Here is a 286,885-nt window from a genome sequence, read left to right as displayed (position 1 = left end):
ACATATAGTGAGTGAGAAAGCTGCTGCTACAACCAATAAACAAATAAATGGTATAAACACTGCATTCACTGGCCTCCATCTGGAAAGGACACAAAGAGGGGGCGGGGAACTTGATTTTATTTTTTACACTGCAGATGACAAACTGTAAATGTAGAGAATGCCAACCTGTTAAAAAGAGAAATGAGAATATGAGGAGAAATAACGGAACAAAGACAAAAAAATTGCGTAGGCCTCTTTGTCACAGCATCAAACACAGACCAGATACAATGAATTCCTAATCAAACAGCTCTAAACAAGGCCAGCACTACAGAGCTTCCAGCGCATGTGTCCAATTAGCATAACATGCTGGTTGGCTGTGTGAAAGACACAAAGACAGAAGGAAAATATCAAAACATGCCTTAGCTGTGACACATAATCAAAGGGTGGAAGCTGCACCATGAGAGGGTGTTACATTACATTACCCCTTGATGTCATGACAGACATTCAGAAGTGGGGCTGGTGCAGAGACTTCAGCTGGTCACTGTGCATGATATGTCAATGTATCATCATGCATACATGCGACAAGATGTTCATGTCACAATGGACTATTATGCAAAAAGTGGGCAAATGAAAACATCCATCCATCCAGGCCCAGAAATATGCAGTTAGCAGGAAAATACAAAATATCTGCAAACTTATCTTCCAGTAACATAGAGGAGGACAAGAAGAAACTGATTATGTGTAGGAAAATATTTACCTGCTTCTTCATCTCCACTACTTCTGACAGAGGAGTAGCAACTATATAAGAAAGTCTTGAGGTGTATCGGTACACAGTAAGAAATGTGGTTGTATTTGAAGCAGGGAGGTGGGTACAACCTCATAATGTACCTCAAAGCAGAGGTGGAGCCTAGTCAAAGCCCAGGACATCCCTTTGTTTTGGGTTCCACCATAATTTTCAGGAGGAACATGGACAGCATGTAGACGTTATGGAAGCTGAAATCAAATTTAATCTGATAGTAATTCAGCATTTTCTAGACTTTCCAATTGCTAATAGCGCATTCATTCTTTATTTGACTCTTTTTTTCAGGGGCAATTTTTTTGTAGTTTAACCATAGTTGGTGATTGGGAGACTGAAATATCATTACCCGATAAGTTATTTCTTACCATAAATGAAAGTAGCTGGTTTTGGAAACCTGCTGCATCCAAAACCTAAAATCATACATAATCTACTCTCAGCATTGATGTTTATCCTTTTCAAAAAGCCAGCTTTTCTCATTGGGTGGTTGGCTGTAGGTGAATCGCCAAGTAATGTCAGGTAAATGTTCTTGCTATGTGGGATTTTTGTTGACTAGGTGAAATAAGTGAAATAAGTTTTTTGAGTGCACTTTAAACTTTTACACCTCATTTTTCCTTGTCGTTTTGTCTGTTTTGTACCAGATGGTAAATAAAACGCGGAGAGAAGAAACTGTCCCATTTAAGATTGGGTGCACTCTTCACACACTTATTGATCCCACAAGTTAAAATCTGTCAAATTCCAGGTGCACCCAAGAGTAACGACAGGTAGCGGAGCTTCGAATGGACATGTCAATAAGTTTGCGGAGTGTTGAGACTCTGCAAACTTAGTCAACATCCAAAGCAGTTATGTCAAAACTACAATTAGTCATGAAAACAAACTATTTTGCTGTTGTCTACATTTTTTTTTGTGGTAGTTACATCGACAATCAGTCCTACAGCACCACTGCCTGAAACAGCATGGTTCGTCCTTACAGTGGGTTCTGGGTTTCCTCTTAAAGGGACATGTGTAGAAATCCTCCTAAGGGAGGCGCTCTCTGGATGAGGAGCTCCCCATCATCCAACCTCATCAACCAGTTTTGGAAAAAAGAAAATCCTACAGCAGGTTAACTTCTCAAACCCATGCGAGTAAAAAGGTCAAATCTGCGTTTTGAACTCCTCGTTCAGAGCAGGATTGGAGCTCAAAATCGTCTGCTATACATTCAGACACTTTAGGTGGAGAGAAGACAATTACCTGCTGTAGCACCACTTTAGTAACTTGACCAGACCGGCCTTCGCTCTGTGCACTCTCACAGGGTTCGCCTGCGATGGGATATCATTCATGATGAACTAGAGAGCGATTCAGAATAGAGCCTGATGTGATTTGGTGAAATACATCCTTCTGAAGGGTTTATAAAAACTACAGGAACGGGTTGTACCGTCTGCGCTGATGTGTTGACTCACTGAATGCAAATAGGCTGTGTTGTCCTACTCTTCCTCTGCCTCCTACAATCAGCCGCTCTCTGTTGACGGAGGAGAAGACAAACAGGGATTTTATGGCTGCTGCAGCCAGAAACTCGGACAACACGTGTCATGCAAGCTGACGTTTATGACCGGATGAGAGTTACAGCTGTAAATTCACCCACTGAATGTGAATGGCTAATCTGGTTCATTTACCTTTCATTTCGATTATCTCAAAGCGGATTTTGAAGCATTATTTTTAGAACTGCGACCCCTTTATGTTTTTTTAACTCACATACGGCATATCATGTTGAATTATTCTCCCTCATTGCATGCTCTCCTACATCCCAAATCCACATATCTGGTCATCTTCACATGCCGCTCACTTAATCACCCTCAGGGGGCGCTATGGAGCCATGTTAGAGCGCTGGTGGCCCCATTATTACAATTTAATGGTTTATGTGAGTGAAGAGGCAATGTTCCTCTCTAGCTCTCCTCCCTGCCAGCCGCACAGAGCTGTGTGCTGCTCTTATCTGGCCAGACCTGCTGCAGGAGCCAACCTGCAGTGCATTAAACAAGTCACACACACGCGCGCGCACGCGTTTATACACACAGGTGAAAATGCACACACGAAACAGCAGTGGCGTGAGTGTGTGGGTGTGTGTGTTTGGAAATGAGAAGAATAATGAAAGAGGAGTGTGAGATTGTTAAAAGAAAGGAGAGGGGGAGTTCATCAGGGGGACTGATTGGACATTGTAGTGTATATTTGTGAATAATTTATCGGAAAATTTACACTAAGAGAAAAATGATGAAACCGTAACGCAACGATGGGACCTGAAGATGAGGCGTACGCTGGTTGGTTTTAATTAAGATGTATACAAACTGGGTTCTGATATTCAAATCAAATTCAATTCCCTTTATTTTAATTTCTTTTTATACTTATTAGCAGGCGGCAAAACGAGACAGAGCTCTCCTGAGATCTGCCACATGTCAATGCTAAAATCCTTGTGTGGCTAATCGAAAACCCATACAGATTAAAACATAAACAGAACAACATGTAGGACAAGAACAACAAAGTAAAGCGCAACATCCTAACACCAATTAAAAACCACTTCACCACCTGAAAGCTGCACTACGTGTCTGATGGCAGCATGCAGTTCAAAAAGTTGTTGCAGAGGTGGTCAGGAGTGTTGTTCGATGTCCTGTTCCTGCAGTGGTTGTGAAACCGATCCTGGACGGAGGTATAGAGTAGCACCATATATGGAGTCACGATCATCATCACAATATTAAAGTGGGCAACAACCCAAAGGTTCAACTGACATTGATTCACTCTCTGCATGCAAATGTCCAGTCTAGCAGTCCTCCACTGCCCTTGATGCTCACCCTGATGTAGAGCTTACTGCAGGGAAAGGGAGGCATTGAGACTACAGCCACCCGTATCAAGATTGATAAAATTACAGTTTCAAAACAGCTAGTCACAGTTCCTTTACAGTTAAAAGTAATTTAATTGAGATCCATAAGAAAGTGACCAGAAGGCCTACCTGTTGCTGTGCTCTGCCAACAGCTGGATGACCTGGGATCCATGTCCCATTTTTAGAAGGAAAATGAATTTAGCTGTTTGGAGATTTTTCCAGTTGTGGAAAACGCAGATAATAATAATAATAATAATAATAATAATAATAATAATAATAATAATAATAATAATAATAATAATAATAATAATAATAAAAAAACTTGGCGAACCACCCAAAAGGTTGTTTTAAAGCTACATTTGGTAAGCCAGGCGCAACATGCCTGTAAAGCAGCATGCTGCTAGCTAGCTACCCGAACAAATAGCCCGACCAAGTTAAGCAGCTTCCATCGGCTTCTTATATTTAATAGTTTTGACATGTCATAAAGCGCTGAACAGCAGAGAAGAAAAACATAAAATCACAGGACACGTTTTGCACAAAGGCACAACATACATCAGGAAGTGAAATTATAAAATTCTGCATAATTATTTTTACTTTAAAAATAATAATGTACATAAAAGGCCCCAGGCAAATCTCAAACGATGAGTCCTTTATATTTTAAAGGATCAAGTCAATCAGTCGCACACAACCTGAAAGGTTTGACCTCCTTTAGTCATCAGTCTGATGTGTGCAATAATCAACAAATGTTGATTTTGTGAACATAGATAATGACAGACTGAGTGTTCAGTGAGATTGGACAGGCAGACTGGTGCCTGACCATTTACTGCCTTACAAGCAAAGGCTAATATTTTAAAATAAACTCTGAACTCAAGGGGAAGCCAGGGCAATTAATATGAAAATAATTTTCTTATGTTACTTTAAGAGCAGAATGTTAAGAATGTGTCATATTTACAATAAAAATGACTAATTTCAGTGTGTGTTTATAGTCTACATTCTTGTCTAAGTCTACACATCTAAATCAAAACAGTAGCTAAATGCTATTGAAACATTATTTCAAATGTAATAATCAATCAATATTAATTATTTTAGAAGCATTATAAATAATTTCAGCTCTTCTGTTTTAAATAAAAGCAACTAGATCATGTTGAATGTTTTATTTAAAATTTTTTGTATAAATACCCTGAAGCCTTGGTATTTCTACTTAAGATGATTGTTTTGCTAGACTCTCATAGAACATCATGCTGAATTGTGATGCTAAAACATAGTTATTCAAATGAGAGTTAAACTTAATATGATTGATATCACAATATGAAGCAATAACTGCATGTTTTCCAAACATCATGCAGTCCCTCAAGTGGGGACACTCCACTGGTCTTCATATCCCATCGCTAATCTTTTGCAGGGCCCTTTGCAATTAATGCTTAATGTGTTTACATTAAATTTCAGGAAAATACAGAACAATAACTGGGTTTTCTTTTATTTGTTTGATGAGTTTGCCTGCCGTAATACTGCAAATAAATACCGAACAACCTAAATCGGAAGTCAGAAAATCAGTTTTACTTCTTTGAAAAAATTTTTTTTTAAATAAATAAATATCAGAGTTTGCTAGTTTTGGACCAGTCAATCCTGTAGTTCTTTGACTTATGGAAAGTGTGAGTAAGAAGTGCAAAAGTGAATCTGAACTAGAGTCAGATCGGTTTTTGGCATGGCGGAAAGTTTTGCTTACTTGTTGTAATAGGATGAGACATATTTAAACCCTCTCCATTAACATCCCTCCATATGTGTGCGTGAGTGTGTGTGTGTGAAGCGCTTTGTTTCCAACATGCACACCCTCACACTAAGACAACCATCCATCCATCCATCCATCCATCCATCCATCCATCCATCCATCCATCCATCCATCCATCCATCCATCCATCCATCCATCCATCCATCCATCCATCCATCCATCACCACCACCACCGCCAGCACCGGACTTTGTTGGAGCACCAACTTTATTTCACCACGATATTTGTCATGAAACCGCACAAAACAAAGAATCAATCAATTCCAGGCACTTTTAATCCCCCCATCTTTCAGCCTTTCACAGCCGTAGCAGTCATGCAAGTGCACATGCGGACACAGACGTGTATGTACAGCACGGATGCTACCTGGACTATTAAACTCCGTGCAGCCCGACACTCCGCTCTCTCCAAACTAAGCGCGCAGGCATGAAGGTCGGTTTCAAGCTCCCCTCTCTGTGAATTGATTCTACTATGAGCCTACACGAACCTCTGCTCTCCGAGCCGGGGAGACTCGAAAAGAAAGGACAGAAACCGGTTCTGGTAAGAAGCGCCTCTTATTTTACCAGGCGTTAAAAGAAGGTTAACAGGTATGATCAATTATGCTTAGCGCGATAAAACAAGATAATTAGTCTGTTTCAGTCGGATTTGCATCAGTTTTTTATTTAGCTCCACCCCCGCGGCGCTGAATGGAACATTCCACAATTTATTCCAGGGAAAGACTGACAGTTTTTTGGGTCATGAAGCAGCTGTTGAAGTCAACGGCCTGTCCCCCCTCCGCTGGAATAAGAAATTAGTTCATTTTAAAGTAAATAACTAAAGCCCGTGGCCGATAAGGAGGAATTATAGAATGACTCGGCCCCCAAAACATTTAAACCTATAAATACGACCCCTCCCGCCCCCCACTCCTCCCTATGCGGCTGCATCATATTATTAAACAGATTGGTGCCAGCGTAACAATTATTACTAACACAACACTGTGTATACTAAGTAACTTATGGAAGAATTACGCTGTGCGTGGATCGGATCCTGATGGTTGGTATTTGTGAGGATTCTTAAAAAGGCCTAATGCAAATTAACATTTAATAATATGAAACTGATTTTCAGTGTTGGAATGACATTTAAAGGCCCCTGGAGGTGATATAATGAGGAATTTCTATAAGTGTTATTTCCATGTTGCCAAAATAGGTTCCTGATTATGCTGTTAAAGATGCAGCAATGATAAAATGGTGTCTAATATTACACTACCTTGTTGGAATTTGTTGCTTGGTGGAAACTCGAGTTTATCCACAGTGGGCTTTGTATTACTGAAGCTATTTTTATCCAGAACGGTGACATAAACATATAGAAGTATCATAAATAAGCGATAATTGCAATTTATTTTACACTGCCTTACTTATGGTATAGTTACTGTTACTGGAAAAAAATGTTACATGTTTACACGTAAAGCATTCCTGGGCAAAATTAGTGTTACGAAAGTAACACATGGTATAAGAAGGAAACATATTGTAAAGGTCTAAGTGAATGCTATTTTACTACTTTGCTGCTGTACCTGCTGGATTTCATTATTGGGTGGAATTCAATGGCCTCCTTACTCCACCTCCCATCTAATTAATTCTCAGCTCCTGTATTTATCCACCCAGTGCAAATGTGATGGAAGTTTTAATGTTTCCAGTATAACATTAACATTAGAAGAAATCTCTGATGTTTATTGGAGAGACTTTCAAGATGGTTGGATGTCCACCAGGTTTTTGACCCACCCACATCAGCTGGGAGCTTCAGCCTCACAGTTTATTTAACTAAGAACTGACTTTACTGCAGGTGTAAAACTACAGAAGTACAACCGGACATTTGGAGTGAAGGAGAAAGATTACTCAATGTGCCTTTCCAACTTTTACGTTTGAGACCTGTATAGATACAAATGGGTTCAAAATGGGAATCTCCATGAATTACGTAATGGCCTAAAGATAATACAGGTTTCTGGGTAAAACGTGGGACCCATATGGGTCCTAAATGTGTTATGCAATTTGAATTAATTTTTAAATATCCTTTTAGTAAGGTCCTTTGTATGTACAATTTGATTCCATCTTTATATTTATTAGTGACCTTACCTCAGTTTCCCTGCTCAGATAATTCTCCAGCTGCACCATATTCTTCTGATTTAAACCTTTATTTTGCTGTTTTTGTTTATTTTTCCCTCCTTTTTTTTGATCAAAACCTTCCTTTTTGGAAGAAGCCTAACCTGGATTTGGGTACAAAACATGACACAATCATAACAGATAATACCTGAGTCAGGTATAATCACTTTTATATTTTTGTGCAATACAGCAGTGATAACAACCCAAAACTCGCTGTGACACGAGATCTTTCTTTGACTGTTAGGAGTATTACTGATAATAACTTAACAAAACGTCAATTTAAACATTTTAAAGTATTTTGCAAACAATAACACAGCAGTGTTACTCTAGTGTCTATTATTACTCATCCTAGACTTTTATAGAAATTTAATTCAAGAGTTTAGTACATTTTGTGAATTCCTGAGTATAAAGCAAATTCACGAAGGTATTTATTACACACTTTGACTCTCTCTCTCTAGTTATTTATGTTTTCAACCTTTTCACAGCAGGCTTAAAGCAAAAGCCATCTACTCCTTGGACGTGTTCCAAGTTTTAAAAGATTGTCCTTAAAGGTGATATAATTAGTGACATATAACTACATTCTGATTTTCCGGAGCCTGCATAAATATTATTATAAAATAGGAAATTGATGAAATTATTATGGAATCAATTAGGTGTGCCTCGTTAGTCCAGAGTAGAATCACATTCTGCATTGATTCTGAGTGTTTGGGTCACCTGGAAGCTCAAATTTTTAGGAGTCTTTTGTTAATGTGTTTCGACCGACTGGAATCTCTTGACGGTCCCAAAGCGAACCAATGCATTCCAAAGCGAGTACATGGAGTCTCACCAAACGCTCTGAGACAGCACATGGCACGAAAAACCATTGCTGCCTGTAGAGAATCACATAATGTCTATCACACATTTAACTTAGCTTCACTGTAGGTGTAAGTAAAACTTGACATTTGGAGTGAAAGAGAAAGATTATCCAATAAAAATGGTTTCTTGGTGTTGTTGGTCCACTGTGATACCAAGCAACAGCCAAACACATCTGTAATCTGACTGGATTGTTAGATTTGTGACTGACATGGCATCGACCAATCAGCCGAAAGGGAGAACATCCTTTTTAGAATTCATTCTCGCAAGGAAACTTGAGCGGAGAGAGTTTTGTACATTTGTTTTGTTTTAAACCAGTAAATAAAGTCACAGAAATGTGTTGCTCTGATATTGCATGTCTACAGTCTCCTTGTAGCGGTACCATGAGACTGAGTCACTGAACTTATGCACCTATAGGTTTGCACCTATTATTATCTAGGAGACGTGAAAGAAATTACACGGGAGTGTAACTTTTTGGAGAGTACTTTCGAAAACTTGTTCTGGATTTCCTTGACATCTTAAATATTAGTTTTGTGCCGACAACCAACAATATTGTGATATTGTTCCGATCAAACATAGTTGAGTATTTATTACTATATTAAAAGCTAAGAAGTAGATTAAAGTTGGGTGCGGACAATCTACACTGGCTTGTTTTTACACCCAAATCCATTCACTTTCTCCACTTAGCACTCAAGACTCCTCTGTTTAATATTCTCTTCATGACTTAAATTGTTTTATGTTGTTAAATACCCATCTGGGGAAGTGCATTCCTATTTAGTTAAGGCTATAAATGTTAAAGTGTTCTATTTTTGTCTATACTTAACACTTGTCCACATGCAAATAAACAACAAAGTAGAAAGAAGACTTATCCACCTAAGCCAGTGGTCTCACATTTATTCCTTCCTCCATCTCTTCTTCCAGTTTCCCTCCCACTGCCCTTCCTGTCTGCCCAGAGTCACCAGTCATCCACCGGCATGCGTCCCTCCTCTGGTTATAATTGAGATCATATGCCGAAGCCGGCGCTGAAACCTAACACGGGACGTCCACATCAAATAAAACCTGCTGTCAGCAGCGGGGCCCGGCTCCACCAAGTGAAACCATATCTGAGTCCGCCTCACCAACACGCCATAAAATGTTAGCCCAGAGGACCAACAGACATATAGACAGACAGACCACACCTCTGTTAAAGACATTTAATTCTCTGTATGTAAGACTGAAGGTTCTGTCATGTTTGGGTTCAGGTGTTCTTCAACGTCTGAGTGGAAGTTCTCCGTCTCTTTCCACTACTTGCTCTGTCAGTCGCACATCAAAAAGGGGATCCTCAATGCTCAATGTTAAGGGTTGTTTCAACTTTTTAAAATATTTACTATACACACACACACCTTCAACAAATTGAGTTATCTATTTTTTCTGAATAAGCTGAGAAGCTAGTTCTGTAAATAGTTTGCAATATATAGCAAAAAATGCAAACATGCCAGAATTTTGTATCTGTCTTATTTACAAAGTCTTCACCTAAAGAAATATCTGTTGCCACTAAGCTGATAGTGGCTCCTTGTGTATTGTGCTTGCATCTGGTGAATAATCCATTGTATCTTTTATTTCTTTATTTTTATATTCATGAAAATTGGAGCCAGACAGATTGTTTGACTTATAGGTTGAAATAGTACTAGTATTTTGCAATCATTGCTAATTTTGATGCACAACAGGAACAAACCTTTGTTCCATTACTGGCTTTACTAAAATATTGTAAAATAATATCATGCAAGGTATAATCCATCTTTTTTCCTCTTATATTTCCATGATCTCTTGAGTGAATTGCCAAAAACTTAAAACGTTTTTGTTGGCACCTTAGAAAGCAAAAGTTATAATTTTTATTTTTATTTTAGAGTATCACATTCAGAGGTTAATAACTCAAGGGATATAACTGTGCATATAAGACACGTCTAACCTGGCCATGAGTCATGTTTAGACCAAGGAAATCCCAATTCCTCTAGTGGGAGAAAACCTGAAGAGCCTTTTTACATTTTCTAAATGAAGACAAGATGCAGTGGTGTCAAACAAAGCACAAATGTTTCTTTTCTGTTCCAAAAACATCTAAATTACTTGCTGATTTGCAACAGCCATCCACACATAAATTTTTCAATAATACAGCGAGATGCTGTTTTAACAGTTTTGAGGCAAGTTTTCCATACTAATATATACTGAGATCTGGATCTTGCAGTGAGGAAACCAACTTCTCGTTCTCTCCTTATTATTTGGGGCTGGTGTGTTTGTGTTGAAGTTTTAAAGCAAAAACAACTGTGACTCAACGCTAAGAGTGCAAATTGCTTTCACCGGTTCCACTTGATTGATTCTAAGTTTTGTGACATTCAGTGAGTGCCTTGCTTTGTCAACGAGTTGCTGAGACAGAACAAATATTATCCATACAGGTTGCTCAAAAATTGAGGTAAGAGGATGGATCAGTGGACGAGGACAGAGTACACTACAGAATAAGTTTGGGAATTGGACAGTAGAATCAAGATCAAATTTGTCCGAAAATTTGATTTTGTTGGCATATTTTGCAACAAAATACACTTGAAATAAAGAATGAATCCATCGAATAATATTTTTGTTTTAATTCCTAGTTGTACCTTTGTTAGATGTTTTTCAAAAATAATTTCCTTTTGCTTTATCAACAGTAGGGGCACCCATAACATGCAAACTGATTTATGTTGAATTGTGTCACTTGTAATTTATCTCAGCCATTAAACTATCTTCTAAGTCAAGCTTTGTTTTACGAGGGGCATCGGCATTTGGATTTTGAGGAAGGGTTAATAAGATAGATAGATGACTCTGTCTTAAGGGCCTAGCATGGTCAGTCTGAAGTCCAATTGTTGACTCACACACACTTTTCATAGTACACAAGCTCCTGTTGAACCCCATCACCCTGGACCATACGTCATAGTGTTTTGTCATAAGTCGCATATAGTAGCATAGTAAACAGTGATCATGGCAGAGAGACTGTTACGAGTTCACACTCCTGGATGAAGAGGAAACATTGACTGATGAGCTGCAACATCTCACTTTATTTTAAGTTATTACAACAAAAAGGCTGGTAGGTGTCAGTGGGACTCACACCCTCTGCATTGGACCAGAATCGATCAGGAAGAGTTTAATGTTTAATGTTCTAGACCAGGGGTGTCAAACTCCAGTCCTCGAGGGCCGCAGTCCTGCAACTTTTAGATTGTGCCTCTGCTGCACCACACCTGAATAGAATAATTAGGTCATTAGCAAGGCTCTGGAGAACTGATCTACACAAGGAGGAGGTAATGAAGCCATTTCATTCCAGTGTTTTGTACCTGTGGCACATCTAAAAACTGCAGGACGGTGACTCTTGAGGACTGGAGTCTGACACCCCTGTTCTAGACCAACAGTTTGTATGGGACATTTGCTACTCAAAACTATCCTGGCTTCTGTGTTTTTATGCATCTTCTCATACCTCCAGTCTGCCTCGAAAGATGGACGCTCACTCTGAACCACTTTGTGATTTCTTCTTGTGCTTTCCGCTTCTAAGTCAACCACTTTGTGCTTGACTTAACAGACTAAGACATTCCTTCCCACCTTTACCACATGCTTGGTCGGTATGAGGGATTCCCCTGCTAGCCTCTTCATCTTATTGGCTAAAAGTCCTTTGGCAGAAAACTTTTCAGAAGTAGGTAAAAGAAACTCCACTTGGCTGCATTGTTTTGTAAGTAGGATACTCTACGCAACTGAATTTGGATTTGTAGAATTTAACAGTTTTTAATGTGTTTCGAGATGACAATTGTGCTGTAAAAGCAAACTGAAAGGAATAAATGTCAGTGCTGCGGATGCAATTAATGCACTGTGACTTTCACAACTTCAGAAAACTGAAATCCAAAATGGCCTCATGGTGGCTGTTCTGAGTGCCGTTGCCTTGCATCACGAAGATCCAGTACGTGATTGCTGCCTTATTTACGTGGAAATTACATGTTCTCCGTGAGCAACCGTAGATTCTCTCTGTGTACTTCGGCTTCGTCACAAAGTCCAAAAATGTGACCTCTTGGCTAATTGGTTAACCTGAGTTGCCTTGTGTGAGTGTTTGTACGTTTTTCTGAGCAGCCCACCCATTACCAACCCACCCACTCATATTGCAGAGCACATGTAGGCATAGTGGAGAAGGTATAAAGAATGGATGAATGATTCAAAGACCTACATTCTTCTTCACAACATGAAATTGACCAGAACTATTGCAAAAAACCCAACTTGTGCTCAGCTGGTTGAAACAGATTTATCTAAACATGACTCTGACTTAATAAGATATTTTCTGAGATTCTTGGACTCTCAAAATCTTCAGAACATTAAAAAGCGCACGCACGCATATGCTGTGCAGCCAGCCCCTTGCTGTATTTCGCAGACGCAGGAGCATCAACCGTTCCTCAACAGATACGACTGCGATTGAATTGCCCTTTAAGTCCACATGTCTGAGCAGAAAAGATAGAGATCCAGAGAGCCGGAAGATAGATGGAGCGCTGGCAGTGATGGTACGGCCGCTGGAAGCCATAGTGTCCTGTTGTTCGTCAAGTAGTCTAGAGATCAGATGCTATCAGGCCAGGAGGTGTCTGCTTTGCACCGAGCGCCACACACAGCAGTGAGTTTACGTAAGGGATAAACAGTGACCCTTGGGTTGTAATCCACTCGCAGGCCGAGCAGAAGCTGTGTGTGGATTACCAAAGACTAACTGCAGACTCTTCGCTTGTTTTACACCTCAAGAGGATTCTAATTGAGCCAAATCTCATTATTTATGGCTGGCAGTGGAGACAGTAGTACTCAGTGTTGCTGGTATCTTTAAGGAGATCAGTCAGGAGCTGTATCTGTTCCTGTAAGAGTGAGCACACGCTAGTTCAGCTTGCATGCAAGTGGCTCTCCAGAGGAGAATTAGAAGGTGGGAGCGGAAGCATTTGCTGGCCATGAGAGGCCACGTCTTCACAGCACTGCAAGTGAGCAGCGAAGGCTGCAGGCAATACGTAACAAGGACAAATGATCATCACTGTCAAAAACAAATTGAATATTTTCATAAAACAAATATTTTCTAGCTTTACTTCATGTGACTTAGTGAATCCTGTTAATGCAGATCCATTCGGAGAATTCACTGCAAGCAGCTTCCTCGACTGGCAATTTCCCCTCATTATTAAAACTCAAGAATTGTCGATTTAAAGATACGGCGATATTAAGTTTCATTGCTGACTGATATGAGAATTATGAATGGTGACAGAGGGCAAGAGCTGACCGCGTGTGGAGCCACGGTTCTCCACGGATAGACAAAAAGGAAAGACAACCTCAGAGAGGCGTCCACATAAATGTCACGCTTCTGGCCTGCTAATAATAATTTTTAAAAGAACACGACTTACAATAAAGGCTTCGTCGGAGGAGTGAGGGAGTAAGAAATTAAAGAGAACCAAAAAGCTAAAGAAACAGGAGAGGAAGAGGAGTGTGTTAATATATTTCAAACAAAGAAACAAAGCATATCAGATGCAATGTGAGATTTTGGTGATTTTCCGATGGCTGTAGTCAGGTGACGTGAAGCTGGGCGAGGTGGAAAGCGCGAGAAACAGAGAGAAAAAGAAAGATGAAGGAGACAGACAGAGGTGGGGGGATCTGGGAGTTAGAAACCTCTCAACCATATGCAGTTCTGCATCTGCAATATCCATGCAAATGGTTGCATGCATGAGTGATAGGAAAGCAATGAGAGGAGCTACTTTTCTTTCGTGTTACCCTGAATGATGCTGAGCTCCTGCCTAACTCGCACACAAAACCCACAGAGCTGCGGATGACAGCACAAATGTAGCTCCTTAATTCAGTATTTTTCTCCATCAGTCTTTAGAAGTGGACAGAACAGCGTCTGCCAACAATTCTCCATCTTCATAAGGCATAAATTGTTTTCACAATATTAAAAAGGCAAAGCCAGGTTTTGGGCTTTTGGGGTGATTCAATCATGATTAGATTTTCATGTGAATTGAGATGACTAGGAAAAGAAAGCAGAGAATTCAAAATAAGTTAAACATTAAAAAAAAACTAAGAGCTGCCTAAAAGTTGTTTGGTTCTGGCAAGACTGAGTAAACAGCACGCTGATGACCCAAAGGATCTAGATGGTTCATATCTGACAAGCAACTCTTTGAACTTAAAACCTGTTTTAGTTGTAGGCCATTAAAAATATTCCACAATCTATCCTTTTACAAACAACAAGCCGGAGTGGTAATTCAAACACAGGTTCATTTTCCTGGTGACGGTCAGGACTCTGACAGCAGCAGTTTGAATGGACTGTGGCTGCCTGATTGATTTTGTATTTTAAAGAGACTGGAGCGATATTCTAAGCCTAAATCTGTGGTTACAGTAAGTTCTGATTCGCTGGTGCTCGAATACCCTGAAGCAACAAACGCACCATTTCAAAAGATGCAAGCAATGCCATTAATTAGGCAGATAAGCTTACCCTGCTTTTTTGGCATTGTGGCATGCAAACACAAGGATTTGAAATAATTTCAAATATTTTTTAGGAGAAACGTATTTCAGTGAAATCAGTGAAATGTTACTTAGAGGAATGTCTCCTTCTTAGATAAAAGTGGACAGAAAAAACTTCAAACTAGAGTTATTATTTAGTTTTGCACTGACTGCAGGAGCATCTATTGCCATCAAACTGTATGCTCTCAGTGTATAAAACCTGTTTTAGGAACCAACACTGAAAAGTTTGACCCATCCAGTCATTGATATATGAACACACTAACTCAGTGACTATAGTGGACTCTTTTTATTTAGTGACACATAAACCTATCATTGTATATCATCAGTATATACATGGCTAGAGATTGCAGTACTCCATAATCTGAGAGTCCTGTAGCTGTTGAGTAAACTTTAACCAATGTAGTCTCAATGCTGTGATGTACGTTCTCAGATGGCTGAATTTTTACATTTAACAGAAAGAAGACTCTGCCTAACCTGGGACGCACCATTCCAACTAAGAATAATGCTAGTATTGACCCTTGGGAATGATGTTCCTCAACAAGGACAGTGAAGCTGATCAGAGTTGCTAAACCGATGAACGAATGCAGGGCAATCCTGCAAAACCTGTTGGAGGTTGTGAAAAACTTGGGACCGGGACAGAGGTTTATTTTCCAGCAGGACGTTGGCTCTAAACAAGCAACAGAATGGTTTAAATGAAACAATATGCAGTGTTCGAATCACCCAGTCAAAGTCTGCAACTTAATACCGATAAGAATCAGTGCCAGGAATTAAAGATTGCTGTCCAGACATTCTCTAATCAGCCAGACTAAGCTGGACCTATTTTGTAAAGAATTGGCAAGAATATTAGTCTGTAGTTGAATTTTATGTGTGAAGCAAATGAAGACACAACTTGAGGCTGTAACTACGAGGAAAGATACAGTAGTTCTACCACGGACTGACCCAAAAAGACCGTCTATTAGAAGGATTTTCTTTAAAAAACTGAAAATTTGGGTTGTAATGTGAAATGTAAAAACCGTTCAAGGAATGGGAACACCTTTACATTGCCTTGTGTTACTCAGAGCTGTCACAGGTTGGAGAGTCAAAAACTGGTTGAGCTAATTATGAATCACACCAAGGTCAGTTTCATTGCTTATTTCTGCCAAGCAGCTCCAGAAGTTGAAATTTCATGAAGTTCAATCCGAATGACATTTTTTACACCTTTCCACTAACAACAATTTGCCTTTAAATGTTCATTTAAATCGAAGTCTGCTGTTGTCTTGAAGAACTTGTTGGCCTGCCATCTGTAACCAATTTGAAGTACACTTTAGGCCAGTAGTGGAAAACAACACACCATGCCTACGCCTGGCGTTCAGCCTCACCAGGCTTAAGTCAGTGCAAGACTCATGCAGTGAAATGCTGTTCACTTGAACTGTTTAAATGTATTTATTTAGTACTATGTACTGGAACATTAATCTCAAATCAGAGGATATGCACGGCACCAGATTAAGCCTCTGGCAATATTTTATCCACGGTCTTTAAGATGGATAGTAGCTGTATTCAATATAAATATAGCAAATCCATAAAGCATTAATGTAAAGTAAAAGATAACACAAAAACCTGTTCTGATTTAGTTCTTCGTCTAAACCGTGAACACAGCTAATTTAAATTTCTGCAGTAAATGTAGAACTTAAGGTAACTAGTTCCTTTCTATAAACGTTGACAGTATTTTTTATTTGACACAAGTAATTATGGAGATCATCACAAATAGTTTAACTATCTGAGCACTAGTTTTATTCCTTAATGAAAATGCAAGCCTCATTTCATCTATAGTATCTCAGAAGTGTCGACACGGAGTATCTCAAAATCTCTTCTGAATGTTTCCAACAATGGATGCACCAAACTGTGCCTTAATTTGAAAACAAGGATTAAATGTGAATTCCCAATTTGCCAATCAAAACTCTGCATGTTTTCATAATGATTTCCTTTTGCATCAGTTTCACTGCCCGTTTAGCTTCATCGTATTCTGTTTTTCATGTTTCAAATGGAAAAACCTCTGAAATATGTTTTTCCATCTGATGTTCTTTTTGGTAAGAGAGCATAAAGCAAAAATGCCTTCCTTCTCAAGAACTGTACCATCTTTAGAGAACTAAAATGAAAGGCAAAACAAATGGCTGTGTGAAGGTTTATGAATAGTATTTACATGAAGCTGTTGAATTTTTGACTTTTTAAAAAATTTTTCTAATTGCTACCTTCAGTGTCATTTATGGAGTAACGTTTCTGAGGAACTGCAGTATGTGAGTGAATTACTCTGTGGTGTCTGACAAGACAAATATGGAGGAGCAACTGAGTTTCTGAGGCTTCTTTATCACAGAAGGTAAAGAGTGCAGATGGGTAAAGGAGAAGTGGAGTATGTGTTAAAGTATTAATGTATATTGTACTACGAGTTATGCAAATAAAAAGATTTCATATGACATGCCTTTGCATGCTTACTTCTGGTCAAAGTCAGGGTGCGTCACTGATTGATATTGTTTTTAGCGTCCTCCCTTTTTATTGCAGCTTAGAGGAGAAGAATGCATAATTTCTTATTTGTGTGCATGTGTGACTTTCGCAGTTCTTGCAAAGTATGTGTATTTGTGCTAAAGCTGTTGTGTAAGGAGCTAGCAGCAGCCTCCTCGCTCCTCTTTTCTCCTGCAGTAATCAGCAGGAGTGGAAGCCCAGGCTTCTCCACCTCTCCCTGCCTGTGGTTTCTTCACATACCGTCTCAGCCGAACGGGTAGGAATGTTTGTGTGTGTGCGGGCGTGTGCGTGTGTGTGTAGGCAATTCTATGCGCTCTTGTGTGTCTTTGTTAGGTGGGTGCATGTGCGCCGAAACACACAGACCGCACAGCAAACGTCAGTGCTTCGGTGTGTGTGTCAGACAGAGAGCGATCTGGTGCATTTGTGTGTAAGAACAAGGGGAGGGGGTTGAAGAGGCCCTGAAAGGGAGAAGACAGAAAACCTGATGGTAGTTAGTTGGCCTTTTCCCTGCAGTAAACAGAGCTTTGCACAGGAATTCGAAGCAGTTGTATTTTTCTGAAGAGTCTGCACATTTTATTATGGTGAAAACATTTTAATCAAACTGTACAGAATTCAGCATCCCCTCCTTGGAGGGTTTATAATTATGGTTTTTTGTTTGTTTTCTTATTTGGAGGGCAGAATGGGTTCGAACAACTACACATCAACAGACACGGACAGATCTGTTGGCACCCAAAGTTAAGATGTGTAAAGAAGCCTAAAAAAATAGTTTTTACAGAATCTTTTGATCAAACAGGACAGATCAAGCGGAATGCTACTGGGGTTAGCATTGCTGTTGAAGTCATTCAGGCTCCATACAGCAAACTGAGCAGCGGCTTCAGGGATGAGCGAGTGAATCCATGATTCCATCATGATGACCACACAGCGGTTCAATATCCTGTCGTTTGTTTTAAATAACTCCAATTCGTCTTTTTTCATGGACAACGGAGCATTGGTTAGGAAGATGTTTTGATTGCTAACTTTAACGGCTCTCGAGCTAGCCTTGCTAGCAAGACGGCTCTCCATCCTCTCTTCTGTTTACTATAACTTTGCTGGCGGCACCTTTTCATTTCCAGCTGGTGAACAAACCATGCAAAGCCCGGTGTTCTGGAAATATCCTCCAGGATGTTGTAAAACTGCAGAAACCAGCTCATAATCTCCACGTGACACGTAATCCTGATGGTTTCAGGAAGCCTAAAGCCGCTGCCTCAGTCATTTCATGGTCAACAAACTTACTGTACATGGCTGGTGGCTTCAGAGTTATAGACCTCTGTCTTGTCATGCGTGTACTCTAGAAGAGCAGAAACCCTGGATTGATGTTTCACTTGATATTCCTGGAAATTTAACCTGAAAAAGTTACATCTGTTTCAAAAGAATTGTTAAGGGTTCCGGTAACTGTGTGATTATTTTTCTACAATTGCTTGTTGACAGGATCCGATCAATCAAAAAGAAATGTATTCAAATTAAATCTTGTTTTTGCACCTTTTAGTATAAAATTATGTCATGACAATAAAAGATCAGTTCACTCTGACATCTTACCCAGGGCTTCCAGTTAATCTGTTTCATTTTCAGATAGAATCAACCTGTTTTGTCTTCATTAAGCAGACCTAGAGCAGTCCCTCAAATCTGTGCTTTGGAGCTGTACTGGTGTCAGTTTTGGTCGATCGAGAACAGAGGGAAGCATAACAACTGTTTACAGCTTTCCCCTCCGACTGTCTGTGGACATGCTGAGACTCTTAACCGTCTCCCAGAAACTGCTGCACGCACTCAGCCCCATTCGCACAAGAACCTCTCTCCCTCTGCAATGCCACACACGTGATGGCCATGCAAACAAAACTCTTCTCCTTTTCTTTTCTCACACATGTGAAAACAGAAAAACCTGCCATTGAGTTTGTTAATGAACTGCAGCTCTTCAGGAAGGCACAATGCTGGGCTTATATGACACCGGCCTGGTATGATCACTCAGCTGACGCAATCTCAACGTGATGAGAGGTTGGGATGACACACGAACAGAGAACATTTTGTCCCTCTCCAAAATGTGTCATTGTGACGATAACCTGCTTAACATGTTACGTTTACTTTGCAGTCATGGTAAAAACATGTCTTACAAATCAGGAGGATTTTCTTTAATTGCCTTGTTGCATCTTCATTAGCAACAGCAATGGTAGCAATCTGAATCATAGTGCGTTATGTAACGGTGAAAACCGATCCTGGAGTGGAACTGCAACCTGTGGCTTTTGGCCAAAGTGACAGATTAGGTGGCTTTCTTTTAAAATCACCTAAAATAAAATTGATTTTATTGTGTGTTGACCTTGCGAAACCTGATAAATTAATTAAAAAGGAAATTTAAAAGTGATGATAGCATTAAGTGAAATTCACACCAATGGCTTGCGTAAGACAATAGGAATGTTTTGGGGAACCAAGGCACAGTAAACCTGCAAAGCAAGTTTAATTGCCCACAGCAAGATTTTTGATTTGGATTATTTCTCTGAATGTAGGTTTTCGGTGACAAACTAGAGCATAAAATTGTCTTGTATGTGTCGGTACGACCAATGCTGACACATATAAGACAATCCCATTTTTTTAAGTTGTACACTGCATAAAACACAATGCATGAAATTGTAGCCATCTATGTTTTAGTTTTGATACCACATGCTGCCAGAATATTGACTCTTATTGTCCAACTTGAATGGCAGATAGTCAAAAATATTAGTTTATAGCTATAGAGAGCTCCTTTAGATTTACAATGTTTAGTAATTGTATAATTATTGATGTTTTGGAAAGGGTGGATGAAAAACAAAACTAATATTGGGACTTGTAGTGTTTAAAAATAAAAATAAAAATAATAATTAAATTCTTGGCATAAGCCTGCAGTTATCATCTGCTTTGAAAGTGGTCTGAGCAAGAGCAATGACAGCAAGTAAGCTTAAGTGATTAAAACTGTGTTTATTCATTTAATAAAATTGGCTTATTCAGTTTAATTTTACATGGCCAAATTCATAAATGGCATTTGCTTAATGGGTTTTTTTTACACTCAAAACATGCACGGTTATGTTACTTTGTTAAACCTGGTAGGTTATAGCAATCCAGTCCGATTTTTTTTAATAACATAGATGCAAAATCAACAGACGGTTGACCAAAGTGATGTACATTAAGAGAATAAAAACAAATAGTCGGAAAACTTTACTTTTTAAGTGCAGGCTGCAGTCACTTTGTTCTACTTGCTCCATCGGGAGGACCAACTCCAGAAGCTCTTATTTTACAAGATCTAAGTCAGTAAATGAACACAGTGAGCCACAGCATTCAACTCTGGTGAAATGCCCAGGCTGGAAGCAGACCTGAAAAAGAAGGTGAGGACACTGAACATTACTTAATCCTCTTTGATAGAGCTGCCCATGCCTGTCAGTGTCCTTGAAATTAGTGTGCTCTTCACTGGAAAAGCTTGTTCTGCATATGTAGTCATGGATATTGCTGACACTGTGGACTATGTGAAATTGAAGTATTGCTGTCTTGCAGAACTTTGAAGTGAGTCTTGACACATGTTGAATGAGATTTTGTTCTGGTATGATGGGAGAAGAAGAAACCCCTAAGGACAGTGTGTCAAGGTTCTGAATCTGGATCTTTAGCGTAACTCAAAGACCACCAAAGCAGAACTGGCTGAAGTTTTCTCAGTGGCTCATCGACCGTCAAAAGACTTCAGTCACACTTAGTCCTGTTCCTACATTCCACCCAGCAAGTCATTTGGTGACACAAACTTTAAAGTTGAGCAGATCAGACAGCTAGAGTGACAAAAGTCATGCCAGATCTGAAACAAGAAATGACGCCAATAAAGCATTTAATTTGCTTGCTCAAACAAGTCATCCTGTCCATAAAAAGTACTTGCCTTCTGCTCTATAAACTCTAGTCAGTAAAGAAAAAGAAAAATTCTGGTTGTCAGAAATACGAGCCTTCAGTGGGGGTGCTTATTAAAGATAAATTGTGTGTGGCTCGATTGGTTCCAACTAACAAAACCGTCTTGCTTGGGATGCCGATTTTCATTGAGCAACAGTTGCTGTTTGCTGTGTTTACAGTGACGAGGTTCCTGATTCTGCTGCTGAGGTAATGATTAAAGTTGAAGGCCAGTGTTACTACAAACATAACCACATCCAGTGGTTCTGTAATTCAATACAACCCATGGCTTTCAAAGGGAAGTTGCCCAAAGATTTCTTTAATAGTCTGTCCTGAGTTTAATGACACTTTCAATAATTAGCAGATATCAATGATCCAGGCTTGTCATTTGTTGAATGACTTGGTCCTTCGCAGTCCTATATCTGTCCTAAATACAAAATGCTCCCATCAATGTTTTCCAATTGCTTTGAGCACATCCTAGGATACCGTCTAGTCTAATTCCAGTCTGTATTTCAACTCCAGAGGGGAAAAGAAAATGGTCATAAAGACGCCAGATTAGGACGCCAGATTTCGTAACCATTCCATGACCTCTCTCGTTAGATTTTTCTTTCCCTTCTGTTTTTCTTTCTCTCTCCTTCCTGTGCCCCTCTCCGCTCTCTCTTCCCTTCCTACTGTTTCTTCTCTCCACTGTGTGCAGCTCAATCTGTCTTCTGTTTGGCTTTGCTCTCTCTTTCAATCTTCCCCAATCCACAGCTCTCTGTTTAGGTGCTTTATCTTTACCATCTTTCACCCAATTTATAAGGTCCCACTGCTGAAGCTCTAAACTTCACAAGTCCTGATTCATTGTAGTTTCCTCTTTTTTCCCTTTCCCAGCGCTTTCTTTTTGTTCTTTCCTCTTCCTGCTCCCACTGAATTTATTTTCATTTTTCTACATTCAAGTCACCACCTTTCTGGTGGCTGATGTCTTCACGTGGCATAAACTATGAGTGCACTGAGAGGTAAAGCTAACGATTGGCATTCTTGTCATTAAGTTAAAAAGAAATGAAATATTCTCTGAACATTTTGCACACAATCTTAGAATTGGGAGATCATCATTCATCAAAACCATATTTATGCCACTACAACAAAGATGCCAATCTACTAAAATATTACCAAAAGTCAAAAACATGAACATGAGTTTATTATGCACAAATGGTTGTCTTCCCAAATGTATATGCATAGATTTTAACGCTGCTCAAAAAATGCTTTAGATTCAAGTAGTCTGACACTAAATTTTACCCTAAATTTGTATCCAAACAAAGTAAAAATAAAGAAGAGCATTTAGAAAATTGATGTGTATAAAAGCAAACAAGCTACTTAAAAAGAATAGTTTCACAAATAAATATTGTTTCTGAGTGGCCTAGTCAAAAACAATTTTCAAGTTCCACCATTTAAATCAGTTCGTTCAGTTCCTGAAGCATATCGATACCAGAACATCACACTATCTTCACCACATCTGACGTTATTTTTACGAAATGTTGTGTTTTACTGCAGACAGAAAAAGACAAACCCCTCAACAGTAGTTCTAGTTATTGTTAAAAGTCATAACTAGTCATCAGAATATTTTTGACAATTGTGTAGTAGAAGATTTTTATGTTCTTTGTGTCCACAGTGGTTTTTCTTCCCACAGATGCCGTTCTGTCTTTCTTTCTTATTGGTAAATCATGACCACTGACCTTATCTGAAGGAATCATGACCTTCAGATAAGGTCAGATGATGTTTTGGGTTCTTCTGTATCTCATTGAAAAGCGCTCATGAAGAGATTTTGGTAGCATGGTCTTTTCAGGTAAGGTTTTGTTTTTAACATTTCTCCCTTTGAGGATTATGTCTCGTACTTTGTTTCACCGGCGCCCCAAAGCTTTGAAGTTGACCTTATAACATTTTCCATACAGATAGATGTCAGGGATCTTGTTTCTGGTCAGGTCCTGAATTTCTATCAATTGGGTTCCTTTTTCAGATGTTTTTGTCCACATTGCCAGTCTGGTTCTGTTTAAGTTATGATTCTACATGTCTGGCTTTAAATTGTGCCAATTGAAATTTAACTTGTTTTATTATCCATCCATCCATTTTCTTACACGCTTGTCCCTAATGGGGTCAGGAGGGTTGCTGGTGCCAATCTCCAGCTACGTTCCGGGACAGGGACGGGTCGCCAGTCTGTCGCCAGTCAACACAGAGACATACAGGACACACAACCATTCACACACACACTCACACCTAGAGAGAATTTAGAGAGACCAATTAACCTGACAGTCATGTTTTTGGACTGTGGGAGGAAGCCAGAGAACCCGGAGAGAACCCACACATGCACAGGGAGAACATGCAAACCATGCAGAAAGACCCCGGGCCGGGAATTGAACCCAGGACCTTCTTGCTGCAAGGCAGCAGCTCTACCAACTGCGCCACTGTGCAGCCCTTGTTTTATTATGTATTTGTGTATTTATTTATTTATGTATTTACAATTAAACAATTTTACCAAATAAATAAAATCATTTCAAAATTGTGTTTTCGAATCACAAGAAGGTGTTTCATATATATGTGGTATATACATTATCTTGAGCAGAACCTGTTGTTGACCACCAAGTTCACCCATATTTCTGGGGATTGAAAACCAAATTAAATCTCATATTTCCACCAGATTATGACGTTAAAAACCAAAAACATTACACTAGATTATGAGCCTAAAAACTGAAAACTGAAAACTGAAAAATGCTTGTTTATATGTATCAGATGAAAAAAAAATGGAAGATGCAACACTACAAAAATGCACATCGTGTGTTTCAATGAGAAAATTGTGAAGTTTCATAGTCCGGACATGCAGACCTTGCTGGCATGTAGTTCTTCTTTTGGAACAAATGTTTCTGCAGAAATCTTGTAATTACTTTTTGTAATGCGCATCATAATGATTTAGTGGCAGTGAAATTCACTGTTTGGAGCCTTTCAGAAATACATAATGCAGCTCAGTTTAAAACAAACAGCGTGGCTGTTGGGCGTGTTTGTGGCTAAATATTCTGTAATCTCAAGCGGTAATTTAATTAGCCAGGAAAGAATGTGATTAATCAAATCAATTAGATTGCACGAGGAAACATAAATCATGCTGCCCCAGTCTCATTATCAACCTCAGGGTGGACATGTGAAGAGAGTGTGCGTCTGCATGCAAACATGTGCGTGTGTCTGTGTTGCAACGTGTCCAAGTGTGACGGTGAGAAAATGTGGCTTTACCCTTCAGCAGCAACCATTTTACTCTCTGTGTTTGTGAGTGTGTATGTGCTGTTAGTGTACACTAGAGAGTAGTTGGAGAGGAGAAAGAGAGGGATAAGCGTTTGCAGGCTGCAATTATGGGTAATTTTTCCAACAGCAGCAAAATTAAAGCCCCTCAAAACAAAACAAAGAGGGCAAATTTACTCCCTGGACTAGTATGTCACTGATGCTCTTGGAGAGGAAGGGAGCACACAGCTCCAGCCAACATGTGTCATGTATGTACTGATGTACGACTGTCATGTTGTTATGGAGCTGGTTTGGATCATAAACAAAGCTTCTTCATATGTTTCCTGCAGACAGAGAAGAAAAGGACTTGGTGTTTGGTTGCTATGCTACCACACAGTCTGACCACAAGCGTACAAATGTTCACGTCCGCATCTCCTGGTTATTATTCATATCTGTGGTATGTTCCCAGACACTTCAGCAACATGTCGCGGACGTGCATATTTGAGTACAGTTGTCTTTTCTCAAACACAAGTGGGTTTCTCATTGATCCACTTCAGGACGTCAGGCACAAAATTGTGCACTAGTCTTAATCTTTAGGAAGTGATATGAGATGCCAATAAAACAGGCTCATCAGGGTTTCCCCCAGAAAACCTACTAAGCCCAGTGGTTGAGGCACTGGGGCAGTCATTCATTCAACGGTCCGCTGTGTTTTTGAGTTAAATTTTTTTTTTTAAAGTTGACAGGAAATTTAAGAATATCAATTGATAATTATGTGTTATTGGAAAATTAAAGCTTAAAAAAACTCAAATAAATAAGCAATGCTTAGCCTGGTGGGGGCTCAAGTAAAGCCTGGTGGCCCGCCAGACTTAAAATACACTGAAGGAAATCCTGGGCTTATTCAACATCGATGAGTGTTTTATGCATTTTTTTTTTTTTATCAAGATTGAACATTTGGAGTGTTTAAACATTTCCTATCACAATACTCTAGTCTAGACGGTCACTTTATTTGGTATAATGACTCAATTACTTGTGAGCACAGATAGTAATTCGGGTAATCACATCACAACAAATTAGTGCATTTTTGGAGCTGTAGTTAAGCTGTTCCAGGTGGCGCAGAAATCCTCACCTACATGACAAAGAGGGAGATGTTACAACTAAATGACATCATGGCCTTGTTCTCTGCTATTAACAAAAAAAAAAAAAAATGAAGATAAAGTCTAATAATTTCATACAAATTTTAAATGTTGGATGAAAATGAACATTCTTCACTTTTTTTCAGCTTTCGGCACAACCACAAACAGTAGGACAGTATAGACAGATTATTTGTTAATAAGAATATTAACAAATAATAAATATAGAACATCTTTAAATAAAGATTTTTAGTCTGTACATTTAATAATTTAAGGTGCAGTTCAGTATATATAGTAACGCCTCACTGGAGCATCCAATCTTCTAAATACTTTACCTTTCAAATATTTTTAGTTTTCATGTGATGAAATTAGCCTTCAACAGGATTTGACTCTTGTTCTAGAAAAAAGCACCATGAGTTGCCAGTTATTTGCTGAAATGTATCTGCAGAAAATGTGGCGAATGATGACATTAAATTATAACACGACCATTTCCTTTTCCTTTTCTTTTTTTTCCTTATATTGTTCAGCTCGTTTAATAATAACCTTAAATTAGAAGCTCAAAATCTCTGAGCAAATTTATTAGCTGCCTAATTCTTCATGAACTAGAAATTTGAAGTGTTGAAATCTAGTCCTATGTGAGAAGTCAATAGCTCTTCAGAGCCCCCTACTGGCTTGGAGGCTCTAAGCAGTAGCCAAATTTGGATTGCTTGGACCCTGAGCGGGTTTCAAAGACAAGTTGTTACCTGCACTAGTCTTTTTAAAACATAAACACCTTTTCACCAGCACCCAACATCTCATCTGTGCTTGAACTACTGTTCAGCCCATTTCAAAGCAATTGTCTGTAAATTGATTTTGTGCTTATTTAAAACACTCATGAAAAAACACAAATTACCGTTCAGCTTTTTTAAAAATTTTTTTAATTAATTTTTAATTTGATCTCTGTAAACAGAGATACTGGCAACGTTTTCAATAGATATAAGGCAACCTTCAGTCACAAAGCCAGAATCAGCCTCTGACCTTCTTCTCTTCCCATCTATGAAAACAGATGACATTAGGTTGGTGGAGGCTTTACTGTGACGCTGTCATTAAACTCCAACTTTCACCCTGCGGGGGCTCACACTGTGATTTACCTCTTTGGGAACGTACAGTAGGAGGATAATATCTCCATACACTGATAAATCTCTCTCCCTGCCTTTTCTCCTGTCGTCACATCTCTTTTCCTCTTGTCAGGCTGAACCCGGCTGATCTGTTCAATCACCCGAGAGCGCCGAGGCAGGACCCCGTAAAGGTGATTCACTCCATTTCAGCCCTTCATACAACATTTCTCCCATCCCCTCTGTGTTTATAGCTCCCTTCGCTCAGCTGTTGTTAACCTAACACTACCGCATCATATTAAAACAGAGGCCACGGAAATCTTTTTTTTTTTTTTTTTGGTTCATGTAGTATGAAAAGTGAGGTTTATTAAACGCACCTACACTCTCCAATCTATTTTCTTCTGAAAGCACCTTTGTTATGCAAGTGTCACCTAAACAAGCTTTTTCTGGTTCTGCTCTCCTAAACTTTTCTGTAAGTTTTGTGACATTTTGACATATTTGACAGTTTGAACCGCTGCAGACTGCTAACAGGCTCACTGTGTCTGCTATCAGTGTCTTGTTTGCAGCCAGTGACTGGCATCACGCAGGCAGGTGCCCGTGCCTTCTACACTTTTGTGCACTTTTGTTACTGCTACAAGTACTATAAAGAGTTTAGTCTCCAAGAAACAGAACCTGATGTGTAGACGGATGCGCATCGTATTAGCTTTGCTTTTCACTTGACCAAACTGAGTTCTTGATTTGGACATAAAGAAATAGTCTTTGTCAGAAAAATATAGTAAACAATTACCCTCGATCCCTTCGGTTTCAAGCACTGACCTGTGAAGGCAGGGAAGTGGCTGTTGTCTTGTTGTATCACGTCATGTCTCCTCATCTTCATTCAGTGTTGCCAGAGAATTCGGGACAACTGGGCAATTATTTCTGATGTATCTAGTTGGACAAATCTGGGCATCCTGAGCAGAGCTCCGGAGTATAGTTGAGGTTTGTGCCCTCATAATTGATGCGCTCTGTTCTGCTGCCTCAGTTCAAGATTTTCCGTGATGTCCAGTTTAGTCCTGTCGTCTGTGCCGCGTGACCATTTTTTAGAAGATTTTCAGTCATGTAAATTAGATCATGGTTATTAAAGGCGACGATGTGCCCAGACCTTCGTCCTAAAATGAGACACAACTGTTTATCCCACATTGGACACATCACATGGTATCCTAAAGCATAAAATTGTAAAGTGAATTAGTGAGTTATTTACCAAATGTTTAGTTAGATGCCAGATCATTGGGCTATGTAAAGTTAGCACTGGCTAGAATACACCTCTACAGATGTGTTCTGGGAAAATCAAAGTAAAACGCATTGTGTAATGTTGTAGTAGCGTCCTCTCATTTTTTCAACTGCATTGTCACACTTTTCACGATTTTCTAATATCCTGGTTTATTTTATTCTTTGAACTCAGAACTGCAACTGGGAATGTGTGGCTATCAGTCTGGAGATCTCAAGTCACCCTTTGACTGATTGCTGTCAAAATGTCAGTCATTTTGACAGCATGAACTTGTGATCAGGATGGACCACGTTCAGGACCTTTTCTGAAACAGCTTTCAGGAGCTGTGACCCGAAGGTAGTTTGTGTCGGTCATATCGGCAACCGAGGCGTTCTTAAACAGCAGCAGTAATGGGAGCCATCAAGCTGAAGACAGGAGCTTTTAGCGTTTGGTTGACTTTTCCAACGAAAGAGCTGGAGCAACATTAACCAAAACAAACAAGGCTGCCACTTGTCTCCGATCATGTTTATGGCGCTTCTGAATGGGATACTACCTCATCATAGTAGCTTAAAATAGATGAAAGAAAACAGAGGCATATCTTTTACTTTCAAACAAGCATTGGTTAAAATGTTGACAACTAAACCTGGAAATATTAGGTCTGGATTTTACAAAAAAACAACAAACAAAAAATATATCGTTAGTCTTAATTTTCTTTTTTTTTTTGCACATCTTAAATTCATTCTCATCTTGCTTACAATATCGTCAATCTACCCAAACAAAAAAATTATTAAATCCCAATCCAATTTGTATACAATTTTTTCTGTGTTAGTATGGAGTCTGAAAAAGTAAAAACAAACAACAAAAAAACTGCTGAGGTTTTCTAAACCATAAGGATATTTTGGGATTACCATTTTTTTAACATTTATTTCTGTTGAACTGGAATCGTCATGCAACTTGTTGAACACAATCTGTTTTGCACACGCTTCACATTCCAGTTGACCCCAAATCAGTGTGCTCATTAATACCTGTTCGATGCTGACGTTATTGTGAAAATGTTGATGCATTGGTGTGACAAAATGTGAGATATTTTTAGATTAATGTTGTTTAAGGAGACAGAAGTCCTCTTTTGATCTAATCCAACCTTGACCAACTATAAGCTCAACTCTCCAGTAAGAACCATTTTCTATTATTTTTGCAGGCAAAGTACTGACTGCTGGAAGCAACTCCACACAATCATTGTGTATAAAATTACATTTATGTACATTTTATTTTTTACATATCCAAAGCCTCGATAATGACGTAGTATTTTACTGAGTTCTCCACATTTTATAGAGTCTGTATATAAACAGCAATGTAGATAAGAACAAAGCAGAGCTTCTTAGTGATTCTACATTGGAACTGGAACATCAGTTTTTCAGAGGTACACAATCTTATAATAATATTTTCTGCCTTTTATCCATTCTCCTTCATATTCTCCCTTGACCTTACCAGGTTGCCATCCTGCTGTTCTCCTGCCTCACCCAACCCCCATCCCAGAAAACTGATACTACTCGACTCGCACTGCGTGTCATATTCTTTGTGGATGAATGTAAAACTGCCTATTCAATTAAATCCCAAGCAGGCGGCTCCTTATGAAGCAAACCATACAGGAAGGCAGGCAGAAAGGAATAGTTTCTCCATGTTGCCTTGACCGTTCAATGAATGTGTCTTTTAGTTGAGATTGGGACTTTCTTGTAGAACACTTGTGGTTCGATGCCTCTCTTACTTAATCCTCACTATTTATGCCAGCCTGAAATGTAACACACAACTCCAAGGTCCAACCAAAGGGATTCAAATTAAGCAAAATAAGCTTTTACTCCAAGTTTACATAGAAGAACGAGAATTTTATCACATTCAGTTGCACATTTCTTTGAATCCGAGGATGTCTTTTTAATAACTACATAGAGGCTTTTTTTTCCTGATGCTTTACATGATGTTTTCAATTTTACATCTGTGAAGTCTCTTAATTTTAATTTTGCTTAATCTTTTACTTTGTGTGACTCTACATGCTTCCATTTCTCCTCTCACTTTGCTGCTGGTACAATGAGTATCCCCACCGAGACACAAAGAAGGTTATTTCTATTCTATTCTATTCTATTCTATTCTATTCTATTCTATTCTATTCTATTCTATTCTATTCTATTAAGAAAAAGCTATAATCTCAGTGGTTATTACACTACACTTACTACAAGTCCTGCAAATATATTCATGTACGTGCGTCTCTTTGCTCTATTGGGATTTTGTGATAAAACAACTCAAAGTAACATTGAAATGGAAGAAAAATTATGCATTTTAAAAAAAAAAATCTTTTACAACTTCAAACTTTTTTTTTTTATGTTGAGTTAATTTGTGTGAACAGCATGAAAACCAAAGAGAACAACAGAAATGCCAGGAAGGAAGTTGTAGACCAGATTTAAATCTGAATTATTTAGAAAACTTCACGAGTTTTGAACGTCTTGCAAAGATTCATTAGGGCTGCAAAAGCTGTCATAAATCATTATAGCAATGTCAAGATATGCATCATTTGATCATTTAAAACCTGTATTATATTTTGTGATAATTGGCCAATGCAGTACAATAATTTTTAGAAGGTACAGAAGGTGAAAGGTCACACAGACATTGAGAAACTAAAGCTAAGTTGCATGAATGCTAATAAAACGTTTTAATTATGTTTATTACCATTAACGTGATAAATATCACAAACATTTGAAACATTTATCAGGGACCTTTATTCAAAACCAGACCAGAACATTCCCAATAATTAAAATAAAAAAAATTTGTTATTTTTAAAAAGTTAAGTGGCAAATATCCCAATGTTGTTGCTTAGATTATATTGAAAAATTCTATTAAACCGGAAACAAGTGATCCTTAAAAAAATCTTTCATCCAAGTAAAAAAGATTTTAAATCCCATTGCATCATTCTGCCACCACCATGGTTTACTTTGGTCAGGGTGTTTTTGTTGGGGGGGGGCGGTTAAGCTTAAACCTCTCTCCGGGAGGGTTTAACCTCTCTGCATCTGCAAACAATGAAAATCTTTTATGCCCTGTGTTTAAATCTCCAGAGTTAGTTGAGCTTCATTTTTCCTTTTTAACAAAACCTATAAAAATACCGAGCTTCATCATTAAGAAAAAGTCACTGGTGTACCACAAGCCCAAGCCACAAGCTTTTTCTTTTAATATCACCCATCAGATACTTATATGTGGATCAATGCAAAATGTGTCTCTTATTAAAGTAACTTCTTCCACATGCTTAGAGGTTCTAGAAAAAGATTATCTGTAATTCCCTCCATACCTGCTCTGTGAGTTTTGTTGATCTGCCTTTTGTGCCCAGACTTTTTTTTTGGTGCCATTTTCTCTCCAAGTTTTAAAAAAGGATTTGATGGAGCTGTTAAATGTGCTATTTAGTTTTTAATATTTATTACAACTCACCCATAATTCATTGTGTCCTTTGTTTACTTGGCATCAGTTGTAATATAAGCAGTAAGTAGTCAACGTGAATATTTTAATGTCTGTTTTCTGGTTGTTATGTTGTCTTAATATCTATATAGGGGTTCTATTCAGAAACTGGGTTTTAAAGAAAGGAGCATGGAAATGTTTCTATGCTTCATTCTGTTTTTCTTCCCATTTTGCATACAATTTGGCGTATATTATTTAACGCCATTAAATGATATATGTGCATTTGATTTAAAGCTGAAAGAAGAGAACGGGAAATCATGTTTTATGAGCCGTCTAGTCCTTCGTATGTAGAAAAGAGCCTGTGTTGTAGATACAACAGTGGAATCGGTCCATTGTGGACTAATGTTTCCTAATGGAAGCTGATTTTTAACATCACATTAACACTGACCAGTACATGGATTTATCACTGTAACCTCACCAATGGAAGTATAACATTTTATCTCTAACCCTAATGTTTTCCCAAATGCAGCCCAGCTATGAATCTAAAAAAAGGGAAAAGAACAACAGTGTTATTTCGTGTTTCTTTCACCATCAAAACAGCGAATGCAATCTGAATATTTTAAAAACATGAAGCACTTTTGGCATAACAAGCAGTCCCCTGCAAGCTAGCATGTGTAATTTTCAAAAGTTTTTATTTATTTATTTTTTATTTAGTTTTAATTCACCTTTGTTTTATTTTTGAAAAAGTCTTTGGTTGCACTAGGTTTAAAACTCAACTCTACACATCCAATAATATCTAAAAAAACCCCCCCATCTGTCAATTTGAGGAGAAATCACACACTTCTTCTTAACAGAACTGATGGAGCTTTTTTAAACTAGCCAGTTTCAAGGCACTAAGTCTAGCTCTTTGGCATATTCAGCACATTTTCTATGTTCCATGTTTTCTATATTAGTAATCAGCCAAAGATTTGCATGGTTTATTAATTTCAAAACCAGTCTCACAGTGTGTTTGGGATCATTGTCCTGATCAAAGCTTGCTCAGGTCCATTTGGTGCCTTAGGCAAAATTATAACAAATGAACAATAAGATAATTTTGAGTAGCAGAATATCACAGAAAATTGATTTAGTCTATTTTGTTTCACAGAAAGCAGTGATTTAGTTCCAGTGTTTCTATTTAATCTGGATGACTGACTAGTTTCGGAGTAAGAAGAGCAAAACTAAGCTTAGGTCTCCATGAAATAATAGTGAAAGTAATATAATTTTTGGGAGGTTGTATCAAGCGGAAACAAAATGTAGATAAAATTTATTTTGTGTAATCACATGTTTATTAATGTTTTGAAGGCTTAGATTTAACCCAGTATGACTTCTGTTCATCTGATATCAGATTTTTCAGGAAGGAAACTTGACATTGACATCCTATTTGAGAAATAAGACTCAACAGATGAAATGAAGTTTTTTTTTTTTTTTTTTTTTAAACAGCATGTTTTAAAACCACCAGTAATTTATTAACTTTAGTTTATAGGGACAACTCAACCTGGCAGTAAATGGGAGTGTAAGAGTTTGTACGGTTCACTTTTTGGAGTCGTCTGCAATTATTTTCAATACATCCGATGAAAATGAAGAAATAAACACAAGTCATGAGAAATGAAGATATTTTATATGCACATACACTGGGTATTTTTTACTTGATTTTTGCATGCCAACTTTGACATAAAATGGGCCAAAATCACTTTTCCCTCCCAATAATTACACAGGAAATGTTTAGGGTCTATCAATTGCTGAAAAACAACACTATGTTTTATTTCTGTACTCATCTGTCTAGTTTGCTTAAATAGAGAGCAACAGGAAAGAGTGTCAATCATGGCAAAAGATTAAAACTATTATTTTATTTAATTCTGTAAGCAGCTCCAGAAGCTTTTATCATCACAGGATTTGATGGCCAGAAAATTTTTTTAGTTTTTTTTAACTTGGCAGAGGGCATTTTATCAAACATTAAACATCTTTGAAAACATTTGTCTAGTTCTTATTAACCTGTTTGCATTAGAGTAAATCTACATTATGTTCAAGTTCTTTAAAATTGATATTTTGTGTTCTACAATCACGCCTCCCTAAAATCATAATTAAAGCTCCAAATTATTATCATTCATCATCGTGAGTCTATGTAAATCTCTGTCCAGCAGAGTCTATTGTCTAGTAAACAAGGACTACTAACATGACAACCTTGAAATCAAAGAAACTGGGTTTGACTTTTTTACCCATTTGAAACATCTCATTGTCAGAGAACAATTTTAAATAAATGTTCCCCTGAGAATCGCTTCTACCTTTCTGGGTGGTTGTTCCTGGTTTTTTCATTTTGGCTGGCAGCTGAATGATTTTTTTTTTTTTTTTTTTTTTTTTTCACCGAAAGAAAAAGTTAGAACAGGTCAACTCGCAAAACACTTCAGACTGAATGATTCATTGGAGGCTCAAGTCTGGTTTGCACTATTTATATACTGGTTTTGCCATTCTGTGAGTCATGCCTGTTTCTAGTTACAGTCTTTTTAAAAGGTCTTATGCCGGCAGTGACCAGTGTTCACTATGGAGCTCGATTGGTGCAGCCTGCAGAAGAAGCTGCAAGGTGCCATGACACACTATAATAGCAGATACTCAAGAGAGCTGAATCTGTTAAGTCTTGATTCTGCATCACTTTGGCAGAGGTTGTTTACAGAAGACAGGAATATGTGTGTTTGTGTGAGCGCATTTGTCAGCGCGCAAATATGTGTGTTCCTTTGAGTCACTCCTCTTTTCTTTTTTTTTTCCCCCCGCTGAAATAAATATGCAGAGCACATCAACTGTTTGTGCTTAGGCAAAATAGATGGCAGTGCTGGTGAGCGAAACATCTATCATTTCTGCCTCTGATTAATAGTTGTCCTGGGGATGGCTTTTCTGCAGAGGGAAAGGGAGGAGAGGACGAGGCGGGGGAATAACTGTGGAAAAAAAAAAGACAAAAAAGCAGAAAACAGCAGTGGAGAAAGAGTGAAAGGGAGGTGATGTGGAGAGGATGCCTCCTGGTTACTGATCTGAAATGGTTAAACGAAGAGAACTCGGAGAGCTAAGAAATGTCTGCAGATGTCTCCTGTTGTGTTGCAATTGTGTGTTAAACCATTTTCTTTTTCTAAACAAAGCAAGACAAAGGGATCATGTCATGGTTGGGAAATCAAAATGGTGAATCAAAAACCACAGATAATTATGAGGCTTGTTGGTCTGGAAATTTTTGTTTACCAAAATCTTCAACGCCGTCTTTAAATATCAATGCCCTGCTGGGGAATTATTTAATTCATTTTCCTGTGTTGTTCCATGACCAACCAGCACAATTGCAAAACTATTGTTTGTCATGCAGTTGCTAAATTATAAACTGGACTCAAGAGAATTAATTATATGTTCACTAACAAGTTCCTATAAAAAAGTGTTCTTTGTCATAAAACAGTTTTTATCGACGATTACATTTTAAGTCTTATTAGTTTAAAGTTTTTGTTTTCTTCTGTTTGTCAGAAATTAGTGGTTTCTTGAATATTAGTGTTAATACTGTATTTATTCCCTCTCCATCCTTACTAACGACCTACAATATGGAGCATAGTTTAACGCTTAAGTGCGCCGAGGAAACAAACTTTCCCCACTGATGTAGGTACATTTCCGAGAAACATAAAATTTAACCAGACACCTTGAAGAGCCTCTGATCCAGGAAAAGCCTCTGATGTAAGGAATCCTGTGCTACAGGATATTGTCTTGTCTAGTTGCAACTCAACATAGCTGAACGTTGACTACAAAATCACCGTGAGGACAAAAGATGGCAGATTCACAAAGCTAATTAGCCAGAAGTCATGACCTTGTTTAGCAGTTCCACAGCAAATGCAGAGACGTCATAGACAAGAAAACGTTGGGCAATAGAGAAAAATGAACAGACTGAAAAATATAACCCAAAAAGAATACAAAGATATCTATGTATCACTGGGAGAGAATAAATCTAACATTTTCACACTCATAGACACTCAAAGTGCACAAAAATAATTACTTAAGGGCTAAAAATGTAGCTGTTGCCTTATATGCCACCTTTAAATAGGCCATTACACCATCAACAGAAGGCTGCCATTGCTCTATCTGCATTTTGATCCATTTCCAAAACATGACAGACAATTACAACTTTTGCAAATATTGAATTGAACAGGAAATTTAAGATAATAACAATAAATATAGAAATAATAATTATTATCAATAATAACAACCCATTTTTTTATCACTTTTTTATTTGTCAGGAAAAGCATGGATTGTTTACATTTTGGAAAGCCACTGAATGAATCCACTGTCAGTAAGTCATTAAAATCTGACTCAGATGTTATCATCTATTAGTAACACACAACAAGCTGCTGCAGTTAAAGATAGATTCAGATCGGTGGGCCTTAGAATATGTCACTTTTCATTAAAATTACATCTAACAAATATTTTCTGCAAAGTGACTACCTTGTACTTCAAAACTGATGAAATGTAGTTTTGCATCCTTGGTTCATTTGATATGCAGGGATATGAATATGAAAATTAGCCCCGCCTCGCCCGTCTCCTGCTTGTCTGCAACCCTCCCCCACTCTTCCTCATCCTTTGTAAGCAGACATCATCCCAATCACTCACGATCCCGGTGTCACATATTATCTCTGAATAAAGTCAAAGAGTCAGGTTCAAGGGTCGTCCACAGTTGATTTTATACTTGACATTCACAGATTCTTCCAGACAAATTGTGGCCACATCTGAAAATGCTTCTAGCTGGAACATGTGTAGATTGTGAAACGAATCCAGCATAAATTCAAACGTGCTTCAAAGTAATCTAATGGTGATATGTAACTACTAAAATGTTCTGTGTTTTTTCTGATGATTTTTATTTTTAATTTTATTCTCTAAGATGTCAGATAAAGTTTCCACTGAAATACAAAGAATATTTCAAGCTCCATTTCTTGAGGGCAGAAGTCCAGCAGTCTTTATACATGTGAAGTAGAGATACATTTTGATGTTGCAGGACAGAAGCCTTCAAGGGTCAGAATTAGGCTGCTGTTATAATATATTAATAATTTCAATTATTTATGTTCATTGAAATAGCGTAATTAAAATATGCATTTGTGCTTACTAGCTTATCATTATTTTGTGTCCAAACAGCGTTTTGTAGAAAATGGTGACTTAACACATAAGTAAAGAATTTTATTTGGTTTTAAGCTTTTCATCAGAAAAAAGACTGTTGAGCTACAACTATTTCCCTTAAACCAAGACGACAGGACTCCGACTGGGTTGCTCCGAAGATCACGTCCAGTTAAAAAACGCTTATTAGTCAAAACAAAACATTATGTTAAATCTAAATCTGGATGTATGTGTTCACATAAAGCACAACTCCAAACTGACATTTAACTTGACCTGAATGAGTTGTTTTTTCACACCTGATCCTGTTAAAAATACCTGTTGTATCCAAGAGGAGAACTTAAAACCAATTAAGTACCGCAAGGTGCAACATTTACACGTAGCTGAAACGTGTCTAAATCAGTGACGGTATCAGTACAAATCAGTATTAAAATGAAATTACAACTGCTTTGAATTCCTTCATATTACTTGTGTTGCAAATTGCAAGCCACAGGGTTGATTACACATTTATTTATGTCCACATGTATGTGTGAGGGCAGTATGCCATCTGCTCTGGAAAAGAGACGGTTGAATGCAGACAAAGAAAACAGTGCTGCTAATGTAAAGTAGCCTTCGCCTCTGCTGCCTGAGACCGGTCACTGTTCTTGTCCTGTGAGTGATTTTTCACATGCGTCGATGTGAAAGAAATGGTGCAAGATAATGAAGATGTAGGTCACATCAACTGACTTTCTGGAAAGCTTAACCTCCCCTCCATGCAGCATAAACACATCCACTAACCACACAGTTAGAAATACAGCAACCCTGATGTCTTAAATCAGCCATTTTTAGTTACTGTAGCTAAATCTGAGGAGATAGACAGCGTGAAGGAGGGATGCTACAGTCCTAAAACAGACTACACGCCCACAGACTGTACAGTCTCCCCAGGAAACCAAAAAAAGCGCTAGCACGCGTGTAGCAGAGCCTTCCTCTCAGTGAGGAGCCTGCAGTGGCATTCCCCTGGCATCCTGCGGTGTTGGCTCATTTTGATGTTTCTGTGGAGTTAACTGCTCTCATTCAAACTTTTGAGGTTCTTTTACAGTCTTGTTTAAATCGGGTGTAAAGTTCACATAGGGGAACAGGCTTCCTTGGGTTTATGCATCGGGATGTTAAGAGCAAACAAGAGATCCAAACAATGCTTCATTCATAAGTCTACCAACAGGAATGCCAGCTTGAAATTTTGCATCCCTCTGTGCCTATTTTGGGAACCTAAAATATTTGGCATGTTTCGCATTAAAGTGTCTCCTGATTTTAATTTTAATTTTTATTTTTTTGTCTCTCGCTCTCTCTTTTTAAATCTTCTTCCTCCCACAATTTTTTCCAGTTTGTCAGTGTGGGTGTACAGAATAAATGTTTACTTTCTGTGTGGTATTATTCATATCAGCACCACCCCCACCTCTCCTGTGACAGAATCGCAATCCAGCCAGCCCACCCTCCAACACTCTCGCCATCTTCCCTGCATGACGACATGTACCTCCAGCTACCATGTTGGCTTCTGTCCTCCTGGTGACCCTGCCTCTGCATGCAGGGTATCCAGAATGGGCAAAAAGCAGGGATTTTGTCTGTGTCTTTTATAACATACATCACCTGGACAAGTATTTAGAATTCCATATTGCTGGAAAAGATTTAAAATCTATACTTTGATTTTGGCACACAGATTTCAGAACAGATCATGTTTACTTAAAAACCTGCCCTATATTTCCAACACATTCTCACACCGGACTCGTCAGACTGTACAGCATTATATGCTTGCAAAGTTTACAATTAAGATGTCACAGAAAATGTAATAAATATCACCGTAAGCTGATAATGACTCTTAAAAATATGGAAACCCTCTGTCTGCGCTGATGATGTTTCACTCACCTGTGCAGACTGATTGCTTAGAAGTGCGTCAACTGATAGTTCCAAGTTAACCAGTTTGGGTCAACTACTGAGACGGTAAATTGAATCCTGAATTTTTAAATCAAGATGCTGACTTCATGGCAAAAGTAACCAGCCCACAGAAACAATAAACAACTGAATTTAACCCCCTCATCTCAATTTGCACAAAATTAAATAAGATCACACTACTGTTTTGATGCAAGTGTGGCTCCCATATTGCAGACAATATCACCTATTTCTATACTAAGCTATACAGATGGTCAGTCTGCATTGATGGAAGTTCCCTCCCCTCTGCATGCTGAATGCATGGAGTAGCTCCAACTAAGGTTAGCATGAAATAAAATGCTGTAGGAAAGTATTTTCCTCCTCACAAACCTTCGCAAGAGCGTCCAGACTAACAAAGCTGCCCAAAGAGAGCATCAATGACTCAAAAGTGATCTCACAAAAGAAACAACAACATCTGAAGCACTGCAGGTGTCTGCTAAGAGTTGTGGGAAAGTCCCTGACATTTTGAACTGATTTCGGCTGACAAACAGTACAAGCAAATGTGCGACCATGAAAAGATGTACACAACCTTGAGCAGGCTGATGAGGTTCACCTGTTGGTGTGATGCACAACAAAAACAGTTCACAGTGAACATATGCTGTTTTACTTTTCTTTTTTGATTTTTTTTTTTTGAAGAAAACCACTTTTTCCCTAAGGAAAATCCACAATTTTTGAAAAATAAACTGAATTGATAATCTGACACTGAGCTGGCAGGCGAAGGAGGCACCGACTGGACTGAGTTGTTAGGAGCAACTAGGAGAGAAGTCGCTTTCTAGATGGATTAGGAATATGGAGGTCCAGGTGAGCAAACTATACTGTTGTTTTTTCAGACCTAGATCTGAAAAAAAACAACAACAAAAAAAAACAAGACGATTTGCCTGTTCCCATGCAAGAAGTTAAGTTCAGTTAAGGTTATTGTTCATGATTCAGCTCAAGAAACTGATATTATATTGTGCAATAGTGCAAAAATGTCATCCATCAGTGAGCTTTAAGCCCCAAAGCCACTGCTGAGCAAAAAGAACACAAAAGCCTGTTTCACATTTGCCAAAAAGCAACTTCCCAAGACTTTTGGAAAAATATTCTGTGGACTGAAGAGACAAAAGTGAAACCTTTTGAAATGGGTGCATTTTGTTTTGTTTGGATTTTGATTGGTTTTTTTTTGTGTGATCTGCCTTAATTATTAGTTGTTTTCTGTTTCTGCCATCCATGCCTTATTTTATATCAGTCTCCTCATTCTAATGTCTACTTTTGGTTAGTTTAAACCTTAGTTAGCCATGCTTTTTATTTATTTATTTATTTATCGTCGTTAGATTATTTATTTTCTCCTTTTCTTGCTCCTCACCTACAATTTCTAGCTTTCTCTCTCCTCAATCTGCATGCCTGATCTGTCCTCCCACCTGCACCATGTTCCAATCAGCTTTCTGTCCTTTGTGCAGTAATCAAGCTCCCCAGTATTTAATCCAGTGACATTCATTCATTTCTTATTGGATCCTTCCATTGCCTACCTCAGTTCTGTTTGTCTTTGCTGTGTGCCTGTCACGCGTTTTCCATGTACGTACATTTGTCATTGGTTTTCATTTGATCAAATGTTCAATCTCTGCACTGGAGTCTTTTGCAAACCAAACATGACAAATACAGCATTTCAGAAGAATAACATAAAAGCAGCGGTGTGACGTTCTCGGGCTGGTTCGCAGCTTCAGGACCTTTGTGACTTTCCATAATTGGAAGAACCAAGAAATGTTTTCCGCCAGAAAATTTTGTAAGATGATTTCAACTATGAGTTTACTGAATGTGAAGTACATAATTCTGAGACACTGTGGCATAACCATAAACAGGTCGTTCATGCACTAAAACAAAAATCTCCACTGTAGTTGATTTAACACAAATTTGTAAGGAAAGGTAGGACAAAATCCATCCACAGTGACATAAAAAGCCCTCATTGCCAAATGAACGATGGAAGTTGACTGTCACAACCTGCTGTTAGGTTTAGACGTTGGGCCAGGTTAGACACGATGGCTTTTTCCCCCACTTAATTAATAAGATTCTGATCTCAAAACCGTTTTACTGAGGTTATCTTATCTTTGTCCGATAGTAAAATTAGTTTAATGATCTCTATGAACACAAGAGGAAACAAATACAAAACTGTACTTTCTGGGTTAAGAGAGTTAGTCATTACTTGATCACTCATGTATTAGAAGCTTAAACTTTCATCCTTACATGGTTAATTGGTTTGTTTATTTGAAACAAATAAATAAAGTGGGACTATAAAAGTATCATGAAATTTGGACCCTTCAGCTCAATAACTCACACAACATACACAAGTAAAATCACGTAGAAATTTACAAACTTTACAAAGGGTTCTACATCTGATTTTCTCATATTTAAATGAGCTCAAAACATGTTTTTATCTTGCCAATACAGATGGCAAAATAGAAAATGGTGTGACAAAATCAATAGGCTCATCGTGATTTTTGTAATTTAACATAAATTAGCATTGTGTTGCTGTTCCATTACTTAAAGGCTTGCGATGCGACATGGTGGGAATGAATGATGTTCATAATAGCACCGGTTCTCTCTTGGAGGACATGAAGGAGCAGACAACCGTCAATCCCTGACTCCCTGGTGTGACAACCCCCATTACCCGTCTGCTAAACCCCCGTCCCCTCCGCCGCCTCCTACACACAGACACATGCAAACACATACATATATGTTCACACACAAAGCGCCTTAGGGCAGTGGGAGGTCACGCCGCTCTGTGCTGGCTGCCAGTGGAGTGTGGGAGACATGCAGCAGAGACTAACAGTGATGCACGGTGCACGCACGCGCCACTGTGGGCACGCACGCCGCCGAGTGTGCTCCAGAGCATGTCTTTGAGCAGAGAATTAACAAATGTGACAGAGTGAAGGGCTGGAGTGGGGGAGGGTGTGGGATCGTACAGAGTGCAGACAAGAGCCAACAGCAGAAGAAGAAGAGGAGGAGGAGGGGGAGAGATTTGACACAGCCTTGTTTTCCAAGTAAAACAGAGTCATGTTTTTGGTGTGGTGTTTGAATTTACACTAATGATGCAACTTCCTGGCCCGCCTGCCAGCCAGTTGCAGGCGCTACGTGTTTCTCTGCCACCGCTGTTCTGGTCCTTATCTGACTGAAGCTGCACTTTGTCGTGCCCACCCAGTTTGGTTGAGGGAGATCAAGACACCACAAAGCCTGCAACACAAATAGCGTGCTTCCACTTTAACTTTTAACCCACTCTTGGCTGACTGTGCCCTGCTCTCTCTTCTCTGTAATGTCATCACAGCTTTTCTAAGAAAGGGAAAGCCAGTATTGCATTGGTGGGGATGCAGGGAGATGGCAGGGCGGAGAATGGTGGATAGTGGAAGATGGAAAAGAGAGAACCAGTAGGCCAGAATGTAACCACATATTTTACTGTGGTTCTTTTGGGTTTGGCCCAGTTTCTAGCGGTTCTTACTCAAAACTACAGAGGAAACCACATTGGAAAAACAGTTCTTCCTTACTTATCACCCAGGACTAATGAGACAGTATGTGTGGTGACATTATAATGCCTTGTTGCATCATCAGGACATATCATGGACACCAAAACTTAATTTATGGAAGCAGTACATGCCATAAATTTTGAGGTAAGGTCACGCTTACCAGTTATCCCGAAGCCTGCATCCAAGTTGTTCCTTGTGCTAAAATTCAAAGTGAAGTAAAATTTCCCCCTATTAAATGTAAAATCAGTTCAAGAAGACAACACATAATTTATTCATTCATTGTCTGTGATTTCATTTCATTTATTAAATAAATTAACTCTATTTGTGTATCCTAACACTGTTTCTTGCAAAAGTTTTAATACCCCTGGTCTTTCTCTCATTCTGTCACTTTGCTACTGCAAACTTTAATCCATGTTATGTACTGCAGGTACACCAGGAGGTGCATAAGTGTACAGTGGGAGAAAATGCATGGTTTTCAATGTTGTCTTGTATATATTCGAGATATATTTTGTCGAGAGTTCAGAGTATTTTTTGTCGAGATATTCTTGACAAAAAATATTAGCAAATAATTTGACGTTATACTCCAAAGAAGAATCTTCTAATAGGTGAATCTGTGAATACTGAACCACAAATAAACTGGGGTCTCCAGCAAATGGTTTCGAACCACCTTCCATTAAAACTTGAGCCATGAGAAGATGCACACAGTTCAATGCTTGAGTATTCAGGAAGAAAACATGTTGGAGACACAAAGATACCAGAGAATGAAACATCATTTACCTTTCAGTATATGATATATTAAGATGACAGCCTACCTACGTGATAAAACGTTTTAGATCAAACACCTGACCTAAATCAACTTGCAAATCTGTGACAAGTTTAGAAAACTGCTATTCACAGATACTCCATCCAACTTGACTGTGTGGAAAATTTACTTGTTTGTTTGAAGATGGTTGAGACATACAGTAACCTGAAAAACTTGAAGTTGTAACTAAGTGTATTGCAAGTTGTCTTCTCAAAGTATTGACTCGAGGGGATGCATTGACAAATGCATGCTACACTTTTTTTCTTACTTGTAAAAAATGAGAAATGTGTATCATTTTCCCCTCCCATCACAACTCTGCAATATGTTCTGCTGGCCCATCACATAAAAGTTGAATAAAATATTGGTTTGTGGATGTATTGTAACAAAATGTGGGGGATAAAACTTTTAGAGGCTAGCTGTTGTAGATTGCAGGGCAGAGAAAGTACACTCCAAAACATAGCAGGAAGGCGCAACAACACAAACCGAGATTGACTCTTGCTCAGGTGGTGCGTCTGCAGCTCACTCCTCTACTTTGAAAATGGTAATTTTTAAAATTCTGCCTCCTCTGCCTTTTCCACCAGGGCATACTTTTCTGCCTAGCAAGCTCTACATGTCTGTCAGTACTTTCCATTGTTACTTTCTTTGTCTTTTCGTCTTTGCCTTCCCCGCCTTTTCCACACCTGCTGAGTGTGATGATAGCTCAGCTGTGGGAGATGTTTGTGTACACGTTTCTGTCCTCTCTGGCTGTGAGAAGGTGGACCCTAACGCAGAAATAAAATGCGAGTCCACTCGCAGGCAGGTGTATCCTCGTTGCAAGCACCAAATCTTCGTACTTGGGATGAGCTGTGCAGCTTCCGACAGAACTCATGAGAACATCACATCCTCCGCTCAGCCACCCTCACTTCTTCTTCCTGTTCTTAAGGGTATATGGATAAAATAGACTTTAAATACAACTGTGGTTTTAGTTTGGAGCTAATGTTAAGTCCTAAAACTTATTAGGTTTTGGCACAAATGAAGGAAAATTTTAAAACTTAAAAATAAAAAATGGCAATCACTCTATTGGATGCATAAAGCTGTTTCATTAGCAGCAACCAAACAGAAGTGCCATCCCAGCATTTGCTGAAAAACAATCATTTCTGGACAATGCAATCAGAGGCATGACCAGCAGATATATTAATGTAGTTGTTCTTTTCCCGCAGCCACCAGTTCAGCTCGGATTTCTTCTGCCGCCTGCTTAGACAACAGTTTTGCCTCACAGATCTCACGCTGCGTCTTGCAAACAGAACGGCCAAACGCAGCACAGGTGGAACCTGCTAATTGGTGCAAATTGTGCACAACATTTAGACTTTTTAATACAAGTCTGTCTGAAAGTAAATAAGAAAAATAGTTTGAAGGTCATGTAAAAGTAGTTTTAAGCCAATGAATATTTTTTTTCTTATTGTTTAAGATTTTAATTCTACTATTTGGTAATACAATAAGGCAGTTTTATTTGTGCAGTTTGTTTGCAGGTAGGCAAAGAATGTGTAAGCAACCTCTATAAAAACAGTTGGCTAAAACCCTAGGGCATTATGCAGAAGAACTGTTGCTGTTGATTAAGGTTTACATAGCAACAGCACCACTATCCCACAGATACAGTGTGCACTCTAATGACGTACACAGATTTGCAAGTACAAATGAAATTGCTTGCATTACTTTGTACAATATAAAGCCCATCGTAGCCATGTTGCCACAGTTTTTTTTATTTATTAAAAAACAGTGCAGAGTGGCGCAGAAGGTACCACTGTTGCCAAGAAAGGTGTGCAGGGTTCGATTCCCAGCCTGCGGTCTTTCTGCGTGGAATTTGCATGTTCTCCCTGTGCATGCTTGGGTTCTCTAAGGGTACTCCGGCTTCCTCCCATAGTCCAAAAGCATGACTGTTAATTGATTAATTGATTTCTCTAAACTCTCCTTAAGTGTGGATGTGTGTGCGCGTGTGCGCGTGTGTGTGTGTGTGTGCATGTATGGTTGTTTGTCCAGTGACAGACGGGCGACCTGTCCAGGGTGTGAAATGTCTTGCTGAAGTTAGGCCACCAGCACCCCTCCCAACCTCTTTAGGGACAATAGTGTAGAAAATGGATGGATGAGTGCAACAAAATGTACTCAGAGCAAATATACTTTGTCTGCACTGAAAACGTGCTCATCTTTGCATGCTGGATGCCTGGAAAAGCTCCAGATGATGCCATCCCAATCTAGTGTCTGTGTAATTCAGCCTACAGCTGTTTTACCACTGGAGGGCATTTATGAATAAGGATGCATGTCCTGTGATTTTGCTACGTTTGCACCAGTTTTGGTTACAAACAGTTGCTTTCTTCCTGCTGTATGTTAAAATATAGGGGGAAGTTCTTGGTATAGCCTGCTCTAAAGCTGGACACAAATAAATGTAAAGACTGAGAGAAATATTTTCTCTTTTCCCTTTTAGACCAGATCACTGGTGTAAAACTCCATTTCATAGATGATTCTCTGCATCAGTGCAACTGAATCATATTAAGTCCTCCATCCTTTGATTCAGGTGTGTTGGACTTAGGATGAATTTAAAAGTTGCAGGACACTGGTCCTCGAGGACTGGACTCTGATATGAGCATTCGAAAGTAATCAGTTATAAGGAGGTCTTGTGACAATCTCACGAGTCATGACTCGTGAAAAATAAAATAAAAAAATAAAAAAATCCCAGTAAGAAACTGATTTCTGTTGCTTTTTCTTACATTTCCTGGCAGAAATTTGATGACCATGCGCAGGATGAGTCCCGTCCAGAAGATGTGCAAAATCAGCAGCACCACCAGCAGCCCGTTGAAGAAGTAGAAGCCGAAGAAGGTGGAGTAGCGGGACAGCGGGTACACGCCTGTTGCATATATGATCCAGAAGGGGAAGATGATGAGGCGGGTGATGATGAAAACTGCAGCGAACACAGTGAAGATGAAGTTGCAGGTTTTTTTCCAGCCTGCATAGTTAAACATTTTGGCCGACTCCATAAGATAGTCAGAGGCGTCGTGCACCAACATGATCAAAGTCCCGGCTCGGATGTAGTTGACCAGCCAGGAGAAGCTGATGAGGATGGTGGTAGCCACATGGTGAACAATTTGCTCTTTGAGCAGAGTTTAATCAGTTAAATAAGACTGCTGAATTCAGTATTCAAGACATTCAGCATATTTCATTCCCATTTAAGCTAGAGCTGAATGTTTGCTGTTGGTATTTTAATCTGGAGAGACTCAGATGGAGAAAGAGAACAGCGATTAAAAAGGTTTATTGACAGACATGAATCTTTGATGCACAATGTTTAACAGTGCTATGCATCATTTATTTTCCAGAGGCCCTGGCTGTAGAAGGTCATCGAGCTGTGAATTGCAATAAGCTGGGATGAGCATTCCCGATGTAGGATAGGAATGTCATCCCCGGGACCCGACACTGATGGTGGAGGTCGGAGAAGTGAAGGTGGAGGAGTGGAGGAGGGTTGTTATTGGTTGTGTCACAATCTTTTCTGAAAGTCGTTTCCTCTGACTTTTGTGGAGTTCAGTGTCACAAGGTAAAGGTGATGCTGGAGTGACTCAGTTGGCCACATTAGACTTTTTTGACCTGTGACCTTGACCACATGAAATCTCATTCCCATTCAGAATCTGAGGTCAATTCTCAAAAAGCAGGTGAACAACCAGATGTCAATAAATTACAATAAACTACAAGAGATAGGGAGACCAAAACAGTATCCAACATCCATTAAGCAAGATGGAAATATAATATAATAAAAATCTTTCTATTACCTAGAAAGAGTTTTGATAGATTAGAAGTTTGCTTAAAAATAGGCATTTGAAACTGATCAGATGTCTTTTAAACCCTCGCTACTGTAGAACAGATAATTGTCTGCAAAAATATGAAAATGCTAAAACTATAGGACAAAAGTTTTGTCTGGTCAGGATTGTGCAACATATCTTTGAATTTTCCAGCTCTCTCTTAAGACTTAAAAGCACAAGGTTGTCGTGCTCAGCCAGGCCCAACTGGATTGTATTTCATCATCTTACCAAGAAACCACAGCAGAGAACCCCCCCACACACACACACACCCCTTTTTTTTTTTTTTTAAATGAAGGACTGTTTTCTGCTTGCATTCCAGGTGAGGCCTCATCTTTCACATGTTAAAACTGCACATGATGGTGAGCTGCCTTAAGGTGCTTGTAAATCTGAAATAGCAGCACATGCGACTTTAAATGAGACATCAGAAAATGTAACACAGATGTTTTCTAGCAGTCAAGGCTTTTGTGGCGTCCAGTACAATATGCCGAATCACGCGTTTAAAGTTCGCAGTAACTTTGAACGTTTTAACAGGGATCACAGAGATACAGCTGATGGATTTATTTTTCTCACATGCTGCTGTAACCTGTATTTTCAAGCACGCGACACAGAAGCTATAATCCGTTCCTTTTTGTCTTCGTATCTAATCATGGGAGAGTTCAAGGATCTCTCTTCGCTGCAGCCGAGCCGTGTTGAAGCCGCTGGGTATAAGAGACGTGAAGCTGTCTGAAAAGGGGGAGGATGTAGAGGGTGTTGGCCATTTGGGAATGGTACAGATAAACTGGGTGACCAAGTGGTGTGATGCAAATCAAAACCAACAAAAAGCCACAAAGGCTGCCAGACAACCAAGACAGACACAGGCTCACATTTGTGAAAACAGATAACTTAAAATTGCAGATTTTTTAAAAAAGCATTCCTACTCCTTGAACCTTTTCACTTTTGGTCACGTCACAGCCTCTAAATCCATTGTATTTCATTAGGATTTTTATGCAACATACCAACTCAGTGTAGAGTGTAATTGTGCGTTTGAATGTTAAGATCGTAGCATGCATTTCTATTCAGAACCCTCTGGGTCAATAAATGGCCTGCACTTGTTTAGCGCTTTATCAAGTACAGAGGAGCCCAAAGCGCTTTACACGTCATTCAGTCATTCACCCATTCATGCTCACATTCACAAGCTGTTGGTGGCAGGATGCCTGGTGGAAACACATTTTGTTGCAGTTACAGCTGCAAGTTTTTGGGGGTATGCCTCTATTGGCTTTGAATAAAATATTTTCAACCAGATTGGTTAGAGACATCTGTGAAATATCTACATTTGTATATTTATAACAAAAGATCAGGTGTAATATCTATGTAGTTTCAATTTTTGGAAAATCATCTTATCAATTTTCTCCCACTATACAGTTTTGACCTGCTTTATGTGAGAGCAACAGGTTATAGCTTCAAAACATTTCCCTGCTGCTGTAAAGGTCCATAGAAACTATCCTGGTGACATGCTTGTTTTACTGCCATATTTGTTAAATATAAATTGCACTTCTCAACCTGCAACTACTGTGAAATTTTATTTATTTTTTTTTCTTTTGGTACAAATAAGATTTTAAAGCTGTGGTTGAAAGTTCAAGAAGCTCAAAGGTAGCAAGGATGTAATCATTATAGTTTCACTGTGATGAATGTAACAGGTCTTTCTTCTAAATGAGACAATGATTTTTTTTTCTGTTTAAATAAAGGTTTACACTGACAAAAAGCAGAACAAAACTGTCTTATTTTATACTAACCGACAGCAAAAAAAGGAATAATGTAAGTTTATTTTGTGCGCATTTCTGTCATTATGGCTCCATTCACTCCTGCTTACACCCAAATGTATTTAAATCTCTCCACCCTGTTGAGCCACTCAATGACACAAAATAAGAGTAAAAAAGTCTTCAGAGGAACCAGTTTGGCCTTCAAGAATCACTTTTTCCGTACTGCATGCAAAGTGTGTGCTTGTTTTACTCTTTTGCAAAATGCACAATAAAAGAAGATAAAGAGAAGTGGATTGAAAGAAGAGGTTGAAAAGAGCTTCATTAAGCTACTTAAGGTCACGGCTGACTCATGGAACTGCAGGGCGGAGGGTTCATTGCTGTTTTGAGTTTGGTTGTTTTTAGGTTGTTTTTTCTTATTTTACTGGCTCTAGATAACACTGTCTACCATATACACACACACACACCCCTCACTCGCCTGCGTGTGCACGCACACACACACACATTTTTAGGCTCTGGGGACACCTCTTGAGGCAGGTGGAGAAAAAGACTTTCATTCGTTTGGCATTGAATCATTTAATCTGTGATCAATTAGAATTTGGCATCACAAGGACAGAGCTCGGGGAATTCCTCAGTTGTTATGGACTGCGACTTAAAGTGCTTTTTCCATCCCATGCAGGCAGATGTGCAGGCAGAGGGAAACTCACAGGGGTGCCTGACCGCCCTCTATGAGTCAAAGCTGTTGAAGCTGCTTCATCACATGAATCCGCAGACTCATGTGACTCAAGCATTTAACACACATTTAATGTTAAAGAAAGTCTGTAGTGGTCAACGCTTTAAGGTTTGCAATCATCTTACTTGCTCAAGATAAATAGGGAATATACTGTTTCTCTAAGAAATGCTTTTAATCAAATTGCCTCAATAGCTAGGTAATATTTCATCTTTAATACTACAAAGAAGTAAGATTATAGCTACATTAATGACTACAGCCATTGTACACTTTGACCATAAGGATGAATGTAATGTTAATATGACTATTGTTGTCCCTCCATCTTCTGTATCTACTTAGGTCCACTGGGGGTGAGTGGTGTGTGTGTGTGTGTGGGGGTGGGTGTGTGTGTTTCTGACCTTAGCAGGAAATAGCAGAGAGGGACACAGTACAGTTCATCAGTCCATAACACGGCCAAAATAAGCGTTTTACACTCACAGAAGAGCAATTTAGAATCACAGCTAAAACCAAAATCCTGAGCACCGAGGGGGAAAAACACATATGCAGCTGAGATCATGCAAACTTCAAGATGGAAGCCTGCAGAGATGAGATTTACATGAAAACTCCAGCTAAAAGAGGAGTGGATTATTTAACCTGATTTTTTTTTTTTCATTTTTATTTATTTACCAATGTAAATATGATATTTAGAAACTGTACCTCTGTTGATTCAAAGTTTAAGGCCACTTCCATCATCTGAGCACTTCAGAAAGGCTGGGGGAAACGGGGCTCCGTGTGGTAAAAATGGCGTCATGAGGGGCATCTACAGTTTTGCGTGCCCCTCGTCTGTTTTTGTAAACTTCCTTAAGACATTTTTATCGAGAGTCAGATCAGGACAACATGCAAGATGGTCCAAAGGAAGGAGATTTTCTCTTTTCAGAGAAGAAAAACGTCTCCTTTTTCTGACAGATGTAAATTGCAGCATTTTCCTGTTGGAAGTCAAGCTGGATGCCTGCAGTCAGATCTCCAAGTAGCCAGTTGGCCTCGTGCATCTGGTAATCCACCAGCACCAAATGCAAACACTTGTGTATTCTCATGTTAACTATCATACTTATTTCATTGTTGAATTGAAAATAAAGACTAATAATAAACACATCCATTAAAAAAAGACTGACGGGAGACTTCTTTGCAGCGATATTATTGAAATCTACTAAACAGTAATAATGTGTGTATAAGCCTCATGCTTTCTGTGAATATTCAAGATTTGAGATATTATGCCCCGTAGGTGTTGAAAGGATATTGAAATAAATTTAGCTTTTTCCTGTTTAAATGTTCATGTCCATTACTTTTTTATATTAATATATTTTCTAATATTAAAGGGGGAATTTAAGTCAGATATGTCTGTATATGATGCAGTAGGAAGAGTAGTCATTCAGGTCATGTCAGATCTCCGCAGGACTGTGTTTGGTAATGGTATTAATAAGCACATGTGCCTCTATGAAGTCACTATTTTTTCTTCACCTGTCCTGCTGTCAGGACCGGAACCACTACTGGCTCTATAATCAAAGTTAACCAATTTGGCTTTTCTTTTGTCTTACAGCTGGAGCTTGATGTTGAACTGTCCTGGTTCCTCTCTGTGTCAGAGAATACTTGCAGTTGCTGTGGGATGGATGTTGGATATTTAAGCTGGTTCAAAGGATATGCCCTCTGTGCAGAGTAAATATGACCTGAATCAGAACGGTCATGTTCAGGTCTACTTTATGAAACCACTTTTTATTAACTCGTTGCATATAGAACAACATTAAGTTATTTCACTTTTATTTTCTACCATCCATCCATTTTCTGTTCACCCTTGTCCCTAATGGGGTCAGGAGGGTTGCTGGTGTCAATCTCAGCTATGTTCTGGGCAAGAGGCGGGGTCACCCTGGACAGGTCGCCAGTCTGTCGCAGGGCAACACAGAGACATACAGGACACACAACCATTCACACACACACTCACACCTAGGGAGAATTTAGAGAGACCAATTAACCTGACAGTCATGTTTTTGGACTGTGGGAGGAAGCCGCAGAACCCGGAGAGAACCCACCATGCGCAGGGAGAACATGCAAACTCCATGCAGAAAGACCCCGGGCCGGGAATCGAACCCAGGACCTTCTTGCTGCAAGGCAACAGCTCTGCCACCTGCGCCACTGTGCAGCCCTATTTTCTACCAATCACTGGAAAAAAAAACTATGACCAGATCAGCTATTCTTTTCTCACATTTTTAAGATTACTTGTACAAATGTGCTTCAATGTTTTTTCACATAACTGAGATAAAGCCACCTGTCAATTATTCTAGGGTGTTGGTCAGCAACTGACCAATTGGTGGTTGCAATTTGTCCTGAAGTACAAGCCCCTTATCTGGAGGAACTGGACCTCCGTCAACCCAGTGTGGTTCATCATCATTTACACACTGTGGTCAGAGAGATTTCAAGAATATCATGATCCAAAATTATTAGTGGGGAAGATGCAATCCTGATATCGACTGTGTAGAGGGTGGAATACATTTTATTACATTTCCTGCAGTCGACCTCAAGGCCAGTTGAATGAAATTGAGATCAACGGCAACTACCACGTGTTTATCTGCACGAAGATATCTGGCAGGAAACATCCCATATTTTGTCACTTATTGAAAGTCAAATGTAATAAAATGCACATTTAAAGACCAATATCTTTATGGATTCTCATTTGCAAACTAGCTGGAGCTAAGACAAATTTTTAAATGGGTTAATGTCTGGACTTCCAATGGACCGTTTGAACACATTATTATGCTGTTATCTCTGTCACTCCATTATAGCTCTGCTGGGTGGTGAACTTCTTACCAGTCTAAAGTCTTTTGCAGGCTCTAACATGTTTTCTGTCTTGTATTTTACTTGATCCATCAACTCTAATCAGCTCCACCATATCTGCAGACAAAAGCATCCCCATGGTAAGGTGCTTCCATCAACATGTTTCACCCAGGGGCAAGATGGATTCCAGGTGTGTTTTCTGTCATACATTGTGTTTTGGCTGCAGGGTTGAAAACTTTAGGCAGCTCTCCTTATTTTCTCACCGTTCTCTGCTTTAAATTTATTCAACACTGTATCACTGTCTAAGTATGTTCTTTGATCTTTATTAGTTTGTTCATTAACGTTTACAAGACCTCTGAGAAATTCACTGAACAGCTCTATTTACACTGAGATTAATTTCACCCATTGGTTTCTTATGTTGTATGAAAGGGTATCATGAACTCTGTCATTTTCCTTATTGCCAAATTACTAGACACATATTAAAATGTTGGACTCGTCTTTCTATCAACTGTGCATCAATACACAGCAATGCAATGTTGCTATGACAATGTGCGTATTCGACAGTGTTTGAAGACAAACAAAGTCAAGAGCTGGTTTTAGGAATAGCTTGAATGAATGTAAATAGTTATACTGAAGATAAGCACAGATCACCTTGTAAATCCTCTGTTTCCACCCTTGACTTCACAACCTGGAGACACTTTATCCAGCAAGGAACAGAGCTGTGCTGCAAATGATTTCAGTGTGACAACAATCAGCAGCTTCAACTCACTTATTGGTTCTGCATGTAACACTTGAAGGATTAGTTCTTTGATGCATGAGTGCTCAATCTAATCACCTGTTAATTATGGCTTTGGTAGTGCTTCTCTTATCACAGCTACATCTGCTATATCAAGTAACAATATAAACAAGTAAGCTGAATAAATACAATTATTGCTTAAGAAGCAAAACCAAAGTATTCATGCAAAAATGACAGAAGTCAGAAACCAAAATGATGAGAGAAACATTTCAGATTTTTAGCCTATACATCTAAAAGCTACCATTCATTCCTTTTGCATGATCTTGAATGCATGTTATCATTGTAATCATGTAGAAAAAAGATAAAGTATTAAGTCAAGACATATTTTTATTGCCTTAATTGAAACAACATATTTTCTCACATCTCACAGAATGATTGAACTGTAGAATAGTTCAGCTTGATTCATAATTTCCACTAAGGAAATGTCTTCTTGGAACTGATTAATTCTGTTATACATTATTTTTCATATGCTTGCTACAATATTATGTATATATCTTTTATGCATTATTACCCTGTGGGGGGAAATAAATTCAGTCAAGATTTGAATTAGCAGGCCTGATCTCCAAGAAGTAAAAACCCCCTGAATTTCTCAGTCAGTGCATCAGTAGAACAGTTCCATGTCTGTTTGATACAATAGCTCTTCATTTACTTGGTGATTTTCCTTCTACACACTCTTACTACCTCTTCCAGTTGTTACTGTCAAGAAAATAAACAACAAAAAGTAACTATTAGACAAACCCATAATCAGCAGGCCAGACATCCAAAAGAAATAAATGGCAAGTTGTAATCTGACCATGTAAACGCAACTAGACTTCAATATCAATTCTCGTCACTCACGACATATAGAACTCATTCAACACAAAGCACAAAGGCAAGAGCCTGCAAGAAAAGACTACATTAGATAATGTTTCCATCCCTGTGAATGAATCAAGGCCTGTCAAAGTGATGGTATGTTTTTAAAGGACAAAAGAGGGAGGATAAACCAGCTACCCTGTCCCGAACAGAGGAGTAAAAGTACCCGGCAAACCTTTCCCCATCCACCCCTTTTTTCTCCTCATGTTGATGAAACTCCACAAACAAAAAAGTGTGCGTTTCCCTTTAAGAAGCCCCCACCGTTTGCAGAGCGGAGGGAGGAGGAGCAGGTCAGTGGAACAGCGACTGAGAAGGAGAAAAAAAAAAAATCCAACTGCTGACGGTTTCAAGTCCCCCCAGTAGAAACTGTGCCTGATTTGTGGCCAATGTTGGAGATGTAAAAAAAAAAAAAAAAAAAAAAGAAAGAAAGAAAGAGAGGAAGGGAGGGAGGGAGAGGGAGAGAGAAGGAGGAGGGAAGAGGATGGGGAGAAGGGAGGAGGAGGGGGAGGAGGAGAAGAGGAGGAGGGGGGAGGAAAAACACTAAAGGGGTAGCTATGGAGATGGAGCGTTTTCCTGGCTGCTTTCTTTGACAGGTGTTGAGTGGGGCAAAAGTCTTAAAACAGAATTCAGCATGTACGCCAAAGGTAAAGGAGCTGTCGTCCCTTCCGATAGCCAAGCGAGAGAAAAGTAAGTGGATTGTGTTGCTTTATTGTCAGAGTTTTTACCTGCTTAAACGTGAGGGGGGCAGCGGAGGGGCGCACAACTTTCTAAACTAGGTAGTGTAATTTAAAGGAGTGAGCCGGAGTAAAGTGCGCTCCTCCTCAACTCATCCGACCACCTTGGAGGTGCGTCTCTTAAACTTTTTCCTTAAAAAAGAAAAAAACACTTCTCGTGTGTAATTATAAGCCTGTCGTTTCCCAACAATGTGAGCGAACAGCTCTGTAAGTTGGTGCGGGATGTTGGACGAGATCACGGATTGTGTTTTTATCTACTCGGTTATTTATAACGCGCACTTGTGCGGCGGTAAAAGTTGAGGAGGCATTGTCGTGGGGGTGAAAGCATGTGTCCGTGGTTGCGTGGACAAGCTCGCATGTGTCTCCGTGAAACTTTCGGGGCTAAAGCCGCTGGATGCTTCGGATGGATTTGGTTCTTTTCAGCGGCTCGAAGCGCTCAGGCTGTGCGTTTTTGTGCGTAAAAGACGGGGCGCAGGCACTTCAGGCGGCAAGAGGAGGGAAGCTCTGTCCCGTTCAGCAGCCACAATAGTGCTCAACTTTTAAAGTGAAAACCGCAGCTTTTATTCCAGAGAGCAGCTTTATTTCAAGCAGATATCATCCAAAAAAATCCATGTGCCATTTTAGATTTTATCTAATAAACTCGTTTTTTGGAGTATTATGAGCAACTTTTAAATGTCATAGTCCCGACAGAGTGATGCCTGTCCCTTTTCTGCTCAGCTTCAGTGGGGTAAAAATAATAATAATAAAAAAGTTTCTTTACGTGAGCCTTCGGGGAGTTCTTTGTATCGTCGTGGTGCTGTTTTGTCACCATTACGCACCAAACAGTACGAGTTTGTGGAACAGCGAGCCGGGCTCCCCGTGGAGATGCAGTTGTAATCTCTAAAACAATGTCAAGTCCTGGGGGGCTGTGCGGCTACACGACCCCCGTCATACATCTGTAATGGGAACATAATTTCTTTTGAGACTCCCTTATATGTTTTGATGCACTGCCGTGTCATATTCAATTGATTAGGCTTTCTAGTGATGTGAGTCACTTATGCGCTTAGTGGAGGCTTCCTCGAGTACGACTTTGTGCACATCTGCTTGCACGGAGCGTCTGATTTCACCCTTAGCTCCCATTATGTCGTAGGAAAATTGAGAGTTTGTGTATTTGTGTGTGCTGATATGGAGGAGTGAATCCTAAATGAAAACAGTCCCATGTGAGTTTATGAGCAGCAGCAGGCGGGCTGACCTTTGAACCAGCATATGATGCTTTAATATTGCATATGAAGCGTCTCAGTTTACACCGGTTTGTGGAGCCTGGGTTATTTACAGTATGGTGAAAAGCCATTTATTATTTAAATAATGTGTCTTTAGTCAGTTCTTAGTTTTGCTCGCTTGTTCTGGGTTCTGTGGATTATGTTGCATGTGTCACTAGGAGGGAAATCAGCGCAGAGGCAGCATGTATTTCAAATGATAGGGTAGGTGGAGGATTAATAATTTAACTCATAAGAAGTAACAAGTCTTTTGAGAAAAGCTACAAATTATGAATGCATCTAACTCGAGGTTGCTAAAACTACAAACAAAAGCCTCTTGTTTGTTTCTCCATCCTGCTGTTTCCTTGCATTTAAATATCTGTCACTTATTTGTAGCAACTTGCTTCTTCCATTAGACATCACATTTTTAAACGTGTTCAGTGATATACAAAAACTTCACAACTTTTTTCCCATTTTGTCACATTAATTACAAATGCTCCATATATTTATTAGAAAATGCATAACTGTGAAATGGAAAGAACATGATACACAGTTTTCAGCATTTTGTTAAACAAATGAAAGTCCAAAAGACATTTAATACATGTTCAGACCTGGCTCTAATTAGTCTCAAGTCTGGACTTTGAGTGGGCCATTCTGAGAAATGAACACAGTTTGATCTCAACCATTAAAATGGAGCCCTGTCTTTTACTTTGGTTGTCCTCCTGGAAGGTGAATGAACTTCCTGTCCATCAGTTCTGAAACTGCAGAAGAAAAGCATCATCACAGCATGATGTGGCCGCCACCATTTTCCCTGTGTTCATAAGTTTTTCTGGGTATTTTGCTGTATTAAAGTTTTTCTGCCAACTTTACAAGAAAGTTTCATTTTGTTGTGGTCTTATCTGGTCAGAGCACCTCTCACATCCATGTCATACCCTTCCATGGCTGGTGGCAAACTTCAAACAGAACCTCCTCTGACTTTCTCGTAGCAATAGCTTCCTTCTTGCAACTTTCTGAGAAATGCCAGATTTGTAGAGTGCTTGACTAAAAGCTGTCAACAGATTCTACCTGAGCCGTGGATTTCTGCAGCTCCTCCAGAGTTACCACGGGTTAGCTGTTCGATCACACTCTTCACATTTTTAGATGATTAGCTGAAGAATGCTTAGTGAATTTTAGAGCTTGGAATATTGTTTCATATTTAAACCCAGCTTAAAACTTTTTATCCACCTAATAAATGACACATTCCTGGTCCTGAAACCTTTGCAGAACAGCCACACATACATACAGAAGTTTAAATACACAAAAGTCACATTTTTTACCAGTCGATGGCAGTTGATTGCGTTGGATATTATTCACAAGCGGCAGAGTAAAAGGGTTTAAATACGCCACCACTTTTTAAATATTTTGCCTCATGACGGCGCTTCAGAGCCCTTGTTCATTATCCCAGCATAATGCAATGAAGTTTGTGGTTTAAACGGGACGTAATGTGAGAAAGTGAATATTTTTGCAAAGCAGTGTATGTGGTGTGTATATCCGTCACAGGCCAGCAGGTAACGTCCACACATCACAGAAAAGGCTCGCCCTCTCCCCTCACCTGTCTTGTCCCCCTAACTCGCCCCACAGGGCTAACACATGTTCCCTTGTAATCGTGGAGCTCACAACAGTGGCTTCAGTGAATTATCATATTCATATTTACATATTCATTCAACTCTTTACATATTGGCCTAATGAAAAGAAGGCTCTCCAGATGGATGCATATGGCATTAAGGAAAGAGTTTGGCATCAGAGCTGCAGCTCCTGTTAGGATAATTTGCCATCGGGTCTTTCTAATTTAATAAAATGTATGAAAGATTTCATGACATTAAGTAAAATAAGAATGCAAAAGTAAGCGGGAAGTACAGTGCAGGTGCTGCACTTGCATGTTTTTCTTGGTGTTGTTTTAATGAAGAACAGGTGATGCAATGTTTCAGCTAGGAGCGCAAAACTTGTTGACACCAACATTTAGGAAATATTAGTGTAGAGAAATGTTTTGCTTGCACAGCTGTAGGAAGTCAGACCGCATGGGTGTGGACAGAACACATGAGTTACACTAGAGCATTAATGTTTCATAGAAAAACTTGTAGAATGAAATATTAATGGTTATATCCATAAACATTTTGATAAACTGCCTCCTTGCTTTGCTCTTGCAGTGCAAAATTAAAAAAAAAAATTTCATGCTTGTGTTGAAAACAGCAAGAAGGCCTCTTGACTTCTCTTTCTGATTTTTTATTTTTTTTTTTTTGCAAATGCGCAGCTGCTTTCCAGGAATTTAACTTTCCTCCTGAAATATTCCAACAGCTAGTTTCTTCAGTGTTTCTTCAGCGTTTTTTCAAAATTTTTCCCTATTTACCAGACAAAGACAGCGACTAATAGACAGTAAGTTGTCACTGTCAGAGCTTTCTTTCTTTTTTTTTTGGTAACCATTGCTCCTCTGGTAATAAAGTTTTATTTCAGGCGTCTCTTGTGAGGGCCGTTCAGTTGTTGGTATTTTGCAGGTAGTCTGGTGTGCACATCCGCAAAGTGGTGAAATCTGAAATTGAAACACAAGGCAAAAAGGGTTTACACTGAACTTCTCAGTTACATGCTGTGGATCTCTGGCGTAGTGTACAAAATGTTCCTAGATACAAGCTCAACAGTGTGTTTGAGTGTGTTGAGGATGCTGTGTTGCACAGTGTTGAATAAAAAAAAAAAAAAAAAAAAAAAATCCTGTAAAGCCATATAACTGAAACTTGATTTTGTTCAGCAACATAACACAGACCGGCACGCAGAAAATTAGGTGGATTCCTCCACACGACCAAGGAACCGCCATATAACTGGGATTCAGCCGGCTGGCCTGGCTTTCCTCAGGTCACAGGTAGCAGGAGTGAAGGGGTTTGTTTACACCGGATCATTGTGTAAGGTTATTTTCATAAGAGCTTTCATGGGAACAGATTTATTGTGGTAATAAAAGCAGAGGAAGAACCGATGCAGGTTGTCATGTTAAACCGTTCAGATCAGAATTGGAAGATATTCTCTTTGTTTGATTCTGTTCGAGTTAATTACTGAAAAATTCAACTTTTCTCTTTTTATTTTTTAAGCACATGAAAACTAAGAATTATAGTCATTTTCAGTCTACAACTGTCTATAACCATCAGAGTTCACGTTGATGCACTTTTTGGTTTTGTAAAAATCTGATCGAAGTTAATTGCATTTGTGTTGATCCATAAATGAGCATAACCTTGTGATTCCTTCATTTTCTGTTGGATGCAATGCTATCTCTAAAAAAAATAAAGTACCCTCACAACATTTCAGTCTTTTTGTGTTTTCTAAACCTAAGAAAGAGAAATCGGAATCAACAAGTCAGAACTCAAAGAAAATCAATCATTTCTATTTGGCAGAAAAAGCCTCGTCGGTGGACTTTTACTTAAAATTAAGTTTGAAAGGAGTAAAAACTGGTGTCAAGCCAGAGGGACAGATGTTCAGGGAGCAAGAAGGTGTTGGGGTTGATTCCCAGCTGGGACCTTTCTGCTGTGTTTTGTCCCAGGATATGTTGGTGTTTGCATGTCGGGTTGAATGGCTGCTGTAAGTTTCCCTGTGGTTTGTGTCAGTACTCTGTGTCTCTTTGCTGCTCTTTGAAGGACTGATAACTCCCCTATAAACTGCTGGGGAAAGACCCCAGCACCCTCCATCTTCCACACAGAGGAAGAAGCGGGTATAGAAATATATATAAAAAGTCATGGATGAATGGAAGAACTTAACATAGCAGCTTTAAAATTAGTGGTCTTTTTCTCATGGGGTGAATGGAAATCTCTTTCAGTTTGCTCTAGCACATCCGGTGACCTAAATTAAAGGTTCCATTCACAAAAAATAAGTTTAAGCTTGATCAATCATCTTCTCTTAAGAAGGGCCACAGTTAGCAGTCAGGGAGCACAATAATTTTTTAATACTCTATTTGTTTACAGTATTTTTTTGGTGTGATTTCAAGTGATTCTAGATTTGTTTGGGTGAAGAACTTCAAGTGCAAAGTTAATCAGTTTGTTTTGAACGCAAGTTTCTTTACATCCTCCGCTCCTCCTCTGGCTCCTCCCACCTATTTACGTGCCATTTAGCGGGGGATCTTCAGCTCTGAATGCATGGTTTTGATTCTACACAGATGGCTCAGCCATCTGCATTTTAGTCTTTTGAAGGAAGCATAAAGAGCTGCACAGGAACACAAGCAGAAACAGTATTCAGAAAAAGTAAAGAAACCCTTGATTTACCCCCAGCGCCCTTCGGGGTGACGGCGCTCCCATTCAGATGTGTCAACAGTCAATTAATGCCGCCTGTTGTCAGCCGCTTTTGGTGCATCCGCACAAATTTGTTGCCCTTCGCACTCAAAATAAAGTAGGCAGTATTAATATTGAAGCGCTGTGCCTGAAGTTGTTAATCAGTTTGGCAACACTGCACACCAAGCAGAAGAGTTTGTCTCTTATTAACATACAGAGGAAAGCATCTGTGCGAACAGCAATGAGGTGAGTGTCAGGTGATAATAGGAAACAGATGAGTGTTTTGAATATTTGGACTAATTGCTTCATGGTAGGTTATGTCATTATTGCCCTCATTAACTACTCGCTGATGAAACTCATTAATGGCGAAACCTGTACCAGTAATATCCAAAATACTCCTCATTCTAAATCTTCAGAAAAGCCTGAGATGTTTCTTTGTGCTAAAAGGAGATCATCGGAGCTAAACTGGGTACCAGTGAGATGATCATGTTGCCATGATGTGTTCGCATGGATGCAGACGCGTTTATGTGCATGTGTGAGAAATGTCTGGATTAACCCGTGGCTAAATCCGTTTGTGTTTACATGCTCATTGACACTGATTTGTTTTGACAAAGGAACCGCCAGAACAAAGACAGGCAAACAGAAACTGCATGCGCGCTGGGAATAAGCGTCAGTGAAACATCTTCACAGCATCACAGAGGTCTGAAGCAGACACCTAGCCTCTCACTCACCTCCATATGACTTCATTTAACTCTTTATTTAAGTTGCCCAGCAGAATATTTCTCTATGTGCACAGAGAAATCTTGTTTACCTCTGAAACCATTCCACATTTTCTTAAATTACACATAAAGTTTAGTGTAATTTAACACTCCTCTGTTTTGATCTGTCAAAACGCAGGACTTTATAATAATTGATAAGAAAATGACACCAAGGTTTCAAAATATTTTACAAATTACTAATAAAAATCTGGAAAGTGTGGCATGGTCTTGTATTGAGCTCCCTTTACTCTAACACCAATGCAGTCGATTTCTTCTTCTGTGTATATTATTCTCAGTATAAATTCAACTGTTGGTATAGTTTGTTGGAGGACATTAGTGAACAGACATCAACATGACAGAACACAGTAGACACAAGTCACAGAAAACTTTGTGGAGGATTTCAAAGCAAGGTTATCTTATAAAACAATGTTCTGAGCTTTGAACAATTCACAAAGTTTTGTTCAAACCAATCATGACACAATCACTCATCTGTACAGACAAACAGATCATTAAACAGGACAGCTATACCTCAGGTGTAGCAATCATGTCATTCACTTTACCAATCTGGCCATTATCGCAGAATCCAAGAAGAAAATCATTGCCTAAAATAATTTGAGGGAGATTTGTAGCTTACCACAAACATGTGGAAGAAAGTGCTGTGGTCGGCTGTGACTAAAACCGAACTTCCTCCCAAATGTTCCAGAAAACTTGCACCGCATGTCAGCCCATACCATCCCTACAGGGAGTCATGTTGTGGCGTCATCATGTTGCTTTTCTTCCACATGGACAACACTGCAAAAACACAAAATCTTACAAAGTATTTTTGGTTTTAGTTTCTACAGCAAATGTCTTAGATGACTTAACAAATGTCTTAACTTGAAATAAGATAAAACGAACTAAATAAGTCTTTAGCAAGATATAGAAGCTTGTTTTAAGTAAATAATTTCTTAATATTGATGAAAAAGTACTTGACAAGTTAATTTAACTTATAACAAGGCATTTTTCCCAGTTATAAGTTAATTTGTCTGCCAATAGAACAAGTACTTTTTCATCAATATTAAGGAATTATTTACTTCTATATCTGTATCTTGCTGAAAAGTTACTTTTAAATTACATTGTCTTATTGTAAGTGTTATAAGATATTTACACTAGAAACTAAACCAAGACTTTGTGTTTTTGCAGTCAAGGAAGCTGCTCAGAGTTAAAAACAGGGCAGCACTAGAAGGAAACGTGTTGGGAGGCTAATTTGGCGACTTCTGAAGTGATATGGGGTTTAGGGTCAACAGATTAAAGAAGATTGAATACATTTACATATTACCTGCTATGTTTGTGCTGGTTTGTCACATGAAACGCTTTGAAGTTTGGGTTTAAAATGCAACAAAATGTATATATATATATAAAATCAATGATTAGTTGTGTTTGGCGTTGTATATTTCTTTCTTGTCTCAAAAACTAGATCAGCTTCTTTTTCCTTCATCACCTCTTTGCACTTTTTACCTCATTCTGGTACTGTGATCACTGCTGAATTATTCAAATCAGGACATGAAAGTTAATTTTCTAACTGTCTGGGCTTTAGCTGGCTAAACTCAGCTGGGATGCCCGTGTCTCTGGGGGCAAGTGAAGGAAAGGGAAGGCTGGCTGGGACAGCCTGGGGCTAAATGTCAGGTTTTGCTCCTCAGGACGAGGCAGGCGGAGAAATCTTCTTGATGAATAGATGTGAAACAAAGTGCTGTTCCGCTTGAATGAAAAGGAAGAGCTAAAAAAAAAAAAAAAAAACGAAAATCACAAAGGGGCTTGTAGACATTTTTTCCCCTGTCCTCTGGCTACAATCCTGCTCAATGAGTATGGAGTAAAAATAGATGCAAATGATTCTGCAGTTGAAAGAGCATGACAGACAGATGTTCAGTGAACCTACTATCATGGGCTGTGATGTTGAGTCAGTTACAGGTCAAACGAGCCTCCTCCCACTCAGTCTGATCTCCCACTTCCCGGCGTATGATTTGCATCAGAGTTTTCCTTTGCTGCATTTCATCAGTGAGACGGTGAAAGCCAGAGGAGAGGAAATAGGAGACACAGAGAAGAAGGCCATGTGTGGTTTGTCTCGTAAGCATCTCATCTTTTATTCCTGAGTGACACGTGTAAGCAGCAGCGGGGTCACTAAAGAGGAATTTAGTTTTCTGGTGTCCAAAGAGGAGAAAAGAACCAGTCGCCGATTCGGTATCCTTCTTACACACACCTGTCGTACTGAGCATGCTTCTTTTAGAAAACTGCATCATCGGCTTGCATGGAAGTACCTGTTCTGCAGAGTTACACTTACTGCTTCTGACAGAGTAACAAAAGGTGTCCCCTGAAGCCTGGATTGAATGAGTGTTTTTAAATAATGCATCGCAGCCGGGGCAGGTGCCCATCGCTGGTGCGCAGCGCCCCTCAGATCACACCGGCCTCCGCCATGAAAATTTCATTGCCGCAGAACTCCTGGGAATCTCTGTGCGATCCTGTACGGTGCAAAAAAAAAAAAAAAAGAGGGGGATATATAGGAACTGACGCTTGATGCTGGGTGTTTCACACCGCAAATAGGGGCTCAATTTTACACATTACAGCGGTGGACTCCCCCTGCTTTCACCATAACGTCACTGCCATGTGAACTGCTCAGCCTGACACAATGGAAACAGAACGTGTGAATGCAACAGGGGGAAAAAAAAGTCCTTAAATGGAAGGGACTGTTTTAAGAAATATTAAGTCAGTATGCTGGCGCACTTCTTACATGTGTTTTCTTTAACACTACTGAACAGAGAAAATGCATCAAGTTGTTTGACTGTTCTGCTTCCAGTGCATGCGAGTGGCAGCAGTAACCCTTACTGAATACTGTTTCATAATATAAAGATATTAAAACAACTTGAGGCGAAATAACATGTCAACAATTCATTAGTAATGTGAGGTGCATAAAAACCCCGCTGCTGTGTGCCTGGAAAATTCAGAAGTAAATAAACAACTTTAAATAAAAATACAGACTTTTGAGAAAAAAAAAAGGACGCCATATATTAAAAGAAATCTTAAAAACCTTATAATGTCAACACCAGACCTCCTACAGACCCCTTGAAACAAAAACGCGTCTCTACAATTTAAAAAAACGACTGCACATGTTTGACTTTCCAAGGAGGAGTGCAGGGATGAAACTGTTACTCTCTAAGCAAACATGACGGCCAGACTAAGTTTAAACAAAGGCAAACTAAAGAGCTGACGTTCTGGGATAATGGTCTTTGGACATATTAGTGTTAGATATAATTATTTAAACACTAGGAAAAAGAATTGATATGTTTGACCTGAGCTAAGTAATATGTTCCGTAAAATCAAACTTTGAAGGTGGAACCATTATGTTTGGGGATATTTTGCTGAAGCGGGCTCTGATCAGCTCACCCTCGAAGAGCTCGTCATGAATCACATCATGTATCACACGTTGCTTGAGGAAATTATCACATTATTTGTATAAAAAAATAAAAGCCAAAACATTAGTGGACCCTTCAACTCGACATAAACTGTATCAGTAACTCCTGGACCGGGTCAAAGACCAGATGTTGATTTCCTTGAGATGATGCAGATCGACTTGAAATGAGCTGAACACGGCAAGAAACCCGTGTTGGCCCCTGAGGCATGTCAAGGACTATAAGGAGTGTATCACTGAAGTTTTTTCAGCTAAAGGTTGTAACTCCAGTTAGTGATAGGAATGGCACCCTAACATTTTCTCAGTTTTGTTTAATAAGTAAAATAATTGCCCTTATTTTTTGTTGCATGAGTGCAATTATTTCACTTCCCTTCCCACTTTCCTTTTTTTTAAATCAGCAATTTTTTCCATAAAGAACAAACTGAGAGGTGTCCTTAGTTTTTTTTTTTTTTTCCTTTTTCACATTACTATATATCACTAAATTAATGTGAAAAAGAAAGCAAGATGAAATTATGTCATACATTATGTGGAGGACTGGCAAAATAAACAACTGGCCCCTGTTTCCCTGATGCTGCTCCCTCTGGTCCTGGCATCTCTTAAGCTGAAGGGGAGCCCAGTCAGCACATATCCTTTACCTCATGCTGCGAGAAAGTTAAAAGGGCAATAAAAAGGGCATGGTTACCAGTACAATTAAGCAATTTAATGGAGATTTTCATTTTAGTTTGTTTCTTTTCAGCTTGTTGTTTTCCTTAGTCTTCATCTAAAGATGTAGCTAAGTGCAGCAATTTCTCTGTTCCACATTCGTGTCTCACCGAAAACTGCTCTCAAATCCAGAGGAAGGGGCTTCACGTGGAACATACATAACTGCTGCTTAAAAGTATGTGTTTTATTGTTAATTTTGATTTTATTGTCATTACCAACTAACCATCTGGGAATGAAATTGAAATCCTCTTTAAGAGTCCTGAGTGGCAAGACGGTGATTAGCCAAATTAGTCATAAAGTCGATCAAATTGCACATTTTATTCGAAGTTTCTAGCATCCGGCATGTGGAAGTGAGTGAATCTTCATCAATGCAGACGGCATAGCATAGCCTCAAAGATAATTCACAGTTACAGTTGCAATGCTGCAGCACTGATAAAGTGAAATATTCAACACATCCAAAAAAACGTCACAGCAGAATTTCTGTGATTTGATCACCAAATTTGATGTGGTGATCAAACAGTGGACTCCATTATTACATGTTAATCAAGTGGTTAAACAGAAACATTTGGTTCGTTTTTTAGTTTCACTCATGACTGAATGAACCCTGTTTTAGTTCAGTCACATCTCTCAAGAGGCTGTTTGACCTCCTCTGCGTGCTAAAGAATAGTTTTAAGTCATATTTGTTATTTTTGTAAGAGTAAGTTTTGTCATGTTGACAGATTTAACCCATTTCTAATCCTTACTTATGAAATTATGTATATTTGGAGAAAGATTTAGTGTTTAAAATAATATACAGTGTTATACCATAATAATAAAAACAGTAACTAATGATGATTAATTTTCAACTAAATCTTATTTAGTTTGCATGTGCTAGAGTGCAACAGAAAAACGGATGCTTATATGGTTTTAAAACAGAGAAAAGCTTGTGATGCTGTTTTCTGTTTGTTGTGAGCTTAAGCTGGTATGGATCAGCTGCAACAAATTGTTTTCCTTTTAGCAGATGGATGTCCGTTCATGCCACTTAGTTGCATTCAATTCTGATTATCCAAAGCTTAAAAAATCTGGTTGCTCAACTGTTGGCCTAGTTCAATATTGATTCACTCAGCATCGTCAGCCCAAACAACATATCTCTGTGTCTGTGCTGGCCTGACTGCGTGTGATCCGTATAAAAATAATTGTTCATTACAGACAAAAACATAGCAGCTCTGCTGAAATCTGGAAATTTGTGTCTGTACATATTGTAAACCTATTTAGTTGACTGATTGCTTCAGTGCAAGTACATCTTTTGTCCTCGATTGTTTGAAGAGAATGATGCAGTTTTGTCTGGATCTGTAAAGTTCAGTTAAATGTAGGCGCCAGTATTTGAGTTGCTTGGGATGATAGCCTTGAGCTTTCTGAAGTCTGGGCCAGCTATACTTGTCAAGATCCCTTCTGGTGACTGTGTGATGTGCACTAATAAGGCAAAGGCAGTGACAAGTAACAGGAATGAGTCAGCTGCTGAGAGAAAGTAACAATTTGTTCTCCTGGAGAAGGAGGGTTTGCATTTATATACCAGCTTCATTATAAGTCCCTTCATAAACTCTCTGCCAATAACAGATCAGCAAGATAAACAAGCGAAAAGAAAAAGATAACGACAGTAAATGTTTATATTATAATTGAACAGTACAGGATTGAGTGTTTTCAATTACAGATAACAATTAAGGTTTTAAAAGTGATGCTAGGAATCATTCATTGTAGTTAGGATGCAACTAATTAACCTGTATTAAAAGACTCCAGAGTGAGTTAGTTTGTTCGTTAGCTAGTTTTGATGGGAGTGCCATTGGCCGCAGCCAGCAGCAGACGACAGCTTTCATCCAGCCTATTTTTTGGAGTTGATTTACCCTTTGGGTAGAGATATTTGCCACCTCCAGAATCTCAAGACATTGTTGGATGCTCAGAGGTTGGTGCTGGAGATTCGGGAATCATTGCCTGAAGTCTAAAGGTCTTTGTAGCCTGGAGGTTACGGTTAGCTTCTTCAACAGCAGGGAAGAGTTGGCCAGAAGAGCCGACTGGGAGCTGTCCAAGGACAGATAAAGAAACCTTGAGTATTGTAAGCAAAATTGACAATTGTATTGGTTTGAATCGAGCCCCCTGATGGTCAGCTGCAATATTACATTTATTGTGAAGGAAAACAAATTGTTTTTTAGCGTCCTTAATAGAAATAACAGTTTTGAATCCAACAGAAAATTAAACAATTCAAAGATTATCTAAGCTTTTGTCTCTAATGTTTGCCTTTTTAAAATTTTTAACATTAAATGGTGTTACAGAAAAGAAAAATCTTTCTACCTTGCAGGTCTAAAGAAAAGTTACGTTATTTTTCATCTCAGCACCAATTTTCACCATTACCCTGTGTGATTACACCTCACAGCAAGACAGATCTGAATTTCATTCAGAAGGCTGAAAGGGGCTTAATGTGTGCAATTTGCATGTCCTTTCTTACTGTTAGAGCCCCAATGCTTTGATTTTACTTAGTATAATAAAAAAAACAACATAGCAAAGTTTAGTCAGCCAGCAAGTCTTTGGCTCCGTTCACACTGTTTGTGATCACTTGTGAGCAGCTCAAAGAACGCCTGGTTGACCGGATGAGTCTCTGTTCCCTCAACTCTGGAAACTTTTAATCAGATCTCATAGTCTTTGACATAAATGATTGTTTTTTTCCACACATGAGACCACATGCCATAGACTCTAATGATGTGATGCTTGAGCATGTTGCAGCATGTTTTGCGGACAATCCTTTTGCACAACAAAAAGAACGCCTTTTGTACTAAACACGAACATTTACAATCTACCTAGAAGACTACTCACTTGTCTGTCAAATTTCGTCTGCCTTTTTCATTTACAATCTTTCGATTTGCTGCCATGATTGTCATACAAGAGATTTATTACATAGTTTGTTTCTATAATGCTACCCTGACTCTTTAACCGCCAGAAGTTAGTAATTAATAACCCTTAACCTTTGGTTTCCCCTGTGTTGTTTGTTTTCTATTGGAGTTTATCAACAGTGATGGCATAGTTACTTTGCAAAAGTAACTTTAATCGGATTACTGATCACTCCTAGAAAAAGTAACTTAGATTACTGATTACTTGATATGAGTTTAGTTACTTTCAGCAGCTGCTAACAACAACGCTCCGCCACCTTAGCATAATCAATTTTAGCATAACTGATCTATGCTAAAACTTAATTGTAAATTATTTTATAAAGGGAACATCAACAATGTATCTCCACTTATATGGTTGAACTGAAGGGGAGATTGCTTAATTGTTACAACAGTACAAAAAAACTTTAGTAATTTGCGCGTGTTTTCCAGTATTGTCTGGAAAACTATACATATGATGTTTGACCACCCAGCCCTCGCCTCATCGTCCAGGTTCTGCGTCATGCCCCTGCGTTTTGTGGTCAGAGCGCAGCGCACAGAGCTTCTCCTGCCGCTCCACAACTCAGATGCCCCGCTGCACAGATTTGGGACACTTATCTTAATATTAATAATTATAATGTTGTTTAATTGCACAACTTTACGGACACGTTCGTTCGTGGCTGTATTCACGTTCATTGCGCTGTTCATATTAGCCTCGATATTTGCAGTTTTCTGGAGCGCAACGCGAAGCTTGACGTCAGTCACAGCAAATATATTGACTTGACATTATCAAAGACACAGCGGGACGGATCATCCGGGAAACGATAAACCATGGTTTATGTTTCTGTCGCTGCTGATACTGTCGCATAGAAATGGCGGTCACTCCCCAAGACGCGTAGAGGAAATTAAACTTAATTACAAAGGAAATTTGCAACGCACAGTAATGCAAAGTGCTTTCGATGAGTAACTGTAGTCTGACTACTGGATTTGAAATAGCAACCCGTTAGATTACGCGTTACTGAAAAAAGTGGTCTGACGTCAGTAACGCGTTACTGACATCATTGTTTACCAACATCTGAAGTTAAAATCAAAAATCCTTAACACATAGGTTTTGAGTACCATTAAAAGTTCTGCCCTCCTAAGAGGGAGGTTTTTCTTTCTTTGGTAATTTCCAACCTGGTTCAGTTGTTTATACAAATGGTAAAGCAGCAGAAACAAATATCTCCACTTCATCTACCAGGATCCTACTGGAAACAGTGTTCGTGATACGTGGAAATCGTGGAAATTTTGAGAATTTTGTATATCTTCTCTATTTTTTGTGAACTTCACATCTAACATTTTCTTGTGTTGTAAGATCGGAGCAGTGTTACAACTCTTGTTTTTGCTTAATTGAATTTTGTGAAATGATGTTACCTGGTTAGTGTCAACCTTGAAATAATAAAAACGTAATCACAGGAAAACAAATATGCCAGTAAGACGAACATATCTAATGCACAATGTCCAAAAATAATTGTGTGACCTGAAAAGGATGCAGGTATTTCACATTCTCAAGTGATGTAGATCTGGGTGATGTCTGAGTATCATGTCCGAGCTCATTCCTTCTCTCCCTTGTCCCGTGTTCCTCAGAGTGTCTACATCGTTTTGTTTTCAGTGTCTCGGCCTCGACAGCAGACATCCTGAAACCACAGGGATATGGCCAAGTGCCACCAAAGCTTTTTAGCTCTTCGCTGAAGAGCCTTACATCACACATTTACAACCTCGCCACAATGTATACGATGTTCGCACGGTAAAAGTCTTGTTTATCTCGGCTTCGTTTCACGTGATCAGTGAGGATTTGGTCCTGCTATTGGTTCAAAGGTTTTACCATCTTGTTTCATTGCTTATATCCTACAATATAAGTGTGAATCCTTCAATGATTTCTAAATTATAGAATGATGTCAAAAAAAACAAAAAACATTCTGATACCAAAAATGTGACAACCTGTTTTCCTCTCTTCTTTGTTTTTCAGGTTAGCTTTATACGTCTATGAGTATCTACTGCATGTTGGCGCACAGAAATCCGCACAGACCTTCCTGTCAGAGGTAAGATGTCCTCCTAATGAAGCTTCCTGTTTAAAAAGGATGAGTGTGATTCCCCTTCTATTGTACGACAACCAGTGGAATTTACATTGTAGGTCTTTCCGGGTTCAGCAATTATTCTATGAACCACAGCTGACCTTTCTTACAGCCAACAGTGGACTTTAACCAGTTTCTATGTTCAAAACAATACAAACATTGGTTGGTCTACTTAACATGATTAACCACCCCTCTATATTAGGTTCAATTTGGAATCATAAACTGTGTAATTAGATATATTATGAGGACATGTTGTTTGTGTTCTGTTTTGATGTTTGATAAGGGAAGCCCATGGCAGCCAAGTTAAACCTTGATTGTTTGAAGCCAATCCTAACAATTTGCTCAAGGTCTACTGGAGATATTAGCCTCTTATAATGCCTCTAGTTGGCAGAAGTTGTAAGGGCTCTAATGTGTTGCATCCTTTTCCTAATGGACATCCTTCCTGCTAATGGTTCCATGTTCGGGCTTTCTGCAGCTGAACACGTCTCTTGCATACAGGCTTTACTCAGCCCTGTGGAAGACGCTCACTTCTAGTGAAAGAAAAGGCAGGTCGACTTCTGGCCACTTTATTCCATGACATGTTTGTCTGTCACGTCGTCATGTTAGCTCAGGTCAGAGCGACATGGACGGTGTTGTAACTATTTGAGCTTATGATTATGAATAGATTTCATATAAATGTGTTGTCAAACATGTTTTATCTCCTGGTAAATTTATTGAATTTTAAGGAATTGGACAAAATGCATTAAAAATATATAATTAGCCAGTTCTTGTATCTGCACAAAAATAGATCAAACTAGCATTGATAGGCAGTAACACACTTCCATACCTATATGTGATGGGAATAGTAGAAATTGTCAACAAGTAGAAGTAGTGTTGTTTCAAAATACTTTTGCTCAAGTACAAGTAAAAAGTAGTTATTGATAAAAACAGTAACAAATTATTTGGTAAAATTACTTCTAGTAACTGGAAATAATGTAATCACATAGACATAAATATATATAAAATGTGCTTTTTGTTGATACATTTATTGATTGTAAGAATATAAAGAGTGATATAAAAACATCTTCATCCTATCTTCAAACTGTATGATGGCTTCACAAATCAGAAGCCATCATACAGTTTGAAAAAGCACAATGCAGCAGATGTTGTTTCTTTTTTATATATATATATATAGTGCAGCAGATGTTGGTAAAAGTACTTGCACCAGGCTCTGCTTAAGTGTGTACTTTAATATGCACCCTGTTCAGTAAATAAGAATTTAAAGTGAAAAGCTGGCAAATAAAGGCTTAACACAATCAGATAAATTTACTGCAGTTACTCTCAATAATATCAATATGTTATTGTTCTACAACAGTACAACAAGAATGTTGTGTAAAATGTTGCATTATTCTTTCATTTGTCTATCCCCTCTGACAAAACTTTCAAAAAGTATAAAATGGTTCAAATGTTTTGAGATTTTTGATTTAAAGAATAATAATTAAAAAAAAAAAACAGACAAAAAAATCTCCTTTGACCTCAACAACATTGTGAAGACCGCTGCCATTTCAAATTTGAAGCAAAAAATGGTTTTGATATTTTATATATATGCCTGTGTGTGCGTGGGTGTGTGTGTGTGTGTGTGTGTGTGAAAAACACAAATCTGAGTATGAGGGGGAGAGCAGCAGTGTGAGATAAAGCAGTTAGGCTGCAGAAAGCTTTGATAATTTCAGAGGCCTTGCGGGTGAATCTTCTCCCAGAGATTTAAGTTTTATCGTCGGGCTGCTGGAAAGGGGTGGAATTCAGGGTCGCAGGCAACCAGAGGCACACAAACACAGATCTGAATTAAAACTGCATATTCACACACAAATTCACATTGCGTCCCCATACACACATGGTATTCAAACTAAGTCTTTTGGATGGAGTTGTCTCAAATGCTGCTCTTTCTGTGAGTGCACAGCATGAGAATTCATCAGTGTCCATTTATTGAGACTGTTAAGGCTTTCTAAAATATTTCCAGTGTATTACCATTTGTTTGAAAAGGTTTGCAATGTTGTGTTATGACTACATGGACTTCTGGGCATTTTGGGGCTTTCTGGTAAGTTTTTAACTAAATACCCTCATTATACTATTGCATTTATCCCTTTTGTTTTAGTAGGATAGGAAGACGTTAGATCATATGGAAATACTACAAATGCATCACTTCACTATACTTTTGACTCTGTTGCATAAACAAATTGATTCTCACCTAAACCCGAGTGTTATATTTTTAGACATTTTGAGAAATCGGGCCTCATTCAGATGGTGGATAAACTAAAAACTAAACACGTGCACCACTGATACAGATTTAACACAAGCGCGACTCAAATATCCCGGGATTTATTCTATAACAACGTGCGTTCATGTGATGCTATATTCTCCAGATAACTTACTGACATCAGCACCTGAAAACGTAAAAGCATGAACTCCTCTTTTGATGAATTTGGGTAATATTGACTTGACAACTTGGGGGACTTTATACAACATTATAATTTTAAGTTATACTGTGAGACGTGATCAGACAGCAGAAGTAACATTCCCAATCCTGACACAGCTGAGAACTGCACCAATGATCTCCAATAAACATGGACTTTTCGGAACAACAGCAACACACTGATTGATTTTCAGAGACCAGTAAAGAAACCATTACAATATGGCACAGTGGTTAGAGTGGCCGTCCTGAGTTTGACTGCCGCATCTCTTTACTCCTCTTCTCTCTGCCTGTCAGATTACTTTCAAGTAAAAAGTCTTAAGTGCTGAAAAAAAAAAAAACATTAAAAACAGCACACCAGGTTTTTATTGTCCTTTTTTAATAGGAAACACTTTATTTTGGCGATGTTTTTTAAGCTGATTTAAAAAACAGTCTAGTCAAGAGATTTCTACTCTTGAATTTTTGGGACCATAAACAATCCCTGCTGTCTTAAGTTGGAGTGACATTATTGACACACTGACTCATTGACTGTAGCAATATTTGACCTTGTGGTGACACAGATATATAAAGTTGGCATACCTATGCTTAGATATGATCTGATGAATGGGCCACAATTGAGTTTTAATTTTATTTTCCCAGATTTACCAACTGCAGTAACGACTACTGATGCAAGCTGATTCAATAGGTGTGCACAGGTAGCAGGGTAACTAGCTTTACGTATCTTAGTAACAACTACAACAATGTTTTTCTGTTAGTGTTTTTACCTTGGATATCCATATCAATCATTGTAAATGCAGCTGGACGTGCAAGAATGGTTTAATGTTGTGAAACCTAAAGATATGTTAATGCTGTTGAAATCAATATTGTGCTTGAGATTGCTGCCATCCATCAGCAGAGACAGCATTGGTCTAGTTGATGCAGGCTGGTGGAGAGACATTGCTGACCGAGCCACCTGCTTCTTGTGCATCAAAATATGTAAAATGTGTAACTGTCCTCTCAAGTGCAGCTTCCCCTCCTGATACTTGAAGGAAGGTACTCATTCATCCAGAAAAGGAAATCACAACTTTGTGTCATTATACAAACTCACTTTGTATGAAGTGACAAGTGGGAGCCATCAGATGCCTGGCAAATTGCTATCGAAATGTTTGTATAACATGCTTTCATCAAGACTTTAAAGAAAAATTATACAGTGTGATACCCATGTGAGCAATCACAAATGTGTTTTTAATAGATTAGGGACTTTTATAGTTGCAGATAAACTTAAGGTCCCACACAGATACACCTGCTCATCTAATGAGCGCTCTATCAACCAGGCCTCTTCGGCCTTAATTAGCCTCTGTTCCTCCTCTAGCGGGAAGCGCACGCACTCACTCACGTTTATAGTATCCACACAATGTGCCGCCGGTCCCCGAGAGGACTTCACCGCACTCTGCTCTCCTGCACAGTGCAGCACTCAGCTCTTTAGCAGCATTAAATCAACAGGCCCACAACAACACGCCGCACATCACATCATTATAAGTGGCACTGGGGAAATCTGTAGGATAGACACTTTAATAGAAACCTGGGGCTTGTATCTGTTTTTTTCTTCTTTTTTTTTGATACAAAGCACATATAGAAAAAAAAAAAAATAGAGAAATCTCGGCCCTGTCATGCTGTCTTCACATGCTCTTAGACTGTATGTAGAGGCCCTGAATCTTTGCTGTGTGTGGAGCCACGTCAGTGGTCGGGTGTGCAGCAGGCAGTTGGTCGGCTATCTCTCATTGGATCTTATCTCGGAGTCCAGATACAGGCAGGAGCTTGGCTGGTTTTCTGAGGGCAGCGGAGAGCACTGCTGCTTCAAGACAGTCACACTGTCTTACCCACGAACTCTTCTGCTCTGCGCTATAGATCACTCCCTGGCCGATTATTTCTCCCAGAGTGTCGCTCTGTCAGCCTAAAGTTGGGAGGAACGTTAAGCAAAATGGTTACATTATGAATAAAACATGCTGCAGTGTCCAATTTTTCATTCTTCTCCTTTGTCTCTTGCCCTGAATGTTCTTTCTCTTTCCCTGTATCTCACAGATCCGATGGGAGAAGAACATCACACTTGGGGAACCGCCAGGATTTTTACACTCATGGTGGTGGTATGTGTCCATTCATCCTCTCGCTTTTGTTCCTTTGCTCGGCCACACACACGATTCGTTTTAAACATCTCATGTTTATGCCAAGGAGGTAATCTCAAAGGTTTGAATGAATGAGTGAAATGGAGGCAGTAATTGCAGGTACAGCAACTGCATCATCTCCTGATGTCCTGATTGACAACTGAGCTCCGTTATTTGGGGCTCTCTTCATGGCGTCTCTCTATGAAGTGTTCACAGTTCAGTTAATGTCAAAAATCCCTGACACATCCTCCAATCACTGTGGTTGTTGTGACTGAACCCCACTAACTCCCCAGCCCCTCCTGTGAATGTGGCACAGAGACCACATTTTACACTACGGCACACTTGTAATGATAAACGTTAACTGAATAGCTTTAGCTATAAATTCACATTACAACGACTACTAACACTAACTCTTAGCAAAACTCAAAAACAGGAAGTTTATGAGTCATCTCCTGTGACTGTCTAAGGTTTAAGAGGACAGAGAAGAGACAAAAACAAAACACAGATGTACTAAGACAGGAGTTATAAAAGCTAAATATACACAGATCTAATGGAAATATAAGCTATTCTAATAGTTCAGTCCAGAGAGAAATGAAATGCAGTGAAACACTGAAGAGGTGTTTCACTGCAGACAAAAAGCCTACACTGCAAAAACACAAATCATAGCAAGTATTCTGGTCTAGTTTCTAGTTCAAATATCTTAGTACACTTGAAATAAAACAGAACAAACTTACAAGAAACGTTTAAGAAAGATGTAGTAACTCATTTTAAGTCAATAATTTCTTAATATTGATGAAAAAGCACTGATTCCACTGGGAGATTATTTCACTTACAGCATGGAAAAAATGACTTGTTACAAGTGAAACAATTAGAACTTTTTATATATGAACTATAGACTTAGAAGAAGTTCTTATATCTTAAATAAAAGTTACTTTTAGATTAGTTTTGTCTTATTTCAAGTGTATTTAAATATTTGCACTAGAAACTAGACAAAAATACTTGATAAGATTTGGTGTCTTTTGCAGTGTACACTGAGTTTATTTATTTAGGGAGCGCAAGGGTAGAAAATGATTTGTCACTGGTCCTATAGAAGGAAAAAAAAAACAAGCAATAGGTCTGCTGTGTCTTCTATTAATAGAAAATACGGACAAAAATGACCCTCATAATTCAAAGACAATTCACCAATCGAGTGTAACAGAAGAAAACAGAGTGTGGAAAAGTGGTCAGCATTTTGTTGAGCAGTCTAAGCAAGGTACAAACAAAGACAGGCGAGAACTCCTTTAAACTCATCAAAAGGAAAAGTTTCAAGCCTCGTCTTAAAAAGGGCGGCTGCTTTACAGACAGGAACTAGTAGGCGATTCCAAAAAAGAGAGGAGTCTGATCAGCCTCTTACTCTACTTTTGGAAAAAAGTTTTTTTTCTTTCATCAACAATAGAGTAATATTAAACTGAGTCTTCTATTGGCTTTCCTTCCTGCTTTCACTCAAATGCAGACTCTAATCTTCCGGCAACAACTCACGTCCCATGGGATTTCAGTTCGACTTTCTTTTCATTCAAATTTAAAGTGACATGATTCTAGCAATTAGTGCACATCATTTGTATAAATACGGTTTACATGTCTGATTCCCGAACTCTAGAGTACAGCTTTTTAGAAGTGCTATTTGTTACTTTCTTTCTTACAAATGAGAATAGAGGACACGTATAGGAGAGTGGAAATGTTTAAGAATCATCTGATGATGTGGAGCGCATGTGAATAGTTGGTTTCTCAAAATAGTCAGGACTAACCCTTTATGGATCTCTAATGGATTTAAAGTCGTTTTCTTATCATTATATTCACTCTTTATGCAGGAAATCACTCAAACTACTGTCACAAAATGTAAAACGAGTACATCTTTTGGTTTTTGACTGTCAGCCTAAATTTTCTTTTATGAAAAAACTCCCAAAACCCCTGTGTCCAATCCTCTGTGATTGCTCTGACTGCTGACCATGTTAGGGAGGAGGGGGGGTTGCATGAGCGGGTTAGTCAGCCGAAGCCTGCTGTTGTTTGCAGAAGGTTTTCATGCACCTGTCCCTGTCACTGTGTATTGGCCTCATGGCTGGAAAACCTCTGCTCCCATCATCAGAACTTACAGACTTCAACCTTAAGCTCTGTGTCATAAAACAAAGCCTCTGATGTGTGTTTATGTCTTTTCTGACTCTTCAAATAAGTCAGTGGAATCATTTAATGCTGCACAAATGGAGGAATGTGTTTTTCTGTCAGCCTGGAAGAGCTGTCTCAATGGACTTAGAGACTGACACAAATTCTCATCATGAGTGGGAGAAAAAAAATGCACCAGACAGAAATTTTGTTGTGAATTCTTGGTCTTTATAAAAGCTTTGACAATAACAACAAATACGGCTAAATGCGTCGAATTTAGCCAATTCCAACAAAGCATGACTGCGGAATTAACGTCTTAAACTGTTATTAGCATCTTATATTAGCGATAAGCGCATTTCCATTAGTACAGCTGTAGATTTTCTGTGTCTTACATAGATTGTGTGGATTCTTACATTAACTCTGATATGGAAAGTTCAAAATGGTCAATTTCAGTTCAACTTTCTCTGTTATCTGCTGAAAGATTTGCTCTCGCTCACTCTCTTGCAGTCTGAATGAACTGCAGAAATTATACGACCCAGATAAATATACATGTCTGTTTTACTTTTTGAAGCAAAACTTCTCCTTTTTGATTTGAGAGTCATTGCAATTCACCCTTTTTACCTCTTTAATTTATACTTCGGTGTATGTGTGTGCATGTTTTTTTGTGTTGCCCTGTGACGGAGCGTTGACCTGTCCAGGGTCAGACATTCACACAGATGCGTGGGTGTAAACAATGGCTTGAAAAATATTTGGTGTTTATTGCAATAATAATCACCACACATGTGCTCAAAGAACTTTTTGGGAACAAGAAAAAGTGAACATACTATAGGTTGATGATATGGACCAGTGGTTGCCTTTGCACCAGGATAGTTTATACTACCAGAATAAAACTATTATTTTTCTCTTTGCAGCATTCATCAACATCAAATAAAAAAAACTTGGAGAGAGTTTAAAATCTGTATTTTCAGTTTGACATCAACACTCCAGCTTATCTTGTTACATGGCTTTGTTAGTGTTGCACAGTCTGATCATATTTGTGTGATCAGAGACCTTAAACAGGAAATACATCTCTTTAATAAATTACATAATTTAACTTTGGGTCTCCTTTACTTACAGTATGAAAACACATTTCTGATCAATCAGAGTTGATCAGGCTGAAAATTGTCCAGCTCCAGTCAACAGATGATTTCTGAGAGCAAAACAGAGAGTAGAAAATGTATCTGTCAGATTGAAAGATAAGTTTTTGGCAGAGAGAGGAGAAAGCAGGCAGGACAGAAAAAGGAACAGGAACTGGAGCAGACAAAGAATCCGGCTGGCAGCGAGGCAGGCAGGTTGGATCCTTAGCCAGGCAGCACGAGAGCCGAGGAGAGGGGATAAGAGCTTTGACAGGGTTCGCTTTGTTTGTCATTCATGCTATTCCGCTCATCCCCAAAGCCCCCCGGCCAACCCTGTGTAATAAACCCGGACATGCGGCTTCATTCATTCATCCTCTCCTGCCCCCGTGTGTGTTGTGATTGTGCAGCCTGTTGACACGGCTCATAATGGCCCTTAAAGAGCCTGGCTTCTCTCAGTCTGACAGCCACCAGTCATACTGACGGAGTGACATTCGCAAACACACAGTGCAGCATTAGTTTGCTCTCTACTTTGCTGCAGCCAGCGAGAGGGCGTCCGTGTGTATGCGTGCGTGTGGCTGTGGGAAAGTGGGAAGCAGAAAGGAAAACCAAGCACTCTTGAGTGTGTGTCGTAACTGTACTGATGTATTTCATTGGTGTTGGGAGATGACACTGGCCTGCGAGTGGAGGGAGATGATTATCTGGGCTATGGAGGGCACTCTTCAGTGCAGTGTGACCTAGCTGAGGGGCGTCTGTCTGGGCCAGGGAGCACGTGGACCAGACTCCATCCTGGCTGTGCGTGGAGTCTGGGGAGCGGAGGGGTCGGCTGCTTGAGGAGGACAGGAGGCGGAGCCCCCGTTTCCACCTTTGTGCCACCCAGCTCACCCCCCTCCAACCTCCAGCATCCCTCAAAACAAAAGCTCCAGATGGCAGAAAAGCCACCAACCTCCCTCATCCCTCACCCACCGCTCCTCCTCCCTCAACCTTTGTCTGAAGGCCCGTCCCTTTGTTTGCGGAAGAGAGAGACCCCCGAACGGATTAACTCTTTGCATTCCAGCCTCTTTTGTGTTAAACAGCCAAAGCTAAGACCCCGACCCCACCATCACCTCGGCCCCACCCCCACTGTCTCCTCTTGAGCTCCTTGGTGTGCCTTTTCGATTTTTTCTTTTCTGAATCACTGTTTCCTGTAGGACGGTAAAGGTGGGTGGATGTAAAGGGGTTGGCAGGGGGAGGGGGGTCCAACAAGAGATAAAAAAGTGGAGAGACCTTGGGAGAGGGGGTGCTGGTGGGGGTCACTCATCCACATCTGTTGTTATGGGTGGAGGGATAAAGAAAGGGCTCAGTGAAGGCTGCAGGTGTTGATTGTGTCATTAGCCGCCTCTCTATTGGCCGATGCTAGTTGTCTCCTTTTTTATCCCAGAATCGATCGCTTTAACCAGTTTTCACTGGATGGCCTCTGAGTCTTCAGCACCCTTCCCCCTGACCCTCTGACCCCCGCCCCCGTAAACACTCACACCTTCACCATAAACCACAGGCCAACAACATTATGTAGATATCTCACTTTGATGGCCTCTAGCAGGAATTCCTACATCTGAGGATCAGAGACAGCAGAAAGCATTCTTTACTTCCAGAAGAATTCGACTCCATCACTTCCTCCTTGACTAATTTATGACCTTATACTTCTTAGTTTCATGTGTTTTGTTGTCAAGACTCTTAATAGAAGCAATTTTAATAATTGTAATTCCATCTCAGATCAGCACTGACTGGTCTAGCTTCACAACGTTCCAGTAATATCTTCTTATTAAGTCCAATTATCCAGAAAATATCTTGATCTTTTTTTTTTTCTTGAGAAGCTAAAGGTACAAATAGTTTAACATTTTGTACAATTCTATGAAAAAAAAAGAATTGTTTCTTTATAGATTTTTGTTTGTACTTATATTTCTTGGGTAAATCTCAGACGGAGAACCTGAATGATATATATAAAAAAACTGTTTTTAAATTATTATTTAAGTCATTAAAGGAAAAAAAATTTGCCAAACAAATATAGTCGCAAATTCCCCACATTGTTAAATGTAATTAACCAGATCTATGGGTTTAGTTTCAGCAGCCAGACCCAGCTGTGTCCAATCTAACATGAAACCAAGAAAGCATTTCTGTTAAAGATCATCACACATCTACAGTCAAACATGGCAGTGTGTTGGTCTGGGCCTCCATTCTGGCTTCAGGTCTGTTAATTATAATCTCTACAAGAAAATTCTCAATAACATTTTGCAGTCATTAATCTATTGGCTTAAACCTCTTCTCCAGACAGCACAAATATAAACAAAAAAAAAAAAATTAAATAATAGACTCATCCTTGCCAGAATTGTAAAACACCAGATTCATATGAATTTATTTGTCACAAACACTTTCACAAAAATTTTTTTGTGATAAATGCTGTTTTACAAATTGAGTTAAACCCAATTCTTTGTGCAATTATAATATTGTGTTCTTGGACCTCATTGCATACTTGGACACTCAACAATGTTCTCAAAGGGACTGTCGAGGAGATAGAATAAATGTAAATTAACAATAAAAACAGAGGTGGATAAAGAATCAGGGTGACTTTATGATTTCAAATATTAAAAAGTTAAAAAAAAAACATTACAAAATAAGAGACACAAGAAATGATTGGATTGGCACACTACTGTGAAGATTTTTGACAGGTTTCAAAAGTCTTAGGTTTGGGGGGTTAAACCTTCAATTTGAGCAAAATCTTTTGTCAAACTTTCCTGAAATCTTTACAGCTTCCTAACGTTGGGGTCAAAGTTCTGCAAATAAAGACTCTGGGTGAATATATATGGAAGCTTGTCTTTGGGTGGTGTAGATTTCATCTTGATTAAATGTTGATTTATACTAAAATAATAAAAAGGAAGCTGACAATGTCATGTTCTACATGTAACAAGGTATGTCTAAGCTCACTTTGACCGATCTTACAGCAGCGATCCTTTATTAGTGCTAATTCAATTCAATTATACCATAAATAGCCTGAAGCGTGACCTTTTGTGTCTGTTTTTATAAACTGCTTCCACAATAATTAGCTCTTTTGTAATATTTGTCTGAGAGCTGCACAAAACCACAAATCCACCAACGTTTGTTTGTTCATTTTGAGCCAGTGGTTCTCTTGAATGATGTAATTTGCTGATTTTATTATCCACAATGTAATGGTAGTTCCCCATAGTTTCATGTTACAGTATTGTTATTGCTTCCACCTGCTTGATGAATGCATATTATATACTGGCAGGAGAGTGTCTGCTGTTCAGGGCTGCAAGAAAAATTGGAGAGGTTGTGTTTCTCCACCTCCTGGCTTTGATTCTAACATTTCTGTCCCATTAAGAAGAGTCTGTTCTGATAAGATGAGCTCCGTTGGCTCTGTGTAATTTTATTTCACTGTTTCTTCCATTCATGCTCTGCCTGCCTCCTTATCTCCATCTGTCTCCACCTTCCTCTTAATGTCTGTTTCTCTTTCTGCTGACTGACCAGCTGACACAGACGGGATTATCATATGGACTCGTCTGTTCGGCTTTCCCTCTCTATCTTTGTTTGTTCTACGTATTATAATGGGGGGGAAAAAAGCGCACTGTTACCGCTGGCTTTGACAGGCCGCAGTTAATTACAAATAATTATCGTCATGGCATTTCATTTGAGTAATTGTCTTCTCCTGGATGCACGGACGCTAATCCCCTTCCTCCTCTGTCCTCGAAGCAAAGTGCACATGTGTGTGTTTGTGTGTGTGCACTCGCGAAGCTATCTTATACTCACTTTTCATCTAAATAAAGGAGCTGGATTCAAATCTCTCCTGTAGCACTTCAAAGTAAAGAGGAGTTAAACTTTCCAACCTCGGAGCAGAGATGTGTGCCTCAAACACCAGTTACTTCCCTTAAGACCATAAAGAGCTTCCCATGATGAGATGATTAGATTGAGATGATTAGATAATTGGATAGAAATGTTGCTGTTACAAGGGTGTGTAGGAGTATCAGATTTCTTGTTGATTGCTTGTGCTAATTAACTGTGAATGTTGACTTCCCTGATAATTTCTACAGATTAGTGTCTCTTTAAAAGGATGTGACAACAACTTTGACACAGGTTTTCCCTCCAAATTGTGCTGCGATTGTCAGGTTTTTGCTGAAAGGCTCCAGCCCCTTCATAGAGTACGATGTGCCTTGTAGAAGCATCAGTAACCCCCTTGTCTTGAATTTTAATGGGAGTTTAGGTGATGCGCCCACAAATACCAGATCCTAGTTGTGAAGTGGAGGGATAAGGATTTGTAGTTTTTAGTATTTATTTTTGAAAAATATACATTTGAAAAGTGTGGGATGCTCTCGGTCATTGCTTTCTGTGATTATATCTGCTAGTCTTTAGGGGTTTCTTCCACCAGTTTTACATCTGTAGAAACTGACATTGTCTTGATAAATCATCAGTTTTCAAGTTGTTGTTTTTTTCACATTTTCTATCAGGCTTAGTTAATTTTAATACTTGAATATTGTTTGATCAAAACCATTTGAACTATGGTCGTATGCTTGGTGTTGCTTTCCTGCCTGAATGTAATCCTGCAGGAAAATAACCTTATCTGTTCCAGCTACTGACAGAAATAATTTTTTTGACAAGGAGCTCCTTCAACAAGCATTCTCACGCAATTACAGAAATCGCTTGATAAATACATATTTTTGCAGTCTTTTTTGCAGGTTTACTTCCAGCGTTGTTTTCATCCCCTCCTATTTTACCTCCAGTTCTGATCAGCTTTCCCGTCCGTGTTGAGTCAGAGCATCCTCACAGCACGATGCTGCCACACCTATTTTTTCACTGTGACATCGATGTTTTACTACTCAACCTCCAGAAGCCGTTTTTTTCCCCCCAGCCGGTTCTGATGAACGTATGTACTGACGAACCAGAACACTGAACTCCCCCCCTGATCGGTTCTGGTCTGATGCAGCGGGCGAACGCCCCTTCGATGCCTTCTGTTCCTTCTTTCCAATAACACGGAAAGTAAAATTAGATGTTGCAGCTCATCAATCAATATTTCCTTGTAGTAGCTGTTCCTCTCTGCCATCGTTGCTTTGGATTGACCTTTTAGGTTTTTGGAGGTACAGACCAGAAAGTTTTGATCTCATCTCAATTTATTATGGCATTCTTCCAACAATGGCTTTTTTTTCTTTTGCAGATTTTTTTGGGCAGCAACTAATAGTTCTTGTTTTCAAATTCTTCCAGCTGAGCTGTGGATTTCTGCATCCCCGTTAGAGTTACCACAGACCTTTTTATGTTTCTTCCTTAGTCTGTTGGTAGAGGTGGATGGTCGTGTCTGCAAAGCTTCACTGAGCAGCTGGGTTTACACTGAGAGCACACAGTTTGACTCTATTGACTAATTAGAGCACTTCTAACGCCAATTGGTTGCGCTGGATTATTTGTTGGGGTATCACAGATCTGCAGTGATGCCGACGCAGCTCAGGTCAGCTGCAGTGAAGAAACAGCTTGAGGCAGTTCAACCAAAACACAAAGATCTTGATTTACCAGTTCATCTACGTTCCAAGGATCGTTAGATATTAATCATTGCGGAAAATACAGATTCCGGATGCATGAATGGATGGATGGATGGATGGATGGATGGATGGATGGATGGATGGATGGATGGATGGATGGATGGATGGATGGATGGATGGATGGATGGATGGATGGATGGATGGATGGATGGCCTCAAAGTAGAGGAGGCCGAAAATATATGCATTTTCTGATTCTTCATTTGAAACATTTTTTTAAAGGCCGCACTACTTTGCTTCCACTTTACAACTGTGCTACTTTTGTCCTGATCTATAAAACAAAATGCTGCTTAAATACATAAAGTTTGTGATTGTAATGTGACAAAAGAAAATATGAAAAGTTTAAGATGCATTAAAACTTTTGGATTCATCCTCACAGCCAGAACTTCCTCTCACCTGCCTCACTCCCCATTCCAGCGCTGCAGAAAAATGTCAACCTCAAAATAATATCAGAATAATGAAAGTCTCGGTTTGTACGTTTACTCTCATCCTAACAGTGATTCTTCCTCAGATTACGCTACAGAGACGTGGCGTGTATGAGATTTCCCTGCGAGGCGCAGAGGCACGCAGGTCAGCTGTTCAAATTGCAATATATTATCGACTTCACAGGGCAGGAGGTGTTAAATCACCTTACCCCCCCGCTGCACCACCGACCCGGTGGTGTCTTCCCCGTAACAAACTCTAACCCGAGTCACATTTCATTTCCCAGAAAGCCGATTGGATTTGTGATGGTCGCGCCTCCTTGCCGCAGCTCGTCTCCGACGGCGCAGCAATCTCTTTAACGCCGACCGATAGATATGATAATGTACGCTGACTTTATTGTGAAGTGACAGGAGAGCACACAATGCATGGTCTCTCTCTGTTCTTCAGCGCACCCCGTTGTCTAGAAAGTACTCCGATGCGCACTAAGCACCCAAGGGCAATGACTCTCTTCTAAAAGTTTAAATAATTTAATGACACATTTCAATTTGAGCTTTTTTTTTTTGAGATGTTGGTATGAGGTGCTACAGGGTTTAAATTGGATATTTATTCATGTTTTTCATTTTATCCCACCTTTTGTTTCACCTTTATCTTGTTGAAGCCCTCAGATAGTAAAAAAGAAATCAAAACAAAAAAAGGAAATTTTAAATCGGCTTCATTTTTGTTGAAAAATAGGGCAGAATGCGACTGAGCCACGTTCTGATAACTATGGGCAATTGATATCTTCTCTCTCGACAAATTTTATGGTGGCGCCTTTCCATCAACAAAAATAAGACAGCTAGCAGCTTATTTACACCTTTAAAAGACTGCAAAAATGTCCCCTCCTGAGATCTCCAAATGCATGGTCCACAAAATCAATACGGTGAGGAAGGAGATCTGCTTTATATGGACTGCCTTACCAAGTACTTAATTTCAGTGCAGTAATTAAGGGCCCATTTGGAGTGGGACCTTGTGGCCCCTGTTGCCCTGGAGGACTGGACCTGCTCTAGTTAAATTATATGAGGACGGCTGATTGGACAGTAAGTAACATAATCAGAGCTGATTGGTCAGTAACCTGCAGGTCGGCAGGGCAGGTTGAGAGGAGCATCTGGAGGTCCTTCATGCTAACAGCTCTTTGGAGATCACTCTAAGTTTCTGAAGTGGGAGGAAAGGGGGAACTCTAATGAGCTTTCTGAGATGTAAAACTCCAGATTTAATAAGTAAAACTTTTAAGATATGAACTAAAATGTACCTGTGGCTTTGAGCTTCATACACTGTTAAAGTGTGGAAGCAGGAGGGTTTAAGGTTTAAGGTGTTCTGCTTTTCAGAAGTATTTCAAAGATTACATTGTTACATATGACAGTATATGAAGCACAGTTTGTTACTATTGATGTTATTACCACGGTTACCAACAATTAATACCGCTGATATTGCTATTATTAATTCTGCTATCATCATGGAAACTATTAAGTACTATAAGAACTACAACTACTTCTGCTGACATTATTATTACTACTCCTAATGTAATTACTATTACTACTAATATTACAGATTACTATTAATGTAGCTATTATTTCTGCTACAATTATTATTTCTACTCAAATTGCTTTTGTTAAAACTAGTACTGCGGTTTTGACTATTGCTACTATTACTATCACTACTGATGCTGCATTATTACTATAATATGCCTGAAGCAGAAATTTTCAACACTTTTCTTGGTCTGAGTTGAGTTATTGTTCGTGTATTTCATATTTACAAGAGGCTAAAGGTAAATGCAGGTTATCTCTAAATCTTTATGAATTCATTTTCGTCACGGAAAAGACCTTAAGGATGCAAAAAGCTGTAAAGGTTTCTTGGTTTAATTTTGGTATGTGTTTCTATCTGAATTGTACAAAGTTCGACAAACTTAGGTTAAAAATAAAATCAATTCACAGGAATATTTGATCACTTGTTAACTTCGTTCCTGCTTGTGTATCACTTATGCAAATTTTTGCCGTCATCGATGTTTGTTTTATCCTTCCATGTGTTGTGCACAAGCCTGTCTGCACCAGATGCACGAATTGTTAGTAGATTTCTCACTGTTGTCGCTGTCTTGTCCCGTGTTCACAGTGTATTCTGGGATCTGTACTGCGCCGCCCCGGACCGGAGGGAGACATGCGAACATTCCAGCGAGGCCAAGGCTTTCCATGACTATGTGAGTGAACTCCACCAATACTGCTCCAGCATGGCACACACACATAAACACGCACTTACAGATCCAACATTTTCATACACGCGCATGCAGAGCGTGACCGTAATTGTTGTCATAATGCTGCTGCGGCTCCGTTTTTTTCGGACTGTGTTTATGCGATGCAGCTTTAATGCTGGATGGGACAGACTGCGAGGCAGATGGCTGAAATATTCTGCTTTTAAAAATGTATGACCCAAGAACACCAGCTTCATATTTTATGGAAAATCCCTTGGAGTCCCATCTTTGAATTTCTGCTACTTCACATATAGCCTGCCACAATCAATATGTTTTTCCCCTTTCCTGTTGTTACATCGGCTTAACTTTGTCGCTTAGCCGTTGACTGTTCTGACCCCTTTGGTCCCAGCCACTCTCTGCTTCCTGGGGTGAAAGGTCAGGATAATACCCGGCTGCTTATTGGTCCACTCATGGTCTCAGTAAAGTGGAAACACACAAAGCAGCAGGCTGACCACAGAATGGCACCAACACCAACACCCTCAGTCACAGTCACACACGATGAAGGAGACGCTGCCAGGCGGCGCTTGTTATGGCTACCGGGGTCTGACTTGGCGGTGGGAAAGGTCAGGGTCGGTGACCCTTCCTGACCCTCTCATCTTTTGAAAAGTTGCTCAGATTTTTCTTGAAATGCCTATTTTGATGTGTGTCTTTTGTGAATCTGTCAGAACCGTGATAAACGTTTGCAGCATGTTACCTGGCACATGTTTGATAAAGGATTACATGGGTGTGTGGATGCTGACTGAATGAGCCGCTGCATCAGCTGTAAGATTACCATCCTGTGAGGGCAGGAGTTAAACCTGGAATGGATTAAAGGTGCTATTCTTACCACACGCTCTTCATTCAGGCTGTTATAGCTCATAGCCATTCACCCATTCAGCTGAACTCTCTTGTGAGGTTTGACAGAAAAAAGTGCGAGCGCTTGTCGACTGAACAGATTACATTTGCTGCGCATGAACTATTCATATCTATGTGGGCACTAGTTGAGTGTATGTGTTTGCCTCCGTGCTTGTCTGCGCGTGTACATGTGTTGGACCACCATAAGATTAATTACATGGTTAATTAAACCTAGTAGTTAATTAAATCTAACAACTGTGTCTAATTAATCTAAATGCCATATAATTTCCTACACCTTTCTCCTGAGGTAGGCCAGCTGGATTCCTGCGTGTCAGCTCTTTAATGGCTACAGTTTGACAGCGCTGGTCAATATATGGCTTAATGTGTAGATCTGAGTTCTGCTGTTGTTCAGGGCCTTTAAATGTGCTGAAGTCCTTCGCTGCGTAAAATTAGCCAGCAGAGGACGAGATTTGAAACATGGAAAAATGTGTCAAATTAAAGTTTAGGGGGTTCCCTCACATCGGAGCTGAATTGTACCCTTTAAATGGAGAGTTCATTTCCACAGAAAGCTTATCTGAACTCTGCTGTGAACCGAACGAGCAAGCTCTTGCTGAAAATGCCGGAGCTTGGTTCAGTTACAGACGGATCGCTGATGCAGTTTGCTTATAGTCAGAAAGCAAAAAGAAAAGCAGGGAGGAAATGACATATAAAAAGTGATCTTAAAACATTTAAATGCTCACAATACCTGTCTCTGCTTCTGAGGAGGCCCAGCTGGACAGCATACTCTTTGGTTTTCTGCTGCCCTTTTCTTTCTGCTTTGCTGCATTTGTCTTTTATACACAGAGCCACATCACCTCTCTTGATGCTCGTACTGGGCAGCTTCTTGCAATAGCGCCCCAAATTCCCAGCTGTTGTAACTGCTTGACACAGAAGTGCTGTGTGAATGCACCTCAAATCAAATAATGGCAGGTTATTTATCCACTACTTATTTAGTGGAGATAACCATTTAGAAAGAAGAAATAAATAACGGCCCGAAAGAGAGTACATGTTGGTTCCTTTGGCTTTGAAAAAGAGAGACAGAACATTTTTACAGAATTGTAAAAATGATTTCAGATTTCAGATTTATTCGTATCCAAAACTGAGCAATTTATGTTGCAGCAAGTATAAAAACTAAAAGACAAAGTATCAAAGATGAATAAATAAGGAGCAACAAAAAAAAAATTCCAAAAGGACAGAACAGAAATAGTGACTAAGAGGTCCGATTGTATAGTTTTTTTGTTTTTTTAAGACTTGAAGTGTGGCTTGACCTCTGGCCTGGTTTCAAGTTCAGGATGTCAGACTTATCAAATGTTCAACATGGAGGGCTAATTTTATCTGCCAAAACTGTTAAACCTCTGTCTATGTGCTCGATGGTGCAGTTGTTAACACTTTTGCTTCACAGAAGGAAAGTCCAGGGTTTCTATCCTGGCGGATGGGGTTCTATGTGGAGTTTGCACGTTGGTTTGTGTTTTCTCTGGGTTGCCCGTTTCCTCCCACAACTCAAAACCAAACATTTTAGTTTAACTGACTTGCGTCTGACTCACCCACTGACCACTCACAGACTGAAACCAGCTTATTAAAACCTTGCAAGGATTAAATGGGTTTTGTGAATAAATAGACATCATAATTTCATCAACTGAGAAAACATGTTGAGTTTAAGATTAATTGTATAATGTACATCGCAAAGTAACCTTAAAAGAGGGGCTGGACATGTGATCAGAAAGAGTTAGGCAGTATTTCCTTTGGTTTTCAGCTGATTCTTGATGTTGAACTTAATCTGAAGTAAGATCCCAGAGGGTGTGGCAGAGTTCCCGCTGAAGGCTAAAAAGAGAAGGTGAAAGTGTGAGCGAGCTTTCATGCTTTTTGTAAGTGTGTGTCTGTGCGACAGAAAGAGACGGAGAGCGTGTCAGGGTCGCGGTGTGTGAATCCTCGGGGTAATGAGGGGGTCTGTCGGCCTCTGATTAACTTCAGCTCCCTGGTCCCCGCAGACAGACGGCCTGATCGAGTCTCCATCACGGCCCCTTGCTGATAACGGATCCCTCGTTCCCCTGAGTCTGCCCAGATTACAGAGTGAAAAACAACACGGCTCCCAGGAGCTGCACATGCGTCGCTCTGCGCGCCGCTCGACAAGGATGGCGAACGGAGAACATGTGAAGGACAGACCAGGACTCATCTTTTAGATGTAATCTGTTGTTTTCTCTGGGATATCTGCCTGAGATGACAATGAGAAAAATATAAGCAAAGTACTTTAAATTGAAATTTAGATCCCCAGCTCCCCTGGGCTAATTTTGTTGCCAGGAAACATAAAGCGAGTGCAACAGTCTTAGTTAGAGATCTGGATTCTCATGTCTCAGTTTGGCTTGATTTGGAGCCACATCTCAACGTCCATCACTGAGAGCAGTGGTGGAGACTTGATCCCAGACTCTTGAGTTTGGGGAGAGATACTGAAAAATAACATGCTAATCCCCAGATCTGGGAGACTGGTTGACAGCTAATCCAGGGGAGTGTGGTGGAATTGGATCTCTGGACGCAGTCCCAGATCTAGAGCCCTTTGCCTGTCTGGGTAGCTGGTGGGCTTCACCTGTAAATCGGGAATTTTCTGTTTATCACTTTACAGGTTGCATGTAAACACTCCCACATGCAGCAAGGCTTATGTGCATAACACAAACCCACACTCTTAAGCAAATGAATGCACACACTCAAACTGAGTGAGGTAGCATATGATAAAGAGCCTGAAGTCTTGTAAAGTAATCTTTTCCTTTCTTGATTGTTGGATTTGTATTTCAGCCTTCCTCTTCACATTGCCTTTTAATCATGTTTATTTCCTAAAAGAGATTGGCACATCTCGCAGTCCTCTTTCTCTTTGGGAATTTGGACGATCCTCAAAAGAGTGCTTTGTTGAGGAAATGTGTTTGATTATAAGAGCATGTCTTTTGTAATGCAATATGAGTGATTAAAGCACGCGAGCTTTGTGATGAAGAAGGCAAACATGTTTACGGACGGACAGGAACTCGCGTCTGCGCACACACACTCGTGAAGCGTTTGCGTTAAAAGAAGGAGCCTCTTGTTTTGCGCTCGGCCGACGCGCGCGCACGCTCTCTCGCGGTCCGAGACAAACCGAGTCTTTCAGGAAACCTTACGCTCGCTCGGCCTCGCTGCAGACTTTTTTTGCTTCGCCCCAGCTGGAGGTCGCGACCCCAAACATCTGCCGCTCTCGCAAGGCTGGGTTCGCCGCCTGCGGAGAGTCACAGCTTTAGTGCCACAAATGCGTCACTCACGTCACAGCACTTCACTGACTCCAGCAAGCTTTTGGTCGACTGATGAAGATGATGATAGCTGGCAGAAAAGTCAGGAGGAAAACAGAAAAGCGTTTTGTGTGTCGGGAGAAGAGTTGTTTGTTTGACTTGATTTTTTTCCCAATGTTTTTATTCTGACAATCAGGCTTAAGGGGAAAAATAGACAACAATTTACTTTAAGAGATTTACTTAAAGTATAGTATTTCTTGTAGTATTTTTACAGTTATGGAAAGGCTTCATAATTATTGAAAGGAGAAAATCTGATTATTTTTTACTTAAGTAAATTGCTTAGTGTGTTTCACAATGGTTCTATATTGGTTTTTTGTGGGTTACTGGTTTATTAACCACATTAAATCTTGAGTTTCAGATTTTATTTGTTTCCTGAAAGAAATATCTTGAAATACACTGATGGTGCTGAGGTGTCTCTACTTTAGAGTTTTCTAGCATTCTTGCTTAATTGTAGATTTTTTTATTAATAATTTAGGGGTTTGTTTTGCTTTTTATTTTATTTTAATAGGGAATGACAACTCTGGCATGGAAATGCAAACTAGCCGGCTTGTTTCCAGGTCAATGGTTAATTATAACACTGATCATATGGTTTCTCTGACATAAAAAAATTTAAACAACTGAATTCAGACTTACTTTCTGATAACTGAAACTTAAAAATAAACTTTGCATTATTCCAGGAGCTAAATTTAAAAAAAAAAATAATAATAATTAATGAAGTGATTCTGAATCCAGAATTAAAAGAAAAATATTGTTTATGTGTAAATACATATTCCCCTAACCTCATCAAGAGAACATGAGTAATGGATTTAAGAGTTACAAAGTCCTTAAACTCAACACACCTGTTGCTGTGCAGTCAGTCTTTTTCTGTAAGTCAAATATAAATTTTGTTAATAAAACTAAAACTTAGAGTGAATAAATTCTGTTATTTTTTTCACTGTAAAAATAACTTTTAAAGTTACTGCCATTCTCTGAAAGTGTGAAATTATCATAGTGTGAGAATCTCATACTGAAATGTATTTGTCTTCATGGCTGTATGAGGACTATACTGTATTAAATACTAAGTCAGTTTACTTTTAAAAGTTTACATTTGATTTAAATGTTTTTAGTGAAGCAAAAAGTGTCCAAAAAGTCATGAACTATGACAAGTGCAACATTTTAAACAAAACCTGATCATCATTTTCTTTTTATTACAAATTATCCTCTTCAGGTATTTTAACCAGTTCCACTTTTAGGTTTACATTGGAAGCAATGAAGGTTTTTAATTTTAGAAAACTCTGTAAATATCAGAAAACCTTAAATTTCACAACACAACAGAAATACAAGTCAAGCTTTTTAACTAGAGGAGTGTTTGACATGTCGTCAAAGTAGTTGGTGATACATGTCCTGTTAGCGTTTCAGCTCCTGATCGATTAGTCCACATGAATAGATATGGAGGAAGAAGAGCGCTAAGCTGAGCTGCTCAACTCGGAGTGGCAGTCTGCGGATGGATGGAGATGCTCTGCTGGCTGTTGCTGGGGGACTCTTTGAGAGGGTTAAACATTTGTTCAGCTCAACCACAGTAACAGGTGGCAGGAGGGGAGGAGCCGCGCTCTGTAAACAACCGCTGATGGCCGAGCTTTTGTCTGGACGCCATGTGCGGCGTTCTGTGTGTTTTCCATCACTGCTGCTTGCTGTGTTGCTGCACCAGGTGCTCACTTTCAACCGGTCTCCTTTTCTTTTTTTCCCTCTATCGGTCTTTGCTCTTCTTTCAAAGGCACAATTTTACTCATCCTGCACCATCTTCCCCGCTTCAGTTTCTCTCAGGTCTTTTTCTCCATCCCTCCTCCAGACCTCTCCTGCTGCTCTTTCTCTCTTTTCTTCTCTGTTCCACGTTCTCTTTCTTGGAGGAGATTGATTGGCTAATCTGGCTGGATGCCAGCGGTGCCCGCTTCCTCGCTCGAGGGAAGGAGTGAAGCGGCATGACGACATGCAGAAATAATAATAACACCCATGCTGCAGGAGGAGTGGGTATAGACAGAGGATGCAACCTGGACTCGGCTTGTTTTGATATCTTCTTCATACAGATTCTCCTGGTTATTTTCAGATTAGACCATAACGTTGTGTCCTATTCTGTCCGTCCTCCGACCATCCCCAGCGCCACCTCTCCTCCTCCATTCACTCCTGTTCTGTCTTTTAATATCAAACAGCACGTGGAGTGCAGGCAGCAGGCTGAGCGAGAGGATGCTGCCTTTGTGCAGCGTTGTTTACCGTTGTTACAGCCTAAATGAAAAAGGCCAGTCGGCTCCTGTGTCTGTGTGTATACCTTCCTCTATCTGAGGGAGGCAACAAAGCCTGAAAATGCTGCCCTCAAGCTGTGTCTGTGTGTGGAGGTCTAGAAGTGACAGAAGCACGAGATCAAATAGTGTTTATGGTTGCCTCCCTTACAGGTTCATTCTGTGCAGGCTTGTGCTGAGCTGGGGTTCAGCATTTGATCTCAAGCTGCTGGATCTCTGACAGAAACAGACATGGAGACGGACACATGAAGACAGATAAATGACACGGTGATACAGCGGAGACGCACACAAAAAAAAAAAAAAGGATTTGGAGATGTAACGACGCTCGGGTGGAAACAAGTGTCCGAAGACACCGGGAACTCCTGTTGAAGTCTGCATTTTTGACTTTTGGTGTTAGCCTCCTGCATGCTGCCCCGCTAGTCAGACCAGCGTAAATGTCATCTACTTGGATATTGTGGAGGCCGAGCCCTGAAGACTTTACACCCATCAAAGTCCCATTTAATTTCCCTAACCCAGTTATCTGTTAATGCCTATGAACACTTTGAACGAAGGCTGCTTTCTGTGCCAACTCATTTGACTACCATTTCTACTTCAGTTTGCTAATTTCAGGAAATAAAATGAGCTTCGATAATTTAAAAAAAAAATGGTTTACATTTATCACATCTTTGTCAACTGTGATTATACAACACTCTAACCTGCACAAATGCCAAAAAAGTGACTCCACTTTTAAGGCTTTTTTCTGCTTTTACCCTTCAACTTTTGCCCTCAAATTACGGAGAATTGCACAGTTTCACCGAGTAAATCTCTTTTCAGTAAAAATCAACTTTTTTCCACCTATGAAGCTCCACATCTTTTCTCCTAGCTGAGGGGAAAAAAGGGCTTGCAGCTCTCTATTACTGCCATTCCTCATTAGATCTAAAGCTGTGATGATAGTTAGAGGGATTGTCAGTCAAATCCAAGAATCCAAGGAAGCAGAAACTATCTTTAAACATACACTCCTGTAGGTTAACACCCACAGACAGATCAGAGGCCATTTCCTTCTTTTATATCAGGTTCCTAAATTAAGACGGCTCAGCCTGGAGCTCATATATATATACATATATATATATATAAGAAATATTTGGTGTATTAACAGAAGTTTGACTGCTAGATTTTAAGCAGATCTATGAGTGCTTTTTACTCACACAATTTAACAGCCTGTATGAAGGTAGGATGAAGAAAATAAAGATGTGATGTAGTACATCTACATCACATCTTTTTTTCCAGTATAGGTATTTTTGCTTTCCAAAATCATTGCAGGAGATATTGGACTGTTCAAATGTGCTTTGCTATGACTTGTTGAATACAGAGGAAAATTCGATAGTTTTCACACATGTACAGTGGAGTGAAACAAAAACTATTTAAATACTTTATGTTTGAAAACAGATACATTGCCATGTTTCCACCTTTTAGTTCAAAATGTCACGTGCAGGAATGAAATGTGGGTATACACTTTGTCTAAGTCCTCTTGGATGTGGACGTGGCTGAAGTTTGGATAAAGGGTGCAAATGGGGCAAAAGACCACCAAGGAATTGGGGCACGTTAGGCTCTCACATGCTTCAGCGGATTCGTGCATTTAAGGCAGCGTTTCTCAATTCCGGTCCTCACCCCCCCCTCTGCCCGCGCCCTGCATGTTTTAGGTGTTTCCCTTCTGCTACACACCTGGATTGAATCTGTAGGTGATTAACAGGCTTCTGCAGCACTTGATGGTCATGCAATCATTTGAATCAGCTGTTCTGGAATAGAGGCACATCTAAAACACGCAGAGCAGGGGGGGCCTGATGACTGGAATTGAGAAGCACTGATTTAAGGCAAGGTTGGGCAACTCCAGGCCTCCAGGGCCGGTCTCCTGCAACTTTTAGATGTGTCTCTACTTCAACTCACCTGAGTCAAATAATGAGATCATTAGCAGGACTCTGGAGAACCTGACTGCACTTGGGAGGTGATTCAGATATTGGATTCAGGTGTGTTGGACAAGGGAGACATCTAAGAGTTGTAGGACACCGGCCCTCGAGGACCAGGAGTGCCCACCCCTGATTTAAGGTCAGAAAGGTGAAAGTGCAAGTATTGGGACAGGGTCATAGACTCTGCCAAGTGACTGGCTCCCAGAACGTCTAAAATGTCTTCGTGATGTACACCAGTTCAAGTCCCTGCTCACCCTCGCAGGAGTAAAAGTGTCGGGTTGACTTCAGTCCCCTTTGCTGCCTCAGTCCTTTAACAAAACAAACAGTGGCAGCAAGAGGGACCAAAGTTGACAACTTGAATCGGTTTGTGGAGGAAGCTATCATTTAGAGAGAATATTTGGCCATAAACAAATGTGTAACAGAAAAAGAAGTGCCTTCATTGAAAGCAGTTCTCACTAACCAAAATGGCCAGATGCTAATTTTAAGCATCTTTAGCTGATTTAAGACGTTTTATTCATCTTGTGCTGCCACCAAAAGCACATTGAGCATGGTAGGTGATTTCTGTAGCTGTAATTTAGTCTAAAACAAGTTCCACCACTGGCTAAATTAACTCTTCCAACTCAGTGAAGCTGTGTAAATTAAGAAACCAGAGTAATGAAAGTATTCCTCGAGTTAAACAACTTTTCGGCACCCCGTCCTTTTCATTTTCTTGGTCCACTTTTACTTTGCTCCTGCCCCTCTGTTAAACTCTGCTTGGCCTTCCTCCTCAGGCTTGGTCTGTCTTTGTAACAGTGGGCAGGCTTGTTGTTGGCAGACGCTGCTGCCTGGCGCTGTGTGTCCCTGGCACTCAGCATGCGTCTGTGTGTGAGAGCGTCTTCTGTCTGCCACTGCTCTGCCAGTCCACCAGTCTGAAGTACCAGCTGGGCACCCAAACTCCCGACCAAAATAAACTGGCTACCCCGAGCTTTTCAGTTCAAGTGCTGTGTAGGAGTGCATCTTCCAGCATCGGTGCATATGTACATGTTGCAATGTGTGTGTGTGTGTGCAGAAAGCTGGTTGGACCCTTTCCTTTAGTGTCATTGAACCAATCTGTGACACAAGCACAGGCTTTCCTCAGATGAACCAAGTTGCTCTTGCTCTGTAAACTTTGCATTACAGTGGGGCCCTCCCTGCATGGATTAAACTAAAACAATTACAAAGCCTTATTTGCAATTTAAATTCTGCTAAATGCAGACTTAATCCTCAGATTTTCTAAAGGCAGCTATGCTGAGAGGCAGAATAAATGTGTGAAAGAGATCCAGTTGGAGCCTCTGTTGGGGTTTCTGTTGCTAAAATAACACTTGGAAGTTTCAGAGGAGGGATGGGGGTAATTATTTGGCTGTTGGATTATATTTGGAGGACAGTTTCTGTTAAAAGCTCGCCTTTTTTTTTTTTTTTTTTTTGTTTGTTTATTTGTTTTGCAATGACGGCATGAAGGCAGCAAATAAGCAGGGAGGATTTTTGGATTTTTCTTTCACCATTTGTGCAGAAAAACATCCAAACCTTAGAAACATTTACATTAATGTCATTTCCATATGTGGGCTTTTACATATTCACACATGTGTGCTTTAAGGTGCATGGGCCACCGTGAGCGTGTTTTACTGCCGCCCTGGGCATATTTACAGACAGCGACTTTAATGCAGCGTAATGATTATTTTTATTCCAGGTACTTGGCAGCACGCTCGCTATGAAAGAAATGACTCCCCATTGGTGCACTGATTACCTCTGTGACGGCCGCCACACCTGGCTCCTTTAGTTCTCCAAACTACTTATGATTATAACCTCGGGCCCTCCCGATTTCATCACCACGCCTGTTCATTAGTCTTAGTACACTTAGCATCCATCTGTAGGCTGCGCCTTTGTCTTTGCCTCCTAATGTCAAAACGCTCATCACACTCTCAAGCAGTGCACTTTTTCTTTTTGTGTACATATGCACACATGCATTTATAGCTAACCATGTAACTTCAAATTAAATATTTACTATGTTAACTAAATATTTAGTTAAAGTAACCAGCTTAGTTCCAGAGTAAATTAAACTTCTAACTGGAAGGTGTTGTAGAAGGGACAACGCCTCCAAATTGCGCATATACCCATAAAAGTAAGAAGCGTGTTTATCAGGTTGTGGCAGTTAAAAATAAATCCTTACATTATATTTAAGAATGAGGAGGGAACAATGTAAGACAGAAATAAAAGAAGGAAGAAAAAATAATTTATGGGGGTAACAATATGATTTTATAGTCGTCTCAGCATAACAACAACAACAAGAACAACTTAAGAGCCTTGGGGTGATCAGCAGTGTCCAACATATCCAAAATTTTAAGTATTGGTATTAAGAAAATTAACAGCTACGCATGATAAAATAGCTTAAGTAGGCAGTACGTTGTCCAACTTCACTTAACGTTGCAGTTTAAATCTGATGTCCCCTCCAGTCTGAACCGCTGAAACGAGGCACGATGGAGTAATGCCTTCATGTTGTTTACAACAAATCCTGGCCCTACCATCTGAATGTTGCTGCTAAAACAGAGACGTGTCGGTTCAGGCAGTTTTTCTAATTTGTTACTGTTCAGTTTCAGTGAGTCAATGCAGATTGCCTCCCTCTCCTGTTCTAGGAGCGGCACCTGGTGTGGTCTTCTGCTGCTGTTGTCCATCTGCTCACGGTTCAATGTGTTCAGCATTCAGTGATGGTATTCTGCTTACCTTGGTCGTGACGGGTGGTTATTTGAGTTCCTGACGCCTTTCCGTCATCCTCTGACGTCGACGAGGCTTTTCCACCCAAACAGCTGCTGCCCTCTGAATGTTTTCTGGTGGACGATTGACTGCAAACAAGTCAGTGTTGGAGCTAAAATCTGCAGCTAAGATCTCAAAAGGCTTTCACAGAGGGATGAGTTCCTGACTTTTTCAAGTTCTGAGAAGATTTGTTGAGACTTGGTGGATGCAAATACTAAAAAATCCGAAACATGGTTTTGTTTATTAGCTTTATTCAAACTAAATCACGAATTACTTAAAAACAGACTCTATGTTTATTTCCATTCCTAAATGGTAAACTTCAGACTGCCGCCTCATTGCAGGAACTGCACTGTTTTGCTTACAGCATATTGGTTAAGATGATATTTTCCTAAATATCCGGATATCATTGACCTGTAGGAAAGGAATAATATTACAATACTGTACATAACCACAGAGAAGGAACAGAAAAAAGAAAGTTAGGCAACAGAACAAAGCAGTAAAGGTAAGTTTCTAATTACTTGTTGTCTCTTCTGTGCTCAGATTACAATGGCACATCAACACCTTTTTGTTTCCCATTTTCCTGTCTATGATTACAAGATCAAATCATCCGCCCTTATTTAAGACTCTTGATCTCCCACAGTTGTCTTTCTCTAGCTTCAAGACTTTTTTCTTTCTTGAACTTTCTCTCCTGTTCACATTAAGTTGCTGCTATTTTGAGCTTTCTGTACTTGACTGAATTTGGGCTTGTAGCTTTACTGTGATATATATTTAATGCTATTCTGTCATAGTTCGTCAATTTTAAAGTCTTCCTAATTACTCAATATTTATTGGACTGAATTTTGAAGGCTCATTTCAGCCAATCCTTACGGTACATGAGCTTATGTTCTACTCATGACTAAAAACACATAAAACAAGAAACCTAAATATCTCAGCATTCCTTCTTAGCCTTGACACAACATCTTTATCGGTGAGTTACTTGTAGAAATAACAATGGCAGCTTCCCTAACACTTTATGCATCACTTTAATAAATGGTTTTAGGTTTTGTCTTGTCAAACCCATTATGGCGCAACACTGGGGAGATAAATTCCTGTTTAAAGATAACAATAGCAGATCTCTTAGTGTTTTGGAACCTGGTCCATTTTTTTAAAGCAACAAAGCCGATGGCCAGCCAAAACATTTTAAGCTGAGTACATAAGTCATGCAGCCTTAAATGGCCATCTCGGATTGTTCCCACAGTTTTAAAGCTGTTTGTGAAAAGCTGCTGATGGCCCAGACAGCGGGCAGATGTGGATGAGCCGGGCTTCATGGTAAAAGTTATATAACAATAGAGATGGGTTGTTGCTTGTGCCTGTTTGATGTGCACACACTAATTTCACAGCTCAAAGATGGTGAAACGTCTCGATGAACTCATATAGCAACGTTACAATAGAAAATTTTCAATGCATTTTATTGTAATTTTATGTGATGGATCGACCATCGTAGGTAAAACTTATCAGCATTTCCTTTTGTTGCAAATCTGCCGACAGAAACAGAAAGCTCAAGCTCCATCAGCTTGAATGAAGAGAATTTGTAAACATCCATGTTTTTTTTTGTTTTTTTTACCTCTTGTTTTCAATTATTTTGAAGTTTGGATGCTGACTGGGCCACTCTTAACATGTACATATGGTCCAAACTATTCCATTGTACCACTGGCCACAGGTTTAGAGTTTCCTGCTGGAATGTGAACTTTTGTTTCGATCCCGAGTCTTTGAAAGCCTCTAACAGGTTTTGTTCAAGTATTACTTTCAAGCATTGTGTGTATATTTTGTTTTCACATGCTTTTTATTTTTATCCATTCTGATTGGCTTCTTGGTTTTTGTTGAAGAAAAGTATCCAGCACGAAGATTGTGTGTTGAATTTTGTATCTGATCAGAGTAAACTGCCTTTCTTTCCAAGACTGTTTTTCCTGTTTCCTCTCTTTCACAAAGATTAGATTTCTTTCAGTGCATCATTAATAAGTGTCTTGTAGTTGACAGATTCTCTAACCTGAACTGTGGATCTCTGCAGCTCCTCCAGAATTGCCATCCACCTCCTGGCTGGTTCTCATAACTAATTGTCTCGTTGCAAAGCCTGTCAGTTTTGGAATATTCTTATCATTTTTGGATGGAGAAATTGAGCAGAGCTCAAAAGCTTGGAATAATATTTTGTCATCTCAACTCTTCTTTAAACATATGCACATTCTATCCCTTAATTGTGTGGCATGCTCCTTGGTCTTTATTACACTATCACAGGTTGTTCTCTAATGCTGAAAACCTCTGATGTCCTCTCTGAATACCAAGATTTGCACTGAGATTAAATTAGACTCAGGTAGACTATTTACTTAGACAGTCAATCTCACTGGATTTAATTTAGGGGTATTAGAGTAAAAGTAGAAGAATACAACCACACTAAAGAACTTTTGGTCCAGATTTCCCACAGCTAAAACTGTTTGGAGATAATGATTTTCTCAGAAAATTTATCTTTGTGTGGATTTGATGCGTTCTGCCGAATGAGCTGTGCAGCTGCAGTCAGAAAGCCTCCAGGTCAGCACATGGGCGTGCAGGCTGCCCTGCTGCCGTTTGGGGTTAATAACTCTGAGAGGACTGAAAAATCACAAGAATCCACCTCCTGTACTTAGCAACAACTGCACTGTGTGAACTTCCAACCTCGACTCGTCTGTCTGGATGTAAGCCCTCAGATCAGTTATTTATATCTGTTATGATTAAGTTCAGTGGATAAATAGGGCAGCGCATCTGCCTCGTTGTTGACTGGATGTTTGAAGTTGGTTTAGCTTTGTTTTGTCTGTCCACGGCTGCACGGTGTGTGTGTGTACGCAAAATCCGATTTTTAAGAAAGTCAGACGGTTTGTTAACGCACTACATGTGCCGGTCCCTTCATGTGTCCCGTCCAACTGAGCCTGATCACATCTTCAGTGTGAAAATTGACATTTGGAATAGAGATGGACTACAGCGGACTGTTCTGCACTCTGTTGCCTCCTGAAAAGGTCAGCTCGCTCTGAAGGATTGTGTGCTTCCAGCCGTCGCTTGGCGAGTTACAGAGAAACAGGAGGCTTCGGCTGCTTGCTTCTTGTTTTTCTTGTTACGCCGCTTTGTGTTGTTTTGGCTCATCACCCGGGGTGTCCGTTTCCCTGTGAGAAAAGCAGCCGTTGAACCCAACTGAGCCGCTCTCCTCTTTGCCGAACGGTTCTGCTGGATGCTGTAATCTCTTCAGTGCATGGCCAGATTACTGTCTGCTCCATATTGTCTGGTGGCGGGCCTCAAGATCGACGGGGGAGGGAGGCTCCGCTCTGATCTGCTGCTACATGAGGAAGATTACCTTTTTATTAATGTATCCATCTGGACATGAGCTGTGTTTGGTTGTTTGCCGCCTCCGTTTTCAGAAGGAACTGCAAAAATCTTATAAGATTTAACTCTGGGTTGATCCAAACTAAGATATGGCATATGTGTTATATCCTAAGAGCGGTCAAGCAGAGGGCAGAGTCAGGCAGTGGGGTACTGAGGTAATGCTCATGTTTTAGTGTGGAATTATTTTTCTAATAACATAAATTGTTGTGTAATTTTGTCAGAAGTTATTTTTGAGAATGGGATGATTTCCAATAAAGAAATTTCAGTATTCATTGGGGCCTGAATACTGAAACCTCCCACCTCCCACACACACACACACACACCCGCGCACGCCCGTACACACGCAACCTTCCATGCGTCTTCCTCTCCGTCTCTTTCTGTCTCCTGTGCTCTCCATGCAGAAATGATTTCCATTCCTGCTGAATTAATGAGGTTCTGCTGAACTGAAAAAAAGGCAAGGGAAATGTGTACTCTCACTCACACACACACACACACACACCCGCCCAAGCAAAGACACATAAAGAGGGAAACTCTCTCTCGCTCACGCACACACGCAGGCTGCATGTAGACAGCCTTGTTTCAGTCTGCATTCACACTCACTGAAGCTTGGCCACTTTTTCTCTGTTTCAAAGCATGAACACTGTGTTGTTTTGTTTTAATGTAACTTCCTAGTAATGAGGATTGGAAGAAGCTGGACCAAAATCTGAACTGAATCTATCCCATCGTCACACTGCTGCATGTCTGCATTATGTATGACTTGTAGAGATGCACAGCTATAAGTACTTAATGCTGCAGCATTTCCTTTGTACACAGTTGATAATGTGGGTATGTAATGTGATCTGTGGCAGGCTGCAAGAGATTTTTTTGTGACATGTTGAAGAAATCTACAGAGATGCAAAACAAGGCACCGCAACTACTGAATTTACCCCAGTTTGACCCAAATGTGGCAGCATTTACCTGGTAATGTTATTTTATCTCATGCTATACTATGCAGACACTCTGTGTGTCATGATAAAGACTCACTCACTGCGGCATGCTAAATGCTTGGAGTGGCTCAGCCGGTTGGGTCGGTGGATTTCCGATTTCCTGATCAAATCAATCACTCGGGGCACTAATAGACTCATTGATGCAACCTCAATGTGAGGCCCAGACAATTTATTGATTTGATATCTTTTTATAGTTTCTTTTTGTTGTTTTTCTTTACATTATTATTTCTAGATATGTTGATGTCCTATTTTCTATTGACTTAATTTAATGTCATCAATAACAGGGAGTGAGCTTCCTTTCATAAACTGCGGCTCCAACTGCACTCTGAGTTGACTCAACCTTAATGGATCGACTATTTGAAGTGTTAAAACTTTTCTGGCAGCATTTCAGTAAAAACAAAATATTTAAGTTGATATTATTTTATATAAATTAAATGGCAGTGAAGCTAAACTCTACTAACCGTTTTACACTTTAAAGTATAGTTTTAATATATTTTTGCTCAGAATACCTTCCCAGGTGCAAATTAGGATCAGGTTATATACCTGATCAGTTATACCTGATCAGTTATAACAGTTGAACAGTTATACCTAAGATTTCTGTCGGCTAATGTGTGGTCTCTCAAGTTTTGAAAATGGGCCGACAGCTCTAAGATGGTGTAGTGTGCGCTGGGCATTACACTAAGGATACGAGGAAGAGAGGAGTCAGTGGAGAGCACCAGAGTTGACCCTTTTTTCATTCAGTGTCATCAACAGAAAGAGAAAAAGGCCGGAAGAAACAATAAAGGCGGTAGTTTTAATTTATCGTTCGATTAATTGACTTATCGTTTACCGTGACAGGCCTACCGGCAGCATCATGGTTTGCGTGTTCTGTGGAAGGAAGGACTAAGTCTTGAGGAAAAACATTAAATGGAAAATTTTGAAGGAACAATTTAAGATATCAACCAGGAAGTTTAAGCTTGGTCACAAATGAGTCGACCAAATGGACATCAACTTAAACACACCACCAAATTAGTTAGAAAATAGCTAAAGACAACAAAGTCTGTGTTTTTAAGTTCCTATTGTGAAGTGTAGATCTATGTTCTATAGAAAATGAGTGGACATAGATGCAAAGGTACTCAGTTAAACCTGTTCAACCCCAGCACATTAATAATGTAATAAAGAAAATTGCCTGAAAAAAGGTTAAGTGTTTACTTATATTTTCCAGGGATACACTAACCAGTTCTAAAGTAGTACATTCAGGTGAGAAATGGCCTAGAGTTACCCTAAAGACACGCCATTTTTCTTTTACTAAATGTTTGATCCTTTTTTCTTTTTTGTTTTCCATATTTTCATAGAGGACCATATGCAGAGTGGAAGGAGTGTATTTTTTTCGGACAAATAATTTGATTTGCAATGTTATCCCCAGAAATAGTTGTCTTAGTAACACCCATGTTGTTTATGCACAGTGTTTTAAGCTAAAGTCAGGGTTTGCGAATGGTCTTTACGATTCCAATCTCTGACCTGTATTGATAAATGGAGCTCCAAACAGTGTTTATAGCTTCAGTACAAGTGTATAGAACCAGTGCTAAGCAAGTAATTGGCCAAACTGGAACCTGTTTGGTGGAAAAGTCCCTTCTGAAGCTCAAATAAATCCACATGTGGCTTTTCAGAGTTGCACAACCATAAAGGCATACTCACTGACATAAATCAGCCACCAGGGCCGGCCCCAGCCGCCATGGAAACACTCCAATGTGTGTATTAAACATTACAGCACTTTGGGATTGTTGATGTTCTCTACTTTATGCTCTTGAATACACAGAACCCCATTCAGAGGTTGGGTGTCTCCCTCTCGTGAATCAATCTCCACTTGGTGATTCTCATTTTCATTGACTGAAAAGCTCTGTGTAAAGAGCCCAACAAACTCTCGACTCTGAAAACCGACGACGGCCGGCTCGAGTCGGCCTTGTTCATTATGAACACAGACAGTTGCAATAGGCACATGAAGGAGGATGCAGTCAAAGGCGTGTAATTGCGGTGCGTGCAGCTGTTGTTATTCGCCAGCCTGCGCGCTTCTCCGAGGCTCCGTCAAGAATCGTCTGAACAAAGACGAGTAGGAAGCGCTGGGAGATTTTTGGTCAGATTCCTTTGCTTTGAGCTGATCTTTGCTTTACTGTAGAGTCTTCAGGTGTGCTGCAGACGCATAAACATAAAATCCGACTCTATACTGGGATATTTTTCCTCCGGTAATGGTCCTTTTTCCATCTTTTTTTTACTTTTCTTCTTCTTCATTAAATACACATGATCATACACATTCATCTCAGAACTCTGCACGAGCAACTGTTCCTCTCCTCGCTCGCTGCTATCTTGGTATCTTTCTTCCCCATTTATCATCACACAAGCTAAAAAAAAAAAAAAAAAAACAGTTCCTTTGTTTTCTTTTTTTTATGTTCCCTTTCCTTTATTTGGTCATTTCTTTGTCGCCCTCTTTCTGTTCTGATCCTAGGCAACCAGTCAGCAGTCAATAATCTGTTAAATAGCATTGATCTCCACCATTTAGTTTCCTGGCCGGCTACTTAGGTTGTAAAGCTGATCAATGACTTTGAATGGGAACCACCAAGATAGACGATTGACTGCTGGGACGCGCTCTGCAATCATATCATTTGTCTTCATTTGCTGTTCAATTATTTGTGGTAATGGCTGCTGTCAGAAAACGGCCGCACGCTGGTCCCGCAATGGCACGCCAAGTCTGAGAGTGCCAGCATGCCACGCTCACCTTCCTCCTTTTGCCTCACCCACGCTGGAGAGACAAGGCGGAAAAGACATTATATAATAAACAGCATGAGGTGGAGCCGTATCACATGTCAGAAGCATCGGATCAGGTTCCTGTGTGTGTGTTAGAGGGGAGAGCACACACACTGACCTCATAGAGTGTGACCTATGAGTGCATACAGATGGTGCCCATGGATGGATCTGTATATGAAGTCTGACCCAGACTGGATTTCCTCTTCCCCAGAGTCCCTTCCTGAATTCATCAATCACCTCTTGTAGGACGCAGCAGTGTGGGCCCTATGCATGTGGTGTGTGTGAACTGAAGCCGGGTGAGGGGTGTCTTTTTCCACTTTTTATAAGTTTTATCAAGTGTCTTATAGATTTAAATACAAAAGAAACAAATTCTAGTAATAAACAACACAGTTTTCCAAATAAAAACTTAAGTTTCTTGTCTTACAAGTTGTATCAGGAGGTGTAGTGAGAGAAAGTTTTTGCTCTCTGTCGCTCTTTTCCACTTTCTGTAAGTGGAAAAGAGCATCTTATAGTTTTAAATATGAAATAAAAGTAGCCGTGAGAAAAACGTTTTCCAAATGAAACCGTTAGCTTGCCTTATAAATTTAATTAAATTGGGTGGTTGTAGTGAGAGCAATTTTTCCCTCCTGTTTTGTTGCAAGTTTCCAAATATTATGTCAACTAGGACTTTGTTGAAAGTCATAGTTTACTGAAACAACGACTTTCAATTTTACTTTAACAACAAGTAAAATTGAGTACTTTGAGCAGGAGAAACCACAAATTCAGCATTTTGTAGTAGCAAGTTGTGTGTTCTTGTGCACACAACAATAATAAAAGAGAATGATGACCTCAACCTATTTTGAATTCACTTTTCAGATTTCCATTTTTAGGAAAACTGAAATCAAAATCTGTTGAATCCTTTCATTACTTTGAATGTGATGGAAAAAAAAATGCCCAAAATGTTTACGACACCATACCGTAACGGATAAAAAAAGTGGATTTTTCTAAAGGAATTGCTCAAATAATCTCAAATGATTAGCTTTTCAAAGTGATTTTCCACAAAAGATTTACAATTTAGGACTTATCAGGAAGAATTAGCAAATTTTATGCTACTTTTCCTCATTTACCCAAATTTGCAGTAAATGTGTGTACCCCAAAAAGTGACCCTAAATTAAAGGAGAAGCTTAGAGTAAGAAACCTGGGAAAGGTTGGTAAAGGCGTTGCTCATACCAATCGGAGCTCCGTTTCCCTGCATGTGATCAGATTAGATTTAGAGGCTGAAACTTCGGCAAGCCGACACAATGCTGGACGCTCACCAACAGCTATAGCTGTCGTAGCTCAGTGGGAGGAGTGAAAGCGCTGCAGTGTTGGAGATCTGATTTCACATCTCCTGTATGGGATAAACTGATTTTTCATGCTGATATCTGCGTATCACAATTGGACAGCTTCCCATCAGATTGATTTGCGTTGACCGGAGGAACAATTGTTTTGCAAAATATTCATCCTGAAATTGCTTTTGGTGCTTTAATATTGTCCATTAGCATTTTTCCTTTGATTAATTTCAGTCACAAGGTCCTGTTTAGCATGCATCATAAGATGTATCGTTTTCTGTATTTGTTAGATGTGTGCACCATATTAGTGGTTAGGATGTAAACAAAGACTTGTTGGAAGAATTTGAATGAAACTAAGTATGTCGAGCGCATGTGAATCAGAGAATCATTGTATGTTACCAGACCTCCACAGAGAGAGCGAGATCTCGTTGCAGTCCTACATAAATAAATGAGTGATAAATTGCATAAATAAAGAAATAAACGTAATTAATTATCAAATTATCTGCCGTTTTAACAACTTGCAGATGCTTTTTTTCCCCTCTTTACTCTTTGAGTTGAGGTTTTATTCGAACATTAAAGAAGCCCCCCTGCTGATTTCCGTCTGCTTTCTACTTTGGGGGGGTTTTATGATGCTCCTTCAGAGGAGGAATCCCACTCTCGTTCACATCCATCCACTGTGGCTCATCTGGCACCACTTCCCTCCAACCCTCCACCTTTCTACTGTAACTTTTTCCTAAAGTCTTTCTCCTTTCTTCTCCCTCCTCTACTTCCCTTGGCTTTATTAGGGGTAGGGGTGTCCCCCCCCCCACCCAGCTCCCTCTACTTGTTTGAAGTAGCCTGCTCATATATCACAGCCTTTTTTTTCTTGCAGGATATCCTCCCTCTTCCTGCCTGTCCCCTCTCTTCCCCCCCCCATCTCTAGAGTGATTAACCGGGGGGTCAGTCTGGGGGTGGGGGAACTTGTTAACTCTATTTCGTTTCTACACTTTAACACCCAGTGGACCATCTCCCACTCATACACACACACACACACGCGCACACGCACACACACACACCAGCACGCATGCACACAGTCTGCAGGCTTTGAGTTTTCCAACAATAAAATTAAACCTCAGTTGTCGTTTTATTTATTTATTTATTTATTTATTTTACAACATAGTTGGTTTTGCTGATTAAATTTTGAATGAAAGAGCCAGACACAATGAAACTGGTTAAAAGCACGTTGAGGCTGTCGCGAGAAATAAGAATCGCAGCTCGCTGTGTTTGCACTGATTATTTTAATTTCAGCCGGATAAGTGATCCAATGGTTGCTCCACTTTACACTTTTGTCCTGAAATTCAGCAAATTTACATGAAATTAAGTTTTAACTGGCAGCAGGCAACTCTGTTTATTGAAACTGTCATATGCACAAATTGACTTGATTATCTTATTTGCATAAAGGTCGTAATTGTAGCTAAACTCGATTAAAAGGATGAGATGCTCATCAGTGAGGCGAATAACTCTTTCTGTCATTGCTTTAATTTTGCACTTGGCCCCCTGTAGCCAGAGCTGATGGTAAAAGATTATTATTGCTTTCATGTGAGAGCAGTCAGCGTTTTAAAGTTTACTTTTGCGAAAAGTTTCTTTGTTGGAGGTATTTCATTACACAGGTTTTTCTTTTCATGCAAGATGTGTGTCAGGGACACATTACCTTCACTTGTATTCATTTTTTGACTGTTATTTTTTTTTTTTTTTTACAAACAATTTAGGTTTTATTTAAATATACTTTTTTTTTAAAAAAAGAAAAAGAAAAAAAGCAACCTTGCTTATATTAAAAGGTGATTATCCTGTCAAAGATTTAAACATTATTTATTTGTCCAAAACTAAAAGGAGAAATAAAAGCAGATTCAGGATGTTTATGGATGGGAAAAAAAAATATCTCAACAACTTTATTAATGTTTAAAATTAAAGTTCTTAAGTTGTGTTATTACCAATGATAGCTTTATATCAGTGTATTTCTCTTAAATATATGACCAGGTTTGTGTTAGTTCATCCTGATCAAGACTTAATTCAGTTAATACAGATTAAAACTTGATTTCTTCAGGCTTCCAGTTCAATACCTAAACAACGGAACCTAAATTAAAATTTCCACTATGAAATGTTTCTTGTTCTCAGTGGGAGAAAAACAATATTTCTGTGTGAATTAATACCCAGAATTAATGATTCAGTCCAGGAAAGACCTACAGCTAACACAGAAACACTGAGCTGGGAGTGTTTTCTCTCAAAGGTAAAACACAGAGAGTGAACCTAGTTGAATTCCAGCAGTAGCTCTGGTTTAGGCGAGGTGTACCTTCAATAGAAATGGAAACAGAGGGAAGACAGTTAACCAGTACTGGGAAGAAATGCTGGTACCTTCATGGATTGAGAAACTAAACTCCAAAACTGTATAAACCAGCAGTCGATAGTGGATTTTGCTGAAGTCATGATTGATTATCCATCAAATTGCAAAGCCTTTCCATGAAACCAGTTGGCAGGAGGATGTTTGATGTTATTCTAACTTTGTGATGATAGCGTCCGCTGATGTTTGAGCTGTGACAGTTTAATCTATTCCATCATCGCCGCCCCGTCAGTCCGACTCCAAACACAACGTTCTCCCCTCTAAATGGTCGACTATAGGGGAAGTCAGGGAGCAGCAGCTTCAGGTCAACACAAGGTAAAAGATTCAAAACTGATGAGCCACCAGGGAAGTCAAACTTTAGCTTGAAAATTTACACAGACTAAATTTCATCATCGCAACAATACGAGGACGTGCTTTGGCGTTGCTTCTTGTTTGTTCGCTGCAAACGTTGCCCCGCTGTCCTTCATAGCTCCCTCTTGTAGCGCAGTTTATTTGACTCTCATTCGTCCTTATTATCTGTTCCTTTATGCGATTCATTATTCCCATCGCCTCTTTTCATGCTCCTTCAATGCAGATTCCTCTCTCCACATTTTCCTGTTTCCCTCCTTTTCTTCCTTCTTGTTTTCCTCTTTCCATGCCCTTGTTGTCGTTTAGCTACTTCTCCCAGGCCTGCCCCCCCACCAGATTCATTCTCACAGCCCTCCTTGCTTCTCTCCCTTTTTTCTTCTTACTTTTCTTTGTCTCCATCTTTCTGCTCTTTTTATTCCTCCACACTGCCCTCCTCCTCTCCTCCTCTGCATCTCTGCATCCCTCCATCCCTCGTGCTCTTCAGCTCAGGACAAGGAGGTGAAAGCCAAGCGGATTACAGTGGCAGTTTAATCTGGCTGACCCACCAAGGGATTGCTCTCTACTTTGCAGGGAGGTTGCAGGGCTGGAGGGCAACTGGGCTGGGTTTGTGGGTGCACCGAGAGGAGGGAGGGGGGGGGGGGGGGGGGCCCCAGCGGGGAAACAGAACGGTATTGGGTGGGTGAGAGAGTGGTTGAAAAAGAGGAAAGGTGGAGCAGAGGGGAAAAGAAGGACTGAATGTGAAAAATTTGACTCATTTGTCTGCTGCTGTACTGAAATGCTTTCCAGGACAGGATTGTTTGCATGCACACATGCACATGAAGGCGTGTGGGTGTGTGTGTGTGTGTGTGTGTGTGTGTGTGTGGTGCTGCTGAGGTGGGGGGAAGTGCCCTGGTTGTTATTAAGAGATAGAATATTAATGCTACTTTGCCTCTAATTTCTTTCCATCTGTCATCAAGTCGTCCTCTGCATGCTTGTGTGTGTGTGCGAGTGTGTGTGCCAGCTAAAAGATGCTCTTCAGATATTAGCAGACAATTAGTCTGTTCTGTGTTTCAAAGACAAAATACAAAAACGTCCTTGGTGTTTCTCTTTTTTTTTTCTTCTAAAAGCATCAAAATCTTATTTTACTCCATCGTGTCAAAGTCATTCAGACACACACAGCTTTGATTTACTTTTGGATCCCAGGCTGAGGTCTCTGCAAATTTATCAGTTTACTGGATTCTGTCATCATTAGCTGTGGGTCATTTTCTTGTGTGTGGGTGCGTGTGCGTGTGTGTGTTTTAGAAGCTATTTTTAATGTCTTTAAACTTGAACATGAAGCACTGGGATAAACAATATGGGTGCACATTAGGCATCTGGTTGTGGTTTGGGTTTTGGCTTGTGTGTTTTGTTCGTCTGGGTACGAGTGTGTAAGGTCATCCATAGTCGGAAAATCTTCGCCTTAAGAAATAAAACAAACAAGTTCTGTAAAGTATATTAATCTGTTAGCACTATGATATATTTTCTAGAGTCGTCTGCCCCCGTTAATTTAATAGATTGGGTTATGTTTAGTTAGCACAAGTTAGTTTGTCTAAAGAACATATAAAATGAATTCCCTCATTTTAGTGACTTTAGATTTTGAAATTATTTTCCTGTTTATCTTAAATTTGTTTGGCAGCCTCCATATCAGTTTTAAATGTTCTTCAGTAAAAACTGTTCAACAAGTGTCAGAGACGTATTGTTAAAAGAAATGTTTGCAAAATCTGCTGTTTGTTGGATTTATAACATGATTTTAGAGCCACAGTTTTTGGTTCACCTTTATTTTCTTTTTTTTTTTTTTTTTTACACGTTAGATCATAATGTTTGAGATCATAAATGTTTGTAGAAACAGAAGCCGCATTTTGTGCAGCCATGGCCTGAAAGCAATGATCTGGATGAGTGAGCGAATACTTTTGGGTGTTTCTCATGTTCTGATTAAATGTCTATTATGAACGATATCACTCTGCTTTGACTCAGGAACATGTAACACAACAGCTTGAGAGTGTGTTCAAATGTAACATCTTTGTTGTGTCTTCAAGACTTAAGGTCATTAAAGAAAACCGATGTCATATTTACTGTGCTAAAACCCAACAAAGATACATATTGATATATACATCTTTTTAGCTAGAATCAGGTTTCAGTATCTTTTCCAATAAGATTCTAACATTCTAATATGAATATTTCAACACAGTGGGCTGGAGCTTGAAGATGTGTTCCTGCTCCATCTCACCTGAGTCAATTACTTAAATCATTAGTTTAACCTTGCAGAACGTCACTGCATGCTGGGGATGTGATTCAGCCATTTGATTTAGGTGTGTTTGACCAGGTATGCATCTAAACAGTCTCAGGTCACCGGCCCTCAGGGCCCGGAGTTTGAGTCCCCTGCTGTAGAGGTTTGTTTTGTCTTCTAAACGTGGATGGGCTTTAAGACACTCACCGATCCAGTCAATGCATCCACTGCAACAAGCCATATGTTTCCTAACAGCTCCACTAATGCACTCCAGGCAGCTATTTTCAATTAATTTATGATGTTTGGACAGCTTGAAACAAAAAGTTTACTCTTTACTCCAACTGGAGCTAATTTTGTTGCCACACCTCACCGACCGAGAGAGACACAGAGAGAGATGTAATGTCCCAGTCAAGGGTATCTGCTTTGATCAAGCAGGATGCTAGTTAAGCAGTTGTTGGAACACAAAGTGTTCACAGTTCAGACATTAAGTGTCTTAACCTGCACGTCAAGTGGCAGCAGACAAAACGCGCCAGCCGTGGCATATGGAAGCGGCTCTGACGACTCGGTGCCGTTTTAATGTCTTAAATGGCTTCTTGTACAGTGCTGCACGCAGCACGGGGGTCTGAGGCAAGCTGCGTCTGCGGCTCTGTGCGCCTCGACAATGCCTTTCATGTCCCTCATATCAGCCTGCCTTTCATCAGTCCGCACCCCGCTGGGCTGTTTCAGAGGAGGGGTCCAGTCGGCGAGCCGGATTAGCTTCCGACTGGTGCTTGTCCAGATTCTGATTCTAAAGGGGGCTTAAATCGAGCCTGCCTCAGAAAAAAAAAGAAATATGAGAGGAAAGAGCAGGAGGGAACTGAGGGGAAGAAAGGGGCTTCTGGGTCGGAGGGTGTGGAGAGAAAGGGGTGATGCTCCTCTTCAGTTGTTTACCTTGCAATTAATGTGCTGGATTGTCTTGTGAAAGAGAAGAGAAAGTCAAGTGTGTGGATGCTTTGCCACCGCTGATGAAGATCAGGAATTTGTGAGATTTATTACATGTCGGCGACGGCTCAGAGAGCTGGACAACGCCTTGAATGTTGACATAGGCGTTTACTGAGTTTATGTTGCAAAGGTCAAGGTTAGGAATGGGTGAGATCCCAAAATGATATTGTGCTATCTGATGGAAAGCTGTAATAATGACACTTACAGGAATACACTGATTGCATGGAGCATCTTACTGTTATCAAATATGAATAGCTGTTATTTTTTTCTACATGCTTGTATTCATTCTGCAGTTCTTTTTTTTTTTTTTTTTTTTTGCTATATGGTGTTTTGCAACAAAGTAAAATAATCGTTGCTAGGTGCAAGGTAAACACTGATACATCCTTGGTGATCTTTGGAAATACAGAATTTAACCTTCCAGTTCAGGAGACTGCAAAATCCTGTCAGCCAATAAAGCTGAACTCAATTTTCTACACATAGAATAAACAAAGAGCTACAATACAAAACAGACGTTCTCTGAGAAAACAAACACGATTGAATAGTTACAATATCCTTGGCCAAACAATGTGAGTAATTTTCATAAACCGCTTGGATATTCTGCTATTGAAAGCTCACCTATCCATTGCTGCTGTGACGCTTTGTTGAATAATTCCTTTTTTTTTTTTTTCTTACCTCTTATGCATGAGCTTTTGACTCCTTGTTGCATGTTTCCAAACATCTGGTTGTTCTCTGAGGGCTCAGGGTTTCTTCACTCCTTTGCTCTGCCACTGCAAACCCCTTCAGTCTTTACCTAAATCCATTTAATCCTCATTTAAGCTAAGCAGTCTGTTGATTTCTGAACTTTGTTTGTCTTCTCCACAAATCTGACCTTGAAAGAAGAGTAACTAGATTTAAGCTCCACTTCTAAACAACAACAAAAAACATTAAGAAACCTAATTTGTGGTTTGCCACACATCCGGGATGACGCTCTGGCTAAATGGGACTAAGATTGATCATTTCAGCTTACATTCCTGAACACACCATCCCCATCTTGGAACACGGTGGTGGTATCATCATGCTGTGGAAATACTTTACTTCAGCAGGAAACTGGAATGTAAATAGTTTTTTTTTTTTTGTAAATCTTTGTCAAAAAACACACTACAACCCTGCTTTAACAGCTAAACTCGTTTCAATCTAGATAGAAATTTCTACGCTCTCCCCGTTTAGACATAGCAGCTCATTTACGCGTTCACTTCTAGTTTTATATTCTCAGTTGTTCTCTGTTTTTCTGCTGGCTGCTCGCTCTCCGCAGTCAAGCCATAACACAGTTGATGTAAAGCCTAGAAAAGCTGCATCACTCAAAAAGTTAAAAAGCAACAAAAAAAAAATCTCCAGGTAAAAAATATGTAAATATACTCTTTAAAAATCTAATAGGTCCAGATCTGATCCACAGTGGGTCATTTGGTGATCTGGGCTCCACACTGTGAACACATGTTGAATGTGAGAGTGGCCCAGTGGTTTCTGCTGAGACTGTCGCTGTGCCTCTTTGGCCGCATGAGGACTTTATTTTAGGTCACACCAGGTGCAAGCGTTTTGGGCTGGTTATATGATCTTAAGCCAATGTGTGTGTTTGTCTGTGCTGGGATAGGAAGAGCTGTGATTGTGTACCGGGTCAAGCTTGTGTGAGAGTGCCTGCTGGAGTCCAGGAAAGGTCAGAGATTGGGTGGAGGTGCCAGGAATAGGGGTGTGAGATGCCTGGGTCTCTGCAAGGCCATGTGACACGCATATGAGCAAGCACACACGCATACGAGTAAACACACTAAATACAAAGGTTTTGAAAGACAAAGCCGAACAAAAGCTGGCTAAAGTGGAAGAAATGTTTTAAATCTTCCCTGTCTCCATCTTTTTTGCTTGCTGCATCTCTGACACACGTCTCTCCACAGCCCTGTTCTCTCCTCTCCTCCGGTGTCATGAAAACACCACGGCATTCTCTGGATCTGGGATGCCTGAGGGACAGAGCGCAGACAGGAGCCCCGTCACCATGACAACAGCTTCTCTGAGACACCATTGGCTGAAGGCTGTTGAGGGAGGGGGAGGAGAAATAGAGTGAGAGAAGTGGGAGTAAGTTAAGCAAGGGGTAGAAAGACAGAAGGGGGCATGGCTCTATGTGTGCGTGTGTGTGTGTGTGTGTGTGCGTGTGTGTGTGTGTGTGAGAGAAAGAGAGAGAGAAAGAGAGATGTGTGTGTGTGTAGTAGAGAGGAGATAACAGAGGCAAACCACCCTATTTCTCCTCATGGGGCTGTGTTCGTGTGTGTGTATGTGTGTGTGTGTTCAGGTTCTCGTGCTAGAGCAGAAGAAGGGGATGGGAGAGAGGACAGAGAGGGGAGGTGTGGGTAGGGGCGTGAGGAGAATCGAGGGGCCAGTGGGGGTGTTAAAGGGCGTGGAAGCATGTGTGTAAATGATCTTTTCTGGGTCGCATAATAAAAGCTGCTGGTCAAGGTTGTGTGTAAATGCATGCATACATGCGTCCATACATGCACAGCTGCATACTTACACGTTGCCACTCAACACTCCAACACCGTTGGGATTTTTGCACGTTTCTTTTGTGTGACGCTGTTTTGTCATCAATGACTTTTCCTGCAAACTGACACGATGGATCAGAAGATTGTTTTACAGTTTCTCCAGGCTAAAAAAAATGTCTAGTAAAAACTGCAAAAAGTTGCAAAAAAGGAAAGTGCTTCCTTATGTACCCTAAAGGCATTGGCGGCATTCATTGACTGAGTATTTATATTTAGGTTATGGCCATCCAAATTGAAATCCAAATGTTTTTAGTTGTTGGTTTTAATTGATACCTGAATTTCGATGTTTTCCAGTTTGAAGGTTTGATTTCTACGCCTCCCGTGTAGGAAGCTGTTTTTGATGTGCTGATTCGTTGTGTGATTTTCTCCCTTATTTCTGAATTAGCATACAATTGCTCATACTTTTGAAGAAGACAGACTTTCTTAGACGTGTCGGAGCCAAACGGCTGTTTCTAAAAGCACATGGTGGCATATCGTGTGAATTTTCAAACAACCTCAACTCCGATGCAGCCAAAGTGAGCTTTTGTTTCCATGTCGAAGGCTCAGCTCGCTGCTTCTGCTTTGTTCAACTGGTGGCAGAGAGCAACAGCAAAGGACCACATTCTCAGAGCTTTTTTGTCTTGTTACTAAGAAAATGGAGGCTGTGTTGTGGAAAATATAGCAAAGGTTTCATAAGATGTATTAGAAAATATTTCAATTATTTAAAACAGGAAAGACACTAGCAACATTTGTGAAACATACAATTTCTGAGAGGCTTAGTGAATACTTGACAAACCCACTGTCAGCAACTTAGCTGCTACACAGGCTTCATCCAAAGCCTGTGGATGAAGACAGGCTTTGGAGACATTAAGGAGTCTCCAACTGACCAGAAAATCTGCATAAAACCTTCTGTCCATAGTTTCAAAACATCATCATCTTCATAAATAAGTGAACTTAGTTTTGCAACCAGAAAAAAAAGGTTCCAGGTGGCTAAATTAAACTTTCTTGTAAGTAAGGGAAAAGTGTAGGAGCCTTCTTTCAGCCAGCTGACTGGCAGGATGAAGCAACAGATGGGGGATAGGGCAGTGCTGCTTTAGCCTATGCTCCATAGATTTTATGCTCCAAAAACAAAAAAACAAGCTGATCATTCTGGTGCTTTTTCTGGGATTTGATGAAAATTATTTGTTGAAATTGTAACTTTTGAAACACCAGTCTTTGAATGCTAGTCAATCTTAAGTCCTTTAACTTCAAAAGCTGCCTTAAAACTGCCGTTAAAGTTAACCTTCAGGGATGAGTTAGCATAAGCATATTACTAATATGCTGTCAAACGGAGAGGCAATCAGCTGGAGATCGACTCTCACCGGTGGCTGATGAGTTTGAAATGTAAAAAAATCTAAGATTTCTCTGCCAGTAAACACACCGAAGCCAAGTTCTTCCAGTAAATGGTGCAACACCCATCAGTGTGGATGCTGTTACCGCAGAAAGAAGGATTAAAATGATCTGTTCTCAGTGTGAATTGAAGCCGAGGAAGCAAAGCGATGTAAAATGCTGCTTTAAAGGAAACTGTTTTTGGCAAAATGTATTCAAGATAACATTTACAACAAACAGAATTTTTCCTATCTAGAATGAATATAATGGCTTCAACCGAGAGGGTCCTATTTCAGATACACAGTACAGAGTAAGGGTGAACCACGGTAAATGAAGTTGTACAACTTTCAAGCCCTCTCTGAGTCCCCAAAAATATTTAGGTGTAAAATTCACTGTTCAATGGTCCCTGCATGTAGCAGCGGTTAGCTTCAGCGTTCTTTTGTAATTACCCTCTCAGGTTGCTTTGACCGCTGTCTACTGCAGGTAAGAATCCACCTATTTCACTAAAAATCTCACTTAGGCATGATTTGTGTCTCTGCAGCAAAAACACATACCAGACCTTGAGCTTGGATGGAGGGGGGAAAAAGAAACCAAAAAAAAAATCTCACATTAATGGGCAAAAATGGAAACCTAAATATGAACTGCAGCTTGACTGGTGGGCGGAGGTGTACAACCGTGAGGCGGTAATTTGAGTTTACAGTATGAAACGTCTACTTCTTCTCCTTGATTAGGGGACACACAACATCCTCTAATGTTTTTCCTCTTCGCCTGTGTGATTTGCTACCAAATCCACTGAATGCTCGGTTTCTCCAGTGTTTGCATTACTGTACCTGCAGAAGGGCTGTGAAAGGCACTGCACCAAATTTATGTGAAGCTTGGCAACTTGCCAGCTTGGGAGACAGCAAATGAAAAGTGTGTGATTTTTTTATTTTTATTTTATTAATTTTTTTCTCTTGTGTGTGCGTGGAGCAGAGTGAGAGGAGGAGGTTGGTGTGCGCGAATCCGTCTCTGTAGCTCGGTATGGAGTGGGTCTTCCTGCCGTTCTGTGATCACTGGCATATTTAGACTAATCATGGAAGAAGGGGGAGCGTGCGTCTCCATGAATGTGATCTCGGGCGTTCTACGCCGCTCGCTCGTGTGTTTCTGCCCTTCATGTGTGTTTGCGATTGTGTTGCAACTCAACACAGGCTGCGGGTTGTTGGGGAGAGGAGGCATAAATGTCTCAGGCTGTGCTTGCACATGTGTTGGTGTAAGGGTTTTACACACACACGCACGCAAACATGCTGAGTGAGTGAGAGAGCAAGAAAGAGAAAGAAAGAGAGGTGTGCTGAGGAGGAGGAGGAGGGAGAGGAGGAAGGAGGCTGCTTCTAAATGAGAACCAGAGGTTGAGACTGGGTGATGGAGCAGAGGCTCAGATGGAAATGGGGGGATTGGTATGCGTGTGTGTGTGTGTGTGTGTCACTGTGCTGCTCCGGTCTGTGTGTCGGGAGTGTGGATGTGAGGGGTGGAGGGGAAACTCGGTTGGGTGGGGGAACAGGACTGAAACCATAAGCATGTTTCACCTCGGCCATTAATTCTGAACTGGGAGAACGCAGGCACCATCTTCCCCCTTATTGTAATCTTTACATTTTCTCCTCCCTGTTTCTCAGCCCTGCCTATTTATTTGCTCTGTTTCCCTCCTCCTTGTTTCTCTCCTCTCACTCGCTGTCTCCTTCAGCCTTTATCTCCATGCTGTACTCTCTCCCCTCCCTCTCTGTGCGTGCCACTGCTGGCTGAGTCTATGCTGGGGATATTTCTGTCAGTCCCTGTTTATTTATTGATGGCGATGCTGGTGAGAGCGCGCCTGCCCACATGCAAGCTTCTGTCTGGAGAAAAGTGAGGTGTTCTCCGGAAATCTTTACCTCCTCTTCCTCTTCCGCGACTCCTTCAGAGTCAATATTTGACAACCTCTGTCCTAACAACCTCCGCTAAATCCGACCCTGTCAAGTGTTCGCTCTTTGACCTCTCCAGGGGTCTCTGGCTTTTGTCATGACGGGGAGATGAAAGGCCGGTGTCACTGCAGTGGAAGTTTAAATCATCCTTGAAAGTGCTCTTCTCCGACACGGCAGTCTCCCGACTAGGAGCCATTTACCGGTTATCAGCTACGTAGCCGTTCATCGGCGCTCTACTGGGGGAGCAAAAATGCAAATACAGAACACTAATGTCAAATGTCATTGTGTGTCAGACCCCCACTGAACTCTGGGAGACTGTCAGCTGGTGGTCCAGAGGTCAGCACCGAAACCATTTATTTCCTGCCGTGTCTCCCAGGAACATACAGAGCGGGGACTGTGTGAAAGTGGGACGACTTGGAAAGGGGAGCGTTTAATGTTGCAGAGTATCCCAGTGGTGAACGACTAGGAAGTACATTCACTGTTGGGTCCTTGTGCTTTTTCCTGTCTGGTGAAGTTAAAGGTTAACTGTGGTTAAACCGTACCTTAATAACTACACTTTTCAATAAAACTATTTCAAAAATCTACCTTTTTAAAAGCTGTACTTTCTTTTGAGACCTGCTAAATTAGATAAATACTCAGCTAAATATGTTTTACGCCATCATAAAAATGCAAAGTGCAAGGAAGATGAAGTAGAACTCCTGGTATTTATGGGGTTTGGTAGCACAGTTGGCCGCAAATTCTCGAGGCCCCCTCTAAAAATACTTAGAAGTTCCTATTTTAATCATTCAAACACTAAATATATACCTTAATATGCATAATCAAAACTGTCATAACACTACCACAAAAGTAAATGCTGTCAGTCTTCCTTAAATTTGCTGTTGGAGGTGCAGCTAATCAACTCCAAAGAAAGTGGATGCAGCTCCTGGATCGGTTGCTGGGGAAACGGCATTGGTGTTTTAGCTTCCCCTGCTACATTTTCTTTCAAACATTTTAGATCTGTTCTACCAAAAACTCCATAAATCTGTAAATTTTCTGCAATTAATTTGGAGTTCAACTGATTTGTTTTCATGTTTCAAACCGTGCAGCTGTGATCCGAGGTTAAGGTAGTGAAAGCCTGACAACATGATGCTGCTGCCGCCATGCTGGACCGATGGAACCGCGGTCCCAGGTTTTATTCCTCTTGCTGTTGTGGGCAGTTTGCTCAACCTCGCCTCAGCTGACCATAAACTTTTCAAAGTAAATATATTTCTTATTGTGTTGCTATCAAAGAAGCACATAATCACATTTCCTTTGAGCAACAAAGGTCTAGACTTTCAAAAGAGCATCTTACATTTGTGTTAAGATGCTGATCCTGATCAGTTTTCTTTAGTTCTGCACTTAATCTTTTCCCTGATTCCTGCTCTACCCTGTCTTTACTTTTCTCCTGGTTCATATTCTTCATTTTGCTTCTCACTGTTCCTTATATTTCAAGCCTTCTTTTTGTCTCCTGCCCTTGTTTTTTTCTTGTTTTTTTCTTCAATCTCTTCTTGTTTTCAACAACCCTTCAGGTCCTTAGAGTTTCAGCAAGCTCCACAGACCATCCATTGTCTTGGGAATGTGGTTTAGCTGTCTCCACTCACCTCCGCCGCCTGCTCCTGTCTGGGGGAGACAATGTAAGGTGGTGTTCTGCTCCTGGGTCCTCAAGGCCACTGGGTTTAACCACTCTAACCTATCTGACCTTGGGACTTGGGCCAGAACAGCTGATTGGTCTAAACTTGGCTTTGACCAGAGGCTAAGACTATTTAAAAGCATTTGTGTTCACGCGCCATGAAACTTCGTTTGAATGCCCCTGTTGAGACATGTTACTGACTGCTCAGTGCAAGATGTATCTGCACAGGGGGGGAGTGAAGGCCTCATGGGAATTTCTATATTTATCAAAATATTGGAAGCCGATCTCATCGGCTGTGACTCATGAGGTGGAGGTGGTCTACACGGTGGTGCCTGTGGGATACAAAATGAAAATTGGTAGCGTGTGCCTTCTATGTGTGTCTCAGAGAGAGTGTGTGTGCGTGTCTCACATACCTCCGCCCTCCCCCCCAATGTCTGGCACTCAGGAGGACTGCTCCTTTGGGAATGCCTTTCCTGCCCTGAACACACGAACACGCAAACACAAAAACACACGCATACACGTAGACGTAGACGTACACACAGAAGCACGTATACTTTAAAATAGAAACGGGGTGAGTGGATCAGACCGGCTCGAGATGGTTTTGAATGTCTGGTTTGTTTCTCTTGGTTGCTAAACATAATTGTGAGACACACATTTAGCTCTGCAGATGGGTGTGAATTTGGGCCGAATGTCAAATGTTACCGTATAACACCAGCTGTGAGGCTCGGCTTCGTCTCCCTCTTTACTCAACTCGTTTTCCCCGAAGACCATATTATGCAGAACATTATATGGTAATTCTTTAACTGTCGCCAGCTAAAGACGTCTGGCTTTGAGGTCCGTGGCGTTCCTTCAGGCACTACAGAGTGTGTACAGCCTGGCTCTACCTCTCCCGTCTGCTCCCCATTTTTCGTTTTCATGGTATGAAAGCACCATCCGCTTCCTGTTCCTTTTTCATCCGGCACCTCCTCAGTTCGCCAGAAATATCCAGTTGTCTGAGCGCAACGCAAAAAGAAGAAGTGAGCTGAGGAAAGTGAAGAAATGCCAAAGAATAAGGAGGAGGTAGATGTTGCTAACGAGGTTGCCAGAGTGTCTTTTCATTTTTAATAGTCCCACAGGAGGTCTGGCTGAAAAAAATAAAAAGGAATTATACACTAAATCTTGGTAAAAGTTTGAAGTGCAAACTTCAAACTCCAAACTGCTAGCAGTAGCAGTTTTGAAGCATCTAAAATCTTTGAAAATAAAGATTTGAAAAGCTTTATATTCAAGTAAAAATGTAATCGAAGTAAATAATTTCTTAATTGGCAAACTTCCTAAATAACTTCTTTGTTTTCATAGAACTCTTTCAAGGACAGAAGTTTTTGTTTTTGCTGTCAGATTACAGGCGAGACTAGAGAGTGTTGGAGACACTGTAACGAAGGAAAAGTAGAACAATATAGATTAGTCATAGTCAAATTGTCTTGATTAAAATAAAATAAAAACTAAACCACTGATTCTTTCAACAGTACGTGTTTAGATTTGTTTCTTTACCAACTCGTTCCCCCAATAATTTAGCAAATCTGTGCTTTTGCACACCTAAACTTAGCTTGTAAACTTGTTGAGCTTGTAAAAGCCGCATCATTTCTTTTGTAATTCCAGGATTGACGGTGGTCGTGCTTTCTTTTTTTACCATGACTGTAAAATATCTTAGTGAACCCAGGAGAGTTCATCACAGCAGACACTAAACAGCTTGAGTAGTAAAGGACTGTGTGGTTGTCTCACATTTTATTAAAATAAATTGATAATGGTTAGAAAGTCAGGTTAAGGCATGTGTTGAATCTTATCTATTTAGCATAAGACATAAGTCTTGCTAATGATTTACACATGCATGTCCTCACTAATTACATAATGTTTCACCAGTCAAATAGATTGATGTGTAGCAGTGGGAATATGATCCAACAGCAAAGACGAAGCTCTCCTTCTTCAGTATTTAATACTTTACAGTTCCTTTTCAAACAAAACTAGTTTTTTTTAGCGGATATTGACAAACATGACACAAAAATTGAAGAGTAACGTTTCAGTTGGGAAATGATGTCATTATGGCCACATGGTTGTAAATGACAGCAACAGTCACTCAAGCTATTTCAAATTTTACATCTGCTCTAAAAATGTTTACATCTAGAAGTAAATTTTCAATTAATTTGCCGTGTTTGCAATTAAGTATTGCTATTTTGCGCATCTTCGGTATTCCCCCTGAATTTACAGCTATTAGAGAAAACTACACAAATCGGTTACAAATAAAATAAAATATCTTTCTCGAAACGCTAATGAATCTTTTTATCTTTCAAGTCAGCACCTTTAAACATAAAAAAAGAAAGTTTGAATTGAGATCCGTTATGTTTAGAGGTAAGAGCTTCTTCTATCATTTCCTCAGTGCTGTATCATCTTTATGTCGCCTCTTAAAACCTCTTTCCAAGATTCTATTTGTTTGATTATTGCTGTTTATTCCTGCAGTTTCCACAAAGTGCTTTTGATTTGTATGGATGGGGATTTACCCGTGAGAGACGCAGCAGTTGTTTAAACAAGCAGAATTAAATCGTAATGTAATAAATCCTTAGTATCTGCATTCGAGTTGTGTGAATGGCTTTCAGAATGTGTGAACATGATTACGGCGAGTAAATATTTAGAGACATGTAAATGTCAGTTTTACGTACTAAAGGGTGACTGTCAGTGTGCATTACATTTTCAGCACAGCTGTTTCAGATTGTTTTCTGCCTGTTTGTTTCTGTACAATTTACATTTGGTCTAGACGCCTCGGTGTCTCACGTTGATTTTTCATATTTACATACACTGTGTTAGTTTTTCTCTTGTCTTTCCTCTGAAATACATTCTGCAAAGCCCAGACAGAAGCTGTGAACCTGTTGTGAAATTTCTCGGTGTAGGTGGAGGAAGTTGAAAGTGTGAGTTGAGGTTTTGTGGCTGAAAACAAGGAGCACCTCGCCCGCTCTGTGTTTTCTGCTGCGTTTGTGGAGGCTGAGGCGTCTGAGCCTCCCTTTATGACAGATCCCTCTTTATATTACAGCTGAACGTTGGTGTAAGAAAGGGCGGCCGATGAAAGACAGTCCTGCTGGTGGATTCTGAGCTACTGACATAAAGCACCTGACAAGGCTGATGTTTTAAACTCCTGAGCATTTATTCGCATCCCAGTTACAAGGAAAAAAAACAAAAACATAACAAAACAATGTCTGAGAATGCAGCCTGCATCGCCATTCAAAGCTCTTGTAAGCGTCCGAAGGTGGCTGCGCTCGCTTTTAGGTCATCGCTTGCAAATTGGCCTTTTTCAGGGAATAATTGACACGAGTTGAGCATCTAGACAGACAATACATGATTAAGTCTCCTTTTATTCTAAACAATCATGTCCCTTACATTAAGTTTAGTTTCCAAGCATTGAGCTTTCTAATATCCTCTAATTAGTACCATTTATAATCGTCAGTGAGGCATATAGCATTGTGTGTGGGGGTGGGCGCGTGTGTGTGCGTGTGTGCGTGTGTGTGTGTGTGGGTCTGCGTCTTTCTTTAAATGTGCATGTGTCTGACTGTGAGCTGCAGTGTGGAGACACCCTGTCATCTGGTTCTTGTGTGGTTTTCCACCCCAACACCGACTGTCTAATGAAGAAGTGAAAGCCCATGGGCGGAAGGCGGATAGGGGATACATTTCAGTGTGTGTGTGTGTGTTTTTGGTGTGTATGTGTAATTAAAGAGTATTGCCGGCAGGGGGGACCTGTGTTAGAAAGGGTCACTAAGAGAGCAGCAGGCCATCACCAAGCTTTGGTCATTAACTACCGTCACAGCCAATAAAGGCTGCTGGCTGTTGGGGTGTGTGTGTGTTTCTCTGTGTGCGTTTTACATGTATGTGTGCATGTCAGGAGGTCAGCTATTAAATTAACTTTGCATCAGTGGGAGCCTTGCACAGTTTGTAAATGTTTGTGTTTCATCCGAATGGTTGAACTGGGTTGGCGTCGAATTAAAGCTTTTCCTATTAGCGCGGTAAACATCAACCAAGGACAGCAGATAAACGGTAACCGCTCCAGGAAACATGGTGGTGGCAGCATCATTTTTGCAGGGAATCTGGTCAGAGTAGATGGATGGATGAATAAAAAGGTTAATCCTCATGAAAAAAATGTGAAAATGTGTCAGAACATTTGAGACTCAGGTGAAGGTTCACCTTCCAGCGAAAGTTCTGTGTAACACAGAACCAAAAATGTTTTCAGAAACCAGTTCCTAAAATTCCTTAGTTTTGCTTTATAAATTGACTCACGGTGGCAGAGCTCCTTCATACATCAATTTGATCAACTACTGCTAATGAGGTGCTAAACAACACCCAATAGTTGGAAAAAAATTATAATTTTAAACATAAAAGCTACAATTATTGCTGTCGTCACTGAATCAACAGTGAAAAAAGTGGGGTTTTTTTAGAAAACCTTTAAAAGTTATTTATTTTAGCAATAACAACAAACGATACAGTAATAGACAATCTTGATCCAAACCCTAAACTAACAACCAAATTGGTGACGAAAAAAGAAGTTCTACATAACAGTTGTATGCTATTTATGTTATCACTGTTGTGTAAAATATCTAGTGATTGAGGCAGCAGATTTTCAAATGGCTGCTAACATCATGCTGCCTGCTAACCACAGGTTTTCTAAGTGTGCAATTTCTAAATAGTTCAGAGTTGATGAATGAACACCAAAGGTACTACGTCACCTAATTCATCTGCAATTTCTTTATGCTTTCCTCTCAAAAAGCCTGATTTTCCCAAAATACTTTTTTATTTGTGTTTCTTCATGCTTGGTTTGTCTTTTTGCTGTTTTGTCTCTTTCTTCGGTCAGCTGCCTGACCATTTAACAAAGATTTGTTTCTTTATCTTCTAAGGCCCCTTACCTCTGATGTTGGAGTTGGTGAGGTAATAAAAACCTCCTGAGCTAAAAGAATGAACAAGTGTTTTGTTGACACATAACAGGCAATTTAGCAAAGAACAACTTCAAATTGCATCCTGAGGCACTTTGTAACTAGCTGACTTCCTGTCACAAAGACATTAATTGTTCTTACTTCTCTTGCTAAATCTTTGAAAAATACCAAAGATGACACAGTTTGACTGACATAAAATAGTATTTTACTTTCAACAAGGCGATTCCTTCAAAGGTATCAGCTGGAAACTTGCCTTCTCCCACTTTCTGCTTTTTTTTTTTTTTTTTCCAAACGTGACTTTCTGATGCTTTTCATCTGCTGAGCATAGATCTTTTTTAAAGCTGTATATGGTTTGTTTTTAAGAAAGGAGTTTTCTGATCATTCTAATAATGTTTTGGTTTCAAATGTTTGTTGCTAATTTTCATCAATCAGATTGCATTCTTTCTTCATTTTCTCATCCACCTTCCTCAGAGTGGCAGAAGCTGAGCAGCAGATTTCACTTTACCTGTGTTTATTTGTTTCTCCTCTCTCAGAGCAGCCTTTTTAGGTGTCTGTTCTCCCATCTGTGTGCATGCATCCATGCACAGGCAGGCCATCTGCACACAGTTATCAGTTTTCTTTCTCTTCAGGAGCCTCACAGGTTGATTGGTTAGCCTCGGAGGTAGCAGTGGGAGTCAACGCGGGAGCTGTGGGGCAGAGAGGGGAGGTGCCAGGCGGCGCGTTACCAGCCACGGCGCCTTCCCTCTGGGCCTCCACCTTGGAGCGCTGCTCTGGTAGCTGGGAGGCAGCTCTGGGCTCCTGGGTGTTGGGAGGAGATGCTTTAGAGACAGAGGCAGCGTGAGAACAAGGGAGACATGTATATGTGCGTGTTTGTTTGCTTGTGTGTGGAAGGGATTGGGGCGGGGGGAAGGATCCCAAGCAGATTTGTTTACTAGTAATTAATTCACCTGATTGACATAACAGCTGCTGGAGCTATGGGAAGGCAGAGGCATGTGTGCGGGTTTTCCTGCGTGCAGCATATACTATACAACGTGCATACTCAGCATGTGTGCGTGTGAATTTTTTCCGCAGACCTGTTACAGGTTTGTGTGTGCGAGAGGCAGAGAGAAACCCGTGGCACACTGAGGGCATTTCCATGTCACAGCATCGGGAGTGGGGTTCCCGGCAGCGACGCCCGGCAGCTCTCTGTCTTCCATCGATTAGGCCCGTCTGTCAGCTGGCAGCCCTGCTTACACACTCCTGCCTCTCCGCTAATCTTTATAGAGTTGACTTCACTGACAGACTTATTGGAGCACTTGAAGCTGAGGAAAGAGGAGGAGAAGTAGGGCTTTGACAGAGGGACAAATGAGGGAACTGAGAGCAGAGTTTGACAGCAGTGACAGTAAGGAGCCGCTTGAAAACTAATTCCTGGTTTGACTTACAGAAAAACACTGTGAAGAAGCACTCTGCATAACAAAGTGCACACTACATATACATATCAACCCTGCATATATGTGGTATTCATCTAAATGGCTATCACCACAACCTATGTTCTTACATGTAAAAGATCTAGAAAAATGGTTTCTACTCCTTTAACCCCTTTTATTGCCCATCCGAGGGGAACGTTACTCAGAGAAGAGTCCAATTAACTTCGGACGAGGTGGAAGATCAACAGCTCAGTTGGGAAAATCTGTCACTGCTATTTTGGTGCTCTGTGCATATTTAGCCCTTGTACAGGAAAGCCGTAAGAAGTCGTATTTACATCGAATCTAGCAGAGCGTGAACTATTTGAAAAGATATCCCTCAAAACAATTAAAGCTGTAGTTGCAATAGTACGTGTTGAAAACAAGTGCAAGGAACTTTCTCCAGTTATTTTATTTGCAAAACAAGAGAAGAAAACTATGCATTATTTTCCATCCACATCACAATTTGCATCCTGTCACATAAAAACCTATTGAAATGCACTGAAGTGTTTGTGTTAAAGGGGTATCAATACTTTTGTAAAGCACTGCATATCATTTTTTCTCAGAGCCATCTTATCTTTGAAGCCTTTGCTTATTAAGGACAAATTCCATTCAGTAGCAATTTGTTATCTGTCACCCTTGTCAGTAGATTGTTTCTTTTTTCTTTTTTTCTTTTTTTTCTATGTGTGTTAACATGCCTGCGTGTTTGTATTGTGAGGGTTGGAGGTGATCCTTCACAGTCTGAAAGAAACACAGATATATACACATATTCACAGCACCAGCGGGTCAGTATCAGTGTTGTTGTGGCCAGTAGGTAGCCGTGTGTTGGCCTGCTTGTCTGGAGCCAGATAACAGCAGATCCATTACCCCCTGGAAGCCGAGGTCTGATCACCACGCAGATATAGCTGCTCACTCACAGCCTGTGTGCTGCAGCCAGCCTCCTGCATGGAGCTAAAGAGGATCACAACCGGGGGCCACAGCAAAGCCGAACCCCCTTCTGTATGAGTCAATTATAAAATGCACATCACAGGGTAATGCAACACAGGAGGCAAAGTAACGAAACACAAAGTCAGCTCCTTTTTTTTTGGCTTAGTGGTAGGCATCCACTGATATGAAATTCTAACTTCATGATGACCTTAAGTTTACAAATATTAAATTAGCATGGTTTTACTGTTATATATTTACACAAACGTTTAAAATACAGAAATTATGTATTTCTGTAGGGCTTTGACAGAACTCAGCATGTGTGTTGAAATGATGGTATTTTTTTCTGCTTCTTTGCATATATATTTATCCTAGTTTGCTGTTTTGCCCTCTATAGAGTAACACTAGAGTAACTGAAATTTGCTAGTTAGTTAGTTGGGCTGCAGTCAGATGCTGAACACCTGCCACGCATACCAACTGCAGTTTTAAAATAATGTCTTAATAAGAGAGACGGATGGTACTCACATTGAAAATCAGTGTTTTTTTGTCATCCATAAGTATTTAAAACAGCTTAAATTGTCCTTTTGTCTGCGAGAGAGCCAGCACTTTCTCTGGAATCTTGTTGAAAGGACTTTGATGTAGGAATGATATGATGAAAAATTTCAGCAACTTCCTTACTTTAGTAGAAGATTAAAATACCTTTTATGAGGGGCAGTGCAGTCAAGTTTTCTAAAAACAAAGCGGCAGGAGGAGTTCAGTGTAACTCTTTGGCCGACATGTTTCTCCACTTGTCTGAGTTCAGTGTCCATGGTAACCAGCTGGACTAAAGGGGCTGTGGTAGTTTTCACTACCTGTCCTTTCTTCGGGGTTAAAGAATGTTAGCTGCTAGCACCGCTAACACATCTAGTAAGTCACCGCAGCTGGCTCTGGTGTACAGGTGTTCAGACTGTGTATATGGTCACAGCTGTAGGTAATACATCTCATCTAAACGATAACTTAGCGAAGAAAATAACATTTTCTTTTTAAGCCACACTCTGCTTACAGGTTGCTTTCTAGGGTTTTCCTTCAAACAGGCTAATGTATGTAGATTTACCTACATTAGCTGGGTACCTCCTGAGCATGCAGCTACTTCTCTATTTCAAGTTTTTCTTTATTGTCTTCCACAAATTTTCAAAGGTTATCCTTAAGTTCTGTTAAAGAAAAAATAAACTGGATTCGGCTAAAAGATATATTTAAACGTCTTCAAATGCTAGCAGAGCAGTTCTCTATCGCTCTACTGCTCCCATAAAAGCAGAGACAATGTGAGGAGGGGCATGTAATCATTAAAATGAAGTTGCATTAGATAATAGAAATCATTACCATGACAGAGCCTGACAAGGTTTTTTCAGTGGTTTCTAGGGATAATGTTTATCCATATGGGTTATGGCGTCATATTCATCATGCTGCCCAGACAGTGGAATCAGTTATGCTGATCTAACTTAAAATATTTATTTGAGATAATGTTGAAGTTAGGATCTGACAACATCCCTCTGGTGCCACTGTTATCATGATTCTGATGATGCACAGTGAGTGTTCTGCAGGGGACCGCCTCACCATAAGACAAAAATTATATAAGTTGTCTGAGTTCTTCCTCTTTGCCTCTGCAGGTATAAAAATAGGTTTTGGTACTGATGTGGGTGTTTATTTCTCCATAAATGTCCAGGAAACCAAGCTTTCGTAGTTCATTGTGAATGACTGGTTGCTGTTAAATGGTGACCAAGAAGAATGATGGATTAGAAAATGGAAGCTGGGCAGAGAAAAAGTCTTGTGTGATACGATGCTGTTGTGAAATCACGTCTTGAAACGCGGCTATGATTATTAGCAGACGTGTTTGTGGAGGAGCCGGTGTGTGTGAGGAGGTAGCACTGTGCTGGTATTGTGTCGATGGTTTGTTTGTGTGCAGTAAGAGAGAAAAGAGGGAGATAGCTGTGGCAAACAGGGCAGCTATCAAAAGCCACAGGCAGCTTTAGACTCTGTGTCTTTTCTGTTCCTTTCTTCTTCTTCTCTCTCTCTCTCTCTCTTTCTCTCTCTCCATCTTCTCTCATATTTTTTCTCTTTTTCTTTCTCTTTCTCTCTCACTCCATCCCTCCCTCTCTCTGCTCCCTGGCCATGCTGATGATTGACGGCCTGAGGGTTTTAATGGGCGCTGGAGAGCAGGAGCTGAGGTCGGGGTTGTCATGGCAACTAGGAGAAGGGGCCTTTTGCTGCTGCTTCACCTGCAAACTGTCGAGCAACACACTCACACACACGCACACACGCCTACACACACTGGCCACACGTACCTCCATGCCAGCACCACCTCTTCCATTCACTCTTCCTCCTCTGCCTGAGATCTCTCTTTCTTTGCTCATTTTCATTTCATCCTACTTTTCTTTGTCTTTTCTCTTTGTTACTGCTAATGCTCCCAGAAACATCACAGCTGCTTGACTGTGTATACTCAATGTGTGTCTAATTGAGTTAATATCCAGAATTTAGTCAGTTGTTTTTCAATCTCCTGTAATGGTGATTTGGGGTTTCTTTACCTCTTGATTCTTAGTTTGTTTTGTGCAAAATGGTGAAACTCCACACTTTTAAGAAATAAGTGAAAAGCAAGTTAATTATGACTGAAAGTAAAATTGTCTCTTCTGCTACATGTTAGCATTTCTTATAGGACAACTCTGGGTACAATTGGAGACCCATGGGTCGTTTACATGTTGGGGAATCTGAATAGATTGCTCAAAAACTGTTGACTTGCTGATATGAGTTGCATTTGGCTCATTTAGTATGGATCCAGCTTAACTAAAATCCATGTGGGGCCCACTTACACACAGTGTCTAGGTTAGGAAATTCACAAGATGTACAGTTTATCTTTAGGCCTGAGCTGTAGGTGCTGTGTTGCAGTTCTAATTTCAGTGGATGTGACTTCACAGAAAATCTGTCTATATTCAATGAGTGATAGTAGAAGAAGAATCTTCTGGGGAAATGCATTCCCAATTTAAAACTCAGTAAGTTTGACCTGATAAATGTTCCTTTTAGATGTTTTCGAGGTGTTTATAACTAAATATTTCCTTCATAATTATATTTAACTGGACAAATGATTGAAAAAGGAGGTGGACATCTCTCTGTCCAAAAATATGCATTTGATTTGAAACTATGCATATGTACATTCAAAGAGAACAATGGAATCCAAAAGAACTTCAGCTGCCGTAGGTTGGTTGATCAATCAAGTAAAGCAAATAATAAAACAAGAAGAAGATGAAGAATTAAAAAAAACAGATTAAAAAAACATCAATCAATCATAGTTAATTAAGTACTGTAGATAAGCAACAACTGCTGAAAAAGACATGGCTTGAAAAAAACATGGTCATCCTTAAATAATTATGGTCAGAGCTTTCAGTGACCCCACCTAGATCTTGTCTGGTAGCACTGCTAATAACACACACCTAAACTCTGCTGCAAAATAACACTGCCTCTTGTTTGGGTCTTTGTTATAAGGAACGGAGTGATTATGCATTTGACATTGTAATATTCGCTGTTATTTCGTTCAAAAGACACAAGAGATTTCAGAAATTGTTGTAATTCCTCATATGGGATCATCAGACTTTATAAAAGTAGATTTTACATATAAATCTACTTTTGAAAAAGCAGAGTTATCTCCTGTTCCCTTTCACTTTTTACTCTATTAGTTACTCTTGACCTCTACTTCTTCGTGTTTCTCCACTGTGGAGTTCAGAAGGAGCTGAAGGAGTTAACGCCTTGACCTGAGAGTAATACAGTGGCGTCTTTGTTGGACTATTGAACACTCTGCAACCTCTTGTCACCTTTCTAGAGAAATCCCTTTTTTTCTACATCCTCTTCTTCCTCTGATACATGTCTGCTTTATTCATTTTTTTTTTTCATACTGACTATAACATTTTATCCAGAGTCCCACAGAATCCCACCCCCTCACCAGGGTTGTTTGTGTCTGGCCTTATGGCCTTGGGGCCCTCTTACTTAGTGCCTGTGCCGTGCAGGTCAGCCAGGGCACTCTGGATTGTTGCATTGGGAGTGTGTCGAAATCTCGCTGTGGGGCGTTGTTGTTGTTGTTTTTGGTGGTGGTGGTGGTGGGGTTCTGTTTGCATTTTGTGGAAACAAATCTATGACTGATGAAATAGGAATGGTGACACCATTGTAAACATGATTCATGTGAGAATTTTCCTCGTGTTAAAGGTTATGTTTAGGCAACTAAATCTTTGTGATCTGTGCTAGAGTAACAGACTCTGACTGACAGAAGCGTCTTTTACCATCCATGACCATCCATCTTTCCAACCTTCTGAGGGCAACATCAAGGTCTCTCAGAAAATGTAAAGTTTGTATGGAGAGTAATGAAAACAATCAACATAGTTTGCCCTAAACTTGTCTCTCGGGGTAACTTTTTGTTCTTTTTTGACCCCAACAAAATGTGAACGTCAAGCTATGACAGGACTGAATAGCAAAGGTCAGTTTTACCATCTCAAAAGGAAATCAGAGCATCTAGTGTCATGTCGCTTTTATCCCAGCTTAAAATCATTGGAATTGAGAGGAACGATGAAGGAAATAGTGCCAGAAAGTGGTCATTGCATTGAGTATGATGCCACATATTTTAATGCATTCTGCTGGGACTTTAGGTGATAGACCAATGCAAAGTACTTCTTGATTGGGAAAATGAATGAAACAATGCATAAATTTGCAATTTTTGATTCATTTAAATATGAAAAGTGTTGTGTACAGCTGTATTTCCTACATCAAATGTTGTAGTCTTTTGGGGTGAGTCTCTACCAGCTTCATCTACATACTTGGGAGAAGTCCTCAGATTGGATTATTATTATATTAGATTATATTTTCAAGTCTTACTTCAGATTATCTGTTTGATTCAGAACTGAAATTTTATTTACTTTTATACTAATATGTTTTGATCTGAAACATTTCATTGTAGCCCTGGTTGTATGTTTATGGATGTTGTTCTGCTGGAAGGTGAACTTTCACCTCAGTCTTTTGCAGCTGCTGTGACTACAGTGTCTGTCTTCTGGTTTCCTCTGATTTATGCTCTAAGTTACTCAGTTTTAAAAGACAGATTGAACAGTACTTGTCTTGCGGCCTTTATGATATAATGTTTTCAGAGGACCAACTAATAATATTTCAGATCACTTGTCACCAGATTTGGAACTTTGTTTGTTTTCGTGTGCCAGCACAGTTGGACTTTTTCTCACTTTCTAATAATTTAGGCAATTCCAAGAATATCTTAACACCTTCCTTCAGCCACTTTGTGTTGCTCTATTTAACAAGAATACTGAGAAGAAGAGAAAAAAAAAAAAGTATTTTCTGTTGTGTCTTTTCAGAGTGCGGCCGCTGCTCCCAGTCCAGTGATGGGCAACATGCCACCCAATGACGGTATGCCAGGAGGACCCATGCCCCCTGGCTTCTTTCAAGTAAGAATCTGTCCTGAGGTCTCAAACCCTTTACCCGCTGTTCAAATGTTGCTGTTCATCTAACACACACCCCAAACACACCCTTCCCCCTCACTCAGCCTACGTTAAGCCCATCCTTCTGTCTCCTCCTCCTTTTTAGCCTCTTTAGCCACCCTAATCCCTGTCCAGATGTGTTCCCTTCTCTGTCCTGCATATGTCCCATATGTTCTTCGGTTGTCGAGCTGTTAACCCCTGGTCTTCTCGCTGAGCTTTATTTGTCTGTAGAGTTTGCATCAATACAGTTTCCATTTTCAGAATGAACTTGTAGGTATATGTTTGGGAGGAGCACATAAAGCTGTTACTACTCTTGTTTGTTTCACAAATTCTCCAAAATGAGAGCTTTCAGAAGCAGGTGAGATCATTCCTCATCTTTGTTTTATCCCTTTTCCCATTTTCTCCTTTTCAGCCATTAATTAAACTGGTAGCATGGGGTAAGATTTAATGAATTGCTTCATATAGTGCCCATGTTATTTAGAAAAAGGAGGTCTGTAAAACCTGCGCAGAAATTTATCTGAATGAAACCTTTGTGATAACAAGGTGACACACTTCTTCCACTCTCTTGCAAAAGCTTTTGATAAGTGAACTAAAACAAGCCTTTGTCTACTCAAATTCAACCAGCTGTTGTTTAACGACTTGGAGCTGACTGAAAATCTGAAAAAACCTGTCGTTTCAACAATAGTTCCTTTTTTGCATGCCGTAGCTAAAATACAAAGATGTGTGTGAGGTAGAATTCTCCTTACTTTTTGTTGAAGATGTAGTTAAGTATTAAGCTTCTTCCTTTACTAGTCCAGATTGATATAGCTGCCATGTTGTAATTAAAATTAGCACAGTGAAATCGCAGAATTTTCACAAAAATGTCAGAAACTTTTGGATTTCATTTAGCTTTTTCAAACACATTAAAATGTTCCCACACACATTTAAAACATTTGATCTTATTGGACTTTTGTGATTTCTGATTTTTCATTTGTTTAAGCCTTGACACCCTGACGATGTCTCTTTAAGAACTAGAATAAAAGAAGATACAAGTATGGCATTCAAAGTATTTTCTGACCTGAGTGGTCCTTATTTATTTATATTAAAAGTGGAGGCATTTATGTGAGTCACTTTCAAAGAGTTTAATATTTCAAAACAAAGACTGAAATATATGAAGTTTACATTTTAAACTGGCATAAGCATCTTCTATTAGCAAGTAACGCGTCTAACATGGCTGGCAGAGCCAAAACCGCACATTCTGAGTGTATTCTTAGAAAATGTAGATCCCTAAGGGTGAGATTTAGTGCCTAAAAGTCTGCCAAAGTTTCTGAATCCAATCTGCTCCATGACGAGCTTAATGGGATAAAAACAGAGAAACCTGGCAAAGCTCGTTCAGCCTTCCCGTTATCCATTGAAAGTCATGCTCTCTCTCACTGCTTAAATGGAACAACAGTTCTCAACAATTTTCCTTTCTATATGGCTGCTTGCATCTCTGTGCTTCATCGAGCTTCAATTTAAACAACTGATAGCGAAACTGGCAAACTATGAGTCTTTTTTTTTTCTGTTACTGTGTCCACTCAGAAGAGTGTTACTGTAAGCAAGAGCTGATATCACTAATTATGGTGCATTCGCTGGTCACAAAGAGACTGGGTATTTGAGTTTTTAGCTGCCCAGTCACCAGTCATGCCACATCAAACTGAAAACCAGCTGATCCCAGTCACCAGCCGATTTCTCAGTTCCTCTTTTTATGTGTTTGGCCTCGACGTGTTGCACAAATTTCCCCTTACTTAGTTTAATGTTTGTGAGACAATAAAAGCTTTTGTCTTTTTTTTCTTTTTGTGGATTAGCAGCTCATTTTGCCTTGCACAGCCTTGTGCAAGGCAAAATGTGTGCTGCACGCACACATTTTGCACACACAAATTGTGTGTGTGTGTGGGCGTGCGCTTGTGCGTGTGAGAATGTTAATGATGTATGAGTTGTGAGCAGGACACCGAGAAAGCTATCTGATGGTGTTGCGTGAGTGACATTGCTTTCCAAAAATAGACGCTGTGCGCATGGCAGACAGACAGATAGACGGGCAGGGAGAGTGGGCAGAAGGGTACAAGGAGAAGAGAGAGGGAATGAAAGGATGAATGGATATATTTACTTCCCTTCCTAATCTCTCCCTCTATCTGCTCAGCTTGGTTATCATATTCTAGGGTGGGGGGGCGGGGGGAAACAAGAAATTGAAGTGTAAATGGCAAAGATAAAGTGTTCTTTGAAAACATCCATAAAGCGTGCAGTATATCAGTGTCTTGTTCACATTACATCATTTTCCTTGAGCATTACACCTTGCTCTCTGCTCCGACGGTCATTCCCTAGCGGACAAATGGCTGCGGACCAATCTGAAAGTGCAGCCTAGTGAGTTTTCTGCAGCACATTCATTCATTCAAATGAAGGGGGAAGCAGATTCTTCCCTCCCACATATTGTGGAGGTTTTCCTCACACTCCCATCGCTCCTCCTCAGCCACTCTGCAGATACAGCCGCTTGACTGTCGATCTAGAATTGTGAATGGATTATATGCCGTAAACTGAATTTCCTGCTGCTTTAGTCATTTCTTAGCTGAACTCGGGGTCAGTTTTCCTCTCCCTCTCCCCCGCCTCTTTCTCTCTATATATGTCTGCCATCCTTCTCCATGACATTTCCACACTCCTTCTATTCCTCCTTGTCTTTGAATTTTTTTATTTATTTTTTCTCAAGCTGCCTCAGGGACGTGTGCAAACTCACCAGCATCTGTGGTTGTGCTGCTCATGTATGATCTGTCCATGTGTGCATGTTGCAAATATTTGTTGGACTGATGCGATAATTAGCATAGATGAGCCTAACTCTGTTACCGGCTTTAATCCTGTGTGAAACAAGGGCCAAAGACAGCTCTGATTGGGCCCGATCACTAGTTTCTACCCATAAACACAAACAATTACAGGATTCCTATGCATTCAGGAAAATTATAGAATTTAAGTGTTTTCCTGATCTGATGTGGTATAGAAATAAAGTAGGGCATAGAAAAATATTAGTTTTTTTGTTTATTTTTGTTAGTGTTATTTTATCCCCCAACTTACAGATTCTATTCATCAACCCATCCAAGAAATTGCATAAAAACTGTATTTAGAACTCTGAAAGTTTAAAACTGGGCAAAATACAGAACACCCTCATTTGAAACCCTGCATTTAATTTGCAACAATTGTGTTTGACTTGATTTCAATTCCAAGAGCCAGTTTTCAATGGCTCTTTGAAATCAGTTATGACCAATATTCATAACTCTGCTGTACACATGCCCAGCTGATTTAGTCCACCTCATCTCATCAGACATATTTCTTCTGTTTTGGTTGCATGACCATGGTCGGTTAATTCCACTTTATTGACTCAGGAATGAGTTTCAACCCATATGTGGATTTGAAACTTACTAAGTACAACTTCAGAAACCAAATTTGAACACCCTGTAGCCTGACCAACGAATATTGAAGAATAATACTATCATGTACAACTTGTTATATTGTAGATTACTCAGGGCTTAAGATGAAGCTAAAAGTAGTCTTGGTTAAGAAAGGAAAACTGAGAAATTAATAGCAAAGAATACATGCTGTATAAGTTGTACATTAAGACTGCCTTCCTCAATTGTCAATGTCCAGTCCTGAGGCATCATGGCCCTCAGGGGAAGACCATGATGCCTCAGAAATCAGAAATCACAGATGACAGGATGCCTGTCATCTGCAAAGCTTCTAAAGAAAAAGTGCAGATGACAGGAGATTATGAGAAGTTGATGGATGACAAAGTTAATGAAAGTCGTGACAGCAAAAAGTAGCAGAGGGCAGTCAGGTCTTAAGTCTTAAAAAAAGAAAAGCTAAGCTGTGCTTTCCACATATAGACTTCTGTGCAAAAGTCCTGAATTGCCTCTTTATTTGTTTATCCTTTCCTACTAAGGAAGAACTTCGGTTTTGTTTCAATTTCTCATTTTTGCAGCAATATGAGTGAAATATGAAAGGCTGCTGTTTAAATCATCTTATATACAGTTGAAACCAAATATTTACATACACTGTATAAAAAACACATAGGTTCATTTTCTCTGGCTGACTAACTCTTCCCTGCTTTTGGTGAGTTGGGATTTCTGAAATAATTGCCAGAATAATGGTAATTACTTTCCTCAAGTCACAAGTTTCCATCTGAACTATTTGAAAGTCCAAATGATGATGTCATGTCTTTGTAAGGCTCTGATTGGATGATTCACAACTTTTGCATTAAGTAGAGACACACAAGTTGATGTGTTTTTTGGTGTGAAGTTGTTGGGAAATTCAGGAAGAGAATTCTGGCACAATTAGGCACATATGGGTCCAAATTAGTCACAAACTGGCTAAAAGTGAGTAAAATCAGTGTTTTAAAGTGGCCATCATAATGCCCTGTTCTCAGTTTTATAGAAAGTTTGTGGGCAGAGATTGTAATAAAGCAACCTTGAAACCTGACTCAGTTACACGAGTTGTGTCAGGAGGAATGGACCAAAGATCCAGCAAGCTATTGTGAGAAGCTTGATAAAGGAAACCCAAAACACTTGATATGAGTCACACTGTTCAAAAGGCAATTCTAGGTAATTATCAGACAAACTTCTGAATTTGAAGGAAGTAATACAGAATTATTTATGTGAGCGGGTCTTCTCATATCTTTTGCCACATTTTGCTTATTTTAGGAACTTGTGCTCTCATGAATGTACATTTTGTAAAATGGCCCCTCAAGTTCAAAGGTTAAACCTGAAGAATTACTGTTCAACACCCCTTAAAGAGTCTGGCTGCTTCAAAACGAGTTATAAGAAATGAGGGGTCATTTATAACTTTTGCATTAAAAGTCGTATTGCAGTTAAAGTTTCCTATTTTTCCTAAACATATTCAATGTGCGACATCCCAAGGAGTTATCTAAATTATGTTTTAAATGAAGCCTGTAAACCTTTTGGAGCAAGGTGAAGCTACCAACTATTTAAACCACAGCAGCCTAAGATTAGGACCAAATCATTAAAGGCAAATACTAAATCACAGTTATAGTTAAATCCATTGTTGCAGCTCTGCTGGAGAACTCTTTGTTTAGAACCTGGATATTTTCTGAACTTTAAACTTCAGTATATTGGAATGTAACCAGCTCTCTAAAACTGAATTCAGATGCCTCTTTTGTACTTCGACTGAAGGAGCGCTTGGAGTCAAAGTTTTAAAAAAAAGACACATGAAGATAAGAATTCATTGGCATGTCTTCTCACTTCTGCCTGAAATAAAGCCAACAAGAAGAGGCTCCATCTTTTACTCTTATCATCTGTGCTTATCCTTGAGACGACAGCAACAAAAATGATATCTAATGATTCTCTGGATGACAGTCCTAAAAATAAAAATACCCCTGCTCCATCAGAAGTTTCCCTCGTTCGCTGTTTGTTGTTGCTTCTCCAGCAGTAGCTCAGAACTGCTGATAAGTCACTGCAGTTAAACAGTGTTTTGACTGTAGCCTCTGTCTCCCACTGTGCATGTGTCATCTCTATCAGCACACTGTGTCCGACGCACTTGGGTTTATCAGTTTGGAGACAGGTGTAGGAAATCTCGCCAAGCACACCCAGATGCACACCGCCACATGAGCCGGTGAAACTGTAGGTGCTCTGAGCGATCTGAAAGAAGATCACTGTTTTATTACAATTTTTAATAACTGAGTGGGCCAAGGCACATTAAGGGAAAGCAACATTTAGCTGTGTGTATTTATTGCCCGTTACTTTGTGCACTTCCTTGGTCTAATCTTACATGAATTTTCCATTTTCAGTCATTAAAATATGGATCACGTTTTTACCATTGGTAAAAGACTTTATCATGTTTATAAACAGCTAAACCCGACATTATTCTTACCCATGGCAGATTTAGTTTTAAAGTTAAATAGTTAACTTTAAATTTTTAACTTAAACGTTGAAAATTTAAAGTTAATTAAAACTTTACATCTGAAAGTCAGCCAACTTTAAAGGAGCTAAAGATTTGGGTGATGGCAAGGAGGCCTTCCAAGCTGAAAGACCCGTAGTTCATCACCAAATACAAATCATCAAACTACAATTAAAATCATGGAAAAAGCTGGTAGGCAATGGAAATACCAGCAAATATTTCCCCATTATATACCAATAGGTATATAGTCTTATAACATTTGTATTATTATTATTTTTTGCTTTTCATGCTAAATCATCGCCCAACAACCTCAGGCAGAAGCTTTTATTTTACTGTGCAACCTGTGAGTGCCCTCTATCGGACAAAAAATTAATAGCTGAATTGATCAGTAATTGATGTTGGAAGGTCGCCGGTTTGAGCTACTTCAAGCATTTTGCACGCTGGACTTGTAAATCTTCTTCAGTGCAGACAGAGCATCTGAATACCAAAGCATAAAGTGAATCATTAGTCCTACATTTGTGTAGCACTTTCATTAATTCCATACCAATGGAATAACCAAAATAATCTAATAGCTGGAGACCAAATTAATAATTACTTGAGACCCTTTGCTTTAGCAGGGGGGCTCAAGTCCAGTCCTAAGAGGCTCACATCTTGCAACTTTTAAATTAATATCTTGCTTCAATCCACTTGAGTCAAATATTTAGGTCATTAGCAGAACACTACAAAAGTTGATTACATGCTGAGCAATTGTATTGGATCAGGGTCTAAAAGTTGCAGAATATCAGTCCCTAAGGACTGGAGTCTGGGATACCTGGACTACAATATCAAAGTTAGGTGGTAAAAAGGCAACATAGTTTAGTAAATCTACACATTTTTGAAAGACCAGAGAAATTTAAGAAAGATATGCTCGAATGTGATGGGCGGATAAGGCTTTCTGTGGTCTGTTTTAAAGTCAGGAAATTGAACTCATGTAGCTGATTGTGGAAATATTAAACAGCCTTAACCTCACAAATGAATAGTCTTAGGAGAAATCTCAGCTACTTAACACAGAAAGGAGCTGCACATTCTTGTGGTCTGCAGATTTACAGGCCTCATACGTTTGCCTGTAAACTTCAGTGCAGTGTTGCAGGGTGCATCTGCAGTATGCACCCTGTCCAGGTAGACTCCTCTGGAAATAAGGATATCAATAATATTATTAATAATAATAAGATATTAGTAAAAGTGTAGCTGAGATAAAGGCAGAGATATTATTACAAATCTAAGGGAGTGAAGAGTTTCTCAGCTGATTTACAAGATCTAAACTCAATTAAGACTTGGGATCTTCAGTTTGTTGGTGTCACATATGTTCATGTGTTCTTAAGAGTCCAATCTACCAGTGAAATGTATTCCGTTTCTCTCTCGCTCCTGTTTGTCTAAAAATAAAGCTCATTAACCAAAGAAAAAAAATCTGTCCTAATGAGCTGTATTTCAATCCAGATTTTAAATATTCTGGCCCTTGAAAACATAAACAGGTTTGTGAATGAAGCGACTTCCTCGAGAATTTGGCTACATTGAAATATCGTTTATGCAAGCACAGAAAATCAAAGTGATGCAAATTAGCTGGCAGAGACGAGATTGCTACCCCTACATCATGATGCAAGTCTGCTTAATGACAAATGACGTCACCTATAAACGTTTACCTTTTTTGGACATTTCTCTAATTAAAAAGAAGTGATTGATGAACGTCAAATAGTTCATGATGAAGCTCTAACTTTAACTTTAATTTTTAAAAGAAATTAATAACATACAACAGTTTGTGAATGGTGAATTAACGCAAAACACAACATTGGATATTTTCTTCTCATATCTTGCATTTGGAGGTTGATAATCCTACAAGTGTGAAATGCAAACAATGGATGACCGTCTGCGTAGAATCTTGTTTTTACTGCCACAAAACACGTTTGGCATGGCTGAATGCAGAGTTTTTGTATGACAGCATTGCCACATTTATTTGATATTGAAAGCAAACACAATCTTCAACAAACCATAGAACCATTTGCATAAAACCTCTTGTTGTGTAAAGATTTTTTGTTTAAATATATATAAGGGTAAATGTGAACTGTTTGGTTTATCAGTGTTTGTTGTGGTCCAGCTCCAGAATCAATTAATTAGTCAACTCCAGTGTGAATACAGCTTAACACCTCTGCAGAGTAGTGCTTATATAAATCATTTGGTGTCATCCTAACATGTTTAAATGTCTGTCACTATTGCATGTCTCTCCTCGGGGATAAAGCTCCCTCCTCCTATACCGGCGGGATGGCGTATTCCTGCCTGTGGTATATTCCATGAGCAAAGCTGGAGAGCTAAAGCTACCACCGCTGCTCTCTCTGGAATGTTAGCAAGGAATGACAATGAGAGTGCATTCAGTGTGCGTGTGTGTGCGTGGTTGTGCGCGCGTGTGCGCGCGTGTGGTGCTGTTCCTCCTGGCTTTGTTTGTTGTGTTCAATGATGCAGGCTGCTTTGTGCTCTCTGTCTGCATGTGTGCGTGTGTTTCGGTGTGTGTGGGAGAGCTGTGGTTTGACGGCAGCTACACACTGCCCTCTAGTGTTCGCTGCTTTTAACGGAAAGGGAAAGAAACTGATATTTCTCTATCTCTTCCTCTCTCTCTCTCTGTTAGTGGTCCATCAGGGGCAGCGGTGTGGGTCTTCCTTAAGCCGAAATGAGTGGTGGGGAGGCGAGGGGGGCTTGTGTTGATGGGTTTGTGGTGCTGTGCCAAGCTGTTATCTCCTTAGCCGGGTAGAAAATGATTTTATTAATTGCTTCATTTAACGCTCCCCGTGTCCCCCCTCCTTCTTCCGCTCTCTCCCGCAAACACAAATAACATCACACAAGGGCTCGCATTCTTACACATACGCACGCATGAGGAAAAACTACTTTTAAAAGTGGCCCCGCGCACACCTCTGTGATGGCTGAAATGTTCTTTCTCGGCGAGTCTCTGTGGGGACCTGTGGAGGGAACAGTGGGGCTGTAAAAGCCATATGCTGGCCCATTCAGATGTAATGGCAGGAAAACCTGGGGAGGCTCAGCCAAAGGAGCCGCTCTCCATTATGGCACATCATAACATACACAGATCTGTGCATGTTCGGATTTGTTCCAATCAGAGAAAACGTGTAGCGTTTGAGTTGGACAGCATTCAGTTTTATGTGTATGATTTTTCAGTGGATACAGTTGTGGATGATGACACTAACATGCATTGCTTTTTAGACTTTTAGACTAGAAGAATCTGTTTTTTATTAAGCTTTTCAGTCATATTTCTTGTTTGTTGCTAATTTGTCAATTATAAAATAAGTGTCTGAACAGTTGGACTGCAAGTGGCCAAAATTCATACCAGCTTAATTTTGTATAAGAACTGCTCTGTTTCTGACTGCAAACCCCCCCAAAAAACACAAATGGTACTCAAGAGTTTTGATTAGTTACTTATTGCCTCGTGTGATGTTACCAGAGGCCCATTTGCTTGGAGGCTTGTTTTGAGAGGCTAGATCTGAAATTGTGTGAACATTGACTTACAAAAATAAAAAGCAAACCGCATTGTTGTAGAGGTGATCAAATATGTCCAAAATAAGTTTTATTGCCTTGCTTTGACTTGCTGGCAGCTTAAAATGTGGTGAGTTTAGGCTTAGGTCAAAGTTCATAGCAAGCATTGGGTCGAGCCATTCTGTGCTTATGTTTAATGTCAGGGATGAGCAAAGCCACGGCGACATCCAACTAAGTGACTAAAACTCAGCTGTGCATCTGTGCTTGTGTGCAAAGGAGAACCAGACTGCCGCAGCTGGGTCAGTGCAGTCGACGGACCCCCGCGGGGCCGCCTTGTTAGACACACACACACACATACAGCCTGGCTTGGCAACAACAATAACCTCTGAGGTCAGTCGGAGCCAGCGCTGCATTAGCCTCAGTGTGAACCTGCTGAGAGACAGAGAGAGCCAGTACAGCTGGTGTTAACCACCCAAAACACACACACACGCACACACGCACGCCCACAGAGAGCAGCAGAAAACACTGGCTCTGATACAAATGTCAGAACTGTGCCAACACATCCAGAATATGCTGTATGTACAACTAAGTAAACATTTCCAGAGCGTCAAATAAATAATTGACAAGCCGCACATTGTGTGGCTTGTTACGAAGTGGCTTTAGTGACGACTTGACTGCTTCTCAGATAAGCCTCTCTCACAGCAAGGAGATAAACAGAATTAATGCATAAAGAAAAGTGTTTTTTGAAGGATAGGAAGCACCTCTCTCAGCAGCCGCGCATCCGATCTCAACACTGGCGTCGCTTTGAGACGAGCGTGGCGAGATGTCGCTTGTTTAAGGCTGTCAGTCAGTCATCCGCGTTTAGTTTCCCGCTGTAGCGTCAACCGCAGGTTCTCCCATCCATGCCACCATGGCTCTCACTTTGGGTGGGAGGCATCATGGGCGGGCTAGGAAAGTGAGAGGAGTAATGCATAACTACGCCTCATGTCATACAAAAAAAAAAAAATAATTAGCTTCTCTACATAAAACAGAAGTAAGTACAATTTACTGAGAGATGCATTTGGGTTACATCGTCAGCAGCTCTGAAGTTATGCTAAAAAAAATCAACAAGGACCTTGACTTATGTATTTTAATCTACCTGTAAAAAGGCAAATCATTATCTGACTGCCAGAAATGATCTTTCACTACAAACCCAACACACTGCCTCAGAGGGTGTAAGATATCCTACACTAGAACATTAACACTCCATCCATCCGTCTGTTCGTCCGTCCATCCATATACTTATGTATTTATAGCATAAAAAGGAGTAAAAACTGTATTAAGAGATTTTGAGACTGGACAAAAAACAGACAGGGTTTACCTCAGTGTATTATAAGCCTGGCGGACCACCAGGTTTTACTTGTGCCCCCACCAGGCTAAGCATTGCTTACTTTTTCAAGTCTTTTTTTTTTATGTTTGCATTTTTAAGACCTTATAGATGGCATTCAGATATTAATCTTCCAATCTCTCAATAACACATAATTATCAAGTGATATTTTCAAATTTCCTGTCAACTTTAAACACTTTTTAACTCAAAAACACAATGGGCCGCTGGTAGAATGACTGCGCTGGTACCCAACTATAGGGCTTAGTAAGTTTTCTGAGGGGAACCTTGACAGAATGTACTCATTTGAAACCCCGGCATTTAATTTGCTACAATTGTGTTTGACTTGTCTTTAATATAAAATGCCATTATTCTGACTCATTTTCATAACTCTGCTAGGCCAGTTTGTTTAGTCCCTTCACCTCCTCAAACATCTTTCTTCTGTTTTGTTCCGGTTCATTGACTCAGAGACAGGAATGAGTCTTTGCTGATCTGTATAATTGAAATGTATCAATTACAACTTCAGAAAACAAACTTGATCACCCTGTAGCCTGTTGGACGATATATCATAGAATAATACAATCATTCACAGCTTCTCATATCATACGTGTAGGGTTTAAGGAAAAGCTAAAAAGTGGCCTTCATATTGGAAGGAAAACAGAGGAAAAGCAAAGAATGCATCCATTAATACTTTTCGTTATTCTTTTAGATAAACTCATTGCATAAAGCACACTCAGCATTGAGAAGAAAAACATCTTGATAGTCCTTCAAAAAGGAATAGTAAGGGTCCTTTTAACCCCTCCCCATTGCACTTATGGTCAAACCTGTATGTTACCTTAAAGCAGAGGATAAAACGCACTCTGGTTCTGCATCACTTTATTCAGTAGTTTTTTTTTTGTTAGACTTTGTACAAAAAAATCCAGTCAGTCTACAAAGTGGGAGCTGTTTTTTTATAGTATTGTGTCTTCAGTGCAGTGTTGCAGAATGATTTGACCCATTTCCCTCTATTTATTTCCTCTGTTATGTTTGGATTGAAATGCGTTTCTTTATCAAACGAAGCTGACTCACCAAAGTAGTCTTAGTTTGGCACCAGATTCTGTGTCTGGACAAATATTAAACCTGCTTGGATCAAATGTACCTTAAGGTGAAATTGGCAAAATAACTTTGTGTTAGAAAAGGCATTGAATTATCCTTTAGCCACATTAATGCAACTGAACACTGATTACAGCATTCCCCATGAATTGATCTGACCTCATACTGGCTATTAATAATTCCTGTACATCAGAATTACAGTGGTCCTTTGTAAATGTCAGTGACAAATCTTATTATGCACACTCCCTGTTGGGCTAATAGGTTAGATATGATAGTTGTCTGGTAATTATAGGCTACATATGTAAATTGGACATGCAGTGACTGTGGGGCAGAAACAAAATCACAGCTATTGAGCTAATTTTACTGGACGAATCATTCCCAAAATAACTGAATTAATACTTCTGTTAATGTGTGTCATCTTAAAATGGGCTGAAACTTGGGATTATAAATATTTAGATAATAAAATTAAGTAGAAGGAGAAATAATTCCTACATCTTATTAGCATAGCTGACTGATAATAAGTTCCAGGACTCTCTATGTGTTTAGTTTATTGAGTGTGCTTTCTTAGTTTCTTATGTTATATTCTGTAAATACATTTTATTTAGCTTCCTTGTTTTCCTTTCAGTCAAACTTAAATCTACTTCCAAACCTATGTTTAGTTTCTGATTATCGCACATGTTCTGCCTCCAGTTGCATTACATTTACCTTGTTGGATCTGGGAATGATGTCACTTCAGTCTAAATTATTTCCCAGCTGCACGTCTGAAAAGCTGTGGGAACCATTCTGCGGCTTTTATGTATTCATACGCTGGAGCAACATGTTCCCTAACAAAAGTTACACAGTATTATTTCGCATGTGATTGATGTAATGAGATACAGATTGTTAAAAGTTGAAAATAAGCTGTAGTTTATTTCTACAGCTACCTTCACTTTGATTTGTTTGGCAGCCATGTTGCCTATTAAAGTTGTACTTTTTTTTAAGTTCTTAGTTTCTGAATCATAGTTCTTCTGAGCATTTTTTTAGTTTTTTTTTTTTTCTTGGAGCTTTATTCAAACATCATGTTACTACTTTCCATAGTCTCTGTTTTCTACTGTCCTTTTCTCAGCTTGCTACGAGTTATGCTGCTTTTTGCAACTCATGTAAGAAACACTTGTGTTTTACCACATGTATTAATTATTATAAGTTTGCATGTACCGTATATCTGGTCTTAACCTTTTCCTTTTATTTTTGATATGGAAAAAGCAAATATGCCTTCTGCCAATTTTAGAGTTCTGTATACATTTTCTAGTTTTTATCAGGTTTAATTAGATTTAAATCCAATCACAGGTGTACAACTCTACACAACAGATTCCACCATGATTCCAATTATTACATAAAGAGGACGCCAAAATGAAAAGTACAATTGTGACTATTTAAATCGTTGAGATGCTTTGGATCTAACCTACATCCGATGTGAGCCAAACCAAAAACTGCAGTCTCTTACTGTTGTGATAGGCAATGAAGCACTGATTTATGAATTGGTGGAACAATTGTGACTCAATTGTCTGGTCACTGCAGTTGGCCTGTTTTGCAGCTGACATTTTGTCTTGATATAGTGGGACAAACACAGTATGAATAATGAGGGTTGCATTTGTCTCAGGGGAAATTCTGCTTCTGCACACGTCGTACCGAACAACAGAAGGTCCTAAAGCTTAATACAGCTTTTGTTGTTTTAAGATTTCTGTTGGTATCTTTGTGTAAATAATATCCCCTGTGTTGAATGTTTGTGTCCCTGCAAACATATAGTCTTATTAAGTTTCAAAAGCCTCTAAATAGCAGTTAAAAAAAACGATGTCTCTGCTCACTTTGACTGTATTGGATTTCAGACAAATATATAACACTGAAATGTTGTTCTATGAACTTGTTTTACGCCATTCAATGTAGTTCTCACATAGTGAGAATCCAAATGGGTTTTTTTTTAACAGTAAATCATCCTGAACATACCTGAAGTCCCTTGCAAAAGTATTCAGTGCAAAAGTGACCACACCTCCTAAGCTTTTTCACATGTTGTGACTTTAAAACCAAAAACTTTAATGTTTTCTTTTTTTATTTTTATTTATTTTTTTTCATTTTAGGCAATAGATCAACCCAAAGTGGTGCACAATTGTAAAGAATAAGATATTTATATTGTCATTATTTATACAAAATTTGCCTGCATTTGTATTCACCATATTTTACTGTAATTTCCCCAAATAACATCCTGTGCAACCACTTCTGAAGGAACCTACTTTGTGAAGAGAATCAATTTTGGTATAATTTTAGTATAAATCCAGCTGTTCTGTGAGGACATTTGAGATTTGATAGAGAACATTATTTATTTAACACCATAATGAAGACCAAGAAACACAGCAAAACATTTAGGAATAATTTTGCTGACAAGTTTAAACCGGAGTTAGGATATAAAACAAAACCCTAAGCGACCCACAGAGAAATCTGTGAGAGGATGTAAACAAAGGGTTGGATCGGATCAAAGTCAACGCATGTATTGGAATGTACTAGTAAAATTATGAAATTAAACTCTGGGACTGAAAATGTGCTGCTCGTGAATGCTCGTCATCCATTCTGATTGAGCTTCAACTATTTTGTGATAAAGAAAAGGAAAAATGTAGGTGTGTAGATGTGTAAAGCTGTTAGACACATACACCAAAAGATGTTCAAACAAAAGCTCCATAGAGGAACATGGAAGCATCCCATTCCCAATACAATCAATTAGTTTGTGGTTGTTACATGTCATAAGATGAAAAAGTCTAAGGAACATAAAGGCTTTTTTGAGCCACAGCATTAGCAGATTTCTCCAAAAACTGAAAATTACCTACATCTCTCATGTCACAATTTATTTACATATTTATTCATCATCTTTTCCAGGGTCCTCCAGGATCTCAGCCTTCTCCTCACACACAGCCCCCACCACACAACCCCAGCAATCCCATGATGGGACCCCATGGACAGGTAAGACGACTTCCCTCCACTTTCCTCTCGGTTGTGTCTGTGTACAGTCACTCATTCACTCAGTTATGGTAACACTAAAGAAGAAACGGCTCCCAGGTCCCTCGGTGTGCAGGCAGCCAGGGACAGGCGGCATCCAGGATGGCGGACTAGATGAATAATTTAGCTGTGTTGGCCTGGCTGTGAGGAGCGGAGGTGCATCTGGAGGGCCTCCTCTCTCTCTCTCTCAGCCCAGCACTCACCATCCCATAGTCCATCAATAGAGCATTAATATTGCAGCATGGCCTGACACTGTGCAGCTCTCCGTGTGCAAACCCACAACAATGCAGGAGGAGGGAGGAAAAGGAAAAGAGGAAGTGGCAGAGCAAAGAGTAAGGAAACAGTAGTAAGTCAGTCCACCGCCTCCAGCGTTGAGTGTAATTACATAAGCTGTCCTCTGCTTGCCCCAAACGCACACAGTGACACAGAAAACGCAGTTCCCCCTTAAACACAAATTTTGCTTATCTGCATTTTGTGATTGTGAACACATCTGTCTTCCAGTCTGTGTTCAAATCTCCATGTTTCCCCAGGTTGGGTTTTGTTTACAACTATTTCCCCTCACTTGACACTGAAAGATAGCCCCTCTGGATGTAGATGCAGCAATGTACTCTCATAGGTAATAGTGCTAACCGTCTGCCTGTAATGCTTTACATTATTCACTAGTTCAGTAGCACTGGTTCTGTACGTGTGTCCCCACCGGACTGTTCTTGTCCCCGCTCTGCTGAAACGTCCAGGTTTGTGTCTGACCACGCTCAGACTACGGTTTCAGAATCACTGTATCTCTGCTCTCTGATTTGCAGGAGATGGAAGTTTAAATTAAACTCAGTGTTTTATCTGCCTGAATTTGTACAATCTCCTCTTGCCTGTGCATCTTCACTTTCTCTGCTGCACTTCCCTGCCTTCACATCGTTCTGTTTACGCTGTCCGATTCATCCTCCTCTACCTTTATTCTGATGGCTTTCACCACCTGAGGTCTTACTTTCCAAGACACGACAGGATTCTCATTTTTAAGAATTGTAGCAAAACAAAACACAGCACTGTCCAGCACAATAGCTCCCCCTGCTGACCAGCAGAGAAATCACCTCCAGAGTGAGCAGCTTAAAACAGGCTTTCTAATTGTTTCTGACCCCTAAACACCTCGACTTGGACTGTAATGATCAATTTATATCTGTTTTACATTAAATAATTTAGCAGATTTGCACAGGAAAGAGAAAGTATAGTGTAGAAGCCTATTTGAAATAATTATTCATACTATAGCGATTTTATTTCTAGAATTAATGAACTGCTGATATTTTAAAATGACTTAAAAAGCCAAACATTTATTTTTGAGTAAAAACCAGCAAAAACATGAGTCTATCTTAATGTAGCAAGCCAAGAAAGGAGTAGTAAGTCTGTGACTGGCAGAGTCACTGGACTGTGTTGTGACATTATTATGGTAAAATCTAAGGCTGGATTTAAGGACAAAGCTGATAATGACTGTAGTACACTGAGACACGTTATGGTTTTTGTTTTTTCTTTTTAATAAATGCTGTGGTTTCTCTCAGATCTCATCAGTTTTTTAGATAATGTGCCATGCATCACTTCTTTCAGCAATTATCCATATAACTCTGAGCTGCAGATTATAATATTAGTGTTTTCATTTTTATTACATTCAAATGTTTTTATGATAACACAACAAATGTTTTTGACAACAAACATTTGTTTTCCCCAGAATCCTTAAAGTATTTTTTCTTCGCTTAAATAAATTAAATAGCATATTTCATATTAACTAAAAATAAAATATATTTATTCCTTTCCCTGAAAGACTTGATCAAAGCCTATTTACCCGATTAAATACATATTTTTTTAACAAGTCAAATCTTATTCATTCATTAATTCATTTGGTTTAATAGAACATTAATATCAAATTCAATGTAATTCTTGTTTTATGTCTTCAGCTTCTGGGTTTAAATTTTTCTTATCCCAAACACAATGGTCAGGAAATCCTTCTTAGGATAACTGAAATCCTTTCAGTCATGAAATATGAACATGTTTAGAGGTTGTTCTAAAATAAAAATGTTAAGAGTTTTTCCTGTCCATCCTGCAGCCCTTCATGTCTCCACGGTACCCAGGAGGCCCCAGACCTTCCCTCCGAATGCCAAACCAGCCTCCTGGGAGCATCCCAGGCTCTCAGCCCCTCCTTCCAAACAGTCTGGATCCCACTAGACCTCAAGGTACTGACGACATTAATGGCATCCCAGCATGCTCCACTGTTATTGATGGTACAGATGTCCCAAAAGTCTTAAAATAAATTAATCTTATATGGGAGTAGCATATCCTCACTTTGTTGCTCCATATCTCTGACAGTAAACTTCAGAGATTTTTTTTACCTGCTTTACCAGCGTCTTCAGTGTGTGTGACGAGAAGAAAAACCTGGCTAGTCGTCCAACTCAGTGACGCTTCCTGTTAATTTTAAGTTTTGAAATGATTGCTCCGACTGTAGATTTAGACAAGGTTACTTGTATGTTGTTGCCTGACTTCTGACACTCAAAACGTGTCTAGTTTACTTGAAGGCATGTGCCTCTTGTCTTTCCGCTTTTTAGGAGAAGATAGGAGAATTAAAAGAAAATTTCATGAACTTATAAAATAAGGCATAAATTGAATTTTTGTATAGGATTTTTTTTGGGGGGGGGGAAACCAATCAATCTGCCTGCAGTGAGTTTTGTGATGAAATATTTAAAAATGCCATGTTGGCACTGATGAATGTATTCAAATTAAATATTAGCTTTTATCCCAATTTTTCAGTTGAAATTGTATAATTTCAAATAAAAGATCATCTTATCTTAAGGCTTTCACATACAGTACAGACCAAAAGTTTGGACACACCTTCTAACTGAACTCAATTAGAAGGTGTGTCCAAACTTTTGGTCTCTACTGTATCTTTACCAGAACTGGAAATAAATGTGCCATGAATTATTTTTCTTTTGCTTTGGAGTTGCGTCTTTATCGTCTGAATATGAACATTTCATGTAGTTTTTGTGCTTCTAATCTGCACTCCTACTCCAACACCCTCTGTCTGCCACAACAGGACATCCAAACATGGGAGGTCCGATGAGAATGAACCCCCCACGAGGAATGGGAGGCATGGGCCCACAGGTAGTTTATAACACGCAGCATGAACATTATTGTTGTGAAGGACCCACAAAACTGTTGCCAAAAGAAGTAACGACATGGGATAGCATGCTCCAGTAAAGCCCATTCTCCGTCCAGCTGCTCTGCAGTGTCATTTTTGTGCTCGAGCTGTTGTCAGTTTACAAGCCAGGCCAACATTTGGCGGACGTTTACTGAGTGCTTCCATAAAAGCAGTGATCATTTTAAAGCAACGACCTATAAACAATGGGTGTATTTGGCTTGACCAGCCTCATAAGTTTGCCTGTAAATATCAGAAGAGCCCTGATGATTACCTTGGCTCTGACCAGATGTCCCACCCTGCTAACACCAGTTATACAGGGTTGATGTAGCTGCTGATTTCAGATGCTCTAGTATGAGCCAAGACCGGAGCCAAGATTAATATTTGCCTTTGTAATTTTGATTTCACTGATTTTGCTGTATTGTAATTCTCCAGATGCTCAGAATTCTGATTTGAAGAGATGTTGTTTGCTCTGTGCCCTTCTACCTCACATTTTAAAACATTATCTCAGACAAAGACACCCACACTGTGCCCTTCAGCCCCTCTGTGTGCCACCCTAACTCTCCGACTTTGGCAGAGAGAACGGCAGCAGCTGGTGTGGCATCTGCTCGACAAGTGTAATCGTCTGCTGAACAAAACTCTTCCTTTGGTGGAGCAGATCTGTGGCCTGAACCCTTTACACACATACACGCATACACACCCCTACACACACACACATGAGTATAAACATGCATTGGCAGCCAAACGCCCCCACCGGGCAGCCATGATATTCACAACATACATGCAAATATTGTGAGGGGAGTGCAGACACACTGATACACACACACACACACACACACAGAGGACGTAATTAGACTCTCGTTAAGAGGAGACATGATCCTCGCTGACCTTCATCAGGATTCAAAAACTTTCGATGGAGCAGGTGTGGGGCTCTGAGCTGACGGTGTGCTTGTTTCTTTGCACAGAACTACGGCGGAGGGATGAGGCCTCCTCCAAACTCCATGGGGCCGGGGATGCCAGGGATGAACATGTTAGTAGGCTGAAGAAAAAGTTTTTTGATGTTTTATTTTTCTCAAAGCAAAATGTTTCATAAAAATCATATTTGAGTACTTTGTCAGCGTAATCAGGAATAAACATTTAAATTATTTTGTTTAGTAGATTTGGTTATTTGCTTACTTTTAGGCCCAACATCATTCACACTCTGGTTGATTTAGATTTGAAATTATTTTGAGTTGGCCTATAAGTTGGTTTCTGTTTACAGTGTAAAGGGAGTTTTATTATTATTTGCATTTTATTTAAAATGGCATATTGAAACTTAATTAAACTCTTCTCAAATCCCAGTGGAAAAATCTTTACAGCAATTAAACCATTTTTAGAAAATGCTGACCCACTTTTTTTTTTACACTTTTCACTGATTTAGGTTTAGTTATCACCTCTAGCTCTTTGCCATCACCCTAATCTTTGGTTACCCTCACATATTCTCAACCTGGATAGCTCCAAAATATTAATATTATGTACCCTAAGGTGAAACATGCTAGTGGAAATAAATAACATGAACCTAAATCTACTGGTGGTATTAATAATTTTGTTGTATTTGTAATGTTTTTGGTTTTTTTTACAAGTTTCATGGTGATTTAGAGAGATGTAAATCCATCAAACCCCACTGACTTCCCATTTGGTAGGAGACAGGATAAAAATTTCCTAACAGCAAAGGGATCCATCCCAACGCACTCTGAATCAGGGTTATTCAGAGGTTTTGCTGAAATATTCAGATGATAAAAACAAGACTGAACCTGTTACGCTTGGTACCTACATTACTCCTAAACAAAACAGCAATAAACACCCTGCTAGATGAATTTGGTTTATTTGCTGCCACCCTTTAAATTTCCTCTTTCATCTATAAAGTGCTTGATTTGATGACTGTGTTTTTTATGGTGTTTTTTTCCAAACCAATTGGAGATCAAAACACAAGAAGTGCGCATAATATTTTCTTGAAGGAAAAAAGAAGACTAGCTTCTGAAGAGGGAGATTTTTGTCCATGTATGTCCACAAAGATGACCCGAAAGGCTAATTAACATTTAAACATTTTAAATGATGTGAAAGTATAGTGTAATTATAAAGTGATGCCAGTACAAATGTTAAAATAGCAACTAATGATTGTTTATAGATTGTATGAATAGGAAAAAAAAAAAAATTGGAACTAGAATTGAGCCTTGAGGCATAACATACTTAATATAAAAATTAAGAAGCAATTTTTTTTCATTGATGTTGTTGAAAAGATTGCTAAAGCTTAGTCAAAGTTGCCCATCAACATGTCAATAAGTTGTTGGAGGCTGTTTTTGGATCTAATTAGCTTTAAATAAAAGAAAGAGGGTAGAAGGAAATATTTATCACATTTTTCTTTAAGGTTTCTTCAAAAATGAAAAACAGGATTGCTGCAAGGATGTGAGGTGTTTTTGAAACCAAGCTGTTCCCAGTGGTTCCATAAAAACTAAATAAACATTTTATAACTAGTCTAATTGGCAAAACTCTGAATCCACTTATGTTCAGGGCAAAGGAGACCTTCCCTCTTCTAGGATCAAATCTTAGCAGACTTTTTCTTTAGCCTCTAAAAGTTGGGGTTTATAATACTCACATGTAAACCTTTTATATCTGCTACTGGTTATCAGAAATGATTGTGATTGTTGATACTTGTTTGTTTCCTATTGTTAAGTATCACGCCATGAAGCAATTTAAAATCATTTCCTGTGATCTGCGAATCACAACATTATTTCCGTTGGGTAATGTCTCCTCTCCTGCTGGTATTCTCAGGGGTCCTAGTGGAAGAGGTCCATGGCCGAATCCCAACAATAATTCGGTGAGTCACTCTCTCTCATGTCTTCTCCACCATGACTGGCTGTCTTTACAAGAACGAGCGTCATTTTTTTTCTCTCTCTCCTCATGTCTGTTCTCACCACAGATAGCTTATTCATCCTCATCTCCAGGAAACTATGTGGTAAGTGCCCCATGGTGGGCTCATGTGTGACAACGGGCCATAAATTACCTGTTACTCTGTGGTGACTGACTGGCAATCGGCACTCTTCCTTTCTCTCATTCCTTTTAGGGTCCCCCAGGTGGAGGTGGACCACCGGGAACTCCAATCATGCCCAGTCCTGGAGGTGAGTAACTCTCTTTTTTTTTTTTCTTTTTTTTATCCAGACAGCGTCCATCGAAACTTATTCTCAGACAGCTCCTTGTCTCTTTCGGAAATGTTTAAGGAAAAAAAATACCTATCTACATATTATTAAAATATATATAAATTTTACTTATGCTGCTCTCCTTTTTTTCTCTAAAAACCCCCAGAAATTCCAGCATTGTTTAGAGTGTTTTATAATGAGTGTTTTAAAGGAAGCAAAGGCATGTAGGTCCAAGATCCACTGACTGATCCGTCCCAGCTTTAACCCGTCAATAAAGTCTCAGTGGAGGATTGGCTGAGAAGAAAACACTGATACCCTGTAGCTGCTCCGTTCCCGTTGGCCTGTGGAGAGTTTCTTTTTATGTCCTCCATTCATTATTTATATACATTCCTCTATTGTGATATGTTGCGGGGCAACCTTTTCACAGCAACGCTCGCACGCACACTGGGAGGGAAAACATATTTCCTCCGCAGTCGCACAAACCTCCCTCAGTGAGGCACACCTCACATGTGCTCACCCTCCTTTTCCGACAGTCACGACATTATTTCTCCACCACTTAATGCATCCTAGACCAGAATGTCCTTTATTCTTTTTTGTCACTTTTGTTTTTTTTGTTTGCATCAGCTATATGGTACCTGCAGTGTCACTGCAAGGTCAGCTTATCCCTTTGAATCTTTTCAGCATACACACAAAGGGGTCACACAGCAGGCATATCTAATTTCCTCATAACATGATGAAGGAACTGTGGTCCTGTTTCCCTTCTTTGTTTCCTCACGATATAGTTTGTTCACTAGTCTTCCCCAACCTCTTGACTTCTGAAGGCATATGTTGCACTGGGAGTAATATGTCGAGTTAACGCACAAAGATTTTGCAACTCAGCTGCTTTTACATCTTACGCTTGCTAATGTTCTGCTTTCTTTCGGCAGATTCCACAAATTCAAGCGAAAACATCTACACAATGATGAACCCCATTGGTCCAGGTGGAAACAGACCGAATGTGAGTGCTGTAAATTTTTATTCACATTCAACTTCCTTTTTATGTGCGTTGCTCTACCATGCAAAAACACAAAAAAGACCAATGCTTTTCTCAACTATTGTTTTGACAAAAACTGTTTTTCCTCAGTTCCCAATGGGACCAGGTCCGGACGGACCAATGGGAGGAATGGGAGCAATGGAGCAGCATCATATGAACGGATCACTAGGTGAGACAGCTGTGTGCAGCAGAATCCTCTCCTGAGGACATTCAGGATGAAACATGGCTGTCTCTTCTTGCTCAGTCTTTTAGCGGTAGCACGACGCCCTCTCATGGCAGATTCAGGAAGTGCGTTTTTAACAGTGTTTATTTGTTATTATTGATCAAAGTTTAAACAGATTAGACCGGGGTGAGCAGGCCTATTGATTTTGTGGATGTGACGTGATCAGTGAAGCCAGTAAAGTTTATCTGTATCAGCAACAAACAGCTTTATTTAAGTTCTGGATATTCTGTTAATGTTTTTGTTTCCTCTACCTCTGATCACAGGCTCTGGGGACATGGATGGGTTGCCAAAGGTCAGCCTATTTGACTTTTTGCGTAGCTGCTGATTTCTCTTTTACCACGTGTATTTTTTTATTTATTGGTTCTTGTTGGTTTCTTCTGTTTGGGTTGCAGAATTCGCCTAACAATATGGCAGGCATGAACAATCCTCCCGGCACTCCACGGGATGACGGCGAGATGGCAGGCAACTTTTTAAACCCATTCCAAAGTGAAAGTGTGAGTAGCATGTAGCATATCATACATCAACCCTGAACTAAAAGTCTTATTTCTGCTGTAACCTACTTCCATGTTGTTGTTTTTATAAAAACTAAATCTACGCTACTGCTCTGCATGTCAACTCTTCATTGCGGCCTGAAAAATGCATCTTCTGCTCCTTCTAACCCTGCTTTAAACTTCTTTTAGCTTTTCCATTAATCTATCCAGTGTGTTGCTTGATCTTCATGATGCTGTTTGTTCACTAATGATAGGTTCACAGAACAGCTGGGTTTATGCTAAGGTTGCATTGCACTTAGGTGTTCTTATTTACTGATCAAGCAGTTGGACAGAATTAAATTTTATTTATGAGCATCAGAGTGAAGGGGGCTGATGAACTATTGAGATTTTTAATTATAGGACTGTTTATTGTCCCTTAAACAAAATCTCAATAAAAGCTTGGGTTTGTACCATGAACAAAATGAAGACATTTAAGGAGGTGAATGTTTATTCAAAAGCTAATGTAAGCACAACCAGGCCTTGATTTCTTTACCTTACATCTTTTGAAATGGACTATATTGGCAGGTGTCTGCATTTCCAGTTGGGGGCGAGGCAAAATATACAGGCAGCCAACAGATATTGGCTTATGTTGTAGCTGTGTGAGGTTGGTCCATCAGTAAAAACTAAAATTCTGCATTCTACATTTTCTCCTTGGGCTCATTTCTTGTCTGCTTTCTACCACCTAAAATAAATAACAGATATTTATCTGCTGTGTACTGCATTTGCTGCAAGCTGCTACTGAACATGGCATTTACCCTGTAGCGGTACTGCTTTCATCTCAAACTGGGTGACATAACAATATTAATCCAGCATTGGCTTATCTTGTCTCTCCCTTCTCTTTTCTCTCTCTGCAGTATTCACCCAACATGACGATGAGTGTGTGATTTTTTTTTTTTAATCTTTCATTTTACCTCTTCATCTCCCTTTATCTGAATCCCTTCCTCCTCGACCACCATGGTGTGTCTTGCGTTGCCCTCTTCCTCCTTCTCTTCCTTGCTTCCCTTCCTCCTTATCCTCCTCTTCGTGGATGGTTTGTGGTGCCACACAGCCCCTGGGGATTCCTCTAGAAAGCAGGACTTCCCTTCGAGCCCCACATCCCACTGCCTGTAAAATGGGTGTGAGAGCGTAAAAGGGTCTCCAAACAGCAGGAAGGACCTTCTGCTCCATCAAGAGCCTGCCTCTCCTTCAGCAAGAACATTCTCACGTAGGCCACCCCAGGATTGCGCTCTTCATTTAGCTCTTTCCCACCCGGACGCCGCCATCAGATTATGAACACGGAGGACTTTGCAGCTGTTGACTCACGTGGGACTTTTCAAAAACTCTGCTCTTGTGGCAGGCGTTTCAAAAGAATGAACTGATAATGCTATTTTAGGACAACTTTCATTTAATATTTGTTTTGTTTTTGTGGGTGATAATAATCTTATTTTAATAATCGCGATTATCCAGCTGACGTAGGTATGAATTTTCCTTTCCTGCAGCAGCACCAATGACGACAGAAGAAGCACACACCTGAGAAATGCACAATGACTTTCTGTTTACATGATTTGAGGCCGTTTGTTGTTTGTGTTTTTGTCTCATTGTGTGAATTTCCATCGAACTGCTTTTCAAGGTACAGCTGATCTCCCAGCTATTCATTGACAGAGAAACAGCTACTTAACCACATCAGCATCATGTAATGGTGATGTCGTTTAAAGAAAACGTCTACTTGTTCTCCTATAGGTTGTCTTCAGATGCACATTGGATGATCAGCTGTTTATCTATCTTGTCTTAGAAAAAAATCCCCTCATTTATCTGTTTCCTTTGCTGGAGAGTAGCTCAGTCAGTCCTCACAGGAACTGCTCTCGGTAACTCAGTTTGTGAATCTTAGATTTCTCCTCATCTGTAAATAACAGGTTTGGCTTGTGTTGTTCTTGTGTTCTTGTTATTTACGAGTTGTCAGTGAATCGTCCAACTTGGTTACATTTTCTTTTTCTCTCTTCTGGATTTCCCGTATGGTAAAGTTTCCATCTGGGGTTCACTCAAAGATCTGGACAGTGTCACATTTTTGGACCGGTGGATCACTTTAAATCTTGTGATATACTCGCAAAGCCTAACTTGCTTTCAAATGTCTGGTGTAAGATTCTCAGGGTGTGATGAAATCCTATGGTATCAAGATGTTAACAACTAAAAAAAATCTAAGCAAAACTGTTTAAAATAAAAAAAAACAACAGTTACTGCCATTTAATGTAAGATGATATAGCATTTAAATATTATTTTGATTTGTTTTTAGGCAAAAATTTGGAATAAGCTGGGTTTCATTCACAAAAATATTATAGCTTTTACTTCTGTTTGCTCTTTATGTAGGTGCTGCAACCAACAATTTCATAACAGCTAATAACAGAATAGATTTGACTATTTTAAATGCAGTAAAGCTAATAATGAAATAACCTCGAGTCTTGTTAAAAAAAGACCAATAGGAGCACCAAAAGTGTTGTTGTGTTTTTTTTTTTCTTTAAATTTTTAAAAACTTGGTATACCTTAATTCTGATAATCTGCCCATGCCAATCATAGAGTTGGATGATCCCTTTCAGATAACACAGAGGACTTTCCAGTGAACCGACTGCTTAGGCAAGTTCCTTAACTTTGTTTTGATGGACTTGTCTAGATAAGACGATGCACCTTGAATTTTCCAGAACATGCAGCCACAGTGGTCTAAAAAAGAGAGCAATCATAGAAGACTGTAAAAAAGATAGATCTTTTCAGTGAACTTTATTTTTATGCATTTAGCTGAAACCTAATCATCACACTAAGCAAAACATGGTTACATATCAAACGATTTGAGTGTTTTCCTGTATGTTCTGTTCTCTGCCTTGTCACTGCTGCTGAAATCAAATTCGCTCTGCATCACTCACATCAACAAACAATAAGCAATCAACATTTGAAGCCTATGTGGGTGATGGTGACATAGCTATCTGTTTCCTGATATCAGCGGAAACAGGGATATCTCCAGGATTTGGCCATCCCTGACTTGGGAATCAGTCTCTCCTTCCTTGAATTTAGTGAAACGCTTCCCTTCTTTCCTCTCCCTCTCACCCCAACCACCCTTTCTTTTTCGTTATTGTTTTTTTTTTCTTTTTGTAAATACTGTAAAATGCATTTTGATATCATTGACATGTTTTTGATATGTCAGTCACTACCAATGAATACAGCTGAAAGTAAATTATAAATAAAACTGTTCATGTTTTTTCATAGAGAAAAAGATGCGTTAACCTAACCATTTGGCTCACGTGGCTAAATTTATAAGATACTGTAAAGTGGCTGAATGTGTAAATGACGGCAACGTGGTGAAGGCATTGAAAGAAAGGATAGGACAGAAAGAGGACAGGACAGAGAGACACAAAACGGGCCGAGCTATCCCCGCTCCAGCTCTTCACTCCTTTTTTCTCTGTATAATGCTACTCTTGGCTATGAAATAGAAGGGGAAAAAAATCCTGTGACCAGATATTTCACAGGGCATTTTTTTCCCACAGCAATGTGACCTTGTGTTGCAGTTTTTGATATGAAGGATTTTATCAGTACCAGAAAATTTTTAAACTAGGAAAAAAAAAAAAAAGAAATCATGATTATACAGTAAGAGTACATCAAAATCAGAAACATGGGGGGAAAACTGTGTTGTTATCCACTCCTGTGATAGCATTGTATAGTGAAAAACTCTCTCACTGATCCTCTCTCGGTCCTCTGTGTATATTGATCGCTGGCCATCTCTGTACTTCTATTGTGATGTATAATACTGTACCATTAGGAAGATTTGCTGGTCGGATGGGCTGGTTGTTTTACTCTGGGAGGGTTTGGCTTGAACCATTCACGGTCCTCTCAGATGACTCGGCAGTATTCAATATGAAGCAGTCTGTCTCTTGGGTTTGCTTTGTATTTCATGGTAGGATAGTTGAGAATCTTGTCTTAGGGACTTAGGTGTCTTGTGTAGGTAATAAAGATGTTCTTTGTATGTTTCTTTATATTGTAAAGTTTCTTTAGACTGAAAGAAAAACAGATAATTTGCTTATAAAAAAGAAACAATGCATCAATAATAAATGTCATTTGATTTTTTTCCCCCTGTTGTTTGTATTTTTTCTGTTGCGTCTTCAACTTGAATTACTTTTGGAAGGATCAGAAAGTAGATAAATTGTGTCTGAACTGAAGGGTTTAATTGACATAAAGTTTAAAAGGTTATAATTTAATTGTTTTTGAAGCCGTGGACTAGTCATAGCAAAAATGTTTAGACTGGAATTATTGTTTCCAGAAAATATTGCTACTTTTTTGGCTTGAATTTTTATTAAGCAATTAACATTAAGGGGAGTTGGCTATAAAGCGTGATCAGATGATGTTCAATGCCATAAAAAGGGCTACCAGCAGAGGAGGATTAATAAGAGCAGGAAGTGTTTAACCAGTTCACCCTTCACAAGAACTAGTTCTATATTTAGCACACCCATGTTAAAATTAAATAATTCATGCTCACAGTTCACCGATTACATTATGAACAAAGCTCATGTCTACGGTAAGATCGTCCTTCATCATATTACTTGAAAAAAGTTTTAAGTTATGTCACAATATCTTTATCATGGCTGTTTGGTCCCTCTTGTTTTTAGAACTGCCTTAAATCACCATTGCAAATTCAAAAATGTGATTGATCCATTCATCAGAGATTTTGGTCCATTTCTACTGGACAGCATCAAGCAGTTGCCACACGTCCATGATGTGAGTCTCCTCCTCTACCACAGGCTAAAGAAGCTCTGAAAGATTGAGATCTGATGATTGTGGAAACACTGGAGCACAATATTCAAGAAATCAGCTTGAGATGATTTGAACTTTGTTAAATTATGTGCTATCCATTCAGAAGCCGCCATGAAAAGATGTGGTCATAAAGAGTAAACAATATCATTGTTCACAAATTTCCCCTCTGTTTACAATTGGTCCAGTCAAAATTTAACCGGAGACAATCCAAGTCAGGGAAAGCGAGATTTTCTTTAAACTAATAAAACCCCCAACAGCAATATGTAATAACACAATCAATGCTCCCCCCAAAAATTGTATTTGACAAACATGATGTTCAAAAAACATCATGTTTAAATATCACTGGTCTGTAAAGTACTGAGTGGTCTGAGAAGTGTAGGGCAGCATTTCCCAAACCTGGTCCTCAAGACATACATGTTTTAGATGTTTCCCTGCTTTGATACACCTGATTCAGCTGATTGCAGTTCTGCAAACCCTGTTAATCAGCCATCAATTGAAATCAGCAAAAGCAAGAAAACACCTTAAATATGCAAGGCAGTGTGCCTTGAGGACCAGTGTTGGGAAACTTATTGGTCAGGTATTAACCATGACCATTAGGTCATCAGAGACCTTTTCTTTAAGGACAAACATTATTTTATCAGTTAATTTTTGCCAGGTCTTACCTATTTGTTTTTAAGTTGATTATTTTCATCTTATGGGAGGACTAAATACTTCCAGTCCCTAAATGCATATTTTGACTAAATGTCCTTTTATTTACAGTGTACCTTTATTTTTCTGTATCATTTATACTTTTTCCTAGAACTAGAATGTATGAATGGTGCTGTAGAAATAAACATCTTGTCTACTATTCTGGAGATGGTATTTACGAAATGTTCAAGATACGGTGTCTTTATGACTGCTTTCTTGCATGCTTTAAAGTAGACATCTTCTTTTTGACAGTCTTGAATTATTTAGCATTCTACACTTGATTGCTTTTAAATCAGCAAAAATAATAAAACATTTAAACCACTGTCCTGAGTGTGTGTGCGTGTGCGTGTGTGTGTGTGCGGGCGGGGGGGCGTGCGTGTGCGTGTGCAGTCAACTTTAACACTCACGAAGGAGGAGTTTCAGATCAACCGGAAGAAGGTTGCTGCTTGGTTGAAGTCAGTATGATGTTGAGCACACACCAACCCCAACACATCTAATTGCTCTCGTGTTTACAAAGCGCAAGCTAACTTCTCTGCCTTGAACTGAAGTAAGGGGGACACGACTCTGGACCAAAACAAGGTTATTTGGAGGTAAATTGTGTTTTTTTTATTATTATTTTTTAATTAATGACGCTTAGACGAGTCCTTACTTTCTAACATTATTAAAACAGCAGTACATCGCTAAATAGGATGAAAAAGGTCTTCTGATGTTCACTGACAGTTTGCTAGCACATATCGAGACTAACAGCTAACGCTACTGTATTTTGCTAATCTGTTAGCCTGCTAGCTGCTTGAGGGTTTGGCTGCAAGGTAACTTGCTAGAAACTGCTAGAAAGCTTGTTGATGTTTGTCAGTTAACCGGATAAGTGTGGTATGTTCTTCTGAGCCTTTTCGTACTTATTTGTGTACAATTTACAATGACTGTAGAAGGTTTTATAAAATAGTTATGTAGCTATTTAGGTAAATATCTTATGGTTGATTGTACCAAGCAGTGATTTTAAATTTCATCTCTTAAGATCGCAACCCAAAGCTAAATATGTATCTCAAATGCATATAATTGCATTGTTTTTTGTTCTGCCTGACAGAGTGATGCACTATTGATTGGAAAAGTGGAGACTATGGACGCATCAGATGGCCATGAAAATGCTCTATCTGCCAAGAAGAGTGGAAAAACCTCGTTGCTGGACAGTGGGGAGGACTTTGAGGTTTTAGATGAAGAAGACATCGATGATGACCTTCCTCCTTTGGAAGATGCTGGGGGAGGGGATGGGAATGTAGCAGATAATACAGAAAAGAAAAATGCAGAGGAAGAATCTGAGGCTTCAGCACAAATGGATGAATGGCTGGATGTGTTGGGTATGTGAAAACTGTAGGATGACAGGACTCATAAGTTACATTCCTCTGGAGAGTTTTACTCAGTTTTTAAAGCTAGTGGCACCATCAGTATGTGGATATGCCCCTATGGAAGCTGCTTCATAGCCCACATAATAATAAGATATAATTTTGTTAAAGCTTATTGGAGATTCCACAGCTACTTGTACGGAAACTTCAAAGATAAACTCAAACGTTTGGCTTTTTTGTGCTGTTTTTTATTTTGTATGAGTGAGTTCTAATCTGCACAGTGTTAAACAAAACACATTTTTAGCCTTTTGTTGCTCCATAATCACCAGAAAGCGATCCGCTTTGTTCTGATACAATGTCACTTACGTTGTTTGCAGGAAATGACCAGCTTAAGAAGAAAGTCTTGGAGCCAGGGAAGGGGCGAGCTAGCCGACCTCAAAAAGGACAAGATGTGGAAATTAATCTGAAAACACAATTGATGGATGGAACCCTTGTTGAGGAGCAAAATAATCTGTCGTTTACTCTGGGGGACGGCGATGTCATTCAAGTACAAAACATTTTTTGGTTTTGTTAATTATTTTTTTTAATAAGGCCTGCATCATGCCAGAGTTGGTCGCGCTGTTGCTTTGCAGCAAGAAGGTTCTGGGTTTCAATCCTGGCCTGAGATCTTTCTACATTAAGTTTGCATGTTCTCCCTGTAAATGCTTGAGTTCTCTCTGACTGACTTCCTCTTCCGCCCAAAAACATCACTGTTAAGTTAGGTTAACTAATATTTCTAAATTGTCCTTGGGTATGAGTGAGTCTATTTCATGGCTTACCTTACTAGCCGCTTGTACTACACTTTGCTTCGTACAGAGGGTCAGGGCCCTCAGCTATTGAGAAACAATGGCTTTCTGGAGGCTTGGACTGTGTTAAAGTTTAAAATTTTACCCCGTTGCCAATGTTTACCTGTGAGGCAGCAGTTAATGTTAATTCAATATTTGGAAATGTGACCAACACAGACTGAACTGCTTGTTCACTTCCTCCTCTGCCATTAATGAAACTACAAGGAGACTACAATTCTAAAACAGCGCAGAAAATTGACGTCATCGTTAACGACTTCTCCTTCTGTTCGCTGATCGACAGCTGACAGCTGAGTCAAGGGGAGAAAGCCCAGACTTTGCTGGAAACGAGAACGTTTTTTGAACTGATTGCACAGGACGGCAATGGCCAAGCTATTGCATGTCTGATATTTATCAAAGTAGTTGTGATAAAAGTTTATTTCACAATAATTTCTCCTTACTTTTAGGCACTGGATCTGACTGTGCAGCTCATGGAAATGGGAGAGAAGGCGCTCATTCACACTGATGCAAAATATGCATATGGTGCCAGGGGAAGGTAGGAAAATATAGTTGTGAACCTGTGTTAAATCTTGAGCAAGTCCTGTGTATTTCAACAGCTTTGAAAACAATTCACAGACAGAAAAGCTGGTTCCACAGCAGGAAAATTTGTTGTTGATCCATGTGTATGTACCGGAATATTTCGTATCCACTCTGCCTTGCTGTAAATGACATTACTTTGCTGTGAACAGCTAATGCTTGTCATTAAGCTTTGTTGCTCTGGTATCTTAAAAGAGGAATCTGCTAATATTTATAAATATAGTTGCAGTTTCAGGCCAGTTGAACAGAATGAAGACAAAGCCAAAATGAGATGCGCTTTTCTATTTTCGAAAATGGTAAATTACTTCCTGTAAATGTGGTGTGTTGCAAAAGAAATGTAGAGCATGCTTGAGGAATGCATGAGGAATGCGTACATCCCTGTCTTGTTACATATCAACCAGTCCATTTCACTGATTAAATCACTCTGTTAAAGTTGTTGTTTGATAGTTGATTTGAGTCTGTAATTTTATTTTTTGTTTTGCTTTCATGAGTTCAGTTTTTCTTCAAATGTTTTAGCCCCAGAAAAAGCTCTGTTGTTTATGAAAATGTCTTGTTTATTTTATCTATTTAAGCAGGTGAGTTACTACACTAAGACTAGATTTACAAATGGTAATGTGGCAGGGAGGAAAGGAGACCCAGGAATATTCAGCAGCACACTTTACTGTAACACATTAACACTGTTGAGGTCATAAAACAATAATAAGACAAAGGCATATGATGAAATTGACATAAATTGACTTGTCTTTAAGCTGCCTGAAATGGGCAGCTTAAAGACAACATCTTCTTGAAGCTTTAATGTGACAAGAATACTACACATTTGCTAATTTAACATTGTGTAACTTAGGATATGTTAGAAATTTATAGTGAGCCTCTACGCATACATTTAAATCAAGCTAATAGTGTACTTTCATAATAATATTTAGCTTGAAGTTAATCATCCTGCCAGAAATTCACATTTTTTGACATGAACACAAGCCACTGAGAATATTTCCTTTTTATTTGATGAAATTGTCCAAGTTATCCAGGTATTTTTATTTGCTTCCCTTCACTGGACTGGTGTCTCATTTTCTTGCCAGCCTTGAACCTGAGGTACCCCCTAACGCACAGCTGTCCTTAGAAGTGGAACTTGTGAAAGCTATTGACGCGCCAGACGTGGAGCTGATGCCGCCTTCAGACAGAATTGCACTGGCCATCCGCAAGAGAGAGAGGGGCAATGTTCACTATCAGCGCGCCGACTATGCTTTTGCTGTCAACTCATACAGCATTGCCCTGCAGATTACAGAGTCAAACTCCAAAGGTGAGGTAAACAACAAAGAGTCAAGTGTCGGAGGGACATTCTCTATTTTTTTATGTTATGTAAAATATGTTACAATGCTGCTTGGTAAAAGAAAGAAAATCTTAGTTGTAATTATTCAGTTTAATGTTGAAATTCCATTAAACTGAGGACATGTTTTTGTCTGTGTGGGTTATTTCACACACAAAAGCCACCTGAAAAATAAATTTGGCCATGTTGTATGTTTTGGATTCAGCTTGAAATTCTTTAAATTTCTCTTTATTACATTTGATCTGTAAAGTTTGATATTGTTCAATCAAATGCAACAATCTGAAAAATGTCCACTCATTTTATGCCTTTGACTTCTTTTTGAAAATGATTGATAGAACAGCAAATTCTGTTTACTTCGTCTTGTCTAGTTTCCGGATTAATTTATGTACATTTTAGGTTTAGGCATGAAACAATAACAAATTTAGACATTTTTTTTATTTTTCAGAATGGAGGTTAAAAAATTGAGAACCTTGTCATGTTTTTGAGTTACAGGGGGATTTTTTTTTTGTCTACATATGTTAGGTTTTAGTAATTCTTTTGTTGTTGTTCTGCTCCAGTTGACATTAGTCCTGAAGAGGAGGAGGAATTGCTGGATGTGAAAGTCAAGTGTCTGAACAACATGGCTGCCTCTCAGTTGAAGTTGGACCACTATGATGCGGCCCTTAAATCATGCGTCTCCGCTCTTGCGCACCAGCCAGACAACATAAAAGCCCTTTTCCGCATGGGCAAGGTATCGCTCTTCTTCTTTTACCTTCCAAGCTCTGCTGAATCTGCCGCAGTCATGCATTATCTGGTGTGTGTTTTCGATTAAGGTTCTGGCTCTGCAAGGCGAGTACACTGAGGCCATTCAAACCTTACGGAAAGCGCTGAAGCTGGAACCAAGCAACAAGGTAAATCCGTTTAGAAATTTTAAAAAATCCTCCCCTTTGACCACTAGATGGTGCCATTGGGTAAGACATGAATCAATTTGCTGTGCAAGGTGAGGTGAACCGCTGATTCATCATTTCAAGGGATCTGTTTTCATGTTGCTGCTGTAAATAGGGTCACCCTGCACCCTGGACGTATCTAAAGCCTATCCATGGGGTCTCTTCTGCTCATACAGCCGACTATATAAGGTTCTTTGGCTATATAAGGCCACTTAACGGAGTATTTTCAAGTGTGTGGGCTTCTTGGATCAGATGCAGCACCATAGTAGCTGATGCCCAGAACTCCCCACGTCAGTCCTACACCAATCTGTTGTACAGCACATGGTCTGTGCACCAGTTTCCTGCTTGCACATGCTGTGTAATGAAAGGTACCGTTTCATTTTGGACAGGTGCACGTTGGCCAAATTGCCTCGTTTACAAGCAAGTGCACATTTTGGACGTTAAATCATGTAATTTGGGGAAATTCAATTTGAAGATGTTGAGAAAGTTTACACTAAAAAGCCTTAGCTTTGCAGAGTTTCAGGGATGAAAAATTGGGAACTGAAAGGAAGTCTTGTCTCGTTTTAACAAGGCTGTTAAAATATTTGAGTCTACACAATTTGGCTAAGGGTGGCACCCCATAAATCTAAGCTGGAAGGACTTTCTGTCTTTGTGTCATCAAAGAAAGCCTCTGACGGCAAGAGAATCCTTAATAAATATCTTTGTGCACACTTTGTAATACCGTAGTAAGATTTAACACATTAGTCAGATGCTGGTCTGATTCATTTGTAATACCACAAAGTAAAGATCTCTACTCTCTTCCCTTTTAATGACAGTTTTTCAAATCAATAAGGTGCTTTTAACTGGTGGACGAAGTGAAAAGACATTGCTAATGCTCCTCATACATCACTGTTTACATTTGTCATTCTGTCAACTTGCCACACCCCTCGTCTTCAAGTTTGAGTAGAGAAGATTTATTTGTCTGGTTTGTTTAATTTCCTAAAATGACTCGCAGATTTGACATTTCCAGTTTAGACTGCCTTTGACTGTCTTGGCACAGTGTTTGGACAAACAGGACATCGCATCTTTATTTATCCCACTTTGTCCTTTCCTTTGGGAACCGACCACTGTTCTGTCAGTATTGTAATCCTACAATAACATCAACAGCTTTCACTAGATTTATAACTAAACACTGTCCCTTCCTTCAATGTATAACTGGGAGCAAAAACGACTAAACAAAAGCTACGTCTGTACTGATAGAGCGATGCCTTTCTCCCACAGGTCTGTACCGGAACACTTAATTCATAATATTAATTTGGTAATGGGTAAATATTTCTGTAAACTCTGAGCAGTGTTACTTCGGTCTTTGTGATGAAGTGCAATTACTGAGCATAAACATTTTCTGTCTGACAAGACAGATTTGCTTAGTCACTCAAGAGCTTTAAGAGCAAAGAAATGACTCACACCAGAGCTTTTGCTGGAACAATAATTGAAGTCAGATCCTGGAATATTTGAGAACATGTGGGCTAAACTGCAGCCTGGTTATTGTAATGGAAGCCTGTTATTTCTTGGAACCCAGCAGAGTAGAGCAGAGCTAACATTTTTCCAGTGTTTAGTCATATTAAATTGGTGTATTTATTATTTTCTTTTATCTGTAATTTCAAACATGCATGGCCAATTGTTGTTGTAAATGCAACATTTTTGTATGGTCCAAGCCAGTTGTCTGGTAAAGTAAGGGCTTTTGTCATGGCATTAACAGGTTGTTGGTTGCACATCTTTTGTTTTGATGGACTCTGTAGGGTTCCCACAGTTTCACTTCAGAACAGTTTGGAAATGGATATAATAATGGAAAAATGTTCAATGTTTTATATCTATCTCATATATATTTGCATTTATAGAGAGATATCATCTCCAAAGTCTGAACTGGGTCCAGTATCATCATTTTGTTTCTTGGTTTGTTTGGGGGGGTTTTTCACTCTCTGTGCAGACAATTCATGCAGAGCTCTCCAAGCTGGTGAAGAAGCACTCAGAGCAGAGGGGAGCAGAGCAGGCCATGTACAAGAAGATGTTAGGAAATCCTTCAAAAGGCAGCACAACAAAATCCAGAGCCAAGTCTTCATGGGTAAGAAAGTCCTTAAAATAAAGCTGCATTGTAAACCAGTTTTTTTGGGAGGGTTTTGCACTAATCAATCATATACTTTTCTCTGTGTAAACTGTAATTGATCAAATATAAAAAATTGTATTTGGATTTTGTGTTTTATCATTTTTATTATTGTTGTTATTACTTAATTCTAAAAAAAATCTGCTCAAGCAAATATTGGCATCTGTAAACATAGTCAATCATTGATGAAACGACGCTAATTTATGTTGACTCTTTTGGGCTTAGCGGTAGCATGTGTATTTTGGACCGTTTTTGTTGCCTCATGACTTCAACCTTCTCACGAGTCACTTCGTGCTTGTCTATCTGCAGGGCCTCAGCTGGAAGTGGCTTTTTGGTGCGACTGCTGTGGCCATCGGTGGAGTAGCCCTATCTGTTGTCATAGCGGCCAGAAACTGAAGTGAACCAAAAGAGTCAAACGCAGTGGGGAGAGCCTAAACACTGAAGCACATCTGGCGGCACCTTCACTCTCTCGGTGAAAGGAGGTGGAAATGTCAGGTGGTGAATCACCTCTTCACTGTCACACTCTTTTCTCTACTATGTTTGAGAACTGTATGTGACAATTAATAATAATAATTCCATATGGAGAAATGTGTTTCCTGCCTTGTAGATGGATAGGTTTGTGCATCTAACCTTTGTTCCAGCTGTTTCTTGTTCTTGGTAGTCGGTGTGAGGAAGTGCTTGTTTGAAATAAAAATAAATAAATAAATGAGAACAGATCAAGATGGAAGATATTTTTACCACGTAGAAAATAAAACAGCAGTTATGCTGAGATATATAGTTTAACAGCAGTAGATTGCGCTTGTAAAATATTTATTATCCAAGTGATGTGATTTCAGATTATGGTACAGTGTTCCCTCTCAAACTGCTCCCTATTATCTGAGGTCCATAAGATAGCAAGATAGTTGGTTGTGTGCTGGCCTGTTTACACTTTATACAGATTCTATATATAAATACATTAGCTGACCAAAGTAATCCAAACACACTAGCAAAGCAGTTCAAAACCGACTACCTTATGTTGATCAGCTTTTATGCAGTTGATTTTTGAAGAGGTGGTTTTCTGGTTCGCTGTTCACTGACACTATAAAGTAAAAATAACCACCAAGCAACATATTTCAGTTAAATAAGACTTAACAATCTGCAGTCTTATTGAAGTAACACTGACAGTGGCATCAAAGTTGAAACAAAAAAATAAAACAATTTTCATCCTAGCTAGTCTATTAAAGGCATATATTTTTAGGAGTGTAGCTGAAGGAAGATTTATTTAATTTCAATTTAATATTCTATTTTTCAATGATTATGACCAAATGTTCCTGACTCTGACCATTAGTCAGAAAAAAAGTTTTTTGGTTTTTTTTTTTTGTAAGTTATTTACTGATGTTGTTCATTCCAAAACAGAAACGTGATTCTGCTAAATGTGTGGTATCCTTAGAGTAGATGTCAGAACAACAGAGCCAAAAGTTGCATCATGCCATCAAAATAACTGTTTAGATGAGTTCCTGGCATTATTTGCTTTTCTTAATTTTTGTATTGATTACAAATAAATCTCATATGAAAGTATTGTTCGTTTTGTTTAATTTTTGCTTATTATCTATGCTTGACTGATGAAATGTTGTATTATGTCCAGCTGTGGTTAAATTGGGTAAATTTGTAACATCAGAGGAACTAAAAGTGCTACTGTTAATTACATAGATGCTTCACTGGGACTTTTCCCATTCAGATACATTTGAGTCATGTTTATCTCTACAGTAGAGAAGCTGAAGTCACTGGCTGTACATTTCCCTGAACTGATAAGTTTGACTTTCCAAAGACTTCTGGATATCTGATCACATTGCATGCACGATTTCTTCTTTACTTTAGACAATGATATATCACTAGCATATATAGATGACCCATCTTCCCTGCTTCCGACAGATTACTGCGGGGTCAAATCGGTGTCTGCACTGAGGAGGAAGTTTGACATCCATTAATAGTGGCCTGTAACGAAGTCAGAAAATCAGTGATTTCAAACCAACAGTATTGATACTGTACTGTACTGTACTGCAACTTTTAGATGTGCCTCTGCTGCACCACATCTGAATAGAATAATTAGGTCATTAGCAAGGCTCTGGAGAACTGGTCTACACAAGGAGGAGGTGATTAAGTCATTTCATTCCAGTGTTTTGTACCTGTAGCACATCTAAAAACTGCAGGACAGTGGCCCTTGAGGACTGGAGTTTGAGACTCCTGATATATAGCATCATTCGACTAATCTCATCCTTAGATCTGGACGGAAAAAGCTTAGATTTTTTTTGTTGTTATTTAACTCAAGATTTTAGGAAAGTTTCTCTTAAAACATATGGCAATGAAAAATGTTAAGTTACATCTAATTGGCTGTAAAATACAATGTCATTGTTACCATGTATTAAAATTTCATAAATTATAAAGTCGGCTAAGATGTATCACATTTTGATAAAGGATTTTGAAAAGACTGTAGCATAATAGTTGAAATCCTTCAAAGATGCTTTTGCAGATTTTTATTTGTATAAGAAATGTTTGGTAAAACAAAATTATTGAAGTTAGATGAGTGGTTCCCAAATTTTTCAGATTGAGATCCACAGAGTAAAATCAATCTATTGGTTGAACATACAAGCATTATTAGTCAGTCAATTTAAATCCAGATGGCAATATTAAGAGCTAACAACCAAATTGTATTACTATTTGAGACTAGTTCACTTCTTTATGGTTTTTTTTTTAAAGAGTATCTGAGTTGCATTTGCACCCCCCAACTTCAGGGACCAGAGTTAGATGATTGTACTAAACATACTGAGGTATAATTGATGAACATAAGTACTTCAGCAATTTCAGATAAATTAATGTGAAATTCTGGTTTTGTTAAAGGCTGTTAATAATAATAAAGTTTTCTTAGTTGGAAAAAAAATGCAAAACTATGCATTTTGGATGATAAATTAATCTATCAGTTGTAGGTAAATTGGGACAGAATCCATCCAAAAATTAATTTCAATTAATTTTGTTTCTTTGGAAACACACATTATTTATTCTGTCAACCTTGTTACTTATAATCTAAACGTATGATGCCATAGTTTGACAAAGTGTTTTGCTTCTTACTGCATCATAAAATCTCTATCTCCTTCCCATGTAAGGGACCTTACACCACTTCTATTTTTAAAAGGCATTCGGTTTTGTGGCTAGTGTGCAGATAAGTAAGAAAATAGCAAGATTTTAAAGTTACGCCTCCAACTAAATCTTACCCGCCCCATAACCCATTTAACTTGAGGTCACTAAACTTTTTAAGTTCTCACAATAATATCGCAACAATGAGGCAGAAAGTATTTATTTTGACAATTATCAGAAAGATATACATTCTACATAAAATTCCTTTAATTTAACTTAATAAGAGACACGATATTATAAAAAAAAGCATACGGTTATGGTAAATGTAACTGTACTGGCTTCCTCGCAGATCAGTGACTTCATCAGTGACCAGCCACTGAATATTCAATGAAAAGCAATGGGACTTCTCGGTTTACGACAGAGTGTGGGAACGGTGGGTAAGATGGCGGCGCTGAAGGAGGAGCAGTGCTACGGACTGTCCTGTGGAAGAGTGAGCAACGGCAGTAATGTCACCGTCTTTCACGTTAAACTTACTGACAGCGCGCTGAGGGCGCTTGAAGGCTTTCGGAGCAGCAAGGTAATTTTGTTCTTTGTAGCAGCGTGCCATTCTGGTTCGGGTCTGAACTCTTTTCCTGTCGGCAGTGACAGACACAGAAGCAGGCAGGCAGGCAGGCAGGCAGAGGGAGGTCAGTTACCGCTCTGTCTGCCGCTGCCTTCAAAGCTGAAACACACACTGCAGCCTGGTTTATAAAGTCTGTCTTGTTTTGAGTGGGAAATGTTGTAGCGAGGCTATTTTTTTTTTTTTTTTTTAACTTCACCCTGACAGTAGTCTCGCATTTATCAAGCTCGCTGCTTCTCAATACAGAGCCTCAATGGTTATTTCATTGGATTAAGGTGTTTGGTTTGGTTTGCGCAACAGTTTTAACTTAATTCGCCCCAACATGAGTTGGAATTAATCTGACAACAAGGGGAGAATCTAGGCTGTCATGTGTCGATGTTTCCAGAAACTTTGTTGAGCTGCAAAGAAATGTTTGGCAGACCTTTTGCTAGCAGAACTAGCCTGCGACTGCCTGGCAGCAGTGAGGGTTGGAGCTTTAAATCGCCTGTTCTGAACTAACGCCTTCTTATAAAGTAATGTCAGGGGAAAGTGTGAATTGGGTTGACTGTCAAATGACGACGCCGTGAATAATTATGAGAGAACAGCCAACATTCATGCGAGAAGTGTCTATTTCATTTCCCAACCCCCTCAGTTCCAGTAAATGCTCACGTACTCATCACAGCCTAAAAATTGCGTCAAACTTAAAATTTCTGATTTTATTTTGTTTTGTACATATCAACAGTGGCCTTCAAATAATCTACAGCCATTGCGCTACAGCTTCTTCTTGCTCGCTGGACTTTCTGTGCCCAGAGCTTTAAGTCTGTTTGTGGCCATCTAATGTTTCAGCTTCTATAAATATTTGACTGGGAAAACCTGACAGGGTAGGAGGAAAGGGCCTTATCTCCAGCTTCAGTGGCTGTCTATAGCAAGACTGCAGCTGATAAACCAAAACAAATAAACTGGAACAGGTAAACTGGGTTTTAGTAAGGGTGATTCTCTCTCAATTGCATTACACAAGTATTTGTGTTCTCTAAGAATGTTAAACTTTATTTTTCTTTGGCGATACAGAGAACCATTTTACATCTGAAACACAAACTTCTGTCAGTTTTATGGTTTTAAAACTACTTTCCACACTTTTTATGTAAAATCAGTGAAATTCTCTTTAGCTCTGGTTTGTTGCCTGTAGAACACAACGTAATTGTTAGTTTATTTTTTAATCAATTGTATTTCAATCAAGTTAAAATCCACTCAATCCAGAAACAAGCTTCCACACACACTTGCCTGTTGTGATATCACATTTGGCAACTAGGAGGGCAGAGTTCTTATTTATCTTTATTTGGATGTTTTGAATAACGTTACTCATTCAAATGATCTGAACTTTGTAAGAAAGCAGTAACACATTCATGTCATGTAAAAACAGACCGCAGGGTTTCAGGAAAATTTGGCTATAGTAATGCACATGGAAGCAGTTTGTGGAAAGGATAAGGGAAATCTAGAATGGTCAGATTTCATTTGTAGAACAGCCTGTACCAGAGGGTGGCAACATCCACAATTTAAAGAGCCATTTTTTTTCCCCCTTCTCAAACTAAATTACACGTAATCCTTCAAACAAACCTACTGCTTATTTATTTGTTTTGCTTTTTATGGTTAAGGTATCAACATTGTATGTCCATTCTTAGGTTCTAGAGCAAATAAAATCCATTAAGCCATTGTAGCAAGCGAATGAATACATTCTAACAGCAAAACATATTTAAACATGGTGACAAACCTTGTACATTTAGAAACACTGTTCAGTTCTATATACTGTGGGTGAAAAGATATAAAGAGCTACTGTGGAGGAACTTAAGAGCTGCATGTGGCTCCAGAGCTGCAGGTTGCAGACCCCAGCAATCATCATTCTAGTCAACGGTGGCGGCCTGTGAAAAAAAATCTTGCTGTGCCGGTACATTTTTCCTTCATAGTTCCTAATGATTCAAACTTCTGGTAGGAAAATAAATATAGCTCCACAACAATATAGCATTCTTCATACTTCAAAATAACATGAAGGCTCATTTGAACTAAAAGAAAAAGGTCTGTTAGGTAACTTGCAAAATATGCAGTATTTAAGTGTCAAAGGCTAACACTGAATCTGACTCAAAATTGTGTAAAATGCCAAACTACTGTAGGATTGCCTAGAAGTTTAACTGAACAAACAGGCTAAATTCTGTTGAAATTGAACTTTTGAGTATCAATTAATGACGGTACTGGATGAAATAGTCATGGCTGCAAACATACAATTAACAAAAAAATCAGAAGGACTTTACCAGGCATCACTTCTGTGGTGCAGAAGAGAATTAAGAAGAGTTTATTGGAAGAAAATTCACAGTTGAATAGTCAGTTTGTGGAAATGTTGCGCAAGTTACTCAGATTACATTTAAGCACGCACTACTAAGAAAAACTGGTGCTGCTAATACAATATTTTAATCATGTATTTTTTAATTAATTAATTACTTTTTTTTTTTTTTTCTATTTTCCCCCCTCCACATTTGGAAGGGCGGTGCCCCCTATGGTCCAGTTGCCACTGCTAGCCAACATCAGAGAGAAAAAATGCCATTGCTGGACAGTCCGAAAGAGGGAAGTTATTCATGTCAGAGTTTGGACTGCATGTATTGAAACCGTTAATGGCAAATCATTTAGCTGTGAAACAATTTTGGGAAGACTCAAACTAAGATGTAGGACTTCAAGACATTGGTGAAAAACATTCATATGTGATGAAGGTAGAATGCACATTTTGCTCACCTCACATTCTTTTTAATAGTTACAAAGTCTCTGCCATTCTACCTGAACTTTAGCATATTACAGCCTACCAAATCTTTCAGCCAAACCTTTCTTTGCAATTGAAATATTTACTATATAGATGACAGCTGGGATTGTGATGACATGTAATCAGAGATGTTGGTTCGTATCTGTGTTGCTGATTATTCAAGTTATTGGTGTGTTCCTTCTTGCAGGTATTTATCACAGGTTGCCTGTTTAAGTCCTACATCACTTGTACATTAGGTGCAAACGTGACTGGATGTTGTTATTGCTGATGTAATCACAGGTATTGGTGTGACGGTAACCTTTGCGGGGCTTGTGTGTCAGTTTAAGCAGCTGCACTTCGGTTTGTTATCATCTGGCATGACTGTTGAAGATGGCGTTCATCGGTGCAGACGCACAAGTTTGTCAGCCGTTTAACTTTGTGCAGTTGTCAGGAGAATATTGCACCACAGATCAGAGGTGCCCAAAGTCAGTTCTTGAGGGCCGACATCCTGGATGTTTTAGTTTGCTCCCTGGTTTAACGCACCTGGATCAAATGATGGCTCGTTAGAAGGCCTAAGAAGAACATTGACATGCTGAAAAGGTTGTTGGTACTACCAGGGAGAGAACTAAAACCTGCATGATGCCTCGAGGACCGACTTTGGACACCCCTGCCATAGATGAAAGGTACTGATAAACTGGAGAGACGGACTAGGAAGTGACGAACCTGTTTGCAATTTTCATCCTTAGCAGATAAGCAGTCTTGCAGCCACCGTGGCCAAAGTCATTATAGGTTAACCGTGTCTTTATGCTTTTCCCACTTATTACACTTAAAACGCTTACTCCGGTTTATTGGATAGAGTCTACTGCATAATCAAATGGGTTCATGAAGGGCTTATTTTGTTAGGAGTACTTTAAGCATTGGCATGGAAATAAGCACATGCAAGATCACCTGGAGAACGGAGGATTATGTTTGAGTCACTCTTTTCCTTTGGGTATAAGGGGTGTCTTTGGCAAAGGTTTAGAAGATCTCAGTTTGCATTCCAGATGAATGTAAATGAGAATTATAGGTGATGGGAAAATGTATGCAAATAAGTTATTGTTTTAAAATATGTAAGTTTCATATGGGTATACATAGATGCACTACAATATGCCTATTTCATTTGAAACAAATACGCATAATTAAAGGTTATAAAGGAGAGATTAAAATGCTTTTGAAGAATAACAAACTCATAGTATTGCATGACAAACCAACAGCATCATAGGATTTGCCTTTATGCTTAGCTGAACATCAATAACAACCAACTTAATCACCTTACTTAGACAGACGCTACGTGCAATCTCAGTATAATTAATCTTATGTTTCTTTGCAACACCCTAGACTTCAGCCTCAATTGTTTTCATTGTGACTCAGACATTTTTTTTTTTCCTTAAGTATTTACACGCCTTTAGCTTTGTCATAACCCGAACGCTGGCTGGTACCTAGCTGCAGCAGCGGGTTGGGCAAGGTAAAGAGTTAAACTCTTAATTGCATCACTGTGCTGTGACTAAATATATCGTGTAGACACTGACAGAACAAGACTTTCTATTTTTCTTTCAGATATTTTCAGGTTATGCCTATTTAAGCTAGCCAAATGCAAAATGCTGGCTCAGATGCAGAGCTTATGCAGTTTGCTTATTGGCTTCAGAGTATTTCTCATGTTGTTTCTGGATGTTGCGCAACATCCACCCAGCAGCCATGGCGCTGTCTGTGTAATGAGTGCTTCCTGTAAGAGACATGACTATCAGCTGTGTTCCTCTCTCTGCACATTTGAGGACAAAGTTAACCGGAGCTCCTGCTGTGGGACTTGGAGCCCAACACTCACTCTTCCTTTTAATCATGTTTGTATTTTTTTTTTTTCCTTTAACCGGGTGACGCAAGTGAGGAAATGAGTAATTCTGCTACCAGCGTCATCCAGAACGGTTTCTAGAGAGCGGATGAGTTTTTAATAACGCCTTGGAAAGTCTTTGTCAATTGTATTGAGAAACAAAGTGAGATTCAGCTGTGCTCAATATTACTTTTTTTTTCTTTTTGCTATAGAGAAGCTAAATATCAATTGGCATTTACAAGTTTTTCAAGGCTAAATTATTTCCTAATTACTGACGTTGTGTTGCGGCCTGGAATATGTGATTTGGTTGACATGTTTCTTCATCCTTTCATAGAGATCGCACAAAATGTATTTCTGCCAAATTGTGTCAGCTATTGAGTGTAGAAAATGTCAGACTGAAAATCACTGACCCCTATAGAAGTGTACACAAGCAAAAACAAGCAGGCCTTCTCCCAATGTTTAGGCAAAGCACATGTTTATTCAACACAAATAACTCAGTGTGAAGTAAGGCTTAGATTCATTTTGTCAAACTATCAATCGTATACGAAGCCAAATTTGACCCCAAGGTGAATATTGGAGACATATTCCTGACCTTAATATTGATATTTTAGGCTGTTATTTGATGTCCTGAGTCTACTTTTGATTACTGTTTTGACTGAAGTTTTCAGCAGTTTGCTGTAACTATAGCATAGTTAATGACAGGGTATTGCATTGTTTAAAAATAAAACCTTTAAAAGTAGATGAGATGAAAATTTGACCGTGCGATTAATCAAGTTTTGACTCATGAAAGTCAGAAGTAAAATGTAATTCTATGCTAAAATAAAGTTTGCTTCAAGACAAGCATGGTTCTGAAGCATAGAAAAAATGCAGTGTAAACAAGAATATAGTTAATTCAGATGTGTTCGACAGCAGCTCTGTAGACTTTCTGTGCTTTTGATAGTTTTGATGAATATTTTCTTTAGCAATGAACTACAGCAGCAGGGAAAGTTGCAATGGGTTGTTTAATTTCTTCACCGTTTAATAGCCGACTGAGCTGTTATCTGAAACATTTTTTGCCTTACAAAGTTCATCTGTATGAACACAGTCAGTGGGCTGTTTGTGTTTTGAAGCTAATATTTAAACAGATGGTGTGAACTTATGTGTTCCTGGAGGCTTACCATTTCACTGTTACAGCTTCAGGAGCGTCAGTGACCTTTTTTAAGTTGCTCTCTAACATCAGTGTTGTAACATTAGCACAACTAGCATAATGGGATCTTTTTCCTCTTTTCCTGTCTGTCTGAATATATTTTTGGTGTAAATATTTTGTGTTGAAACCTAAATCATCATCCGATTTTTTTTTTTTTTTTTTTTTTTTTACTGATTTAAAAAAAAATTAATTTCGTGGCAAGCTATGGGCCTTGGCATCTATGCCCTGTCTCAACCCTCATGAGATCGGAGCGAAGTATTGGCTCTGAATTTTGCTGTCCAACTTTGGTTGGTCTGCCAGCACCATGGTTATTTAAGGAATGCTTATTCCTCCATCTCAGCAGATCACGGGTCAGTGCCAGGGACGGCTGTAATGACTAAAGCCAAATATGACTCACTAAATGTCATGGTGTTCCTCTGTCCTGTGACAGGGTTACTACAAGTGACCATGTCTACGCAGTGTCACAGCAGACTGCCTGACCCGCTGTGTCGTTTGGCAATACGCGTTTCCACAAATACGTATTGCCTTAGAAGAACAAGCAGCAGTTTACAGCTAGTGAAGCAATATGGAGCTTTGAATGTCTATAACCTTCAGCTGAAAAATGTTTTAATAGCCCTAAGACATTGCATAAAATAAAATTAAACTGAATTTTTAAAACCTTGATGGAATCCCCTCTAACATGGTGCTGGATTTTCTCTGCATTTTTAAATATGTAGGAGAGTCCCTTTAAGTAAAAACAAAACTTTAATACAGATGTAACACAGTTACTTTTGTGACTGTTCTCAAGCTAATGACATACTTTTTAGGTCCATCGAGAGCCTATTCTCCATCTTGTTTTCACTCACATTTTGTCAGAAAATGCATCACAATGATATATGCTGTGTTCTTATGAAGACATTCAGTAAGTGTAAATAATGCTGGATTGCTTATATTTTCAAGTTTTTTTTTTCTTTTTTAGATGGATTTAAATGCTTTTTGAGCCTGTGGACAACTATATAAAAGCAGGTTGATGCACTGCGATATCCATTAACCTGAGTTATATCATTATTCTCAGCTAGACCCATGTTGTAAAGAATTTCCTGTCATATGAGGGTAAATATGTTTTTATGAAATAAGGGGCCTACAGAAGTGAGCAGAATGTCATAAGTATTAAATAGTCTACATTAGTGTGTTTAATACTTGTTCTTGAATGACACTTAACTCTCAACACTAATGCACTCTGCAATTTCACATTTATTGTTAAATCCCACTTTCTGTTCCAGCAAACCTCTCTGTTTCTGCAACAGTAGAAGGGAGTAATGTGTTTCTTTTAGAGGAACATTTGGCTAGGCAACTCGCTTCTTGCTCCTAACGATATTTGCATGTGGAAGAGTTTGTAGAAATCATTGATTAATTTTGAATTTATGCGTGCTGCTGCTTTTGTATTGTCTTGCGACAAAAACGGCAGCTTGGAGTTTGCCGGCCCGAGGTGCTTTCTTTTGTCCCAGCTGCACAGGTACATTCTTTGTTTATCTGAGGTTGTTGTTTGTGATGCAAGTGGCTCTTGCTAAACAGGAATAGAAGCAGTGAGTCCGATAGCCCCTTTGCTCCAAAAAGTACAAAAAACCGCTGAGTGCAACAAGAGAATGAATATTTTGAGGAAAATGTTGCAGAACTTTTCAGAACCTGAAAATGACACAGTTAAGGTCAAATGTGTTCGTAGTTGTATATATCAATGCAAATCCTCAAGTCTGCTCTTCTGCTACCACTTCTTTTATAAAAGCATATTTTCTTAACAAAGACAATAGAAACGCGTCTAAATAAGAAATGTGAGTGCAGTGTGATTGAAGCAGCAGTATTAAAGCCGTTACAATTCATGCTGTTTACAGAACAGATCACACACCAACCTAACTATTGCATACCACTCCTCTCTTCCTTTTAAATCAGTGTTCTCAAGCTGCAGTCCTCGAGGGCTGGAGTCCTGCAACTTTTAAATGTGACCCTTGTCCTGCACACTTGAATCAAATGGTCCAACTGCCTCACCAGCATGCAGCGAAGCTCTACAGAGTTCTGCTAATGAGCTAATATTGGAGCCAGGTGTGCTGAAACAGACATCTAAAGTCGAAGGACTCTGGCTCTTGAGAAATGCAGTTTGAGACCCCTGCTTTAAACGCTCACCAGACATTTTATTAGGTACATCTAATATAGTGACAAAAGAGGACAGTTATGCAGTTTTATAGAACAATCAAATGGCTAGGTTACCTTCAATTAATATGAGAATGTTGTATCAAAAACAACTTAAAGGTAAACTTACTTGGATTGATAATATGATGCTTTGAAATTGGCGTCACTCTCTTTAAGATCCTCCTACCCTTTCCAATATTCTAGCTGCAGCACGTCATCACAACAATTCTTCTCCATTGATGATGTTTACAACCGCTCTTTAGCGCATTGTCGGTGTTTGCTAACTGCTGCTGGTAGAGCTGTGTAGCCGTGGCGCAGGGAGCTCGATTGGAGAGTAAAGATCCAAGTTCTGGGTGAATGGGTGGTGCGTCGTACGAACAGGTGTTAAGATATCTTCAAATGTCTACCATGGGAAAGTATCCAGAATACCATTTCTGAATGTACAAGACTGGCAAATCAGATAATGTTTATGCACCACATCCTACCCAAGTAATTGATGCTGACCATGATCATCCCTTTTAGGACTGCAGTGTACCCATTGTCTGACTGTGGTTTCCAGCAGGATAATGCACCAGGTTGTTAAGATCACATCTTCTCAAACTGCTTTTTTGAACATGACAGGAAGGTCGCTGTGCTTAAACGACCTACGCTTTCACCAGATCTCAGTTCAACAGAGCATTTTTGAGGATGTGATGTAATAGGAGTGGACAAATCTGCAGCAACTGCATGGGGCTCTCTTGCCAAAATCAACCACTATCCCTAAGAAAGCATGTTCAACACCCTGTTGAATCTATGCACCTTAAAAACAAGACATTTAAATGCAAAATGGGTGCCAAAATGGTACAAATATGGTATTCCTAGCAAAGTGACCAAAGAGTGTATGATACTGTTTATGTTAAGTTTTCTGGCCTATCCTGTTAAAATATATATATTTTTTTTCACCTTTCAATATATATACTTTCAAATCATCACCCTTTTCCTTAGAAAAAAAACTTTGGAACTGTAAAAATAATAAAAATCTTTCTGCTTTTTGTAAATTACCTTGTTTTTGTTTGTAAATGTCATTTTAGAAGCAGCTTGTGAGGTGTGTGTGTCACACGCAACATAAACTGATCTTACTCTTACGGCGAACAAAGGGTGCATACATCTTATAGTAATGCCCCCATTTGAAGCACAAGATCAAACGTACTGGTGCATTTATCAGTAAAAGACATGAAAAGCTTCAAAGGATGTCTTCGTAGTGTTGAAGAGCCAGCTCCTGTAAAAGCACCAATAACTGGGTCCAATAAAGCCAACATCTGTTACTTGGGCTCATAATCTCAGCTACGTTAAAGGGGCAGAGCAGAAAGATATAATCAGCAATGATGAATGCTCATTGAAAATATAGACGCTGTCATTTCACCCTTGTAGAGTGCAGACTGCTCCCTCCACTACTTTAATCTTAAACAAGTTGAACATCTCAACGTGGCAGTGATGCTAAATAAATACTTGATAATTTCCGCTCAGATACCTATTTAGACCTGGCCATTCCTTTGCCTGTTTCCATTTAAAACATAAAAAGGACTTCCATAAATGTAATGATTTTTGGCTGTTTTTTTTTTTTTTGTTTGTTTGTTGTTGAGATCTTAAAGGAATAATTGAAGTCATTGTTTTTTGTTTTTTTTTCCTCTACCATCGTTACAGAAAAAACATTGAGGTACAAGATTGTCCTTTTTTTTTTTTCTTCATACAGTGCCAGCTGCTTTTCCAAAATAATGTAAATATGCAGTCAGAGAGAAAGTGTTGGTGAAATAGGCAACATGTTTTAAGCAGAGTTGGTTTCAGAACAGTGATCTTGGCAGCAAAGAGGAGCCTTCTCAAGCTGATCCGTTTCTGGTTGGCTCTGACTGGGAGCATCCACAGTACTGATCGGTGATCAGGACCCAATCTCTGTCTGTAAGGTTAGCTCTGTGGAACATTCTGGGCTCAGGTCCCAGAGAATAGTGACATGTCAGCAGCCCATTGAAATGAACAGGCTGAGGGTAGCACTATGTTAGCAGTGTTACCAGAGAGGCGGGGGAGGTGGGGAGCCTGTTGGGTGGGGATTGCTTAAATCTGCGATGTTTAAAATTTCAGGAATAGTGAGGTGCTTTGTCAGTTTTGGTGCTCTGAGCGAGCACATTGCATGAGGAAATGAAACGGTCTCTTTCTGTAAAGCTTGTGAACTAGAGCATTTCTTCCTTTTTCCCCTTTTTTTGTTGTTGTTTTTAGTCTGGGTGTCGGACAAAGTGTTTCTGTGTCTTTTATGATGTCCAGCATGTACCACACAGCTGCCACTTAAACCTCCATTTAAATCTTAAGAGTTTCTGAAAATGTACTTGCATGTAGTTGCTAGTTCGACTTTATGCAGTCATTGACGAAACGTTTCCTTGAGATGCTTATTGTTGTGTCTTAGTGCATCTTTTCCTTAATAATTTCTTAATTATTCCTGGCATTGAAGTATTTTTTATGAAATCCTTTTACTTTCAAGTTTTACTACTTTAAAGTAATATACTTATTCATGTGTTTTCGTTGCATCAACCTCTAAAATATCAGGTGTTAAAGCAAATGAACAGGTTTTGTGAAACATCATTTCATAAATAAGTAACTTAAATGTATTGTGAAATTTGGTTTGTCTTGCAGCTTTAAGCAGAGAACTACTAATGTTGAAAACAAGTGGGATAACTGTCCAGATATTTGTGTGTTTTGTCAGGGTGATGCAACAGAAAACGTTGGGCTTTTACTGTGAAGTTAAGTAATAACTGAACTAGATGTTGCATTGTCCAGAGGAACTTTATGACCTTTATGGTTGGGTGACATTTTTCCTCTTAATTATGAGGTAGCTATGCCGTTATCATGACTTAAATATTTTATCCTCAAGATAAATTGTTTCATATCCTGCTAAATATTTTTGTTGCATTTATTATAAACAATTCAATAACTGCCTGTATGCATGAAACAAAGCCCCATTTTAAACAATTATGTTTGTAATTCTAGACAGACTCAGGGTTTTCCCAAGTGTATTTATTATTAGTCACCAGGTTTTACATTTTTAACACAGAAACAGAGTGAACTGTTCTACCACTCGTACCACTGGGCTTAGCAGATTTTCTAGGGGAAACCCTGCAGAATATCAGACTTTTATTGTCTATGGTTATCCCCACACAGACCAGATGACTTGTGTGAAATACAAGAAAGGATCATCTCTGTTTCAGAAAAAAACATAAAAAAAACTTCTCAGACGTGTTTATTGGCATTACATTATGGCTTTTATCTAGGGTATGAGATCATAGAAAATGACATTAAACTATTGTTTGACAAAGAGGGCATGAAATGTTCCTGTGACTGATACAAATTGACGCTGTCAGCGCAAAACATCTCATGAAGAATGATTAAATTTATTACCTTGATAAAGTCTGGTATTGTACAACCAAAACTGCTAATGTACAAAATGGGGTCATGCTCCTTGTCCTCTCAGTCAGAGGTCCATTGTTTTCTCATTTGTTTTGATCTGTAACAAATGGCTGCATATCTGTTTATGCTGCAAAATGTCTTGTCCCCAACTCTTTAGAAATGTCTTCCTTTCTTTCGAATGAAACATCCAATAGCCTCTGGAAGACCGGATGTCAAAATAGTGCAATGGGTGTAAAAATACCTTCAGAGAGTGATGTTTTACCAATTAATTAGGTTAATTAGGGGACCTTGTCTTTGAGATGGGGAGCATTTCAATTCAGATATGATCTTACTTTTAAATTCGTCATTGCATTATTTAACAAGCTAAGCCCAAATCTAAACTTGTGACTAGAGAAACAAAGGAAACTCTATGACCCAGTGGACTGAAGGATCACCTCTATCAGCCTGAAATTTTTGCTCTATATGGCTTGACTATTATCTTGAGATTATCTCCTTGTAATTTTGTTTCAAGTACATCAGCTCTTTTTTTTTTAATATGACTTACACTGAGGTTTCTCCAGGTCCCTCACAGGTTTTCAGTTGTTTTGAATTTTGGACTTTGTCTAGACCACTGGAAAATGTTGATTCTTTATCTGACGGGCTACATTGGACCTGTTGCATGAGCCAGCGATGGCGTAGCTTTAGTTGTCACAGATGGCCTTACCTTTGACCAGAAGTTAATTAGCTGCGTTCACAACTGGCCCTGCACTGGAAGGTGCTGCTGTAGCTGCAGAAGACTTTCTGTGAACCAGATGTTCCAGAACTGCACCTGATAGTTGGTGTGAGGCGTTTTTGTTATGTGATGATGTGCTTCACGACCAATCTTCCCCGCTTTTTGTATTTACCAAATAAATGTTGCAGAGGTCTCGTAGTTGGTTGAGTTTCAGCTTTGCAAACCAAACCATATTTAGGATCTTTATGTTAGTGAAATTTTTGAATTGTAATGACACCGATATTAATGTAAGCTGATGAAATTTTGGTAAAACGCCAGCAATCGGGGCTTTTTTTTTTTTTTCCTCCAGTGCCCAGGTGTGTTCATTTAGCTATTGAGTGACTGTTGATGTAATTTTGTGTAATAAATTTTGCTTATTGAATCATTTAATTGAAAATATGATTTTTGAGATGTGGCCTGAGTTGAACATATTTTACAAGTCAAAATAAAGCGTAAACTAATTTCTGTTTCTTTATTGCAGGTCCTGTCACAACAGCCCTTGATCAGATTTAATGGAAACCAAGGGGTAAGCAAACGATCTTTCACTACCTCGGCACAGCCATTCATGCACATGTTGTAAAGCATTGTTTCTTTATAAAGTATTGCTCTGGAGGCATTACAGTTAACCTGCTGAATTTTTTAAAAATATTTATTGGTGCCAAAATGCGTGTTTGAGCCTTCATGAGATGCAGCTTAGTTTAAGATTTCATAATTTTGATGCTGACACACACACAGTGCTGTAAATTCATGTCCACCCACTCCCCAGTGTTTCATTTCTTAGAAAGCAAAGCAAGAGAAGCTCACATTGTTTTCTTAAATTATTGCTTTACTGTTATTTGTTGTGTGTTATTGCCTGCATTTTACTCCGTTTTTTTTTTTTTTTTTTTTTTTTTGTTTTTTTTAAAGCCGTTTCTTTTCCTTCGGTTCGCAGGCCTAGCCATATTTATGGTCAATATTAAAAACTGCAACATTAAAAGGTACTAATCTATAATCGCAGTGCTATAACCTCAAACAGAAAGAGATTTTATCTTTAATTTGAATACTTTTGTTCAGTGAGAAAAAGACTCCCAGTATAAGAAATGAGAATTTTTTTAATATTCACTAGTAATACAGACCCAGTCTTCCCCTTTGATTTCTTTTCCTCAGCTAAACTCACATGTTTCTGTTGGATTTAGGTCTGGAGACTGAGATCAAGGTTAACTTTTTATTTGGTCAACCATTTCCATCTTGACTTAAATCATTATCCTGTGATGATCTTTATCTTAACCACTTTGACTTAGTGTGTCCTGGTATTTCAAACAGTTCATTATATTATTGCACTCTTATGAGTATGGTTCCCCCACATCTTAAAAAAACCACCCGACCCCCATATATTCAAATTAATAGGTGTTTTCTTTATTTTTCAGTTTAAGATTATTTGTGATTTTTTTCCAGAGATGTTTCAAACTTTGATGGGGTTTCAAATCAATATGGCCAGAAATTTGCGTTTGACCAATCAATGCTTTTTTAAATATTTTTTTGCTTGTGTGACCATATATTCCCCATGTTGTCTTTGGTCAGTGGATATAAGGGCTGAAGGACAGATCATCTTTGTTCTTTTTTTTTTTTTTTTTTTTCCTTTTGGTCAGCATACTTAGCATACTCATGTTTCTGTCCATTATAGTCATTGTAGGGCTCTGCGAAATTTGACCATGAAGCATCCGTCTCTGGAGAAATGCTAGGATTCTCTGGATTGTCCTTTTTTCTTTTTTTCTTTTTTTTTTCCTTTAGTTTTGGAGCGGTTTTATTTGCCTGTGTGGTACTTTCTATAAAAATACTATTTAAACTCTCCAGGAAAAAAATCTGAATAGTTATGCAGAGTTTTCACACAGTGAGAAAAATGATAGGCACGGAAGCGAAAAAAAATAAATAAAAATTGTACAGACTGAAAAGGGCAAATATTATTCATATAATTAAACCCTGAAGCAAGGATTATGTTCACTCAACACACATCTGCTTGCTTTGCCTCTTCTGCATCAAAAGCAGGTCAGTGAAAGCATAAAGTTGACTCACCGACAAGTGATAATGGATGTATTAGACAGGGGGGGTTTATGTTAGTGTATTAATACACCTTTATTCCTGCAGCTGGTCGCTGCTAATGTGTCAAGAAAACTAACCATACAGTTGTGCAAGTATTTCTGTATTGGCTAGTAACAATATTCACAAAGAGTCAAAACAAATGGTTAACGTGTGTGGGCGTGCTCAGTCTGACATGGGTCCTGGGTTTATTTGCTCTTCTGTTCTGAAAATGTTCAGGTTAGTTTGACATGCTCTTGGCTGGCACAGCTGGTGATTTCCTATATCCAAACACTCTGCTGGCAATGCAGCCGCATCCAAAATATTGTAATTATAGGCTTCTTGTGGCTCTCATTCCAAGAACTGCAGAAACTTCTAACATGTCTGTACACGATGATGTTGCATGTATGGAAAGGTATAATTTTACTCTGCTACATTTTATCTCCTGCACTGATTGGCCCAACCCACATTATTACTTTCAACTGATGATTTGATTTTACCTTGACGTATGTCATCAAGTGTGGTAATAGGAAATCGTTGAAGCTCAGGTAACATTTTCTGATTCATACATAAACAACTTGGTATGAGAATAATTGGGGTGTTTGATATCCATTCTCATGAGGATTTGTTGTTTTTAGACCTCTACATTCATCCTTACATTAGAATATAAATGGGATAGATGCAAAGAAATCCTGTGGGGAGGAAAAAAAGGGCCTATGAGACAAGCTGAATATTTCCGCTCAGTGACGAGAAGAACCTAAACCTTTTGGCAATCACACACCGCCTGCTGATTTTTAGGTGCATCCCATTTAATTTGAATACCATGCAAAAGTAAATGTATTTCTGGAATTCAGTTAAACCCAAATGTTTATATATCTCTATTACACACAGCGTGGCATATTTTTATTATTTGCTAAAGAAGCTGAGTTGTTAGCGTGCCGTTCCACATGCTGGCATTTGCTGAGTAGCTATATGGAGATGCTGATCATCAGCAAACTGATCCGACCTAAAACCTCGCTGTTGATCAGGGGTTTTATCAAGAGGAAGCTCAGGAACATCAGATGTGCTGAAGGCTACTACTAAAGCAACCTGGGCTTCTTTAACTCTTCAGCAGAGCCACAAGCTCATTGTCTCCATGCTGTGCTGCATGGATGTACTGATTCATGCAAAGAAGCCCCGACCAGTTATTAACTTCATAAACTGAATAGTATATGGACCAACCTTTCAGTAGAGCCACATTCTTGCATTAAACATTTTTGACGGTTTCCTATAAATTGTAAAATTCAATCATCAAATCTCAATCTCTGTGCAACAAAAGTATGTAATATATATTTCTTTTCCTTTTTTTGAATTGAATTACTTGAATGAAGAACTTTTCTGTGATGCTTTAATTTACTGCGAAGCTCTGTTGCAGTGAAGGGTTCAAATTTCTGCTAAAGCGAAAAAATGTGAAATGCCAGTTGTGCTAGTCACCGTTAACCAGACTTGCAGAATGGGCCATCTACAATTTTGGAATTCTTTTTTGGGGAAACTATGCAAGCAATTTGAAAGAGAAAATTACTAGGAAGGACATTGAATAAACCATCTGCCTACCAAAAGCTTGCTTTCACTATTCATATTAATGGAGGGAAGCCTGCTTTCAGTTTAGAAGAGGGTGTTTGTTGGAGGGAAGCTGTTCCTTGCTAGCTGTTGGCCCTTTTCCACCAGTACAGACACTGTTTCGTAGGTGGGATTCATTATACATTTATTGCAGTTCTGAACACTGTAGCCTGTTGTCTTGAAAGGTAAATTTTATCCCTCAGTTATATCTTCATCTTCTGATTCCTCTACTTCATGCTGAAAAAGTGCTAACATTTTCTTGTACCTCATCTATTTTTTAATTCTTCTTTTAATCAGCCCGTCTGTTCAGAAAACGTGAACTGAAAATTCCGTCTCACTTTACCTGTTTTGTTAAAGCCATGTTTTTAAAAAAATATATATTGTTTTTATTTCCTTTACTTAACCAGGTAAACCCCGTTGAGATTTAGATCTCATTTTCAAGATGTTGCAGAAAGTCCTTCATTATTTGGCTTTTAGCTTCCTCCTCTAGTGACATATTTGGTACATATAGTGCTGCCTTTCACATGCTGATACGGTGTTGCAGAGCTTATTTATCTTCTGCCTGCATGAATGATGCAGGCAGAAGATTTTATTGATGCCGCAGGCTTGCCCAGGAAAATATTTGTTGCTACTAGTTCAGAATGCCAGTAAGAAGTGAGAAAGTGACTAAATTATACAACAGATGGTCTGGCTGTCACAAGATCCCACTTTTCATTCAGTCAGATTCATTCATCTGGTACATCCCTCTCTCTCTCTCTCTCTCTTTCTCTTTCTATCTCTCAGCTCTGGTAAAGCTTTCACAAATTTCTTTTAGAGTGAAAAGATTTAAAGCAAGGGCCCCCAAAGTTGGTCCTCGAGGGCCGGCATCCTGCATGTTTTAGTTCTCTCCCTGGTAGTACTAACAACTTTTACAGCATGTCAATGTTCTTCTTAGGCCTTCTAATGAGCCATTTGATCCAGGTGAGTTAAACCAGGGAGAGAACTAAAGCATGAAGGATGCTGGCCCTTGATGACCAACTTTGGGGACCCCCGATTTAAAGGATGGAATCCGTATAAATCTTTAATAAAAATAATGGCTATGCAGTGAAGGCTGCTTGTAAAATTAAGATTGTTTTGCACAAAGGATATGTTAATCTCTTAGCATCGGTAACACTTTAACAATTAGAAGAACAACAATATATTCAAAAAACTCAAGTATTTTTTTAATGACCCTACTTATGATTTTAGTAAGTAATCACAGAAGGTAATTACAAGAGAAATAAAAACCATATAGTATCTAAATCTTCTATACACTACTTACTACAGAGTAGAAGAGGGATTTTGAAATGAATAACATTTTTAGCATCCTCCTCCTTCCAGCTTTTTATCAGAGCTGAATAAAAATCTCTTATCAGATGTTCACTGAAGTCTCAACAGTTTTAAGAAAGGGGCTTGTGGTCTAACTTTAAAGGCTAAGGCAAATGAGGGAAAATTCACTGCTTTGGAACCAACTTCGATCAGTTGGCTGCCCAAGCCAGAACTGGCAGGAGGGAATGGGAACAGAGGATGCCTTCTCTGAGTCAGACACAGCTGTTTAATTTTTCAGAACCTGTGTTTTGGCTATTGGGTTTGGCTCTGTTAGTCAGGAGTTCACTCAGAAACTGGAAAGCTCTTGGTTCTGGTTCAGTTCGTTGGATTTGAAACTGTTGAAGAAAGTCACTGAGTGAATCCTAACTCTATTGGAGGTGTAGAGGAAAAACGGCTTCCAACCACAGCTTTGCTGGAATTAACAATTACATCGTGTGGTGAAAACTTTTTTTTTTTTTTTTGCATCCACATCTCACCTTGTTGAGCAGATTTTTATTTTATTTATTTTTTTTCTTACCGATTGACATGCAAACCTTTAGTTGGTTATGTTTGACTGCTTTCAAGTCTCACCTGGAGCTGGGGTTTTGGAAGAAAAGAGTCATCCCCAGGTGCTGACAAGCCAATTAGAAGCACGCTTTAAATATTGTGCAAATCACTGCTTCGTGGAAATGGTTTAATTTTTTTTCTCCTGTCTTCTAACTAGTGCAGGAGTCTCAGACTTCAATTCTCTGGGGCTTGTGTACCACAATGTTTAGATGTACTGAATAACCCCATCAGCAGGAGATGAGGATATACAGAGTCCTGCTAATAATTTAATTATTTGACTCAGATTTGTGTTTAAGCAGAGCCACGTTTGCAAGCTGCTGGACACCAGCCTTAGAGGACCCTAATTTTATACCCCGGACTAGAGCGAGAACAAAAACGTGAAAGTGACCATCTGCTGGTTGAAGCTTTATTTTCAAGATTTCCAAAGTGTAACCATTTTGTCAAATACAAAAATGGAAGTTTGCTTTCAGATTTTGCTACATTATTAAAGTTAACCAATGAGGATCCTTTTAAAAGCTTTTATGAATTGGCAAAATATGATCCTTTGGATACTGAGAGGCATCTAGATGGATTCCTTTTACAACAACCCTTCAAAGTCATAGAAAACATAAATATTTTCAGAGTCTCTGACTCCCTTTACAAGACTTAAAAACTAGTTGTGCTTAAATGTCCAGCAAAGATATTTTAAATCGCCCTAGAGGAAAGCAGTTACATGAGGTGAAAGGTCAGATTGTGTCTGTTCATGTTTACCACACTTTTACTCACTAATTCTTGGTCATTTTAGTCATTTAGTCATGTTAGATATGTTGTTTTCCTGTTGTTCACTCTTTTTAGAGTCATACATGTGATATTTGGTAACATGTGTATCTCATAATTTGTACCAGATTGTGCAATGCTTTCATAATAGGTTATTTGACCAGATTCCTTTGTCCAAAAACATGACCATTACAGCTTAATCTCTGCCTGTATGTGTTTTTGTGATTTTTCTTTCCCCTCCCCAGTCCTATCAAGCATGAGATGACCTTTTTAAACTCCACTTCAGTGGCTGCTCTTAGACATGTTTTTTTTTTCTTTGCTTTGTTTTTACCATTTCCACACTCTTGGGTCTGGGTTTGTTGGTAACAAAACCAGTTTACATTTTACGTATGCTTTTAAAGGACACACTGAAAGGCTGGCAATTTTTTACGTAAAGCTGATGTGTGAATTATGCTTTTTTAGTAATTTTTTCAGAAAGACGTTAATGAGTCATTGCAGTTAGATTATATCTTGGCAGGCTGCTGCTAAAGAGGGAGTTAAAGTCATTGTTATATTTTGACTAAATGTTTTTTATTCTTTTTGCCAGTACATATCAGAAATCTTATTTAAGTTAAGTATTACCGTGGTAGATATTATAATATTATATAAACCTTGTTTTTGTGACCTCTTTAGCCACAATTGGTGTCAGTTTACACAAATATCACTATGCAGCTGAATCATATTTCATCGCTACCCACACGCATGTACGAACAGACTTTGGTGGCCCAGTTACATAGCTCACCTACATGAGAGGAACGCTGTCTTGCTTTTGGCTTAAAAGAGGCTCTTCAGCATTGGTTTTCAGTAGGAATCCCTCTCTTTTCCAGACACTTCACTCTTATTTTGTATGCGTGCTCAGAGTGGGTTCAGCTATAATGTTTGTTCAAGTGAAACCTGAGCCATTTGGTGCGGAGGAGCCTCTTCTCGCGGTGTCATCCTCTACAGTGTGTCAGTGAGCCAGCTTAGTCACACCCCTGTGCCCTGGTTTTCAGTCAGTTCCTCTGCCTCCTAATTGTATCTGGACTTACACGGTCAGCTCAGCCTTGCTCTTCATCTGTCTTTTCAAATAAAGTGTTAAACATAGAGCAAATTGCACTTTTACCTTTTTTTTTTATCCTCCCTCTTGCAATGTTGATGGTCTTTTTGCTTGCAAATGTTTGATTATTCCAGGCTCTTTTTTTTTTTTCTACCGTAATTAAAGTCAGGTCATTAAATAAATAAAAAAGACGTATGTTCAAAGATTTGAAAACATCTGGGTCTATATAAAAAAAATAAAACCTAGACATGCTTTAAGTCACATTCGCCTAATTTTTGGAAATCTGTGTTCACTTTCCAAGCTTTCGAGCCTGATGACTAACTGAACTGAATCAAGATTTCTCCTAAATAGAACCAGTCTTACAACACAAAATAGGGTAAACAGACCTCAAAAAGCAACACGTCATGTCCTAAACTAAAGAAATGCAAGAACAAATAAGAATCACAGTTATTGACAAGTTTAAAAAGCAATTCTTAAGATATTTGGACTCACTTTCCCAGAGCGATGGTCTTTATCTGAAAATGGGGATTAGGCTGGACAGTGCTGAACTTTCCCAGGAGAGAATGGACAATTAAAGGACAAATAAATGCCTCAAACACTACAGGTCTCATTTGCCAAATTTAAAGTTTGTGGTTATGATTCAACAATAGAAACTTACACAGAGCATCATACTGATGATCAAAAACAGCAGTGGTAGAGTGTTGATATGATGTAATCAATAGAAAGTTGAGTTTTTGTCTCTTATCATGAATATTCTCAGGGAGAATGTCCAGCAATCTGCTTCTAAACTTTTATATGGTCAGTAATCCAGAACCCACCAGTAAGACCCACCTGTCTTTGATTGGCCTTGCTAAAGTTTCGACTTCAATCAACATCCTGCAGAATGACCTTAAACAGGTTATTTTAAAATCCCCCAGTATTGCTGAATTGAAACAATCCCATAAAGATTGGAATGAAATCCCTCCACTCATTGCTTCTACTTACAAATTTGTGACGGGTAGTTTTTATTATTTGAATGAAACTATTTTCCACATGGGGACAGGCAGGTTTTTGATCACTTTTTGCCTGAATAAATTACATCACCAATTAATATTTGCTCTTTGTAATTTCTCTGCTTTTCTTGCTCTAAAACCAATGATATCAGTGGTCCAAATAATTTAATTGTGACAAAAAGCACAAACCGATGAAATCTGCATGAGAGAGAGAGAAATAATCTTTCACATCACTGTAGCTGTCAAGTCTCAAACCTTAGCAGGTTCCAAGACATAGTATCACCACCACTCTTCCAGCTGGATCTCAAATTTCACAGGAGTGCATTATCCTGCCACTGTAAAAATGTTTATGAAGGTTGTATGTGTGTGTGTCAGGGTGGGCGTGTGTGTGTGTGTAACAGATTCCAGTGTTTAGGTGGGTGGTATGTGTTTGTCGGGGTCTGAATTTTCTCAGCAGAACATTGCCCCCCAGCACTATTCTCCTTTTTATTATGCACTCCATGCATCTGGATAGTGTTCCTCACAACAAGAAGTGTAATTACAATCATAACAATGGCATCCACATCGATAAACAATAAGAATCTCCAAATTGAGGCCAAGCATGCGCTGCGTGTGCCAGCTCCGTTCTCTCCCAAAAATAGACGGGGTATGTTCTTCAGGCAATCAGATCAACCACTGCTATGAGAGCTGGGTTTTTTGTGTGTGTGTGTGTGTGTGTGTGTGCAAGGCCAAACATTGGTCTCTCTTGTGTCAACATGACAAAAAGCAATAACTTTAAAAGAGGGCATTGGTGTAATAAGTTACATGTCATTGTCTCCCCTTACATTGGCCTAATACCTTAACTGAGATTGAAAGCCAAAGATTACTTAATTTTATAAGGTAGTTTCACTGTAAATAAGTACAGACTAAAGATTTTCAGAGAACAGCTCAGACAACTTGAGAATATGATTTTTGTATACCCTTTTAAATAAGAAGTAGATCAGATGGATAAGAGAACTGAAAAATAATTATTTGTATTTTGATTTCCTGGCTGTTTCTTTAAGTTGCTATTTTTCAATTGATTTTTACCTAATGGGATTAGGTGTAATAACACCATATTGCACCTATACCATTAGAAAGTAGATTCACACATTTACTGCACTTTTTTATATATATTTTTACCATCTACAGGACATTGTCATTGTTTCAACATAGAAGATTTACCATAACAGAGAGCCAAAACCACAACAGGATAAAGCAACAGCTTTGCTGTATTTCATACAGCCTTCCTGTTATCTACTGAAGATCTCACTCTCTCATAGCCTGAGTGAACTGCAGACATGTCAACTATGTTATTCATCTGACATCATTTTACAATCTGATTCCAAAAGTCTCCTTAGTAACACCATCCAATCTGAAAAGTTTTGTCGCTTAAGGTACTTTGATTTATAAGCTTTTCTTTTATTGTGTTTACGGTTTACTTTTTTTTCCCTCAGAAGTATCTGTCACATTTGGAGTAAACTATCATCTCCTTTCCAAAACCTTTTCTCTCAATCCTCCTCTGCTTCTAAATGTGATGCTGCAGACCATAAAACCTTCTGTGAGCTACCAAGCTCTGTCTAGGTGAGCTGTGGTACATGCAGAGCTCTTGGTAACGCATCTGCTCTCACATCTCTGAGATCTTCTTTGAACAGAGCAGAGCGGCCCACATCTTGACCACATGTCACTTCTAGCGCAGATAAAATCCACTGAGTCACATCCTGAGCTTCTTATACAGGTCAGGCTATTACCAGTGAACTGCTGACTGGTCATGCGGACCCGTGTTAGGAGTCCGAAAGTATCTAATTGGCTGCTGCTTCTGTGTGCTGTTGAACTGGATCAGTGTGATGCAGTCACACAGCCCACGAATTCAGCTAGCCAGCCAACCTCGCACACAAACCCTAGCCCTGAATGGAAGGTAAAATGGGAGTCTTTAAGGTCACCCTTTCTTCCTCTGCTCCCTCTTCTACATGGCTTTGAAAAGGCTTACCAGCATGCAGTTTACAAATTTCTACTGCTGCATTTAAAACTATTTCTTCCACTTGGAAACCACCAATCAGCTTGTTTTTTTTAAGAAGAGGGGAGTGGAATTTTGCAACTAGCTGAAAATGGTTATAGCATTTTTTTTTTCCAAATATAAAGAGATCAATGCTGGAGAATTGGAATTGTGAGATTAGAGCCCAAAGTACAGTATACATAAATTATTGGAGTTTTATGTCTATTGCATGAATGCTTGTTAAATTGATAGCTACAGATGCATGTGAGAATGTGATTGTGTCATAACCTTGAGTATAATATGATCTAAATTCTTTTATTAAGCATAAAACAACAGTTATTCTTGATGCTGCAGTATATATTGAATAAACATTTTAGATACAGCGTTTGACAGTGCAGCATAAATATATCTTAAAATGCATTTTACATGGAGACTGATACAAAAGGGGGAAAATGAAAAAAATAAGACAGGTGGGGCTAAAAGATGAAAGCAAAGAGATAAGAATGGAGGTAAGTAGAATAGAGATTGCAAGATGACATTCTAGAAGTCTTCTTCTCCACCTGCAGAAACAGGAAAAAAAAAACCCTGAGAAACCACAGTGATAAACGTAGCAACAACAATCACTGAAAAGCACATAGTTCTAATTATTACAAGCTTTATTTAGTGGTAAATGCACAAATGCAGCTCAATATAGAGTGCATCTCTAAACACCTGAATGCAAAGAGGTTTCTCCACAAGAATGTTCAATACCGGATGTAAGAAGACAGATGTAACCTAGGTTGCTTGCCTATGGCAGTTTTAAAAGGTTGATACCTTTAAAAAAAAAAAAAAAGTAATGAGTGATGCCCATTGATTTTTGGCAATCTGCTTTTTTTTTTGGTGAATGGAAATATTTCCATATGGTCAAAATTATCTTCTGATCAACAGAAAAGTGTGATTCTTCTGTGAGGCTTAATGCCGGTGTGCAGCAACAGGGAGGGGAGGGGTCAGGGTGTCTGCTGTAAAAGAATACTTAAGACCTTGATACCACTGGTCCGGCCCTGTCTATATGATACAATGTGGCATTAGATGGATTTTTTTTTTTCCTGCTATTGCAAAACATTATTTATTTTTACAAAGGTTATAAAGTCATAAGTACATCTTGCATAACTTCATTACTCAATTGAAAAATAAATATATATTTCTATGATAATTGGACTCTAAATCAAGAAACACGTTTTGTTTTTTAACGCATCCATGTTTTTTTTTTCTGTTCTGTCTTTCACAGAAGATTTCAATTCCACGGTCAGAAACTTCCAGCGAGTTGCAAACGTTTACTTTCGACCTGACCAATGTGGGCAGAGATAACCCCCAGGGCAGCTTCGACTGCATCCAGCAGTACATCACCAGGTGAAAGCTAAAGCAGAATCAGATCCCTTTTCCCCCCTCGCCCCCCCTTTCAGTGAGAACTGACTTCACACAAGTTATGAGCTGAATGAACAAACCTCTGTTAGATGCCCTCATGAACTACAGTAACTTGCACGCTTTTTTTGGTAGCAGAGAAACTACACAAGAACTAATGAGTCCAAAAATGGAACACATGATTAATCGAATAAATACACTTGGATTTTAGTGCCTAAAAAGACGGGCACAGAAATCTGAATTTTGTCGTTTTCAGATTTCAGACACCAATTATTCTGAAAGTATTTTTAACATGTGGGTCAGGCGGAGTTCATTTAAGTCTCTCCCTAGATCCTAATCAGGCTTGAATTGCAGCCTGAGACTCAGCTTTTACAGAGCAACACCATCTCATTTTCCTCCAAAGTGGAGGAGAATCAAAAAAACAGTCGGAAAGTCAGGAAAGAATCAGATTTTATGTGGCAATGAGCTGCACAGTGAGAAACCATGGCTGGTTGGAGGAAATTGGAAAAATAATTGTCGTTCCCACAGAAGGTTTATTCAAACTCTAGATAGGAATGAAAAGTTGAAAAATAAAAATGGCTTTTGCATTCTCACAATGCAGAAGCATATGTGAGAATGGTTTGGCTTTATTTCAACTGGCTATCAAATCAATGTTTTTTTTCCCCTCTCATTCTTGTTGTGTTTCAACTTCTCTCCTCTTCCTACTTGTGTTTTTCTTGGTGTCTGCTCTTTGTTTTGGTAGTGAAGGGGATATTCAGCTGGATTGTCTGGGCAGCATCCAGGACAAGATCACAGTGCGAGCCACTGACGACTCCTACCAAAAGGCCAGAGAAAGCATGGCCCAGGCTGAGGAGACGACTCGCAGTAGGAGCGCTATCGTCATCAAGCCAGGGGGGAGATATGTAGGTGAGGAAGGCTGGGTATTGACTCGAACATACTGTTGCTCAGAATGCATAATGTGCTTTTAGCCTTGAGCTTCCCAAGACTGCTAGCTTATATGTTTGTCTTTACTTTCTGAGAAGAGCAATCAGACCCTCCACTTAGACACTGTAAACATCTCAGGAGTTAAATTACAGAGTCAGAGTGGAAGAATCTGCAAACATCCAGTGATGATGTAGTTTTGCTCTTCTTGTGAATTGGGTCACCCTGGATTTGACAGGTTGTTTGGGTCAAATAGCAAATGATTTTTCAGGCTGTTCCATTTACCAGCTATTTTCTCAGTGCATTTCTACTGTGCAGTACTTTTTAATGAAACATTTAACTGTTCAGCGACCCAAAAGGGAAAACCATGAATGTCTCTGTGCAACATTAAAAAACTTAAATATTTTTGTAGTTGTGTTTGTTTATAGAAAAAATCTTTTCATGTGTGGCTGACATTCAAAGGTAAGAAAGTCCAGATCCGGAAACCGGCACCTGCACTTTCGGACGTGGCCCCGTCACGGAGGACGTCTCGGCCCGTCCTCATCTCCAGCAGCACGCAGAAGAAAGCCACGACTCAGCACCGGCCTCTCCGTGAGCGCCTCGTACACCTGCTGGCCCTGAAACCTTACAAAAAACCCGAACTGATTTTGAGGTTGCAGAAGGACGGCCTGTCACAGCTAGACAAAGAATCCCTGGACAGCTACCTGCAACAAGTGAGTCATGGAACCATCTATGACATAGAGCTTTTCATTTTCTCCACTCACTTTCATGGCCAGTGTCATTCCCCCAGATTAGTTGGTGAAGATTAGTGTGTTTCTGTTCTTAGGTTGCCAATCTGAATGGGAAAGAAAATACCTTCACATTGAAGGATTTTATGTATAAGGAAGTCCAGAAGGACTGGCCAGGATACACGGAAGGAGACCAGCAGCTTCTCAAGAGAATTTTGTTCAGGTATGTCGCCTTGTTTTGTTTTTTTAGGATTGGATGTGGTAGACCAACACAAACGGCACATAATTATGAAGTACAAAGAAAAGATTGTACAGTTTTCAATGCTTCTTACGGCTAAAAATCAGAAGACTGTTCTGCACTTGTTCTTTACTCTGATACCTTCAAAATTCAGTGCAAGCAATTGCCTGCATACGCTCTGACTGAGCTCGAGCTTTGTGTAAAGAATATTGATAGAATGCAAGTACATCTAGATTTTAGGTCTTTTTCACCTTGTTTAGTCAAAAAGACAAAAGCAGAAAATTTGTTTTGGAACATGTTTTGTCTATGAGGAAGAGAAAAAGGAAAGGCCAAAGGATATCGTTAAGGCCTTATGCAAGCTTTGCTACAGAGGGATGGATACAAAGTTGAGTAACATTTTAAAGGCCATGTCACCTGACCCGGTTGACTGACCAGAGAATATATCATACAAAACTACCAGAAACACAGAAACGGGACAAGGCTGCAGGTGGGGAACTCATCCGTTTAAACCAGATGCTTGTTTATACTGTGAAAAAACCCTTTCCAGCTACCTGTTGGAAAATAACACTCTAAGGTTAATTTTATGTAAATTTCTGCAGATTTTCCTACTGCCTATTGGGTTTTACACACACAAAAAAATCATACCGCAGCTTTAAGCTCCTTGAGTTAAAAAAAAATGTTTTTTAAACATATTTGTTCAAATTATCATTATTATTAGTAGTAGCAGTAATAATAATAATAACATAATACAAATAATCTGTGAAAGAATTGAGCTGCTCTGCCTTCTTCCTGTGTTTATTTTTCTTGGGTTTGTTTTAAGTTTTGTTCATAAAACTTGCTGAAATGTAGTAAATAATAACACAGATGTATTTTGAAGCGGTCAGCAATTGAAAGTTTTACAAAGGTAGCGGCTGCCCCTGAACTGTCCCACTCTAAATGGATTTCTTTTTCTTTAATTCCCAGTGCATCCAGTGAGTTCACAGACCTATTTTGTTTTGTAAGAGAGTCCAAATGTGCACATTCTCTTTCCGTTTGTGTGTCTCATTTCTTTTTGCACTTTGAGCTCAGTTTGTGAGTTCATCAGCTGACTAACAACCAGAGCCTCCCACCTAATTCTGCCTCCCCCGCCTTAGTTCCTCTAAAGTTTGGAGCTTATGCAGCTAGTCACGCAGGAACAGCAGCAGAGCAACATGACTGGAACGCGCATGATGCGACAGTGTTCCAGCACATGCTGACCTGTGTGTGAGGTGGCGTCCGTCCAAGGTCCAGCCAAATTGGTCCGCCTCTCGCCTCACTTGTACTCCCTGCCTGCAGGACTGTCCACATGCCAAACCGTGCCCAACAACTGAGTTTGTCATCAGTTGTGGCAACATTGTGCAGCTCTAAGCACTTTTTAATTTAGCAACCATAATGTCATCTCTATTTGTGCACTCTTTATCCAGAGCAAGCTTCTTACCATTATTGTGCGTGCTATACATGCACAAAAATCATTGCTTTGATTTTTGCCTCTTTTTTTGTTTTGTTTTTTATCCTGAGATTTTATTTACTTTCTGTGGAGATGATCAGTTTTTCTTGGATAGTTTTATGTCAACACAGCTCCTTGTTTGGCTGCTACTACCTAATAGCTTGCTCTACTACAACCCAAGGCTCGCTTCGTACCTGGAACCTGAATGTTTCTGCTTGGCTAAATGAAGCCAAAAGCGCATATCCTCCAAAGCAGTTGTGAACGTCGCTGTCATATAACCTCTGTGTGGGGGTGGCCAGGAATAAACGCAGTTCAGAAACAAACACGACCAGTGCCTCAACTCCTCCAAACAACTACGCAGCAATTGTTTTCATAATCCCACTGGCCAAATGTCTTTCTTTCTCAAAGTGAGCTGCACCACCATATTCTCTAGCTCTCACTTTCTTTCTATCACTGCAGAGTGTCGGGTCGCCGTCTCACTATCTTCCATCAATCTGCTGTAGTTGTTAAGCTATAAAATAAACTCAACTGTGTCTGACATAAAAAAAAGAAAATGATCCATTAAATACTTCTTAAAAAACACACTCAATGTGTTTAAACTAACGGAAATGTGTGGGTTTAATTACCAAAAATTAGCATAATCTGTTTGTGATGAAAAAGCTGTTCTGTCAAGTACCTCCTCCTTCACAGTTGTCATAGCTACCCACTCAGCTTCACACGGCAACTGTAATTTGTCTCTGAAGTCCGCTTCCATGTAATTTACTTGTCATCGCGGAGATGAAAGCTCAATAGTTTTTGTGTCGTTTGAGTGATGCATTTTTAAATTTAAAGGATTTAAATGTGTTGAATTTAGAACATGATGGCAATTACTGGTTTTAGTAGAAAACTTTGAATGTCCGAATGTAAAAATTTCCTGTGCCTTAAGCGCTTTTCACAGGAATGTTTTAGAGGACAAATTCAGGCGGTGGCTCTAAATGAAGAACTTTTAGAAGACACTGCTGATGTTTTTATTGGTTAAGGCTGTTACAGAGTTTAGCTTTGACTGTGATATTTTTCAAGTTATTTAATTGGATCTCCACCTATTTTTGCTTGAATTCACACAGAAAACAGGCCCAAACCAGCTCTGCACCCGTACCTGAGAGTCCCCCCAAAGAGCTGGGATCCAGTTCTCCGTCTCAGGTGAGTCCTGCCTTCCCTTGTTCACCTGGTGGTCACCTTTCCACCTGCCAAGCTTGTTGACTGAGACACTTTTACTGCAGCTTTATGCAACATTCATCACTTTAAGACATAGGAGACCATTTATTTCCCTTTTTATAAATTTATTCTGGTTTGAATTTTTGCGTTAACTTTTCTTCTCTTGAGTGTATTTTGGTTTTACAGCTTAATTTATAATGCATGTCTAACTGCTTCCATTTGACTTGCATTGCTTACAAACACATGGCCAGCAGGATTATTTACATTTCCATTAGGCAGACAAACGAGAACCTGCTCTGTTTTATTAATAGTTCCTTCCCTCCAGGTTGTTTTCACCCCAGACACTTACTGTGTGCCCCATTCTTTCCAGTCCATCCCTTTGCAAACACAACACAGACGCACGCACACACACACATACATGCATAAAAGACAGCAGTACTGAAGGCTCAGTTTGTAAGTTATTTCTTACAAGAAGCCACAGAGAGCTTAGTGTAATGGTCAGGTTGTTGTGGGTTAAATCAGGAAGTTCCACAATGCAGTTTTTCATTCTCACTGGACAAATACAGTACATTTCAAAAGTGTTACTTCCCGTTGGCCTCATATTTCCACCCTTTAAGTGCCAAACATCCTGAACAAGTCAACAGAAAAACAAAAGCATATGTTACTGTTAAAGCATCTGTTTCCACTTAACATCTGTTGAGAGAAAAAAAATCTGGTTGGATCAACGTTCACTCATGTAAACTACTTTGTTGATTTTTATTTATTTTTAATTCAGTCATTGTGAGGATATCCACAGCCATTTTCAAGTGACCCAATAGGTCTTCTGTCAGATTTACCTTGTTGCATACAAAGATCATAATGCTTCCACCACTATCTTTCACTGATGTTATAATATTTTGTTTTCCCTGAAAGCGCCTTTTGAAAATGTGAAGTTTGGGTTCATGAATTCATATCTCAATTTGCCTCAAGGTTTTGGGAAATTTTAGTCTTGTGAATGTTTTCTACCCTTCTCCTGATTGATACATTTTTACAGTGTGATCCTTTTGATTCTTAGTAAGCACTTCGGAAACTGTGACTGTATTTGAAACTGACGTTTCCTATCAATGAAGTTCACAATAATTGATAGTTAAGGTTAACGCAAGATCTATTGCTGACATTGAAACAAACTGTGATTCGTCAGAGTCTGACCAGTCAGGTTATTCTGTCATATTCATTTTTTTTCTTTTCGTCTAATAACTTAATTTTCAGTTGAATTATGCAGATTTTAGAGGTGAGATTTTTTTTAAATGATCATATCACAAAAATATTACATTTTTAGAGATATAAAAATGTAATATTTTACATTTTTAAAATGTAAAATATTGCATGGATGGACCCTCCTCATCCATGGAGGGTCCATCCATGGATGATTTTGTTCTCATATTAAGATGTTGGACGAGTTGTGTAAAATTATTTATGTCTTGCATATCTTGATCTGTCTTTTCAGCGTTATGCAAAAATAACCCATTTTAAGGACGTTAGTTTAGGTTCTCAGCCATCTGGACATGGTAATTGTGAAAGTTAAAAATGAAGGTAACTGGACTTCCCTTTTTTTCTTGAAGACATTTCACCTCTCATCCAAAAGGCTTCTTCAGTTCTGAAACTTTGGAAGCATCATGTTTACAACGTGTAATCAGTAACAATTACACCGAAAGGGCGATATCAGCCTTATTGATTTCACTAATGAGGTCAAGTGAAACCCTGGCCCTACCCTCTATTATATTCCCTTTTTAAGTGTCGTCACTGACGATCCTAACAAATTCCCAACAATGTCAACAACCAATGTCTGCAGGTTTAGATAAAATGTTTCAAGGTACGAGTTTCTGTGAAAACGCCTGGAGAAACAAGTCAAGGCTCCACTGTAGATGTTAAGGAGGTTGTAATCTCTGACCGCTTCCTCTGTTCAAGGTTGGTTTTTCATGTTTCATATAGATGGCTTCTTTCCCTCCTCTCAAACCATCAGTCTTCCCTGTCCAAAATGTGTACATTACTATCTTTGAAGGAGTGTTCTTTGTCCTTGAGATATAGATAAACCTCTGAATCTTGACCCGAGTTGGCTCATCTGTGTAGCTGCTGTTTGGCTTCTCCACTGTAGATGTCTGAACATTCCTCACTTCGCTGGACTGCATTTACCAAACCACTGAGCTTGTGTTTGGGTGTTTTGTCCTTGGGGTGATTAGTCTCTGTCTGAGAGCTTTACTAGATGTAAAACGTACCAGAAAATTGTGTTTGTAAAACATCCTTCGTTAGTGACAACAATGGCCTCATTAGTATCATTGATAAAAAATAAGCCATCCTACTTTATACATGCATAGATAAAGATTAGGAGAAGCATTTAAGAATCTTATCATATATTAAATATACGATTGCATGTATGTTCCACGTGTTCTTTTTCTCCACTTCCCTCACATTTGCCCTGGTGCTTTTACATGTCAATCATCTGGAAGGGGCAATTCAGTGTCAGTAGAGGGTAGTAACCTCCACACCCCCCTTGGCACTACCCCTGTCTCTACTGCCCCACCAGGGTGATTGCTCCTGATTAAAACTAAAGAGTCTGATACTTCCAGCATTAGTTTCTGAACTGTAGAAGGTTTTGGGTGAGAGGATGAAACGTCTTCAGTATAATAAGAGAAGTCCAGCTCAAGTACTCATTTTAAGTGTTTTCGACACAAACATGTCGGTGATTAAAAGCTTTTCTGTAATAAATTCTTGCATATATTTGCTCCTTTTTTTTTAACACCTGTCTTACTTTTCACCAGAAACGACCAACTGTTGACTTCATCGACCCTCTTGCCAACAAAAAGCCCAGAATATCACGCTTTGTCAGCAAGGCTGCAACAGTCCAAATGAACGGCAAGCTCGGCTCTTCATGCGGACGAGGAGACCTTGGTGGCGCGCTGTCCGGAGCGGCAGTGTCGACGTCTGAAAGCGGCATGACGTCCGGCACGCAGCCGCTCCCGGTGCTGGACATCCCCCGTCCTTTCGAGGCTTTATCTGACGTCAGCAATGACTCCAGCAACAACGGGCGGGACGGCGACTCTCAGGAAACGACGCTGTCCGAGAGGCTCAGTCAGCCGCCATCGCTCTTGTCCGTGTCGACGGTGGCCTCCGCGCCCAGCATAGGCACATCGTCCTCTGGGCACACTGTGCTGGAGGGCCCGCGGGACAATGGCCCTCCAGCAGTTAATAACAAATCAAGAAAGAAGTCAAAAAAGCATAAAGACAAGGAGAAAAGCAAGGACAAGGGGAAAGGGAGGGCGAAGGAGAAAAAGATCTGTCAGGAGCCTGCGTCTGAACCCAAAACAGCATGTGAGATGAGCCAGAAAAACTTCAAGAACAGTATTGCATTTAAAAGCACAGGTAAGACCAGCACACTCACACATTGTGTATTCCTCAGTAAAATACTACTTTGTGTATACAGGTATGTTAGTCATCCCACTGAGTAGGTGATGATTCATGTGACCTGAAAGCTTCTCAGTGTCTAAAGTGAGACCCCTGCTGTTCAACTTGATGTCCAAAATATTCTCTGATCAGTTCTTTATGGAAATTTTCTCTTTTGAGTTAATATCCAGGTTTAAATAAGATAAAGATAGAAGTTCAAGTGCTCACTTATGTCTATTGTAATGATCATGGCGTTCATCTAAAAAAAACAAATCTAAAAGCTGATAAAAATAACAGAAATGTTGCAGCATACACTACTGACAGTCGCTAGCTGTGTTCCCATTAAAGATGTGTGCAAAAAAATTTTAATGTTTCGCTAATGTCGAAAAAACCTTCACAGTTTTGCAAATGCATTTAATAAGAAATTTAAGATGACGTGAATAAGTTTTGATATGGCTGTAAAACCACAAAAACGTAGCTAAAAATGCAAGTTATTTTATTTTTTCAAAGTTAGTTTTTAAGCAATTTGCACAATTTTATGGTCAATTGAATCACAACTGCTGACAGCTTTTGTTTGTGAGGGTAAGCCTCAAAAAGAGGCCGGGCGAACCATGGCCTGCAACTGAAGTCTGTGTTTACATCAGAGACTTCAGAAGCATCCTATCTGGTTCCTGGCTCAGTGGTTCATAGTTTTCCCCATAGACTTTGAAAATCAAGGATCCAGAGTCTGAAGGAAGAGTTGAGAGGCAGAGAATCAAAGTTGCCTGAGTGTCTGTGTCCAAGTGTCATCGCAGACTAAAGTTTTCAGTCTGCGATGATTTGGGTCGACCCTGTCATCTGTTGCTGTTGGTTCACTGTGTTGAAATCAAGTACAGTTGGAGCAACATCCAGGAAATTTCCGAACACTTCCGGCTTCATACAACTGATGAGTTTCATAAAGTTGTTGATTTCCTGCTACTTGCTGTAATGATCATGGTGTCACTGTGTTTGATTGGCCGACAGACTGTCCTGATCTAAACCGTAGAAACTCTTAAAATATTCCACACACTCGCCCATGTGAGTTTCCCCGTTTGAATTAAATTTCTGAAATAAACTCTTCTCATTGTGATGCACTTTTGCACACAAAATATATCTGAGTGACGGACCAACAAGCTGACCTTCTTTAAATTAGGTTTTTATAGTTTGTACCTTGGTCTGTCACATTTTTAAAACGTAAAACTCGTAATTTTTGTGACCTTGTTTCAGATCTGAATGGGATGTGCAAAACTACCAGTATTCCGTCATCATCACCTGAAGTGGCAGATTATTTATTGTGAGTATTACGCAAATTACTAAATGGCTTCTAAATATGAAATCTGGATTTTCCCAGACAGGAATCTTTATCCACAATCTCAGTGAAAGTTATTTAAAAGTATGAATTTGCCATTACTGAATCCACCAGAATTACGTTATTAAAATAAATGATTTATGCTTGCATAGTCTGTAGATTCAAAGAGCAGAAGTTAAAATAACTCCACACTTACACCTGCAGTCTATTTAAACATAAACTCTAGATGCAGACTAGCATGTTTTACTTTTTGTTTCGATGCAACTTTGTGATAATGTGGTTCATAATGCTTTTTTGTGTGGATATTTTGCAAACTAAACATAAAACTATTATTCCCGGGCTTTATAAACTTGGCACTTTGCTTCAAATGTCATTATCTTTAATTACTAGTGTTTCTGCTGCAGCCAATTGACTCTGGTTTACCGTGAAGACATTTCAAAGGTTGTACGTGGGGAGGGGGGGGGAGAACTAGCGATACATCAAGCCTTGCACAATAAAATACAATGTTTTAAAAGTTTATCTTAGGTACTGCACTCATAAAATCATACAGTTAATATGATTGGTTTAACAAAAGACTATACTTCTAGATTTAAAATGCATGGGCTGGGCCCTAATTCAACACTTGGGGCCCAGATGGGGACAGCTCTAGCAAGAACAAACCTTTTAATTTTTCCTCACAATCTGAAGAGCAGCTTTGTTAGTAAAACGGTGAGGCAGAGGAGAGAAAGGAGGAAGGAAGGCAGGTGTTAGCCAGAGTGCTGGAAACATGTGATTATTTTTTGTCATTTTGGCAGCTGTGGTCAACACAGATCTCCTCCATGCTGCAATTTAGACGCAAGTCGAGCATAAATCAGCTGTCACAGACATGATTCATATATTTTGGGTTTTTGTAGTTTTACAATTTATAAGGGAGATTTTGTATTGCAGCAGAGGTTTAAAAAAAAAAACAACAACACATATGTGAAGAAGAATCATTTGGTTGAGCTGTTGTAAAATTCATGTGTGTGAAGTGACTGCAAGGTGCTTTCTGCAGCGATCATAGTTTCAACACAAACAAAAGCTGGCTGCCTTTCTGGCATTTGCGTGAAATAAATCCAGCACGTCTCCTACTCTCTGGAAACAAACCATTATATGTGATGTCTGAGGGGGATTTGTTGCTTATCTTTTTTTTTTTTGTTTTTTTTTTGCTATTTTTAATCCCAGAAAGTACACAGTGATCACCTCCCCAGAGCAGCGCCAGAGGTATAAAAACGATTTCAACGCAGAGTACAGCGAGTACCGGGGTCTGCATGCTCGAATAGAGGGCATCACCCGGCAGTTCACTGTGCTCGACAACGAGCTGAAACAGCTTCAACAAGGCACAGACAAGTACAAGGTAACACAAAGTAATGCTCAGAGGGAAGTCTGACAATAAGGCTAATAAAATAGTAAATACAGGGTTTCTGCAAGCTTCAGAAATGTTTTTCATAATGCATTCTTCACTTGCAGGGGCCATTTATTCACTGTTGTTTTCACCCAATTTTTTTCATTTGATGAATTTAACTGTCAAGATTTATTTTTTTCTGTCAGATCTTATTGTTCCGTGACAAAAAAACAACTACAAACCCAAAATGAAGCAAACGATAAACCAGCAAATGGAATCAGCCAGTTTTCCTTTAACCACCTCTGACCGGTGATCAGCAGGTCACATGTTTCTCCCCATTTATTAGATGCACTAAAATGAATGTACCACAAGGCCTACCATAGAGCAGTCAATTTTCAAATTGATATATATCAATGCAGCCAAAATTTTAATATGCATGATTTTATGTACGAGTCTGGTGCATCTAAAGAAATTGCTAATAAAAGTGCAGTAAGCCACAAATTGAAAAAGATACAGATAATTTATAGCTGCATTGCTCAAAACTGTCAGTGAAAAATGCTTTAAAGGCTCCGAAAATGTACTTCCAGGTGTTTTCATAACTTTATTATTAAGGATTGCAAAACTGGAACAATGATATATGTTCTGACCAATTTACAAGAGGACTGTGTGTAGATTAATATAATCTATCTCCTTTAGTCCAGTGAAGTATTTCCTTGTTGCACTAGACAATGAGAGAGAGAAAGGGGAAGGAAAGTGTCTCATTCCAAGGCTAGAAGTTGAAACCTGCATGATTGTAACCAAGGTGTGCATTGTGTATCGGCTATTGCATTTACACATCATGCCACACAACAATAATTACTTACAAATTCAGCATTATAATAAAATTTTTTCAAGCCAAATTTCTTCCCTTTCATACTGAAAGTGTAAGTCGTCTGGTTTTACATTTAAAAATGTTTTTCTGTCTTCATTTTCTATTCTGCAAGACTTACAATTGATGTAAATGGGGCAGCCGGGGGATTCCTGACTGTCTTCAGGAACCAGTTTCAGACTTTAAACAGTGGTAAAAAACGATAAATAGTACTAGATAAATAGTAGTTTTTCTTTCTCTTCTATAAATTTCTTTTTTTAGGAAGAATATTTAAATCAAAGTCACATTTAAGTAGGTTAGACCTCTAGGGAAACATTTGTACAAGAAAACCCTGATTGATGCACTTCTACCCATGATGGAGGAGTTTATGTCCATTTATCCTGTTTTCCAAACCAGGAAGAGATTAGTGCTCCTAATGGTTTAAAGTTATATGTTTAGGGAGTTCAACTCGAGCTGTTGTTGTTATCCACATGCTGTGCCTCTACGCAGCATCGTATGAACACATCTCTAATTATTAGATATTGGATATTGTTAAAAGTCAATAAAACTGGAAAATCACTCATTTAAGTATACAGGGTTTTTTTAAGCTATAAACAAAGTTCATTATAAGTTAAGTAATTAGGCTATTAGTATTTTTTCCATTATTCAAACAGCCTTTATGAATCTTAGGAAATCTTAAAAGTAACCTCCAGAAACTTGCAGAAACCTTGTAAAGATTAAGGAAATGCTGTTTCAGTATTTCATATTTATTTAGACGGCTCTTTATTTTTGTGTTTTCCCAACAGTCAATCCACAATCAAATACTTCAAGAGTATCATAAGATCAAAAAGGTAAAACATTTTTGCTGATTTTTTTATTTGAAGAAAATGTGAGTCCGATCGGGTTGTGACTCTGTGCTCCTGTCTTTGCAGACTAATCCAAATTATAGCCAAGAGAAGAACCGCTGTGAATATCTACACAACAAACTGGCTCATATAAAGAAACTTATCGCGGCGTACGATCATCAGCAACTTTAAACCTAGTCACCAGAGACCGTTTCCCTGGTGTCCCTGGAAAAGGGGCAGATAAAGGGACAACTCTGGATTCCTCTTCCACTAAAAAGAAATGTCACAAAAGGACAAATCCCATGTGTTGGGGAGAGGCAGGACACATGATCTCTTTTTTCCTTAATCTTTCCCTGTTTTTGTTTTTTTTTGTTTTTTGTTTTTTCCTTAAGGACGTGGGCCAGGTCTGAGCGTAGATAAAAGTGGATCCATAAATATTGCTCTTCAGCAGCCTTCCCTGCCTTTAATGTGCAACAGAGTGTTGACAGTTCATTGTGAAATATTCCTACTTTCATGGGAGATTTTCCAAATTATCTTTCCTGCTTTTGAAACTGGATGAATTTGAACTGAGATGAAAACTGCAGATTGTACACCAAATATATATATATATGACTAGGTCATATATATAATGAGCTAGTCATTATATGCATATATAATGACTAGCTCATGAGTTTTCTCCACATAATTGTATGCTCGCACAGCTGAATCTTTTTAGTTTCCTATTTATTTTTTGTCATTTAACTTTGTTGGTTGGGGGTGAAATTATTTTACACTCCTTTAAAAAGAAACAAAAACAAATCTGTGCTCTCCTATTTTGTCCTCAAATCATGATTGTCTGCCAGTATTTTACTATTCAGAAGCTGCCTTTCCCTTCTAATTGTCAGTGTTGGCAATAGTATTCTTTCTCTTTGTAGAGATGCAGAAATTAGTATTTGAATAAAAAAAAAAAAAAAAAGAAATGCACAGAGTCGGACACTGGTTTTTGTGTTTGGCTTTTCTAAAAATCATGGAGATGTCTTAACAGAGGGCGGGAAGAAGTTCTCAGTCACCCTTGGAATGTAGATTTGTTTTCTTGGAAGTTGTCTCTTCCCCGTCGTGTCGTTCTGCGGTGCTCCTTACAGCAGTGTTTCCTACGAATCCACCTGTTGGCTCCTAATTGGTACTCTTTCAGGCTTTTGTAGCAACATACAATTTAAAGTTGTTGGGGGTGGGGGGGGGGGGGGTATTTTTCAGATCAGAGCTCATATCTTTTAAACATATATGATCATTGTTTGTGTTAAACGTTTACTGTATCTAAAAAGAGAGATATCCTTTTATTTATTTACTTTTTTTTTGTCTGCTGTTCGACCCCTTTCTAGTCCCATTAAGATGACTGTTAAGACGAAGCCATCGTTGTCCATTGTCCCGATCCTTCACGTCGAAAGACCCAAGTGTTTTTATTTTTTATGTTTTATGTTTTGCCTTTTCAGAACGTGATGTCAACAATGATTGGTTCCTGAAAATGTCTCGCCCGAGCCCACTAATGTCCTCGGAGAAGCCTCTCGGAGAAGCCTCTCGGAGAAGCGGCGGGGCGAGTCGTCTTCAGCCGCTGTATTCATTTCTTGTATTGATCTTTTTATGTGAATATTACAAATCGGCACTTTCTCTCTCCTGATCTTGCTGTTACTGGAGTGGGAGGGGTTGTCCTAAAGACACTTTTTTTTTTTTGTGTCTCAGAATGCATGCTAAATGAATGTTACAATGAGCAGTCTTTTATCTTTACTTGGTTTAAAAAGAAAAAAGAAGGAACTGCCCAAGAACATCAAAATCCAAGCAAAGGCATCGTCCAGCTGAATTGGCGCATATTTGGTTGGCCATGGCTCAGACCAGCATGTAAACCAAAGCGCTTATCAAGCGAAATGGCACAAAGCGCTTTCACCAAATGTTGGCAAAGAAGGATCTTTCAGTATTTTTAATTTTTTTTACTTCCTGTTTCATTTCTTAACTCTGTATAATTTCTAATTCTGCGCAACATGTCAAAAGGAAGTCAGAAAATGCTCACTTTGATTTTTTTGTTGTTGTTGTTAACACTACATCAACTTTTATCAAAACGGTGTTGGATTGTGTGCCGCTGTATCCGGGTTTTGGATCCGAGACTTGAGCAGTCGACACTTCACTTTAACCCAGAACCACAGCTGTTTAGCAAGGAATGCCTTTGTCCTCGTTGTTGCTGTTTGGTTTGTAGCGCATCTCTGTTACGGCTCCAAATCCATTGTAGATACGTTGATGGATGCGAGATGTTTTGAGCCAGTGGAGAGCAAACTTGTCAGTGAAGACATGCCAGCACAGTGCCACTGTTATGAGCTGATTGTGCCAAAATGACCTGTTGTATAGTTCTGTTTTTGATTATACACATGCTGCTGTGAAAGCAAGGAGGGCTTTGAAGATTAGTCATGAAATGTCACAGCTAAAATCCAAAGTATGCTTCTTCTACATTTTTTTTTCCTTTTGAGAACCATAAGGGACTGGGACTTAAAGTGATTTTTGTTTCAATAAAACTCTTTAACACCCTCATGTGGGAAAATCCGAACCAGTTGTTGTGGTGTTTATTTTCACAGTTGGGCATTTAATTTAATTTCACAAAATTAAAGACCCCAATTTTTTTTTTATTGAAACCAAACATACAGTGCTTTGCAAAAAGAATGAATTCCCCTTGAACTTTCTCTCATCTTGTCATTTTTCAACCACAAATTACAATGTAATTTGGGATTTTCTCTGCTGCACAAAAGAACAAATGAAAAAAGTATATATTTTTTCATTTAAAAAAAAAAAAAGTTCAGTCAGAATGAAAGGAAATCTGTGATCATCTGTTTTCATGTCTTGCCACAGTTGTAACACATGAATATGCTCTCAATTTAAGCCAGTGGTGCATAGACATTTTTTTTCCTCAGGCCAAAATTTCTTTTAATCTTTGTTAGAAACATATTTTTTTGTAATTTTCTTTTTTCCCTCCTTAGAAATAATCACAATCAATATTTTAGTCAATCAAAGTAAATTCATCTTTGCCTAAAAGAAAGGTGTTCAGTTTCCTGACTGTTTAGATCAGGGGTCTCAAACTCCAGCCCTCGAGGGCCCCAGTCCTGCAGTTTTTAGATGTGCCACAGGTACAAAACACTGGAATGAAATGGCTAAATTACCTCCACCTTGTGTAGACCAGTTCTCCAGAGCCTTAATTATTCTATTCAGGTGTGGTGCAGCAGAGGCACAGGACTGCGGCCCTCGAGGACGGGAGTTTGAGACCCCTGGTTTAGATGGATTGATTTTTAATTTGTTTGCTAGATTACGGTCCGCATCAGAAACAAAACCCATGTTGTTTTCAGCAGAGGTTAAATATTTTGAGGATTGGATGATGGATTGAGCAGTTCTGAGATTTTCTCTAGTTTAACTTCTCCACAACTATATATCCCTGACCTGCCAGGTGTGGTTAGTCTTTTATTTTACTCTTGCTCATTAATGGTTTCCTCTAGAGTTTATTTAGGGCAGGGGGTAGGGAATCCTGGTCCTCGAGGGCCGGTGTCCTGCAACTCTTAGCTGTCTCCCTGGTCCAACACACCTGAATCCAATAGCTGAATCACCTCCTAAGTTCTCCAGAGTCCTGCTAATGACCTCGTTATTTGTCTCAGATGTGTTGAAGTAGAGAAGCATCTAAAAGTTGAAGGAGACCGGCCCTCGAGGCCTGGAGTTGCATATAAATGCATGGCTCACTTCCAAAAACATTATTAGAACCATAAGTTTCCTGTCATTCCAAAATCAAGTTTTAATTTGTCTGTATATTACTTAAATACTGAATTAATACATTGATGTTTCTGGCTTCAACAAAACGAGGAGACATGCGATGTCTGCAGAGGAGGTACAACTTTTTCCTTTTCTTGAGATTATGGTTTTTAGATGTGTTGTTTTTTTTTAAAAAAAAAAAACAAACAAAAAAAAAACCTCAAAGAAATCTTTTCTTTTTTTTCCAAGCTCTGCTTTCAAAACTGACTTGCCGTGAGGAGAATGTTGTTACAACTCATTTCCTGTAGATGGCAGCAGTTTCTCATTGTAACCTTTGTCGCATCCGTTTTGTTCCTGCAAGTGTTGGATTACACATGAAACTTAAAAATACCTCCAGTCTCCTTCACTGCTGCATCTTGGGTGGAGTGGTAAAATGTAACAGATTTTTGACCCCAGCTCCTCACAGGGAGCAAGACTGCTTTGAAAAAGAGTTTTGTTTACCTCTCCGGTGTACATGGATACATATCTGAGCAGCATCATTTTCTCACAGCCCATAAACGTTTTTATGTGTTGTTTTTCTTGTTTGCTAACATTACCTGGCTCTTGGAAGCAAAAGATGCAATGCAGAGGACAAGCCTCGCTGTAATCCGACACAGATCCCAGAAATCTTCACTTCAACTTGTGCTCCAATTGGCTGTGCCGTGCCTGAGCCCTGCTACACTGGCTCCCATCCCAAAGTTGGCCTCCAAGCAGCTCGGGGAGCCGAAGGGGGCCCGGTCAGCGAGTTCGCAGTGGCAGGCTGCCATTTCTTTCTCCCCAACATACATCGCCATACATACTGACATGTTTACACACACAGCAGAGCTCCCCTCCCCTTCTGTGTTTCCAAGATGTTTTTTTTTTGTTTGTTTGTTTGTTTGTTACACAGGATTTATTTTTATCTGGATTTCTGTGCTGTTTCTGTTTGTGTAACTAAATTTATCTGCAAATTATGTAAAGTAACTGTACATTAGACTTTGGGTACTTTGCTGGAGCTTAAAGGAAAGTAAACATTGATTTCGACACAGCAAATAAGTAATGATAAAAAACAACATTTTCTTCTCATCAGGAGCTTGTGTCAAGCAAGCAAGGGCATTTCTATCTATCCACATATTTTAAAGCATTAGTGAAAGTCCATGCATATACATGTGACTGCAGTTAGAAGGGTAAAGCTTCGTCGTGAAATTTCTCAACTCTTAGACAGGGGCCAGGTTTAGTTCTTCACAAAAGGTCCTAATACAGCATGACAAATTGATTTTTTTTTTCTTTTTTTTTTTTTTTTTTGTATAAAAGAGCCACTGGCAGTGCTTCTCTCAGCATTTTAACACAAAGCAATGTATTGCATCAATGAGACCTCAAACTGCCAGGTTTGACTGCTGATCATTTTACTGGGATTGTATCACAATCTGCTTCAGTGATTTGAAGCCAAGCTCTGAGTGTTTGGAAGATCTATACCTTTGTTCTCACTCTGTATTTTCCTTACATTGTGTTTTTTTTTTTTCTTTTACCTTTCTATTAATCTTGATCATTTTATGTGAGGCTTTCACTGTTGTGAGCCCCTGTTTGTCTGCGTGGATTACATTTGAGCGTATTTTTATGTTCATGATGTCACTTTCACATCTGATTTGGACTTATTTGTAACTCAAAAGTGAAACAATATTAGACTGATGATGCTAGTATTTTGAAATGTTTGAGTAAATCGTATCTTTCATAGATACTCCAGTGTTTATATGATGAACTATAATCTGAGTTCACATCCCAGCTGCACATGACTGATCCCACTAAACAATACTGACTCTGTCCCAGTTTAGCAACCTAAATTAGTCAGCTTCTTAAAAAGAAAATATTTCTTCCTAATGTCTATAATCCTTATTTATACGCTTGCCGTCAAATCTGTGACCTTTTGCTGCAAAATCTACAATTGTGCATGAAAAGACTTGATTTTAGTGAGCCTATTATTAAAATTAAACCCACCTCATTGTGGATGTTTTACAGCTGTGGAGATAACCTTTAATGAATTAATACAGCATCCAAATTGTGTGCTGTTGTGCAGCACTGAGCACACAGTTTATTCAATCGCACTAATTTGCTTCACAAATGCATGAGTCATCAGTTTTGTGCAGATGCTGGAAGTGTTCATTATCAGTAGCAGCTGCACAAAGTTGTTAATGATGTTGATTTTGATCAACCTACAAAACTGCCTGTGAGAAGAACTGCGCCTTACTTATTCTGTAGGTCGAAAAACCAATTTGGAAAAACAAATTGCACTTGTGTCAAGTAGAAAAACAGATTGCTACTAACCTAAATTCTTTTTTTTTTTTTTTTTGTCTAATTTATTTGGTAAAATTAAAGATTTTATAGTGGATATCTGTGGTAATGGAAAACTATTGCAACACTGAAAATTGTCAGAGCTGACATCAGTATTTGTTTAGCAGAGTTTAACTTTTGTGGGGGGGGGCTGATAGTTCCCTCCTGTGACCTTTGATCATGCACATTGGTCCCTTCTTCTTGTGTTTGTATTTTCCTAAAGTTGTCTATGTACCCTCTACTGAACTCAACAAGGTTAAAGTGCTGACTTTATTGAATTTCTCCATGAATTTTTCTTCATTATGAAAAGTATCAAATAAAATAAGGGTGAGAGATTGCCTCTGTATTTTTTTTTTTTTTTTACTGACTTTTCTCCCAGTAACTTTCTCACAACCCGATTAAACTTCACACAAATTGATAACTAACCCTTTATAGGAATGTTTCAGCTTTGGGCTGATAAACATTTCCTTCTCTGGAACGTCCATTTATCTTTTTGCATACCTTAATCGTTCTCTGCTTCCCTTTTCCTGGTTAGCTTCTTCTGCAGGAGGTTTGCTGTCATCTGAGCTCTCAGATCTACACTCAGCTGTTGCTGAGTGATTAAAGGAAGATTCGGCCCATAGCAATATTTAGAACCGCAACATAAAACCAAACATGCCACAATTAAATGAATCAAAATGTCCCCAAAGCATCGGCAGACTGATATAGGGGCTACCAGGGGATTCCAGGTAGATTTCAGAGATGCGCATTGCAACGGCTCTTCATGCAAAGACGTCCCAAAATAATATGGGGCCTTAGACAGAAGTCCCCCACTACCCTGAAACCCGTTCTACTAAGAACCTCAGCATCACTAACATATTTAAATATAGATAAGGTGAAGTCTGTGAGAGAGAGACCAGGTTTATTGGCCGAGTTTAAAATCAATCACTCATTATTGGTTGTTTGCTGTGATGTATTTGTGAATAAACACAACTCAAACACAAAGATTACACCATATTGCAGCCATGGTAACACACCAATCAAACTATCAAGATAATTGTTTAAACTTTTACAAAGTAAACTTCCTAATTAAATCCTAAATGTACAATAATTTTTCTCACCTGAATGCATAAAATAAAATTTAATAACATTGTCATTCTTTATAAATGAATGCTACAGGTTTAGCTCTGTGGTTTGTGTTACAATTAAACCATTTCTAGGGGCCCCTGAATGTCTGAAGGGCCCTACCAGGGCTGAGTTTTCTTAGCATTGATATCCCATTAATGATCCAATTAAATTCTTGATTAATATGTGTTGTTGTTATGTTGTTGTACAGTATTTTAAGATGTTGTTCAATGTGCCCTTTTTTAGCTTTGAACCTGTGCCCCTCCAAAGGTCTTTGCACGGCCCTGAATTATAACATACAGTTACCAGGTGGTACCAGGTCTTATATCAGGATGTCTGATATAAAGACAGATATTCTTTATATCTGTCGGTGGGACTGACTCAAACTGCCTGTAGCGAACCATTTAGCAGCCTGATTAAGTTAAAGTCAGAAGTTTTCTCTGCAGCCGAAGCATTTCTGTGTTTAGGGGCGATGTGGGTTTTTCCCGTTATTGGGAGGACAATTATGAAAATATAAGTAGAAACAGTTATTCTAACATCAATATCAGACATATGTTTTTATTCACAAACCAATGTATGAAAAAAATATTCTTGCCCATGATTTGACAATTAGAGAGCACAGATCCGCCCTCCTCCTCCTCACCATGGACCCGGTGTCTGAACAACATGGAGGCAAAGAAACTAAGAGTCATTATTAGACTGAGGGCAGCCAGACTAATTTATTTTGCGAAATTATTATATTTAGCTAAATGTTATTGCTGAGGGGCACAAGCAGGTCTTCTGACATATGGATTAAAAATAAATAAATAAATAAAGCTAAAAGGGCACTAGGGGCATCAAAAATAAAAGGGGCAGGGGCTCAAGGCCCCTTCGCCCCCCTCCCACCTTTGCACTTGCCTTATGGGTAGGATAATGAGTAAAAAACTTTCACTCGATGGAATTTGCAGCTGGTTTCTAGTTTGTTGCATGTTTTTAATTATCAGATTTTATTACTTTAAGTGAATGGAAATTACACATTGTGAAATATTTCAGCTTCACGCAAACAAACTATTCGGGTATTTATCTGGAAAATAGTTGTGATGTCACGTCTCTCACGCAGTTCGGAAACAGTTGTATGGCGCTCGTGCTCGTTGCTTTGGCTCACGCGCAGTCGTCACAGTCTTCCTCTCGTGCCAGTGGCCTCCTGCCATATTTATTCATGCCGGGCAAGATGGCGGCGGAACGGACGAGATGTTCCTGCCAGTGAGCGCATAATAGGCGTTTTATTAATAATATTAAAACGAGCGGGATTCTTGTACACACCTGACTGCATCGCGTGTGTATTTTTCTCGTAGCGAGTGTGAAGGTCGTTTTTATTTTTCAAGTTTTCGCCGTTTTTTTTTCCCCTTACAAAATGTTCCCGTTGTGAGTCGCTCGCTTATCGAGCAGCTGGCTAACAGAGCAGTCAGGAGCTAGTTAGCTCTCTATCAGAGTGGAGAATGGGAGAAAAGCTGGAGCTAAAGCTCAAATCGCCGGTTGGAGCGGAACCCGCTGGTTATCCCTGGCCGTTACCAGTATACGTAAGTGATACCCTTCAGCACCAAGTTGGGACAAATTTATGTTTGGTCTCATTATGTTGTCTTTGTTAGCTATGTTAGCCCTTGGCTAACCCTGGGTAACAGAAGAAGATGTAGTTCGTCCGGGGACTAGGGTCACACTGGTCTGACAGTTGCAGATTGTTTTTCTCCCGTTTGCCGTTAGATTTTTGAAAATAAAACATTTTGCGGTAGGAAATATAATTGTAGTTTAGGTTTAGTACCGAGGTTATTTGGGTGTAGTAACCGGTGACATTCAGTTGAAGACTGTCAGATAAAAATATTGTCTAAAATGATCGAACCAGGGTGTTATTCCTGTTCAAGATCATTTAACTCTCATCTGGTTTTCCTCTTCTTATGTGTTTTTACTCGTAGCACGAACGGATATAAGTATTTCTAATATTAGTCTCTCTTATCCATGTTGTTTGAATTGTAGAACCAGCGTAGATCTTGTTGTACTTAATGCATAGAAAAATTTAATTTTAGCCCCCGACTTCTGGTTTTGGTCAAAACAACTTCCTGCCTAGTCAGCAAAACACCAAACGAATGAATGTTGTTTTGATAAGTATGTGTACAGAGTCTCTGGTATTGATCTATCTTATTTATGTCATTGCTGTTGTCAGATTCTTTTAGTGCCATTTAGTAACATCGCTATGACCAAGAACTACTCTTGTGTTTAATATTTCAAACTCATTGAACAGTTGATGTCTTATCTAGCTCTTCTCATGCATCGCTTGTTATGCTAGACAAACAGTCTATCATCTCAGCTGGGCGTCCATGTAGGTATCTGTATGTCAGGAGCTGGTACCAGCTCACTCTTTCAACAGAAGTGGAAAAGACGCTGGCAACAGTTGCGTTTTTAGTGGCTCAAGTTCAGATTTATAGTAAGTATGATAAGATGGCCAGTGCTGAGTTTCTCTGAATGCCTGGATAGGGTCTCTTTGTAGTTTATTTCTCTCCACCCACAGCGTAGTCTATCTAGTCAATCAAGTTCTTTCAGTTTCGACAGTCAGTCCGTTTATTTCGAAATCAAAATATGCACCGAATGAGTTATTGATTTATTTGTTTTTACTTTTACTGAGTCAGTAGCGTTTGCTGCCTCCACTTTAGTCAACTTGCCCAGTCCCGTGTTTTAAGAATGAACTCAAAATCCAGGAATGTCAGGAATATAATGTCTTTTACGATCTGCGTGATAGCTGTTTACATGGAGACTAGTTGCCATGGATCAAATTAGAAACAGCTGATTTTGTTTTTCAAGGGATTCTTAAACATGGAGTTGATTCATACAGTGATCACCTCCTGTTTTTAGAGGAGAACACTCCCTCGCTCTCTCTTTGCACCCTCCTCACTTGTCCATATGATCAGGTCTGTGCTATATTATTAATAGGCAAAGGCTTGTTCGGATATTTGTCCCGTGGTGGTTGTTCCAATCAAACTTACTTGCTACGTTTTCTTCAATTAAATTGATTGCCGTTAACTAAAAAGCCTTTTTAGTAAAAACATGATCCACACGCACTTAATTTAAGACTAGTTATCTCACTCTTTCACAGACAACAAGCACATTGCTGACTGGCTTTTAATGCGCTTGCTCCAATTGTTGGAGAATAAGGCGCATGGTTAGAACCAAGTCCAGATCTGTTTGTCCAGTTTAACCCTTGATTTTGTGTTCGCTCCATGTCACCATGTGTGCATTTGTAAATTCTTCCATATGAAGTCCACCTCCTCCTCCGATGTGTTGCAGCTCCTGTTCCATCTGGTTTTGGGTGGAGGCTTTAAGAGGCCTCAAATGACATCTAAAAGAGACACTAGTGTCTCAGTGCTGTTAAACACACGCTACATTGTTCGTTGGCCACTCACCCTCACTGAAACATTTATGCAGCTATATTTTTTTATTTTTTATTGACATACTTTTAATTCTATTTTCAAAGTGTGAAACCAACCGTTAGAGGTCAGTTGACTAAGCACTTCGCTTATCTCTGAAGAGATGCCAGAAGAGCTCTTTAGTTTTGTCCAAATTTACGCTACTGTTTGGTTGTTTTGAGTCAGAGTAGTAGTCGGGTGTAAGCCTGCTTCGGTCATTTGTTCTCGTGGGCCGCTGAGTTACAAAGGGAAACGGTGTGTGGCACGAAGCCTCTGTGCCCACTGTGCATCACTCTGATTTGACAGGAGATTGACTGAAGAGTTTGCTCTGTGTTGCGTGCACAGGCGGAGTTGAACATGCATCAGTCAGCTCCACAGCTGGGAGGGAGAAGGGAGGGTCTTCTGGTCTTTTTGTCTCTGGCTTGTCAGACAGTGTTTATTTTTAGCAGCAGCCCGCTGCTGGTGTTGCTGTGTGCTGTCTTCGTTTTAGCAGGTGACCTCCCCCTACTGCTTCTCTTTCTGGTGCACACAGTCATTTTCATGCCTTTGCATACCACTTACAGCTTCTGATGTCGACGGTTTATATCTACTATACTAAGCAATTTTTTCTAGAAAGCCTATAGTTCATGCTGCTTTTTAGCCGCCTGGCTTGGTGCTGTAAGTGTAAATGTTACATGCGGTACGATGCATGTAGTATATCTGGTGTGCAGATGTCATTCGTAGCTGTATAAAGGTTTGTGTGTGCATGCAGGTTTTATGTTTGGCAGACGTTTTGCGTAGTAGAGGCGGGCAGTATTGAGCGGGAAGCTGGGAACTCCGAGCTGTTAGCGCTTAGCTGTAGCTGCTGTGCCTGGCCTCAAAACTGTCCCGTTTCCCATCCACTCTGTGGCTCTTCGGTTCCGCCGGTATTTGTTTTTTATGAGCGTTGCGTCTTTTTTCTTTAACATTTTCTTGTATTCTGATTTTGTGCGCTCCGTCTTTTCTTGCTCTCCTTGGCAATGTTCTGGAACAGGAGACAGAAAGTGGGTCAGTGGGTCAGCACAAGCGACGGGCTCAGCCTGACTGCACTCTGGATGAAACCCGAGCTCTGTTCCTCCTACAGAAAAGCTCAGACACTGCTAGTATTTCTAACTTTAGACTTGCTGGGTGCAACAAAAAAGAGTGCACATTTATTTTTGCCTCTTTTGGAACTGTTTTCTTTGAAGTGCATCTAAAAATTAGGTTGAAAGCTGGAGGACTTTGAGTGGCATCCACCCACTCAACTGTGCTATGGGTTAATCCTTTTGAACAGAGAGAAGTACACACACACACAGTGTTAGAAGAAGACACCAATTTTTGATTAAAGTTGCACTTTTAAGTTTAAGAGAGGCAACATGTTCTACGTAGAAAGTTGGATGAAGCAAAAAAAGATGGATTGAAGATCGAAAACACAACTGAAAGTGTGTCTGTCAAAGCCATACTTGATTTTGATAGAATGTGGATGAGTGATACTGCTGTAAACTTTTAAGTTTATAGCTTGAGATATTAATATCTGGATCGACATAAACAGCAAGTTAAGTTGTTTTCTACTGAAATGAATTGTTTTGAAATGCAATTTCAATATTATCTCTGCTTGTGAAAGCACAACTGACCTGAACGGTGCACAGATTGTGTTTGTGCTGCTAACTGTCAAATCTAAACTTAATCGTTTGTTTATTCAACTGAAGCAGTGAATTTTGGTTTTTAATCAGCAGCTATAAAAATGAGAGAAATTATGCACAGTTGGTGTCTTTTATTTTTCCACTTCCAGGTGTAAAAATATTTTTCATCAACAATTTGTACAAAAAGTTTGTAATCTCACTAACTGACTCTTTCACTTACCTAAAAGTTTTTTTTTGGGGAGAACAACAAAGAAAGACGCATCAATTTAGATAGTGCTTGTACAAAAGCTCTTTACATTAATTTATTCTGTATCCATTCCCTGGTTATAAAGGAATGTATGTATAACATACACTGAAGTAGAGGCGGGCTTATACATTTACAAATAGTTTAAAACCAAAACCTGTGGAATATTTGACTCATGGTATAATTTAAGCTGTGATATTACTCTCTTTCATTTTTATTATGTTTCACTGACCAGTTATGTTTCACTTTGTAATAAAGCTTGTTTGAGTAATTCAAGTCTTATTAGTAATTATTACCACATTTCCATGTGTTCCAGGGTAATCATGTACAGAAACAAACATAAAGAAAATCAGATTAGATTTAGTGTAAACACACACTGAGAGCTGCAAGCAGCTGCCAATACGGTTGCAATTTCACATGCTTTTTTACTATTCTTGTAAAAATCAGTTATTATTAAAAACTTAAATTGACTAACAAAAGCATTATACACTCATTATGAACTACAAAATATGTTATGAATTTTAAAATTAAAACATGTCTAGAGGCTAGCTAAGACTGATTTCAGCTTTTAGAGCTCATGATAAGGAACGGCTCACTTTTGTGTTTTATTCCATATTCTTTGCGCTCTGTTGATTTATAACCTGTCCGTTTCTATTCGCTATTTATTTTTGCCGTGAAAGAGAGTTGTTTTTTTTCTCTCTGTAGTATTTCTAAGTAACTGTCTACATGTCAGTAGCTGGAGCAATTCGCTCATTCAGTAGAAACGGAAAGCAAAGCTGGGAACAGTTTTGTGGTGTTTTTTAGTGGTGTAAGTGCACATTTATAGTAACTATGGTGAGACGCTCTGTGTTGACTGAAAGCGCTCAACTTCTCCGAATGCCTGAGTAGGGTCTCTTTGTAGTTCCTTTCTCTCCGCCCACACTGTAGTCTACCTCGTCAATCTAGTTCTTTCAGTTTCCTCAGTCAGTCCGTTTATTTCCTTATCAAAATATTCACCAAATGAGTTTTCTTCGGTTACTGAGTCACTCACATTTTCCTCCTCCGCGTTAACTGCATGCACGCTCTCGTGTTTCATAGAGCCGAGAACGTCAGGAATTTTATGTATCTTCCTGATTTGTTTTATATTGGGACTAGAATTAGAAGCAGCTGATTCATGTGGAGTTCTAAAGCCATACGGTGCTCTCCTTCTGTTTTCAAAGGGAAACACTTCCTCTTTCCTCTCTCTCCCTCCTCACTTGTCCATATGGTCAAAACTGCAGGGAGGAAGATGTGCAACTGCTCCTGTTCTGCTGTATTCATAGAACAAAAAGGCTTGCACCAATATCTGTATAAAGTGTCTAATAAAAAATGATAAAATTTCCTGGTGAGGTTTTCGCCTTGATTTTGTTGCAGCTCACTACTGTGCCGTCACTTTAAAAACATGTTCCACCCACAGTTGTTGAGATTCGTTATCTCACCCACAGAGCATGAACACATTGCTGGCTGTGTTTTGATATGCATGTTGCTTGCTCTGACTGTTGGAGAATAAGAGGTGGTGTTAGAACCAAGCCCATGTAAAAATGCCTTATTTAAATGATTGATCTGGTTCATCTGGTTACATCCCGTTTTTCCCCTATACTTCCACATCTGTGTGTTTGGTGATGCGTCCTTGCAGTTGGCTTCTGGCCCATCTGGTTTGGGGCGGTAAACATCTAAAGAAAACACTGCAGTGCCAGTAATGGATATCTATAAATATTAAAAAAGGCATCCCAGAGCAGAAAAATGAAACGGTCCAAACAGAGTTTGGCGTGGGGTGGAAAATGCACTTCATGCAGTTCTGTTTGGAAATATAGACACTCAACAAGATCCTTAATTCTTGTCATCACCTTAATGGCGCTCATTTAGCTGTGCTGTTGCAAAACATTCCTAAAATATAATGTGCTTCTTTTTTTTATATTTAGCATATTATAAAAAATTAGACCTTTATGATAAAGAAAGACCCTCTTGGTATGAGAAAAAATGTCCACTTATCAATTCATCATTAGTCGATTGACATTATCAATCAGCTTTAGTCTTATTAATCAATAACCAACAATTCTAATTTAAACTGTGAAGCCAGCCTTTAGTTCAGTTATGTCAATGAGCACTGTGATCCCAGATTATATAAATTATACAGTCACCTCCTTCAATGAAGACAGAAATGTAGAACCCAATAAATAAATGAATAAATGTAAGAATAAAATGTTCTGGGGGCCCCACTGTGTTGAATCAACTTGGTTCCATTTAAATATGAGATGTGTGTTAACACCTCTCTCCACTGCGTGAAGCAGTTCAGTGTGTGTGCTGAATAATGCTGTGTAATATCCTGATTGCAGTCGTCTCTGCAACATCCATCTGTGCAATATTTCTATTCCAGAGTACTGCTTGGATGTGATATTTGGCAGGATTTCAGATGCTGCGGTGCATACTGATAATATATTTGGCCATCTGGATGCACTCAACCTGCCTTTAATGCCCAAATCTGATATATATTTTTAGTGGGCGAGATGCCAAAACTCCCAGGGTCTGGTGGGGACAATGTGTGACAGTAAGGAAAGAAAAGAGATGGAAAGGTGTGGATTAATAGTTCCAAGTGTCGTATTCATAGTTCTGACTGATTCTGACTGACTGGAATGGAAACTTTGCCTATTTGGTTCTGGTGATCTGGTGTTTCAGACAGATTGGACTCTTTGAATGGCCAAAACGGTAACTTTGCATTCCCTCCTGTGATGGGCTAAATGAATGGCTAACGTGCCTTTCATTTTCTTTTCTTTCTTTCTTTCTTTTTTTTTTTTGAAGGTTCTTACAGCTTTTGTTCTTCCTTTGACTCAACACCTTGCTGATATTGAGTCTGGAAAATGCTCAGCTTTGGTTTTCTGAGACATTGTTTATGCAGCTTTAAGTTTTGTTTTGTGCGGTCACGCAGCGTTTATAACTCAGAACCTCGATTTCAGTAAAACAAAATGTTCCTGAGAAGTCCAATCTGTCCTCAGTAACATTTTAGTTATGTCTGAGGTGGCTGTGTTTTCTGCTTTGAGTTTCAGTAATGAGAGGATGAATCAGACATAATAGATGATGTGGGCATTTCACTCTAGTTGCAAAATACTATAATCAACATCCCATGTTTTGTATAATTAATACCCTTATTTTGGTTGGGACTGTTGTTTTCTTGAACTTTTAATTACTCTCTGCTCATTTAGACGTTGGTTATTTGTGATCCAATTAAATTTGATATCTCAAATAGAGCGATGTGTCAAGTTCGGGGTTTCATTATGCCTCGCCTCTCTCTTTCAGGATAAACACCACGATGCTGCTCACGAAATCATCGAGACCATTCGGTAAGTGACATCACCATCAGTCCCCCCACCTACTCACTGAACACTCCCACGTTCTCCTGATCAACTCAAGTGTCACGATCAATTTAGTGATAATCTTGTGTGTGGGTATTTTATTTTATTTTTCTAGGTGGGTGTGTGAGGAAATCCCTGACCTCAAACTTGCAATGGAAAATTATGTTCTCATCGATTACGACACCAAGAGGTAAGTCTTGGGTTGCATCACTTTCAAAATGTACATTGATGTGAAATAAACTAAACCCTTGATATAAGCATAAAATACCAAACAACCATGCTAACTACAGAGAAGAGAAGCTGAGATAAACTTTGTTTTACCACCATCATATGATGACCGTTCTCTTTCTTGCAGCTTTGAGAGCATGCAGAGACTTTGTGACAAGTACAACAGGGCCATTGACAGCATCCACCAGCTGGTGAGTCTACATGTGGGAACTTTCTCACTACTCTGTAGGTGGGGTGAAAGTATTAGTCACAAGCAGGTGGGGAATATCGTGTCTGTGTGTCATCACTTCTTTCAATCTCAGCTGTACCTGTGTGTTATCTGATAAACTCTCCCTCCCCCATTAATATTTGAGTTTCAAGACTTCAAACAAAATATCAAAGCAATCACTCCTTAGTGTTTTTTGTAACTTTGTCTTTAGTTTTGTTCATACAGTTTCAACACGTGTCGTATTTTTAGGCAGTGAGATGTTCTTCAATCTGATCTGTGGCAAGTTAATTGATAAAAAAATAAAATCTGGTTGCAGTGGAAGGGGACTACCCAGCCCATGAAGCTAAACAAGCGTCCTTCCAACGGGCTGCTGAGACATATCCTACAGCAGGTGTACAACCACTCAGTGACCGACCCCGAGAAGCTGAACAACTACGAACCCTTTTCCCCTGAGGTGTATGGAGAGACCTCCTTCGACCTGGTGGCTCAGATCATCGACGAGATGGAAATGATGGAAGAAGACACATTCGTTGACCTTGGCAGTGGTTGGTTTAGCGCTTTACATAATGCTTCATTCCTGACGAGTACACTGATTTGAATCTTTTAGAACATTTGCTTAAGCATTGATTCGTCTTGTTTACAGGAGTGGGGCAGGTGGTTCTGCAGGTTGCAGCAGCAACAAACTGTAAACACTACTATGGAGTAGAGAAAGCAGACATTCCAGCTAGCTATGCAGAGGTAACTGTGTAATTATCACTCTGTTCATATAACTTTTCAAATAGGGGGGGGGGAAATGAAGATGATTACTGTTTTGAATAAGTTAATTTAAGAAATTCAAAAAGTGAAACTCCTGTTCTCAAGATACATTGCATATAAAGAAATATATTTCAAATGTTTAATTTCATTTTCAAGTCTTGCAGTTAATAAAAACTAAAAATTTATTCAGATAATTTGAATATTGCAGCAAACCAGTAAGAACTAGATTTTTACTACAGAACATCCAGACTCCTTTTGCATGAATTCCTGCCTCAGTGCTGCTGCGTGGCATGGAATCATGAAATGTTCTGAAACTTCCTGGTAGACCGTTGCTCTAATTTTGGGCTTAAAAGAACTTAGTGGACCAACACCAGATAAAATGTCTCCCCATATCATCACTGACCGGAAATGTCACATTGGACCTCAAGCAACTTGTATTCTGCGCCTCTACTCTTCCTCCAGACTCAGAGACTGTGATTTCCAAATAAAAAAAAGTCTAAATTTGCTTTCATCTGAAGAGGATTTGTGGTACTCAGAACAATAGTCCACCTCAAACTCTGGCTCCAGCACAGATCAACAAATTGTTTCAATATTCTCTACTCTGAATCGGTTTTGTCAAGAGCCAGTGGAAGGTTTATGAAGACAAGCAGCTAATAAAAGATTCTGTGAGAGTCATGTTTAAAAATCTGTTTTGTCTAATTTAAGATAAAAGAAAATACATCGTGCTTTGGATTAGTGTCAGAATAACACGATATCACCACCTCCTCTCTTCCTGCAGTTTATTTCAATGTTACCCATCATGGGTAGGTCAATGCGCCGCATACAGCTGCGCTTGCAGTCAATACTATTCCCTCAGTCTATAAAGGTCATTTCCAAATAGGTTCTTAAATTCTATTTGTTTTTTTCTCATCAACAAGTGGTGTTAATAAGTCTTGCTATAAAATGTTTGCATAACTCCTGTTTTCTGGTGCAGATGAGACATCAACTGGTTGGTGTTGTGAAGCTTTTGCAAACACTCTTGTTATTTAAACTGTTAATAAATTAAAATAGTGATATTAGGGTGCCTGTTTACAGCTAGTCTCTGAAAAGTAGTGATTTGTGCTATTAAAAGACTGGATGAGACTATTACAGTGACACAACGACGGGCCTCTGAGTCAGTACTTGGCAGTTTCTTTAGCAATGACCATGTTTGGTTTACCTCTTTTGTGGAAGGTTTTTCTTTTGACTGTGGCCAAAACAAAGAGTTTCTGGAGAGAGCCACCTCTTACTTGTTGTAAAAGTTGTTCAATGACTGCCATCTTTTTAATAGCAATTTGACTGAATTTAGTTTACAGAATACTAATAAAAAAAAAAAATCTTGTTTTCTGTCTATAATATGTTGTTTTTAATGATTTGGAGATTGTTTCTTTACTCAGACCATGGATAAAGAGTTTAAAAAGTGGATGAGATGGTATGGGAAGAAGCATGGGGAGTACACAGTAAGTTCTGTCCCATTTGTTTTACTTCACAGATTTAATTTTTTTTATTTTTTTAATTTCCAATATGTACTCAGGTTTTTTTATATTGGGTTTTTCCAGCTGGAGAGAGGCGATTTTCTATCTGAAGAATGGAAAGAAAGGATAGCCACCACAAGGTAAAGCTCCATACAGGGTTGCTCACAGACACTTTTTATGTTCAATAAAAATATTAATAATTCAGTAGAGGAGACTCCTTTTCACTTTACAAGGAAGTCTAACTCATTCCTTTTTGATTGTGGAAAAGTTAGGGTTTGTGTTCAGATTCTGGTCATTGTATTTATTTGTAATTTATGTAGTTAAATCTTGTTAACAATTTTTGCAAACAAGCTGGAGTGATCATGAGTTATATTTGAAACAGTTGTAGATATTTGTAATAACATGTAAGCTTGTTGTTTTTTCTTCTTCTCTTCTTTTGTAAGTATTTAGATCCCTTTACCACTGTGCTAAATTTTTGGATTTAACAGTGTATATTAATCTGGGGAAATCAACACAGTTTTTTTAGTCACTCATCTGTGCACAAAATGATGCTCCATTATTATTTTCTAAAATATTTTCCATGAATGTTTGATTGATCTTTTCTTTGTTTGGACCAAAATTCTAAAATATGTACTTCTCTGTCTGTTTTCCAGTATTATTTTTGTGAATAACTTTGCCTTTGGTCCAGAAGTAGATCACCAGTTGAAGGAGCGCTTTGCAAACATGAAGGAAGGTAAGTTCTCAATGAACTCTTTGTGGACAATGATGAGCCAGAGCTTCCAAAATCAACTTTTTTCAACATTTATTTCGCGAAAACCCGTGCTATTGTACTTAAAGTACCGACTGACAGCTTAGAAGATATTAGCTCAGAGCGGGACGGTACAGGCAGATGAAGAAAGTCTGACTCCGCTACATCGACAGCCTCTACATTTGCGATCGAGTCATAAAAGTATCAGACCTGTCAGTTTTCAGAGGCTAAGATGTAGTCACAACCAGAGGTCTGTTTTTTTAGTTTAGTAAACATCAGAGACTTTTGCTAAAAATGCTGGCGAACAAGAGAAAAGACGAAGTGAGAGATTGTGGTGGATCAGATCTCCAACATTTTGATTCTTGTGGTTAAAAAAAAAAAAAAAAAGAATTTTGACAGCAGATTAGAACGATTTGAAGAAGGGTAAGTTCATTTATTTTACAACAAGCGGTTTTGAAGTCCGTGCTCCAGTGGGAGCTGTTGATTTAAAAACAAAATCTGGGCTAACTTCCTTCAATTGGGCAGAAGTTACAGATGTATGTATCAATAGACACTTTACTGACTCCATAACTATACATAAAGGTGAGAAATTAATATTCTACACCACAGAAATGCATGGATGTAATATCTATAAGTTATATAGATATTGCATATCTATATGATATTGTTATCTTCATGTTTAAATTATAGATGTTTTTATGTCTAAGCACAGCTGTAAACTGGGAGAGGAGCAAACAATATAGCCACCGTATATCTGATTTTGTGCTTATATTTTACTTAAATATACAAAATAATTTGAATGTTCCACTGCTTTTGCAACTCTGCGACTCAGTTGAATCTGTTCAGAGTACCAAAACAATTCATTCACATAAGTCTAAGTGTTTTTTACTAAAGAAATTTGGTCTACCCTTAAAAGTTCTGTTTTTATAAAGCTGAACATATGCTAAACAACCTTGAAGCAAAAATCTGGAATCTTTACTTATAAACATTTTTGTTTATTTCTGCGACATGTCTTTATATCCATTTGTGGTTCCATCTGTAAATACCTTGTGATAAATAACGGGGATTCAAATTCGGCAGCTGAATTTCCATTTACAAACTAAATGTTAATCCTTTGTTTTTACGATTATTATTTCCTAAGGAGTTCAGTGTTAAGCAGTGGAATGTTTCTGTCCAGCATTCGCAATATGCAACATTGTCTTCCATATAGTTCGAAAAGGCAAAGGAATAATAACGTATGTTTAGTAAATGTTGGCTATGTAAATTAAAACAACGGATGGTGTTGAATAATTTTTTTAACCGTATTTCATTTTACTAAAACCTTCTGTGTTTCAGTGATGTTGAAATGCTGTCTGAACTCTGTTTCCTGATCACTAATTTCTATTTTGTGTTTCCGACGCTGCATACAGGTTATTTATGTAATTAAATGCACATATTTATTATAGTTGCATTTTTTTTCCTCCTTTCTTTCCAGGAGGCAAAATTGTGTCCTCCAAACCCTTTGCACCTTTAAATTTTCGAATCAACAGTCGCAACTTGAGCGGTAAGATTTCAGCATTTAACACTTAATTCATTGTTCTATTTCCAGTTTTGGTTACATGTGTTGCTTCTGTGTTGCAGATATTGGCACAATAATGCGCGTGGTGGAACTCTCTCCATTGAGGGGCTCGGTGTCGTGGACTGGAAAGCCGGTTTCCTACTACCTTCATACCATAGACCGCACTATAGTAAGCACCTAATGCTATCTCTTCACTTTAATTGCAGGACAGAAAAATAGATATTGAACACTGAATATTGGTGTAGTGGGTAATACATTAGAGCCAACGAATGGACTGAGCCCAACACAGAGCCATCTTGTGTTTTTATTCAGTCACCGCTCATGAGAATGAAAGCAGGTAAAGACACAATGGTTTTCACAGATTATTGCTGATCAGGAAACCGTCTGTTTGCCATTTCAGCAACTTGTTAAAGCCTAGTAGAGGGTGGAAAAGGCTGTTGTTAGTGGCATTTTATTTTTATTGGCTCATAAATCCCATTGTGACTGTGACGTGGCTTCAAATTATGAGACAATTGTTAATTTTTTTATAAAGTCTAATAGAGAACACGGATAGATCACATTGTCCCCCCCCAACTCTCATTCAGCAAAGAGAAATACATTCTGTAAAGACGGTTCTCCCTGCGTCTTTCATGCCTCATTAGGTTATACTGAGCTATTTCTGTAGCTATGCTGCTATAGGTTTAGGCTGCTGAAGGACAAACTAATCACTTTTCTTCACTTTGCTACTTTCTTCTTCTTCTACTCTCTCACTTGCTTGCATTATTTGCTGTTACTTCAACTATATAACTTGATTTTTTTTTCTCTCAGTTTTTCTTTTCTCTCAATAGAAGCTACATCTGCTCCGGCCTTCTGTTTGGCTGTGGTATCTTCCTGGTGGAAAGCATCAGCAGCGATAATGCTTCCAACAACTAAACGTTCTTCTCCAATTAACTGTTCACTTTTCATCAACATAGAATGTACTCCTGGATCAGTGCTTCTGTTTTTTTTTGTGTTGTATCTGCTCTGTCCTCTCAAACCCCCAGTCGGCCATGACAGATGGCCGCTCGTACTGAGCCAGGTTCTGCCCGAGGTTTCTCCCTGTTAAAGGGGAGTTTTTCCTCTCCACTGTCGCTAAATTGTTGCTCAGTACGAGGGATTGCTGTAAAGTCAACGACACAAAACAAGCGCTTGCCCACTGTCGCTACGCACTCGTCCAGGAGGAGTGAATGCTGCAAGTCAATGACTCGATGCAATCTGCTTGGTTTCCTTAGACAGAAAACTTTTTAAAACTAATTCAAATAATGAACTGAACTATTTGAGTTAGAGCAATTAAAATGTATGGAGGATTGAACTGAAAGGACTGATTTTTGCAGAGTCCCTGAAGATAATGTGTTATGAATTGGCGCTGTATAAATAAATTAAATTGAATTGAATAGAAACACCAATATTGCATGTAATGAATACCCGTATAAATAGTGACAACATATTTATCTAATATCTATATCCGCCTTGTGTTTCAGCTTGAAAACTATTTTGCCAGTCTAAAGAATCCTAAACTCAGGGTGAGTTGCACCAGAATATTTGAGTTGTTTCTCTTTTTTGCAGTATTTTTTATTTATTTTTTTATTAAACAATACATTGTTTTTACTTTCTGTTAGGAGGAGCAAGAGGCAGCTAGACGACGTCAACAAAAGGACACAAAGGACAGCAAAAGCAATAACACCACCCCCACAAAACTTAAGGAGCAAAACAAGGTAAGACCAGGACCCATTTTCTTTATTATGCCAGTCATAACCTCTCTTGTCAATCTACTGGACAAGTCTGGGTTTGGTAGTTGCCAGGAAAATGTTAAAGCCCTTTGGAATGAATAAGATCAGAGGCCACAAGCCAAGCCTTCTTGTCCAACATCAGTGTTTGACCTCACGCATGAGAGAGATCCTGGAAAAATGGTCAAACATTTGCATTAATGGTTTAATCTACAAATTTGTGGAGTGTCTCTAAACACTTTATGTATAAATTATGAATGAGTGTCTCAGAACTCACATAGATCTTGGTCTGCATCCAGCAGCAGCAGGACTCCGGTGGTGAGGAGGAGCGTCCTAGCCTGGTGACCGTGGTCAAGCCCCCTCCTAAACCCCGAAGACCTCGACTGCTGGCCAAAGGTCGCAAGCTAAACAACAAGAAACGTGGTCGACCCAAGAAAGCCACCCCTGCTGCTGAGAAGAATAAGAAGAATCAGAGCGCATTAGATCTGCTGCATGCTAAGACCCTTTCTGCAGCACCTCCTCAGGGTCAGTGGGCTCACACATCTGAACTAATGAAAGTTGTAATAACAATATCGTAATATTAGACTCAATTGCAAATGTTCTTGTGTATAGATGCATACCGGCCATCTCAGACTCCCTTCTACCAGCTACCTCCCAAGGTCCAGCACTATAATCCCAGTCAGCTGCTGATGAGCCCAACTCCTCCGGGTCTGCAACAACTACTTGGTAAACTAATAATGACGCACACATTATGACTTGGAAAAAGTTTATTCTGAACTTTTTCTATACTGGTCACTTTTATTCCCATGCTATTTTTTTTTTAGATGGGTTCTCTTAACATAGTTTTCTATAAAATGAGCCTTTGAAACAATAGCAAATAACTGTCCAACGAGAATAAATTTACTGAACCGAATTGCAAAAATATAATGAATTTATCATTTTTTCCCTGAACTCTCTGTTTTCCAGATAACATCAAAGTCCAGTACCTCCAATTTATGGCTCACATGAAGACTCCTCAGTATCGCTCCAATCTGCAGCAGCTTCTGGAGCAGGAGAAGGTAACTGGTCATGCTTGGAGCCATTCTGCATTTTTTTGTCACTGGCAACAAGAATCTCCCTCGACTCATTAACTTTGGTGTAAAGGTTGATCTTCCACTTGACCTCAAGTTTGTTTCCATCTTCCACTCTTTTCTCAGGATAAACACCGGGATTTGTCAGGACAGGCAGAGCAGCTCCATTTGGTGTGTCAGACTCACAAGGACAAGATTAAAGGACTCTTCCAAACCAAACTAGACGAGGTATGGGCATATTTCAACTCATAATAGTTTGATGTCCACAGTAATAATCAATTTTTACTTCCTTTCCTGTACTTTCTAATTGGTAATGTTTCCAACAAAGATGTATTAAATTGTTTTATCAATAACATGTCTTTTGCAATGCCTTTAACTTGCCTAAAAAGACAAAATTCCCTTAAGCCCTTTGGGAAACCTTGGTTAGATTATTGTTTTGTCAAGCTTCATTATTAAACAAATTACTTTCATTCATAGTAGGGCTCAAACAATTAATCATGATTAACCAATTATTGAAATTATGTTCTGCTAATTTAGTAACCCAATAATGGTTAAATGGAATATACAGATTCATACAGAGTATACAGATAAAAAGCCATTTGCTGAATAATCCTTAATTGCAGCCCTAAATTATAGTGAGAAAGATAATGGGGAATTCCCATTTAAGGGTGTTTGGACTAATGGACTGAAACATTCTGATTCCTAGAATACCTAGAAGGAATACCCTTCTCTGTTTCAGCTGTTTCAGGAGGAGCACTTGTGCTTGAAACAAATGCAGTATGAATTATATATTTTGTCTTAATCTGTTTGTGAACAGCTTGGAGTCAAAGCTCTGACTGTGGAGGACCTCATCCAGGCTCAGAAGGAGATATCAGCCCACAACCGTCAGTTAAAAGAGCAAACCAAGCAGCTTGAAAGAGAAATGGTTTTCCTGAGGGACCACAGTCTGCTTCTGGTGAGACCTCAGAGCCTGTTAACCTTGTTTTAACCTCCATTAAGTCACAGGTGCTGGCTCCCAATATATCAGAGGAAAACTCTGTTGTGCTTGTTACTTTCAGCTCAAGTCTCGATGTGAGGAGCTGAAGCTAGATTGGGGATCTCTGTGTTTGGAGAGTTTGTTGAAGGAGAAGCAGGCGCTGCGCAGACAGATTTCTGAGAAACAGAAGCACTGCTTGGAGTTGCAGGTAAACGCCACACCTCAATATTTGGACTTCATTTTCAGCCGATAGAATGAATGACTCCCTGCTTCACCGTCTTTCCCAAACTCTCCTGTCATTCTACGTTTTTAGTCCAGAAAAATAACTTTTTAAGCTGTGGGTTATGTTTTGAACACAACCTAAACAAAGATGTTGAAAGTCAGACTTGGTTAGACTGACAGCTTTTGTAATGACAGCTTTTCAGCCATATGTAGACCTCAGTAAACAGTGTTATTGTTTTCATCTTTTACATTTCAACCTAATTTACCTGTTTGGACAGAAAATCTCATTTATTCGTTTATGCATTCATTTTTATTTGATTGGGAAAAGCACATAGAGTTCTAAGGTAACCACTGCTCTGTGCACTGCTAAGATATTAAATATACTATACATTAAAACCTGACATGAATGTACAGTTGTTGCTAAATCCTTAATAGAAACATTTAAATTTAACAATAAATTTCAGATGAGAAAGGTAATTAAACATTTTAATGCACACTTTAAATAGCAATGCTTACTCATCCTCTATTTGTATTCAATGAAATGGTGATTGCAGGATAATAAGCATTATGAATATTTAATATTGTTCAGCTTCTGTTTTAAATTTTCACATGTCTGTGAAACCAAGTCTCTACATGACTTTTTATTTTATTTTTTTTTAACCTAAGTTGTAATTCCTGACTGCATGGCTATTGATGAATGCATGTTGTCCTTCCTAATGGTTCCCCCTGCTGTTTGTTTCCAGATTAGCATCGTTGAGCTGGAAAAGAGTCAAAGGCAACAGGAGCTGCTGCAGCTCAAATCCTACAGCCCTCGTGATCGCTCCCCCTACAGGAAGAGTCTGGAATCACGAGGCTGCACCGACATGGACTCTTCTAGGCTCGGCCTGTCGTCGGCCCCAGCACTGAACGGCATCAGCCCGGAGCTTTCGGTCAACGGGACAGGCTCGCCGTGTTTCGACCGGGCTAACGGAAAAGCAGAGCTTTCCCGCTACCTTCCCATCTCGCCGGACCACGACGCGATGGCCGCCGCCTCTGAGGCGCGACAGAGGCAGCAGAGCTCCTCCCAGCCTGATTACACTCGCTTCTCACCTGCCAAGATTGCCTTACGGAGGCACCTGAACCAAGACCCCACTGCCTCTGCTCACTTAAGAGGATCGGGCCTAATGACGCACAGGTGGGCTTCTCCTAAAAGCTTACGTGGAGTAAGAAAGATGTCCGTCACCTTCTGAATTTATCTCTCTATTTTTTTTAGGGAACTGGGAGGCGTTAACTCCCCTCATGGAGCCAAACAAAACTGTCCTTCTCCCAATTCATCCGATTTTCAGTGTAATGTGAAAATCTCTGACAGGGTAAAAATTTAGTTTCTCTGTTTATTTAACTGATTTTTATTTGTGGCTTTTCAGTTTTTAACTATTTCACTATTTTTGTGTTATGTATTAGAATTATAGAATGTCTTGAAATTATATTTCAAGATATGATAGTGAAGTAGGCAACATTTAATAATTTATTAAATCAATGCTATGTCTTCTAGACTAATAGTAGATATTTTAAGAATCATTTCATCAGCCACTACCCTGCAACTTTCCGATCGTTCCGTTCTTCTCAAACACCTAAATCAAATGGCTGAATTGACGAGTAAACTGATTGTTGGAGCAGGAAATATTTGTCTTGTAAATGCTGCCATCTCCTGACTAAAAAAAATGCTCTTTAACTTCACTTGAAGTGAAAACATATAGATAGTAATATTTCTCCAGCTTTTAAAGCTAGTTTTTACTTCTTTGGTGAAGAGAAATTTAAATTATTCTACCTACAAAAAAAAATTTTACTTTTGAAATAAATGTATTTGGCTTTAGTAAATGAAACTAAAATGATCCTGTTTGTTGTTCTCCAGGTCGGTAAGGAGAGGAGTCCGTCAGTTCAGGGCGACAGCATCACTAGCCTTCCCATCAGCATCCCTTTGAGTACTGTCCATCCCAGTAAACTTCCAGTCAGCATTCCGCTGGCCAGTGTGGTGCTGCCCAGTCGGGCTGAGAGACTTGTACGCTTTCTCTTGACTATTCCTACATTACAATACCTAGACATCTCTGGCCAACGTTTAGTATGAATAATTGTTCACTTTCAAATAGTCAATACATGTGTCATGAACAAAAAAGTCCACCTTAAATTGCTACTGTTTATAATTAGTTTGAATATTTGTTTCTGCCTTTTATCATTTCAGAGAAATACTCCCAGCCCTGTGTCTCAATCAGGTCAGACCAATGGTAAGGATGATTCTATAATCAATCAGAATTTTTGTTGCTAACCTTCTGATAACTACAAGCTTTCTAACTATTTTTTATAGCCCTCCTGACATGTAACTTAGTAAAACTTGTACTTGTCCTTACTCTGATAAAATTTTTAGATAATTCGCTGACGTAAAAACTTGTAACATTAAGTCTTCTTCACTCTGTTGTAACGTATACAAAGAAGAGTGCTGTCAGTGCCACCTGTCAGAAAAATCTTAGATTTTTAGGTTTTTGAACAGTGGGTCAAGATTGCTGAGGTTGTAAAGTTCTCAAAACTGTTCAATGGATTTTTGCTGAATTATATGTGTATTATCAACTTGAATCTGATGTGGCATATCTTATTTAAATTCAGAATGTCTTTTAGATATGTTCTTTGTTTGGGTCTGACCTTAAACTGTTTAATCTCTGCAGGATACTCGTGTAGCTCAGGGCTAATGAATGGAGGTCCCCACCCTGAGGACCACAATGGTGCTTCTTTATCACCTCTTCCACACAGCAACAGTCCTTTGACAGGACCAATGGGTCGAGGTGGTCCCATCCAGAGCCCGTCACTGAGCACCGGAGGGGTGCTCCACTATGCCGACGGACCCCCCAGGATTCTTCCTGAAGATGGAGCAGAGCGCCAAGGTGAGGAATCCGACACGGAGCTGCAAGACAGTGACCCGCAGAGGAAGATTTTCTCGTCGTCTTCATCTCCATCTTTCTGTTCATCAGGCAACGGGAACTGCGTGGCTGGAGGATCGCGCCTTCATCATCATGCTGGCTCGACCAAGCAGGGATACCACAGTAACCATGGGAACCACCACCACCAGTCTCCGAGCACGCAGCACGCACACACGCCAACACACACGTCATCCTCCCACAGCTTCGGCTCTCAGGAGGGGCGTAGGCGTGGGAGGAGGAAACGCGGCTCCACCGGGGCGGCGGCCAGCGGATCCCCGAAGAGACGCTCCTTCCCCGGAGTCAACTCCAACGGCCACTCAACAGGATCCCCACTCAACATCAACTCCATGGTGAGTCACTAACGCACCTGGAAACACGAAGTTATAATCGTCATACTGTGGTTGGCAAATTGACATTTACTTTAATAGGTGCTTAAATGAAATTCTCTGTCTGAGTCGAAGGAGTTTTTTTCACTGAACATTTTGTCGTTTACCCGAACAGGTGAACAACATCAACCAGCCTCTGGAAATCTCCGCCATTTCTTCTCCAGAACAATCAAGCTGCAGCCCCCACGGTCCCGACCTGGACCAGCCCCCCGTCTTGAAGAGAGAGCGCCCCCTGGAGTTCAATGGTACTGGTCGATACTCGACAGCTCCCAGCTCGGATGACGAGGACTCAGGATATCCTCCCGACAGCTCCAGTTCCCGGTAATGTAGCGCTCCAGAAATGTTGCCTGAACTGTATCTGTTACAAAATGACTTGGGTTTAGTTCCAGATTTTTTCTTTTTCCCCAGTATTTCTCCAGGTTTTTTTGTTGTTTGCTTCTGCTGAGAAAATAATTGTTTTTAGAGTGTGTTTTTTTTAAAAATTGAATATGATTCTATTCTGGTTAAAAGTCAAAAAAGGAAAATAAGTGAAAACATTTATATGGTTTTCTTGTTTCGGACTACTTTAAGACATCTCCTATATTGAAAACTGGTCACACTCATTGCTTAGGTGGGATTTTTGACCCTTTTTGTCACAAAAACCGCATTTAAATCCTAAAGGAAGTGGGATCCTTTCAATGCATTCTAATCTTCAGTTTTTATATTTCTTATATTTCTAATTTTACATAAGCCAGATTACCAACTGGGTCATTCTTGCAGATTCCTTCTCTGAAATCAATGTAGAGTTTCCTTGGCTTTGTTTTGCGACTATTGTGTTGTTCGGAAATCCGGACACGTTTCATCTTCAGATTCTTATCGAGAATATCCTGGTCGGTTCTTCATTCATCCTCCTTCACTTACAGAAAGTCTGCCAGTCCCGTATGCTGCAACACAGCCACACTCTGTATGTTCCCATCTGCAGACTTCACTTCACTGGTGATTTAGGGGAGATGAGCAGAAGCAGCTTTCCTCCTACCATGATGTGTTCACTGAAATCCAAACAACTTTGGCTTCATCTGCCCAGACTGTGCTTTTCATTGTCAAATCTTTCAAACAAACTTCAGCGTGCTTTTGCTTCAGCAGTGAAATCAGTGATAGACCCAATATTGCCAGAAAAAAACATCTCAAAATGATATGAAAAACTCATTTCCATGAAAAAAAAATAAAAGGCTTCTAGAATTATCTGACCTAAGCAGTTCGGTTTGTGCGGTTTTATTTGAGTTAACAACTGTCTATTTCAATTGTTTTAAAGTTTTGATACTAATAATAATTTGATGCTAATGTATGAAAAGATAAAGTGTATTCTTATCTGTAAAAACGACACCATAGTTCATTCTCCTAATGTTACAGCTTTATTCTTGTAATATTATTAATTTATTCTCGTAACAAAAAAAATAGCCAGGCTCTCATATTCCATCAGAGTTCACCTGAATTCTAAGTCCAAATAAATTTAAGAAGTAAAACACGCTTGTCAAACAAGATGGCTGCCCTAGACATTCTGACATCACTCTGAACTTTAGGAACCCAAAGAGTGCATTGGTGGAAATGTCATTAAAACTAAAGAATTCAAATTGTTAAGTTTAAATTATCACCAGAGTTGCATACCTTCTCATTTCATCATGTGAGTTGTACCACAGGGATCATGTTTGTTTTGTTTGTCCCTTCTCTTTTAGCATCGAAAGAAAAATAGCCACTATATCACTGGAGAGCAGAGATGGCCTTGTTAGACTGGGTGACGGGGAACGAGGTAAGAAGAGAAAACCGCACGTTTTGGGGAAACGTTTTGCTCATGTAGCCTTTTATCAGTTATTAGGAAATCGACTGTCTTCTTTCCACACAGGAAGGAAATCTGGTAGCAGCAGTGGGAACAGCACAGGCAGTGAGGCTTCCTGTTCATCCTTTTGTTCGAACAGCAAGTGGAAATCAACATTTTCCCCCATATCAGACCCCAAGCAACCCAACTCAGACCTCAGGCAGGGGGGCTCCCCGTTCAGCACGGGGGGCTCGAGCCGAAGCACAGACTCTGACTCGGACTATAAGCAGCAGAATGGGAGGAAAGCAGGCGACGGGGATTCCTCCAGCTACACGACCCCCAACCCTTTCCTCAGTCAGGAGACGGGAACGTGGGCGGTAGCAAGCAGCGGCGTCCAGGGAGGGACCGCTTCGGACCAGCGGCAGGTCCTTCAGAAGCAGAAGGGCCCCCGCGACTGGGAGCTGAAGACCGCCAGCAGCATGGCCAGTCAGAACCTCTTCATCGCCGCCGCTGCCGCCACCAGCGGAGGCGGCATTCTGAATGGGAAGGTTGGGGGCAGTCCTGTGGCGGTATCCTCAACCACTGGATCAGCGATGGGGCAGTACCTGGGCTCCCAGTTCCCACTTGGAGGAGCCACGGTCCTGCAGTCCTTGTTCGGGGCCCAGACGGGTGTCTCTGTGAACGGGACCTCCCGGCTCGTGAATGGACACTCTGCCCTCGGCAGCTTCGCCAGCGCAGGGCTGGCAGGGGGAGCAGCAGCAGGAGGTGAGCATCACTGAGTATCTAGCAGGTTATCATCCAATGTAGGAACAGTCAGAGTGAGGTCTTAGTTTTATGCATGAGAAAGGTGAGTGGGAACACAGCGTTGCTCTGTTTTTTGTTTTTTGTCTGAATGACAGACTTTCTGTGCTGCTTTGCTTCCTATATGGACTGGCTGCTTGAATGATGCAATTAGAAACACCCCGGGACAATGGTAGGAACGAATGAAGGAATTCTGTAACAAAAATGAATAGAAAACACAAACAATTGACAAGAAATAAGTTGAATGTTTTATCCCTTGTCATTTTCCTGGGGTGTATATATTTAAGTTTTGTGTCAGAGTCAGTTTGCTAAATCCTGTTTCTCCGTAAATTAATTTAATCTCTTACAGGGCTGGGCACTTATTGTATCGTTTATCATTTATTGCAAAAACTGTCTAATGATAAGAATTTTGATTTATTGTTGACTTGGTAAATTTCAGATAATGTTAAATACAAAGCAAAATTACTGAAAATTTTATGTTTCTCCACTTAGTTCCACGAGAGAATCAGAAAATGTCAGTAAATTGGAAGCTGTTACAAAGTGCAGTTACTGTGCAGCTTAGTGATATAAATCTTTAAGTAAGCGACGTCCTGAAGAATTCTCTTTCAAATGGCAAGGCTTTTCAAAAATAATATTTGTGGTGCTATGAATGCTGTTTTATGCAGTCACAGACATACAAAGAAGTAAAGTAGTATAATTTGTATCGTTATCACTATAGTACCACAAATTATCGCGCTAAAATTCAAATTTCTTGGCCCACCCATTTCCTCTGTGTTTCTGCAGCTAGCAGTGGACTGACTCTGTTTGCTTTTTTTTTTTTTTTTTGCCTGCTTGTCTCAGACTTGCCTGGCGCTTGTGCTCAACCCGGCTCAGCCCTTGCTTCTCTCTTTGTCCCTCTCTCCTCGCTCTCTCCGCTGCTGTCATCTGCTCTGTCTTCTTCCGCTCTCCACTCTCTCGCCCGTTTCTGCTGTGTGATTTGCAGGTATTTTTCACCATGTGGTTCCCTCAGCGTCCTCCCATCAGTTTGGGGCGACGCTGTCCACCTCTGGAGGCCTCAGCTCTCTGCTCAGTCTCTCCTCCTCTTCCTCCGCCTCCCCCCAAACCCAGCAGCACACCACCGCTCCGCCTGCCCCCACGCGCCTCACCTCCGTGTCTTCATCTGTCCCACTCTCGCCGTCCCAGGCCCAGCACAGCCGCACACAGTCAGTGCTGCACAGCCCCTCCCCTCCCACTCTCTCACTGCCCCCTCCACCGCCCCTTCACAGTGTTTCTTCCTCCTCCTCCTCTTCCTCTTCAGCCTCCACACACCCTGACGCCTCGCCGTCTTCTAGGTCAGACCCCCTCCACCCCTTGCGCCTGCCCCAGCCGTCCCTCCATCACCAGCGAATACATTTATCTCTCTCGCTTTCCATCACCACCTCCTCCACTGCTTCAACTTCTGTCTGTACCACTGTCGCTGCTTCCCCCTCCCTCCCCTCTTCGTCGCTGTCCACCTCGTCCTCGTCTCGTCCATTCGCAGTGCACTACTCCCCCCGGCTGCCCCTGCCCCCACCGCCAAGCGCCGCAGGCGGTGGCGGGAGCTTGTGGAGGATTCAGGGCATGCATGGGCCCCACACCGCCGCCCAGATCCCCGGCTCCCGACTCAGATAGCGTTTGGGCCAAGGGGCAGTGGGGAGGAGGGGATCAGTGGGTGGATAGAGAAAGATAGGGAGAGAGAGAGACAGGATGCCTGTTTTCCCTGTTTTTCTACCAGCTGTTGTTCAGAATGAACAAGGTAAGAAGACTAACAAATGTCTTGGGTGTTTTTTTTTATCATTTCAGAGTGTATGCTGTTAAGGTATTCACACCCCTTGACCCTTCCATATTTTGTCAGGGTGCTGCAGCAAAAATCTGTGTATTTTAATAAAATTTTGTGTGAGACCTAAAAGTAGTGCATAACTTAAGCGCATGGATCTCAAACTCTTCTGCCCTTAAGAACTGAAAAACGTGGTATGCATTTTTGTTGTTTTGCTGCAACCTAACCCGTGAAGGACTTGACCCACGGAGTAACAAACGTATCGCAATGCTGACAGCCAATGTCCTGAAATATTTGCCAAAGTGCTTAGCATTCAGCCTTGGCCTTAGTCTGGACCCCATCCCTGCTCTCATTTCTCTTGAGAATGTGTGATTCATCAGAGAAAAAGTACAAATTATTCACCGGGATGTGTATTTCTAGATTCAACACGGTAACATTCAAGACTTTTTTTAAAACTTTAAGCTTTGGTTACTTGTCAATCTTATCAGCTTAAAAAAGGTATACAACCTTTTGTATACCTTTCAGTCTTTGTATATATTGTGTTTTTTTTGCTAAATTTGCAACTCTGTTGCTTGAATTCAGTGTGCCTGTGTAGGCCACTTCTACTCAGCACTGCTGCCACCTATTCACTAGAAGCTTGCTTATGGAACAAGCATGAATAAAGACACTTGTACTAAAACCTCCTGCCTTTTTCTGCTCTGGTCGTTGATCTTCATGTTCCTGTTTGTTCCCTAACATTCTCTAGCAGAACAGTTGGATCTATGCTTAATTATTTTGTTATTTGCTAGTTTGGTGACTTTTGAAAGCAGATGGTTGCACTAGATATCATTTGCATGTACCTGAGTAGAAAATTGCTAATTTGTTCAAATGTCTGACAACCTTCCACTTCAGATATTCACAACTTTTTGCTGTTTTGTCACATAAAGTTGCAGTAAGCTGCATTAAATTGATATTTGTACCATGACTAAATATGAGAAAGGCTCAAGGGGCGCAAAGACTCTGCCAAAGCACTGCATGCTGCTTTGTTGCTGCTGTGTGAAATGTCCTGAGTGACCGACTGTGTGGTTTTCTGTGTCTTAACTGTTTCAGGTAATTGATGCGAACTACCTCACCTACATCATAAACTATGCAAATGTCCAGGCGTGGACCAAGGCACACTCCTCATTTACTGGTGCTTCAAACTGTCTGCACTACCCAACCGCCTCCAAGACCGGCTTCTTACGGGGAAAATTCTGGGACGCGCGCACACACACTCACACTAAAGGACCACTGTGGTCACCTGGAGCCGAATCTGCAGTGAAGATGTTTGATGAATGAAGAGGAAGGAAGGAATGAAATCCTTTAGAAAAGTGAAATCACAGCATGAAGCACACATCCTGTCAGCCGAATCAGGTGCCACACTCCTTCCAAAGCTTCACTTCATGAGTGTGTGTGTGGGCGTGTCTGCGCGTGTGTGTGTGTGTGTGTTTGTACACTGAAAAACACAACCCAGGGCCAGTTGACAGAACTGGGCTCAGATATCATGCAGCTTTGCCTCGCTGCATGCATGTTCTCTTATCCATTCTTCTCTATGAAGTTGAGCACGGGTTGCATTTTTTATTAAAGAGTCTGAAGCAAGATGAGGATCATTTGGTTTAACTTCACACTGGATATTAGGATGCAGATGTTCCAGTCTAGGGTGGTTAATTTGACACCCTAATATGTTTTCTAAAAACCAAAACAAGATCATTTTGAGTTCCTTATGCATTGATTATGAATTGAAATTCAGCTGGAGTCAAATTAGACATTGGAATGAGGTGTGATTGTATTTTCATCTAATATCAAGCATTTAGTATATCAGCAAGACTTATTTTGTGATATTTATCACAGTTCAGACATTTCTCCTCTTAATTTAACTAATGAATGAAATATGTGGAAAACATCTATAGATGTTGCAACAATGTTCTGATTTTTAGTCCTTGGGGTTCACATTACCAGTCGAGTATGTTTCAATCTCAAAAGATTAAATGAAATGAAATTCACTAAGTCACGTGGCTCTCTAAGAAGGCAGCTGCTCTGTAGCAGCGGCTTGTTGTCGGAGTTTAGTTGAAGTTTGTGAAAAAGCTCAAAAGCAGGTGTACAGAATTAGAGAATTCAACTAGTTTCTCTATTTATTAAGATTTCTGTTTCTAAGTCAGTTTGGTTAAGTCACACTACTACTTGGAATAATTTCTGCAGCCGGGTTTTTTTTTGTTTGTGTTTTTTAAACAGAACTTAAGCTAAATTTTGCCCTATTTATATTTGCTGCGCTTGGTGAAAACAACCACCACACATACACAGGCAGACATGCAAAACCCTCGCACACTGGCAAAAAAATAAAACAACAACAAAAAAAAAATTAACAGTGACCACAAGGAACTACTGGACTCCCTTCACACATTTGTTTGCTTGTTAATTGTCTTTTTTTTGTTTTTGTTTGTTTGTTTGTAAACAATGTTTGTACTGTGAATGTGATTCATTCTCCAACTGTATAGTTGTGAATAATTCAGAAGATTATTATTTATGCTGTCCGTCTCTCCTTTTTGCCTTGGTGTTTGTTCTTCACTTTGAATTGTGTTAACAAAGTAGAATGCAATAGGGCGTGCGTGTGTGTTAACTAACAGTCTGAAAACAATGGTGCTAAGTTTGGACTGTGCCTGATCTTATTTATTGTAAATTGAAATCAGAAAAAGAAAAAAAAAAAAAACAACAACAATTTGAATACTTGGTGCTCTACACAGGGACATTCGTTAGGCCGGTTTTTTTGGCATTTCTTTTCTCATATTTAATCTGCTATCGTGTCAGTTTTTAGCCTAGTGTACAGCAGTAGACGCCACCTAATGATGATAAAGCTCTCCAGTAGCTGCCTCAGAGTCTGAGCAAATAGGTGTTGATGTTTCTCCTGCAAAGGGTTTTCATAAATAGTCAGACTGCTTTTTCTCTCAGAAGTGAGCTTCTTATCTCTCAGTGAATAAGACACACTGTTTTTTATATTTTTGTTTTGTTGTAAGTCTCCCATCAAAATTTTATAAAGTATGTATCTATTTACCTTACATCTATATAAGTAAATAAATATATATGTATATAGCTATATATATATACATATATAGAGAGAGTAATGAGGGATGTTTGGTGCTCACATTCTGACCCTTATTTTCAGCCTGTTAAACAGGAGGCTTGAAGCCAAGCTGAGCAAAGCATTACCACCTCGGGACCTTAAACATGGCAGCGCAGCACCACCTGAATCCTCGTGGTGTAAACAAAACAGGACTAGATACTCAAACTGTGTGTGTGTGTGTGTGTGTGTTCGTATTTAAGCGCTCACACATACACACAGACACACACCGGTGCTGTAGCTTGGACACGCTTCGAATCCAGCACTAGAACTGTTATCACTTTAATCAGGTGTTTTTAACTCTTATGTTTTCTTTGGTTTTGGACCCAGATTCTGCAGAAGAAGAAAAAAATAAAAAAAACAAAGAAATGGTGCTTCTGTTTCAATGCAACGTCACTTCAGTTTTTATTAACTAGATCTTCTACTGGTGCATAAAAACGCCACGTCGGCGTCTTCTCCCACACTTGTCTCTTGATCTCTTACTGACGAGGCCGAACTTTGTCAAGTGACCGTGTTGTGTAACCCCGAACAGACGTGCTGATGTAAAGTACTTTGTGTTGATGATCGAGAGCAGCAATGCTTCCTTTTAAACCTTATAGAGGAATTACACTTAAGCTCAGTTACGTGTGGGTGCTGTTGCTTTTCTTTCTCCCCACTCTTACCGGTGCATATCTAAGGGAAGAATATTGAAAGCTTTATAGTCTAAACCTCCTGTCCTGTTCACTCCCCATGTAAACCAATGTTCTCACATGTGAGTGTTTAAACAAACACAAGTAAGTCATTTTCAGACGTAGTTAGAGACTAGTCCATTTGTTACCAGCACTGAGAGGTATTTTGTAATTATTGTTGATGCTGTTTGGATTTTTTTTTCTCTCTCTCTTCCTATTCTTGGTGTTTGATACAATTGCAGATACATGTAATGCTTTCTATGGTGTATGCAGATTCCTGTCAGGTTTTATTACTACTATTCAGACGGACAGCACGGTGCTCTCCTTCACTTAAAATAAAGAGTTGCAGCTTTTGATAGATCCTACCCTCCTGTTGTGCTGCAGGGTTTTATGGTTCCAACATGTTCAACCTGAGCTCACTTTGTTGCTTTTCGGACGGCCCAGTTCGACTCTTAGGGCTTTCCCTTGGAGGTGATTTGATGCATGTGCCACTAAGAAAAGTCTTTGCTACAAAAGGTTAAACATGCTCAATAGAGCTTTCAATCAGTTTTGTAGTTATGCGCGCAGTAATATTTGAAATCCAAGCTTCTTTTTTTTTTTTTTTTTTTTTTTTGCAATACTCCTGGTACGTCTTTGGTAGATGTGAGTTTTTGCACTCTATGCTGTTTACTTCGAATCCTGCCAAAGGTCTTAACTCAGGAACCTTCCAACAGTTTTCTAGAAACAACTGTTTTATTTTTTTTTTTATAAAAGTGCATGGAGTCCCTGTATAATCTAAGCTCAGGACAAATTCACTCTGTGAGCATGCTTTAAAGCAAAAACAATTAATAAAAATATGTCTGCGATGTCCTCAGACTGATTCCTACTGGCGCATGCGTCCACACTCCCAAGTGAAGTCGACCCCTTGCGAGTCGCCGTGATCTCCGAAAAGCCGTGAAATGTGCTTTTGACATCTTCCTCATCTCACAAATGCCTCTGTCTCGAGATGTGTCACCAAGAAGGAGGTCGGTCGTCCTCTCTGTCCAGGTCCCTTCACCTGTGTCGGGACGGGCAGCGTAGGACGGACGCAACCTCGTCGGTGCGTGTGGTGACTGATTGGTGAAGCCAGGGCAGGTTTGAGGTGCAATAATAGCAAACCTACTTTCCAAAAGGCCCTGGGTTTTTCCTGAAACAATTGTTGCTGTTTGATGTTGGTGCTTTTATCCTATGATGTTAAAATTAAACAAATGGAATTAGTCGGGGGAGGGGAGGGGATTTTCTGCCTTTTATGTTTATTAATAAAAATGTTTCATATGATATTGACACATCTTGGTGTGCAGTGTATTTAATCCTGACTCAAACGTGTGTTTCACTGGGATTTTCAACAAAATTAATATCTGCCTGTATAAATACACAAGCAGGGTTTCTGAAGGATTCTAGGAGTACTATTTGAAATCAAGACTTTAGATAATTAAATTCACCCCATAACTTACACAAGTAGAATATAACTCTTAAGTTAAATCCATAGGGAGCTTTTTTTTATGGTTTTGTACCCAACTTCAACACCTTACAGTAAGGGTGTCCACAGAGGGCTGTTTGTGGCCCTCTTCATGATTTTATGCGGCTCCTGATGACAAAGTCGCATGGAGGACGTCTAGTCTGCACTGTTTTTTTCAAATTCCGTATTAAAAATAATGTTACAATGTGAGCGGTACAACAAAAATATATATTTTAAACATGCTTCTGCATTCATTTTACTTTTGTAGTAAATATAACCACAACCATCCGGCAACTTTGAGTAAAAAGGAGACTTGGATGCTGCCATCCACTGATTAATACAGCAAGAGCTCTAGAAGAAACGGATTCACGTTATTTTCTTGTTGCTTAGAATAATTAATTTGTCTCTCCCTGAAAATAAAAACTCAAAATACTTCACATGCTTGTCTTATTATAATACAATTGTACTAGAACCTTTTATATGATTTGGATTTATAATCATTTCCAGATCACCTTTTCACAACAATCTTACTATTTTGAACATGCAAGCTTGTTCAAGTTGTCATCTAGCGGATAAAATAGCTCAAGATACATTGACTTTACATTTTTTATTTATAATAAATACATTTTCAGGTTCACAATTTTTGCCATGAGGGCAAATTTAATGTGGACACTATTGTGTTAGAGCAAATTTCATATTAATTTATTTTGGTGGTTTTGGCCTTTGAGTGAATTTCTGCTTCCATGTGAAACTTTGTTAAAGGAATACTTTCTCATGAGCAAGTAGTGGTTAATGCAACAAGAAAAGTTTTATTTTAATTGTCTAACCATTTGTAAATTAGTTTCAGAAAATGGTTTCTTCTATAAAACAGAACAAATGTCGAAAAGTACAAAGAAAAGATGTCTCATCTGAATTGCACAAAGGACTTCGAATGAAAAAAATGAAGTTGTGTTTAAGACTTTTAAGGCGTGAAATTAAGAACATCAACGACCCAAAAAGAAGCTTTGTTTTTAAGCAGAAATTGCTGACTTAAGACTTTTTTCATATTACTCCCAACTTTAATAAACTGTATTGATTCAATTCAAGATACCGAGAGAAACAAGAAATTGTTGTAAAGTGGAATGGAAATTATGCTTTCAAAATATATTTCATAGCTGAATTCCAAAAACACCGACATGCTTCCAGCCCCCCTGTTACGCCGCTGGCACACAGTTTGCAAAGTCTGCCTGTGTCTCACAACGTTTCTTGGTCCAGGAAGCCAGCAGGCGAATCAAGGATACAGTAACGGGGGAGTTTGAAGGAGGGTTAGATTATAGAACAATATCCTAAGCTTTGAACACACACAGACATTCTCCATCCAGTCCAACTGAGTTTGATTTATCTTCCAGTAAGATGTAGCAAAGCTGTAATTAACATGATCAAATTTCATGTTCATGGTGCTAAATAAAAAAAAAAAAGCACATCACACCTTTCAGGTTATTCGTAAAAGCAGAAAAAAATAATGCATCCAAAGCCGTTCATCATTGTTCTTCCATTTCACCTTATGAATAAATAACATTCCCATTTTCCCTGAGAAAATGAAGCTTTCTCTCCTGCCACTTGGTGCTGACAGAGTAGCGATGTCCATGAATGGGTCGTGCCTTTATCTCCTGGGAGACAGAGGCGCTTCATCAGCCCGGAGACCTTGACCGTCTGCAAAACAAGGCTGTATTGGTGAGAACCTGAAGGGAGTCACGTCTCTATAGGGAATCTGTTTCCCCTGTCTGCTGCAATTTCAGATACTCCATAGCCAGAACTATTTCACGAGATAATGTGAATGGTAGTGTCACATTCAGTTGTTGTTTTTTTTTTGTCTCCTTTTTTTGTAATGTTTAATCAAATGATGCTAAAAAAATTTTTTTATTAAATTCTGGATCTTCCAAAAGGAGAAATATAGTCCTTATGAATAAATGGCTTAATTGGTATCATTAAAAGTAGTAAGTGAAAAATTTTGATACACTACTATTAAATTTTAATCCTGTGTTTAAAACTAATAACAGATTTGCAAACTTTCTTTAAGCTCAATTTAAGCCATGCTGTGTTAAATGCGCTGTGTTTCCTGGTAAATACTTTGTGGAATTGTAGATGTAATTTTTTCAACATTTGTAAGCCATATTGTGTACTACTACTTGGCAGTATTAGTGGAGAAAACAACACCTAATGGTGCACCATTAATCTGTGTTTGTTTCCAGTTAAATCCTCCCTTTATTACTTTTGCTCTGACTTCTCAAAATTAAAGGTGTTCAACAAGCCACCCCAACCTGCCTTATGCCTTTCTGAGCGGTGAACATTTCAAAGACACATCAGCTGCCTTTTTCTTTTTCTTTTTTTTAAAAAATCATTTCAGTGCCCCACTCCTGTGTTAGTGAGAAGGAAAAGGTGGGAGGATGTTACTCCCATCCGCCAGAGATTGACCCAAACTAAATAGGCAGCTCAGAGACGTCTGACCGCACAGGTGTTCACTCCGGCAGTGAAGCATGTTCTTGTTGATCCTCCTCTGGAGCAGCTTTGGTCCTGCAGTAACAGGTCAGGCTGTGATGCTTGAGGTGGCACATGTCCATATCTAGCTTGCTTGTTCTGCAGCTCTTCTGATTTGATCCCTACATATTCCAGCTTCCGCAGCGCATCGGGATGACCCCTGCTTTGTGGACGACTTGGTGGCAGCTCTCCATGACGCCACGGGGAGAGACGGTGAACTTCTAGCCAGCAGCTCGGCTTTGTTTGGGATCTGCAATGAATCCGACAGTTCATCCCGATCAGTCCTGTCAGAACTCAGCATAGGAGTACGAAGGAACGACCGAGGAGGCGTGGAGGTTTTGGATCCGGCTGCAGGTATCGGCGTTTACAATCTACGACCCTTTTTTGTTTTTGTTTTTAAAAAAGGGATTTTATTATTCTTGCCATGCTTGCATGTTTTTTTCTCCACTAGTGCTTGTGTCAGATGAAGATGATCAGGAAAGCATCATGGTAACCTTTGACCTCCCGCAATCCCAGTTATTGAAGCTGAAACCGGTGTTGGTCTTAGCATTTAAAAGCCCCCCTGCAGATGGAGAGCTGGGCGTCATTTTCTCTAGTCAGTCTCTGCAGCCAAACACACAGGTACAGGAAAAAAAACCAAAAAAACACTCTGTTGTAAAAATGTGGGACATTTTTTGTGTGTGTTAAGAAAATTACCCATATCATGGCAAGTCCAAGAGTATTTGGGACCTCAAGCAGAATTTCATTTAGCACCCCTCTTCCAATTGATCACCAATAATTCTTCAAAACTAAGTTTGATTATCATGCCGTTAACTTAATACTTGGTTCGCTAGCAAGTCAAAAGTCACATAGTTTATATTGCAGAATGTAATTAACTTGACCGTCAAGTCAAGTTATTTACATCACATCATGCAGCAAAAATACAGCATTGAGTAAATTGCAGAAATTTAATGGGGTTTTTTTTGTTTTGTTTTTTGGAGGGGGGGTTTAGTATGCATTTAGTCATAGAAGTCAATGCAGACTAGTAAAGTTCAGGCTTTTTAAATGATTTTTTTCCTTCAAAGCACATAAAAACTACCTTTTTTTGTTAGTTATTTTAGCAAGCATCAGAAAATGTTTTGAGTGTCGATATTAAATTATGGAATGACTATTAAATTAATATAAAAAGATTGATTTTAATATTTTAATGGAGAAATATTGCTAGAATATTTGTCCATTTTGAAAAAAAGGATAAATTTTATTAAGTTTGCTATCCATAAACTTTGCTACCCTTTGCAGTAGCAGCAACTTAGTGTAAGATTTTTCTTATTGTTTTTTGAATTTAATATCAATTTCTTTTTCCCAGAAGTCGCAGGTTTCACTGTGTTCTGAACACAAGGTTTTTTTCTAGTCTGCTTGCATTTCAGGGACGACGTTGTACATCCTGCTAACAGGAAAATCATCTGAGGGAAATTTGGAACAGAAGTGGAATATTTCTGTCCAGGCAAAATCCCCCGGCACGAGTAAGACATATTGCTTATTTTCGTTTTCAATGTCTCGTGTGTCATCTTCGACCTCCTCATGTTTCCTGTCATGCAGGACAAAACCTGAAAGACGTCCTCATTGGTGGAAAATCAGGAAGCGACGTTCGCCTGACTCCGCTTCTGCTTTTCTCTGCAGAAGCAGGAACCGATACGAGGCTGGTTTGGGTTTCACGTTCCTTCTTTCAAGTGATGTGGTGCTGGATCGAGTTCTCATTATTGTCCTCTCTGTCTCAGACATGCAAACAGGTCGGGTTCGTCAGCGGCCTCCTCCCAGACAACTTCCCTCTCCTTCCTGTGTGAGCTGAGACGCTTCCTCGATGCCGACCTGCCCCAGCAACAATCCCAGCCCCCTCTGCTGCGGCTCGACTCCCTGCAGTCCCTTCCTCCCCTGGCTCTTGGCCTTTCCACCAGCGAAACCCTGCTGGCGGAGATCATTAACTCCTCTGCCCCGACTATCTTTTCCTTCAGCGGCTGGAGCTCCAGCTTCCCGGTCCGTCCTGGACAGCTGGCCCTCTCCCCTGCTCTGCTGAGGGAACTGGGGCTGAGGCTGGAAACGAGCGAGAGGCAGATGAGGGAGTTGATAAGGCAGGGAATGGTGCCGCAAAGAGCATCGGAGAAGCTGGAGAGGCTGAGGCAGCTCAGTGCTTTTCAGAAGCAAGATTCATCAGCAGGAGGTGTGTGGAGGCAAACGCAACAGCCTCTCGGTTCACACTGTTTAAGCCTGATATTAATAAATAAATTAATTAATAAATAAGTAAATAAAACGACAATATCTTATTTTCTGTTTCAAACAGGAGAGAGCCAGTACTGCGCTTTCCTCCTCCTGAAGGCCCTGCAGATGGTGACCCGTGCCTACAACACACAGAGAAAGCTGAGGGCCGCCAGAGCAGGCCCTTCAACCAGGAGCCCCAACTGTGGGCTCGGGAGCCTCAATGTGTGCCTGGCAGATCTCGTGAAGGGAATCTTGGGTCCCAAGAGTGCCGACCTCAACAACTGCCGCGGCTCGTGCGCCATTCCGCTAGACAACATCAACAACCACGCCGTCCTGCTCACCTACCACGTCGAGACGGTGGACGTAAACGAGCGGGGGCCCTGCTGCGTGCCGCTGGCCTACGACCCCCTGGAGGTGATAGTCTTGAGCGACGAGGGCAGCTTTCTCACGAGCAAGCCGGATATGGTGGCCAAGGAGTGCGGATGTCGCTAAAAGTGGTTTGAAATACCTGAACTTTGTTCTTCAGAGGGAAATAAGTGTTGTGTTTTTTTTTTGTTTGTTTTTTTTTATTTTTGCTGCATGCTGTATTTAAATATTGCAGTAAATTCATATTATTTACATAGATTTCTTTAGCGTTTGCTTTCAAGTAGATGTTGCACGATCCACGTCATATATAGGTTTCGTCTTAAAAAGAGCAATCAAAGATAATTAGATAGTAATTAAATGATAATGCATTAAAAACACCATCTCCAAAGCCAGTCTGTGCTTTTTTTTGTCATTTATTTCTGGAGTCTGATGAGTCAGTTAAAGAAATGCGCAGCTTAGCTTCATATTTGTGTTTCACTCGTTAGCTTTCGATTTCAAGATTGCTTTCTTCCCTATTGGCTTTTTTCTTCTTCGTATTGCTCCGACTTCTTCGGATCCCCACCAACTTGTGACACTGTCCCATATGGAAAACTGAGGGCAGAAAAGAGGAAACAACATTGATTCTAAATGACAAGACAAGTTCACATTATGGATATATGATAAAACATGATGAATAACATAATACTCTGAATAAAAATGATCTCTAGACAAGTGGTGGCCGGATGTGGGTCAATGATAATCGCACCAAAACTACAGACTTCAGCAAAATTACAGCTTTACAGTTACCTTCTATTCTCCTACATGAAATTATTTTATAAACATAAACGCCTTTTTACTTCATTTCAGGTATTGGCAGTCATGTTGTAAAAGTCTATTTTGAAATGAGTATAATTTCCCAATTTTGTCCTTTAACGCTTTTCAAGAAATGTCACCATACAAAATGTATTATGCCCATGTTTTTCATATTTTATCAGGTAAGAAATACCAACTCATAGAAAAATAGTGTTGTATTTTATATACAACAACCCAAAACAAGATAGTGCTTTATTATACAGTGAAAGGAAAATGATCTGACTCCAGCTGCAAGTCTTTTGGGGAATGTCAAAAAAAAAAAAAAAAAAAAAAAGTGAAATAAGATGCATAAAATTCCTTTCATTTCACAATTACACACTAACTAGTTTTGGTTTAGCACAAAAAATACCAACACAATACACTGAAGTGTGATTTTGTAACGTGATTGTCTGAAATGGCTTAAGAATTGTGAATATTTTAGTACTGTGAGTAATTTACTGCTCAGGTGTTTACCATCAATAGGATGAAAATAATACACTTTCAAGCTTTATATGAAATGTATCTATAGAACCCCTAATCCTAAATATCTTTGTTTAGACAGAACGAGTTACATAAAAAGGATCAGTGTTGGAGAGACAGATCCTACCTGAGGTAGAGTACCTGTCTGGAGACAGTCAACTAGATACCCGATACCCGTCTCCTCCACAAAATAATCCAGAGCTTCTAAAACACACAAATATAAAATACCCTCAAGTCTGCTGAAACAAAGTACCGTAGTTGAAGATTAGACAAGAGATATAATTTGTTGTGTTCAAAATAAATAATAATAAGAAGTAAAAAAGCAACAATCTGACAGCCTGAGATTGAACCATGTGTGTACATAAAATGAAAAGAAGTGACGGCGAGCACTCACCATGAACTTCATTTACTCCTGAGCTCACCAGAAGCACGACCAGCGCCACCACCAAACAGCGGTTCATTGTAAATCCCTTCCATGGATTTGGAACGTCGTTCAAATTTTCAATGGACAGAATCCGTTCATAAGACACTACGGAAAGACGGGAACACATCAAAGAATTTGGAGTGGCGTCCACACACCCAGATGGCTGTTCATGGTGGACATTAGTATTACTTCTGATTGTTTTTCTTTATTCGCTCCAGGCCGAACTTTTGAATTCTGAGAATGGGGATGAGACCTTGGTCCAAACTGAATCTGTTTAAAAAAAAAAAGAATCAAATAAGTAAATTCTGTCTTCCCTTTTGTAAACCATGCTTCAGCAGTATAATTTAAAAGGTCTAAATCGGGGCCTGCAAACACATGGAGCTATTAAAATTTGTTGAAAGAACCTCACAGGTTTGTTATATGTTAGCCATCAGAAAGTAAACATACCTGAGTTTCTTTTTTACAAAGATGCAAGGGTCTGAAAAGTTATGATCCCTGTTTTGAGTCAAGTAGAGGGGGAAGTGTCACACAAACCCTTCAACATGCTCCTGAGCTTCTTGACTGACAGCAACAGAAGAGAGGCTCGTAGGGGGGCGTGGGGTGAAAGGAAGACGACATTGATAGTGCTCCCTAATACTTACCAGCAGCTGGAGAAGTGTGCCAGAAGTAGCAGTAGCATACCGAGTCTCACAAAGCTATTCATACCCCTTGAACAATTTCACAATTTCTTAATATGTTACAACCCAAAACATAAATATTTTTATTGGGAGCGTTGTTTAGTAGAGAAATCAATTACAATTCTCAAGCCTCACCATAGAGGCTCAGTTGGTTTCAAGTCTTCGAGCCATTCTAACACATGAATATTCAATGACAGCGCTAACTTTATGTTTAGGGTTGTTCTTCTGCTGGAAAACGAGCCTCATCACCACTCTCAAGTCTTTGGCAGACTCTAACAGGTTTCTTCCAAGTATTCTCTGTGTCTAGTTTCATCCATCTTACCATCAACTCTCTTAAGCTACACTTTTCAATCACAAAGACACAATATTCCAATAAAACAGCATAGTGTTTTCAAAGAAAATGGATCAGGATATTGAAAGGACCTTGTACAATAACAAAAGAAAGGCACGCAATGTCCCAAACTTTATAGGTCAATTTAATTCTACTTTCTTGGTCTACATATTATTATTATTGCCTTTTTTTTTGTATTCTCAGCTTCAAGATTGGGATGTGGGACACGTTTTCTTCCAAAACACTTTCTGTTTAACCAAGTTTAATGCATGGGTGAACACAAGCTCAGAAAATAACTTAAGAATAACAGAGCTTTTACACAAACAAGACGTCTGTCTCACTTTAAGTTGAACTGTAGGTGTGTGTCTGAGTCTGGTGTATTTTTGGTCAAAATATGTTAGTCCTTCAGTTACTTGCACTGAATTTTTCTTTAAATAAGAATAGTTACACTTTATAATAATATCACTTAAGTAAAAGTAAAAAAAAAATTACAATAAAACTACTCAAAGATATATTTTTCCAACATGTTTCTCAAAATATGGTTCAACACTATTAAAACTGTATGTCACTTACCATGGAAATAAATACATTTAGACATTGCAAAACAAACTAAAAGGGACAAATATAGAAGTAATATTAAACAGTTTCACGGGATTATTTAAATAGTCTGATTGTCTTTTCCCTATACGTCACAATGATCGGGACACTCCCCTGACTGATAACCGCAGCTCGCAGCCTTGACTCTGGCATCAGCCGACGAGGAGAGGAGACGGAGCGAGCAGCCTGTGGCGGACGCTGGCCGGATGGTTAAATCCAACCTACAGACGATTTTGAATAGTCATTGTTTTGTAAGAGAAAAAGAAAGACCCGAGATGCCTGTTATTGAGCAGTCCAGTAATAAACCTGAAAGGTATGTCGGTGTCAGCTGTTTTAGAATAAAAGCTAAATGCTAAGTTCTAAAGCTGCGGCCTAAGCAAGGTGTACAACTGTCTATTTACTGGAACGGCTGGTACAAGTCATGTATGTTGTTCACAATAACACGATTTTATATGGTAGTTGACGCTCCTAAACAGTTGCCAGGAATTATTTTATTTAACAAAAGTTTATAAATGACATATGAACATATAATTTATATACTTCATCACAATTTTAAATATATACTGTACATTCGTAATCAGCAACTAGACAGAAGTCACGGATCGTTGTTGACAGTCATTGCTCCTATTAGCCCGCTAATGCTAACCGAATGGCTAATATATGAAACGCAACATGGTTAGCCCGATGCTAAGTGCTACGTGTTCGCTGTTTGGAGCAAGATTAGCTTTGAATTTATTTTTAATTGTCAAATTAAAAACATTTAACGCTTAAATGATTAATTGTAATTTAGTCGCATCGCGGATACGGATAAAATTCTTCGTCTTTTGCCCACGTTTTCTAGCCTTTATTGGGTTATGTCATCGATGTTGTTTTTGTCGCTGCCATGATAATAATGTGTTATTCTTGATAGTTGACACAAAAACATAATACTTGCGTCAAATTGTATAGTATGGCATTGTACGTTTGTATGAAAACACTTAGAAGACTATTATTTTATTTACTTTGTTAGTTTTATGCCAACCGACGTCGTGATGAGTCGTGTTTTACCCCGTGTTTCTCACATGCTTACAAGTGTTTGGACATTTTCCGAAAATCCCATTTATGACAGATTTATTTTGCAACTGGCCAATCAGGCGAAGGTGCAATGACTATTTTCAGCAACCTTTGTCTCCACCTGATTCTGATTTGGCATCTGCAGCGATCAATACTCGCATGGTTCGTGGATTATAGGTTTCAGGGTTAATTAAAATGTTAACAGGACGGATTAGCTAATTTATGTCTTTGTTCGGAATCATTAGTTATGTTTTATTAGTGCGTTTTTCCTGTTCTGTGTTGAGGCGTTGTTGCTCGGGTTCTTTTCTCACAGGATTTTTATTCAGGCGATCTGTCCAGTTCTGACGTCTTTTAAAGCTCTCGAAGGAAATTTCCACTGCACTGCGAAAGGGGGTGGCATAAAGGACTCTGAGACAGCTAATGATACACAGTGTACATTTGCTCTTACATGGTACAGTTATTATTGTTATCAAAGCTTTAACCTTGACTAATTATTCCACTGCACGTATTGATGAGTTATGTAACATTTTCATATGTCCAATGTACATTTTCAAAATACTGTTAAAGTGTTGACTGGTGGACATCAAATGAACATTGATTGTTTACGAAGGAATAAATCTCAATTTTTATTATGACTATTTCTCAATCATGCCAGCTTTATTGGCTTAAATAAGTGTTTTATTGCTATCAGTCTGTTGGCTGAGTCAGATTGGGGTTATGTAACCACTTGTGGTACATGCCAGGGCTTTTTATTGAAATTAAGTAGTGCTTGGATACACAAGTGTGTCGGAAGGTTTGAGCTCACATTGAGTAATTAGGGTTTTGTGGCAGATTTCTATTCTCCAACTTTTGACAGGCCAATTTTTGTTCTTATTAAAGAACTATTAATAAATGCAGTAAACTTTATGAATTTGGTTAAAATTTTTTTCCCCATAATAAGTTTTATGATTTTCTAAATTCCATTTATTACATAGTATTTACAAAAAAAATACATATGCTGTTTCATAGAAAGGCAACCTAAAAGTGTTTGGGTTGAATGAGTGTTTCTGTGCTTGAGTCCCTCGAATAAAAGCTGTTGGTCTGAAGCAGAGATGAGCGTTCCCTGAGTGGGTCACATCAAACGTATGTGGCCCTTTTCCACAAGCAACACAGTTCTGTTCTGCTCTTCACAGTTTGGGCGGTTTTCCATTACAGTCAACGGCTCTAGTGGGTGGGGTGATCATGTAGTTGAGCGGTCTCGCAGTCAGAAGATGTGATCTGTGTGCAACACAAGGCTAAAATAGTGGAAGTCAAAGCTAATTTTAACGTCTGCCATTGTCCTTAAAATGCCGAATCTGCTCGGCCACAGTAGTGTGTTTACAAGCAGCAGGTCAGATTATTGTAAGGGAGTCACTGTTGAGATGCTATGATATTGACTAGATGTCATGTCTTGCTCCACATGTGAAAATCTCTAAAATAGGACTTTTGAAATTCAGCCTCATGTAAAAAATGTGCAACTAGCAGTCTCTGGTGGGTTTTCTCTCTAGAGAATGTACATGCTTACCTTACCTTAATTCTCAGATTTTATAAAGGTTGTAAATATTGTGCAAATCCAGCAAGTTCTCTAACAAACCGAGGTTGAAAGTTCAAACGAATAAAAGGAGTAGTATGACTTTTGCTCTGTCCCTAATTTCTATTATCTGCAGATATGCCAGAAAGGGTAGTTTCCTCTTTTTTTTTTTTTTTAAGTTTATATCCCTGAATGTTCTCTAACTTCATTTTTAAACACATCATTGTTATGGAAAATAGCTAATCTTAAATGTTTCCTCAATAACAACATTCTACATGAGAGTTGTTATGTCTGGTGTGTTCACTGGCAGGGGGAAATACAATTTTGAGTTTCCGAACGGCCAATCTCTGGTCAAGGCCAATCAAGATTAAAATGTTATTTTGGCCAACAGCTGTGTTTTTTTGTGTTTTTTCTTCTTCTTCTTTCCCATCTCCACCTTAGATGGTTGCTCCTACTGGCCTCTTAATAAAAACCACAAACGTTTTTGTCAAATCAGTTTTTCTTAATCAAACAGAAAAAGATAGAAAGAAGCTGGAAAAGATGCATCGGTCATGTAACATTAGTATATAATATGATTTCAACCTTGGTCTTAAATGTGCTAACACTACCATATGAGAGTTTTATGGTTGGAATAATCTTCTAATCTGACTGAGTCGAACCCTTATCTTAAAACCTTCAATGTCTCAAAAGATATTTTATAAAACCTGATGTTGCATTGTAACATTGTCAGCCTTGAGAACGGGTGTTTGCTGGTTTTAACACACCTACTCCAGACATAGCACAGCTGTGACATTTGTGTTAGAGAGCATCTTGGTGGTGCTGCTAATGGACCTCGTTCCTAATAGAAACAGACTGATCTTCACAAACACTGGACAACGAATGTGGTAACACAGCATTAGTGCTGAAAGTCAAGCTGAGTCAAAGAGGTGGGTGGTATTTTTTTTCATATGTTGAAAAGTGGAGCGACCTGTTTAGTCAACGGATAAAGTAGGGCGATGGTTAGACCTGCAGGACGTCGTCCCTCGACACTTTCTGGAATAAACTGAATGTACCACAGGAAAAATGGCAAAATGCAGGTTGGTTTGGTGGAGTTGGTATTTGTTTTTTTAGTTTTCTGTCTAACTATAGGGAAAAATAATAATTAAAAAAAGTATGGAAATATTTTTGTTTTCTGACTTTATTTTTGTTTCCTACAGAAAATCTAGACAAAAGAAAAATTAAGTAATTTAGTATAGGCTTTTGTCTTTTATCGTTAATTTGCCACAAGTCGTTTTTGACCTCATAGGTTTGTTTTTAAGTGCCTGAGAAGCTCTAGATAAGGGAGCTTGTTTGAAATGGGCTTTTACAACTGGATTTATGCAGATAAGTCCCCACTGCTGTTTACTAGAGGATAAAACATTTATATTAAAAACATGTTAAGTGTAACAACAACAACTTCGAATAGCGAAAGTGTGAAATTTTAAAATGAATTTGTGGGAACCCCGATGTTAGGCTTGTTGGATGAGCATAGCAGTTAGTTTCAATAGATGGAAAAAGCTCATTCAAGGCTAAAGAAATATATTCAGTTTGTAGTTAATATTTCACTATAAGGCGGCTCACTTTACTGGGAACTCTTATTTTTAATTAGTCACCACAGAAGTGCCAGCCTGTGCTTGTTTTAAATTTCACGAGTCAACATACAGAAATGCGTGTCTCATTTGAAAAGCACAGTCGCTGATTGATCTCTGTCCGCTACGTGTTGCCTGGAGTTTATTAACTTAAGTTGAGCAAATGTTTTACAGTCATTTATCTCTCCGTTGCGCAACGAACACAAAACCTCCTGTCTGCCTGGCAACTTTGGTTTGTGAGCATCTGAATACTTCACTTACGATGGCTCCGTCTTTGTGTGCGTCTGTGTCTCTCTCCAGTATCTCCAGTCCCAGGAGGTGCTCCCGCTGTTGCAGTAACCCGTGTCCGGGGCCTCTGTGGTGCTCCTGATGCCCCTCTCCCACCCCTGAAGATCCCAGGTGGGCGAGGGAATGACCAGCGGGATCGCAATCTTTCAGCTACACTATTCTACTCTGTACGTGGAACAAGTTTCTGTTTTCGTTTTTTTCACGCAGTCTTTTCGTTTTGTGGCATCTCATCTTTATTTCTCTCCGTAGGATGCTCATTTGTTGGTTCTTGAGGAGTCTCCCCCTGCAAACAGCAGAGTGCGTTTCTTGCTCTTTGAGCCCCGCCGCACCGAAGGCAAACATTGCGTCTGGAGGGCTGCGCTAAAGGGGGGAAATCTTTATGTTGAAATCCCTTCTGGAGCTTTGCCTGAAGGCAGCAAAGACAGGTCAGGAGGAGTACATCTTTTTCTGCATCTGTGCAGGAACTCGGTTTTTCATCAACAAATTAAATAGAAGTGACGTTGATCTTTGCTGAAGCTGATTGCTTCTATTGTTTTAGTCTGTGACTAAAGTCAGGCCTTTACTGTTTGTTTTTCTGTTTGTACTGTACTAACATAAATATAAAATGGGTTATGTGCAAAGAAGTACTTCACCGAAATGCATTTGGATAATTATTAGTAATACGTTCTGTTTTCAGTCATAAACCTGTATTAGGAGTGTTGTGATTACCTCGGAGTTCTTAGTCCTTTAATAATTGTTATTTTTTTCCCAACAGTTTTGCACTTTTGCTGGAATTTGCGGAAGAACAGCTACAGGCTGATCATGTTTTCATCTGCTTTCACAAGAACCGTGACGACAGAGGTGAGACGATATCTGTGTGGATTTGGTTTAATTAATAACTATTGCTTAATAATAAACCACTATGGCTCACAGCAGCAAAACCACTTATTAAAAATAATATTCAGAAATACTGAACTATATTTTGTTATCAGTTTAAACACATTTTGTTCGGGATATAAAACTTATTTTTCTGGTTTTCCTATGTTTAAAATGAAATGTTTTCTGTTTATATAAAAAGTAAATGTTAAATGTTATGTTTCGCTTCATTAGATGTGGGATAAGTCCACTAAGGCCAATTTGATGCTTCCCAAAAGTGGGAGCAAATTAGTTGCTGCTTGATGTAGATTAGGTCATAAAAAGTACTTGAAAAGAATTTTGTTAAAATGAATTTTAATAACCAAATGTAGCTTTTGCTGAACAACAAAATTGTTTTCTTTTTTTCTGTTTCTAAAGCTGTTGAATTATTTCTACTCATACTCCGTGTACTTTTACTCTGAGAGCTTTATATGTTTCTAAGTGTTGACGCTGTATTGAGGTCATACTAACAAATGTCTCTCCCCTCGCCGTTTCTCCTCAGCATCCTTGCTGCGTACGTTCAGTTTCCTGGGCTTTGAGATTGTTAGACCGGGTCATCCTCTCGTCCCCTCCCGACCTGACGCTTTCTTCATGGCTTACAGCATCGAGCGAGACTCCTCCGATGACGAATAAAATAACGCTGAGCAGTTACAAATGTTTGCTCCTATTTCAATCAACACCAACATCAGTTCTGAAAATGAGTACATTCTAGTCATTAAGTGTGGTTGAGGTTGGTGGATTTTCTTTTGCCTTTACCTACTGCGTGCTGTGTTTCAGTAAACGTTGCACTAGAGTTAAGATGTTAAATAGAGCAGGAATGTAAAGCAGAAAGCCTGCATGATATCTGGGCATTACATCCTCACCACCGTTTAATAATGTTCTTGTCCATCCTACCCCTGATCCCTGAATATCTCCACAGTATATTTAAGATAAATTGAAATCGTACTCATGTAAGTAGATGTTTTCATAGTAACAATTAATTTGATTTGATTTTTCCTGTTATTTTTTTAATGTGTGCATGATTTTAGTTTGCTTTGATCCACTTGGTAGAGATCTGCATGTTGTAACGACTAAATAAAAGTGCTCACCTTAACGTGTGGTCGGCTGAGTGATGTCGGTGAAAGCTTGACAAAATCAGGGTTTTTAGGTGATGCAGTGTGTGGGATCAAATTTACAGATGGGGGAGTTTATCATGTGGATATTATTGTTTTGTAATGTGAAACTTGAAAGAAGACATTTTTAGACATGTAAAAAAAAAAAAAAAAAAAAAGTAATTTGGGGTTAAATGTAGCATAACATGCTGTACAGTGCAGACCAAACGATTCTATACACTCATGGGCATGAAGTTCATCATTTTGTGCTTCTCTTTACATTTTTTTCTGATTGGCAAGGTTTGCATGCAGGTTTTTAGATATGTGTATACACTAATAGTTTAAATGTCCTTTAGCACACTGCAGAGAAAGCCAGCTCTCCGTATAGTCAAACCTCTGGCTGGATATTTAACAATTCTCCACAACAGACATGGTAGTTAATTTAAATCGATTGGTTTCCTGGTAGAGACCTGACTAATCAAGCCGTAAAATATTCACCGGCTTAATCCTAAGGCTGATTTGTCCAGAACCGAGTCCGATGTGTGTTTGGAGTGGATGAACTTCAAGGTAGTCTTCATATTTTTCATGTCATGCTTGACATTGTACATTGTGCTTCGATTTGAAAGTAAGGAGCAGTAACGTCACACCGTCTTCTTAAGCTGAGGTGAATGTACCATTTATCACAATGTCAAAATTTTCAGCCAGAATTATACTAGAAGCTTGATGGTCACAAAAAGTGTGTTTGCTGCTTGACCTATTTTGTGGAGAGGTGTGCATGTGTTCAACCCTGTGTAATTTAGATGAAATATTAATTGAAATGTATTCATCATATACTTCGTTTTTTTAGATCTGCATTACAATTTGACCATGTGTGCTTCAAAAAATATATATATACGAAGTTCAAATGCATAATTGAAATAAAACAGAGTGTCTGTAAATTTCTGACCAGCACTATATAGTTAACCATCATTTCTGTTTTAATTCACTGAAAAGGTTCTGCAGCTACATTCATGGAGGTAAAGCAGTGTGTTCTTACTTTGCATTGTAGCAACATTTCTGTTGATTTATTTATAATGAGTGCAAATTAGATATTAAATACATGAGATCACTAACAGGCTTGCTCAGTTAAGGATCTCATCTCTTTGATATTTATTTTATTTTACATCAATATGAACAGAGGAGCTAATGGAAGGATGAAGCTCTCCGAAAGCATTTTGTCCTCTGCACCTGATGGATTCTGAAAATATCTTGCTAAACTCAGCTCAGGATGTTGGAAAGCTGCATAGCCGCACCCATTACCGTTTCAGAATCGGTAAATGGCAGATACTTCAGACACATGCAGTCCTCCCAGTCCACACCAGGCGGATCCTCGATCAGTCCCACCTCTGCCAGCTTCATCACCAGCAGGGCTCGCTTGACAGTCAGCCAGTTCTGCACAGCCGTGACCGACAAGGAGCCTCTGTGGTTGGATATGGAGACCCGGGGCCCCCACAGGAGCACCTGCAGCATGGCTATTATGTCCGTCATCTGGGGGCCGCTCTCGCTCTGAAGCAGAGAGGAGAAATGAAGAAGCCCCGTCCGGTATACAGACAGAGTAGGGTCTTTGTGGGTTTTCTGTGGGCGCAGGCAGAACTGAATTAGGGCTCCCATTTGGCATTTAATGGAGGAAAGAGCCTGAGGGGCCAAAGCAGCAGACTGCGGTGTCACTAGCACACGAGGACAGCCATATTTCCTCCACAACTCCTGCACCCAACCTATTTGACCATCCTGTTCCAGCACATCTCCCCCTTTACATCTCTGCCTGCCGGGCCAGACCAGAAGGATCTCTCTGGGTCTGAGCTCAGCTGCAGCAGCACTGTTGCTGTGCAGGTGGTGTGACCCCATTAGGACCTGCAACACCAGAACACACACCTGCCTGTTGTAATTCTGACAGTCGCTGGGCTTCACCAAGCAGCTGTCCTGAACAAAGTCCTCCAGGGTGGCGTGCGGCAGATCACGTTCCACGCTCACACAGTGTCCTCTCTGAAGGAGAGAGTTAACTGTGAGAGACGTCATGCTGGGACAACAAGGCGCTTTCTCATTGCTGCCTCCGTCTGGTGGATCAGGAGCCCTGCAGTCTGACTCTCCAGTGGTGGAAAGATCTTGCCTTGCGTTGGTTTCGCTTTCCTTATCAATGCTTGGCTGAAAATAAGCTATGACATCTTGCACATTCGCATGCAGGTTTTCTTTGTTTCGAGTCGATGGAGCGTTCTTCGTCCCTTTGCATGCCTACACAAATAATGACAGAACAATATGCACTCATTGCATCAAAGCGTTTTGCAATTCTGTGATAAATGTGACACAAAGAGGTCTGTAGCTGCAGCTGGTGTAACTGCTGAAAGGAAGTTATGTTGGCACCACAATGAGTAGAACATTTGCAAATGTTGATAAAGATCAAGATTGTTTTTAACGCAATGTGCTTTGTATTTCAGACTTAACATGCTGTGAAAAATCTCAAATCATAAAAGACCACATATGAAATAAGAGATGAGCAAAATTACCCTCAAACCAAGCACCCTCCCGGGGAACTTTGGGCTCTGGAGGCTGTAGTAGGTCTTGTCTCCGATCTTCTTTGGCTTGCTCCCCTCACACAGCAGGAAATCTTGAGGCTCATATGAGTCGCATTCCCTTTCTTTCACCTTTAGGACGCTGCGCTCCTCAACGCTCTTAGCCATGCTTCGAAGGAAGAGCAGCTGACGATGCTGAATCCTCCCTGAGACAACACGCTGGTCCTCAAAGCTCCCAAAGACGGAGGTAAGGTGTTCATCTGGGGTATCAAAGGACAGCTGGGACAGGGGCTGCAAGGGAGTGGGGCTTCTTCTGGCTGGTTTCAAGTCTTGAGTCTCGTCATGCATACAAATATCGGGTATCGGTGCCATCATGTAGAGGGGGTTGTCAAAGTTTTGAGGACGTCTTTGCAGAGGAGAGAGTGGAGAGAGGGAATAGTGTGCAGGTGGCTCAATGGCGGGGAGAGAGAGGGCGCGGGTCAGCTTCTTCTTTGGAACAGGAGGTGGTGTGCCATCGGAGAAGAATCTCGTCTGGTGTTTGAACGGATCTGGGCAGTACAATGAGAAGGAACCTTAGATCTAAACAAGAATATAAGAGGAAACAGACTAGATTTAAGAGTCACAAATGCTCAAAATAGTTGTACAATTGCGGGGGGAAAAAAAAAAACAGGTCGTAGTGACATTTTTCCAATTTCACTTTAGACAATCAGCGAGGAGTGAAGTAGCGGATATTAATTTACAGTGCAGCTGTTGCCATCTCTTTCTGTGCCTTTTTGAATAAATGTGACCAATGAAAAAGTAGCATTTTTACTAGATGTTTTGGGTGATATCACTTTAATAAAAGATTCATTTATTTTAGAACTTTATATACACATTTTTTCTGGAGTGCCATTAAACATGTAAGGCACCCACCTATTTACCTCACATGGTAAATGTTTCAGAAGAGATTATTTCTATTTTAGGATTTAAAACATAGGAAGTAAAATAGTAAAAAAAATACCACTGACACTTTTTTATTACCTCAATTTAAAGCCTACATGAGCACTAACATTTTCAGTTTGAACTTACCACAGTATTTTTATTATGTGTATGTTTCACCTCGTATTTTAACCTATTTGGGGTTTTATTATTATGACAGCTGGATGACCTGAATTTCCTGCGAAGTTATTTTACTCAGAAGCTCACTTGAAATTTACTGAAAGTAAAGGTCATATAGGACTGCTTCCTTTCTCTGCTTGTCACGAACTGAAAGACGAACTGAGGAGAGGAGTGGACCGCTCCTCCCGTTTGTTCCCCTCATCAACACCAGTCGCCAATTCAGCGTAGAATTTAAATCCCACACAAAATGACGAGTTACAAGCCGGAGGTTTGCAGTCCTACCGTAGCGCTGGTGGATGGGACACTGGGCTGCATGACAGTCAGTGGGCTCAGAGAAGACATTGCTGTCTGCAAAGCTGGGATGCTGAAACCCAGTGGGGCTGAAGACAGAGTCTGACTCCACACTGGAACGTCTGAAGGAACACAAAGCGTGCATATGTGCAGAACCGTCCTCTGCATAGTCTGATTTTGCAGAATATTGTAAAAAAAAAATTCTACAAGTAAGAACATGCACTGCAAAATGCTTGAACATACATTGACAAATGATCTGTGAAAATATAACTATTGTAAAAAAAAATTTTCCCACTTTTTTTCCAAAGAAAATCTAATTAATGAGAGTCTAAGCACTTTTGCCTTACCTGTGTTGTTTGACAGGCAGTATTGGAGGCAGATCCTTCTCTCTGCTACCAGAAGCGGACGCCATCAGGAACTTAAGCTTTAACACCTTAATCCTTTCCCTTCACCTCAGCAGCATCTCCTTCCTCTAACTTGTAGCACACTAGAAGCTCAGGAGGCCAGCTCGCTGACTCTTTTAAAGACTTCCTATCTGCCTCAGTTTCTGCTTCCTACTACTTCGTCTGAATGGTTGCGTATTTCAAAGCGACTCGTCTTTAAAAGGTGTTGCTCGGCGGATGTCTCAGTTTCTGTCAGAGCTTGAGGTTGGCACCGGAAGAGTTGTCTCTGTACTGAGGGCAAAGCTGCTCTCTGAGCTAACCTCAACTCCGGCAGAAGGAGGAAGAGCAGTTACAACAGAGCGCCTTCATGTCGCGCTTGTGTCTGTCTGTTTCTCCCAGGTGCAGCTCACCGGTGTTCGTCCTAAGCTCATGTAATGTTACAAAACTAGTTTTACAGGTTTTTGCATCAACTTCATGTACTTCTATGACCTTTTTCAACCGATCAAGTATTAAACTAGGACAGCATGCAGTTTGTAGCACCTTGAATCCCAGCCTGGGGGCTTTGTGGGGCCTCTCTCCAGTAAGAGGCTATCAAATAGCAATATAGAGGCACTCAAAACCAATAACAATGTACATTTTTCAATTTCCTATTTGATATAATAGAAATATAAAATATCTGGTTAGAGAAACAAAAACTAAATTTTTTTTGATTGTTTTCATTTTGTAGCAGGCAGCTACGTCTGCGACTATCATATGTCTAAACTTTAGGAGGCACTTTTTCTTCTATTCACCTTGACTTGCCTCTAAATTGAAAGTTATGTCAAATGCAGAGCCAAGTGTCTGTGTGGACTGAAACACAAACAAAACAAGCTATCAGTTGGAAAGATAACAAGGATGTTAATTTTCTAAAAATTAATAAGAACCTAGTCAACCTACTTCTGAAATTTAAATCATTTTAACGACAAATATCACTGTATTTAAGCCATAATAACATATGACAGCACATCCTGCAAAGTGAGAACAAGCACAGGGCAACATATCTTTTTCTGACTGTCTCTCATCCTTTATCATCTTCATCATCCTCCTCTCACAGCAAACTGACGTGTTGCCTGGTGACAGGTTAGCACCAGTGTTGTGTGAGAATTTGCAATGACATGTAGCCTAAATGGTGATTTAATAGACCCAAACCTGCCGCATTGATACAAACTCTCCGAGAACTAGGTGCACAGAAGAGACAACACGTTCTAATGTCATGACAGCTACATGGTGGTTTTACATTTAAGTATCTGCTTACAGAAACATGAATAGAATAAGTATTTTTTTTCTATTCCTTAGCCAGATATATTTTATAAATACCTTAAATTGGTAAATAACTACAATAAGATTGAATAATAGCTTATTATTACGGGCTGTTTTTTTTTTTTTTTGTTTTTTTTTTTTTTTTTTTTTTTTGCATATCTGAAGTCCAACATCTCTTTACACTCTTGCATTTGGAGTCACATTTAAAAACACAGTTGTCGTCTTTAAGACTAAAACAATATGAATTGTTGGTATTTAAAGCTCCCTTGTTACAAAAAAGGACAACATTTTCATCTGAATTTTCACTTCCACGTGAGAGCAGAAACAAAGACGGAGTTCACAAATCTGAGAATCGCTCTCAGTCACCTGTTTTACTCAACAGGAATTACGCTGCATTGTTCTGACTGACCAGAATCCTGGGAGGTTATGACCTCTTCCTGTTTCCACTGAACATACGTGTTGTGTTATTTCTCTCCTCCTCCTTGGGTTTAATAATCAGATTCTAGTACTTGATGCTAATTCTATATATATATACTATGACTAGATGATGGTTCCTTCGCTCTGTCTGGATATCATTTGTGCACAAAAGCAGTCTGCAAAGTTAAAGCAGTTGTTTTTCTGCTTAAGTATTCTTACTGCATCTGTTTTTTTCTCACTTGTTTATACAATCAAAGAAAAATGTGAAATTTCAGTTGCCTCCAGCTACCTTATTTCATGCATGCCTTTATTGCACAGCAGTGTCTCTTTTTAATGGTTTTTCTTGCAAAGTGATTTACTTTGCTGCTGCAACAATGTGAAAAAGTGTCAAAAATGTCATATTTTCGTCCCTTGCACGGCGGATCCATAGTGTTTCGCACATACTAAAAAATACTAAAAAACTTTGCAATTTTGACAGAATTTTCATTTTATGGAAGGGTAATGTTTTACACATAAGATAATATTTATAAACTCAAAAGTCCAAATAGAAAACTTGTGGTTGAAGCTCAAGGAGTGCTTCCAATCTCTAAGATTTGGGGTTCATCACTAAAAATAAAATGTAATTAATAAATAAATACATTTTCAGTTGCTATTTACATGAGCAAAAATCCTTTTTGATTCTTTTTTTAAGACTACTTTTAAAATTGTTTTTGTTTTTACTTCTTTTATATTGTTTTTCTTGTTATTTGAGCGATTCCTGTCTCATTTCCTAGAAACAAATGTCCTGGTTGAATGAAAAACAAGTTTAGATTTAACTCCACCAGAGGCATAAATATTAATGGACTCAAAGCCGCCATTTTATTGTGGATTTATAGAGGCTCTGTATTTGTTTTTGCTGCATACTGAATCTGCTTTCTGAATCCTGATTACTAGAAGGCTCTCAAAAATTAAACATTCATCATTTTTCTCCCATTCATCCCTCACTGCCTACTCCTGCTTTTGTAAATGCTTTAGAGGCTGAATTTCATTAAAGCCAAAACCCTTAATTACCCAGAAAATCTTTTACGCCATGCAAATAAACAAACCGCATAGTACCAAGATTATAAATTTAAATTTGTCTGCTTCCAATGTTGAAGGAGCAGCTCCGTCGCAGTTTGTGTCACAGTGCCATTTATCCTCCACCTTTCAGTGTGTGGGAGGCAGATGGGTGCATCAAGTGACCAACATTAGGACCCTTTTCAGCGAAGCTCTTCAGCCGTTAGAGGGGCAGGTCTGGTTTCTCTGAACACATCACCGAAGCATGACTGTGGAAACTCTTAACATGTATTTAACACTGATACAAACTGAAGCAGGTAGCCTGAAGATTGGCCATTTAAAACCAGGGCACCAAACTATAAATCCAGTCAGATTTATACAGCAATATAGAATGCTAGTGTTTTGATTTGTTTCTTTTTTTTTTTTTTTTTTTTAATGAACCATTATTTTACAGGTGTAGAATAATTACGCAACGTATATCATCAATGAATTTACAAAACAAGAACTGAACTGACTTTGCAGGGAACTTTCTCTCCTCCATCAGGGTCGAAATTGAATATACATACTCAAATATACACAAACATTCCCACTGATACTTGGTCAAATTTCCTGAAGAAAAATGCAAAGAAACTAAAAAAAGTTTGTTGCTGCTTGAAGCTTGCTGTTTTTGTAGCCATCAACACACTCTTGGCATTTTTTGTTGAAAGATATTCAACCACTATCCTTGAATTCAAACATAGTCAACAAATTCTCCTAAGGTCAGAGGTTTGGGGAGAGCATTTTATAGTTAATGTTAACCTAATTTCCCATTTCAAAACCTTTCCGGAAGAGTGTTTTTCAATCGTTGTCCTTTCTGGAGCACTCACTTGTAAATATGTACAAATTTTTTGACCCAAACATCCAAACATTCGTTCACCATTGAAAGTAAATTGATAAATATGTTCAGAAAAAAAACCCCAGGAGAATATTTGGAAGTGTGAACATGATTTAAAGAACTCCATACTAACTCACAAGCATGGTGATGGATGTATCATGCTGAGGGCGTGTTTCAGTGCCAGCGGTACTGGTTCATTACACGTTGTTGAAGGATGATCACAATAGACAATTATCTCTTAATTAAACAAACTATTTCAAATTTGGACTCAATTGACCAGAAATGTTTGTCAGACTCAATTATTCATGCAGTATTTTACATTTTACAGCTACAGGAAACAACACATATTCTAATCAAATGCATACTTTAAACCAGCTTGCACAGTTGACATAAATGACATTGAAAGTCAAACTTCTTTTCTTAGTGTGCTACATTAAATGTTTCTTTATGATGTGATAGAAGCATCGTTTTAGCTTATCTGGTGGCTTCGCTGTAGAGGACGCGGAACTTGAGGCGCATGGGGAAGCGTGCGGCTCTCCTCTCAGCAAACTCTCTCCACACTGGGAGTCAGGAAAGTCTTTGGACAGCTTCTTCTTGGCTCCTAACAGGTGGGAACAGTTCCCTTTGACGACCTCTGCGTTGCCACAAATGGCACTGGAAGCCTTGCTGTCGCTGTTTAGGCGGTGCAATCCAGCCTGACAGAGCAGTGCCTCCTCACTCGCCATCTGTGGGCTCTGGCTTAAAGTCACAAAGCCGTACGGTGTGGTGACCTTGGTGAGGTGGGGCAGGGACAGAGCGGCCTTACTTGTCGGGTCCAGGCAGTAAAGGGTGCTTTTGTTGGAGGGAGGAAATGGTACATCCCGCTGAAGGAAGGATCTCCTCTTGGCTAAAGGGTCTGAAAGACACCGCTCAGCTTTACGGCCTGACAGCAGAAAACTGGAGCAGGAGGAGGATGAAGATGAAGAGACGTTAGCCCCACAGCTCCTTAATTCTCCTTCTGACTCTGCTTCATTGTCCTGTGCCTCCTTGTCCAGTGACTGAAAACTGGTCTGTACTGACAGACTTGGTATGGTGAACTGTGGGATGCTATCAGGTGTCAGGATGTTGGCAAAGATGTTTTCACGGCTTGTTTGTGAGTCTGTAGAGCATCCAAGGGACTTTGCGCTGCCGGTGGCCCACAGCAGGGCCCGAATCCCCGCACTGCTGCTGCTGCGCCTCCTGGTTGTGGAGAAATCACCCGAAGCTTTGCTTCCACTGCAGATAGCACCAAAACTGAATGTTCTTGTCACTGGTTGCTTATCCATTTTGTAAGAGTCTTCCACTGCCAGTGTGCAGGTTTGATTGTAGTTTGACATAAGGCGGGGCAACAGGAGGCTTTTATATTCATCTAGTTGTATCTGTTTTTTTTTTGTTTTTTTTTTCTTCAAACACATAAAAGGACACGGAGACGTCACAGAAACTCCAGCCGGAAATGGTTACCAATTAGAGAGCTGCACTTGTATGGAAGCACAGTTAAGGATTTGTTTCTCAAAGCTCTTCAGATGCAAAGTAGCAACAAGAGCAGGAACAGCATCTGTCTACCTCGTGAGGCTTGAAGCAGTAATCTGATATTAAACCACAACACTTTTCACTTGTTCTAACTATTTCAGGGTTAGTTTTCATTATCAATGAACGATTACTCAAGTGGAGTTTTAAAAAAATTGCTATTTTGATAGAAACCAAATAGTCCCATACAGAATAATATATGGCTTTTTAAAAATATTGTTTGCAATTGTAGAGGGATAAATTAATCTATTGTACTTTATGGCTGTTTTGCTAAAATATAAGTTGGCGTTTGGATGGATATAGATGTAAATGTATATAACTGTTGTTCATTCAATGTGAAACAAACCACACAAAAAGCAGTTGCAAAATGTTTGTAAAATATCCTTCCCTAATCTATTTGTCTGCATCACTTCCTTTTTTAAGTTTGCACACTGCAATAAAAGATAAATGCTCTCAGCTGAGCAATACAGGGCTCTATCGCTGTGATGTTTGACTGACAGTATGATGTTTCTTATCTTAAAGGCTGTTGTAGTTTTAAACCAAATGTGACAGGGTGGGAACCCTTTGAAAAGTTTCACTTTTTGTCTTATTTGTCCACTTGCATATATTTTCTTTTTTTTTTGGCAAATGTGAGCTGTGCTTTTGTTTTATTTTTTTGGGTATCTGTTAATAGACTGGGGAAAAAAAGGTATCGAACATTTGCTAAGCATTGTGTGTATTAATGCGGTTTTCCTTTAAATGAGAAAACAGCAAACATGAAGGTTTAGCATCTGTCCACACATTTGGCCCACATTCAGGCCCTCTGATGTGCGTTAATTAGCCAGACATGTCTATTGGTTTGTGCTGATTACATCAGGTGCGTTTGTCTGTGCTCATTGGCCACATCGACGTAACAGAAAAATACATTTTAGGCCCCAAACCTCTCATGAGCGTCTCTCCCTCACTGCAGACCCGGCAGGTCCAGGCTTCGTCCCGCAGTACCATGTCTTGTGAAACCTCCGGGGACGCTGTGGCGCAGCCTGAGAACTCTGAGGTGAGGATAAATTCTGAAAAACGCCGCGGCCATGTGTCTGTGATCAGTCTGTTTGTTCGGCGAGTCTCACCGTCTGTGTCTCCACCTGTAGGGCGAAGTGGTGAGGAGAGACGGCGTGTTTCGCTCTGCTGTGCGCAGCCTCCTCTGGCCTTTCAGCATCGTTGTAAGTTTTTGTTTCAAAACCAACATGGAGTGAGACTTCCTCAGGCGTGGACTAACTCTGTGCACGACTGCAGGTAAGGGCCTTCCGCGGATTTGTGTGGACGCCTCAGCAGAAAAGCCTTTCCTGTCCCGTGACTTCCAGCCCGGCACGTCACAGCCTCACTGGCCATAAGCGCCTCTCCCGGTTCACCCGGCTGCTGCTGCGCATCCTGCCCTGCTGGGCGCAGGCCGCCCTGGGCTACCCGGTGTCCTACAGCATTGGGCTTTTATTGTCCCCAGGTAAGTAACCTAGGGTTGTTTTCACATTAAAGCGTGGACGTCCGGCTCCAGTCCTGCCAGTTTTTATTGAGTTTCTGCTCAAACAGAGCGGACTCAAATGATCAAACTACCTCCTCAGCATGCCAAAATTCTGCATAGGCTTTAAAATTAAGAATAAAAATGTTATTTATTTTCTTTTTGTTTTTTTTAAATGGAAAGAATTCAAAATCCTCATTGAAGGTATAACCTAACATATTTTATATCCTATGCTGAAGTTGGACTTTAATTCTCACATTTACAATTTGTTGTTCATAATTGGCCAAAGCTGCATGTTGAAGACCCCTGGTCTAGAACAAATCTGTTTTTAGATATTGCAGTTTTCATACTTCAAATTTATTTATTTTTAACTCCTAAGTGTTCACATGAAATGCCAAGTTTATCAAGGAAAGAAATTAAATTCTTAATTGCAAGAACCTTGGCTTGCACTGGGTTCTTAATTAGTGGCTCTATATATTTTCATTACTATTTTAACTTCAATCCAGTATTAGCCAGCTGGGGCTTATGGCTCTACCTTGCACTGATGGGTCTACAAAGACACTTGGAAAAGTCCATTTATTACCTGTACAATATAAAGCTTGTTACAATTGGTAGAATTTTATTGTTTTCAGTTTGCCTGTATTAAAGTATGAAACGTGTATAATGGAATTTGTCTTAAATGGGCATCTTGCTAGAGAAGCTGCTTTAATCTCATGCAATGACTAATTTACTTGCACTTTTTCTAGAAGGCAAATGAGCCTTAAATGGTTGCTTTACTCAACCAGTATATTCATGAGTGGAGTTTCATCTACTTGTGATGAGATGCTATGGATTATTGTAGCTGGTTCTCCATGTTCTCTTAACAGAAGTCAGTGTTTCTCCTACTAAACCATGTGGAAAAGGCAGCAAGAGAAAAATTGATGCGCTTGACGATGAGGATGAGGATGACGACCCATTCTGGATGGTTGAGCTTTCTAGGACTCTTCCAGAAGATGACTCAAATGATCCTGACTATGAGGTTTGTTTATATGATCTTTCATTAATTGACATGTCAGGCCAGTTGGTATTGGTATGTTGCTGATCAAACATGATTAGATGATAGCCGTCTGACTTTTGTAGAAATCTGAGCCCTTTGCTTAATGTGGGTTTAACATCAAAAAAACCACAATTGGACACCTACACTAGCTGGTGTTCTTGACTAGCTTAAATCTAATTCTTCTAAATAACCTGACACGATTCTAAAGTTATTCAGCTATTTGTAGATGTTGGCTATATTGACCCTTAAGGGATCTGTCTTTGTCCCCTCAGACCACCGCAGAAGAGACGGACAGTGAGGAATTTGCCTCAAACAACGATACAGAAAGTGATCTTGAGATTTCAGGAAGGGATGTCGTTATTGAGGACGTGAACACTGTGAGATGACTTGCAGACTCATTGAGTGACATCGTTTAAGGCGTTTACTTTATCTGTCTGCTTTATTTGCAGGATGTTGCTGTGCCCAAGCCTTCTGAGGGGTCTACAGCTGTTTAATCTTTTCATATGCTGTGATTTTTGTATGTATATATATATTTGGTAATTCAATAAAGCTTTATTTTGCTCTAATATTGTGGCTGCTTTACCACTAGATGGCAGTATTGTATTTTCAAAGATTCTTGTTGAGGTACCTTTGCAAACGTGGTGTGTTCTGTTAACAGAGTCTAGGATTTTATTTTTCTTTCCCTCTTATCTGAAACTCTATACTATGTGCCTCAACTAGATAGAGTTTCACTAAAGGAAAACCGTTTAAAGTTTAGCAACGTAGATTGCAAAGAATGCATGAGCTGCCCATATTTATCTGTAGAGCGAGGTTCTAATCATGTGGTCCTTTTTGTCTAGAGTCCAACCTTTTCTGCTTCCTGCAGAGTAAAACCTCCTGTTCAACAGGAGGTGCAGCATGCTGTATTTAATGAGGGGGAATGTCACTGAAAAGCCTCTTAAAGATGTCGAACCCAAGCAACCCAGTTACCAGCACTATGCATAGTCTTATACTGAGGTCCATTAAACTCCAAGCTGGATTTTAATCACACTTGAGGTAATGACACTCTAGTAGCTCAGGTGCTGCCCAAGCACAGTTTGCAGTGCCTCTCAAACATTTTAAGCTTTAGTTGTAGGTGCTCTAACATTTTTAGACATGCCCCTTTGTCTTGTAGCAAAACACAATCTTACTCCTGAGGTACAAGGTGAGCCTTGCAGGTTGTTACTGGGTTAGTCAAAGTTGCTTCCAGTGAAAAATTAGACTTCAGAGGGTGGTCCAGATTTTGACAACTGGAATGCAAAGTTCTTGGATTTTGGAGACAATGGTCCACATTCACAATATTTCAGTGGACAGAAGTTGCTTTCCCAATCTTGTTTTTCATGTGTTTGCTGCCAACCTGACTAAAACAGATCCAGTATTATTTAGCAGACCTCACATGATTACAATGGGACAGTTATTTTGATCAAATTTCAAAACAGTTGTAAGGTAGATGCAATTAATGGTTATGGAGACCCGGGGAGTTGATGTGGGTCCTAACTTGGGTCGGTGGCTAAAGCTGAGCCTGTCGCTTAACTAGCTTTCCCAGGTTTGGAGGTCATTGAAAGTTCCTATACTCAAAAAAACAAAACATACTTGTATGGGGTTTAAAAACACTTAGCTACTGCAATAAATATTTCAAAGTGATTATGCACATCTTTACCAGGAATGCTAATAAATGTAGCCGACACCAAAAGTTGTGATTCTTAAAATGACAAGAGTTTGAGAAATGCTAATGTGAAAGATGACTAGAGAAGGATGAGCCTGTCTCTTAATGGTACAAAAAGGGAACAGGATGTTTTCATTTGTAGCAGGAGCTACTGAAAAGCCAACACTGCTCACATCCTCTGCAAACAATCTTCAGTTTCATTTAATTTGACTGCACAGCTGTTCTGCAGGGGTTCGCATTAATTTGTCTACACTGTGCATTCCTGAATGACGCATAAAATGGCAAAAAAAAAAAAAGCAGTAATTTGGTAAACATCACAATCCAGCTGCTTTCAATTAATTCCTGAAAGCCTTTGAGCCTGCTTTAACCGTACTTTGTGGCTTCCTGTTTTCTATCCCCCTCTGAGATCTAGTTCACCTCCAGATGCTTGGGTGAAAAAGGCAGGCATACTAAGAGGACATTGGTATGAAATAAAGGCCTGATGTATGTGTGTTGTAGAGAGGAGCAGCTGCAGTGAGAGCAGGATACAGAGGAGAAACTGATGGTCTCTGGGGGTTCTCATGGCTGTCTGAACGTTTGAAGGGTAGCCTGCTCAGCAGAGGCAGTGCTGGAGAGCATCAACCTCCATCTTCTGTGTTTGTAGTCAGCGGGAGACCATCTTTTAAAGCTTGAAGCTTTGTTTTTCACTTTGAAAACAATACATGTGAGGAACAAGAATCGTTCTGAATGTGCTGCAGCAAAGGGAAAAATAAGACTGGCAGAGAATGAGACGGTGCACAGGGAATGATCAATTCAGATGCAGGGTGACATTTGCAGTTACTGTGCCATGCTAAAGTATTTATAACCCAAATTTTGTATTAATGTGAAGTGAAAGCCAAAGAACATGGTTGAAAATATATATATTTTTAAACTTTTTTTAACAAAAGTTTGAGGAGTCTCCTGCTGTATTTGCTCAGTCCTGCAGTTACATCTCCGGGTGTTTTAGGGAGTCTCTCCACAAGCTTTGCAAAGCTTTTCCTCATTTTTGCATATTTGGCATTAGATTCATGCTTGCTCTTCTGCTGAATGATTTATCCTTTTCAAGTTTTCCTGCAACATTTTCACAGGTTCTGCAGATTTGTCTTTATTTAGTTCAGTTTATTTTTGCCTCAACTGATCAGGTTCCATCACAACATGATGCTTGTAGTAGGTCAAACATTTGTTTGGTCAGATCACCTTCTTTCACGTTTGTGGCAAACAAGACTTCCTTTGGTTTTTTTTTAGCAATGGTTTTCTTCTCTTCTGAAGACCAGATTTGGGAACTGCACGACTTATGTCAACCCCCCCGCCCCACACACACACACACACACGCCCACACACACACACACACACACACACACGAATTGTAGATCTCTGCAGCTTCTGCAGAGTTGCTGCGAGCCTCTTGGTTGCTTCTTTGTTTTCTGCTCTCATCATCAAACCTGTCAGTAGTTTGTGGATGTGCCAGAATACCAAGAAATGTAACAGCTGTGTACAAACACAGAACAGCTGCGTCACACACAGGTGGATTGTATTCCTAAATTACGTGGCTTCTGAAAGAAATTGGTTGCACTGAATGTCAAATTAGGGGACTTTTTTCAGTTTTTTAATTGTAAAAATGATGTATTTTTTTCTGTCCCTTTCCTAATTATACACTACTCTGTAGAGGTCCCACATAAAATCCTTCTAAAATCCAGTAAAGATAGCAGTTGCAACATCCCAGTAAGTACAAAATGCTAGAAATACTTTCGCAAACCATTGGATAAACAACAAACAGCGCTGTCTTGTGATGCTACATGGTTATATTTTTGGACCTCTTACCTGATCTATGTGAGCAGCACCAGAGTTGATAGAGTGCAGATGGTTATAAAACCTTCCTGACACCAACAAATGCACACCTAGAGGCACAGCGCTGCAGAGCCACAGCCAGGACTTTGTGACATCGGCGTATTGTCACCTCAAATGGATAGCGGCAGTCGCCGGCTGCTCCCCGGCCCACAGTGTGACCTGCAGGCTGCTTCATGCGCTGCATGACAATGCGACCCTGAAACGTCCGCCACGAACACGGCCCGAACTCACTGCCGTACCTCTTACTTTCTAATCGTAACACTCCCAAGCCCCTAAGCACAGTCATGCAGTGTGATTCACTTTACCTGCGGGCCTAATGACTGGCTGTCCCTACGGATTTCAAGAGCATCAATCACTTTCAGAGAAGTAGAGCAGGAGCGGAGGCATGAAAAGTAAAGCAGCCACAAGCAGCCCTCCGTTAGTCGCACACTTTGATGCACCGGACAGTGATGGGTCTCGAAAAGTTTATGCGAACTTTTATGCGAATTATGATAACGCAAGTGCTGACACGGGAAGTTAAAGAAGAAGTGTTACCAGGTGAACAGCTGTCACCTCAGAGCACTGTCTTTATTGATGAAGTCAAGTTTTTGGAGCAAATCAGAATCAACCTTACTCACCGATGAAGATAATGACGTGTCATTGATCTTGAAAGCCTTAGTGCTGCTTTAAATCCCATCAAATATGACAGATGTCAAATATCCAAAAGAGGTTTGAGAGACGTCTCACCTTCTTGGCCAACCCAAGAGTTTTTAAAGTCCTTTTCTCTCATAAGCAGAAAAGGACTTGAAAGGACTTCAACCTCCACAACTAGCAAACTGTGCAGCTGTCCATCAGAAGTGTGTAAAAACACTTTCACATATTCCAGATCGGTGGATTGCAACCCCAGCCCATAAATGCCACTGTCCTGCAACTTTTGGGTGCATCCCTGTTCCAAAGGTTGAATTACCTCCTAGGCATGTTGGCAAGTTTTAAAAAAAGCCTTCTCATTAACCATTCATTTGATGAAGATGCATTGTAGCAGGGACGCATCCAAAAGCTGCAGGACAGTGGCAGTCGAGGACTGGAGTTTGGAGTCGAGCGCCAGTGCTGTGACGAGGGAATCTTGCTTTGATCTCGGTGACCTTTGGCTCCCCTTTATTCAATTTGTTCGCACCAGCTGAAGGACTGCCAACACCTTCTGTGTTTGCAGGGCAGTCAACAGCTAGTGGACAACAATCTAGAATACCAAAAGGATTTTACTTTTAACAACACAAAGTGTTGAATTTCTACCTCTTAAGCTTTTTCACATTTTGTCACTTTTCCTCTTTTTATTCACTTTCATAGATGTTTTTGTCATATTTAAAAAGCAGCTGAATGTGATTTTATTCAGACAAGCACTGCATTTGAGCGTTACTTTCAGCTCTATTTATGTTTTATTCTTTTTTTGATGAATTTCCTCCTCCTCCATGTCTATTTAATAATTTCACCATGGTGTGCAGTGAAATATTTCGTCTGCGAGATGAAAGAAAACCATACATGTTTTTTTTTTTTTTAGGAATCGAGATGATTTGCATTCAGCCTCTTTTACTCTGATGGGCCTAAATGAAATGCAGTGCAATAAGTTTACCAGCAATTCACCATGACTGTAGCTGTTCTGTGATGAATGCAGAGGTTCATCACAGAACAAATTCATGAAGAGGAACACAGCAGTCAGGTCAGGAATAAAGATGCAGTAGAGATGTTTAATACAAGCTTAAACATCTAAGCTTATATTAAAGCAACATCCCAAGTTTTGAAGATGTAACACAGAACAATTAAGTGCATAATTGAAAAATGTAAGAACTAGTGTAGTACAAGTGTTGGAGGATATTTTGAATTTCCTCTTGGTGCATTTTATTTAATGACATCCTTATTTCTGCCATCTTAAGCTCCCACTTGCCAAAATCGTTTCTGTTTTTACACAGAACTTAAGCTAATCAATCTGTACCATTGGAAAACAACTTTAATAAAGAATAAAATCTAAATAAAATATTACTCATTTACAAACTTGTCTACACAACTAAATTGCTTGCAAAATAAAACGCTTCATACAGTACAGTTCAAAAGGTTACTTTACAGAGAAGAAATAAAATGCAGGAAAATAGAAAACCCTTCATTGGGTTGAATCCAGTGATGCAATCAATGACATCATAAACCTTTAAAAACAGGAAGTGCTCCCATACACCTGTTCTGGAAAGAAAACTCAAGTTCACTGATGTTTCAGTAGTCTTTGTTTTATGAACATGTCTGGATGTTTAATGAAACATAATGCTACCACAAACAAACCGAAATCACAACAACAATGTTTATGCTAAATTACTATGAATAAGTAAAATAAAATGGAGTAAGTCACAAACTTATTTAAGGGAGAAGTGTTGAGTAAATACAATGTAGAGCACTTTGTCGCAGTTAAATCCTTATTTAAAAGTGCTCAGAGTCCTGCTGTTTAATGATACTTCACCTGAAGCTTTTTTTGTCTTTTTGTATAAAATACAAGAAGGATAACGGCTCTAATTTCAGCTTCCCTCATTGTTCTGTCTAAGATTTACTTCTGATTCAGTGAACACTCTTTGAAAAAATAAAATAAAATCAATTTGCCTCAAGCCCACTGCATCAGGAAATATGTAACAAACATATTGTCGAATGTCGAATAAAAAAAATAAAAAAAACCAAAGCAAGAAAAATATGCTCGGCTTTTTACCTCGACTCGTTGGCTAAAAATACATTTGTACATTTTAATGCAGTCTCAGTTCTTTCTGGCAGTGTAGTTGCCCATCTCACAACTCCTGAAGTAGCTCTTTCACTAAAGAGAGATGAATCAACTCAGATGACTCACGTTTACCGTCGGTGTCTTCTTCATGAATACTGAGCAGCTCCCTAAGCCTCTTTGCTTAAGAACATCTGCTAAATGTTGCAACTGGAATAGATTTGATGTTTGTATTATCATGGGGTCAGTCTTGACGGCGGATTTATTTTCATAAAGTTACATGTCGCTTGCATTTCCCCTCATGTACATCATCATGCATTCCTCATACTGCTACAGACGTTAATACCATGAAGTATTTCTGGCTGCTGAAAAGGAATGTAACAGGTATTCAGTGAGACTAAGAAAGTCAGCTCCTCAGACTGTGAGGATAGCTCTTGATTAAATATGCTTTGGCACCTTCCTCTGTTGGTTATCTTCCTCTGCAGCAGAGGTTGTGCCCCTGCAAGCTCACTTTGCTTCTCAGTTGTTTTTTTTTTACTCCTCAGCGGCTTTTAAAGCCCAAACAATCGCATTCCTTTACTCCAAAGGAAAATATCTCAGTGAAATTTCAGGCATTCTGTTTTCTCTTGTGAATGTCAGAGGATGTGCTGCTGTTGTTCAGTGCAGCTGATCATATTCCACGTGTCTGCTGGTAAAGATGCCCAGGAATCTCTCTTCACTATCTACGCTGCAGCCATTCAGCCGTAGCTGCGGCTTTTTCTGCTTTCAAGACACAGACTTGGGGGTATGTGGGAGGGGGCGTATTTTATTTTTCCTCGTGCGATGATGAGAGGCAGCTGCTTCCTCTGATGCTGCACCCAGCTGCTCACACAGTGTGCACTCTTTCTCTGACTATATGCTTAGGCTATGAGTTCACCACCTAATTTATTTTCTGACAGCGAGCTTTGCTCTTCAGTTCACGACAATAGCCAATCCCTTTGACGTTTTGGTCTTTTTTTCTTTCTTTAGTTGTGGGTGGGCTTGTTGCTCACGATATTTTCATTCATTTCCACGTTTTAAACTGAGAAAATATGCGAAAAATCCTGAAACGAAACTAGCAAAATGCAGCTGAGGACAGATTTTTAAACTTGCAGAGGAATCATAATGTCTATAACAGAACAAAGTGACTACCTGAGAAGATGGTAGTGATAGGAAGGTTTCTAGACCAAATGTGAGTTAAGAAAGAGAAGATATGAATAATGATTTGATCAGGTAAAATGCACGAGTCAGAAGAGATTCTGTTTAACATGCAGAAAGTAGGAGACCTAGCACTTTCCAACACTTCAGTGGCAAAAACTGTAATGACGTTGACAAAATTCTTGGAGGCTTGAGTTTGACATGTTCTTCATAAGCGTTGTTACTCTCATCCATGCATTCATGTGATAGCTCTCCCATTTCTCTGAACAACTATGTCCCCAGAATATTTTCCCTAGATCAGCCAAGCAGTGACAACTATTCCTTATTTAAACCATAGAAGCAGGGAATCGAAGACTCTTAAAGTTGAACTTTCCTGTATATAATCAGTCTGTATTTTGCTCTTTAGGATTTAATTGTACTAAAGCTGAGTAACAGTAGAAACATTATTTCAGCGACATTGTTTTTGGCACAACGCAAACTCTATAAGTCCATCCAAATAATTTTTTTCTACATGTTGTACATCTCTGCAAAGTTATACTAAAGGTATACATTTGCTATTTGGAAGTGACATTAAATTGCACATTGTTAAAAGATAATAGGAAGCGCCAAGTTTCTCTCTGATTCTCTAATGATGAATTAATGTGTGGGCTGAGGATGGAGGGCAGCTCAGGTCATCCGTGTAATGATTTAGTGCTTGCTCATCCTCTGTGACCAACTTTTAAATGTCACTTGATGGCATTCATAATTCAGCTATTATTCTGGACTAAGCTGGTTACATGTTTCAACCCTTTCCAGCCTAACTTTGCTGAAAACTGATAGAAAATTAGAGAATGATGCTGGCAGCTGTCCTGAACATCTGAATAGAGCCAAAACCACAGTGATTCCTAACTGAGATTTAAATATGTAAAAAAAGAGAGAAGAAAATAAAAAAGGAGTGTGTGAAAGTCAGTATTATAGCAATGCTTGTTTTTGATCAGATTGACAGAAACATCCAGCTTGAAGAGTTGCAAGCATTTTATTGTCCTCCAAGCTGTTTGGAGTGTGAGGTATTCTCAGGGTCATTAGGGTCACAGCATGCAGTATAAGCATCTACACGAGGCGACGATCACTGAAGTTATAACTGAACATGAGACAAATTATGGAAAGGAGATTTAAGTGACTTTAATTGAATGTAGACAGAATGTACACAATCATGTACGCAGTCTGAGAAAAACAAACAATCCAGTGAGCAGCAGGTGTGTGGAGGAAAATGCCTTTTGATGTTAGAGGTTAGATTAGGACGGCTGCTAGAAGAAAACGTGCTCATATAGCCGCTCTTAGGAGCCGAGGCCTGCAGAATGCCATCAAACGACGAAGCAGCTTGCGCAGAAAACCACAACAGATGGTGCTCCTATTATAGGAAATAACTGGAAACTAAAGATGAAAGTCTAACTTAAAGAAAATACATATGCATTGTATACAAATGTAGTTTGTTCAAGGCTTACTTGTTTCTTCCAGTCTAGAGAGACGGATAAAGATAAGATACACATGGAAGTCCTGAAAAAAAGATATGTATATATATAAAATTTTTATTATTATTGTTGCTTTTTTGTTTTCAAATGATCGACCATCTCTTTGGGTATATATTTTTCTTTTACCACACATCTTTAAGACTTAGAGAGAAGTATGAAATTTCCAACTTAGATGTTGAAAAATTTCTCTGCGTTCTCTGTGAAAAGATTTCCAGATGACGTGCAGTGTTGAAATTCAGCTTGTCTGTGACATCCTGCTTCAAGTGTAATAAATTCAAGGGCAGAGCTGCTTCTTTGATGTCATGTTTAGATTTTAATATTCTTCCCTCATTCTTAAGGCTACACTCCCTACTTGTTTTTACTGTGAAAACAGACCAGGACGTTTCAAGATCTCATCAGCTACCACGTCTTCTCTGTGCCCCCATTTTCTAGTTTTCAGTGTAGAAGATCTGTTGGAGCCTCCTGAATAATACGCTTCAACTACAAGCTCCCCAATTAACCCACTTCTTTTTTATGCTGTTTTTGATGCAGTGTAAAAACTCTCCTGTTGCAGGAGGAGAGTCTGTGGTGATGCTGACTGCAGAAGTAGGACAGACAAATGAAAAACTGGTGGAACTCAGATTGAGATAAGATGATAAGACTTTTTGTTGGTGGAAGCAGAACATCCAGCCTGAAGGATTAACATTTTCTTACTAATAAAAAGCTGTAGAAACTGATATGTGAAGGTGAACTGCAAATCTATGCCACTTCATTCACATTCATTTCCCCCCCCCCCCCCCAAATAATAAAATCCAGATAATGATGGCTTCCTCCTGTATTCATGACTATTTGTTTCTGAAATTTCTAACTAAAATCCAGTGCAGTAAATGTGTGGAAAAAACTAGACCTGCTCATCCCATGAACAGTTTAAAAGTGAAACATAGTAGTGGCAGCATCCAGCTGTGGGGGATTCTTGTCATCAGACACAAAGAGAATAACTTTGGAAGAGACTGGCTTCCATTCCAGCAGGACAATGAACCAACACACAGCCAGAGCTATTAGGGAATGGTTTCACTCAAAACACACTTATGTCTCACTTGTGTCTTAGGAAGGCCTAGTCAAAGTCTGAACATACAACAAATTGTGAATTACTTGTAAAACCTGAAAATTGTGTAACACAAGAACAACTGGCAAAACAAACAACAACAACAACAAAAAAAACCAGTCTGTAAACGTGTAAAGCTTTTCAGAGACGTAACCCTGCAGACTTACTGTGGTGATTATAGCAAATAGTGAATGTACAAAGTAAAGACTCATGGGACGAGTGGAAATCACACTTGTAAGATTTATATTTGTGAAATATTTCAAAACGATTTATCATTTTTACAAGTGTGCACGGCTTTGTTTTGGTTGAAATCAGGATAGAGTATGTTGCATTTTGTGGTTTTAGTGAGACAAACTGATAAATGGTTTGATTAGTACTAATTCTTTTGCAAAGCAGTTGGTTTTATTTATTTTCATGTCTTAGATATCGGCGCCAAGTTGTGTGTGATTCAGCATCTGCTTTTGTCCTGTCGTTTGGCCACTGCTTTGTTTTGCCCTGAACCTTTTGAGGTAGATAAGATGAATGGCTGTGGCTGCAAAGCGCAGTATAACTACTGAGCATCCCATTTCTTACAAGGGCACTTGGCTGGCACCAGAGGCAGTGAAATTTGCCTTCTTTTTGTAAGAATTTAAACAAGGGCTATTTGCTATTTTATCTGTATTTACATTGTTGGCTGAGTTGGACTTGATGTAGTTTTGTCTAGCAACGTCCTGCTAGTTTGCGTCCGTCTATCAATTATTAATAAAAACACTGTGAAGAGTTTGGGATATTTTATCCTCTGTCCTTTAGTTTGTGTACATATGAATACCTGGTAAACGTACATGTGCTGATATGTTTAAGTGATTTAAGTCCCCCTTGTGGCCTTCAAGCTCTGGGTGGTCTCGATTATTTATGTGATTTGCGATGGAACAGGAAATTATATCAGATAACATCGCCGTGATCCCAAGGTTGATGCAACCCAGAGCATCTGCAGACCGCAGAAAATAACAATTCATGACATGTCTGCAGTTTGTTTTTGCAACATATATCTCTGAGAGCCGCCTGGAGACCAGGTCATTTGATAGGTTTTCATTTCACCTCACCTTGGCTGTCTGGACACTAGTTATGGGCAGCATCGAGTTTATGCCTTCAGTCTTTTAAAAGGCTTTTTCCTGATGTATGATTGATCGCACTGTTACGAAGCATGAAGAGCAACAGCCTGATTGGGCTCTAATGGAGCTCTGATGGAGCATTATCAAAGGGGGCCAGGACTGCTGCTGCGTTTCCCAATTGAATTAAAATATTTTTGCAGTGGACACAGGCGCAGCAGTGAGGCGAGGCACAGAAAAAATAATACTGGGGCTCCCACTGTGAGCTGACACTTGTTAAAGCTGAGTGTGTGGCCATAAAAGCCGGCTTGCAGAGGGACAGGAACGGACGGAGAGCCGTGTCAGTGCGGCCTTTGTTGCAGGGACAGGACCTGACGAATGTGGACGTGCTGCTACGCTTCAGTCAGCTCACAAAATGTAAAGACGCCACAAAAAGACAGCGGCCAGAGGCGGTGCGAGCACGACCGATAAACTGCCAGGCCAGAAACTCGCCTCCGATACCTGGTGGCGCTGGGACGAAGGCCATTTGACAGGTTTAAAAATAAGCAGAAGGCGAGAACACGGGAACAATAGAGAGACCTTTATGCTCTTTGTCTGGGATCTGTCTGAAATGTATTGAATGGGAGGAGGCCAAAAAAAAAAAAAAAAGGAACACAAAGCCGCCTCCTGGTTGACTCATCAAGCTTGGTTTGTTTCTGTAGCTTGCTGTCGTGCACCTTTAGCGATTACATCGTTTTTGATTTATAGTAGTGGGCTTCCAGTTCATTTCCACTCCCACCAGCTGCCACACTGCAACCCCCCGCCCCTCTGTGCGAATTCTCCATCTCTCTCCACTGTCTGACATTTGCAGGGGTTTTTATGTGAGCTGTGTGCATCGCAGAGCTCAGCTTAACTTAACCGGCCACCCGTTTTAATCGGCTCGCAGGCCCTGGGAGCTAACGAGCTTACAGCAAAGCGGGGCAGCGGTCAGCGACGAATATCTGTCTGTCAAAAGTATTTTTACCCTGCTTACGACTACTAGTGCTTTTGGCGACTCAGCGGTATTTTAAAGGCGCTTCTCTTTACCACAGGGAAGAGAAGAAATAAAAAACAAGTCGTTTCATTTTCCCTCACATCAGACGTATTACTTAGTTTTAGAACGTAGAAAAGCTTTGTGCTTCTAATCTGACTAAATGTGAAAAAAGTTCAATGGGTGTAACTATTTTTGCCATGCACCGTATATATCAGCTGATGCGGTACAATGTGCAAGGCCCAGAGGGGGAACATGATATCGCCTTCCTCTCAACGTAATCTTTAAAATCCAATTTCTGAAACGTGCACTTACTGATAGCAGCTATTTTTCCACTTTAGCAAAAAGCCCCAAGCATGGAAAATGTCTGCTTTTGTCCCCATCTAATTGGTTTGTATTGTATCTGCCATCCCTCGTTCTCTTGTATCATCTGCAGTGATTTAGACCCCCTCATGTCTGAGCGGGTAAAAGCGGCTGGAAAGCCACAGCAAAAGAGAAACACAACCCCAGAGCTTTTTAATCCACCCACTATCCTCTGCACCACTTTAGTCTGCATATGATGTGGGAGGCAATTGTCTGAACTCACTCATTTGATATGGAGAACACGCACACGCATGCAACATTTATGCTCACTAATCATTTAAAAAAGCTATCATGACTTTAATAAAGGGCTGTAAAAAATAACTAAAACCTCTGTCTGTGGCTAGAATGACATTTAAATGCTTGGGATTAAACAGAAAATGGAAAGAACATAATTTGTCTTTCAGGATGGCCTGAGGATGAAAATACTAAGTTGGATGTACACAAGGCAAACATTTATTTGGCTTTCTTGTGATGCTGCTTATCTGAGCAAGGATGAATAGATGCTACACATATGTCAGAGGATTCTTCATAAGCTACTGTTGTCTGCAGTTTTGGGTCACTTTCGTGCTGATTTCTGGTTTTAAATGTGTTAGATGGGACATTTTTTAGTTAAATGAAGAAAGAGATGGTGCAAGTTTCTTTTGAAATGTCTTTATTGGCTTGATACCTATACTTAATGTTGTTTTCTTGCTCATAATAGATATCCAACAGTGTAGTGGGCATAGTTCATAAACAGAGTTTTGTTAAGATACCTGCCTATGTTATCATTTGTATAAATGTAATATTATTTTAGGGCTTTTTTCAAATTATGAATTTAAACCCTTCTTTTTCCAGGATAGGATTTTGAAACTGGGTGCTTAAAATAAATTTAAAACATAAATTCAAAAGATAACTTGAATTGCAAGCGGTGATGAAAGCGTTCCAAGCCCTCTCCTGCAAGTTCGGCGCCGCCTGACCCACTTTCCTCTCGTGTTGTACCAGAACCCTTCGGCTCTTTCCCCTGCCATTTAGTAGGTCATTCACCCAAACAAACATCACCACTGAAGAAGTGTGTGTGGGCTAGTCTGAAGTTTAACCCCTCCACATAATAGATCTGGTTTTAAATAACACTGAAAGTGGAAAAAGGGAATGTACTTGAGCAGTACTTCATTTGATATATCACTTGAGCCTTGATGGCTTTTGGGTTGGCTGTAAACATCTTAACCAATTGTCTTTAATGTTAGGGTTATAGTTTGAGTCGGATGGTAGAAATTTGGACACAATTGGACGCTCCAACAGGAAAGACGTCCCACATGCACAACACAAAAACCAGAAACGGCAGACTGAACATCAAATGTCCATAATAGCCCTGATCTAAACCTGCTGTGAATAAACTGATTACCCTGAATTTATGTACTATGCTGAACAGCTGTGAAGAATAAAAAGCATTTTAAATGAACTCTGCTTTTTCTGCCAAGAAGAGTGGTCCAGCTATGCCAGAAACTTGATGGCTATAAATAGTTTGTGGTACAGGTCCAAATTACAAAGGGGCATTTCATCCAGTATCAGTGCTGATGCATGAATATGCATAATGTTTGTAGACTACAGTTTACTCAAATTGAAAAAGAAGAGTCTGAATGCTCCATTTTAAGCACAGAATGTGACATTCCTGCTATAATTGTTACTAGTAAACATTCAAACCTGTTTTTACCACTAGTTGGGACATTTTTCTGGAAAGAGAAAAAAAATATCTATTATCTTAAAAGGATTAATTTTCCAGCAACTCACTAGCTTTCATAAAGCATTTGCAGCTGTACATATAGAGCTATAGAGTTTTTTTGGCTTATCTCCTGTCTGCTGCCGTAAGGTAATTGAAGGTCTTTCACTGTAATATTTATTTATTTATCTCCAACATTTTCTTTTTGTACTAAAAGTCTAAATGAGCTGCAGCACTGCAGGACTCAGCAATCCTGCCCTATATGGCTCTTGGACACGTACTTCTTATTTACTCCTGACAGCTTCAAATTGAAACTGTGATCACATTTTCCACACCGTTCTAGAGTCACGGTCGGTTTTAGAGCCGGTCAGCTTCGCACTGCAGGGGGAAGAGAGTTTTTCTTCTCTTGTCTCTC

General features: G+C 39.5%; 8 protein-coding genes and 2 long non-coding RNA genes across 20 annotated transcripts; 8 read left to right on the top strand and 2 right to left on the bottom strand.

The window, feature by feature from the left end:
- Positions 1 to 54,169: 54,169 nt before the first annotated feature.
- ssbp4 (single stranded DNA binding protein 4) lies at positions 54,170 to 158,883 on the top strand. 4 transcript variants are annotated; one of them, XM_044129335.1, is made up of 17 exons: positions 54,170 to 54,317; positions 69,684 to 69,756; positions 74,297 to 74,358; positions 85,766 to 85,850; positions 131,642 to 131,731; positions 146,547 to 146,630; positions 148,753 to 148,879; positions 149,734 to 149,801; positions 150,801 to 150,865; positions 152,647 to 152,692; positions 152,795 to 152,830; positions 152,939 to 152,993; positions 153,938 to 154,008; positions 154,135 to 154,213; positions 154,531 to 154,559; positions 154,660 to 154,761; positions 155,846 to 158,883. In XM_044129335.1, exons 1-17 carry the CDS (start codon positions 54,262 to 54,264, stop codon positions 155,924 to 155,926), a joined length of 1,209 nt encoding a protein of 402 aa, XP_043985270.1. In that variant the 5' UTR covers positions 54,170 to 54,261; the 3' UTR covers positions 155,927 to 158,883. The 4 variants fall into 4 exon arrangements, with proteins under 4 accessions (XP_043985270.1, XP_043985272.1, XP_043985269.1 ...); XM_044129337.1 differs by having other exon boundaries at positions 155,652 to 158,883; XM_044129334.1 differs by having other exon boundaries at positions 153,935 to 154,008.
- Positions 158,884 to 160,685: 1,802 nt separating this feature from the next.
- fkbp8 (FKBP prolyl isomerase 8) lies at positions 160,686 to 168,959 on the top strand. 3 transcript variants are annotated; one of them, XM_044129351.1, is made up of 9 exons: positions 160,686 to 160,844; positions 161,339 to 161,609; positions 161,972 to 162,141; positions 162,883 to 162,971; positions 164,089 to 164,309; positions 164,894 to 165,066; positions 165,149 to 165,226; positions 167,229 to 167,363; positions 167,712 to 168,959. In XM_044129351.1, the coding sequence occupies exons 2-9, from the start codon at positions 161,372 to 161,374 to the stop codon at positions 167,796 to 167,798; spliced, it is 1,191 nt and encodes a 396-aa protein (XP_043985286.1). In that variant the 5' UTR covers positions 160,686 to 160,844; positions 161,339 to 161,371; the 3' UTR covers positions 167,799 to 168,959. The 3 variants fall into 3 exon arrangements, with proteins under 3 accessions (XP_043985286.1, XP_043985288.1, XP_043985287.1); XM_044129353.1 differs by lacking the exon at positions 160,686 to 160,844 and adding an exon at positions 161,003 to 161,063; XM_044129352.1 differs by lacking the exon at positions 160,686 to 160,844 and adding an exon at positions 161,045 to 161,124.
- A 1,936-nt stretch (positions 168,960 to 170,895) lies between these two features.
- On the top strand, positions 170,896 to 209,991 carry ell (elongation factor RNA polymerase II). Its single transcript, XM_044130228.1, has 12 exons — positions 170,896 to 171,090; positions 183,771 to 183,815; positions 194,941 to 195,062; positions 195,817 to 195,980; positions 196,458 to 196,708; positions 196,822 to 196,946; positions 199,530 to 199,605; positions 202,419 to 203,019; positions 204,286 to 204,352; positions 205,571 to 205,742; positions 207,384 to 207,428; positions 207,510 to 209,991. The coding sequence occupies exons 1-12, from the start codon at positions 170,911 to 170,913 to the stop codon at positions 207,612 to 207,614; spliced, it is 1,953 nt and encodes a 650-aa protein (XP_043986163.1). The 5' UTR covers positions 170,896 to 170,910; the 3' UTR covers positions 207,615 to 209,991.
- Positions 209,992 to 211,125: 1,134 nt separating this feature from the next.
- On the top strand, positions 211,126 to 213,858 carry LOC122839043. Its single transcript, XR_006371980.1, has 2 exons — positions 211,126 to 211,311; positions 211,786 to 213,858. It is a non-coding gene; the product is annotated as an uncharacterized LOC122839043 (long non-coding RNA).
- A 1,913-nt stretch (positions 213,859 to 215,771) lies between these two features.
- On the top strand, positions 215,772 to 244,451 carry dot1l (DOT1-like histone H3K79 methyltransferase). 4 transcript variants are annotated; one of them, XM_044130224.1, is made up of 29 exons: positions 215,774 to 216,184; positions 223,256 to 223,299; positions 223,427 to 223,501; positions 223,667 to 223,730; positions 224,064 to 224,292; positions 224,391 to 224,485; positions 225,919 to 225,981; positions 226,081 to 226,136; positions 226,650 to 226,729; positions 228,219 to 228,287; positions 228,365 to 228,471; positions 229,802 to 229,843; positions 229,940 to 230,035; positions 230,350 to 230,572; positions 230,660 to 230,773; positions 231,014 to 231,105; positions 231,244 to 231,345; positions 231,935 to 232,072; positions 232,176 to 232,301; positions 233,059 to 233,489; positions 233,568 to 233,664; positions 234,207 to 234,353; positions 234,534 to 234,576; positions 235,012 to 235,227; positions 235,315 to 235,613; positions 235,765 to 235,970; positions 237,362 to 237,435; positions 237,529 to 238,206; positions 239,225 to 240,015. In XM_044130224.1, the coding sequence occupies exons 1-29, from the start codon at positions 216,104 to 216,106 to the stop codon at positions 239,890 to 239,892; spliced, it is 4,755 nt and encodes a 1,584-aa protein (XP_043986159.1). In that variant the 5' UTR covers positions 215,774 to 216,103; the 3' UTR covers positions 239,893 to 240,015. The 4 variants fall into 4 exon arrangements, with proteins under 4 accessions (XP_043986157.1, XP_043986159.1, XP_043986158.1 ...); XM_044130223.1 differs by having other exon boundaries at positions 230,347 to 230,572; XM_044130225.1 differs by lacking the exon at positions 239,225 to 240,015 and adding an exon at positions 241,127 to 244,451 and having other exon boundaries at positions 215,780 to 216,184; positions 230,347 to 230,572.
- A 2,785-nt stretch (positions 244,452 to 247,236) lies between these two features.
- Positions 247,237 to 250,821, top strand: amh (anti-Mullerian hormone). The gene is made up of 7 exons (XM_044130226.1): positions 247,237 to 247,880; positions 247,968 to 248,186; positions 248,284 to 248,453; positions 249,223 to 249,334; positions 249,411 to 249,510; positions 249,590 to 250,029; positions 250,150 to 250,821. The coding sequence occupies exons 1-7, from the start codon at positions 247,832 to 247,834 to the stop codon at positions 250,557 to 250,559; spliced, it is 1,500 nt and encodes a 499-aa protein (XP_043986161.1). The 5' UTR covers positions 247,237 to 247,831; the 3' UTR covers positions 250,560 to 250,821.
- A 9-nt stretch (positions 250,822 to 250,830) lies between these two features.
- LOC122839042 lies at positions 250,831 to 252,757 on the bottom strand. Its single transcript, XR_006371979.1, has 5 exons — positions 252,616 to 252,757; positions 252,358 to 252,438; positions 252,139 to 252,273; positions 251,872 to 251,948; positions 250,831 to 251,024 (listed from the first exon to the last, which is right to left on the bottom strand). It is a non-coding gene; the product is annotated as an uncharacterized LOC122839042 (long non-coding RNA).
- Positions 252,758 to 253,899: 1,142 nt separating this feature from the next.
- oaz1a (ornithine decarboxylase antizyme 1a) lies at positions 253,900 to 260,257 on the top strand. Its single transcript, XM_044130221.1, is given in 6 exon segments — positions 253,900 to 254,086; positions 258,283 to 258,349; positions 258,351 to 258,437; positions 258,520 to 258,695; positions 259,025 to 259,110; positions 259,667 to 260,257. Coding segments are annotated over 6 exon segments (654 nt in total). The 5' UTR covers positions 253,900 to 253,979; the 3' UTR covers positions 259,798 to 260,257.
- Positions 260,258 to 261,380: 1,123 nt separating this feature from the next.
- On the bottom strand, positions 261,381 to 268,388 carry peak3 (PEAK family member 3). Of its 2 annotated transcripts, none has more exons than XM_044130218.1 (4): positions 268,336 to 268,388; positions 264,182 to 264,312; positions 262,796 to 263,349; positions 261,381 to 262,523 (listed from the first exon to the last, which is right to left on the bottom strand). In XM_044130218.1, exons 1-4 carry the CDS (start codon positions 268,356 to 268,358, stop codon positions 261,513 to 261,515), a joined length of 1,719 nt encoding a protein of 572 aa, XP_043986153.1. In that variant the 5' UTR covers positions 268,359 to 268,388; the 3' UTR covers positions 261,381 to 261,512. The 2 variants fall into 2 exon arrangements, with proteins under 2 accessions (XP_043986153.1, XP_043986152.1); XM_044130217.1 differs by lacking the exon at positions 268,336 to 268,388 and adding an exon at positions 264,538 to 265,984.
- Positions 268,389 to 270,619: 2,231 nt separating this feature from the next.
- org (oogenesis-related gene) lies at positions 270,620 to 272,834 on the top strand. 2 transcript variants are annotated; one of them, XR_006371978.1, is made up of 6 exons: positions 270,620 to 270,776; positions 270,868 to 270,939; positions 271,013 to 271,217; positions 272,099 to 272,250; positions 272,519 to 272,645; positions 272,718 to 272,834. XR_006371978.1 is itself a non-coding variant. In XM_044130219.1 (6 exons), exons 1-6 carry the CDS (start codon positions 270,669 to 270,671, stop codon positions 272,760 to 272,762), a joined length of 687 nt encoding a protein of 228 aa, XP_043986154.1. In that variant the 5' UTR covers positions 270,645 to 270,668; the 3' UTR covers positions 272,763 to 272,834. The 2 variants fall into 2 exon arrangements, 1 of the variants encoding a protein (XP_043986154.1); XM_044130219.1 differs by having other exon boundaries at positions 270,645 to 270,776; positions 272,541 to 272,645.
- Positions 272,835 to 286,885: the final 14,051 nt, after the last annotated feature.

This window comes from Gambusia affinis, linkage group LG10 (genome assembly GCF_019740435.1).
Source record: "Gambusia affinis linkage group LG10, SWU_Gaff_1.0, whole genome shotgun sequence".
NCBI lineage: Eukaryota > Metazoa > Chordata > Actinopteri > Cyprinodontiformes > Poeciliidae > Gambusia > Gambusia affinis.
Note: the sequence above shows the minus strand (reverse complement) of the source record. Positions and strands in the feature narration are given on the sequence as shown.

Excerpts from the sequence above, each read along its gene's own strand:
- ssbp4 (XM_044129334.1), top strand. The coding sequence starts at position 54,262 with ATGTACGCCAAAGGTAAAGGAGCTGTCGTCCCTTCCGATAGCCAAGCG. Across the intron at positions 54,318-69,683 it reads GATAGCCAAGCGAGAGAAAA|GTTAGCTTTATACGTCTATG; the intron begins GTAAGTGGATTG and ends TTTGTTTTTCAG. Across the intron at positions 148,880-149,733 it reads GGATCCCACTAGACCTCAAG|GACATCCAAACATGGGAGGT; the intron begins GTACTGACGACA and ends CTGCCACAACAG.
- fkbp8 (XM_044129351.1), top strand. The coding sequence starts at position 161,372 with ATGGACGCATCAGATGGCCATGAAAATGCTCTATCTGCCAAGAAGAGT. Across the intron at positions 162,142-162,882 it reads GGGACGGCGATGTCATTCAA|GCACTGGATCTGACTGTGCA; the intron begins GTACAAAACATT and ends CCTTACTTTTAG. Across the intron at positions 165,227-167,228 it reads AGCTGGAACCAAGCAACAAG|ACAATTCATGCAGAGCTCTC; the intron begins GTAAATCCGTTT and ends CTCTCTGTGCAG.
- ell (XM_044130228.1), top strand. The coding sequence starts at position 170,911 with ATGGGACTTCTCGGTTTACGACAGAGTGTGGGAACGGTGGGTAAGATG. Across the intron at positions 171,091-183,770 it reads AAGGCTTTCGGAGCAGCAAG|GTCCTGTCACAACAGCCCTT; the intron begins GTAATTTTGTTC and ends TCTTTATTGCAG. Across the intron at positions 196,947-199,529 it reads CTCAAGAGAATTTTGTTCAG|AAAACAGGCCCAAACCAGCT; the intron begins GTATGTCGCCTT and ends GAATTCACACAG.
- dot1l (XM_044130222.1), top strand. The coding sequence starts at position 216,104 with ATGGGAGAAAAGCTGGAGCTAAAGCTCAAATCGCCGGTTGGAGCGGAA. Across the intron at positions 226,137-226,649 it reads GAAAGGATAGCCACCACAAG|TATTATTTTTGTGAATAACT; the intron begins GTAAAGCTCCAT and ends TCTGTTTTCCAG. Across the intron at positions 228,288-228,364 it reads CAACAGTCGCAACTTGAGCG|ATATTGGCACAATAATGCGC; the intron begins GTAAGATTTCAG and ends TCTGTGTTGCAG.
- amh (XM_044130226.1), top strand. The coding sequence starts at position 247,832 with ATGTTCTTGTTGATCCTCCTCTGGAGCAGCTTTGGTCCTGCAGTAACA. Across the intron at positions 247,881-247,967 it reads CTTTGGTCCTGCAGTAACAG|CTTCCGCAGCGCATCGGGAT; the intron begins GTCAGGCTGTGA and ends TACATATTCCAG. Across the intron at positions 248,454-249,222 it reads CTCTGCAGCCAAACACACAG|TCTGCTTGCATTTCAGGGAC; the intron begins GTACAGGAAAAA and ends GTTTTTTTCTAG.
- peak3 (XM_044130217.1), bottom strand. The coding sequence starts at position 264,602 with ATGGCGTCCGCTTCTGGTAGCAGAGAGAAGGATCTGCCTCCAATACTG. Across the intron at positions 264,313-264,537 it reads CTGCCTGTCAAACAACACAG|ACGTTCCAGTGTGGAGTCAG; the intron begins GTAAGGCAAAAG and ends GTGTTCCTTCAG. Across the intron at positions 263,350-264,181 it reads TCCCATCCACCAGCGCTACG|ATCCGTTCAAACACCAGACG; the intron begins GTAGGACTGCAA and ends TGTACTGCCCAG.
- org (XM_044130219.1), top strand. The coding sequence starts at position 270,669 with ATGAGCGTCTCTCCCTCACTGCAGACCCGGCAGGTCCAGGCTTCGTCC. Across the intron at positions 270,940-271,012 it reads TCTGGCCTTTCAGCATCGTT|GTAAGGGCCTTCCGCGGATT; the intron begins GTAAGTTTTTGT and ends GCACGACTGCAG. Across the intron at positions 271,218-272,098 it reads TGGGCTTTTATTGTCCCCAG|AAGTCAGTGTTTCTCCTACT; the intron begins GTAAGTAACCTA and ends TTCTCTTAACAG.